The 259,905-nt window shown below is 45.3% G+C and overlaps 2 protein-coding genes and 2 non-coding genes across 38 annotated transcripts; all 4 read left to right on the forward strand.

Moving 5' to 3' along the window:
* The first annotated feature begins 15,537 nt into the window (after positions 1 to 15,537).
* On the forward strand, positions 15,538 to 52,267 carry PSMD2 (proteasome 26S subunit ubiquitin receptor, non-ATPase 2). Its single transcript, XM_087872439.1, has 21 exons — positions 15,538 to 15,773; positions 18,926 to 18,982; positions 20,532 to 20,696; positions 23,707 to 23,828; positions 24,001 to 24,225; positions 25,444 to 25,602; positions 29,826 to 29,970; positions 32,539 to 32,599; positions 33,606 to 33,752; positions 35,749 to 35,855; positions 37,078 to 37,205; positions 37,789 to 37,876; positions 38,354 to 38,516; positions 40,438 to 40,539; positions 40,753 to 40,898; positions 41,918 to 42,001; positions 44,153 to 44,321; positions 47,491 to 47,585; positions 50,027 to 50,153; positions 51,682 to 51,800; positions 51,972 to 52,267. Exons 1-21 carry the CDS (start codon positions 15,621 to 15,623, stop codon positions 52,152 to 52,154), a joined length of 2,745 nt encoding a protein of 914 aa, XP_087728565.1. The 5' UTR covers positions 15,538 to 15,620; the 3' UTR covers positions 52,155 to 52,267.
* Positions 52,268 to 55,235: 2,968 nt separating this feature from the next.
* Positions 55,236 to 202,531, forward strand: EIF4G1 (eukaryotic translation initiation factor 4 gamma 1). 35 transcript variants are annotated; one of them, XM_087872442.1, is made up of 35 exons: positions 55,250 to 55,627; positions 58,488 to 58,595; positions 83,955 to 84,063; positions 84,528 to 84,617; positions 85,060 to 85,092; positions 94,693 to 94,713; positions 97,247 to 97,420; positions 100,410 to 100,509; positions 116,713 to 116,813; positions 143,923 to 144,018; positions 145,868 to 145,934; positions 153,591 to 154,430; positions 155,836 to 155,924; positions 157,965 to 158,148; positions 160,162 to 160,295; positions 162,213 to 162,332; positions 163,020 to 163,193; positions 167,682 to 167,879; positions 169,242 to 169,388; positions 170,620 to 170,856; positions 171,869 to 171,973; positions 174,452 to 174,602; positions 174,928 to 175,028; positions 177,542 to 177,644; positions 177,738 to 177,843; positions 179,645 to 179,898; positions 180,877 to 180,992; positions 183,958 to 184,130; positions 184,266 to 184,391; positions 185,182 to 185,263; positions 187,451 to 187,549; positions 191,679 to 191,813; positions 194,467 to 194,548; positions 195,580 to 195,720; positions 202,056 to 202,531. In XM_087872442.1, the coding sequence occupies exons 3-35, from the start codon at positions 83,989 to 83,991 to the stop codon at positions 202,235 to 202,237; spliced, it is 4,836 nt and encodes a 1,611-aa protein (XP_087728568.1). In that variant the 5' UTR covers positions 55,250 to 55,627; positions 58,488 to 58,595; positions 83,955 to 83,988; the 3' UTR covers positions 202,238 to 202,531. The 35 variants fall into 35 exon arrangements, with proteins under 35 accessions (XP_087728585.1, XP_087728566.1, XP_087728572.1 ...); XM_087872440.1 differs by lacking the exon at positions 58,488 to 58,595 and having other exon boundaries at positions 55,241 to 55,627; XM_087872446.1 differs by lacking the exon at positions 58,488 to 58,595 and having other exon boundaries at positions 55,241 to 55,627; positions 157,965 to 158,139.
* Positions 158,204 to 158,279, forward strand: LOC117679789 (small nucleolar RNA SNORD66). Its single transcript, XR_004595445.2, has one exon. It is a non-coding gene; the product is annotated as a small nucleolar RNA SNORD66 (small nucleolar RNA).
* LOC117679790 (small nucleolar RNA SNORD66) lies at positions 162,399 to 162,479 on the forward strand. The gene has a single exon (XR_004595447.2). It is a non-coding gene; the product is annotated as a small nucleolar RNA SNORD66 (small nucleolar RNA).
* Positions 202,532 to 259,905: the final 57,374 nt, after the last annotated feature.

Below are 259,905 nucleotides of genomic sequence, written 5' to 3' on the forward strand. Positions count from 1 at the left end.
AAAAACTTCCAGTGTTGGAGCATTCGCAACTTCTAGAGGCAACTTCACATGATCCTGATTCTATCCTTTTGTTCAAGCAACCTAGTATTACATTGCCTTTTTTTGGCTCTTGGCTCATGTTTACAATGGTTGCCCACTCCAAGATCCCTCTTGGAAGCAGGGCGACCAGGGGTTCAAGCTGCTTTCTTAAGAGAAACGGAACATTTTAGCTCTAGAAATCAGAACCGAAATTCCTAAAGCTCTCCCAGCACTTCCAGGGCTACTGACAGGCTTCATTCATCATAACAAAACCTTGTCTTATTCCCTTATTCGTTGTAATCTCATCCCTAAGTGAACGGAATTGCTTTTTGAAAAGCTAGATTAAAATGCGTTGCCATCAAAGAATTCTAAATGGCAGATTTCCCAAAAAAAAAAAAAAAATCCTCTCGCTCAAAGATTATGTCCCTGTAATGCTACTGATGCTGAAATGATGGAACACATTTTATTGTACTGTGAATTTTATAAGAGTCTTTGGCAGGAAGCTATGTGGCCTGTTTTGAAATCTAAATAACGGAAACATAACTTCTGAGTATGTAAAAATGTTACTGGCAGATGAAAATTGTGAGATTTCAGTGGCAACAGCCGGATTTTTAACGATGGCTATAAAAATAATGTGTCAGGGTTCCAAGTAACGCCCCCAACGAAAGAAAACTTCAGCTCTGACTAGATGGTGGGGAATGGAAGGGTTTATATCCCTTGCAGATTTACTTGCAAATGACCAACTGTCTGCAAGAAATATAAATCCTTCCATGCAGTGGCGGGATCCTGCCGATTTAACAACTGGTTTGGTGATCACGTGTTTCACGGGCCTACTTGATCGTCAGAGTGAACCGGTTCGCTTCCAGTTGATCGTCGGAGCTACTGCTTCAGTAGTGGGTTCCTCCCGGTTCAGCCCGGTTCGGCCAAGCCGGTAGCAGTGACAATATAATGTCACCGAACTGGTTCTCTTTGTTCGGGAGCTGGGCCCTCCCGCCCCACTCCACCCCCCCCGTGTTATTCTTACCTTTTATTTGGGCCAGCTCCCAATCTATTCGCTGCCTCCCATGTCCCAGCTGATCGGCTAGAACAGTGTTTCCCAAAGTGTGGTACGCGTACCCCCAGGGGTACGGGAAGAGTTTGGTGGGGGTACGCGTTGCACCGGAGTTTGGTGGGGATCACGTGGGAATATCCACTGCACCGTGCTTAGCTGCGCCCACAGAACAAGGAAAGAAATAGGCGCGTATCGCAGTTTTTACACGGGAACTGGGGCCATCGTACATCGTATCGCAACTCATTATGGCGGGAACTTCTGCGCATCCTTCGCGCAGCTCGGGTTCGGGTACACATATGTCAAAAGTTTGGGAAACACTGGGCTAGAAGGAAAAAAACTGTTTAAACTCTTGCCGTGGGGCTTCAAAGGGCCGCCCTACAGTGTTAAAAGGCAGTGTGGTGGTAGACTAGTGCGCTCGAAAAACAAATGGGTAGACCGGTGCCTCCCAAAACAAATGAGTAGACTGGTGCCTCCAAAAACAAATGAATAGACCGGTGCCTCCAAAAACAAATGAGTAGACTGGTGCCTCCAAAAACAAATGAGTAGACCGGAACGCTCCAAGAACAAATGGGTAGACCAGTACAGCTCTGCAAGCAGTTAAAAGCCTGGTAGACCAGTCCCTCTGCTAAATCCTAAAGAATTGTCACATGACCATCAAGCCACACCCCCAAAATAAGCCACACCCACAGAATCGGTAGTAAAAAATTTTTAAAACCCACGCCTGTACTGCTTCACCCGAACCGGCTGAATCTCACCCCAGCTTCTATGCGCCGCCATCCAGTCAGAGCTGAGGAAGCGAAATGTCTTCAAAGAAAAACAAGTTCAGTTGCCTCTTGGAAAAACACCTTTGAGACAATGAAGGTCTCAGTGAGAATGGGGATGGGGCAAAATGGCCAACAGGTTAATTGGGACATTTTCTTCTGGAAAGGTATATGAAGTGAGTTCCTGTGAAAGAAGAGGGCTAAAGCCCCAGGTAACAAGAACAGAAGAGATGGCTGGCTGGCAGCAGTGCCCATCCCAAGGCCAACTATGACCCAAAAATAAAACCAGAACCAGTAGTTTTTAGTTTCTAGTAGTTAAGATATCAACTAGAAACCAGGAGGCTGTGAGTTCTAGTCCCACCTTAGGCATGAAAGCTGGCTAGGTGAATTTGGGCCAATCACCAGGAGACTGTGAGTTCTAGCCAGGGGTGGGCTTCAAAAGTTTTAGCAACATTCCTGGATTTTAGAGGAAGCATGGAAGGATTCCTGGGGATGGAAGTGGTTCCCCTGCCAATTGAGCACATGCAGAAACAAAATTTCAGTTTCCCAAGGATCAGAAATCCATGCACCCCTGATTACATATATCCTTGCCAGAATATACAGGGGTGGGCTTCAAAAATTTTAGCAAGGGGTTCTCTGCCCGGTTGCTGGGTGGGCGTGGCCTAGTCAGCCTCCTGCACTATGGTGTGGGGGGGCATTTTTGCCCTCCCCGGGCTCCGGAGGCTTTTCTTTTTTTTTTTAGATTTCTATACCGCCCTACTCCCAAAGGACTCAGGGTGGTGCAAGGTTAGCAAGCCCACGTTTGAGACCCGAGTGCCACCATGGGATGGTTTGAGCTTCCGTCATTTGCTGCAGCTCTTTGGCGGCACATGAAAGGAGAACCCATGGGAATCCCCCAGGGAACAGTGATGTCACCGGCTTATCCTTTCAACCCAGAAACATCTTAAATGGCACCTCCTACATGAATGGGATAGGGGAGGCGTGGCAATTGGTTGTGGCCAAGTCGCCACGGCCAAGTTGCCACGGCTCTCTCTCCACAGGCCAACTCACTGCGGGACAAGGGTTACATTAATATCGAAGAAATGGTAGAATAAAGTCATTAAATCATTGCAGAAAGGATGCAAAGGAGGGACAGGATGAAATGCGAATGGCAAAAACTAAAATAATTTTTATTTATTTTAAATTGTTAAATAGAATTGTTAAATTCTCCTGTGAGTTGTCTCGCAGTGAGTTGGCTGCAGCGAGTTTGGCTGTGGCCAGTTGTCCCTTTCTCGGGATGGGGAGGACTTCAAATAGTCTCCAAGTAACCCGTTATAAGTCGAGGACTACCTGTATATCTGGAGCTTTGTGGTGGTGGGGAGGCAAAATCCCCACCCTTGTTCTTCCTTTCAAGTTGGCAACTCCTTGGCGATGCCCATTGCTTAAGTAACGAAAGACAAGACAAAATATTGAAAAATAGCTTGCGCGTAAGTCAAGCCTCCCAGTGCACAAAAACTAACCGTGTTATCAAAACATCAAAAGCTGAATTGATCCAATAGCAGCACAGAACGAGACAATCACATTACTTGCCCTGTCTTGGCTCATTATAGTTAAATACACCGGGTAACATCAATTTGATTTTTTTAGTATAGTTCATACTTTTGTATGAATTCAGCGAGATCGCCTGTTGGGCATCGTTCTCTTATTATTGCATTTTGTTTGTTGTTCCTTTCCTTTGTTTTTTTTTTGTTGGTTTTTAATCTTGTGTTCGCCACCCGGAGTTGTCATCTATCGTAAGATAGATGGCTATATGCAAATCGACGGGGAGGGGGGGGGCAGACTGCATCCACAATAAATACATCAGTGCTGGAGTACGTAAATAATAAATAAACATACCAAGATCGGTTAGTCTTTCATCTTGGTTAGATGAACAAACCCAGCTGCTTGGCCAATTCATCATTCCAAGTGTTGAACAACTTCCAGACACACTGTAAGCACATTCAAGAATTTGTATGTGGCACAGCCAGATTGCAAAGGGAAGGAGAGAGAGAGAGAAAGAGAGAGGGAGGGAGGGAGGGAGAGAGAGTGGGGGGCAGGCAGGTGCCTTCAAAATTATGAACACAAAGGAAGGATGCTCAAAGAAACATCTCTACGCCTGGGTTGCTAAAAAATAATTTCCTGTGCTCTCTGGATTTATGGCCATCGAGATCTGTGCACCATGTATCAGAGAATAGCAATTTGTCAGGGAGCGATGGGCGTGATGTTAGAGGTTAGGATGCCTGAATCCTTGGGACAGATCCTAAGCATAGTGAGGAGACAGCTGTCAGCTGAGGAAGGGAAGAGGTCTGGTTCATGTCAAAGACTGTTTTCAAATAAACACAAGAGACACAGAGAGGTGCCAAACGAATGTTTTTATTACAGCGCTCCTCACTTTGAGTGTAGTCCAGCAGCCGCAATGCCAAACGAACAAACAAAGATTTAACAATTACATCTCCGCTGAAAGGAATAAAAGTTTATGATCATTGTATTGTATTAATGATATTGGGTATGATCCCCAAAAAAGCTAATACAATCCTTGGTTATATAAACAGAGGCACGGAATCAAATTCACGTGAAGTATTAGTACCGCTTTGTAAAGCCAAGATCACACCTGGAATATCGCATCCAGTTTTGGTCCCCACATTACAAAAAAAGAGGTTGAGACTTTGGAAAAAGTGCAAAGAAAAGCAACTAAGATGATTAAGAGACTGGAGACAAAAACATATGAAGAACGGTTGCAGGAATTGAATATGGCTACAGTATTGGCTAGTCTAGAGAAAATAAGGACTGGGCAGGGGGCATGATAGCAGTCTTCCAGTATTTGAGAGGCTGCCACAAAGAGAAGGGGGGGCAGTTTATTTTCCAAAGCATCAGAAGGCAAGACAAGAAGCAACGGATGGAAACTAATCAAGGACAAAAGCAACCTGGGATTAAGGAGAAACTTCCTAGCAGGGAGGAGTCTGCCAGGTGTCCACTATTTGAGCGGACAGACCGCTTTTTTCACATTATGTTCACTATTATTTTTCACAAAATAGTGGACATTTTTTTTATTCAAAAGCTTTATGATGAAATGGTACGTAATCTAAAGCTGTACAGTCTAAGAGAATAAAGAGGAGAATCGCATTTTGTCCTTTTTTTCGTAAGTTAGAATGAGACAAAGATCGAATATCCATTGAACTCGATTCTCCGAAAATATTAATGATGAGATTAAAATAAAAATATATTATAAAATTATGTACAGTTCACATTTTTAAAATGTATTGTAGCTTGTGTCGACTGACCTAAAATGGCGTGTTAAAATGTTTGTAAGAAAATATATAATTTAATTGTAATTTTTTTTTTAATTTTTTTACTACTTAACCCCCCCTCCCCCGTTTGTCCGCTATTTTTTGGAAGCAGACCTGGCAACCCTAGGGAGGACAATTAACCAGTGAAACAGAAGTTGCCTTCAGAATTGTGGGTGCTTCATCACTGGAGGTTTTTAAGAAGAGACAGGACAGTTACCTATCTGAAATGGTATAGGCATAGGGTTTCCTGCTTGAGCAGGGGGTTGGACTAGAAGATCTCAAGGTGACTTCCAGCTCTGTTCTGATTGGTTGGTGAATTATATTTTTATAGAGTTAAATATATATGTAGTCCTCAGTGGTGAAATGTAAAATTTGTTACTTCCGGTTCTGTGGGTGTGGTTTGGTGGGTGGGTGGGAGTAATGTGACTGGGTGGGCATGGCCAACTTTTTTTTTTTTTAACTTTTAAAAGCATTTTTTCTACAACCTCTTCAGCCGAAAAGGTTGTAAAAAAATGCTTTTAAAAGGCTCTGACGGTCAGGCAACTCAGCAGGGATCGTCAGAGCCTTTTAAAAGCATTCTTTCTACAACCTCTTTGGCCGAAGAGGTTGTAAAAATGCTTTTAAAAGGCTCTGACGATCCCAGCTAAGCCACGCCATCATCAGAGGCTTTTTTTTTTTTTTTTTTTTACTTTTAAAAGCATTTTTTCGGCCAAAGAGGTTGTAGAAAAAATGCTTTTAAAAGTTTTTTTTAAAAAGCCTCTGATGAGGTGGACGGGTAAGTGAGTGGCAACCAGGCCGGGGACCGGTTTGGGGGCATGGCCAGCCAATGTTATTACCGGTTCTCAGAACTACTACAAATTTTTACTACCGGTTCTTGCGAACCGGTGCAAACCGGGACCAACCCACCACTGGTTGAGATTCTAGAAAAAGTGTAGAGAACAGCAACAAAGAGGATTAGGGGACTGGAGACTAAAACATATGAAGAATGGTTGCAGGAACTGGGTATGTCTAGTTTAGTGAAAAGAAGGACTAGGGGAGACATGATAGCAGTCTTCCAATATCTGAGAGGCTGCCACAAAGAAGAGGCAGTCAAGGTATTCTCCAAAGCACCTGAGGGTAGAACAAGAAGCAATGGGTGGAAACTAATCAAGGAGAGAAGCAACCTGGAACTAAGGAGAAACTTTCTGACAGTTAGAACAATTAATCAGTGGAATGGCTTGTCTCCAGAAGTTGTGAATGCTCCAACACTGGAAGTTTTTAAGAAGATGTTGGATAACCATTTGTTTTGAAACAATATAGAGTTTCCTGCCTGAGCAGGGGGTTGGACTAGAAGACCTCCAAGGTCCCTTCCAACTCTGTTTTTCTGTTCCGTTCCAAGAGAAAGAAATCACGTTTACACAATGTGCTCAACTTGGGTTATTGAATGACCCCTATTTTATGATCTCAGGCCTTGCAAAGAAACCATCAGCTATATACGTATGTTGCCTCCCGCCTGATATATCCAAAATTGAGAGCACTTATATTCAGGCATATAAAATTGTTTTAAGGGGAGGAAAGAAGAATTCCGGTTAGGGATTTTGTTACAGGAAATCTCTCCCAACCTGTGATCAGCATAATGGTCATTCTGACCTTCTAATTTGTGTCCTTCTCAGAGGCAGACTGAAAACTGAACTGTTTGCCTGCCAAGCGAGATGGTTCCTGTCTTCCTTTCACAAATTGGTTTATGTCCTGATTTGCTGTGCTTCCGTGGGCCGCTTGGTACATCCTAACCTTGTTATCTATCAACGTAAGAAGCAATGAGGAAGAAATAGAATTCTGCAGCGATTTCGGCCATAAATCCATTTGAAGAATTTTATTTTCCGATTGCTGCCGGCCCTCGACTGTTTACTTATACGAGGCAAAACCTTGGGCTCAAGGCTGTCTCATGTGAAAGGTTTTCCCCCATCCCACCCCATGGCGTTTATTTTCATTATTCATTCATTTCAATTTATTAATTCTTAAATCCTGCCATCCATGTTGCTGTTGGAAGAAAGGGGTTCAGCTCCAAGTGGGGAAAAAGACACTGGAAACAAGGAGACTGCTTGGAAAGATGGTTTAATGGTGGACGGGATCACATGGTTTGAGTTAATAATAATAATAATAATTTTATTTCTATACCGCCCTTCTCCCGAAGGACTCAGGGCGGTGTACAGCCAATTTAAAAACACAAGACACAACAATAATTAAAAATTAAAATAATTAAATAGATTTGGCCGATTTAAAACCCCAAAAATTAAAATACCCCAATTTTTTTTTATTATTTTTTTTTAATTTGATTTATATGCCGCCCTTCTCCGGAGACTCAGGGCGGCTTACAATGCGCTAACCAATTTAAAATTATTATATTGACAGCCCTGCCTGGCGGAACAACAGAGTCTTCAGTGCGCAGCGGAACACCCGGAGGTCGGAGATCTTACGTATTTCCGGGGGCAGTTCATTCCACAGGGTTGGGGCTCCCACAGAGAAGGCCCTCCCCCTGGGTGTCGCCAGCCGACATAACTTGGCTGATGGCACCCTGAGGAGACCCTCTCTGTGGGAACGGACTGGTCGGTGGGAGGCTATTGGTGGCAGAAGACGGTCTCGAAGGTACCCGGGTCCTGTGCCATGGAGCGCTTTAAAGGTGGCAACCAACACCTGAGTTCCTGAGCAGAATCACATGGTTTGAGTTCCTGAGCAGAATCACATGGCTCGAGTTCCTGAGCAGAATCACATGGTTTGAGTTCCTGAGTAGAAAACCAAAAAGCCCGAGATACAGGGTGTGCCTTGATTTTATGCCCTCTGTTGAGCCCCACCTCTGAATGTCTTGTTCCTGTATAAGAAATGTATCCTGATTGGTTGTCAAACTCCCAGGTGGTCTAGGGGTCTTAGCTAACTTTGTAGTTTGTCTCTCAAGCTTGCTTGAGTCTTGCCATGTGGTGAGTTTCTGTTGCTGGATGGGTCCTATTGTGTTGCAGATGATGGCCCATTGACAAAGGTGGGGGGAAATGAGTGAACTTGGCTGAGGACTTAATGCAGTGTTTCTCAACCTTGGAAGCTTGAAGATGGGTGGACTTCAACTCCCAGAATCCCCCAGCCAGTGCTGCTGGCTGCGGGATTCTGGGAGTTGAAGTCCACCCATCTTCAAGCTTCCAAGGTTGAGAAACACTGCCTTAATGGCTCATTGACAAATATGGGGGAGGCTTTGGGAGGGAGCTGCTTTGTCTTTAACACATGTTTCTCCATTTCTCATCCAGGGAAACATAATATTCTGCCTTTTTTAATATTTCCTAAAATATTTCATTCTTCTAGGAGAGGGGTGGGTGCTAACTTCCTACACTGCACACACAATTTCCAGAATGGCGCATCAAGAGACGCATCCAGGCGCAGGGCAAAATAACCTTGATGTACGCTCTTCCTTTCCAATGTTACACAGGGACTCCTTGATTTACAACAGTTTGTTTAGTGGCCATTCAAAGTTACAACAGCAGTGAAAAAAGCGACCTATGACCGTTTTTCACATTTATGACCGTTGCAGCATCCCCATGGTCATGTGAAAAAGTTCAGATGCTTGGCCACTGGCTTGTATTTATGACAGTTGCAGTTTCCCGGACTCATGTCATAAACTTTTGGGACCTTCTGGTAGGCGAAGTTAACGGGGAAGCCAGATTCACTTAACAACCGTGTTACGAACTGAAGAATTGCAGGGATTCACTTAACAACTGTGTCAGGAAAAGGTCGTAAAAGGGGGCAAAACTCACTTAACAAATGTGTCGTTTAGCATGATAAATTTTGGACTCAATTGTGATCGTAAGTCGAGGACTCCCTGTAGTTAATTCTGAATGAAAAGCCAATTATAGTAATCCTAATACTTGTAACATTAATACCCTTAGCTATAATTAAGATTGATTTTTCTTTACTCTTTTCCATATACTGTAAGGTACCTAACTAATAGAATATTAAGAATTTATGTATATTATAAAGCAATACAATAGTTAGCCCTTGAATGACAACAGTTCATTTAGTGACCGTTACATCAATTGAAAAAAGTGACTTATGACCGTTTTTCACCCATACAACCATTGCACCATCCCCATGGTCATGTGATCAAAATTCAGATGCTGACTCATATTTATGACGGTTGCAATGTGCAGGAGTCATGTGATCCCCTTTTGCAACCTTCTAACAAGCAAAATCAACGGGGAAGCCAGATTCCCTTAACAACCATTTTGCTCATTTAACAACTGCAGTGATTCACTTAACAACTGCGGCAAGGGAAGTCGTAAAATGGGGCAAAACTCACTTAACTAATGTTTTGCTTAGCAGCAGAAACGTTGGTGTTGGATGCTTATCCTACGGTTGGGTAGATAATATATAGAAAACTATGTTCTGTAACTTTAACTGCTACAAAAATGACTAATTGGCTGTGCTAAGCAGACATAAAAAGAAGGCAGGAAGTTCATTCACTTCTGCTCCTGCTATTAGAAGGTTGAACTGCTGAAAGGAACTGTGTCTGTGTTACTGAAGAAAACTGGAATTGTAAGCAAACTATGTTTTTGTGTTAGACCAAGATTGTTTGAAGAAGTGTTGTCTTTGTTTTGAGAAGCCAAGTTTGTTTTTTACTACAAGTAAAGACTGTTTATTTTCTTACAACTTTCAGAGTCTGTGAGTATCTGTGTGTTTTGCTAAGCACCGTATTGTAGGAAGTTAGCACCCACCCCTTTCCTGGAAGAGTGAAATATTTTAGGAAATATGAAAAAGGCAGAGTATTATATTTCCCTGGATGAGAAATATGAGAAGCATGTTTTGAAGCAGCTCCCATCTTCCTGCCCCCACCTTTTGTCAATGGGCCATTAAGGCTTGGGCCAGTCTATTCTACATAACAAAGATCTACCTCCTTCAGGCAGAGCCATAGTAGGAATTGTAGGAATCCAACAAAGATAGGATTAGCCCTCTACACAATAGCAGCAGAAACTCACCACATGGCACCTGGGAAGCACATGTGACCATCAGCCAGCAAGGCTAGCTAAGACCCCCCACCCCCTGGGAGTCTGACAACCAATCAGGATACTCTTTCTGGGCCCCAGGAAGTTCAGAGCCAGGGAGAGCATAAAAACCCGTGGACTCGCTGTATTTCACCCCTTTTCTGTTCAGGAGCTGAAGCCATGTGATCCTGTCCACCATTAAACCATCTTTCCAAGCAGTCTCCATGTTTCCAGTGTCTTTTTCCCCACTTGGATCAGAACCTAGAAGGATATTTCTTCCAACAGTATCTATTCGCTGTCTGGTCCGTTGCACCACTTTGCAGAGGGCAGTTTTACCCTCAACAGTTGGGCTCAATTGTGGTCGTAAATCGAGGACTAGCCTGACTAGGTGGGTAGCTCAGTGGCTAAGACACCGAGTTTGTCAATCAGAAAGGTCGGCAGTTCAGCGGTTCGAATCCCTAGTACAGGTCTCCTGCGTGAGCAGGGGGTTGGACTAGATGACCTCCAAGGTCCCTTGTTGGAAGAAACATCCTTCTGGGTTCTGCTCCAAGTTGTGAAAAAGACACTGGAAACATGGAGACTGCTTGGAAAGATGGTTTAATGGTGGACAGGATCACATGGCTTGAGTTCCTGAACAGAAAAGGGGCAGATACAGTAAATCCTCAGGTTTTTATGCTCTCCCTGGCTCTGCATTTCTTGGGGCCCCAAAAGAGTATCCTGATTGGTTGTCAGACTCCCAGGGGGTGGGGGCCTTGCTGGCTGATGGTCACATGTGCTTCCCAGGTCACATGTGGTGAGTTTCTGCTGCTATTGTGTAGAGGGCTAATCCTATCTTTTGCAATTCCTACTATGGCTCTGCCTGAAGGAGGTGGATCTTTGTTATGTAGAATAGACTGGCCCAGGCCTTAATGGCCCATTGACAAAGGGTGGGGGGCAGGAAGGTGGGAGCTGCTTTGTCTGTAAAATATGCTTCTCATATTTCTCATCCAGGGAAATATAATATTCTGCCTTTTTCATATTTCCTAAAATATTTCACTCTTCCAGGAAAGGGGTGGGTGCTAACTTCCTACAATCCCTACTCTTTTTTTTTTCAAAACGTGAGTTTTGAAACAAGTTCTTGGCAAAAGATTAAAATTGATCAGATCAGGGAGCCTTAATGGGTGCTTTTAATTTTTCTAATGCAAAGGGGAGGCATTGATAGAGGCAACAGAAAAGGATTCCTTCAGTGGCTTCCAAAAGCTTTCAACCATGAAGGTCTAGCAGCCAGGAAAAAATTTCTGGTAAGAATTTTACAGTATCCAATTTTCCATGCCAATTAATTTCAGACTTCAGATATTACTTTCTGTGAGCTTCCAGTCAGGTTTCAAGCAAACAGTGTCCCAAAATTTTTCACAGCCATGATTTTCCTTTAAATTACAGGCTGCCCATTTCATGGGTTGATTACTGAACCTGCCCTAGCTCTTTATTGCATCCAGGATTTGTGAGTCCAAATTGAGGTTAGCCAGTGTACAATATCCATTCTTTTTTTTTTTTTTTTGGTGTTACACATGAGCCCTGGGATTTCTACTCATGAGACCACCAGTGCAATATATCTTCCTTTACTGGGCAACTGGGCAGCATCGTTTGTGAGTCAGTCAGGGCTTGGGTTTTGGAGATCACTTTTCTGCTATCTCTTCAAGTGAGGGAATTGCCTGAGGGGGGATTGCCTCCTTCCCCGTGGAATTAGCAGGGAGGTAAGACTACTTGGGCTTTTAGTGCTACAGAGCAAAAATCAACCTAGGAGAAGCTTTGTGTGGAGGTAAGTGAGGGAAATAGTTTCAATCTAATTCTGAATAGTGTGTGTCTCTCTGTGTGTGCATGTGTATGCAGCTACTTTTACAATACAGGCAATACAAACATTTTGGACATATTTCTCCTCTCCACCAGACAGAAATCTAGAGTGTACATAACTTGCTGTGGCAATCACTCTCAAATACAATTCTTACAATAAACTGATTACAATATAAATGAGACAAGAAAGAAAACCTTACAATGAATTTCCACCTTCCCCCCATAGTCTTTCCAGCTGTCTTCTGGGAATTGAAAAGAGTCTTTTGGTCTTTACTTGTACATCTCAGGGTCTTTTCTTTCATGTCTGCTGGGTAGCATGCTTGGTGGTAAGGCTGGTCAGTCAGGCTTGGAAAGGTCTGCTCCACTCTGGTTGCTGTGCTGACTTTCAGTGGAGGCTGGATTCAAACCCAATTCCTGGTTCAATCAGATGGAAGGTCTCCTCTGGAGGCAGCATCTGGATCCATGTGCTCTGCTTCCACAGGTTACAGAATCCTTTGTGCAGGGCTGAAAGACATTAGAACAGGGTCCCCTCCCACCTTTTGTGGGTAATCTTCACAGGAAAGGCATTGTAACAGGATTAAAGATGGGGGGGGTAGATAGCTTGCAGAGTTTGAAAAGAAAGAACACAACAGTATTGCACTTACTAAACAGATGATACAGTTTCAACAAAATGGAGACACAACAGATAAGAAAAAAACTGGATTCACATGCTTCAGGAAAGAGATGAACAGGTAAACCCATTTAAACACATACAGTAAATGCAAGACTGATTTTTTCCTTGTAAACAAACTTAAAATGTTTCCTCATAAACTTGAGTTGTTACTTTAAGATACAGAGAGAGGAGAAAAAAAAACAGAAATGAAATGAAATGCTCTCTTTAATCTGTGTTTGTTGGCCAGACAAACACAGGGCAAAGGCTCTTTCTTTCTTTTTTTCTCTCTCTCCCCCATATTCATTGCTTCAACTTTTTTTTTCTTTTCTAACAATTTAAAATTCTTGTCTCTAGAGATCAGATACATTTTACAGTTACAATTACCTCGAGGGTGCACAAAGACTTAGACACACACACATAAAACAAGGAAGACAAAGAGAAGAAAACAGAACTCTGAGATTTCACACACACTGATCATTCCCGCCATAAATCTCAGTTAAATTAGGGAAGGCACAAATCTTAAACATACCACGTGGTTGCATAGAAGACAGAGACAAACAAACAAACAAAACAAACAAACAAAACAAACAAAACCCCCAACATTCCTATTTATATATTTCCCTTTTCTTTTAAGTACCTTTATTTAGCCAAATTTGTCTCCCGGTGTTATCTCTTAGCAAAGCCCACTTTTGACACAATTTTCCTGCTCGTTTCCGATCCATGCCATTTAAAATGGCATCCGCCTGGCGTCCCAGGCCTCGAGCACTTTTTCCAATCGGGGTTCCTGCCACCCGCGAACTACCGCTACCCATGACCCTGTCTTTTCGCCTGAAGGATCACTTCAGCTTAGCCGGGTGGCCCGCCTCAAGTTTGCAGAGAAAAAGCTCTGGGAAGGACTTCGATTCCCTTACGAAGTACGGGCCCCTTCCGTAGGGAACTCGCCACAGTTTTCGGATCCAAAAGGGGATCCGGGAGGACCTGCTGACCCCAGCAGTGAGTACTGGCCCCTCCTCACACTATCTCCGTGTCTGGGCTGGACACACCGGGATTCCCTTTTACAGTTTTATTACCCCCCCTTCACACGCTTGGCTTTCGCTCGGCTTCCATTCCTTTTAAACACAAAGTTCCACATTTGGCAACCCCCCCTTGCTTTCTCTATCCTACTGGTCATGGCTCGGTGGAGCTAGCAGTAGGCAGAGGGGCGGCTAGAGGTCACTCAAAGAGGTGAAATCAGACTGTTTTCCAGGTGGAATCCCACACACACACACACTTCCTCCTTCCCTAACAGAAGGTCCTGTGCTCTGGCAAAACCCCCATGCTCTCCAGACTGTTAGTCTTTCTGCGGCTAGGAAATGCACAGAGAAAGCAAGATCCAGCTGTACTTGGGAGAAGGGCCTTCACTCACACACATGCAGGCATACACAAATTTCCCATGCTTTTCCATACTTCAAAATTAAAATTTAGAGGTACTCACCTTCTTTCCAAGCAGCCTTTGAGCTCAAACCCTTTAAAACCTAGTTCCAAATGGCCAAGGTCCATGAAAACATACCCACAGACTCAATGGGTCTGCTGCTAGCAAGGGAGGCTTACCTGGGCCTGGTCCATTGGTTAGGTTAGCTTGGAGTCCCATCTGGGTCGCCAATTGTTGGAAGAAACATCCTTCTGGGTTCTGCTCCAAGTGGGGAAACAGACACTGGAAACATGGAGACTGCTTGGAAAGATGGTTTAATGGTGGACAGGATCACATGGCTTGAGTTCCTGAACAGAAAAGGGGCAGATACAGTAAATCCTCAGGTTTTTATGCTCTCCCTGGCTCTGCATTTCTTGGGGCCCCAAAAGAGTATCCTGATTGGTTGTCAGACTCCCAGGGGGTGGGGGCCTTGCTGGCTGATGGTCACATGTGCTTCCCAGGTCACATGTGGTGAGTTTCTGCTGCTATTATGTAGAGGGCTAATCCTATTTTTGGCAATTCCTACTATGGCTCTGCCTGAAGGAGGTAGATCTTTGTTATGTAGAATAGACTGGCCCAGGCCTTAATGGCCCATTGACAAAGGGTGGGGGGCAGGAAGGTGGGAGCTGCTTTGTCTGTAAAATATGCTTCTCATATTTCTCATCCAGGGAAATATAATATTCTGCCTTTTTCATATTTCCTAAAATATTTCACTCTTCCAGGAAAGGGGTGGGTGCTAACTTCCTACACCCTTCCAACTCTGTTACTGTTACTGACTACCTGTATTGTATTTTGGCTGAAGTTAAGAAAGAATCGCCAACTTTTCTAGAATCTCTGCCTCTAGACCAGGGGTCTCCAACCTTGGCCTCTTTAAGACTTGTGGACTTCAGCTCCCAGAATTCCTCAGTCAGCTTTGCTTTTAAGACTTTTAAGCTTTGCTGGCTGAGGAATTCTGGGAGCTGAAGTCCACAAGTCTTAAAGAGGCCCAGGTTGGAGACCCCTGCTGTAGAATATCTGCCTTCAGAAGTTGTGGGAGCGTCATCGCTGGAAGCTTTCAAGAAGAGACTGGACAGCCATCTGTCAGAAATGGTGTAGGGCCTCCTCCTTGGGCGGGGAGGGGGGGTTGGACTAGATGACCTTACAAGGACCCTTCCAACTCTTGTTAATCTGAATCTTGTAACTGGAAACAGAGCCAAGAAACTAGACCAGGGGTCTCCAACCTTTAAGACTTGTGGACTTCAGCTCCCAGAATTCCTCAGCCAGCTTTGCTTTAAGACTTTTAAGCTTTGCTGGCTGAGGAATTCTGGGAGTTGAAGTCCGCCAGGCTTAAAGCGGCCAAGGTTGACTCTCCGGCGGAGCGATCTGCACGTGGCCTCTGCCTCGCCCCCTCTCCTCGCTTGGCTCCTCCCCTCCTCCCCCGCTCCTCCCACGTCCCTCGACGCGCTCGCGCCCCCTTTCCCTCTCCCGATTGGCTGGCTAAGGCTCCACCCCGTTGACGGCTCCCGGCGCATGCGCAAGTGCCTCCGTCGGCCTCTGAGAGGAAGCGGCTTGTGATGGAGGACGGAGGCGGCGGCGGCGGCAGTTGTCAAAGGCGGTCTAAGGCCGGGGGCTCGACGCCCGGCTCCGGAGACGACAAACTGGCGGGGCCCTGGAGCAAAGACAAAAAGGATCCCAACGCCCCCGCGGCGGACAAGGAGCAGGAGCTGGTGAGAGGCCGGCGAGGGAGCCGAAAAAACCGCGCTGAGTCACGGCCAGGCCCGGAGCCGGGAAACGCGCCTTAGACCCGGCGCTTCTCTCCGGCCCATCATCCGCAGCCTGGGTTTGGAGTCTTTCCTCGCCGGCCAGGGCTGGTAGAGAAACTCTCCTGCCTCTGAGCATGTGCAGAGTGGCGGCCGGCTTTGGGCCGGGTCCCTCGCACTCGGCCCGACCCACCTCACGGGGTCGTTGTTAGGGTGAAAATAGGAGCCTTTGGGCCTGTTTGGCCGCCTTGAGGTAGCTATAAAGATAATAAAAAGGCGGAATGCAGGCTGTCCTCGACTTACGACCATAAAAACCATTTCCCCCTCCCCCCCCCGATTTATATTGCCAAGTGAAACGTTGGTTGTGGGTTTTGCCCCGTGTTACGACCTTGCTTGCCACAGTCGTTAAGTGAATCACCATGTTGGTTAAGTTAGTCGCACGGGTTGTAAAGCGAATCCGGCTTTTCCATTGACACTGCTTGTCGGAGGGTCGCAAAAGGGGGATCTTACATGATCCCACAACACGGCAACTGTCATAAATACGAGTCAGTTGGTAAGGGTCTGAATTTTGTTCCAGGTGACCATGGGCGGGGGGTGGGGGATAACGCAACGGTTGTAAGTGTGAAAAATAAATCATAAGTCACTTCTCAGTGGCTTATGACAGAACTCGGTGACAGAACTTTGAACAGTCACTAAACAAAACTGTTGTAAATTGAGGACTACCGGTATAAATAAACAATCTCATTTTATAGAATAGAATAGAATTCTTTATTGGCCAAGTGTGATTGGACACACTAGGAATTTGTCTTGGTGCATAGGTACATAAAAGAAAAGGTACATTTGTCAAGAATCATAAGGTACAACACTTAATGGTAGTCATAGGGAACAGATAAGCAATCAAATCATATTAGGAAACAGTCAATATAAATCTTAAGGATACCAGCAACAAGATTACAGTCGTACAGTCATAAGTGGGAGGAGATGGGTGATAGGAACAATGAGAAGATTAATAGTAATGCAGACTTCCTGTCTGTTTTCCTTTTCCTCCCCCAGAAAGGGTTAGTTCTTCCAGGGCTGCATCTTTAGCAACACCTGCTCTGGCCTGCCTCTGTGCTGGATAGGTGAGCCTTCCTCCTCCTCTGGCTGGTAAAAATCCAGGGTTTGGGCAGGTGGACCAAGCTGCAGCCCATGTTCAGAATAGGCAACCTTGGAGAGCAGCAAAATGAGCATTTGGATGGGGGTGATGACAAAAGAGCTGCCCTGTCCCTTTTAAAGGAGACCCCTCCAGTGTTGGCAATGAGCTTGAAAGCCATAGGACAGTGTTGGTGAAACTTTTTGGCACTGAGTGCTGAAATGGGAGTGTGCGCGCATGCGCGTGGGAGCACCGAACACCGGAAGAGCAGTTCCCTGGCGCGTGTGTGCGTGGGGAAGCTGAGCTTCTGGTTTCCAGCATGCACACGCACACCGGTCACCTGGTCTTCCGGTTTCTGCCACGCATGCGTGTGAAGAGCAGCTGGCCAGCGTGCATGCCCACGCCGAAAACCAGAAGCTGTTTCCCAGCGTGCGCTTAGATGCCAGGAAAGCCGCTTTTCTGGTTTCCGATGCTCCCACGCGCAAGAAGACCAACTGACCAGCGCGTATGTGCACACCAGAACCCGGAAGAATAACGGGTGACGGCTGGCCTGCCCGGAGAGCTGGCTCTGCGTGCCACTTCTGGCACGCGTGCCATAGGTTTGCCATCATGGCCATAGGATTACTAAATTTCTTTGTTTGTTTGTTTAGATGTATTGGAGGTGGTGACCCTTTGAGAGATGTATGCAATGAAATTTCCCTTTTAATGTATGCTGATTATTGTACATTTAGAGTGACAAAGTTATTCTATAAGTTCTAAGGCCCTCTTTGGTCACCAGCACATTTCCAAATCTTCAGTGGTTTCCCGAGAATTGCCACCCTGGAGAGTTAAACAGAGGCCTTGTCATTAAAAAACTGTTACTGAGATTAACAGAATAACAGCATTGGAAGGGACCTTGTAGGTCTTCTAGTCCAATCCCCTGCTCAGACAGAAAATCCTATACCATTCCAGACAAATGGTTTTCCAGTCTCTTCTTAAAAACCTCCAGTGTTGAAGCACCCACAACCTCTAGTGACAAGTTGTTCCACTGGTTAATTGTTCTCACTGTCAGGAAATTTCTCCTTAGTTCTAAGTTGCTTCTCTCCTTGATTAGAATAGAATAGAATAACAGAGTTGGAAGGGACCTTGGAGGTCTTCTAGTCCAACCCTCTGCTTAGGCAGGCAATCCTACACCACTTCAGACAAATGGTTATCCAACATCTTCTTAAAAACTTCCAGTGTTGGAGCATTTGCAACTTCTGGAGGCAAGTTGTTCCACTGGTTAATTGTTCTAACTGTCAGGAAATTTCTCCTTAGTTCTAAATTGCTTCTCTCCTTTATTAGTTTCCACCCATTGCTTCTTGTCCTGCCCTCAGGTGCTTTGAAGAATAGGTTGACTCCCTCTTTTTTGTGGCAGCCCCTCAAATATTGGAACACTGCTATCATGTCTCCCCAGTCCTTCTTTTAATTAAACTAGACATACCCAATTCCTGCAACCGTTCTTCATATGTTTTATCCTCCAGTCCCCCAAATCATCTTTGTTGTTCTTCTCTGCAATCTTTGTACAGTCTCAACTGCTTTTTATATTGTGGTGACCAAAACTGGATGCATTCCAATGTGATGGTGGCTTGTGGGAGATTAAATACCTAGAACAACAATAAGGAGCAATTGGGATGCTTCTGTGGGCTTTCCTGGTTTGGCTTACTTGCTAGATCTGCCTGAATTTCAAAGGAAATGCTGGCATTTGTGATGTTAAGCCTGTAGCTTATTGTTATTTTTCTCAATTGGCTTAATGGAGATTTCTCTCACCGCTTGAAATTCATGTTTCTATTTTCATTTGCATATATTTATAATCAAATGTAAATTACAGTGCCATCATCACCTTGCTGTTGAATTGCTTTGTATTCCTTATTCATCCATCAGTTCAGTTACAGTTTGGAATAGTTGAAAGATTTAGGTTTTCAGAGAGGCCTGGATTTTCACATTTTTTTTCCTTCATTCTTTACAGTCTGAGGAAGACAAACAACTACAAGATGAGCTGGAAATGCTTGTGGAACGCTTGGGAGTAAGTTCTCTTTTTGACTGTGAACTTGTGGGATATCAGAATATACTTATTTTCCAAGCCCAGGGACTATGGAGCTTCATACATCAATAAACCACACACTATACTGTAGTGACAATCCTATGTATAATACAAGTAGTCCTTACGACCACAATTTCTGTTGAGTGCAACATTTCTGTTGCTAAGTAAGATGTTTATTAAGTGAGTTCTGCCTCATTTTATGATCTTTCTTCCTACAGTTGTTAAATGAATCACTGCAGTTGTAAAATTAGTAGCAGGGTTATTAAGTGAATCTGGCTTCTTCATCGGGTTTGCTTGTGAGAAGGTCTCAAAAGGTGGTCACATGACCCCAGGATACTGCAACTGTCATAAATATGAATCAGTAGTCAAGCGTCTGAAGTTTGATCATGTGACTATGTGGTTGCTGCATTGGTTCTAAGCGTGAAACATGGTCATAAAGTCACTTTTCAACGCTATTGCAACTTCAGTCACTAAACAAACTTTGTAAATTGAGGACTACCTGTATATTCTTTCTGATAAGAATAGCTTGCACGTTATGGGTTCTACCCTATTCTCCTAATGAAATTAATTCCCACTAGTTGACAGTGTTGATCCATCCAAAACACTAACCTGCTATTTATAAAAATGGTATTTTAAGTAAAACTGTCAACAGATAGTACAGATAGTCCTTGACTTGTGACTGTCACAGATCCCAGAATTTTCATTGTAAGTCATGACTATTGTAAATTGAAGCACCTACGTTGACCGGGCCCACTTTTATTACTTTGTAAAACAGATGTTTCGATTGGTTCATAGTGGTCATAAATCTAAAACTTCCTTTGCATCTTTTTTTTTTGTTTCAAATCTTAATAACTGCATTCTTAGATTATCTCCAAAGCGGCAGAAAATAAAATGGGACAATTATCATATATGCTTTATTTGTAAAAGGGAGGGTTCCATTAAAGGGACTTCTGAGAAGCAGCTTAGACACCTTCCTATTCAACAGTTAAGAGAGTAATGTGGAAGAAAGCTCTCAGCATTGTTCTAACGTTTGAAAGATTCTTGGTGATTTTTGTCTGATTATTGTGTGACCAAGAACAGCATAGTGGTCTAGTGGTCAAGACCCTCCCCACTTTGGAGGTTGAGTGTTCAATCCTAATTAGCGGCGGATGTTTCTTTCCTAGGGCTCAAAAGAAAAAATATCTGCTGCGAACACCGCACGGGCATCAGGAAGGGCATCTGGTCAGTAAACGCTCAGCTCCATCCAATTGCCCTTGACTCTACTGAATAGGGACCATAAGGTCATAAAAAGGAAGGTTTTTTTGTTATTGTGTGACCAAAAATGGTGGATAGACAGTTGCCTAATCCGTCAGGACTCTTCTTAACAAAACAGTTATCCCTGTTTCTAGTAAATATGCTCTTAGTGCAGGTCCCATAGCAAAGTTTTGAGCTGATTCATCCTGGCCATATTTAACCGAGGCAGCCATTTTGCAGGGAGGGCTTGGCAGGTAAATTTTTGTTTCCTTCCTAATAACAACCGATCGGATTGCAGGAGCAAGACACGGCTCTTTATCGCCCTGCCCTGGAGGAACTTCGCAGGCAGATACGCTCTTCCACAACCTCCATGACTTCCGTCCCCAAGCCCTTGAAGTTCCTGCGCCCGCATTACGGCAAATTGAAAGAGATCTACGAAAACATGGCCGTGGGGGAAAACAAGGTGCGTAGCTCGGATTGATTTGAGGCTGTGTTGGTGCTTACTTTACCATTTTTCTTTTTGTCCTTTCTAATAGCTAGCAAATGGGTCCCTGGTTGTCAAAAATCTAACTACCGATTTACTTGCTTTGCTCCTTTTTCTTTGCCTCAAGGATCAATCTAGTAGACCTTCCCATGAACTGCAAAATGGTTTTGTGCAGACCTCGGTGTACGCACGTATCACCTCTCCTGCGGGAACTGCATGGGTTGCCGATTTGCTTCCAGGTGCAATTCAAGGTGCTGGTTGTCACCTTTAAAGCCCTTCATTGCTTTGGACCAGGTTATCTGAGGGACTATTCTGACCTGGGCTTCCTGAGAAAGCATATATCACAATCTTAGTCCCAAAAAAACCTCTTTTATTGAGACGGCTGTGAATTATGGTCATTCACAGCCTGTAATGATTCACAAACAGTCTGTGGAGATTCCGACAGATGTCTGCTCGAGTTGACATAGTCGTTCAGGATAATGTTATCCATTGAAATGCTGCCAGAGATCTAATTGCCAGTTAGTTTTGCAAGGCCACACAACTATATGAACTAATTGCTTCCTGCAAAGGCTTATGTCCGTTTGCTCCTCTTTTATGTCTTATGGGAGGGGCCAATCATCTCCAAGCCTTACTCCCTAGTCACCCTTTTTCCCTTGATCGTTCTTGCCTTCTGGCAGCTCTGCGCATGCACACACTGGGAACAGGCTCACACTGTTCTTCTGCCTCGCTGTGTCAGATTCCGGAGGCAGCACATAACTACCAGATGGTCCTGGCCCCCTCTCTGCCTCCGACGCAGAGCCCTCTTCCGAGCCTTCCCCAGACTCCAGGACTGGCCCATGTTCCTCCCCAACCTCCTCACTGTCCAACTTTGCTGCCAGCTCCGCTGGCCACCAGCGGGCCACAACAGGAACATCTCTTGCCGGTCACATGTACCCGACCCACTAGAGTGGAGAGGCGAGGAATGTTGCAGGTCCCGTCCCTAAGGAGGTACATCTGATGGGACGCAGAAGAAGGGCCTTCTCCATGGTGGCTCCCTTACTCTGGAATATCATCCCTCCAGAGATTAGACTGGTCCCCACTTTGACACTCTTTCAGAAGGCCTTGAAGATGTGGTTCTGCCAGCAGGCCTGGGGAACCTAGAGTGGGATGGAGCTCATTATATGGCTAGTATGAATGTGTGTGTCGTTGCCGGGGTGAGAAGGTGGGAGTTGCTATTCCGTTATTTTTATTTTTTTCTTTTATATTGTGCTTTTATATCCCTGCAAGCTGCGTTCAGTTGCCATGTGAGAGTAGGCAGCAATATAAATTTTCTAATCAAATAAACAAACTAGCAGAACATTAACTGGGTGGCAAATGAGAGCCAGTTTGGCTACAGGCTAGTACCTGGGAGACTCTGAGTTCGAGTCCCACCTTAGGCAATTAAAGTCAGTTGGGTGACTAGTCCCAACTGTCACTCTCTCCCAAGCCCCCGTCGAGCTTGGTTGACAAGCCGGTGGGTCCATTGCTTTCACAATCAATGGATCAACACTCAAGTTGAGCTGAAAAAAGCAAGCCCTGCCCTTGCTAGGAAGAAAATAAAAATGGGTGGCAGATGAGATGGAACCCAAGAAGGCTCCTCCAATGTTAATTAAAAACTTCCTGTTATAGTTGGGTTATAAGAGGACATTACCGTACTTTTCGGAGTATAAGACACACTTCCTCCCCCCCACCCCCCAAAAGAGGGTGGAAATGTTGGTGGGTCTTATACACCAAATAGAACCATTTTTGGCCTCCCAAACCCCCGACGTGTCGCGTTTTTGCCCTCCCCAGCCCCCAGGAGCACTCTGCAGGCCTCCCAAGCCTTCTGCGCGTCCCATTTTTCCCAAAAACAGGACGCACAGAGGGTTTGGGAGGCCTGCAGAGTGCTCCTGGGGGCCGGGGAGGGCAAAAACCTTTTCCCCCTTGTTTTCTTCTTCAAAATCTTGGTGCATCTTATACTCCAGTGCATCTTATAGTCCAAAAAAATACGGTAATAAGGAGAGGGAATGTGTTGCTCGTTCCTTTGAGAAGGGGGGCCCAGGAAGACATGGAGGGTTTTTTTAGCATGAAAAAGCCAATAGCATCTTTATGTTAGGAGAGAACGTTCTTAATGTTGTGTACAGGTAGTCCTTGACTTATGAACATAATTGAGCCCAAAAGTTCCATTGCTCAGTGAGCTTTGTCCCATTTTACAACCTTTTGTGCCCCACAGTTGTTAAGCGAATCACGGCAGTTGTCAATCATGTCATTAAGCGAATCTGGCTTCCATCATTGATTTTACTTGTTGGAAGCCAGCTGGGAAGATTACCAATAGTGATCACATGATCCTGGGCCATAAATGCATGCCAGTTGCCAAACCCCTGGATTTTGATGACGTGACCATGGAGATGCTGCAACAGTCATCAGTGTTGAACACCGGTCATAAGTCAGTTTTTCAGTGCTGTTGTAACTTCAAACCGTCACTAAATAGAATTCTTTATTGGCCAAGTGTGATTGGACACATAAGGAATTCATCTTTGGTGCATATGCTCTCAGTGTACATAAGGAGTGTACATTCGTCAAGAATAAAAAGATACAATTAGTAATAGTCATAGGGTACAAATAAGCAATCAAGTCATACTAGGAAACTATCAATATAAATCGTAAGGGTACAAGCAACACAGTTACAGTTATAAGTGGGAGGAGATGGGTGATAGGCACAATGAGAAGACTAATAGTAATAGTAATGCAGACTTAGTGAATAGTTTGACAGTGTTGAGGGAGTTATTTGTTTAGCAGAATGTACAAAAGAATGTTTGTAAATCTAAGACTATCTGTAGCCATCCCTGAAGAATCTGAATTGAAATATTGTTATTTATTCAGGCAGGCTGTAAAGTAACACAAAGTGATGTTGCCATCTTTTTGTTTTAAGAAGTTTTAGCCAGATATGTTGTTCAATACAGTCTTTTAACATTTATTTTTCTTCTTACAGCGTTTTGCCGCAGACATTATATCCGTTCTGGCCATGACAATGAGTGGAGAGCGAGAGTGTCTGAAATATCGGTTGGTGGGGTCTCAGGAACCTTTAGCTTCCTGGGGACATGAGTACGTGAGGTAAGGAGCAAGCTGAGATGTTTGATGATCTAGAAATTAGGTAATCCTCCACTTACGACTGCAACTGAGCCCCAGATTTATGTTAAGTGAGAAAAAAAAATGACATACTGTACGGGGAGTTTGTTTTGTTTTATTTTAAAATCATGCTATTTCTCTTCCGTTGCCGCTGCAGGCATCTAGCAGGCGAAGTCGCCAAGGAGTGGCAGGAAATTGACGAGGCAGACAAGACCCAGAAGGACACACTTCTAACTCTTGTGAAGGAGATTGTGCCGTACAACATGGCCCATAATGCTGAGCACGAGGCCTGTGATTTGCTGATGGAAATTGAGCAGATGGATATGCTGGAGGAATATATTGACGACAATGCCTATGCCAAAGTTTGTCTCTATTTGACCAGGTGAAGGAACTGTACTTTCTGGATTCGTGGAGTTCAATTCATAAGAGTTGGCAAGGCTGAATTAGGCCATTGATACCAATCCTTGGATGAACACAAAAATACAGATTAAAACATTCATGGTCAGTGGCTATCCAAACCAAATTTCTCTCCATAATTAGTTCTACGGTTCAATTACCAAAGTCCCCCCCCCCCCAGCTTAATTGGAAATTTCATTCCCGTCACTCATATCCTTTATTCTTTTTCTGGACTCTGAAACAATGCAGAACAGATCTTAATCTTCTTCTGTCTGCTATCTTTTCAGATTCATGAAGAGTGCTATCCACCCCTCCACCTGCTGAAAACTATAATGTTTCTAGTTCCCTCTTATCTTATTCTTCTAAAATCCAAATGGACCTTTTTCTCTCTTAGCTTTTGAACCAAATTTCTTCTTTAAGTGTGGAATTCAGAATAGCACTCAGAAATAATAGAATAAGAAACTGTCATTCTACTGAGGCAGTCCAATATGACAAAGAATTGTTGCAAAGAAATGCAGGACCTTAAGTGTAGGGCAGTGTTTCCAAATCTTGGCAAATTTAAGACGCGTGGACTTGAACTCCCAGAATTATCCAGCCAGCCATGCTGGCTGGGGAATTCTGGGAGTTGAAGTCCACGCGTCTTAAAGTTGCCAAGATTGGGAATCCCTGATCTAGGGTATTCAGAGTCCAAATTCTGATTGATTGTGACAGGCTTGCATTCATTTACACATGCAAAAAAAAAAAGTGTCTTTTGTGCTGAAATTCACCTGAATCTGATAAGAAAGGTATAACCAGCTATAATTCTAAAATTTATTAACCAGCTCATCATTTTACAAAATGCTTTCCCCACTCCCCGCCTTAAAGGAACCAATTCCCAATTTAGATAACTTCTATATTTGCTGTTCAGTAGGATTTCTGTCTGCTTTTAACTCTTCCATGATGGTCATGACAAAATTGTGGCTCCCGTATGCATATGCACATGGTGATTATTTTTTTCTCTTCCAGCCCATCTACAGGATATTTTTCACGAGTTTGATTTTCCCCATCGCATATTGAAAACTTTAATTTGACAGCAGGGACTGATGGCCACGCTAAGGTTTGGGGAGCTACCCCAAAGGACTGTGTAACATTTGTGAAAAATGGAACAGTTGGCTAACGGCTAACCAAACTTCATTTTCTGCCTCTCCCTTTCTTATTTTTCAAGCTGTGTGAGCTATGTTCCCGAGCCAGAGAATTCTGCCCTGCTTCGTTGTGCCCTTAGCATCTTCCGCAAGTTCAATCGCTACCCTGAAGCCCTGCGTTTGGCCCTCATGCTGAATGACATGGAACTGGCAGAAAACATCTTCATTTCCTGCAAAGATGTGTAAGTAGCGCTCCTTAGAATCGGGGTGCTGGGGACAGATCCACAGGATTCAGGGTTAGGTGAACTGAGAATCGTTAAGTCTAGAGCCTTGTCCAAAGACAAGCCACAGTTCAGCCAACTTGAGGGTTGACACACCTTTTGATTCACATGTATAAAAAAAAGATGCTGGAGTAGGGGAGACAATGCTGGGAAGCAGTTAGAGCCAAACTGAACCAGTTAAATATAAGGTAAGGAGTGGAGGTAAGCATCCCTGGAAAACAGCTGATTAAGCCATTATCCAGCTAAAAATAAACCTAGGAGGAGTGGAGGAGAAAATGTTGGAGAGCAGTTAAAACCAAACTATGATCCAGTTATTAAACAAGGTTAGGAGTGGAGGGAAGCATCCCTGGAAATCAGCTATTCAAGCTGTAATCTAGTTAAAAATAAACCTAGGAGGAGTGAAGGAGATATCGTAGAAGTTAATTTTAAAGTGAATTGATTTTGAAATGTTTGTAAGAGAGGAATAAAATACTTTGTGTTGGTTTTTAGATGCAATTTTGAAGAAATACTGATTGAATTTGGGTCTTTGAAGTAAGGGAAATATATGAAATACTGATTGTTAAAATGATAAATGAATATTATAAAAAGCTGTCTAGATTTGGAATTTAAGATTAAGGGTGATACTTAATAGAATGTTAAATGTTAGAACAAAATGTTAGTTTGAATGGAAAATTGGGTTTAGAACTTTTTTTCTTTTTTTTTTACTTTTTCTTCTTTTTTCTTCTTTAAGATGGTAATGGATGAAATTTGGAACCTATGTTTATTTTATACCGGATCAAACTTTTGCTCTAAAAAGATATGTTTTATGTCTAAAATAAATAAAAAACATTTTCAAAAAAAAAAAAAGATGCTGAGACTCTAGAAAGAGTGCAGAGAAGAGCTACAAAGATGATTAGGGGGCTGGAGGATAAAACACATGAAGAACGATTGCAGGAATTGGGTATGTCTAGTTTAAGAGCCACAGTGGAGCAGTGGTTAGACTGCAGTACTGCAGCCTACTTCTGTTGACTGCTGGTCGCAAGCAATTTGGCAGTTCGATTCTGACCAGCTCAAGGTTGACTCAGCCTTCCATCCTTCCGATGTCAGTAAAATGAGGACCCAGATTGTTGGGGGCAATAAGCTGACTCTGTAAAACAGCTTAGAGAGGGCTGTAAAGTACTATGAAGTGGTATATAAGTACAAGTGCTATTGCTACTAATGAAAAGAAGGACTAGGGGTGACATGATAGCAGTGATATCTGAGGGGCTGCCACAAAGAAGAGGGAGCCAAGCCAAAGCACCTGAAGGCAAGACAAGAAACAATGGATCGAAACTAATCAAGGAGAGAAGCAACCTAGAACTAAGGAGAAATTTCCTGACAGCGAGAACAATTAATCAGTGGAACTACTTGCCTCCAGAAGTTGTGAATGCTCCAACACTGGATGTTTTTAAGACGAGATTGAACCACCATTTGTCTGGAATGGTATAGGGCAGGGGTGTCAAACCCTTGATTTCATTGTGGGCTGCATCAGGGTTGTGTTTGACCTCGTGGGGCCCGGGGGGGGGAGCATGGCCAGGATGGGTGTGACCAGCTTGACATCACTCGTGTCGGGAACGCCTATGGAGGCCTGAGTGCTTTGCCAGAGAAAATAGGCTCTCAAGCTCCGTTTTCAGCTGCAGTGGCCTCTTGCGCAGTCGAGTTCTGTTTTCACTGGCAGAGGCACCGCGCGGGCCAGTCCTTTGTTGTTTCTAGGGCAGCCCCGCAGTCCAGATCTAAGCACCATGTGGGCTGCATCCCCCCCCCAGGCCTTGAGTTTGACGCCCCTGGTATGGGGTTTCCTGTACTAGAAGACCTCCAAGGTCCCTTCCCAACTCTGTTATTCTGGGGCCGCATCAGGAAGGGGAGAATCAGGTAGTCCTCGACTTACGACCACAGCTGAGATAAAATTACTTTTTCTCCAAGCTGGACAGTGAAGTAAATTTTGCCGCATTTTATAACCTTGACCGTTGAAAGACTGGGAGTTTTTACAAGCTTTCCAAATATATTTTTTTAAAAAAGTGCAGTTGGAAGACTAAAGCCACTAAACATGTCCTGAACCAGCAAAAATGAATGAAGACTCAGCATCCATTTTACCTCCAGGCCTGGAGCAGCAGAGATGTTTTCAAGGACTTCTGGAACGATGGGAGCCCTACAGAATTGCCTGAAAGATGCAGTTTCAAAAAGGCGGATGCTGCAATAGAGACAGCAGGCTGCCTAAGATCCTGACTGCTTGCTTGCGGCAACCCGGAGCCTTCCATTTCGGCTTGATTCATTGGCTGTCTTTCAGACAACAGGCCCTATGCCATGCAGGGCTTTATAGATGATCATCAGCACCTTGAATTGTAGCCAGAATTCAACTAGCAACCAGTGCAACTCAAAAAGGAGGAGGAAGATACATGGGCAGACACATCAGGTTTTTTTTAAAAAAAAAAAAAAAATTAGCCCTCCTTGACGCCCATCTCACCTAGAAGTGACTGCGGGCGGCTTGCAAGCACCAAAAGCCAATAAAAGATTAAAACAATAAATACTCATAATAATAGTAATATTGTCTACACCACTGCATTTGGACCAGTTTTAGCTTCCAAATGGTTTTCAAGGACAGCCCCATGTTGCAGTAATCCATACATGTTATGTTTATTATCTGGCTCCTCATTTTACCAACTTTGGAAGGATGGCTCAGCCTTTCATGGTTTACTAAGGTCGGTAAATCGAGGACCCAGATTGATGGGGGGGGAATATGCTGACTCTGTAAACTGCTTAGAGAGGGCTGTAAAACACTGAAGCAGTATATAAATCTTAAGTGCTACTGCTATTCATACTTTTTCTCTTTTTTAACGGGGAACACAATCTTCTACGAAGAAGGAATCTGAACATGACTATGTCAAAGCTTCACATATTTCCAGTTATCTCATTAATAATTTGACTCCATCTACAATGACCAGAAAGAATTATGAGGACTCAATTTAGAACCTCTGTTAAGTACCAGGCTTTCATTCCAGAATAGAAGCAATAGATGTACAAAATAAAACAATGAATTGTAAATAATAGTCCAAAATTGATCATCCAGGACCAATATTACAGACTTCTAGGGGAAATTAAAATGTTGCTTAATTGAAATTGATAATGCTCAATGTTTGGAAACTAGGGTGAGGAACAGTAACTTTCAGTGAAACCTGCCAACGTTATCGATAATCATGATCATCTTCCTGAGATGGGATATCTTACTTATTTGATGACATTTATTATGACTGCCTACTTTAGCAGGCTCTGGGCTGCTTACAGAATCCATTGCTAAGTTAATTAAAAACATGAATCTGGACTAAAAACAGCCATTAAAATACAGCCGTCCCCTGCGAGGGCTTTAGGTTTTAAGGGATTTAACCCTCACCCTAACTTCTGCTGACTGCCAGCTGCCTGCAATTTGGCAGTTCGAATCTCACCAGGTTCAAGATTGACTCAGCCTTCCATCCTTCCGAGGTGGGTAAAATGAGGATCCAGATTGTTGGGGGCAAGAGGCTGCCTCTGTAAACCGCTTAGAGAGGGCTGTAAAGTGGTATATAAGTCTTAAATTGTCACTGCGTTTTTTTATTTACCAGCTGAGCTCTCATTTCTGGACTATCAGACTTTCCGTAGCTTGCCAAGAATCCTTATCAGTAAGCTAAACTGTGCATGTCTCTCCACCTACATTCCTTCACACTCTTTTCTTTCTTCTCCTGCCAAGAAGTCCGACCACAGAGAGGTGGCCGGCACGAACTTTATCAAAAATGTAACTATTAGATTAGTAAGATGTTTTATTTTCTTTATAACAAATAAATGAGTTTTTCTTAGAAGATATATCTTCGGGTTTGTTTTCTTAAAGTATGCTGGCAAGGAAAGGTCTCGATCCACCCCTCTTAATCAAGGTGCGATTATCCCAAAGGCAGAATGGGATTAATCAGCGCCCTGACACAAGTGCTATTGCTATTTTGGAAACCCTGGAAGACTGAGCCCCATCCATCCCTCTGGGGGATGCTGTTACTCCTGCAAAGCACAGGCTCTTAACCAAAAAAAAAATAAAAAAAAATGAAGGCCACCAACAGGATATTGCTGAGATTTAATACACGACAGTTTGACTTCATCATCTTACAGTCCACTCTAGCTAATTGTTTTTTTTTTTTTTTGTGCAGAGTGGTTCAGAAGCAAATGGCCTTCATGCTGGGCCGCCACGGTGTCTTTCTGGAGCTAAGTGAGGATGTCGAAGAATACGAGGATCTTACAGAGATCATGTCCAACGTCCAGCTCAACAGTAATTTTCTGGCCTTGGCCAGGGAAGTAAGTTCTCTCGCGCTATCACAAAGTGGTTGTTTTTTTCCCTAGTAGGATTTTGAATCTTGAAAAAGGAGCAGTGTGTGGAAATGACTTGCGGAAGGTCCGTTTACAACAGGGGTGTCAAACTCATGGCCCATGGGCTGGATGCGTCACCCGCTGGCCATGCCCATGCCCGGTTTAGCGAAGTGGAAAAAAGTTGGGATACATCATGTGACTACTCTGTGACAATGCCAGTTTGACACCCCTGATTTAGAACAAGGCAAGGGATAAATGTTCAGTCAGAATGACAAGTGGGATATAGACTCCTGGGAAAGCTTTTCAAGCAATCTGGCTTAATTTTAAGAAATGCCTCCTTATCCCCATCCTATAGCATTATTTTGCATCTTAATACCATCTACTGTGGCAAACGAGCTGAGAATGCAGCCTGCCGATACTCTCTGTTTATTTCCTGATATATATATTTTTTTCACAATGGTCATTATGTTTTTGAAACGAAGATCAAATGTTAAGGAATAACACAGGTTGGCCTTGCTTAGTGACTGTTTCGTTTAGCAACCGTTCACAGTTAAAATGGTGGTTAGAGAGTACTTTTATGACCCAAGTCCTCACATTTACGATCTTTGCAGGTCTGTAATGCAAAGAAAAGCTGAAATACGATCACAAGCACAGTTGCTCTTTCACTTAGCAGCCGCTTTGCTTAACAACCAAGGTGTGCTGTCCCAACTGTAGTTGCTAAACAAGGACTGACTGTATTACTTCCTCAAATTTAAGCCAGACTGAACATTTGCGTGGATGTTTTCACTGTTTTTCATTTGATGCAAGGATGAATTTTAATCAGTTCTCAGGCATGGAAGGTTTTTCAACGTATCAATTTTGCTGTGGGTTCTTTTCATGTTTTGGTTTTAACCTGAATATGTTACTAGAATCTATCTTGTTTTCAACAATCAGGATATTGAATGACGCAATGGCATGCAAATGTAATTAGAATCTGGAAAGATTTAGCAAATCGTAAAAAGGAGTATAGAGGTTAAAACTTGTACATGATACAAACCGCTCAGCTAAATATGTTGCATTGAAGTTATCTGGGTAGAATGAAGCTTAAAGACTGCAGTTCTAAATATATTCTGTATATTTCATTGTAAGCCAGCTAAGACATTTAGCATTTAAACTGTGAGATATAATAAAGTTGGTTGTGTTGTCATCTAGTTTTTGGAACCAAGTGCTCAGAAACTAAATATATAATAAAAACTTTTGAAATGGAAAATGTCTTGGGCTGAAGAAATTTGTGGCTACACTGCAGTTGGAATTAAACACTGGTGCTGCATTGTTTTCTTAGGAATGCTGAGCGTGTGTTTAAATATTTGAAATTAGTGCTGGTCTACTTACGTACCATTTCTCTGCTCTCACCTCTTCTAACAGTCAAGGCTGCTTATTTGACATTAAATGCTAGCTGGACAATTTAGTGTAAAAAATGGCATCTTGAGATTTCCAATACCTGTCCCCATTTCTAAATTTCAGTTACAGATAAAACAGGATTTGCAGTCATGGAGTCTTTTTTCATCTCCGTATACTTGTGTGGGGTGATCGGTTATTTGATTCTAACCCTTTTTGTGACCACTCTTTGCAAGCAGGCTGCAAAACATTTTGAATTCAAAACAGTTCCTTGGAAGAGCTGTTCTGAGCTCACCTGGAATGTTCTGGCAACGTTACCGAGATACCAGAAGCACTCTGAATGTAAAACAGCGAAGTTCAGCTCAAAATATTTCCAGCAAGGTCAGAACAACCTGGTTTAACTTTGAAAGAGTTCTTTCAAAATCATAACATTTCAAAGTCAACATGTTTTGCATTTCTAATGAACAGAAATGCTCAGCAGGGCATCTGTGTTCAGCAAGAGTAAAAAAAGAAAAAGACCGTTTTTTTCTGGTTTTCAGTAAACCTTTCCTTTGATTTGGGCATTCATCCAGCACTGCAGGGAACTTGAGATTCTTATGCTACTGATAGCCCCTTAAAACTCATTTTTCCACAAATTTTCCCTAATTGCATTGGTTGAAAAGTGGAGGGCAATTACTTGAGAATTGAGTAACAGAAAAATTATAAAGTAAGCCAACTTACTTCTCGCAAACTGTGGTTTTAAAATGATGTGCTGTGATCTCCTGGGAAGATACAGGCAGCTCTAAGAAAGTTGTGTTTTCCTCAAAGTGACTGAATGTGGGATGTTTACATCATGGAAAATCAAAGCTTTGATTTGGGGTGACAGTGGGACATGGGTGATAAATTAGATTAATTTTCAGGGGGGACCCTATCTAAATGAGCTTAGTTATTACTTTACCACTGTATGTTTATTCTGCAAGTGAATTTGTTTAATATATTATATTTGAATAGCATTAACCTTGATTTTAGGGTTTTGTTTTTTTTTTGGTAACTTAAAAGTGTTGTGAATCACACCTAGTTTGGTCATTCTGTGATTCCATTATATATTTTAAACATGGATAGTGGATTAATTTAATAATCAGGTGAAGACTTGTTTTATACATTAAAGACATCAAAGATAACTCTTTCTTTTGCCTCCAGCTGGACATCATGGAGCCCAAGGTGCCAGATGACATTTACAAAACACATCTAGAAAATAACCGTAAGTGCTGGGCTTTAAAACAGTGAGGTCCTTGCTGACTCTGGGTTCACTAGAAAATTGATGGAATATCTTGGTTGGTTGCAACTCTTGTCATCAGTCTGATTCACACCATTTGGATTTAATTTGAGTATGGAGAGGGGCAGTTCTAACTATATACAGTAGTGGCCAAAATTATATCAATTTTTATGAAGGATTTGCTATTAGAATAGCAGTTACAGTATAAAGAAGAAAAGTGAAACACGTAGAAAAAACGAGATATACAAAAATTATCACTATGTCAGTGCGCGGCCCTCCCGAGCTCCATTTTCGCTGGCAGAGGGTTTCAGGAGGCTGTGGCAGCCGAAAACGGAGCTCGGGAGCCTGTTTTTGTTGGCAGAAGCACCACAGGCCGGTCTTTCACTGTTTCCAAGGCCACATCTAAGTACCCCACGGGCTGCATCCGGCCCCCCGGCCTTGAGTTTGACACCCTTGCTCTAAATCAACCCCCCTGCTCCCCCACACCCAGCCTTCCGTTTGCCCATGGTTTGCGAATTACAAAATCCAGGCAACTTTGACTATTCAACGGGCAGCTAGTGACATTGTAGTTGCTTTGATGGCCAGCGGGTTGGCTAGGCTGCAGCTTCTTAAAAACAATCTTTCTGGCACCGCACAGATGTGTTTTTTTTTGTTTGTTTGTTTTAAAATTTGATTTATATGCCGCCCTTCTCCGGAGACTCAGGCCGGCTTACAATGCGTTAAGCAATAGCCTTCATACTTATGTATATTTATACAAAGTCAGCTTACTGCCCCCACAACTGGGTCCTCATTTCACCTACCTTAGAAAGGATGGAAGGCTGAGTCAACCTTGAGCCTGGGGAGAATTGAACTCGCAGTAATTGCAGGCAGCTGGATATTAAATGCTGCCTTAGGAGGCATTAGCCTCCTACGCCACTCAGGCTCAGATGTTTCATAGTTCTGATCTGAGGCAGGAGCAACCCATTCATTCTTGCGTTCTCTGCTTCCTCAGGGTTTGGCGGTAGCGGTTCTCAAGTGGATTCGGCTCGCATGAATCTGGCTTCCTCCTTTGTGAACGGTTTTGTGAATGCTGCTTTTGGCCAGGACAAGCTGCTGACGGATGATGGCAACAAGTGGCTCTACAAAAACAAGGACCACGGTGAGGGAAGACAAAACCCCAAGAACTGGGTTGGGTGGGGGTGGGGGATGGGGAGAAGGGAGAAGGTGGAGACATTTTGCTCCAGAGTGGGAAATTTTGCACTCACAAGAGATGCTGTCTGGCAATGGATTCATTATTGGGTAGAATTTAGAACTCTGCTTCCGTGATCTGTTTTCTAAGATCCTGGTGTTCTGTCCCCGTCCCACACACGCACCCCCACAGACGGCCCGGAGTTAATAAGCCACACGACAAAGTCTTTGAAGATAAAGCTGGCAGCAACCCAGTGGCTAGCTGCCAATTCAGACTTTACTCACACAAAACAAAGATTAGACTGCAAGCATTCCGATAAAGCAGGCAAAGTTTCAGCAATACAAGGATTAGTCCAAATGCAGTCCAACAAGGCAGGCAGAAGTCCAGTAACACATTTATACCCTGTGGGGTGTGGTCCAGTGACTCAGCTAATCTCTGGCACGCCTTCCCCTCTGCTGCGCACGCTTCTCCCTGCGCCACTGTCAAGGATCCAGCCAGCACTTATCTCCTTCGTCGCTGTCCACCTGTGGCTGCGGGGACGTGCTTGGCTCTGGGCCTATCTCTTGGCCTTCGGTGTCCTCCGGAGGCATTGCCAGAGAGGAGGGTCCTGGAGAGGGAGGCCTTGTCAACTCCTCTCCCTCACTCTCAGAGTCTGCATCTGTCGATAGCCCAGGCTCAGGCAACGGAGCCACAACACCTGGAAACTCACTGGTGTCACTCAGCAAGTGGCAGAACGAGTTGATTTTGCCTGAACTCAGAAGTCAAGAGGGTCAGTCAGGTCTAATTAGTACCAGGATGGTAAATCACCAGGAAACCCCAGAACTGGGATGGCATGATTCTGCCAGAAGAAATTGAAGGTCATTTGTGTAGTGCTGCCCAAAAAATTGCATGGATGTGTTCTTAAAGCTATCGTGAGTCTGGATGGACTCGAAATTTGGATTCAGATTGCCTTTTATTTTATTGGTATAATTGGTAGAATGCTAACAGTTGATACTGATAGAATATTTGTAGCTCGGGTTTGAACTATGGGGTCCTTGGTGCTTTCAGCTCGGTGGGTTTTTGGCAGACATTTCATTATCAAAGTAGATAACATCATCAATACTAGAAGAAAATGGGATTTGCTCTTATTCTCATTCCTTCTCTCTCTCCCTCCCCCCCCCCCACACTCATTCACTCACTAGTGGCTCCTACCAACACTTCCACCAACACTGTAGGGCAAGCCATTAGCATATAGAAAAATAAGAGCAAACCCTACTCCCTTCTAGCACTGATGATGTTACCTAGTTGGATAATGAAACTGCTGCAAAACCCCCACTAAGATCAGAAAGCACTAAGAACCCCCAGCTAAGAGTTGAATATGACAGAATGCTGCACCATGCTATGCAGGCAGTGGATTTACTTTTACACAGGCCAAACTTAAAATAGGTATAATAGGAAGTTTAATTTAGAGTTCCAGCTTTGGACTGCAGAAGGCAGATCAGTCCCTAGATGACAACAAAGAGCTGCTTGTATCTGTTTGCTGCCTCTTGTGGCCGCCTGGATTTTTGCAGCCCAGATCCTCCAGTCTTATCCTAATATTTACAATGGCAGTTGCTCTTTTATGAAGGGGGCTGTAGGCTTCCTTTCCCAGTCATCCATTGTTTCAGGCATTTTACCTTCTCTTCCATGCCTTGAAGTGAGCTTAAACAATTAGCTATTTGGAACGAATGCAGGGATGAGCAATCACTCTCCACATATATCTTCATACACCTCCTCCACCCGCCACCCCACATCCATATGCGAATTAGGACAGCCCCAGGAATCACAACATATTGTGAATAGCTGGGGGTGGATGGATGCACGATTTCCCAAGTTGTTCATTACCCAGAATTGATTAACGCTGGCAGGGAGTAAAACAGAAATCAATAGAAATGGCCATAGTTTGCATATGTATTCTGGTATTCTCATGACTCTGTTTATTCTGCAGGGATGCTGAGTGCGGCAGCCTCGTTGGGGATGATCCTCTTGTGGGATGTGGATGGGGGCCTCACCCAGATTGACAAGTACCTGTATTCCTCAGAAGACTACATCAAGGTGAGCAACCCTGCTGCAGAGGTGGTATTCAGCCGGTTCGTACCAATTCAGACGAACTGGTAGCGGAGATTGCGGATGGGTCTGCCCACCCGTCCCGGCTCTATGCCATCCTATTTAGGCACGGTTTTGAGGCTGGGCGACTGCGCGGAAAGTGCATGAACAAAGCGAGTGTGCGCGTGTGAGGCGAACCAGTAGCAACAAAATGTGAAACCCACTGCTGCCCTACTGCTAACCTAAATGCTCCCACGTGGAGCAGATAAAAACAGAGTCCTTTGAACTGAAATCCCCCTTTTTTCCCTAAAGCTTCATACAGATATAAAAAGTGCTGTAGCTCCATTTTTGTGCTATCAATCCCTCTTCTGTTCATGTCTGAGCAGTTTTTGTTGGGGGTGGAGTGGGGCTTATTCATCATTAGATATATCTCTTTCTTTAAAAAATATATATATACATTTTTCTGTAACACACATTAGTGCTGTTCTGTCCCCGTCCCACACACGCACCCCCACAGACGGCCCGGAGTTAATAAGCCACACGACAAAATCTTTGAAGATAAAGCTGGCAGCAACCCAGTGGCTAGCTGCCAATTCAGACTTTACTCACACAAAACAAAGATTGGACTGCAAGCATTCCGATAAAGCAGGCAAAGTTTCAACAATACAAGGATTAGTCCAAATGCAGTCCGACAAGGCAGGCAGAAGTCCAGTAACACAGAGATCATGGATTATTTCTAGTTTTTGCTCGTCACAAACTGAACCGGCCACCACACCCACATTTATACCCTGTGGGGTGTAGTCCAATGACTCAGCTAATCTCTGGCACGCCTTCCCCTCTGCTGCGCACACTTCTCCCTGCGCCGCTGTCGAGGATCCAGCCAGCACTTATCTCCTTCGTCGCTGTCCACTTGTGGCTGCGGGGACGTGCTTGGCTCTGGGCCTATCTCTTGGCCTTCGGTGTCCTCCGGAGGCATTGCCAGAGAGGAGGGTCCTGGAGAGGGAGGCCTTGCCAACTCCTCTCCCTCACTCTCAGTCTGCATCTGTCGATAGCCCAGGCTCAGGCAACGGAGCCACAACAAGTGCTTTGTAAACAGTGTATCGTCTGGGTCAATTTATGTTGTACATATAATAATAATGGTAATATTATTTGTACATATTAATCATTTAGATATATCTCTTATTGTATCCTGTATTCTGGACCGTGTTTTCCTTTCTTGTCTTTCCTCCAGTCAGGGGCTCTCCTGGCTTGTGGCATCGTGAACTCTGGCGTGAGGAACGAATGCGACCCAGCCCTTGCGCTGCTTTCTGACTACATCCTTCACAACAGCAACACCATGCGCATTGGTGCCATCTTTGGGTGAGGATAGCAAATGCAACAGCACTTAGGCTTATATACCGCTTCACAGTGCTTCACGGCCTTCTCTAAGCGGTTTACCGAGTTGGCCTATGACCCCCACAACAGTCTGGATCTTTCTCAATCTGCCTAGTCTTTCTATTTCTTCCTCATGCAGCGCAGTGTCAGGGTTCCGACGGATGCCCTAATTAAATCATGAGCCTCGAGCCAATATTCAAAAGAAATCCAGTTATTTATTAGGAGCTTCATGTCGGCACGGTCCAAGTGAAGCCAACTCTGACCCCACGTAATTTACGACCCAGGCTTGACTCTGTTCCCCCCCTCTCTCCAGGGTGTGTCATCAGTCACATTTGACAACGGAGCAATTTTGCGGGTTGTAGAGATCATTCCCCTCCGGCTGCGATGGGTAATCCTGGGAGATAGCCTTGAGAGAGATATCTCTGGAATGTGCTTTTGTTTTTGGCTGCCGTGCTGCTTCGCCATTTTCCCATCCCCTTGCCGATGGCAACTCAAGAGCAGGCCAGGGATGCTTTGCGAGTTGACACACAGACTATATCCTTCAAACCACGTTGTGCTCTCTTGGCAGGCTGGGACTGGCCTACGCAGGATCCAACCGAGAAGATGTCCTGACCTTGCTGCTTCCTGTTATGGGGGATTCCAAATCCAGCATGGAGGTGAGAGAGAAGAAACCCTAAAGATTGGCTGAGAGATCTGTGGTGGGTATGGAGTGGGGATACAGAATTGGAGATCCTTGAGTCTCTGCTTAAGTGGGACTTTTTCACAAAATGTTTTGAGGGCAATGGATTGCAGAGCGTGTGGACTTCAACTCCCAGAATTCCCAAGCCAGCATGGCCTGGCTGAGAGATTCTGGGAGTTGAAGACTTAAAAGTTAACCATGTTTGGAGACCATGCTCTAACTTGCAAGAAAAGGCTATTTCTTGCAAAACTCTGCTTGATAAATTTCCCCCCACTTCTGTGGTTTCTTATGAGGGTCATGATGTGAACTGGATTCTCTCTCTTTGGAAAAACTTCCCATTGGAAAAGATTGGACAACCATTTGTCTGAAATGTTATAAGGTTTCCTGCCTAAACGGGGTTGGACGAGAAGACCTCCAAGGTCCCTTCCGTTATTCCATTCTATTCTTTCCCCAGGTGGCTGGCGTGACAGCCCTGGCCTGCGGAATCATTGCAGTGGGCTCTTGCAACGGTGATGTCACCTCCACCATCCTCCAAACCATTATGGAGAAGTCCGAGACAGAACTGAAGGACACCTACGCCAGATGGCTGCCTCTTGGCCTGGGCCTGAACCATCTGGGTAAGTGAATTCTCTAGGATGGTCCCTGTATGTCAGAAAAAAGGCCTGCATAAGAGGGAGGTGCCCTTGAGTGCTAATTATAGGTACAGGTAGTCCTCGAGTTACGGCCATAATTGGGCCCAAAATATATGTTGCTGGGCCCAAAATTTATGTTGCTAAGTGAATGTCAGGGTATGTATGAAGAGTTAATAGCTGTAAGCTGATGAGAAGTTGTAAGCGGAGGCAACTGGAAGCTGATGCAATGGAATGAGGCAGCAGAGTTACTGCCACTTTAAGAAGCTGGGTAAGAAGCTGCCTATATAAGGGAAGGCATTAGAGGGCGTTTCTTTCTCCTCATGTCTTCTCATGTTCTCTCCTGGTGTATCTCATTGTTCTCTGTGTATCAGTAGCTGTATGATAAAGGTATTTAACCAGGTATAAGTCTGTAAATATTTAGCTGTAGATAAAACCACTGTTACTTATCTAAAAGGCTCTGTGCTGTGTTTTGCTCGTGGGTTTATCTCATAATATTAGTCAAGCTGCCTAAACTCTTGACAGCGGAGCACTTGTTAAGTGAGTTTTGCCCCATTTTACGACTCTCCTTGCAACAGCTGTTAAGGGAATCATTGCACTGGTTAAGTTTATAACCCGGTTGTGAAGTGAACCTGGCTTCCCCATTGACTTTTGCTTGTCACACGGTCGCAAAAACTGATCACGTGACCCCACTGCAACCGTCATACATATGAACCAATGGCCAAGTGCCTGAATTATTTATGACCTCCTGCCCAGTAATTTTAAATATTCTGCTCCTCAACGTAGGTTTTTTTTTTTTTAACTTTTCTTTTTCTGAAATGCTTTCAAACATTCTCCTTCTCTTCTTTCTTAGAGCTATCTATTTTTTGGGGGGGGGGAATGGAAGACAGGAGCAGAAGACCCACGAGAAATCCTCCCCCAATATAAGGAGAGCCTTTAGTTGCCTTATTCCAACAGCATTGTATCGTTTTCGTCACACACACACACACACCCCTGCATTAAGACACAACACTTCGCTTGGGATCAGAACTATCAGTGAGCTATTTCATGAGGACGCTCTGTTTTTCGCAAATATGCCCCGTGCTTTTTAGTTCCTATCCTCAGTTCCTTGATTGACTTGAAAAACAAAAGAGTTTTTGTATACGGGCTCGATGCACAAGTAGCAAAAAATAAAGCAGAGACATTGTGACCTGCTTCCCACAGTTCTTTGAAGCATAAACAGGTGTGCTTAGAACCGGATCTTTGAAATTGGTGACTTTAGAGCTCATTAGATGAAGAATCTGTTCTTTTCTAAATATAGGGAGGGAGAGGAGAGAGAGAGAGAGAGAGAGAGAGAGAGAGAGAGTGTAGTCTAACAGAAAGATCAAGCCTGTATGTTCTCATGAGGCTGTTCGCTGATTTTACAGGTACTCCTCGACGTACAACCATTCGTTTAATGACCGTTCAAAGTTACAACAGCAGTTGCGACGTACGACCAGTTTTCCCACTTATGGGCGTTGCAACATCCCATAAATTTAATCTTGTGATCAAACTTTGGCAACCGGTGTGTCTTTACAATAGTTATAGCATCCTGAGTTCAGGGATTGTCATTCGAAAGATTCTTGGGGAGCTTCCAACAAGCCAGATCAGTGGGGGAAGACAGATTCGTTTAACGACTGCATAATTTGCTTAACAACTGTAGTGTTTTGCTTAACGACCATGGCAAAAAAAGGCCCCCAAAGTGGTGCAAGGCTCACTAAACTGTCTTGCTTAGGAATGAACATTTCGGGCTCCATTGTGGTCATATGTCGAGGATTACCTGGATTGACCTGGGCTGGGCAATGGATGTAGTAGTTCTTTTTAGACGGTCTCGATGTAACATCAGTCACTTGAGTGGATGCTGAAGTATTTTTGCTCCCAATTTTCACAGGAAAGGGTGAGGCCATTGAAGCAATCCTGGCTGCCCTGCAGGTTGTGTCTGAACCTTTCCGTAGCTTTGCCAACACCCTCGTGGACATCTGCGCCTATGCAGGTCAGTCTGGTGTGGGAATGGGAGGTTGGGAGATTCCTGTCCTTTTCATTCCTGGTCTGCATTCACACAACACAAAGCAAACTCAGGCGAAGGTCTAGCACCCTGAATTTGCATGTTTATTTTGTTAGGATTTTTCGTAGTGTAACCCAGAAAACATAATGCTGTTGACGCAGGCTATGTGAATTCAGTCACACGTTTGTGGTGTCCCCACAGGATCTGGGAATGTGTTGAAGGTTCAGCAGCTTCTTCATATCTGCAGCGAGCATTTTGATTCCAAAGAGAAGGAGGAGGAGAAAGAGAAGAAGGAGAAAAAAGACAAAGAGAAGAAAGATAATGCGGCTGACATGGGCGCTCACCAGGTGATGGCTTCTGTCCATTTTTTGTACTTTGTCTTTTGAGATAAGGGACGCGGTGGCTCAGTGGCTAAGACGCTGAGCTTGTCGATCGAAAGGTCGGCAGTTCTGTAGTTCGAATCCCTAGTGCCGCATAACGGGGTGAGCTCCCGTTATTTGTCCCAGCTTCTGCCAACCTAGCAATTTGAAAGCACATAAAAAATGCAAGTAGAAAAATACGGACCACCTTTGGTGGGAAGGTAACAGCGTTCTGTGCGCCTTCGGCGTTTAGTTATACCGGCCACGTGACCACGGAGACGTCTTTGGACAGTGCTGGCTCTTCGGCTTTGACACGGAGATGAGCATCGCCCCCTAGAGTCAGGAACAACTAGCATGTATGTGTGGGGGAACCTTTACCTTTACCAGACGAATAGACACTAACAGGTGATGATGTGTTCAGTTAACAGCACAAAAATGTAATTGCTGTCTTCTGATTTTTAATCCATAAGCCCAAATGTGTACAGGCATTCCAAAATAATATGGAAAATGGGGTGCTGCTGTTCAATTACTGTTTTTGTCTTGTCTTGCATTCATAGTTTCTTTTTCTGCCAGTTTTATCAGGAGAGCAGACAGACAAAATGAGATACTGAAACCTCATTCAGGTGTCGGTAGAAACACTCCGCAACCCTCTTGTCTGAAGCAGTTAAAATTCATTTGGCTTTACCTATCAAACTGTAAGAAGAGGAAATTGTTCCCAAATTGGACACTTGTGCGTTGGGAGTTACGTAATAAACAGAACCCTGGTTAAAACCGAGGGATGTCATGGATTGTTAGCAAGCTGAGTGTTTACTTACACTCAATTCAGTAAACCTGCTTCTCTTCCCCCACTCTCCTTTTACAAGGCAACCTGATTTGAAGCTTTGTCTGTCTTGCCTTGAGCAGCTGGGCCAGCACATTTATTCTCCAGTTTTTTTTATAAAAAAATCCTATATTTAGCGATGTTATGATATGTCCTGTGGTTTCACACGTGGTCTCTCCTGCTGCAGGGTGTGGCGGTGCTGGGGATTGCGCTCATAGCTATGGGCGAGGAGATCGGGGCAGAGATGGCTCTACGTACCTTTGGTCACCTGGTGAGTAGGAGGCTGAAGAGACCTGGAACGTGGGGAAGGGAGAGGGCAGTAAAGATAACAGGTGGACCTCAACTTGCAACCATTCGTTTAGTGACCGTGTGAAGTATAGTTTCTGTAAACCATCGTACACATAAGAGATGTGTATCTTAACAACCTTGAGCCCCGTGTACAAGTAGCCCTCAACTAGTCTATTACAGGCAAATCCCAGATTTTCACTTGTGTTTTTTTTTTTTTTAAAAAAAATTGATTTATATGCCGCCCTTCTCCGGAGACTCAGGGCGGCTTACAATGCGTTAAGCAATAGCCTTCATACTTTTGTATATTTTATACAAAGTCAGCTTATTGCCCCCACAAACTGGGTCCTCAATTTACCTACCTTAGAAAGGATGGAAGGCTGAGTCAACCTTGAGCCTGGGGAGATTCGAACTTGCAGTAATTGCAGGCAGCTGAATGTTAATAACAGGCTATTAGTCTGCTGCGCCACCAGGTTCTTACTTGTTGAGCCGTGTTATCTTTTCTTCTCATTGTTTGGGTGGGTGGAAGATCTTCACCTGCTCTACAATGAAAGGGCCGGTGGGGGGAGGGGGGGCAACATCAGCAAAGGAAATAAGGATGAGCCACAATTTTATATTTTGTTTTATTAATCAAATTTGAATGCCCTTGAGAGCCCTCTCCACAGCGGCCACACAACCAATTTAAAGAGTAGCCATGATAATCCTTTGCATGAAATCCAACCGAGAATCTCGTTGCTCTTTAAAATCTCTCTCTCTCTCTTTTTTTTAGTGCTGTCTCCCACCAAATTCTGGTCACTATCAATACTATTTGCTTCTGTGATGTTATGTGCACAAGTCATATGACGACATAATCCTGTGTGAAAGGCGCTAAAAATTATTGCACTATATTTTCCTTCCAAAATGAGTAGGGAAATTGAATTTCCCTCAACAAATTTATTCTGTATAGGCATTTGTAGAAGTAAGGTTGTGGTATACAATCCACAAGTTACATATGTACACAAATGTTGAGGAAGATGATGACAGAGAAGATAAAGAAAAGACCAGTTTTATGTGAATTTAGGACCAAAATCGTGCCAATCTGAAAATGTAAACATATGAATAGAATAGAATAGAATAGAATAGAATAGAATAGAATAGAATAGAATAGAATAGAATAGAATAGAATAGAACAGAACAACAGAACAGAACAAAATTCTTCACTGGCCAAGTGTGATTGGACACACAAGGAATTTGTCTTTGGTGCATAGGCTCTCACTGTACATAAAAGAAAAAATAAAATATATTCGTCAAGAATCATAAGATACAGCACTTCGTGATAGTCATAGGATACTAATAAGCAATCAAATCATACTAGGAAACAATAAAAACAATATAAGTTGTAAAGATACAAACAACATCATTGAGGGGCCTGGTGGCTCAGCAGACTGATAGCGTTGTGATTAACACCAGCTGTCTGCAATTACTGTAAGTTCGAATCTCACCAGGCTCAAGGTTGACTCAGCCTTCCATCCTTTCTAAGGTAGGTAAATTGAGGACCCAGTTTGTGGGGGCAATAAGCTGACTTTGTATAAATATACAAAAGTATGAAGGCTATTGCTTAACACACTGTAAGCCGCCCTGAGTCTCCGGAGAAGGGCGGCATATAAATCAAATTAAAAAAAAAAAAAACATGGATAAACTTTAAAATAGCCAATTTCAACCTTTACTTTTACAGTTGATAACCTGGATGGGGGTTGCAATCTACCCTCTGCGAAACCATTGCATGTTCTCCAGGAAATGTGAATTTAGTTAAATGCCCATGGAGATTCCTCAATCATCCAAGACATGGTTTGTCCCAAAAGTGCTTTTTCAAAACGCAACTGGACTTTCTTTATTTTTCCTTGAAGGCGTTTCGCTTCTCATCCAAGAAGCTTCTTCAGTTCAGAACTAAAATCCAGTTGCCTTTTGAAAAAGCATCTTCCCGTTACTCCAGTAAGTGGCAGATGGTCTCTGGGGACACTTCGGTTTTTGTTCTTCTCTACGCAGTTGTGATCAAAGAGCTTATTTTTGTCCATGGTGTGTTGCCGTGGTAGGATTAGAGACCACAATGGTCTGCAGCAAAAGACCCTGATGCTTTAATGGTCCTCTTTTTTTTCAGCTACGATATGGGGAACCGACTCTTCGACGAGCTGTTCCGTTAGCTCTGGCTCTCATTTCTGTGTCCAACCCTCGCCTCAACATCCTTGACACTCTCAGCAAGTTTTCCCACGATGCTGACCCCGAGGTGTCCTACAATTCTATCTTCGCCATGGGCATGGTGGGCAGCGGTAAGCCTGTCCAGGGTATTGGTGAGGGGAGGGCATTACTGGTGCTTAATGTCTATCCAGATGATGGTTGTCTCAAAGGTGTTTCTTTTCAAGAGGCAACTGGACCTTCCTGTTTTTTCTTTTGAAGACGTTTCGCTTCTGATCCAAGAAGCTTCTTCAGGATAGTGGGAAATGGAAGGATTTATACTGCTTGCAGACAGGTGGTCATTTGCATTCTTTTAGCAAGTCACTGAGGCCACCTGGAAGTTGATCTGTGTCCTCAGGGTCACCTGAGTAGTGCAAATGGGTGTGGAGCCTTGTCAGATTCCGGTCTAAAGCGTGAGGAAAAACACCAAAGAACAGAGTCTTGAATTGTAATGGTTTATTTCCCTCATGAACACCCGGCACTAATTGACGTTCATCAATTGAAATAAAAAGTCAGGATCACCCAGTTTTTTTCATTTTATTTAATTTGTATACCGCCCTACTCCTGAAGGACTCAGGGCGGTGAACAGGCACAGAATAAAACACGTAAAATACAAAAATTAAGAAATAAATAAAATTGAATTAAATCAATTTAGCTCAAGACAAATTTAAAACCCCAGGTTAAGAACAAATTAAAATTTACATTAAAAAAGAATGGGAAAGGTTAGGCCAGACCAGCCTGGTGAAATAAAAAGGTTTTAAGAACGCGGCGGAAGGTGCGTAGATCCAGGATCCTCCGTATCTCCGGGGGGAGCTCGTTCCAGATAGTAGGTGCCCCCACAGAGAAGGCTCTCCCCCTGGGGGCCGCCAGCCGACATTGTTTGGCTGACGGCATCCGGAGGAGTCCCTCTCTGTGAGAGCGTACTGGCCGGTGGGAGGCTGTTTGCGGCAGCAGGCGGTTCCGTAAATTTGTTTTTTTTTGCTTTAATTTATATTTCCCCACTGTTTAAACATTTCCCTAGCCCTGCCCAGCCACCCACGCGCCCGCCCCACCCCTCAGTCTTCCACAATCCAGGTCAGTCGAAAGCAAGTAGGGAATCTAGCAGAGTTCAAACACCAGCCACACACAGCGCGCAGGTGTCCACCCTCTTCTCAGCCGTGTGGCCGCCTCACAGCGGGTCGGCTGTGTCTGGTTTTTCCTCGCCCATCCAGCTGTCGGTTTTGGCGTGGATCTGGTGGTCCGATGGGTGTAGCTTGTGATGGGCATTACGCTCACTGAGAGAGGCATTCCCGCTTCTCCATTCCCCGCCAGAATGACAGCCCTGGGCCTCCAGGCACACCAGGGCTGACAGAGCCTTCCTGGAACTGCTGAAAGGACTATGTTGTAGACTGGAGATAGATGATGTTGTATCCCTCTCTCACCTTCTGTTGAGAGAGGGCTGTTCAATTTTGACCTAAATGACCTCTTTCAAACCAGCGGTCCTCTCTGTCCAAAATGTGGACTTTGCTGTCTTCAAAAGACTGGCCTTTGTCTTTTAAATACAGACTGCTGAATCTTGTCCTGATGGGTTTGGTCTCCTATGTTGTGCCATGCGTTTATGAAGTGGTTGTTTTGTTTCCCCAATGCACAGATCTGCACATGTCTCACTTCATTGTAGTGCATATCCCACATTGCTCAGTTTGTGTCTGGGCATTTTATCTTTGGGGTGGGCAAGCTTCTGCCTTAATGTATTTTTGGTGCTTGGAGATTGCTTGGAGATACCTACAACTGGCATTACAGATTGTCCTCGATTTATGACCAGTTGCTTCGTGACCATTCAAACTTACAAGGGACCCTGAGAAAGCTACTTGCAATCTAGATTTGAACTAAAACATCTGCTTCCTCACAGTCATATATCTGTCTGTCTTGCATTTACAGCCATTTGCAGCCTTCCGTGGTCACGATCACAATTTCTGTGTTTTTGCTGGAAACCGTCATGTACTTCCAATTTCTGGCAAAAAAAACACTCCACAGCTAACAATGCAGCATTTGCTGAACAACCGCCTCCAAAACGGTCATAAAATCGGGCATGGTGTCACCCAGTGACTTGCTTTATTACCGTCATGACTACAACCGAAATTGCAGGCTCAGTTAACCATCGTAATTCGAGGATTATCTGATTTAAATATATTCCAGAGAGCCAGCTGACATAAAAAGTAATGTACCCAGAGCGGGGCATTTTCAGGAAAAGGCAGTGAGTGAGAAGGGAAGAGGGGCAACAAGGAACAAGAACTACTGAACTTGTGGAGAACTTGGCTAGATATGCAGCAATATTTGAGAGTAGATTTGAAACAGGAATCCAACTTGGGTTGGTTTCTAGCTCCTTTCCTTTTCGGGCTCTTCTAGAATGGTGGTAATCTAGCAAAAACAGAGCTTTGGGGGCATTTAGAGACTTAGGGATTTGTGGTGTAGAAAGCTACCCAGGCCATTTCAAATTGTTTAGTTATTGTTCTTGTAGGCCTGGTCTCTCTGAGCATTAAAAGCTTTTCCTAGCACTGTCTAAAGTTGTTGCCGTAGAACCTGGAAGTTTTTTTAAAAAAACATTTTTTATTAGATTATAGAATAAAATAACGAAAACCTGACATAATGGGAAGGAGAAAGGGAAAAGGAAAGTGAGAGGAGGAAGAGAGAGAAAATTTTAAAAAAGCGTCGACTTTCGACTCCCTCTGTTGCAGTAGAATAAAGCAATAACGTCGAACCTCAACTTTTTTACTTTTCCAAAATGATATAAACCAGCCGTTTCTATAACAACAAATCAATCTAATCATTAAAACCCAAAATCAAAGTTTCATTTTTTTCCCCCACCTCAAGCACAAAGTCCGGAAGTGGCCTCCACGTAGCAACAAAAGTACTTATATTGTTCAATCAAAACAGACAATTTAGCCATCTCTACCAGCTCCATCCACCATGGTGGGAATCGAAATGTCCTTCCATTCTTGTGCATACAGTAGTCTTGGAATTTTTTCATAGAGGTCATGCGCGGTTAAAAAAAAAAAGCCACATAAACACCTGATCGATTTGTTCAGTGATTATTCTCCATTTAGCATGATTAAAAACCAAATAATCAAGCTTGAAAGTTTCTGGAATATTTCTGACGGCTTCTCCTCTCAACAGGTTTACTTACACAAGTTTTGTGGCATCCTTCCTTGTTTTTCCTCCACAAGTATTTTCTTTTCTTTTCTTTTCTTTTTTGGCTTGCCTGACCCTATCTGTCTCTCTCCATAGGTACCAACAACGCTCGCCTGGCTGCAATGCTGAGACAGCTGGCACAATATCACGCTAAGGATCCCAATAACCTTTTCATGGTGCGATTGGCTCAGGTAATGGTAAAGTCTAACCTCTGCCCCAATAAACAGCTTGGGGCAGGGGTGGGTTCTACTTACCTCCGCTACTGGTTTGCAATGGGAGCGCGCGCACAGAGTATTCATGATGACGTCCAGGCGGGTGGGCGGAGCTTCCCATCGTTACTACCGGTTCGCAAGAACTGGACCGAACCGGGAGCAACCCACCACTGGCTTGGGGACATCATTAAGCGTAGGTGAAACATCCAGAGGAATGAGCATATTTATTATTTGGCTATGGCGAATATTCAGGATTCCTCTGTGGTGCAAAGCACAGCATAGCTTAACCATTTAATCACACCTGAGAGACTTAACTTGGCTCACGCCTGAGACCCACACAGCAGACCACTGTTAGCAATGCCTATGGAGATTCTCAGTCATCCAGGTCATGGTTTTCCAAAGATGCTTTTTTTTCCAAGAGGCAACTGGACTTCCTTGTTTTTTCTTTGATTGGATTTCCAGAAAAATTGCAGGCTAGAGGAACCATTAGCACTTCAGTTTGAGATGCAGACAACACAGACTCGTCCCCAACAGCCTGCTTCTGTTCTCAAAAGTGAAGGGACACAGGGCAGAAAAAAACATCCTGCAGCCAAGAAGGCTCCATGCCCATTTGCACCACTCAGGTGACCTCTGAGGACACAGATAAACCTCTTAAGTGGCCTCAAGGACTCTCTAAAAGGATGCAAATGACCGGCTGTCTGCAAGGAGTATAAATCCTTCCATTCCCCACCATCCAGTCAGAGCTGAAGAAGCTTTTTGGATGAGAAGTGAAATGTCTTCAAAGAAAAAATAAGAGAGTCCGGTTGCCTCTTGAAAAAGCACCTTTGGGACATACTGTTAGCAATGTTTTGCAAATCTGCTTCTCCAGCTGATAAAGCTTAGACTTCATTTTTAATTTGATGTACTTCTGCTGTGATGAAAAGGAACTGGCGCATTTGTTCTAAAACTATTTAGCTGTGCTATGTCCTCTGAGTTTTCCATCCAGAGATCTTGCAATGAATCAGGCTGCGCTTATAGTCCCGGTTAATAGATCTCAGGATGGGAGATGCATAGGGAAAAAAAAAAGAGGGGGGATCAGAAGATCCTGAGGTAGAAAGAGGATTTACTCTTGGGTTGTTCTGGGGAAGCAGAGATGTTGTAATCTCCTCGCTTCGTTCTTTGTCGAGAAAAGGATCTGGGAAACCTGATGGGAGAGAACTCCAACCAGTAGTGATGTAGTGGTTAGAACAAACCCTAATCATAACAAACAAAGTATATGTGGTATATATAAGTACAAATATACACAGTGACATATTTCCTTTTTTATCTTAATGACGGTGTATAATTATTATTTTTAATTTCTTACTAAATTTTAACTTTACCTTCTTTTCCATTGGTTCATCCACTCATACCAACTATCCCATACCTTAAAGTACTGTGAGTCTTATCTTTCAATTTCAACGTTAGTCTATCCATTTCTGCACATGTATAATTTTTTTGAATTATTTGCTGCTCCGTTGGCAATTGATCTGTTTTCCAGACTTGTGCTAGGGCTAACCTAGCCGCCGTGATTATATGTAATATTAGGTACTTTTTTTCTTTTCTAATGTTTTGTTTAAGCATTCCTAACAAAAAGATTTCTGGTTCTAGCTCAATATCTTCCGCAATTATTTCTGATATCCAAATTTTTATTTTTATCCAATATTTCTTAATTTTGGGGCAAAGCCACCAGACATGAAAGAAGGTTCCCTGTGCTTGCTTACATTTCGAACACGTTGGGTTAAGATTTGCATACATCCTCGCCAATCTTGCAGGGGCTAGATACCATCTGTACCACATCTTGTAGTGGTTCTCCTTATATGCTACCGATTTTGTTATTCTGTAGTTGGTTTCCCATACCCTTTCCCATTCTTCCAATTGTATGTTTTTACCAATATTCCTTGCCCAGGCTATCATCTGTCCTTTGACTAGATTTTCTGCCAGGTCGAATTCTAATAAGTATTTATACATCTTTGAAATCAAGTTTCCATCTTTAGCTCCTAATAATTTGTCTAGCCGATTGGGATTTATTTCGATTCCTCCTTCCTCACTATCTTTATTGTATCTAGTTTGTATTTGTAGGTAGAGCCACCAATCTATTTCTATACCTTGTTCCCTAAGTTCCTGCCGTATCATCTTACGTTTCAATGAAGCACTGTCCAAGGCAATTCAAAACCACCTCTATTAACCATTAATTGGTACAGTGGAGTACTTAACTGACAACTGTGGAAGGAAACCTAAAATCTCACGGGTGGGGAGCAACTGGCGCAGCTTCTCCCCTGACTCTTAGGGCGGCCAGCCTCTTGGCTTGTTCAGTGCCTGTGGGGTTAGTGATGACAAGCCGTTGCTAGAGTCACGTTTGGGAGGATGTTTTACCAACCTCTTTTCATTTTGCTGCGCAGGGTCTGACCCATCTTGGGAAAGGAACGCTTACCCTCTGTCCTTATCACAGTGACCGGCAACTCATGAGCCAGGTTGCTGTGGCTGGCCTCTTGACCGTTCTGGTCTCTTTCCTGGATGTGCGTAACAGTAAGTACCCTTGTTTTGGAGTTTCTGATCGCTTGCGGATAAAAGCAGGCACCCTTGTTAAAAGTCTCCCTCCCATTGTAGGCAGGTAGGAAAGCTTTGGCAAAATGGCTCGAGGTCCATATTTACAATCGCAGTTGCAATGGTCTGTTAATGCGGCTGCCAACCCTAGAGAACGTCTTGTTGCCAGTTCTGGAACACTTTTTCCCTAGTTCCCCCAAGGCAAAGGGCTGCCTTGCTTCATTGAACTAGCCACTTGGGGAGGTTGAGAGGAACAATTAAGGGTGGGATTCAAAAATTTTAGCAACTGGTTCTCTGCCCGGTTGCTGGATGGGTGTGGCCATAGTGGCCATAGCCTATTCAGCCCCCTGCACCACACCGGGGGTGGGGGGATTGTTTTCGCCTTTCTTCACGCCTCCAGGAGGGCGAAAACGTCCTCCCCCGGGCTTCGGAGCTTCTCCGGAGGCCAGAAATGGGCTTGTTTCTGCACTTCCGGGAAGCCTGTTTTTCGCCCTCCCCAGGCTCTGGAGGCTTTCCTCAAGTCTCCGGGAGAGCGAAAACAGCCTCCCCCAGGCTCCAGAGGCTGGAAATGGGCCCATTTCTAGACTTCTGGAACTTCTGGAACTTCTGGGAGGCCTGTTTTTCGCCCTCCCAGATCCTCCGCACGGGCCTTGCACTTACCTGGCATCCAAAACGGGCTGCGTGGAGACTCCTGGGAGAGGTGGGGCAGGATGGGCAGGGCCAGCCAGTCCTTGCAACTACCGGTTTGGCGAACCAGATGTAAAATTAGCATCCGGTTCGCCTGAACTGGTCCAAACCGGCTGAATCCCACCCCTGGGAACAACCAATAGCACTTTTCGCTCCCCCTCTGTCCCTGCCTCTGAAAAACATCCTTGGTTGGTTGTTTGAATAGCCAGGCAAGAATCCTAACTTGAGAACCCGGAGAGCCTATTGTTAGTTGATCTTAAGTAGTTCCCGTATTTTAAGATGACTCCTTCTGTACGTTTGAGCCGTATCCTGTTTTACGGTTAGGGCTTGGTTAGAGATACTTGGTTACAGCCCCCTTGCTTTGCGCCAGACGGGAAAAACACTTCTTGGCAAAATGCAAAGCATCCGAGAGATCAGCCTCTCTTTTACTTGCATGTCCCTTCCTGGGAACTGTGTGCGGCTGAAACCATCTATGTTTATGGCATCGTATCTAAGGGAGATGTGAGGTGTTGTCCAGTGACATTTATTGCATTTATATCCTTCTTTCCCCTGGGAGCTCAGGGTGGATTTCAGAGTGGGTCATCCCTAATTTAACCTCAACAACAGCAATTTTGTGAGGTGGACTCAATTTATGGATAAAATAATTAACCGAAATACGCCCAAGCGAAATGTGGATTTGAAAACTTGTTTTTTGCAGCCCAGGCGCATCACATAAACCGCATTACGCTACTGCCAAATGAACAGGATAGCAGTAGGGGGAAAGCGCCTCCAGTTTTGGTCCAGTCTCCTCAAACGTTGTCCCTTGTCCTCCTTTCTCTTCTAGTCATCCTTGGGAAGTCCCACTACGTTCTCTACGGCCTTGTGGCTGCCATGCAGCCACGCATGCTTGTGACTTTTGATGAGGAGCTGCGCCCACTGCCAGTGTCGGTGAGAGTGGGGCAGGTAAGTGGTCTCAAAAAGAGCAACCGGCCAGGGGTGGAGAGGGTCCCGAGGATACTTGGGGATCCTGGACCACTTCAGTATTTTGTGCCTGTTGCGGGGACCTTGGTTTTGAACTTGGATGGTGGTTGTCGGAATGTTTTGCCCCTACTAATGCCTGGCCTCCTCCTACAGGCGGTGGATGTGGTAGGTCAAGCTGGGAAGCCAAAAACGATCACCGGCTTCCAGACTCACACAACCCCAGTGCTGCTGGCACACGGCGAGCGGGCAGAGCTGGCCACGGAAGAGCACATACCTGTCACACCTATCCTGGAAGGCTTTGTAATCCTGCGCAAGAACCCTAACTATGACGTCTGAGTTGCCTGGGGGTTGGGATGTGGGTTGCAGTGGGGGGGGGGGGGACCATTCTCTCTCTCTGTTTTGTTTTGTTACATAAATTGTCGAAGAAAAATAAACTGTCTTCAGAATAAGGCTGGCTTCTTTTTATTTAAGGGAGAAAATAGGATGGGAGCTCTTTTATTTTGGCTGCAGGGTTGGGAAAAAGTAAAACTTGAAGGAGTTGGGCCTTAAGCCCTTTGAGTTGGGGTTGCCTTTAGTCTTTGTAGTACCTGGAGCTTGAAATGGCCATCTTGCTATAAGATGAATTTTTTTTTTTTTTAAAGCTTCGTTTGATTGGACCAGTGGTTCCCAACGTGGGGCCTACTAAGCCTCTCAGAGTTGCCTCGATGAGTGGCAAATAAATGTACTGTAGTAACGATAACAAAAGGCAGCTTTGCTTGTAACAGCAAGTTTACATCCTGTGACAATATCTGTAACACCACCAAACATTCACGTCTGCTTATCTCAGGTCCTTGGGAAGGACTCGATAGGTGGACAAAAATGCGAAATCCAATCTGAACATCTGGCTGACTGTGCGACGAACCAAAATAATAAACATTAACCTTCTGCTGTATAGCCAGATTTCAGATTTTTGAGCCACCACTGAGAAGGCCCTCTTTTTGTGGACCCACCAAATGTAAATGCCAAAAAGATGGGACCCACAACTTACCCTGCCTTCCTGTCGTAGTGAACCAGGTCGACGTAACGTGGGAGAGGCAGTCCTTCAAATAACCTGGCCCTAAACTATGTAGGGCTTTAAAGGTGATATCCAGCATCTTGAATTGCACCCAGAAACAAAATTGTCAACCAGTATGTTCTGACCTAAGCTTTCTGAGACAGTAAAAAGCACACAATTAGTCCCAAAAACCCTCTTTTTATTTCAATGGCTGTGAATTATGTTCATTCACAGCCCGTGATGAGTCACAAATAGTTTGTAAAGAGTGCAACAGAAGTCTGCCACAGTCCTTCGGGATAAGGCTGATAAACACCCACCTTTATCTCCCTTGACATGCTGCCAAAGATCTAATTGGCAATTAGCTTTGCTAGGCCACACGGAGCACAGAGTCAAAACGGAGCTTCAGAATTTAAACTGACCAGAACAAACAAAGTTGCTTCCTGCAAAGGCTCATGTCCCTTTGCTCCACCTTTACGTCTTATGGGAGGGGCCAATCATCTCCAAGCCTTACTCCAAAAGGCTTGCTGGCAGGCATGCATCCGTGCACTGGAAACCAGTAGTACCATATCCAGTGCGCCACATGCCCCCTGGGCAGCTCCTCTTCCTGGTCGCGGCCCTCCCTTTTCGGCATTCGATGCCAAAAAGGTTTGTCATCACGGCTCTAGAAGGCAGGCCAATAGGCAGGGAACAAAGTAAAACTTAATTTCCTCTTTCTCGGTAACAGAACGAAGTTGCAGATATTTTTCTTGGTCGATTTAAATGATTTCTAGAGCTACTCATCTCAGAGTAATGATTCTGGGTCATGTATGGAAAATTAAAAGCCTCAAAATAGACCTGTCTACTCATGATTAACTAAACTACTCAGGAAATGACATTCACACATTTAACAGTCAACCAATGTGGCTTAGTTAAGTTATGCAAACCAGGTTCATTCAGTTAGGGGCTCAAGGTATCAATAGTGTTTCTCAATCTTGCCCGCTGAAAGATCTGCAGACTTCAACTCGGGGGGGAAATTCTGGGATTTGAAGTCGGCAAATTTTAAAACCACGAAGGGTTGAGAAACATTGTATTAGGGCAGGGGTCTGCAACCTTAAACACTCAAAGAGCCATTTGGACCCGTTTCCCATAGAAAACACCAGGAGCCACAAAACCTTTCCCCTGCCTGACTATTTCTTGAGCGGCCACAAAACTAGCATATGTAGTTGAATCAAATGTTCTATTTTCTTCTGAAACTTTTTTCTTTTCTTGGCCTACTGGGGGTTGAAAAGCTCAATAAATTACCAAAGAGCCTTTGGTGGTGCAGCTGACTAAGTGCTGTTAAAGTAGCACTAAAGTAGCACTGCCTGCAATTACTGCAAGTTCGAATCTCACCAGGCTCAAGGTTGATTCAGTCTTCCATCCTTCCGAGGTAGGTAAAATGAGGACCCGGTTTGTGGGGGCAATAAGCTGACTTTGTATAAAAAAGAACACCGCTTAGGGGGGGCCAAAAAGCCCTACTAAGCAGGTATATACAAAAGTATGAAGGCTATTGCTTAACACATTGCAAGCCGCCCTGAGTCTCCGGAGAAGGGCGGCATATAAATCGAACCAATAAATAAGTGTGCTGGCGGGTGTCACACATTGGCAATTGTGACACATATTTTGAGTGACGGAGCTGCAGCAGAGGACTGAAAGCCACATGCAGCTCCAGAGCCGCAGATTGCTGACTCCTGTATTAGGGCAATCCAGAAAGCAGGTTAATTAAGAAGTCAGTTTAAGAAGGTGCAGGGGGAAGAGGATTGGCATTTTAGGCGGCAGTCTCCTAATTGGGTCATCATTTCAGAAAAGACTCATCTGTATTTTTATTTTTATTGCAATTTATATGTATCTGTAGAGTTAAAGATTTTTTAAAAGGCAGTTTCCTGGGGGGAGGCGGCTAATCTTAAGGAATTGAGAAATGAATGGCCTCATGAAACTGCTATTCCGTGGCCGGATTAATAAATTTTATAGCTGGACATTCAAAAAGTGTCTTTTTTTAAAAAAATGCTGATTAACGTCTGGTTTTTTTTGTGTTTTTTTTGCAATGTTTTGGTGTTTTGTACTTTAACCTGACTTGAATAAACTATATTAATATTATTATTAATTTAAAAAGAGCTTTATAAACTCGTCGGCCCTTCCGCTTCACGGGGGGGGGGAGGGGTGGGACTCAGTCCACCCCAAACCGGGTTTGAAGCAGTTGAAAATCCGCTCCAAAGACCCCACCTCGGGAACGGGAGAAACCGTTCACACGCCAACACGTGTCCTGCCACCACCGGCAGCGTGGCGGAAAACAAAAAAAAAAAAAAGAAGGCGGCCGGAAGCCGGCGGGCATCACGTGACGCAGGTCCTCACGTCCTTCTTCCTCGTGGGCGGTCACATGACCGAGGCGCCTTGTCGGCTGGCCGAGAGCGATCAGCTGACCCGGCCGGGGCGCCCTTTCTTCTCTCCTCGAGGCCGCGTTAAGGGGGAAGAGGGTAAAAAAAAAAAAAAAGCATGGCGCGGGTCACGTGACGAGGGCCTCCTTTCCCCCCCCCTCCAACATCCTTTCACCTCCTCCTCCTCCTCCCGAGCGAGGCTTCAGGCAAGCCCCGCCCCCTTTTAACCCCCCCCCTTCTTTCACTCATGGCCCTCGCCCCGTGACCGTCCCTCCTCCCCTCCCGGCCCCGCCCCTCCCCTCGGAGCGGCTCCGGAAATGGTCGTGCTGGGCTTCGCTGCGGCTGCGTTGGGCCTCGCTCCCCGGACTGAAGGCGACTGAAAGGTAACCCCGCGCGGGGCGGAGTGGGGGGGGCGGGGGGGGCGGGGGAGAGAGAGAGCGCCCGGAGTGGGCGCGCGAAGAGTATAGGCCGAGGCGCGGGTGGTAGTAGTAGTGGGGGGGGGGGAGAAAGAGAGAGAGAGAGAGAGAGAGAGAGAGACGACGACGACGGGGCGGAGACCAATCTAAGCCCCGCCCCCTCCGCCAGGCTCCTCTCCTTCTCTCTCTCTCCCTTCACCGCGTCGCGCCTTGCCGGGAATTTTGGCCGCCATTGCTCCCTCCCTCCTGCCAGGCCTCGCCTCAGCACCACGTGGGAGCCCAGGCCGGAGAAGGAGGAGGAGGAGGAGGCCCGGGAAAGGCCGCGTGGAACTCTATCCACCCCCTCCCCCCACACACAAGGCCGGCTTTTCGCTCTCGGCCCGCTCCATTTTGTCTCCCTCCCGGAGGAGACCTAAGGGGGGGGCTCCCTTTTCTTTTCTCCCCCCCCTCCAACGTGCTCCATAGTTAGGTCGGCCGCCTCAGCCACCGGCGGCCTTCATGGAGGCCGCCTCAGCCACCGGGTTAAGCTGTGTGAGGGAACGGCGCAGAATTAAAAAGGGTTCAACGCCTCACAACCCACCTCAGCCGGCATGGCCGTGTCTACAAAGCCTCCCTACCGCTTCCCGGCTAATTGAGAGCCGAAGACCGGCTGCTCTTGAGGGCCTGACTCGGCCTCTTTTTTTTTCTCTCTCTCTCGCCCTTTGGCTTTCTCTGGACTCTGACCTCTCAAAAAGTCCTTGGCGGCCGCCAAGAACCGACGCTGAATTTCCTGCCAGGGCACCTGTTTTGTTTTTTCCGGCCCCCCTCTCAGCTCTTTCCCCCCCTTATACACTCAAATTCAGGATTTATTGCCTTCGGGACTCTTAGGCAACGTATCCACTGTCTGCCCCCTTCCTCCTCCTCCGAGTAAATTTAGCTTTTTTCCTCCCTTTTAACCTTTTCCGACATATCTCTTTTTTTTATTATTATTTATTTTTTGCGAGCCAGGAATGGAGGTGGATTTTGAGGCGCACAAAAACCTTTGGCTAATTCAGAGGTCTTCAAACTTGGCAGCTTTAAGACTTGTGGACTTCAACCCCCAATTTTTTTTGCGAGCCAGGAATGGAGGGGGATTTTGAGGCACACAAAAACCTTTGGCTAATTCAGAGGTCTTCAAACTTGGCAGCTTTAAGACTTGTGGACTTCAACTCCCAGAATTGCTATGTTATGCTGGCTGGAGAATTCTGGGAGTTGAAGTCCACAAGTCTTAAAGCTGCCAAGTTTGAAGACCTCTGGACTAGTTAGCTATAGGGCTAGTTTTCTCTATTCGCTGGGCATGTTATTTTCTGTGCTTCAGTTCATCGTTGGGGAAAGCGGACTAAAGCAAATGAGCTTTGGGCAATGGGGGTATTAACTGAGATCAAAGATCTCTTCTTGGATCTATTCTTTTGGGGGGGGGGAAACCCCACAGAGAGCCGTAATTTTGAGTTGCTATTTGAAAAAAAATATTGGCTTTCCCTGTTGGCTATAAGCTGGTAGCCTACCCTACCTTTTTAGCTATGCCCTTTCATGCAATAACAAAAGAATCCTACCAATCAAAACCTTTTCTAGGGAGTCTCCATTCTTTATGTATATATTGGTATGCTACCTTTATTTTTACAAATAAGGCAGTCAATGTGTCCAACACACTCCGCCCCCCCCCAACAATAACCCTGTGAAGTGAGTTGGACTGAGAAAAGGTGGCTGGCACAAAGTCACGCAGCTGGCATTCATGGCTAAGGCAGGGCTTGAACTCTGGGGTCTGGCTTTCTAGCCTGGTACTTTCAGCACTAGGCCAAATTGGTTCTTGCTTCTCTTCTTACACTTTTACTTGTTGGGATAAGTCCAAAGGCCTTCTCTTGTGTATAGCCAAATTGAGCAAGAATTGTAAATAATTTTGCACTGGTGAAGTTACTATACAAATGATTAATGAATCTATATACGGAACATCCAGTTCTGCAGCTGGCTTTTCCCTGCAAACATCCTTGGGGGTGGAAGTCCCTCCCACTCTTGAATCATGGCTTGTTGGAGGCATAAAATCCTGTTCCCTGAACCATTCATTGCACCTGAAACCACGAGCCTTACTCTTGGACCCAGAATCCCATACCAGTTTAGCTAGAACGTTATTTGGATTGTCATCAATTTTTGCCATACTAGTAGTGTCTACAAAAACTTGAGACCATGTAAACACAGAGTATTTATGAGGCCTCTTGCTACCTTTGAGCAGCAAAGCTACAATTGGTGTAATGATAGTTTCTTAGTATGGTGTTTGAAGTAAAACCAGCTGCTTATATAACATATTCTTAGACAAAAACCTCTTTCTCCACCTATTCCTCCTACATAAGCTTGTTCCTGTCCCCTCCCATCTTATCTGTTGAACCCAGAATCTAAGGCACACACTATCTAGGATGTGTTTGCCATGTTCTTGCACAAAATTTGGAGAGTCTGAACCTTCAGTCAGTTGTTAACAATAGTGGTAATATTTGTAGAATGACTTCAGTCTATAAATTTAAGCATAAGCAGCCAGTAATCTGATTCATTTCTCAGCCAGTGTCTATGAGACAAATTACTGTGGTGGTTACTATCACATTAATATATCTCTGAATTTATATCAGCATGAGATTTTGCTTTTTTTAAAGTGACCTATGTATCATCCTAACTTAAAATGTGAATATCAAAAAGGGTTGGCTTGATTCCACAAATTGCACTGCTCTTTTGATGTGTTTCTAAGCCTTTAAATGATTTTTCTTTGGGGGGGGGGAGGGAGAATGTTTTTACTTAAATGAAAAACTTCTGTTTGCAATTTCAGATCTCTTACTCTCTTCCTTCGAGGACTTCATTGATCTCTATGTCAAATCATATCACATGACGGTGGCCATGATAAAATATCTTCATGTTGTTTCCAAGAAAACTACAGGTAGTCCTTGATTTATGACCATACATGTAATAACCATTCAAAGTTACCCTGGTGCTGAAACAAGGGACTTATGACCAGTCCTTACACTTATGACCATTGCAGCATCCCCGCAGTCATGTGATCAAAACTTGGTCACTTGACAATTGGCTGGTATTCACGATGATTGTGATATCCCAGGGTCAAGTGGTCACAATCTCCAATCTTTCAAAAGGCTTTCAGCAAGCAGAGACACAGGGGTTACCACCTTTGCTTAATGACTGCAAGATTTTCTTAACAGTCCTGGTAAAATAGATTGTAAAATTGGACATGATTCACTTAACAACTGCATCGCTTAGCAACGCAAATTCCGGGGCCAATTGTGGTCATAAGTTGAGGACTACTTGTACTTCTCTATAACCAGAAGATCATCTGAAGTCCAAGCTCATACCTCAACTTGTAACACACACACAGAGGATTTCCAAGAAGTAAAGATGCTTATAGAATCTCATGGTTTAAAACACATTTGGGGTTTACTTTCAGATAGAGAAATATTATTTTGAAAATGAGCCCCAACACAATTTTTTGAAAGAGTAAGATTTTATAGGAATATTTACTTCCTGCAAATCTTTGCCTGTGTTATAAGTTGAGATGTGATCTTGGATTTTCCCTGGTACTTTAATTCAGACTCTGCCTTCTTTTCTCCAGTCAGTAAAGCCACTTTAGACTCGATGACCTTAGATGTGGCTTCCAAACATATCGCTTGTCACTAACTTGAGCAGGTTTCATGTTTCATGAAGGCTTATGCCTTTTATTAAAACGTGACCAGGCTCCCGATCATTTGCCAGGTTGAGCAAGTTTCTTGTAAAGCTGTGGGAGGGTTTTTTCCTCTGCAATTAAATGTGAATTAGCGATGTACAAATATTAGGAAATAATCCCATTCTGTAAAGAATGGGAACATCCAAAGAGGCATTTGCTTTCCCTCTCCATTGCCTTTTGTAAGTTTGACAGCCCATTAACTTTCTTTGTAAACTTAAGGTCACTCAAAAAGATACTTCCATGAGCATAAGTCAACTCAGGCTAACCATTGTCTCATCTGGCATCTCCTTGTTGTATTGGGCAATTCCTGTAAACATTCCCCTCCACAACATTGCCATTTTTAAAAATTGTGTACCTTCTTGGTTTGCATTTGCAGTGCTGGCTTGTAGTCCTCGACTTAACGATCACAATTGAGCTCAAAATTTCTGTTGCCAAGTAAGACATGAAGTTACATTTTGTCCCATTTTTACAACCTTTCTTGTAAGGTTGTTGTAAGGTCTTAACAGTTGTTAAGTGAATCACTGCAGTTAAGTTAGTAACACGATTGTTAGGTGAAACTGGCTTCCATACTAGCATTCCACGTCAGGTCACAAAATACGATCACATGACCTTGGACACTGAAAATCAAATATATGCCAAGCATCTGAATTGTGATCACGTGACCACGGGGATGCTGTGACAGTCATATGAAAAACAGTCCTAACTCAGTTATTTTCAGTGCCGTTGTAACTTTGAACGGTCAGTAAACAAGCTGTTGTAAATTGAGGACTGCCTGTATGTCAGAAATCCTCTCCCACTATGTTCTATTTATGGAAAGTCTGATCTTACTGTCCCAGTTTCATTTTTTTTTCTTGGGTAGGAAAGCCATAGAACAGTGATGGATAACCTTTTCCTGACTGAGTGCCCAAAGCGTGTGCCCAAACCCCCCAAATGCAATGCACGCACGGCCCCCGCGCATGCGCCCAGTCCCTGCGCATGTGCGAGTGCCCCACACATGACTCGCACCCACGCATGTACACGTTTCCCACATGCCCTCCCATGTATGCATCTCCCCCGCACGCCCCCCATGCATGCGAGTGTGGCCCAACCCCCCCACGCATGTGCACACACACCCGCACATGCTTCACATCCCCTGCACATGCACGGCCGAGGCCTGACCACCAGCAGGTTGGTGGGAGGCGCGTGAAAGCATGGTGGAGCTGAACTGGGCCGATGGCTCACGTGCCCACAGAGAGGGTGCTGTGTGCCACCTATGGCATGCGTGCTATAGGTTCATCACGGCCCTAGAATAAGGGTTTCTTGCTCCCCCAGTTCCCCCTCCAATTAGGAAAGGAGGGGGAAAAAAATAAATATTTGAACCATGAATCATTCTGAGCGTTCTCAGTTTAGTGCCCTCCAGATGTGCTAATAGCGTTTCACAGAGCTTTCCAGCCCTCTCTAAGCGGTTTACAGAGCATATTGCCCTCAATAATCTGGGTCCTCATTTTATCCACCTCGGAAGGATGGTAGACCAGAATTGAGCCCAAAAATTTACATTAAGTGAGACATTTGTTAAGTGAGTTTTGCCCCATTTTACGACCTTCCTTTCCACAGTTGTTAAGCGAATCACTGCAGTTCTTAAATTAGTCACCTGGTCGTTAAGTGAATCTGGCTTTCCCGGTGTTTGTCAGAAGGTCGCCAAAGGGGATCACATGACCCAGGGACACTGAGACTGTCATCAACCGTCCGAATGTAAATCACCCGACCGTGGCAGATGCTGCAATGGTCATAAAGTGTGTGAAAAGCGGTCACAAGTCACTTTCCTCAGTGCCGTTGTAACTTCAGTCACCGTATGAACTGTTGTAAGTCGAGGACTACCTGTAATTTGTACGCCAGCTCCTTTGCCAGTTCTAATCTCCCCAAGGCTCAAGGTTGACTCGGCCTTCCCTCTTTCCGAGGTGGGTCAAACGAGGACCTGGATTGTCGGGGAGGGAGGGGGAGAAATAGGTTGACTCTGTAAACTGCTTAGGGCTGTAAAATTGAAGCGGTATATATCAGTGGAACAGCTTTGCCTGCAGAAGTTGCGAATGCTCCAACACTGGAAGTTTTTAACAAGACGTTGGATAAACCATTTGTCTGAAGTGGTGTAGGGTTTCCTGCCTGGGCAGGGGGTTGGACTAGAAGACCTCCAAGGTCCCTTCCAACTCTGTTAGTCTATTCCAGAGGTCTTCAAACTTGGCCGCTTTAAGACTTGTGGACTTCAACTCCCAGAATTCTCCAGCCAGCATAGCCTAGCCTAGCGACTCCCAGAGAATTCTGGGAGTTGAAGTCCACAAGTCTTAAAGCGGCCAAGTTTGAAGACCTCTAGTCTATTCAATATAAGTCTAAGTGATATTGCTGTTGCTATCCTACGGGATAAGGTAGCCTTTGCCAGACGTGTTCATTTGCGTGCGTGTGCATCGGAGTGGCCGTTCCTACGTGCAAAGAGTATTTTGGGAACCCCCCCCCCACGTGCGTTTGGGGAGTGGAGGGGGGGCGAGGGAAGAGAACCTGCTGCGGCTGGTGAGAAACAGAGGACCCCCCCCCCCACAAACGCCCCCCCCTCCCAAGAGCTAGTTTTCCTTCCTGGCTTGCGCGCACGTGGTGGGGAAACAAACAGACCCGCTTTGCGGCCGGTCCCTTCCTTGGAACCGGCGCCAGCCTTGGCTTGATTCCCCCTCCTCTGCTCCTCCTCCTCCTCCTTTTCCTCGCTAGGCCCAAAGCCCGCCGGCCCCACGTGTTCTCCTCCCTTCCTTCCTTCCTTCCTCCCTTCCTGCCTCCGTTCCTCGCCTTGCCCGAGGCCGTGGCGGGGTTGGCCTTGGCGCGGCTCCTCCTCCTCCTCTCTCCTCTCTCCTCCCTTCCCCTCCTCTCTCGCTGGCTGCCGCTGCTGCCACCGCGCCGGTCGTCGGATCGGCGTCCGCTTGTCTCTGCGATCCGGCCCGGCCCCACGTGCTTCGGGGGCCGAAATCGGGTAAGACGGATCGGTAAGAAGGAAAGGAAGCGGGGCTGGGCTTTTTTGCCCGTCTCCGGGCTTTCTCTGCACCCGAGGGCTGTTCTTGCCGCCGCGTGGGCCTGGCGATCGCTTTGCCTTCTTCCCCTCTGGGGCCGCCCGGCTGGGACACGTGTCCTTGGATCAGGCGGATCTGGCCTGCTTTTCCGGCAGCCTGGCCGGCCGGTGCTGGGCGAAGGAGGAGAGGCGTCCCACCGAGCCAAGAGTCGGGGGTGGAAAAGGAGAGGAGGGGGAGATCAGAGCTCCCTTTCGGCCCCACGTGCTCTCCGCGGGAGGGGTCGCGCTGAAGAAGTCCGTCTCGCCTTTCTGCTCGGCGGGGCGCCCGGATTTTTTTGGGGGGGGGCCTTTTGGAAGAGGAGTGGAAGTGTAAGGACCTGGCTTCGGGCTATTATTTCTCTATTGGGGGCTTCCCCCCACCCACCCAAAACGGCCCTGCCCCTCCTTTTTCCAGCTGCCTTCTGTCTCCCCCCCCCCCAAGCCCTTTCCCAGAGGGGCTCTTAGGGAAAACCTCTCCCTTTGTAAAGATGGATAAATAAGCTTTGGCATTTTGCCTGGGCTGTTCCTTCTTCTGGATTCTTTTATTTTGGGGGGTCTCCCAATATTTTTTGGGGGGTTGGGTGGGTGAGGAACGGTGGTGGCTCCTTGTTCCCCCTGCTTCCACCATATGTTCGCCCCGGCGATGGAAAGGAGGCTCCTCTGCTGGTATCTCAACCTGGTTTTTCCAGGTTTCCCTTGGAATGTCTGACTTGGCTTTGACAGGTGTTTGTATAGACAGACAGACAGACAGTGGGGACCTGGTGCCTGCAGTTAAAACTCTCGTTTTCTTTGTAGCCTGGTTGGCTGCCACGGAGGTGGGACCCTATGGGGATTAAAGGGAATTTTGCCTTGTGGAGTTTACTCCGACTCTCCTTAATGGGGGAAGGAGGACATTTTGAACCTCTCCTGCACATTTCCTGGTTTTCTGAAATTAGGCCTGTAAGGGAAGCCCGGTTCCAGGGAAAGTTGTAACTTAAACTAAGTCACATTTCGTCCTAGCCGGTTCTTTTTCGAGCCTACTCCTGGCAATGGGCAGAATCTACACTTATTTTAGATAAGAGTGTATTGGATTAGTAGAAGGAAGAGCGATGTTGTAATTGAATTTTTTTCTCTCTCTCTAGCAAGAAAGGCTGTGCTGAGGGAATACAGTGGTTCTCCTTTCTAGCTCTGGAGACATGGGTGTGTGCCTCAAAAGTAGGGCTGGGGAAATATTTGAAATTCCTAAGCTACAGGATAAAGGCATTTAGGAAAGAGCCCTGAATAAGGATGGAAGGAGTCTCGCACTATGTGAAAACAGTTACCTGCTTTTCATCCCTGATCAGTAGCCAGTAAAGTCCTGGCAAATAAGTTTTAAAAACCAGGTTAGAGGATGATGGTAGATGGTAAAGTGATCATTCATAGGGTGCCTTCCATTGTATTTCTCAGGCCATGTTTCAAATACAGGTAATCCTCGACTTACGACCGCAATGGAACCCAAAATTTTTTGTTGCTAATTGAGATATATATTAAGTGAATTTTGCCTGATTTTTAGGACCCTTCCTTTCCACATTTGTTAAGTGAATCACAGTTGTTAAATAAGTAACCCGGTTGTTAAATGAATCTAGTTGACTTTGCTCGTCAGGAGCGAGGTCACGTGACCCCAGGGACACTCAACTGTCAACTCAACATAAATGTGAGTCACAAGCATCCAAATGTAAATCACGTGATCATGGGGATGCTGCACTGGTCATAAGTGTGAAAAATGATCATAAGTTCCTTTTTCCAGTGCCGCTTTAACTTTGAACGGTCACTAAGCAAACCGCTGTAAGTCCAGGACGACCTATATTGGTAAAGGAGGTGGTTCGTAGCTCAGGGTAGAAATGAGAGGTCCTTGGTGCTGTCTGAGCTTGGTTGTTTCCTTGCAGGCAAATGTTGTTTTCTTATTGGCCTTTCCCCCCCCCTCCTCTTCGAGTAGTCCTGTCTGCTGCCTGATGAATTCAGGGTCCTTCTCAAGTATCCTCAGTGGATTATGTTTCTACCATTGACATTTATGAGTTGCAAGATTAAGTGGTAGACCATGAGTCATTTGCCTATGAGACGGGCGGCATATAAATTTAATAAATAAAAAACAAATAAATTAGAAATATAAAAATCAATAAGTTAAAAATAAACAATTTAGCTACTAGTAAAAAAAAACTCACCTCTCCCTAGTATTCTCATGATTTAAGGATCAGTGCTGGGGGGTGGGGGGATGGCATTTGGCAACCTCCCCATCTATGCAGTCTGAAATTCCATAATGGGAGAAAAAGTAAGTTATTTGATAAACCACTGTAGGTAATAGTGTTAATTCGTATTTCATTTCTTTCTTTCTTTCTATCTATCTATCTATCTATCTATCTATCTATCTATCTATCATCTATCTATCTATCTATCTATCTATCTATCTATCTATCTATAAAAGAGGCGATAGACATCACGATCTCCGGAACGTTTAAAAGTTTAAAAATTTTTATTTTAAAACTTGTGCTAAGCTTTCATCAGCCCCTACCGACTTCGTCAGAGTATAAAATCCTCATTGAGGAGCTGCTTGCTTTTATGTAATGCTGATCAATTTGGTCATTGCGCGTGTAACAGGCCCACACCCTTGCCTTCCCCCTGTAATTATCTTTTAAAATAAAAAAAAATAAAATAAAAAATTTTAAACTTTTAAACGTTCCGGAGATCGTGATGTCAATCGCCTCTTCTATAACTATACCTGGAACTTGCATCTTTAGGACAATTCTTAATATATATATAGTTGTTTCGATTCAATGTGCAAAAAGCATCCTGTATAAATATTTTAAGTATTCCTGTTTCCATGAAGCAGCTCGGGAGCTGATCTGTGGGATTGTGGCTTCTGCGAGGGCTTGTGAAAAGTGAGTTTGTGACCCAGCTGGATTTTAGCCCAAGGCCTTTCAAGGGTCCAAGGACATAACCCTGTTCATCTTGCCACAGTAGCTGCCTTTCACCCAGCGGTCACAAGAGGCTGATTTAATATCTGGGAAATTACATGTGCCCAATTTACCGTGTCATTACTTATTGCATCGATATGGTATATACTTTCTCTGAGAATCGAGGCACCGTGCGTAACTTTATCCCAACAATAACAGTGTGGGAGTACATGGAGATTCTCAGTCATCCAGGCCTCATATTGGTCTCAAAGGTGCTTTTTTTTCCTCAAAAGGCAAGTGGACTGTTGTTTTTCTTTGAGGAGGAAGAAAACGAAGCAAAACGTTTTTTTCTTTTTCCTCAAGGAAAAACATTCCCGTTGCCTTTTGAAGGAAAAAGGATCTTTGAGACAACAGAGTGCCTGGCCCCAGTCAACTTTGTGATTCCGTGTATTAACTATTATCCAAATCCATTGTGTTAAGACCTCTGCTACACCGACTACAAGTAGTCCTCGGCTTACGACCACAATTGAGCCCAAAATTTATACTCCTAAATGAAACATTTGAGTGAGTTTTGCCCCGTTTTACGACATTTCTTGCCACAGTTCTTAAAATGAATCATTGCAATTAGTAACACGGTTGCTAAGCGAATCTGGCTTTTCCCATTGACCTTGCTTGTCAAAGAACTCAAAGGTGATCACGTGACTGCAGAACGCTGCGACCGTCATAAATACGAACCAGTTGACAAGCATCTGAATTTTGATGGTGTGACCATGGGCATGCTGCAATGGTCGCAAGTGTGAAAAATGATCATAACACTTTTTTTCCGCGCTGTTGTATCTTTGAATGTTCGCTAAATGAACTGTTGTAATTTGAGGACCACCTGTAAACAGGTCTCAGTGGTGTTAAGATACACATCTCTGTGTACAATGAAAAAAGTTTATAGAAACCGTACATATCTTCATTGACAGACTTAAATATACATTTTTCATGTGCAAAAATGTGTGCATAATTTTCTGCATAGAAAACAGGGTGACAGTTACTTGCAGTTTCGAGTCCCACCTTATCCCTAGGAAAATGATATGCAGGTAGTCCTTCACGTATAACATTTTGTTTAGTGACCGTTCAAAGTTACAACAGCACTGAGAAAGTGACTTACAATGGTTTTCCCCTGACTGTTGCAGCATCCCCACAGTCATGTGACCAAAATTTGGAGGCTTGGCAACTGGCTCATATTTATGACAGTTGCAGTGTCCCCGGGGGGTCGTACGATCCGCTTTTGCAACCTTTTGTTAAAAAAAGGTGATGGAAAAACTGAATGCACTTAACAATTGTGTTAACAATTTCAATGATTCACTTAAAACAACTGTGGCAATGTCGTAAAATGGGGCAAAACTCACTTAACTGTCTCGCTTAGCAGTGGAAATGTTCAATTGCAGTCGTAAGTTGAGGACTACCTGCATTTATTTTTAAACTTGTTCAGTGGTATATTTTATAGTCTTTGAAATGTGTGTCCTCTCATTCCGGAAGTCCTTTTCCCATCATCCTCTCTGCCTGTTTTCCCTTGGTTCTTACTTACTTCCAATCACACAGCCAAAGAAATCAGGTTTTACCTTCAGGAGCAGCAGGAAAAAGAACCCCAAAAAAGGGGAGGAGGTACAAAATGTTCCCTTTTCCCCTTTCTCATCCTCATTACTTGAAGAAAATCTTGCTATCCAGGTTTTCTGGTACCTCCTCAGGAAGGACATTTGAGGAAATGATATGGCCAGTGGCAAGGGAGAAAAAAAAATACATTCTTTAATTCTGCTCTGTTGAAATAAGTATTGCTTGAGAAGCGAGGTGGACTTATGAGCCAGGAAGTTTCTGATAAAAATCTCATTTCAGTCATGGGGCTGTTAGTCCAGCCTTCCTATTAATTAAAGGAGTCTTATCAAAGCAGGGCAAATGTCCGAATCATTTCGTTCCTTACGCTGATCAGCAGCACATCTGCCATTGCATAAATAAGCAAAATGGTAACTCTCTCTCCTTATTGTTCCCCCAAATTTGAGTTTATGAGCCACGGTGGCGCAGTGGTTAGAGTGCAGTACTACAGGCTACTTCTGCCTGCCTGCCTGCAATTTGGCACTTCAAATCTCAACAGGCTCAAGGTTGACTCAGCCTTCCATCTTTCTGAGGTCGGTAAAATGAGGACCCAGATTGTTGGGAGCAAATAAGCTGACTCTAAAGCCGCTTAGAGAGGGATGTAAAAGCACCGTAAAGCGGTATATAAGTCTAAGTGCTATTGCTATTTATTTATTTAGAATATTTATATAGCTGCCCAACTCAAAACAAACATGACTTTGGGCCATGTTAAGCAAAAATGCAAAAGAAAAACAATATATGCCAGTAAAACAAAATAGATACAGATGGTCCCTTGACTTACAACCACAGCTGAGGCCAAAATTTGTTGCTAAGTGAGGCCGTTGTTAAGTGAATTTTGCCCCATTTTACAACCTTTCTTGCCACAGTTGTTAAGTGAATTAATGTAATTTCGTTAGTAACACAGTTGTTAAATGAAGCTGACTTCCCCATTGAGTTTGCTTGTCAGAAGGTCGCAATAGATGAGCACTTGGCCCCGGGACACTGCACCCGTCATAAATATGAGTCAGTTGCCAAGTGTTCCAATTTTGGTCACATGACCATGGGAATGTTGGTTGTAAGTATGAAAAAACAGTCATAAGTCACTTTTTTTCAGTGCTGATGTAACTTTGAACCGTCACTAAACAAATGATTGCAAGTCGCGGACTACCTATATTTATGATAGTTGCAGTATCCCGGGGTCATGTGATCACTTTTTGCCTCGTTCCGACAAGCAAACTCAATGGGGTTTCACTTAGCAACTGCATTGACTCACTTAACAATCGGGGTCATAAAATGGGGCAAAACTCACTTAACAATTACCTTGCTTAATAAGGAAATTTTGGGTTCAATCGTTGCCATAAGTCGAGGACATCCTATACTCAGTGAAGGAGACTGGAACTTAATAGCAATAACACTTAGACTTATATACCGCTTCCCACTTTACAGCCTTCTCTAAGCAGGTTACAGAGTCAGCCTATTTGCCCCCAACAATCTGGGTCTTCATTTTATCAACCTCGGAAGGATGGAAGGCTGAGTCGACCTTGAGCCGGTCAGGATCGAACTGCTGGCAGTCGGCAGAGTTAGCCTGCAATACTAACCACTGCGCCCCCATGGCTCTTCACTGCAGGCTCCTAAATAAATTCAGAGAAAAGGCCTTGTCTACGTAACAGCCTTCCTTTTCACTAAACTGTAACGTAGTCTGCCGCGTTTTAATCTGGTATCTTGTGGGAATCCAGTGCATGGGGTCAGACTATGGTACAGTGTGTTATGTGAATCCCAGAAAATTGAGATAATAAGAGTATGTTGTGGTTTGCCAACCCTCCATAAGGACGTTGTGCAATCACACCATAGAATGTCTTCTATTTTAACGATTTAAATGAACTTTGTGGGGCGGAAGGATAGCCCACGAAACAGTTTCTTTTTTTGGAATAAGTAATATTCTTGCTATTTACTTAAAATGACATGTATTTTAAGTAAATATATTCTGACATACAAATTCACTGGGGAAGCTGGATTCGTTTAACAACCGTGTTACTAACAACAACAGCAGCAGCAATTCACTTAACGGAGACGGGAAAGGTTGTAAAATGAGGCAAAAATCTCTTAATAATTCTGTCGATGAACAACAGAAATTTTGGGCTCAACTGTAGTTGTAAATCCAGGACCGCCTTTAGGTGGCGATGATGATTAAACTCAAGATGGCATCATATTCCTGCCTCCTATTTTCCCTTCAACAACAACCCTGTGAGGTGAGCTCGAGAGGGACTGGCCCAAAATCACCCATCCAACTTTCATGCCTAAGGGAGCCCTAGAACTCACAATCTCCCACTTTCTAAGCCAGCACCTTAAAACCACTACACCAATCTGCCTCTCTAGTATTTGTAACTATTTGACAATGTCTCTACCCAATACCTTTTTCATTAATACAGAATTTGTAGTTTTATTTATAGCTGTCACATTTGTCCTCCCCTTTTAAATGACATCTAATTTTTGTTGTCTTATAGCCTATATTTTCCCTAGTACTGGAAATACTTTCACTGCAGAAAAAAACTCCCCAAACTCTTATAAGCCTTTTGAATGTATGCATATATGCCTAAACTTGGTGGCACCTACATTCATCTGACTGCCATATATATTTATCCAACTCTAAATTATAGGGAATCAACCTTATTACTTAGTAAAGTGTATCGACCGTTTTCTCTAATGTAAGCAGCCTTGTAGAGTTTTTTTTTTTTTTTAATCCTAAAATAGCAGAAGGAAGCACTTAAATAACATTGGTAAGTTTCTTAAATATGTACAATATTTATTGTCTGGAAGTTGAGTCATGGCAACTGGACTTGCAGAATATAATCTTGGTCGGAAACGGGGACCAGATAAACAGATTAACAGAGTTGGAAGGGACCTTGCAGGTCATCTAGTCCAACCCCGTGCCCAAGCAGGAGACCCTACATCTGCCTCTACCGAGGATCGAACTCACAGCCTCCTGATTGTGAGGCAGGAGCCAGAGGTTTAGTCTTCTGAGCTTTTGGACTCGTGCTCAACTTCCAGACAGCTGTACCTGCATGACTGAGAGTCTTCATTAACATACAATATTTATTGTTTTGTTAGATTTATTTCCTGCCCTTCCTTCAGGAGCTCAAATGATATACATAATACAGGTGGTCCTCGACTTAACGACCACAATTGAGCCCAAAATTTACATGAGATGTTTGTTAAGTGAATGTTGCTCCATTTAATGACCTTTCTTGCCCCAGTTGTTAAGTGTATCACTACCGTTATTAGTAACAAGAGTGGTTAAGTGAATTTGGCTTCCCGATTGACTCAGAAAGTCGCAAAAGGTGATCACATGACCCCAGGACACTGCAACTGTCCTAAATACATGCCAATGGTCACGTGTCCCAAATTTCGATCTCATGATCATGGGGACCAGTGGTCATAATTATGAAAAAACAAGAATAAACGCTTCGTTTTTTCAGTGCCAATATATGACCATTCATTCAGCAACCATTTGAAGTTACAATGGTGCCGAATAATTGGTGGTTATGACTGGTCCTCAGAGTTATGGCTATCCAAGTGTCCTTATGGTAAATAATCACCATTGGCAACTTTCCCCGTAGGCTTCCCCAGAAAGTCAGTGGGGAAGCCGGCGGGGAAACGTCACAAGTTACTGGGATAATATGCCTCCCTCTTCCAACCTCCCCAAGTCTCTCTACACTTGGACCACAATGAACTGTAGTGCAGCTGTGTTGTCCCCGCACACTCTTCTCAACTTCTGTAGCGCCTTTGGCACACTCCTATGCACTCTTGTGCAGTGCCTGTCACGCACCCCCTTGCCCCCTTCACAATTTGCCTGGTGCCTCTTGCACTCTTTAATACCACTGCGTACTCTCACTGACCTGCAAGGCGCCTCTTAAACAGTGCCATGCCCCCCCCCAACCCTTACCAAACCCATGTGGCACCTTGTGCCTGCCCCAGTTACACCCCCTGACCTATGTGGCTCCCCTCCCACACCTACCTCCCCTGCACCCATCCCTCGGCCACTTGGCTACCTGCAGGCCTGGGACTTGGCAATTTTTCTTGTGGGTCCCCGGCAGGAAGTTGCCTTGCCTAAAACAACTATGGGATTCAGTTAACAACCACAGTCAGGACTGCAGGGTTTGTTATTGCAAAGCCTTGCAAGTCACACTTTTACGACCGCATGACGTAGCGGTGGAAATTCAGTTTCATTTTTTTTTTTAATTTGATTTATATGCCGCCCTTCTCCGGAGACTCAGGGCGGCTTACAATGCGTTAAGCAATAGCCTTCATACTTTTGTATATTTATACAAAGTCAGTTTATTGCCCCCACAAACTGGGTCCTCAATTTACCTACCTTAGAAAGGATGGAAGGCTGAGTCAACCTTGAGCCTGGCGAGATTCGAACTTTCAGTAATTGCAGGCAGCTGAATGTTAATAACAGGCTATTAGTCTGCTGCGCCACCAGGCTCCACAAATTCCTTAGAATTTGTGATTCTAAGTTGAGGACTACCTATATAACACACGTCTATGGAGATTCTCAATCATCCAGGTCATGGTTGTTCCCAACCAAAGGTGTTTTTTTCAAAAGGCAACTGGGCTTCGTTTTTCCTTGAAGACGTTTCACTTCTCATTCAAGAAGCTACTTTAGTTCATTGGTTGAAGAACTGAACTGAAGAAGCTGCTTGGATGAGAAGCGAAAGGTCTTCAAGGAAAGACGAAGCCCAGTTGCCTTTTGAAAAAAACACCTTTGGGATTCCTGTGTAACATTTTAAGAGACAAGAGGTGACATTTGTCCCAATGTGCTTACAGTCTTAAATTGATGCTTGTACAGGGAGAGCTGAGACGGGAAGCTGGATAGATAAAAGGGAAAGAAATGTGAACAAAATGATATACACAATTTTGGATTCCTTAGGTTCTGGTGAGTTAAAGTAACATGAACATTTTTCTTCCGAATTGCTTCGAAAGAATAAATATGGCTGAATTAACCGTAGAAGCCAAAGCGGTTGGCTGTAGGAAGCGATCATAAAACCCTGTCGTTGAAAAACAACATACGATTCCTGTTTTGTGAGTTCTTGGGCAGCTCGTATTCACTGTCAGCGGTTTTGCAAATGGGGAATTTTAAAGCAATAAGATTGCGCTCTGGCAAATGCAAATCCTGTAATTGTTCTGAATTACACAACCTCATTTCATAAAAATAGACCATGCCTTAGCCCTACTGACCACTTCTGGGGTTTTTTTTGTGTGTATTTCAATCGACACTCTAACTGTCCTGCTTGGCTGGATAATTGAGTTACAATCCTGACATAACTTATTCCAAAGGACCACAGAGTGGGTTTAATCAGGTGGTTACAACCTTAGGTAGGTGAGCTGGTGTGACAACAACCCTGTAATCGGCCTCTGAAACTCCTCTGGTCATAGGCTCAAGAAGATTTATGACTGACACCTGCCCAGTGCTCCCTCTTAAATGTCTTAGGTTTTTTGGTGTTTATCCCTCATGGGCCAGGATTTCCACTGGTAGTCCTCGACCTACGACCACAATCGAGCCCAAAATTTCTGTTGTGAAGTGAGACGTTTGTTAAGTGGATTCCCATTTTACGACCTTGCTTGGCACGGTTGTTAAGTGAATCATTGCAGCTGTTAAATTAGTAACACGGTTGTTAAGTGAATCTGACTTCCCCGTTGACTTTGCTTGTCAGAAGGTGATAGCCATAGCACTTAGACTTATATACCGCTTCACAGTGCTTTTACAGCCCTCTCTAAGCGGTTTACAGAGTCAGCCTATTTGCCCCCAACAATTTGGGTCCTCATTTTACCCACCTCGGAAGGACGGAAGGCTGAGTCAACCTGGAGCCTGGTGAGATTTGGAACTGCTGAACTGCAGCTAGCAGTCAGCTGAAGTAGCCTGCAGTACTGCACTCTAACCACTGCGTCACCTCGGCTCTTGATCACACGACCCCCGGGACACTGTGACCGTCATAAATAGGAATCAGTTGCCAAGCGTCTTGAATTTTGACCACATGACCATGGGGATGCTGCAGTGGTCGTAAGTGTGAAATACGGTCCTAAGTTGCTTTTTTTCAGTGCCATGCTAACTTCAAGTGGTCACTGAGCGAACTGTTGTAAATCAAGGTCTGCCTGTATTTGCCTGATGTTCCTTGTGCCAGTGAAGGAGAAGCATTTGAAACTGCGGGACGCTGGGAGAGGGTGAAGTTGGTCCCCATTTCAAATGCTTCTTGGGGAAGGCTTGTCAGTTTACAGCAGGGTTGGGGGAAACGATGGCCCCTTTATGACTTGTGGACTTCAACTCCCAGAATTCCTGAGCCAGCCATGCCAGGACACTGCAACCGTCATGAAATATAAATAAACCAGTTGCCAAACGTCTAAATTTATTGATCATGTGACCATGGGAGGGGGTGCTGCAGTGGTCGTGTGAAAAACTCACTTTTTTCAGTGTTGTTGAGCTTTGGCCAGTAACTGTTGTAAATCTATTTAAGCCAGGGGTGTCCACCCTTGCCAACTTTAATACCTGTGGACTTCAACTCCCAGAATTCCTCAGCCAGGACATCCAGATTCCACTCTAGCTGATGAGCATTAGCCATTGTTAAGCCAGGATTGTGGTGGTTGCTTACTAGGTAAGCACCAGCCATTGCTGCAAGCCTGGCTTGGAATATTTTGATCACGAAAGCCTTGTTCCGACATCCCCTTTGGCAATCCCGATTTTCTGCATCTGTGTTTGCTTCCTTTGCCTCTTCTTTTGAAGTGGCCCCTCCCGTGCTTTTAGGGGTGATATTTTGGGAGTCCAGAAGGACTGATGCGTCTTGTGCACTGTTCTCCCAGCAATCCTCACTGCGGCCCTGAAAAGTACCATCCCGTTATTTATCTCCGCACAACGTGTATCAGGGTGACAGCTCTAATAAAACGAGATTGTGTAGACTGGTAATTCGGGAGACAAGTTATGCGCTGCTCCTCGTCGTGTTTATCGTTACCTTAAAAGAGCCCTGGTGGCGCAAGTGGTTAAGAATGCAGTATTGCTCACTGCCAGCAGTTCGATTCTGGCCAGCTCAGTGTTGACTCCGCCTTCCATCCTTCTGAGGTCAGTAAAATGAGGACCCAGCTTGTCGGGTGCAATACGTTGACTCTGCAAGCTGCTTGGAGAGGGCTATAAAAGCCCTATGAAGCGGCATATAAATCTTGAGGGCTATTGCTAAAGAAAGAGCAGTTGAAATGAGAAGTGGATTTGTGTTGCCTTTTTTTTTTTAATTTTATTTATATGCCGCCCTTCTCCGGAGACTCAGGGCGGCTTACAATGCGTTAAGCAATAGCCTTCATACTTATGTATATTTTACATAAGTACGTATACATACGTACATATATACGCATGTATATTTTATACAAAGTCAGCTTATTGCCCCTACAAACCGGGTCCTCATTTTACCCACCTTAGAAAGGATGGAAGGCTGAGTCGACCTTGAGCCTGGTGAGCATTGAACTCGCAGTAATTGCAGGCAGCTGGATGTTAAATGCTGCCTTAGTAGGAGGCATTAGCCTCCTACGCCACTCAGGCTAAACCAACCATGGTCCTGTCTGGAGAATTATGGGAACTGAAATTTTAACACAGTTGTTAAGGAGGCACCTCTTTGGGGAAGGCCAATAGATTTGCCCAAGCTGCTTGCTCACTTTCCATCTTCTCCTGTCTTCATGATGTATGCAGCCCTTAAAGCATCAGGATTTGGCCTTGAGCAGCACATGGCATCTGTCCGGAAGACCCTGGCATGTGGTTTCTCTCCTCCTCCTCCTCCTCCTCCTCCCTGCTTTCGCAGGCTTTAACCTTCAAGTGTTTGCTTAATGGGCTGGCCTGACTAATTCTGTTGTGTCAGAAGACCTTGAATGGCTGAAGCCTTGGAGGAGTGTGACTCTAACCACAGTTAGCTGGCTGGCTTTTGTGGGAACCAGCTGTTGGGGCTGTGGGGGGGGGAGTTATGCCACTTTTCCTCCCTCAACAGGGCCAATCAAGGACCATTTTGGACAAGGCTGGACTGGACCTTGGTCTAGGAATGAATAGCTCCTTGGATCGTGTCATTTTACAGTGACATTGATGGATCATTCAGCCCATTTCAGCCATTTACTTGGGATAGTGGACTCTTCCTTCCATCTCCCTCCGTATGTTTTTTTCTAAATTAATGAAATTATTTATTTTATTTTATTTATTTAATTTGTATACCACCCTTCTCCAACAGGACTCAGGACGGTGAACAGCCATGGTAAAACATAACATATAAAATTTAAAAGCAGTTTAAAAACATTAAATAATTTTGGCTATCCATTTAAAACAACCCGAATTAAAACCAATTACAAATTAAAACCGAGGGGATGGGATCAAGCCAGCCCGGCTAGATGAAAAAGATGTGTTTTCAGGGCCCGACGAAGTGTCACATGGGAGTGGCCCGTCCCTCAAAACGTAGCCACTATTCTAGTTTCCTCTTTGCAGTTTGAGCTCCGTGGATTTGGGATACCTTAGCTGTGGATTGCAAGTCCCATTCTCTACCCCTATTCCACTTTGGGGTTCTCCAAGACGACCTTCCCCATTCCAGTTACAATTGGTTATCTCCAGGTCCCCATCCCAGTTGCCTCCACTTATCACCAGATGCAGGAATTCTAGGAACTGAAGACTTAAATGTGTCGGTTTGGCAACATCTATATCAGGGATCTCCAAACTTGGCAACTTGTGGACTTCAACTCCCAGAATTCCTCACTTGCTCTGGTACTTTATTTCCTATAAGTGCTCCTTGTAAGAATAACTCTGCCAGAATTCCTTCCTGTGTGGCTTTGACTCTTTTCCCAGAGATGCCCAACCCTGTTATGGGATGCATTCTGGGTGGGATCTGAGTCCCAGGCTGCTGAGATTTTGTCTTCTAAACCAGGGGTCTCCAACCTTGGCAACTTTAAGACTTGCGGACTTCAACTCCCAGAATTCCTCAGCAGCGCCAGCCCCCTCAGGTAGATTCTGCAGGAGACCAAGGTTTATTTTTAAGCTCTCAACGGCATTTCGAACGTGGGAAGAGAAGAGAAACTGAGGACAAAAGGTTATAAGCCGCCTATAATTGTGCCGAAGGCCTGACCCTCCGTTGCTTTATTGCTGCAAACTTGAAGTGCCCATAGCCATTCGCTCCCAGTTGGGAATTGCCTCTTCTCTGAAAAACCTCCACGTTTGTGCTTTAGAATTAGATGATTCCTGAATGTTCGAGTGGAAAACCCTGAACCTGCTCTGCTCTGGCCTGTGGGATTCTTTTTATTAGAGTGTTTCTGTTGAGAAGGCAGCCCCGAGAATCCTTCACCTGTTTTCCTCTGCTGCTGAGAAGGTCCCCCGAGTTGCGTTGGCTTCCCTCAACACTGTCCCATTGTCCCCTTCCTTTTATTCTGCCTCTGGAACTCTTTCCCCAGTTGCGCCCCTTTCTAGATCGGGACTCCCTACGCACAGTCACTCAGGCACTCGTCACTTCCCGCCTGGACTACTGCAACGCTCTCTACATGGGGCTCCCCCTGGGGTGCACCCAGAGGCTCCAGCTGGTCCAGAACGCGGCCGCGCGGGGGATTATGGGGGCGACGAGGCACTTCCATGTGACACCTCTCCTGCGCGAGCTGCACTGGCTCCCGGTGGTCTTCCGGGTGCGCTTCAAGGTGTTGGTGACCACCTTTAAAGCGCTCCATGGCTTAGGGCCGGGGTACTTACGAGACCGCCTTCTGCCACCAATAGCCTCCCACCGGCCAGTACGCTCGCACAGAGTGGGCCTCCTCCGGGTGCCGTCCACCAGACAATGTCGGCTGGCGACCCCCTGGGGGAGAGCCTTCTCTGTGGCGGTGCCCACCCTCTGGAACAACCTCCCCCCAGAGATACGTACAATAACTGACCTCCGGATTTTTCATCGGGCCCTGAAAACCTATTTATTTCAACTAGCTGGGCTGGCTTGAGTTAAATTTTAAATTGATTTTAAATTGGATTGTTTTAATTTACGGCCAAAATATTTAATTATTTTAAACTGTTTTTAAATTTTGTATGTTCTGTTTTTACTTTGGCTGTTCACCGCCCTGAGTCCTATTTGGAGAAGGGCGGTATAGAAATTGAAACAAACAAATAAATAAATAAATAAATAAAACTCCTCCAAAGGGGGGGATCTTCTTATCCCCGATCTGGAGCTGAAAACGCAAAGACGCCAATTGCAAGAGCCGAGGTGGCGCAGTGGTTAGAGTGCAGCTCGGCAGGCTACTTCAGCTGACTGCTAGCTGCCAGTTCGGCAGTTCAAATCTCACCAGGCTCAAAGTTGACTCAGCCTTCCATCCTTCCGAGGTGGGTCAAATGAGGACCCAGATTGTTGGGGGCAACATGCTGCCTCTGTAAAACCACTTAAAAGCATTATGTAAAAAGCACTATGAAGCAGTGTATAAATCTTAAGTGATATTGCTATTGCATGTGCTGAATCCATGATGCCGGTTTAGTCCTTAGAAGCTAGCTGTCCGCACGAAATTCCTAGATATTGGTTGGATATTGCTAGGGCTGGGTACTAATTTTGCACAGTGCATTGCGTTCTCTCTGTTTCGCAAAGAAAACCTGGGTTGCTCTTATTCCCCCACTTTTTTTTTTCAGAGGGATAACAGGCTGAGAGTGATGTTGCCCAAAGCAAAGTAAATTATGAGATATCCTACAAATGATCTCACTGTATCTCCTGGGCCCAATGTAGAGCGTTTGAAAGGAAGAAGCAGTGGCCTTTCCTTACACTCTCCCTCCTTAATTCATTTCTCCTCACCTCTCCAAATACTCATAGGTCTCATTGTTTGCTAGATCACCTGAAATACGAGCTTTGCCCCAATTTACCCACCTTCCTTGCCATGATTGTTAAGTGAATCCCTGCAGTTAACACGGCGGTTAAGTGAATCGCGCTTCCCCATTGACTTGGCTTGTCACATGTCCACGGGACGCTGCAACCGTCATAAATGTGAGTCGGCTGCCGAGAATCTGAATTTTGATCACGTGACCACGGGGATGCTGCAATGGTCGTAAGTGTGAAAAATGTACATAGGTCACTTTTTTCCCGATTCCGTTATAACTTCAAACAGTCACTTAAGTCAGGGGTGGGCAACTATGGCCCTTTTATAACTTGTGGACTTCAACTCCCAGAATTCCTGAGCCAGCCGTGTTAGCTCAGGAATTCTGGGAATTGAAGTCCACAAGTCATAAAAGGGCCATAGTTGCCCACCTCTGACTTAAGTGAATCATTGTAAGCCCAGGACTACTAGTACTGCCCAATCCAGTCTAAACATCTGGCTGACCATGTGCCGAATTTTGATCACGTGACCGTGGAGAAGCTACAACGGTCGCAAGCGTGGGAAAACAGTCATAAGTCACTTTCTTTTTGATGCCATTATAACTTCGAGCGGTCACTGAACGAACTCTCCCCATGCATCTGATTTAAGCTACGCAGTTTCCTTTCCTCAACCTGCTGCTTCTGCCCTTCGGAGCGGAGGCGAGATCGGGCATGTTCCCTGGCGAGGGAGGGCAGGCTTCCCGTGGGTGGAAGTGCCCGGCGTTGGCACCGCATCCAGATTTCCTGTGCCTTTCTCTTGCGCCCGGACGGGTGTTGGCTGGGCTAAGGTGGGCCCTAAGGTTGCCAGCCCTCTTCCCTCCTGACTGCTGGAGCCTGTGACTCAGGCACGTGGGTGTGAGGCTTCCTCCAACTGGTTTGGGCAGTGCTGAACCAGCGCCGAGACCGAATGGCTGCGACTGGGTGGGGCTTTGAGGGCTCCCTGGTTCTCCTTAGGCTCCTCTCCTCTCCTGTCTCTATGTCTCTGCAGTGCAGCAGGCTCTGCGATCTGACACCGCCAGCAGCACCAACGGCAGCTCCCCGGCACTCATGTTCCCGGCCTTTCCAGGGTGGGGGTGGGGGGCAGTCCCCTGCCTTGCCCATGTTTGGCGAGCCCGGAGGACCTCCGTGCCATGCACCAGCCGGTTTGCAGGCTGATCTTTTCTTCCCCCTCCTCTCCCCCCCCACCTCCTCCCTTCTCCCCCGATCCCTTTCGGAAAACCAGGCAGATGAAAAGTCTACCCGGTCTGGGGTTTTCCTACTTGGGTGAGTATTCTTCATCTTGCTGGCTTCAGCTGCGGCTCTTATTCCGTGCATGGCTTGAGTTAGGAATGGGATGAGGAAGCCGGTTTTCTCCCCAAAGAGCCTCTTTCTTTCGGGTACGAAGAATTCGTTCGGAGAGAGTGGGGGGGGGGGGAAAGGGGGTTTCCTGAGGCCAAAAATAAAGTTTCAAAGCAATTTTGTTTTTCTTCTGTTTTTATTTTCCCCTCCTTGTCTTGCCAACATTATCGGTGGGATTGGGCCTGTGCTTAAAAACAGCGTCTTGGCCTTTTCCAAGAGCTCATTTGTGTAAACAGTTCAGTAGGCATACTTGGGTAGAAAGGGAAGGGGGGGGGGTCCTGCCCCACAGTTACCTCTAATGCTCTGCCGGTTTTGTGATCTTCAGAAGTTCCTGGGGATGATGTGGGATGGGAAGGGGGGGTGGCGCGAGCTATGGTTAATTCAGAGACAACCATGACTTGGGACGATTGAGAACCATCTGCGTAGATGGTTAATTCGGGACTTTCTCAGCCTCCCCAACAGCGGTCCCTGGACTCTTTGAGAGCGGTACCTGGATCCTGCTCGTTCACCCTCAAAGGGTTGCTTTGCCCTGGACTTCCGTTGTCCCAGATTAGAAGGAGATTAGTATTTCGGTCCGTAAAGCAGGGGTCATTTGAGATGACGATTGGCTTAGCCCCAGTGACTTCCTGTAGGAAGAGAGATGCTGCAGGCCCCCTCCCTCTCGACACCTAGGTGTGATGCTGCACCATAGGCACATTGGCTGCTGGGCAAGGGGAAGGGGGGGGGGCAGACGGTGCAGTTGTGTTCAGAGCAGCTAAATCTCTCTCCCCGCCCCCCCCTCAAGTCACGGCACGTGCGAAGGCACTCAAAGACAGCCTGAACTCAATGATGTAAACGTTTTGGACTCCCAGTTCCATCATGCAGCTCAAAAGGCTGGGGAAGATGGAACTCCCCCTTTTTGGGGGAGGGGGGAGCGGTTAGTGCCGAGGAAGGGAATGAGTGACGTTTGGGCCAGCCTTCTTTTAACGACCCGCAGAGCTTCGACTTCCAACAATCCGTGAACAACTGTGTAGAGCAAGGATGGGCAGCTATGGCAATTTTACAACCTGTGGACTTCAACTCCCAGAATTCACCAGCGCGGGAATTGGAAGTCCATACAACTTTTTTTTTAAGTTGCCAAGGTTGGGGAAAAACAAACTTATTTAAAAACTCAGTTTTTAGGTAGTTGGTTCTCAGAAGGGTCTTTCTCTATGGCTGTAGAACATGCATCTGAATCGGGGGTGAAATCTACTCACCTTCCTTACCGGTTTGGAAGTGCGTGCGCCATGTGCAGACGCAAAGGGTACAAAACACATTACTTCCTGGTTAAAACCAGGAAGTAATGAGAACCTGGCGGGTGGGCGGAGCCTTGTGCCATGATTGCTACCGGTTCTATGAACCACCCACCACAATCGCTACCGGATCGGGCGATCCGGTCTGAACCGGGAACATTTCACCCCGGATCTGAATGTTCTTTGCAATTAAAGAAGGCAATTTATAGGTTGTGGTGGTTGTGTTTTGAAACTCACAGGTCTCCAACCTTGGCAACTTTAAGACTTGTGGACTTCAACTCCCAGAATTCCTCAGCCAGCTTTGCTGGCTGAGGAACTCTGGGAGTTGAAGTCCACAAGTCTTAAAGTTGCCAAGGTTGGAGACCCCTGGTGTATATGATATCTACTGTTTAACTGGCTCATGGAAATTGGACTACGGCACTATTTTAGCGAAAGACGGACAAGTATTCTATTTTTCAGGGAATCGCTCTGCTACGATCATGTCCTCCAGGCATTGATATCGGACTTTTTCACTCGTCTCTCTGAAATTCCTCCTGAGCATCATTTTATAAATAGTTCAGGACCTCTTTTGGTGCTACATCAGAAACTTTTCATTTTTTGGAAAAGATACACCCGTTGTAGGACAGAGATAGTTGAAGGTAGATAGAGCAGAACATAAAAGTTGGAGACAGCAAAAGAAATTGGTGCTATTTCAAGTGCAGGTAGTCCTCGACTTATAACCATTCGTTTAGTGACCGTTCGAAGTTACAAGGGCAGAGAAAAAAGTGACTTATGACCGTTTTTTCACACTTACGACCATTGCGGCATCCTCATGGGCACGTGATCAAAATTCGGATGCATGGCCACTGACTCGTGTTTCTGACAGTTGCAGTGTCCCAGGGGGGGTCACCTGATCCCCTTTTGCGACCTTCTGACAAAGTCAATGGGGGAAGTCAGATTCACTTAACAACCGTGTTGCCAACTTAATACTCGCACGGTTCACTTAATGGTGGCAAGAAAAGTTGTACCTTTGAGGTAAACTTTCACTTCTGAGGTAAAATGAGGTAAACTTCACTTAACAACTGTCTCCCTTGGCAACAGAAATTTTGGGCCCCTCCAATTATGGTCGTAAGTCTAGAGCTACCAGTAGTTAGAATCCCCCCCTCCCATCCCTTTCAGTTTGATTGCTACAAGTGAGGTGGCTTGAAGAGCAGATTCAGTGTCTATACTTCATCCCTTTCTAATTAGATCCAGGGTGGATAAAAATCAATGATTTTTAAAAAAAAAATAAAAAAAAATAGATTTTTTTGATTTAAATCGGATTTTTTTGATTTTTATCGGATTTATTTTAATAAAAAACTTTTGGGGTAAAAATCTATCGTAAGATAGTTTTCTATTTAAGATACATAAATAATTTAGTTTATTCAGCATGAAACGGAGCTGAGTTATGTAGCAGGAGGCTGTCTATTCTGCAACACTGGGACTATCGGTGAGTCAACAGTGGGTCAAAGGAGTAGCAGAGATGGCAGTTGCTCTTTAAAAATTATGATTTAAATCGAGTTGATTTAAATCAAGCCTTTTTACTAGTGATTTAAATCATGATTTAAATTGTGATTTAAATCAACTCGATTTAAATCAAATCCACCCTGGTTAGATCTATGGAACCTAGTGAGCCCCAGAGTACATTTTACAAAACCCCGCTAGGATTTCTGGGTACTAAAATCTCAGAGCCTTCAGAGACACACGGTCTGTCCTGTAAATGGCATTGTGGAAGTACAACCCAACTTCAGGTGGAGAGAATCAGAATAGAGCTGGAAGCCACCTTGGAGGTCTTCTAGTCCAGCCCCCTACTCAAGCAGGGAACTCTATACCAGTGATTGCTAACCTTTTCCGGACCGAGTGCCCAAAGCGCACACGTGCACCAGAACCCCCCAAATGCAATGTGCTCGCGGCCTCCCACATGTGCCCCACCCCCAGTACATACATGTATGCCTCCCCCCACATGCGCCTCACTCCCAGTACATACACGCACGTCCCCCCCCCGCACATGTGCTCTACCCCCACATGCATCCTGCCCCCCCCACCGCACACCCCCGCCCTCCGTGCATACGTGGCAGATACCTGAAGACCAGTTGGCCGGCGGGAGGCACGCACGCATGCGCACCAAAGCTGAACTGGGGCAACGGCTCGCATGCCATCAGATAGGGCGCTGCGTGGCATCTCTGGCACGCATGCCATACATTCACCATCACGGCCCTGTACCATTTCAAATAAGTGACTGTGCAGTCTCTTCTTAAAAGCTCCCAGTGATGAAGCACCCACAACTACTGAAATAAATTTCTGTTCCTCTGGTGAATTGTCCTCACTGTTAGGAAGTTTCTTCTCAATTCCAGGTTGTTTCTCTCCTTGATTAGTTTCCATCCATTGTTTCTTGTGTTGCCTTCTGGTGCTTTGGAAAAGAAGTTGACCCCCTCCTCTTTGTGGCAGCCCTTCAAAAACTAGAATCATGTCTCTCTCTCTCTCTCTTGTAAAATGGGGCAAAACTCACTTAATGACTGCCTTGCGTAGCAACAGAAATTTTGGGGCCCAGTTGTCATAAATTGAGGACTACCTATATTTCACAGCATTCAAAGTGGGAGTTATATGACTTTCCTTCTTTGAGTGGAGGGAAGGCTAGTCTAAGTACTTTTGGGACTGGTTTTTCATTTTACCTCTACTGTTTCTATATCGGTCTATGATTTCAACTGAACTCGTATCTTTCATCTTGTTTTATACGTGTTCTTCCTGATCTGTTTATTACTTTCCTCAAGTGATAATGTTTCTGAAGACTTTGTCCTTGGGTACACATTTTGACTGCACTTTTTCATAATACAAATACAAATAATTATAATTATAATATACTTGGTTGATACCTAGGACGCTGGCAGCAACTCGTATCAGCCATTAGCATCAGTCAATGGTATTTATGACACATTTTTAAATGATTAGTTGACTGAGTTACATGTTTAATGAATAAAAGAGATAATAATAATAAAGTAACGGTGATACTCATTGTCATCGGGGCACTTGGTACCATGTCCAAGAATTTTACGAAACACATCAAGAAATTGCAGTTTCCTGCAATAACAAAACTGCAAAAAACTGTGCTACTCGGAACATCGTAAATTTTAAGAAGGTACTTGGTTGATACCTAGGACGCTGGCAGCAACCCGTATCAACCATTGGCACCAGTCAATGGTATTTGTGATGCATTTTTGAATGTTCAGTTGACTTGAGTTTCATGTTTAATGAATAAAGTATACAATAATAATTTTTTACATTGTCTGAAAAAAATACCCTTTTTAATACGCTTTAGGAGGGTGCGTCTGTGGTAAACCAACATAAAAATCTGGGTTTCAGCTATTCCTGCAGACGTTTCTCACCTTGTATGGTGTACCTCAGCCTTTCACCCTGCCTGCTTCTTTCCGTGTCCCTTTTGATGACGCTTCTCTCGTTCTCCCTCTCTGCAGATAGTAAAGGGATCCTTATGCAGCAACACGTGAAATGAACAAAGCTCCACAGCCCTCAGGAGGAACCCCATCAGCCCCACACCCCTCCCCTTCTCCTGGACTTCCACAGGTAAGGATTCCCCTGCCCAGGCCACCTTCTGCCCTGGGTTACTTCCTATCTACTTTCCCCCCCTGGATATGCTCACATTTGGCTGCTCTACCTTCCCTGGTGGCTTGAGAGGCAGATCCTCTAGCAGAGGTGGGGCACGATGACCCTTTTTACGACTCGTGGACTTCCAACTCCCAGAATTCCCTGAGCCAGCATGGAAGTCCTCAAAGGGCCAGAGTTCCCCAGCCCTGCTCAGCTACTCCAAAATCCCCCTCCCCTCCCCCACCGAAATGAGCTTTTCGGTTGTTTGCTTGCTTTTGTAAAAGGAAGGTTTGTCAGGTTGGCCGATGCCATTTTAATTCCATTTCTCCAATGCGTCTTGTAAGTGCTATTCTATTCCTCAAACGCTGCCTCAGGTGTGGTTGGAGGTTGGGGCAGCTGCCGCGAAGCTGCTAACCTGCTTCTTCTCTTCTCCCTTCTCCTAGCAGTCAGCATTTCCTCCTGGCCAGGCGGCACCTGTGGTTTTTAACCCAGCGCAAGCTACCCAAATGAATACGCCTTCCCAGCCTCGACCGGTAAGAAGGTGGCGAACAAACCGCTGGGGCTGCGGCTCTCTCGGAGCTGCAGGACTCTCTTGAGGTGGCGGCCGAGCCTTCTCTGATGTGCTGCCAAACAGGTTCTTCGGTTTGGCTCGGGGGGGAGGGGGGGCGGGCTGGCAGGGCACAAGCAGCCCTGCAGGCTGACTCGGTCTGCAGGCGTCACTGACTCAGGACTGCATCTGCGGCCGTGTGCCCAGGTGGGGATGAGGGTTGGGGAATGAACGGAGCCAGCCGCGAGAGATGCTTAGGTAGGATTGGCATGGAAAGTGGCGGAGAGGAGGCAGGGAGGGCGGCTCAGCTGCCCTGAGGAGCGAGGAATTTGGGGAGGAGGGGGGAGCAGGGGAGTAGACAGAGGTGCCTGTAACTGTCAGTGATGCTCTCCTCTTGTCTCCTTTCCCTGGGCTCTTTCTCGTCTTAGTTTCCAGCAGGGCCGCGTTCTTTACATCAGCAGGTACTAACCTTCCTCCGCTTGCCTCACTGCATGCTGGATGCCATCCATAGGGGGAGGGGGCCCTTCGGATCAAGGGGTCGTGCTTGGACACTGCAGGGCAACTGACCGCAGGGCTGGAAAGGGGCCTGAGGTGACGAGGGTGAAGCCTCCAGGTTAAGACTCTCTGCGTCCCCTGTGAGCTCTCCTGTCTTACAGGACGCTTTTTCCCTTCGCCTCCCCGTTTTTTAGGTAATAATACAGGTAGTCCTCGACTTAACGACCACAATTGAGCCCCTGATTTCCATCACTGAGCACAACAGTTGTTCGGTGAGTCTTGCCCCGTTTTACGACCTTTCTGGTCACGGTTCTTAAGTGAATCGCAGCAGCTGTTGAGTTATTAACACGGTTGCTAAATGAATCTGGCTTCCTTGTTGACTTTTTTTTTTTTTTAATTTTGATTTATATGCCGCCCTTCTCTGGAGACTCAGGGCGGCTTACAATGCGCTAAGCAATAGCCTTCATACTTTTGTATATTTATACAAAGTCAGCTTATTGGCCCCATAATCTGGGTCCTCATTTCACCTACCTCGGAAGGATGGAAGGCTGAGTCAACCTTGAGCCTTGGTGAGATTTGAACTTGCAGTAATTGCAGGCAGCAGATGTAAGTGGATGTTAATTAGTCTGCTGAGCCACCAGAGCTCTTTCGACTTTGTCGAAAGGCTGCAAAAGCCCGGGACGCTGCAACCGTCATAAATAGGAGCCAGTCGCCAAGCGTCCGAATTTTGATCACGTAACGTAGGGGATGCTGCAGCGGTCATAAGGATGAAAACCGGCCATTTTTTTTTACAAATGGCTTGTAATTCAAGGACTACCTGTACTATTTATTGATTGATTGATTTATTTTCATCCTGGGTTGGATTACGATGACTATTTTGTGGATCACCCAAGCTTTTTTTGTTTTTGTTTTTAGGCCTGCAGGGATGAGAGTTTGTTGGGGTGGGGAGTCAAAAGAACCCAAGAGAACCTGTAGCGTGGGGGCAGGGATGCGAGGGTCATCTTTCCTCTTGAGTTTACGACCGACAGGTTGTGGGTTAGGGCCAGTTTTGACTGCAGTGTCCATCGCCCAGAAGCTTCCCCACTTCCCTTGTGACTTGCATGGCCTCTTGACTCATGAAAGTGCTTCTCTGTCACTGTTTCTCATTTTTGCTCCACTCCTGCTGTCTGGCTTCCGTTTGGTGGTCCTTCTTCTTCTTCTCCTCCTCCTCCTTCCTCCCTTCCCCTCGAATACACTTCCCGGCCTTTCCCAGGGCTTGGTCACAAGATCCTTCTCTTCTCTTTCACCCCTGTCGTTCCCTTTCGGTGTGTTGCACGTCTTCCAGAGCTCCAGACTCTGTTCTCCGTCTCTTACGTTTCTTGGCAGACTGCCTGCAGACTCCGGCAAAGGGCTGTGTCCTCCATTGTCCCCTAATAGTCACCCCTACATTCCCCCTCCCCCCTTGGCTATGTGGGGGGTGGGCGTGGTGGGCTCTGCCATTCCCATCATATCCGGTTGTCAGAGAACTTGCTTGATTGGGAACGAAGGTCGAGGGAACGACAGGAGGTTTCACCCTGTCGCTTTGGGTTGGGACTTGGGAATTGAGCTGGTGTTAACCCAGGCAAGATCTCGGCAGCGGGATTGGAGACGTGGTTCCCATGTGATTGCGGTAACATGCTTTCCTCAATCTGGCCAACAGCTGTTTGTTTTTATTATTATTATTATTTTTAAAACCCTCAATTTATTTAAAAATTGCCTAATGCTTCCTTTGGCATTCCTTAAAAAAAAAAAAAAACTGCCAGCTACGAATCTCGGTGGAGTTTGCCCTCCTTCCTGCTGGTTTATCTAAGCGTTCAACCCCACACGTATTGTTATCTCAAACATCTCCAACATGGTGGAATGAATAGGATTGTTATCTTCACGGCCTGGATTGGGTGGTCTGTTTTGTCTGAGCATAAGTGCCACTTCTGGAGCTGGCTTTCCCTTTTGGGTGCAGTTTTGACACGCAGGAATAACTAGAAGGAAGCCTTGATCATCTGCGGGAAGCTTCTGAGTCAGATCAAAGCTGACTTTCATGCTGGTCCATCCAGTCCCCCGGGAAGAGATTGGGATATGAACGAGGAAATCCGGTTCATATATTATTACTACAGCCATCTCAGTGAGTGATCTTAGGAAGCCACAGTCTCTTAAGCATCTGCCACACAGGGCAGATGATCCCGGCCTAAATCTAATGTTAACCGCCAATTGGGTGAAAATTGGGTGCTTTGTGCCTCTGCTTTCAAGAGTCTCTCTTCCCCCAGTCTGGGCATCTCTCCACGCGTGTTTGGATGAAAGATCAGTCTGACTCTAAGGATTCTGGGAGTTGAAGTCTTCACACATCATCAGAGGGACGGGAACTAAAAGGAGGAGGGCTAACGACAAGGTCGTCCTCGACTTGCAACAGTTCGTTTAGTGACCGTTCGAAGTTACAAACGGCATCGGAAACAAGTGCTTGTTTTTCACGCCACAGTTGCAAGCATCCTCACAGTCACACGATTGACATGTGGATATGTTTGAACAGTGGTTCGTATTTATGACAGTGGCAGTGTTGTCCCGGGGGTCATGGGATCCCCTTTTGCGACCTCCTGACAAGCCACATCAATGCGGAGGCCAGATTCACTTAACAACCATGTTACTAACTTAATAATTGCAGCGATTCACTTAACCAACATGGCAAGAAAAGTCAGTTAAATTGGGGCAAAACTCATTTAAGAAATTTCTCGCTTACCAACAGAAATCTTGGGCTCTGTTATGGTCGTAAGTCGAAGACTACCTGCATTTCATCTCGCTTCTGTCCCTCCTTTCAGTTTTGGGGGAAATGATCAGTTATCAACTTCTAATAGTCATCGCCCTCCTTAACGTGGGATCGTAATGCCCATTGTTGCTGTTCACAGCAACAATGTCCCCATTGGGTTGGCCATTAGACATGGCCTCTCCACGCTCAAAATCCTACAGAATCCCACAGCAAATTTGCCAGGGCATTTGGGAAGGGTAAGAAGGCAGGATGACGTCCACCACAACTCTGTGTCACTGGCCCAGTGAGTACTTGAGGTTCGGGGCAGAATTACAATACAGAAGGTTGCACATGAGACCCATGGCAAAGGGCTTTCTTTCTTTCTTTCTTTCTTTCTTTCTTTCTTTCTTTCTTTCTTTCTTTCTTTATTTATTTATTTATTTATTTATTTATTTATTTATTTATTTATTTATTTATTTATTAGTTCGATTTATATATGCCGCCCTTCTCCGGAGACTCAGGGCGGCTTACAATGCATTAAGCCAGGGGTAGGCAAACTTGGCTCTTTTACACCCTGTGGACTTCAACTCCCAGAATTCCTAAGACAGCTTGGCTGACTCAGGAATTCTGGGAGTTGAAGTCCACAAGGTGTAAAAGAGCCAAGTTTGCCTACCCCTGCATTAAGCAATAGCCTTCATACTTTTGTATATACCTGCTTAGTAGGGCTTCCCCCCCCCCCCCCCCCCGAGCGGTGTTCTTTTTTATACAAAGACAGCTTATTGCCCCCACAAACTGGGTCCTCATTTTTCCTACCTCGAAAGGATGGAAGGCTGAGTCAACCTTGAGCCTGGTGAGAATTGAACTCGCAGTAATTGCAGGCAGCTGGCAGCTGAGTACTACTTTCACAGCAGCAGTAGTTTAGTCCACTGCGCCACCAGGCTCTTTAAAAGAGCACAGACCTTGTTAGAGCCATAAGTGTTGATTGAGCACTGATGACTGGATTGTCATAGACCATCCTCTACTGCAGTCTTGACCTTGGAGTTCAGATTGTCTCCTTGCTTCTTGGGATTGGCTTAAGAGCAGGGTTTTGCAACCTTAGTGACTTTAAGACAGGTGGACTTCAACTCCCAGAATTCCCCCACCAGCATGGCATAGCTGGCGGTGGAATTCTGGGAGTTGAAGCCCACCTGTCTTAAAGTCACCAAGGTTGCAAACCTGGCTTGGAGCTTTCCCCTTGGCTAATTCCCGAGGCGGCTGTGATCTGCTTTTGTGAACTCTTGTGTCGTTCTGTAGACATTCTCCCATCGCTTTGCAAAAGTCAGCGGGTGGCAGTTCCATAGATGCTCTTTTAGAGTCCTAAGGCCGATTCTTCCTCATACGCAGATATTTCCCCTTGGCAGCTTTTGGAGAGACTTAGGTGATGATATTCTAAGGCCAAACCCCGATGCGCTGACCGGCACCTGTCCACACGGCATGCCAGAAACAAGCGAAGTCCCATCCGTGGCATGCAAGCATCCCGCAAAACCACACCCCTTCTGGTCCACGGAAAAACCTCTCCACGGAACCGGTGCCTGGTGCTCAAAAATTTGTGTGTGGGGGGGCACTGTTCTAAGGGGGGTTAAGAGGAACTTGTTATTTCCTCTCCTGGGTATTATACTCAAAGGGTGTACCGTATTTTTCGGACTATAAGATGCACCGGAGTATAAGACACACCAAGATTTCGAAGAGGTAAAGAAGAAAAAAAAAGTTTTTGCCCTCCCCGGGCCCCAGGAGCACTCTGCAGGCCTCCCAAACCCATTTTTGCGAAAAATGGGGCTGTTTTTGCCCTCCCAAACACCCCACGCATCGTTTTTTTGCCCTCCCCAGCCCCCCCCACACCCCCGGAACACTCTGCAGGCCTCCCAAGCCCTCTGCAGGCCCCATTTTTGGGGAAAATGGGCCTGTTTTTGGCAAAAACGGGCCACGTGGGGCAGGGTTCGGGGAGGCTCAACATGGCTGTATTTGGTGTATAAGACGCACCAACCTTTCCACCCTCTTTTGGGGGGGGGGGAAGTGTGCCTTATACTCTGAAAAGTACGGTATATCCTAGGAGACCCCCTCCTTCTAGACATTTTAATTTTTTGCTTAGCTTCTTCCCTCCTGAAGTTTGTTAAGGCCTTGCAAGAGGGAACAGGTAGTCCTCGAATTACGACCACGACTGAGCCCAAACTTTCTGTTGCTCAGCAAAACAAATCGATAAAAGAGTTTTGCCCCGTTTTACGAGCTTTTCTTGTTGAGTGGATCACTGCAGTGGTTAAGTTAGTAGCCCAGTTGTTCAGGGAATATGGCTTCCCCCACTGACTTACGCTTGTCTCAGAAGGTCGCAGAAGTCGGTCACATGACCCCAGGACACTGCAGCTGTCATAAATATGAGTCAGTTGCCAAGCGTCTGAATTTTAGATCAGAGATCTAAAATTAAGACCACAGAGGCCATGACTGAAATGGTCATGAGAAAAATGGTCCCTTTTTTTTAATTGCCGTCGTAACTTTGAATGTTCACTAAACGAACTGTTGTAAGTAGAGCAGTATCTGCATTTGTAAAAAAAAAAATAGCTTTTTTTTTTTACATTCGTATATTGCCCAGCTCTACTTTCAACCTGAAAATTTGCCTTTATATAATAGTTGAAACTGTAACACTTTTAAAAGTGTTCATATTGTTATCATCAATCTCTGATAAACTATAGTCTTCGCCAAAGTAAATAAGTCATCTCACTTCCTTAAGCCGCTGGTATTTTCCCGGGGATAAAGATCAGTTTCCAGTGTTTTGCATATAACAGTCTTGAGACTTAACGCTCCTTAAACTATATAAAGAGATTTAAAGGGAAGCCTTTCTTTTTTTTTTTTTAAACTTAGTACAAGAAGTTTGGAAATTGAACATTTCACTGATTTGGCTACTTCTTTCCTTAATGTCTACAACAAAAACCAAAATTTAAGATCATCTTGGATGGACAGCTTGCATAGAATCAAAACTTCGCATTAGTACGTTACAGGTAGTCCTCGACTTACGACCAGAGTTGAGCCCAAAATTTCCACGGCGAAGTGAGAGACGGTTTTTAAGTGAATTTTGCCCCGTTTTACCAACCTTTATGGCTGCAGTTGTTAAGTGAATTACTGCAGTTGTTAAGTGAGCAACATGGTTGTTGAGCGAATCTGGACACTTCTTGTCATCAAAGTGATCACATGACCCAGGGACACTGCAAGGGTTATAACTAGAAGAGCCTTGGTAGTACAGTGGTCTAAGGCACCCTGTTATTAAGCTGGTTATTAAGACCAGCTGCCTGCAATTACTGCAGGTTCGAATCTCGCCAAGGCTCAAGGTTGACTCAGCCTTCCATCCTTTCTAAGGTAGGTAAATTGAGGACCCAATTTGTGGGGGCAATAAGCTGACTTTGTATAAATATACAAAAGGATGAAGGCTATTGCTGAGCACATTGTAAGCTGCCCTGAGTCTTCGGAGAAGGGCGGCATATAAATCAAATTAAAAAAAGAACAAAACAAAACTATGAGTCAGTTGCCACACGGCTGAATTTTGATCACGTGACCTTGGGGATGCTGCAGCGGTCGTAAGTGTGAATAATGGTCTTAAGTCACTTTTTTCCAGTGCTGTTGTAACTTCGAACAGTCACTGAATAAACTGTTGTAAGTCGAGAATCGCCTGTATGAACCCGAAATTATTTCCACAGTGCTTGGGGCATTTTTACTGCCATTCTGAAAGACAAATATCCTTAGAAACTAGCCAAGTATAAGTAGTAAATGTCATGGGGGAGAGGACAAAGGTATTATTCATATTTCTACGCTGCCCACTCTCCGAGGACTCTGGGCGGCTTACACCAAAGACAGTATACTAAATAGCATATTGCCCCCAACAATCTGGGTCCTTTCCATTATTAGCAATGACACTGACCTCCTCCAATGTGCTATTGCATTAAATATCCTTTTTCCCGAGAAGGCTTTAACCATATTAAAATACACGGTTTTGGACGACTAAAAAGTTTAATGGGAAGTTCTTGACACAGGTACCCTGTTTCCCCCAAAATAAGACATTCCCCTGATAATAAACCCAATTGGGCTTTTGAGTGCATGGCAATAAGGCCAAGCGCTTATTTCAGGGTTAAAAAAAATATAAGACAGGGTCTTATTTTCGAGGAAACACGGTAGCAGTCTTAACATCTGTGGGAAAACACTGATCCGTGAGAGGGTTTGAAGCCTTCATCTTATTTATTTATTTATTTAGAAACCACCACAGTCCTCGTGACACGATCGAATTAAGCCAAGCCGTCCATTTCTGAGGCTAGAGGTGGCGTGCTGTTTTTTTTGGCATGCTTTTAAAAAAGTTTTCATCTCACACCTGTCTCTGTGGAGACTTAAGATGGGCGTTGCGTCATCTGGGTCTCTTGACAAAGAGGTTTCTTGTGAGTTGTCAGCCCTACAGTGCAAAGGTGGCCACTGATACGCTGGGGACCTTGTAGATTCCCCCGTTACGTGTCTTTGTTGAAAGCTTCCTGATGGATGACCTCAAGCAAAGGCAGCCCGATGACACAACTATTGTTGTCGTTCCCTCCACACTTATAGTACAACTATTGTTGTCGTTCCCTCCACACTATATTTCGGTGTGTATGGAAGAAATAGTGGGGACAAGATGGCTGTAGAGGTAGCCCTAGATTTACGACCACAATGGAGCCCAACATTTTTGTTGCTAAGTAAAAACCTTCGTTAATTTCTCCCCAGTTTACAACCATTCTTGCCACTGTTGTTAAGTGAATCACTCCGGTTGTTAAGGAAGCAACACGGTTGTTAAGCGAATCTGCTTTCCCCGTTGACTCTGCTTGTCAGGAGGCCGCAAAAGAGACCTTGAGGGACGCTGCAACCGTCATAAATACAAATCGGTTGCCGAGAGTCCAAATTTTGATCCACGTGACCATGGGGATATACTGGTCGTAAGTCCCTGTTGTAAGTCGAGGGCTACCTGTATTCTAGAATTCCTGGCTAGGTAGATATTAATTCCAACATATCAGAAGGAAGGCCCCAAGTTGGCCAGAGTCTTCATGGAAACAGAACAGTAAGTCACCACTGGGAAAAGAGAGGAGAGAAAGGAGCCTTGGTAGTACAGTGGTTTAAAGCACCCTGTTATTAACACAGCTGCCTGCAATTACTGCAGGTTTGAATCTTACCAGGCTCAAGGTTGACTCAGCCTTCCATCCTTTCTAAGGTAGGTTAAATGAGGACCCAGTTTGTGGGGGCAATAAGCTGACTTTGTATAAAATATACAAAAGAATAAAGGCTATTGCTTAACGCATTTTAAGCCGCCCTGAGTCTCCGGAGAAGGGCGGCATATAAATCAAATAAAAAAAGAAAAAAAAAGAAAGAACAAGAAGGGGGGGGAGGTATGAGCAGAAGAGACTTGGGAGTGAGTTGAAATGTGGAGGCGGAGAGTTTTGAAGAGAAAAATGGTCTTAGGGCTGTGATGGCGAACCTTTGGCATGCGTGCCAGAGGTGGCACGCAGACCCTCTCTGCTGGCATGCGTACCGTTGCCCCAGGACAGATCTCCGTGGGGTGTCTTTCGTGAGCAAAACAAACAACGAAACAGAAGCTCACGAAAGTAAAAGATCTTAACCCCTTGCCATGCTGCCGGTGTTGGGATGCCCCGCCTTCCACCAGCCAGCTGGTCTTCGGGTCTCTGCTGCATACGCATGTGCACACCTTGCAGTTCGGGCATGCACAGTTTGGGCACTCGGTGTCTGAAAGGTTCGCCATCGCTGTCCTAGGGAAAGAGGAAGCAGAGGCTGCATTAACCGAGGGATAGAATCCAGGTCATGTGAAATGTTGGCGTCTATTTATAATCCCTTGAATAAGGCCAAACTTGGAATATTGCACCCAGTTTTGGTGGTTTCCAGATGAAAAAGATGTGGAGACTCTAGAAAAAAAAAAAGTGTAGAGAAGAGCAACAAAGATCATTAGGAGACTGGAGGCTAAAACATAGGAAGAACGGTTGCAGGAATTGGGTATGGCTGGCTTGATGAAAAGAAGGACCAGGAGTGATGGCAATGTTTCAATATTTGAGGGCCTGCCACAAAGAAGAGGGAGTCAAGCTATATTCTCCAAAGCACCTGAGGACAAGACAACAAGCAACGCACAGAAACCAGTCAAGGGGAGAAGCAACCTAGAACTAAGGAGAAATTTCCTGACATTTAGAACAATTTATTAGTGAAACGACTTGCCTCCCAGAACGCTCCATCACTGGAGGCCTTTAAGCAGAGACTAGACAACCACTTGGTATAGGATCTCCTGCTTAGGGGGTTGGACTAGAAGACCTCCAAAGTCCCTTTCAACTCTGTTATTAGGTGCATGCAAGCCCACCAGCCCTACTATACATTCAGGTCTCTGTTGGGAGAGTGGGTGGGGGGGATTCAACATTACGGTGATTTCCAGAACTTCTTTCCAACGGGATTGATAACCAGAGCAAGCAACGCCATCTCTGCTGCCTGCATTCCCTGATCCTTCCCCCCCCTCCCCGCCCCCCTCCCCATTCACTTTTTTGGTGCAAGCCGTGTGTCCTATTGACCTGCTCTTCTCCCCCCCCCCCACCCCCATTCCAGCTTCTTTTTCCCATGGCTGCAGTTGCTTTCTTGCTGAGTGTTGGGGTCTTCCCAGGTGCCTGGTAACATGTCTGGCTGTAGGTAACTTCTTCTCTCTTCTTTCTTTCTCTCTTTCCCTTTTCTCCTTGCGTGTGCGTGCGTGTGTCTCGTGTTGTGTGTATGTGTGTGTTGCTAACAGGGCGGATTCAGGTCTCTCCAGGTAATCCCATTTTCTATAATCCTACTCTGGTTGGGAGTGGGAGGGTCGTCCCGTCCCCGCCCCTAAGTGTGAGTGGAAGTACCTTCACGCCCCCTTTGTGCTGTAATTGTAGTTTGCGGTGGTGTTAAAACAGCTGTAATTTAGACCAGGGGTCTCCAACTTTGGCAACTTTAAGACTTGTGGACTTCAACTCCCAGAGTTCCTCAGCCAGCTGGCTGAGGAACTCTGGGAGTTGAAGTCCACAAGTCTTAAAGTTGCCAAAGTTGGAGACCCCTAATTTAGACGGTAGGGATCATGAGATCTTGGAAGATGATGGTGGGATGGGGTTTTTTTTTTTTTTTTTTGTTTTACCCAATCCCATGTTGCACAAACTTCTGGAGAAGTGGGATGGGCCGCTGAATTCCTGTGATTCCTAACGGCCTTCCTTTGCTTTCCACGATCGTGTCTGACTTCTCCGTATGCATCCTCTCCCTCTTTCCCGCCCCCCTCCCCAAATGCGTTTGGTCTTTCACTCTTCTTTTTTTTTTTTTCCTTCCTCCCTCTTCTCCTCCTCCTACCCTTAAGTGTTGCATCACAGCGGTTTTTCCCTTTCCCAACTCCTCAAATCGTAGAGATGATCACTCCGCAGAGTAACCCATGCTAACCCGGAATTCTCGAAACTTTTATTTTATTTTATCACATTTTGGGACCGCCCATTGCAATCCCCACCAGAGGAACTCCGGGCGGTGTACCATTAAAATACTAAGATGAAAAAAAGTATATAGAGCGGTTAAAATTTAAAAAAATGCAAGGGTGATAAAAAGCAATGTTAAAAATTAATTCAAAAGGGAAAGGATAGTCTTTCAGGGCAACAGGTTAAAGAAAACTACTGTTATGTCCCAGGGCATTTAATGTCAGCGTGCCCCTACATTTCTCGAGTGTTAGTTTCCAGGGTTTCTAATATCCTAGCATTGGCAAACTTCCATTAAAATATAACTTGTAATTTTCTGGTCCTTTGTTTGGTGATGGGGGGGAAGGAGCAAATAATTCTATCTTTATAGGATAGGAACATTGGCATTAATTTAATTTAATTTAATTTAATTTATCACATTTCTATGCCGCCCAACTCCCAAGGGACTCTGGGCGGCTTACAGCAAAAATAATGCAAACAATGAACATAGAAAAATTAATATGACAGGTAGTCCTTGAGCTACGACCACCACTGAGCCCACCGTTCCTGTTGCTAAGCAAGACAGTTGTTAAGTGAACTTTGGCCCATTTTACCACCTTTCCCGCCACTGTTAAGTGAATCATTGCACTTGTTAGTCACGTGGCTGTTAAATAAATCCGGCTTCCCCATGGACATCGCTTTTTAGAAGGTCGCGAAAAGATGGATCACGTGACCACCCCCTGCTCCCTCCTCCCCTCCCGGGGACACTGCAACCATCATAAATATGAGTCAGCGGCTAAGCATCTGAATTTTTGATCAGGTGACCATGGGGGTGCCGCAACGGTTGTAAGTGTGAGAAACGGTCGTAAGTCGTTTTTTTTCCAGTGCCGCTGTAACTTTGAATGGTTGCAAGTTGAACCATGCAACGGTTGACTGACCAAATGAAGTGGAGGAGTACCTTGTATGCATTTTCACCATGTGTCCATGGTAATCCGGTTTATATTACAGCAGGGGTCTCCAACCTTGGCAATTTTAAGACTTGTGGACTTCAACTCCCAGAATTCCTCAGCCAGCCCAGTATAGAGAGTCCACAGAGAGGAAGCCAAGGGTTAAACTGAGCTAATTTTTCCTCTTTCCCTTGTCTTTCCCTGCCTCTTATTCACAACTGCGTCAACAAAGGGTTTGTCTTGGGGGCCCATTGTCTTTCTCTCTGAAGACTTGGGCAAAGCAGAGCCCTGATGGCCTTTGATTCAAGCCTTTCGTTCCATCCTTCTCGGCTCTGAACAAGCTTCCATTCATTCAGGAGCGAGTTGGTACACCCTGAAATTCCGCCAAGCTCCCAGCGGTGGCTGTTCTTGTACAGGTAGTCCTCGACTTACAACAGCTCATTTCATGACGGTTTGAAGTTATTACAACAGTACTAGGAAAATACAAAGCGACGTACGGCCATTTTTCGCACTTAACGACCGTTGCAGCATTTCCCCCCCCCCCCAAACTCGGTGTGATTTACATTCCGATGCTTTGACCGCTTGACTCACAAGGATGATGGTTGCAGTGTCCCCTTTTGCGACAAGCAAAGTCAACAGAGAAACCAGATCCATTGGACAACCCGTGTGACTTAACTACCGCGGTGCTTCGCTTGACTGAGAAAAGTCGTAAAAATGGGGCGAAACCAACACACTTCTCGCTTAACAACAGAAACGTTGGGCTCGATTGTGGTCGTAAGTTGAGGGCTACCTGTATTTCAACCCGGGGCAGATTCCTGCCACACGCAGTCTCAGGAGACTTTAACGGTGGGGCTAGCTAGTGTAGGGGAAGCAGCTGGGATTCCTCAGGCCTGGCCTTACTAACTAAGCACGTCCCTCTCTCCTTTCTCTCTTGAAGCATTTCTACCAGAGCAGGGCCCAGCCACCGACCAGTGCTTCCCGGGTGCAGAGTAACACGTCGGCTCGGCCTGGCCCACCCACTCATGTTTATCCAGCTGCTTCCCAGGTCATGATGATCCCTTCACAGATCTCCTATCCTGCTTCGCAAGGTGCCTACTACATCCCTGGACAGGTGAGGGTTAGACCGGGGCTGCGGCCTTCTTCATTGTGGAGCGGCGGAGAGCTTGCGGTGCTTTCCCAAGCGATCTGCGTCTCCCGGAACTGGTGTGTAGCTCGCCTTCCCTCTGGGGTTGGTGTAAGAAGGTGGAGAGGGGTAAGTTTCTGGTCTGCCCTCCCTCCTGCCTGTCGACAGATAGCATCCCGGTCATGGCTCCAGCTGCCTGTAACACTACAGCCTTCCACCAATGGGGAAGGCAGGAATGTGGTGCTGGCCTCGGTCAGAGACCGCAGAAAAGTATTTGGGACGAGGAAGTAAGAGCGGAGATTGGGTTTACCTGATGCGATTTGACTCCCTACTTAAACTGAGCTGCTTGTACAACCCAGCCGATTATTTTATTTTGCGGGATTTAACAGCTCTCGCCCTGAGTCCGTAGCAAAGGACGGCTCCTCTGACCTCCCTTTTCTTATCTGTCCCGAGCCAGTCGGAACAAAAATACGTATTTTGCACCATTTTTAGGAAATGGGCTTGGCTTAATTTCCTTGATACCTTGTCCAGGACTGAGGAATGGCCACCTAAGGAAGCCTGATGTGAACTCTTGCAAACCTACCGTCTGATCTCAATAGTTCACACGTGAAAATGTTTCTTGATTGCTCTTGAAGGTCAAGACGTAACGTGGATTCTCTCTCTCTCTTATCTCCCAAGATTCTGTCCCAGGCTATTTAACTGGAGCCAGTTCCTGTGGTTCAGTCCCTTAATAAATAGGAGTGACATCCAGTGGTGGGATTCAGCCAGTTTGCACCTATTCGCGAGAACCGGCTGTTAACTTTCTAAGCAGTTCGGAGAACCGGTTGTTGGAAGAGATCTTATTTTGTTTTTTTCCCACTTTACAGGGCTAATCCTGTAAGGAAGGCAGGAAGGAAACATTCTGGTGTTATTTCTAACCTAATCTTTATTGCCTTGCTTACAGAAACTGCCTCTCTGGTTAACCCTTATTACATTGTAACAGCTAAGGCGAAGCGCCAGTCGACATGAGTGATGTTGAGTTGGCCATACCCACACGGTCACATGACCACCAAGCCACGCCTACCCAGCTGGTCATTAGGGCAGAGAACCGGTTGTTAAATTATTTGAATCCCACTACTGGTGTCATCTAAAAAACTTCTGATGTTTTTAACCATACAGGTTCTGTAAATGGAAAGCATAATTTTAGAAAATGGAGGCCTACTAGATATAAAAGGGAAAGGGAAATACCCCACAGGTGATGCCTTCTGCAGTTTCACATGAAACACATTGTGTGGGTTCGGGATTAACTTGATATGGATAATACATATACTTCAGCCCATGTGAAATTATAATGAAATCTTGCTCTGCTCCCTCAGCTCCATCCTGAGCTCTTCCCTTGCAAGGTCATCCGGTTTCCTCTCCTGCTATTCTTTGCCTCTTCCAAACTCTTAATTTAGGCCACATTATCCCATAGTTATGAGGGCCTCACCCTAAGCATCCCAAGAGGTGTGTCTAGCAGGTCGAATGTTACGCTGTTGGAGACGCGCAGGAGAACCTCATATTGCCTTGTGAGATACGCTACAAGAGGCAGAGAGTCTCAGCTATGAGAGCATTTCCTTTCAGAGAAAAAGGGATTGCAAAATGATGCTTAAATCGCAGGTTCGTTACCTTTTGTCCCTATGGGCTCCCTGCAAAATGGAGGAGAGTGGAATGTCTACGGAGATTCTCAATTCTCCAGGTCATGGTTGTCCCAAAGGTGCTTTTTTTTCAAGAGGCAGCTGGACTTTCTGGTTTTTCTTTTGAAGACGTTTCGCTTCTCACCCAAGAAGCTTCCTCAGCTCTTGACTGGATGGTAGGAATTTATACTCCTTGCAGACAGCTGGTCATTTGCAGGAGGACAAACCCATCAGGAGTAGATTCAGGCGTCCATCTGCTTTTAAAAAGACAAAAGGCCACTTTTTTGAAGGCAATGAAATCCACATTTTGGACAGGTTGGCTGGTTTGAAAGCGGGGGATTCAAAAAGAGGCCATCTATTTCGAAATTGAACAGCCCTCTCTCAACGGAGGGGGAGGGATAGACATAATCTATCTCCAGTCTACAACACAGTCCTTTCAACAGATCTAAGAAGGCCTCATTTGCACCGCTCAGGTGACCCTGAGGACACAGATAAATCTCCAAGTGGCCTCAAGGACTCTCTAAAAGGATGCAAATGACCAACTGTCTGCAAGGAGTATAAATCCTTCCGTTCCTCACCATCTGGTCAGAGCTGAAGAAGCTTCTTGGAGGAGAATCGAAAGTTCATCTCATTTAGTCCACCAGAGTAGACGAGACTGATCTTCACGACGGCTTTTCATATTGAAGGTGTTGATTGCTGGTGCCAATGATACTCTCAAGCCAGTGGTTACATTTATAATTACTAGGATGTCATCAGCGACGGGTGGGGCTCACTGAGACTTGTAGGGCAGAGGCGAGGGAAGGGAAGACAGATCTGGAGTTGAGGGGCGGGGGGAGAATTTAGAAAGGAAGGCAGAACCATCTCAGCAAACAGCCATTGGAACATTCAACCAGACAAGGGGCGAGTAAACAAATTGGCTCTACATGAATTAAAAAAAAAACAAAAAAAGTTTAAGGTTGGGAGAATCATTTCTTAAGCTTGTAAGGATTTACTCGATCTTTGGATGCCGCAATTTGAGGACCATCTCCCCTATAAAGCAGGGAGAGGAAGGATCAGCGTACAAAATATACATCTCTGTTTAGTTCTTCTGGGTTGCTGGATCTAGTGCAAGGGTCTCCAACTTTGGCAACGTTAAGCCTGGAGGCTTGCTGGCTGGGGAATTCTGGGAGTTGAAGTCCTCCAGGCTTAACGTTGCCAAAGTTGGAGAACTCTGATCTAGTGAACTTCTGTGGGCTGCTTCCCTAATTTCAGTGTTGCCTGCTTTGTTGTCGTCTGAAGGCAGTCTTGAAGGTTCACCTGCTCCATTTCTCCTCTTCTCCTAGGGTCGCAACACATACGTTGTTCCGACGCAGCAGTATCCTGTTCAACCTGGTGCCCCCAGCTTTTACCCCGGAGCCAGCCCTACAGAATTTGGCACTTTTGGTAAGTGCACAAACGCATGCCTGCCAGATGCCACTTGGGTTTCACCCCTAAGATGGCCAACCTCTCCAGTGGGGGGTGGAAGGTGAAGGTAATCGTCGACTTAACAACCACAATTGAGCCCACAGATTTCTGTCGCTCAGTGAGTTTTGCCCAATCTTACGATCTTTCTTTCCACGGTTGGTAAGCGAATCATTGTAGTTCTTAAGCTAGTGCAGGGGTCAGCAACCTGCGGCTCTGGAGCCGCATGTGGCTCTTTCACCCCTCTGCTGCGGCTCCCTGTCACTCAAAATATGCGTCACAACCGCCAGTGTGTGACACCCCCGGCGCACGATTTATTGAGCCCCTGGTAGGCCAACCATGGATAAATCCAAGAAAAGAAAATTTTCAGAAGAAAACAGAACATTTAATTCCATTACATATACTAGTTTTGTGGCCGCTCAAGAAATAGTCAGGCACGGAAAGAGTTTTGTGACTCCCGGTGTTTTCTTTTCTTTGGGAAACGGGTCCAAATGGCTCTTTGAGTGTTTAAGGTTGCAGAACCCTGAGCTAGTGGCACGGCTGTTAAGTGTATCTGGCTTCCCCACTGACTTTGCTTGTCAGAAGGGGATCACGTGACCCCGGGATTCTGCCACCGTCATAAATATGAGTCAGCCCCCAAGTGGCTGAATTTTGATCATCTGACCCTGGGAATGCTGAGCAGTAGTAACTCTGAAAAGCAGTCCTAAGACACTTTTTTCAGTGCTGTTGTATCTTCACGGTCACTCAACAAGCGGTTTTAAGTCGAGAACTTCCTGCCTATGGAAATTTATCTGGATCAGAGGCAGAATTTGAGGAATGTTAATGAAACATCGAGTGGGGAGTTCTTGGCCTACTAATGAAATTAGCTGCTTCAAATATGGCTTCTGTTCGGTCCTTCTGTAATTCTCACTTTTCAAGCTCCATCTCCTGTTTGTTTTCACCTTTGCAATATTATCCTTGAATATAGGGGGTTTGCTCTGATAAGGTATGAGTATTGATTTATTTTGTTCTCGGTGAAACGATTAAGGCTAATACTTGGGAAGATATACAGAGATCATGGCCAGGAAAACCTGGAGTGGTCAGAGGAAAATTTCTTGGTAGGAGAAAAGATTGGCTTGATTTGAGTCCTTGAAGAAAAAAATAAAAGTTGAGATTCCGTTATGAGGAGCCTGCGGATAAGGAATCCTAGATAAGGAATTCCTTCTCAACAAACCTGATACTCTGGAATTTTAAAAAGCTCATCAAAAATGGCCTTTCTCATCAGATTTGATGTCTGGATACCATAAGTAGTGGTTAATTTTTGCCTTTTTCTGGAGTGGCTCCCCCCCCCACCCCCAGTTTTACGTTTTAGCCAAACATCCTGTATCATTGTTTTCGACCTATGACCACAATTGAGCCCAAAATTTCTGTTGTTGAGTGGTTGTTAAGTGAGTTTTGCCCCATTTTCTTTCTTGCCACGGTCGTTCCAGTGAATCACTGACATTGGTAAGTTAGCAACATGGTTGTTAAGTGAGCCTGGCTTCACCCGCTAACTTTGCTTGTTAGAAGGTCACAAAAGGTGATCACACACAACCCCCGGGACATTACAACTTATCAGAAATATGAAATATTGTATATGCACAATACTGGAAAAATCTAGAAACCTTTACGGATGATATTATAACCAAAAACAATTCTGGAATGTGCAGAAATGGATAGGTTAACCCTAAAAATCAAAGGAAAAGAAGACTCAGAATATTTTATAACATGGGAACTTTTCTACAAATGGTTAAATGACAGATACTGAGGTTAGAGGAATGGATTTATGTGAAATATGGACCTCACGAGAAAGAAAAACTGACGAGTAAATATTTTGATGGTTCTATAAATCGATACTATAATGGAAGATATACTCTTCAATGATGATTGATATCGCATATACTGTATGTTTATATATATATATATATGATTATAATGATTATGATGATATTTATATGTTAACACTTTGGACACCTAGAAAACTCACTGTTCAACATAGAAATGGAATATGTGATATAAAACAATAAAAAATATTTAGTACAAGAAATGAGTCAGTCACCAAGCGTCTGAATTTTGATCACGACCATGGGGAAGCTGCAACGGTTGTGAGAAAAACGATCATAAGTTCCTTTTTGCTGTAGTAACTTCGGGACTCGGTATTCATCATTAATTGTTTCCTGGAGGCAGATTGAGTACCAGTTTCCTCCCCTCAAGTGAGTCACAAGGCAGTTGACAATGATAGATTTTAGCTTGTGTGTCGAGTACCAAACAAATGATGAATAGCGGGACACAATTTTTGCATCAAACTGTGTTGATTTATTGTCGCAAAGTGACAATAAAGATGTTCTGTGTTCTATCTCTCTTCAATACCAAATTCGATGAGTTTCAAAGCAGTTGAGTACCAAGGTACCTCTGTATACTTTAACTTGCAAAGAAATAAGATTTTATTCTATTTCCTGGAGGCGATGGCAAATGTAAGGGCTGAGAAAAACATTCTGGGAGAAAGATGGAAATATATAACTGTTCTATGGCACTCATGCCACAGGTGGCACACGTAGCCATATCAGTGGGCACGCCAGCCCAGCTCTTTTCGGGCCTTCTGGGCCCACCAGAAGTAGGGAAACAGGCTGTTTCCTGCCTCCGGAGGGCCTGGGGGAGGTGGAGAAGGCCCGTTTTTCTTTCTACCTGGCTCCAGATCCTCTCTATGCGTCTGGGGAGGGTGAAAACAGCCTTCCCCACTCCCTCGGAGGCCTGAAAAGGCAGGAAGTGATGTTTTTTGCTGTCCCCAGCCTCCAGAGACTCCTAGAGAGGCTGTGCAACTGGAAGTTGGGAAATGGGCCTTTTCGGGCCTCTAGAGGGCCTCCGAGGGGGGGTAGGAAAGGCTGTTTTCACCCTCCCCAGATGCATAGAGGGGATCTGGAGCCAGGCGAGAAAGAAAAATGGGCCTACCGGGCCATTGCGTGCCAGGAATGGGGGGGAGGGGGGGTTGCACGCACATGTGTGGGGTGGGGCACATAGAATTATGAGTGCGGGCACACATGTGCGCGAACCTCCCCTGCCTCCCCCTTAGCTGGCACGCGATGGCAAAAAGGTTAGCCATCACTGTTCTAGGCTGAACAAGTGCTGAGTTTGAATCCTGCTTTTGAGAATATTGGGAATGGAAAAAACCCCTCCAAGGGCTCGTTTCCTTCATTTTCAATCCAGCACCGTAAAAATAGAATAGCGGTACATGCTGATCACTTACAGGTAGTCCTTGACTTACAATCGTTCGTTTAGTGACCATTCAAAGTCACGATGGCGCTAAAAAGTGACTTTCGACCACATTGATGACCCTTGCAGCATCCCCGTGTCACGTGATCAAAATTTCGACCCGTGACAACTGGCATGTATTTATGACGGTTGCCATGTCCCGGGAATCACGTGATCCCCTTTTGCGACCTTCCGTCAAGCAAAGCCAACGGGGAAGCCATTGAACAACGGGGTTGCTAACTTTACAGCTGCAGCTGATTCACTTAACAGCAGCGGCAAGCAAGGTCGTAAAATGGGGCAAAACTCACTAAACAGCTACCTCACATTTTGGACTCAATTGTGATCGTATGTTGAGGACTACCTGTAGTCAACCTCCCAATGGAATTGATCAAGGGAATTATTTCTTTTTTTAAATTTAAATTTGTATAGCCGACAGTGGCTGGAATCAGTAAGCAGATAGAAATATACCGGTTTTTTTTTCAAAAAAGTTTTTTGTTTTTATTTCTCAAACACATTTACATGTACAGTCATTTCCATAATTTTTCATCCATCTTTTCTTTTAACTTTCATTTTTCATTTTTACTTTTTGGGGGCTGCCCTTTTACCCTTTACCTTTACTCCAACCTTTCTTCTTCTCCTCCCCTTCTCTTCCTTCCTCTTTTTCCTCCTACTTCCTTCGTTCTTCCTCTCCTTCTCTTTCCAACTTCCCTTTCTCTTCCCCCACTCCTCTCTTCTTCCCCCCTTCTAACCTTCTCCTCTGCTCCTCTTTCCCCTCCCTTTTCTTCCTCTCCTTTTCCCTTTCTTCTTTCTCCTCTCCTCTCTTCTCCCTTCCTCTCTCTCTACTCCTTCCCCTCTCTCCTGTTGTTTCCCTTTTCAGTTCAATCTAAAGTGGTATTCGAGCAGCCCCGATTTCCTAATTATCTTTATTCTCGTTTCAATTCCTTATTCAATTATTATTTATTTTTATTTCATCATTTGCATACATTTTTATATCATCTCACTTTTTTCCCTTCCCCCCCCCCTTCCTTTTACTTGACACCATCTGGGTATCTATTTTTCTAATTGTTTTTTTTTTAAAAAAAGAAATATACCTTTTGCAATTCTGCCCTTGTCTCTCTCCCCCCCCACTCCCCATACACACACAAAAATGAGGAAGTTTCTTTTCATCAGGGAACAAAAGTTGTACTAAGGAAGAAAAAAGAGGTTAGGAGGAAAAGGGAAAGTATTTGCAACTAGGGAACATGAAGGAAGGAAGATTGAGTGTTTGCTGAGCTGGCCAATGTGTCAACCTGTGCTTAATCTACCAAACCGAAGGTGAGTCATGTGGCTGAATATGCCCATCATGGAAATGTGGCATGTACCTGCATCATGGAAAATTGACTTGCAGCTTATTATTTATTCAATTATTATTTATTCAATTTGTATCCCGCCCTTCTCCTAGTGGACTCAGGGCGGTGCACAGCCAGAACTAAAACACACACCAATACAAAATTTTAAAATTATTAAAAGAATTATATAACTGTGGCCCAAAATTTAAAACATTGAGACTAAAACCCATTGGACAATTTAAAAGGCTAAAAAAAGGCTAAAAAAAAGGGGGGGGTTCACGCCAGCCCTGCTTGATGGAAAAGAAAAGTTTTTAGGGCACGGCGAAAGACCCGGAGATCCGATATCCTTCGTATCTCCGGGGGCAAATCGTTCCAGAGGGCAGGAGCTGCCACAGAGAAGGCCCTCCCCCTGGGGGTCGCCAGCCGACATTGCCTGGCTGACGGCACCCTGAGGAGACCCTCTCTGTGGGCGCGTACTGGTCGGTGGGAGGCTATCGGCGGCAGAAGGCGGTCCCGCAAATACCCGGGTCCTATGCCATGGAGCGTTTTAAAGGTGGTGACCAACACCTTGAAGCGCACCCGGAAGACCACTGGAAGCCAATGCAGCTCACGCAGGAGAGGTGTCACATGGGAGCGCCCCCTCGCTCCCATAATCCCCCGGGTGGCTGCATTCTGCACCAGTTGGAGCCTCCAGGTGCTCCTCAAGGGGAGCCCCATGTAGAGAGCATTGCAGTAGTCCAGGCGGGAAGTGACGAGTGCCTGAGTGACTGTGTGTAAGGAGTCCCGATCCAGAAAGGGGGACAACTGGCAAATCAGGCGAACCTGAACAAGGCTTAGCCTTGTTCCTGACACATAAAGTACAGTTAGCCCTCGACTTAAGACCATGGTTGAGCCCAAAATTTCTGTGGCTAAGTGAAACATTTGATAAGTGAGTTTTGCACCGTTTTACGACCATTTTTCCTACAGTCGTTAAGTGAATCACTGCAGTGATTAAGTTTGTAACATGGTTGTTAAGGGACTCTGGCTTCTTCTCCATGATGTAAAAAAAGATGTTGAGACTTTGGAAATAGAGTGCAGAGAAGGACACCGAAGATGATGTGGCTAAAACATATGAAGAACGGTTGCTGGAATTAGGTATGTCTAGTTTGGTGAAAAGAAGGACCAGGGGAGACAGGATAGCAGTCTTCCAGTATCTGAGAGGCTGCCACAAAGAGGAGGGGGTCAACCTCTTCTCCAAAGCACTTGAAGGCAGGACAAGAAGCAATGGGTGGAAACTAATCAAGGAGAGAAGCAACCTAGAAATAAGGAGAAATTTCCTGACATTTAGAACAATTGATCAATGGAACAACTTGCTTCCAGAAGTAGTGAAAGCTCCAACACTGAAAGTTTTAAAAAAGAGACTGGACAACCATTCGTTTGAAATGGTATAGGGTCTTCTTGCTTGATCAGGGGGTTGGACTAGAAGACCTCCACGGTCCCTTCCAAACTGTTTATTCTGTTGTTCTATATTCCATTGACTTTGCTTGTCAGAAGCTGGCTAGGGAAAGACATCAATCGTGATCACCTAACCGCCGGAACAGTCCAACTGACATCAATACATGCCAGTCGCCAAGCCGCCTTGGATTTTGATCGCACGACTTTCCCAAATGTGTTTGCAGGGAGACTCTTTCCTGGATCACATTTATTCAGAAAAGCTGGAGAAAACTTGTCATCCTGTCCAGGGGCCTGTTCTCCCCCTTCCTACCTTCCTTCCTTCCTTTCTTTCTGGTGGGACTAGTTTAATGTTTAACCGACCAACCAGTAGCTGCTGAGCAGACTTTAGCCCTGGCTCACTTGTCCGAGCTACGGTAGACGAGAATCCAAAGGAGGGATTATGGACAACTCCTGATCCAAGTTACACCTTTAATCTCTTTTTAGGAGCTGTTTTGAGGGTCAACGAACACACATGCATTCTCGGAGCAGGAACTGGCCTATTGGGAATGGTTGCACTTTGAATTCGCACTGTTCCTCACCTGCCCCTGGACCTGATCATTTCTCCGACCCTCCTTGGTTCCTGACTTGTTTGCCGTTCGGATTCTTCTCCCCACATGATCCTCACATGCTCACTGACAGCTCTTCCTATATTTAGCCTGGAGCTGGCCCAGCAGCTCCTGCAGGCTCAGAAATGTGAGCCGAGGAGGCCCCTGTCCCACCCACATTTCTGCAGGACCTTGTTTATTTACTAATCCGACAGTGGGGGGGGGGAAGCGTCAGTTTGCACCCCTTACTGAAAGGTAGGTAAGTTTGGCCCTTTGGTGGCCGGCTGTATTGCCAGCAAGAGGGCTGTAATTGCTTGACGTGGGCCTCTTCGCCTTGGACTTAACAAGGGTTTTTACCAGTGGGGTCTTTCATAACAAGAGTCGCAAGCTTTTTGTTTTTCTTCTTTTGGAATCCTGAGATGGTTCCCAGGTCTCTTTTTAAGATTGGCAGAGCAAGATGGTTGGGGATGGTAATCCCAGCTAGGCAGGAGAAGGTGAATTTGGTGGACTTTTCTCATCTCCATCCAGCTCTTTAAAGCAGCGGTCTCCAAACCTTTGCAGCTTGGCGGCCTGGAGCGGGGCTGGGTGGACCGTAAGTTACAAGCGCATACAGCCCCATTATGGTTAAGAGGATCCCTGCATTTGGTGGGCTAGTAACACAGTTGATAAGCAAATCTGGTTTTCCTGTTGACTTTGCTCGTCAGAAGGTCACAAAAGGGATCACATGACCCTGGGACACGGCAACGGTCCTAAAGATGAGTCAGTTGTCAAACATCTAGAATTAGACTAACAGAGTTGGAAGGGACCTTGGAGGTCTTCTAGTCCAACCCCCTGCCCAAGCAGGAAACCCTACACCACTTCAGACAAATAGTTTATCCAACATCTTCTTAAAAACTTCCAGTGTTGGAGCATGATCTGACTTTTGATCATGTGACCAAGGCGATGCTGGAATGGTTGTAAGCATGAAAAATGGTCATAAGTCACTTTTTTCAGTGCCGTTGTAACCTTAAACAGTCACTAAATGAACTGTTGTAAGTCAAGGACTACCTGTACTGGTTATGAATGGCGATAAGGCCTGGAAAGAAAAATGACCACGGCACTTGGGGAAAATGGCTAACAGTGAGGACAATTAACCAATGGAACACAAGTTGCCTTCAGAAGTTGTGAGTGCTTTATCACTGGAAGCTTTTAAGAAGAGACTGGACAGTCATTTGTCTGAAATGGGATAGGGTCTCCTGCTTGAGCAGGGGGCTGGACTAGAAGACCTCCAAGGTCCCTTCCAGCTCTATTCTGATTCTGAAATTTGTGTGAGCGGTGTGCATGCGTGCACGTTCCGCTCATGCTAATGGAGCTTTGCGAGTAAGCGGCCGGCATGTACGTGCACACGAAGCTCCCCTCTCGCGCAAGCAGAGGGCGCTTGTGCTCGTGTGCGATGTGGAGCTTTGCAAGCGCCCTCGACTCGCCTGAATGAATGGAGCCTCACATGCGCACTCCTCGCCCGTCTCTTCCATGGCCCAGTTTTGAACAGGCCGTGGCCTGGTAGTAGGCTGCAGCCCTAGGGTTTGGGGAACCCCTGCCTTCAAAGGACAAGCTCAGGTTGACAAAATGAGGACCCAGTTTGTGGGGGCAATAAGCTGACTTTGTTTAAAAAAGAACACCACTTGGGGTGGCTGAAAGCCCTACTAAGCAGGTATATACAAAAGGATGAAGGCTATTGCTTAACGCATTGTAAGCCGCCCTGAGTCTCCGGAGAAGGGCGGCATATAAATTGAACCAATAAATAAATAATAAATAAAGCTTGTCCCCCCCCACAATGGCAGCCGAGGTGGCCCTGATGGCTTCGCTGAGCCTGCTGCAGCATCCCGAGATGGCCGTCATCGGTATGTGCTACCGCACTCCCTCCCCACCCATAAAGTTTATTAGGCCAAATGACTCAGCAGAAGAGCCCGGGTTGCTGCCTCCATGTGCTCGAAACAGGCTCGACCAGTCAGTGCAGCAGCTTGGAGGAGTCGTTCCCCCCCCCCAACCCGTCGTCTTTCTTTTTCCAAGAACTGAGGAGTTGCGGCGGCTGAGGAATTGCAGTAGCACTCGGAGCACCGGGTGGCAAATTTCTGAACAACAAGGGAGATGCCCAGAAAGCTTCTTATACAGGGTTTTCATGCAGTATGTCTTCTTTTTTTAAAAAAAACAAACTAACAAGAGCCTTGGTAGTACAGGGGTTTAAGGCACCCTGTTATTAAGCTGGTTATTAAGACCAGCTGCCTGCAATTACTGCAGGTTCGCATCTCTCCAAGGCTCAAGGTTGACTCAGCCTTCCATCCTTTCTAAGGTAGGTAAATTGAGGACCCAGATTGTGGGGGCAATAAGCTGACTTTGTATAAAAATATACAAAAGAATGAAGGCTATTGCTTAACGCATTGTAAGCCGCCCTGAGTCTCCGGAGAAGGGCGGCATATAAATCAAATTTAAAAATATATATATATATATATCTGCTTTCTAAGCAGAAATTAAAAGAGCAGCTTAATTTCAAATTCCTGAAGATCCAGGTATAAACCAGAGCATATATTGCCATAGTCACAAGGCAACACCGACCAGTACGCTCCCACAGAGAGGGCCTCCTCAGGGTGCCGTCGGCCAGACAATGCCGGCTGGCGGCCCCCAGGGGGAGAGCTTTCTCTGTGGGGGCACCTACCCTCTGGAACGAGTTGCCTCCAGAGATACGGCGGATCCCTGACCTTCGTGCTTTCCGAACTGCCCTAAAGACGTTTTTGTTTCATCAAGCCAGGCTGGCCTGACCTACTCTTTTTAAAAAGAATTGTTTTAAAAAATTAGGGGTTTTAATATAGGGTTTTTAACTATGGGCCAAATTGATTTAATTGGATTTTAATATTGTTTTAAATTTTGTATCTGTGTATTTTATTTGCTGGCTGTTCACCGCCCCGCGTCCCTCGGGAGAGGGGGCGGTATATAAATATAATAAACTAACTAACTAACTAACTAACTAACACGAAATGATTTAAAAAATTTTTTTTTTATTAAGTTACATAGTAATACAATACATGAACTATCGGTTAGACAGTGTTAATATAAATACAGATTGAATACATTCTTAACTTACTATATCTCATATTTTACTCCCTTATTTAGGTATCTAAGTTGTTCCTTTTCCTTTCTTCTATCTTCCAACCATTTGTACCATAGTCCCCACACCATATAATATTCCGATTCCTCTTTCTCATCAATCTCATATGTTAATTTACACATCTCAGCGCATTCTAAAATTTTCCAAATCAAATGCTCTTCCGGTGGTATTCCTTTTTCTTTCCAATACTGCGCATATGTCGAAATGATCCCCCCCCCCCCCCGTCCTGCCATTGCTCTTGTCTTTCCAAATTTTATTTTTTTTGGAAAGGTGGAGAAATCATACGAACGTCATCGGGCAGCCCTTACGATAGAAAAACGCATGGAAAGATGGCAGATTGGAATAGGCAGCCAGGTATATCATAACTGGTTTTTTTTTTTTGGACAGCTCTACTCCACGGGGCCGACGACAAGGAATTGTGGGTGTTGTAGGCCAAACACTGGAAGTCCTCTCAAGATGCCTGCCATTGATAAAGGCAAATCAGATAAATGCGCTGCTGAGAATTTAGGCACATCTTTACCCTGTTTGGACCTGCGTATTTGCGGGACCGCCTTCTGCCGCCGATAGCCTCCCACCGACCAGTACGCTCCCACAGAGAGGGACTCCTCAGGGTGCTGTCGGCCAGGCAATGTCGGCTGGCGACCCCCAGGGGGAGGGTCTTCTATGTGGCAGCTCCTGACCTCTGGAACGATTTGCCCCCGGAGATACGAAGGATATCGGATCTCCGGGTCTTTCGCCGTGCCCTAAAATCTTTTCTTTTCCATCAAGCAGGGGTGGCGTGAAACCCCCCCCCCCTTTTTTTTTTTTTTGCCTTTTAAATTGTGAATGGGTTTTAGTCTCAATGTTTTAAATTTTGGGCCAAAGTCATATAATTCTTTTAATAATTTTAAATTTTGTATTGGTATGTGTTTTAGTTCTGGCTGTGCACCGCCCTGAGTCCACTAGGAGAAGGGCGGGATACAAATTGAATAAAATAACTAACTAACTAACTAACTAACTAACTAACTAACTAACTAACTAACTAACTAACTAACTAAATAAATAAATAAATAAATAAAGCCACAAGATCGCCTAATGCCTCCATTGAGGAGCTAGGTGTTCCTTTATCTAACCTGCCTCATTTCATGGCCTTCTTGTGATCAAAGCATTATATAGTTTTGTGGTAACCTTCATTCGTTCATTCAAAGAAGAAGGGGGTCAAGCTATTCTCCAAAGCAACTGAAGGCAGGACAAGAAGCAATGGATGGAAACTAATCAAGGAGAGAAGCAACCTAGAACTAAGGAGAAATTTCCCTGACAGGGAGAACAATTAACCAGAGGAACAGCTTGCCACCAGAAGTTGTGGGTATTCCATTATTGGAGCTTTTTAAGAAGAGACTGGATAGCCACTTGTCTGAAATGGTATAAGGTCTCCTGCTTGAGCTGGCGGGCTGGAATAGAAGACCTCCAAGGTCCCTTCCAATTCTATTATTCTGTTATTCGTTTACTACAGGTCACTATATCTGAGCTTTCTCATTCAAGTTCTTTTTTATATGTCCTGTACTGTTCACTCCCATTCTGGAAGTCAACCAGACTGAAATGTTAACTTCCATTTTTATCTACTGTACTTTTCGGACTATTAAGACGTCCCTAAATTTAGAAGAGGAAAACAACAAAAAAAGGTTTTTGGTCTCTGCACGCCCCATTTTCGGGCTTTTTTTCAGGCCTTCCCCCCCCTTTTTTTTCTGCCCGTTTTCAAGGCTTTTTTCAGCCCATTTTTGAGGCTTTTTGTGGCCCTTTTTTCATGGAAAAAGGCCCGAAATCAGGCCATGCGAAGGCAAAAAGCCTTGGTAGTACAGTGGTCTAAAGCACCCTGTTATTAAGACCAGCTGCCTGCAATTACTGCAGGTTCGAATCTCGCCAGGCTCAAGGTTGACTCAGCCTTCCATCCTTTCTAAGGTAGGTTAAATGAGGACCCAGATTGTGGGGGCAATAAGCTGACTTTGTATAAATATACAAAAGGATGAAGGCTATTGCTTAACGCATTGTAAGCTGCCCTGAGTCTCCGGAGAAGGGCAGCATATAAATCAAATTAAAAAAAAAACAAAAAACAGCCGGCAAGTGGGTGGGGCTTCGGCACCATTCGGTCCTCTAAGACACACAGACATTTTCACCCCCTTTTGGGAGACAAAAAAGTGCATCTTATAGTCCGAAAAATACGGTATTTATTTATAAAATTTATTGGCTGTCCATCTTCAGGATATCTCTGACTTTCCATTGTTTTCCTCATTTACAGCCAAGAGATGTGATAGAACAGCTGTGGAAATACATATTAGCTTTTCTTCTTGCCCAAAGCCTGATTTTCTTCAGATGTTTTGCTACATCTCTCCTACCTGGAAGAAATTTGGCTGAGGTGTGGTTTCACATTAGCTCCCCTCGATGCTTTTCAGGTTACGCTAGAGCCAGATGGCCCAGTGTACAGGTAGTCCTCGACTTATGACCACAGTTGAGCACCAAATTTCTGTTGCTAAGTGATCAGTAAATATTTATTGAGTTTTGCCCCATTCTACGACCTTTCTTGCCAGAGTTGTTAAGTTAGTAACACGGTGGTTAAGTGAATCTGGCTTCCCTGTTGATTTTGTGTGTCAGAAGGTGGCAAAAGGCAATCACGTGACCCTGGGACACTGCAGCCGTCATAAATATGAGTCAATTGCCAAGCATCTGAATTTTGATCACGTGGCCATGGGGCTGCTGCAACGGTCGGAAGTGTGAAACACGGTCCTAAGTCACTTGTTTCGGTGACATTGTAACTTCGAAGGGTCATTAAACGGTTGTAAGTCGAGGACCACCTGAATTTATTTTTTGCTATTGCCAAGTTGAGAGCAGAGGAAGAAATTACATATTTTTTTAAAAAAAAATGTGTAATGAATGAATGGAAGGTTTAGCCGCAGCATAAGGATCCATGACTTGAATGGAGTCGAGCTGCAATTGGGGTGGAAGGCTGATTTTTATCAGTTTCACTACATGATTTCTCCGATTAAAAATGAGGATGCCAGTAGATGCCAGCCAGGGGGGAAACAAACACGGAGGAAAGCTGTAACTGTATATGTGATCTTCCCTACAGGTTTTTAAGTGGTTTCCACCAATCCGAAAAGCAGAATTTTACTTGTATTACTATTATATATAGGGAGGCTTGGATAACTCATAATATGCTAATGTAGAGGGAAGACTGGGTGATTTCAAAGAGCTGTTCCTCCAGATCTAAAGCCTTCCAAGAGATTACGTTGCTCTTGATATGACAGCAATGGCAAGATTAGGTAGGTTGCTTGATCACAAGGCCCATCATCCCCTAGCCCAGGGATCTGCAACCTTAAACATTCAAAGAGCCATTTGGACCCGTTTCCCACAGAAAAGAAAACACCGGGAGTCACAAAATCCTTCCTGTGCCTGACTAGGCCACAAAACTAGCATATGTAGTTGAATTAAATGTTCTGTTTTCTTCTGAAACTTTTCTTTTCTTGGATTTATCCATGGTTGGCCTACCAGGGGCTCAATAAATCGCTTGCCGGGGGTGTCGCACATTGGCGTTTGTGACGCCTACTTTGAGTGACAGGGAGCCGCAGCAGAGGGGTGAAAGAGCCACATGCGGCTCCAGAGCCGCAGGTTGCTGACCCCTGCCCTAGCCAACATGATCAGTGGATGAGAATATGAGAATTGCACTCCGAAATTTCCAAAGGCACTGCAGAGGTTTCTGAACAGGTTAGGGTTCTTGGTCTAATGGTTTAAGGCACCAGGCTGGAAGGCAGGGGGACCGTGAATTCTAGTCCTTAGGCATGGAAGCCAGCTGGGCAACTTTGGGCCAGTCATTCTCCCTCAGTCCAACTCACTTCTCAGGGGTGGTTGTTGGGGGGGGGAAATAGGAGGAGGAAGAAGGGGTGTTGGATATATTTGTGGCCTTTGAGTTATTTGTAAAAATAATAAAGGTGTGTAAAAACCTTAATAATAATAAATAATACAGGTGGGATACAAATAAATGAATACATTCCCAGAGCTGCTTCCTGTTCTAATTCTGTCAGTTTTCTCATAATGAAGAGGAGGAGGAGGGTATCCATTCAGCATCAGCATCAGAATAGAGCTGGAAGGGACCTTGGAGGTCTTCTAGTCCAGCCCCTTGCTCAAGCAGGAGACCGTATCCCATTTCAGACAAATGACTATCCAGTTTCTTCTTAAAAGCCTCCAGTGATGACTCTTGGTCATTCTTTAGGCCAGGTCTCTCTACAGCAGGGGTGTCAAACTCAAGGCCCGGGGGCCGGATGCAGCCCATGGAGTGCTTAGATTGGAAAGAGCGAAGGACCAGCCCGTGGTGCCTCTGCCAGGGAAAACAGCTCACGAGGGCCACACGTGGTCCTCTCGAGCTCCGTTTTCCCTGGCAGAGGGAAGTTGCAGGAGGCCGTTGCAGTTGAAAACGGAGCTCGGGAGTCTGTTTTCGCTGGTAGAGTGCCCGGGCCACCACAGGTGCCCCTGGCACAAGAGATGCCAAGATGGCCATGCCTACCGCGCCCCCCCCCCCCAGGTCAAACACAACCCTGATGCAGCCCTCAATGAAATGGAGTTTTGACACCCTTGCTCTACATCTTCTGATCTTGCATTACTTCCTTTGAGTTGTTCTCTGCTTTGGCTGGTGTCAGATCTGAAAAGTGTCCGGCCACCATGGTCTTTGATGGCCTGGGTTTCCTTTTACCGCTAACTCTTCCAACATCAGGTAACAGTAACAGAATTGGAAGGGATCTGACCCTTGGTATAGGCAAGAATTGTCAACTTATGCAGGGATAATCACACAATTTTGCATCGTGCTGTAGAGGTGCATTTGTCCCATTTGTTTCAAAATAGCTGAGAGATGTTGCCCTTTGTAATCATCCCAACGTCATGCATGATTTTGGCATGCTTGCCGAAGATCATGTGAAATTTGGCAATGTGGAGAGACTTTAGCCACCGAAAGAAAAGTAATTTTTGAGAGTCTCGGGAAGTCAACTCTTTGTCTTGTATGGGAGGCTGAACAGGCAGTGGTTTGTCTTACAGTTACAAAATTGGTTTAGTGACGGTTAAACAGGACTTTAAAAAGTTACTTACGATCAGTCAACCATCACCTGATCAAAATCTAGGTGCTGGAGTCAACCATCACCTCATCAAAGTCCTCGAAAATAAGACCCAAACTCGAAAATAAGCCCTAGCATGATTTTTCAGGATGCTTGTAGTATAAGCCCTACCCCCAAAATAAACCCCAGTAAATACAGTCAGCCACACGGATACATTTAATACTGTATTTCCCTGAAAATAAGACCTAATCAAAAAAATAAGCCCTTATGCATCTTTTGGAGCAAAAATTAATATAAGACCCAGTCTTATTTTTGGGGAAACACAGTATTTTCAATCATTGCAGCATCCTGGAGTCATGTGATTGCCATGAGTGACCTTCCCAGCCAACTTTCAACAATCAAAGCCAGCTTCGCTTAACAACTGCACAATCCACTTAGCAACTATAGTAATTTGTTTAACAAGCATGGTTAAAAGGTGGTAAAATCTGATGTGGCTCAACAATCCGCTTCCTTTAGCAATGGTAATTCTGGCCTCAATTGTAGTTGTAAGTCGAGGATTACCTGTAGGCTACGTGAGAGATTTTGCACTGCACATGGGTGTACAGGTAATCCTCGACTTACAACAGTTCATGTAGTGACCGTTCAAAGTTAACAACGGCACTCAAAAAGTGACGTCACTACTTTTCACACTTATGACCATTACAGCATCCCTGGAGTGGGGTGGTCACGTGATCAAAATTTGGACATTTGGGAACTGACATATTTATGATGGTTGCAGTGCTTCAGGGTTACGTGATCACCTTTTGCGTCCTTCTGACAAGCAAAGTCCATGGGGAAATCCAGATTCACTTAACAACCATGTTACCAAATTAACAAACGGAATGATTCACTTAACAACTGTAGCAAGAAAAGTCGCAAAATGGGGCAAAGCTCCCTTAACAAACATTTCGCCTAGCAACATAAATTTCAGGCTCGCTTGTGGTCATAACTCGAGGACTATCTGTACAAAGTTTGAACACTTTAGAGATGCTAGAAACTCAAAAGTCCGGCCTACCTTTGGTTGCTTGACCACTGACTCACATTTATGACGGATGCAATGTTCCTTGGTCATGTGATCCCCTGACAAGGAAAGACAGTGGGGAAACCAGATTTATTGAAAAACCAGGTTACTAATTTAACAATTGCGGTGATTTGCTTAACTAACGTGGCAAGAAAAGTCATAAAATGGGACCAAAACACACTTAACAGATTTCTCTCTCAGCAACATAAAATTTTGCGCTCAATTGTGGTCGTACGTTGAGGACTACCTGTATGATATGACTGCAATAACTCAAATTTCTCCTTTTCTCCTTCAGCTGGTGCATATTATCCTGCGCAGAACGTGCAACAATTCCCAACTTCCCAAGTCATGATGAATCCTCAACCACCGGTCCCGCCAAAGCGAGAGCGCAAGACAGTAAGAAAAGGGGGGGGGAGTCGGCTGGGTGGGACAATAAAATAGCCATTACCATGTTTCCCTGAAAACAAGACCTATCCCAAAAATAAGCCCTACCATATTTTTTCCTCGTGTGCCTAATATAAGCCCTATCCCCTAAATAAGCCCTACTTAAACGCCTGCACAACCGGCCGGCTACCCATTCCATCTGGTTGTATGTGGTGCTGCGCCCATGAGGCGAGGCGAGGGGTGGAGTTTCCCCACACGCCCCGCACCGGCTTACCTCAGGGAAGCGAGGCAGGTATGGGGGGGGTTTGGTGGCCTGGCTGTGGTGGCCCTGAGGTAAGTTGGTGCGGGACATGGGGGGCAGCAGACGAAGTGGGTCTCCCATGTACTCTTAAACTACAAGAGGGAAAAAAATAAGACATCCCTTGAAAATAAGCCCTAGTGCAGAGGTGGGCAACTGTGGCCCTTTTACAACCTGTGGACTTCAACTCCCAGAATTCTGGGAGTTGAAGTCCACAGAATTCTGGGAGTTGAAGTCCACAGGTTGTAAAAGGGCCACAGTTGCCCACCCCTGCCCTAGTGCTTATTTTGGAGCCCAAAAGAAAATAAGACAGGGTCTTATTTATGGGGAAACACAGTATTCAGGGTCTTAACTTAGTTTGTTCGCCTGTCTCACGTTCCCAGCCTTTACCTTTACCTTACATTACATCACTTCCTGTTGTTTATTGTTTTATTAATACTGTTTATATCCTGCTTTCAAAACAAATACTTTTATCAATATTTTGAAATAGTGTTTTCAAATTGACAACAGCATCAATACTAAAAGAGACAAAATGATCTGAGAAGGCTTCAGACCTTCTGGTTGCCAAGTTCCTAGAAACGTCAGGTTGTCATTTAAAATTCAGTTGTACCAATAAAGGAGAATATTTGTAGCTCAGGGTTAAAATGAGGGGTCCTTGGTGCTCTCTGAGCTTGCTTGTTTACTTGCAAAATTCAGTTGTTTTGATATTTGTATCAAATATCTCTATATTCGGGTTCCAGTGGTTGTGATTCAGAGCTTATTAGTACAGATAGTCTCAAGTTACAACACTTCTTTTAGCGACTGTTCAGAGTTACGACGTCACTGAAAAAATTGAGTTATGACCCTTTTTCATACTTATGGCCGTTGCAGCATCCCCATGGTCGCGTGATCCAAATTCAGAGGCGTGGCAATTTATGATTGCCAATTTATGATGGTCGCAGTGTCCTGCGGGGTCAAAGTCAGTGGGGGAGCCAGATTCATTTAACAACTGTGCGACTAATTTAACAACTGCAGTGATTCACTTAATGACTGCGGCAAGCAAGGTCGTAAAATGGGGCAAAATCACTCAAGTGTTTCCCTTAACAACAGAAATTTTGGGTTCAGTTGTGGTCGTAAGTCAAAGACTACCTATACTAAGGTTTATATTTAACTTTCTTAGCTCAAGGTGGTTTAATTGAGATTCTGCCTTAATTTTCTCACGGCTATCCAATGAAGGTAGATTGGGGTGGGAGAAATTGTTCAGAGGTACCTAAGAAGATGGACATACAGGAGTGGCCAAAATTGTGGAAACCTTTTGGGAAAAGTGTATTTTTGAGGTTTGATGGCTAATAACACCACTTTTTTTTTTTTTTTTTTGGAGTTTCAAGATAATCATATTCCACTGCTGGGAATAGCCCAGACCTTAACCCAATTGAAAAATATATGGAGCTGACTAAAGAAACTTGTTAGTCAAAAGTGACCTAGCAATAAAACCTAGTTAATAGAAGCAATCCTTCAATTTTGGTTTCACATTATAACCGCTGCAGAATGAAAAGACTTGGTTCACTCCATGGGAAGACGTTGTAAGGCCGTAATTCATGCTAAAGGTTACCCAACTAAGTATTAACTGACATGGTGATCATTTTTGCATATCTCGTTTTTTTCTACGTGTTTCACTTTTCTTCTTTATACTGTAACTGCCATTCTAATAGCAAATCCTTCATAAAAGTTACTGCATTACATTCTTGATTAAATTATCTTTCCATTGATATATAATTTTATAGTACTACTCAAAAAGAAAAAAGTGGTGTTATTAGCTAGTTTTAGAAAATACACTTTCCCCGAAAGGTTTCCACAATTTTGGCCACTACAGTAGTATGCAGATACTCCACAGCATTGCCTAGCGATACATTTATTGTAGTTGTCCCGAAGGTGCTTTTTCAAGAGGCAACTGGACTTCCTTGTTTTTTCTTCTGAAGACGTTTCACTTCTCATCCAAGAGGCTTCTTCAGCTCTGACTGGATGGTGGGGAATGAAAAGATTTATATTTCTTGCAGACTATGCCCTTTAGGATAAACACCCTTCTAATGGTGTGGGAATATCAACGGATTTCCAGGAAAAAAAAAATTGCAGACTACAGGAACCATTTGCATTTCAGTTTGAGATGCAGACAACACAGACTCCTCCCCAACAGTCTGCGTTCGTGTTCAACAGTGAAGGGACATAGGGCAGAAAAACATCCTGCAGCCCAAAAGGCACCACGCCCATTTGCAGCACTCAGGTGACCCTGAGGACCTAGATAAACCTCCAAGTGGCCTCAACGACCCTCTAAAAGGATGCAGATTTTATTTTTATTATTTTTATTTTTATTTTTATTTATTTTTATATGCCGCCCTTCTCCGGAGACTCAGAGCGGCTTACAATGCGTTAAGCAACAGCCTTCATACTTTTGTATATTTTATACAAAGTCAGCTTATTGCCCCCACGAACTGGGTCCTCATTTTTACCCACCTTAGAAAGCGATAGAAGGTTGAGTCGACCTTGAGCCTGGTGAGAATTGAACTCGCAGTAATTGCAGGCAGCTGGATGTTAAATGCTGCCTTAGTAGGAGGCATTAGCTTCCTATGCCACTCAGGCTCCAGCTGATGACCAGCTGTCTGCAAGGAATATAAATCCTTCCATTCCCCACCATCCAGTCAGAGCTGAAGAAGCTTCTTGGATGAGAAGTGAAACATCTTCAAAAGAAAAAAACAAGGAAGTCCAGTTGCCTCCTGAAAAAGCACCTTTGGGACAACCACGACCTGGAGGGCTGAGAATCTCCATAGACATTTATTGTAGTCTGTGATTCCTGTTGTTAAAAGTGCAAAACTCACATCTTCATTTTCAAGTGAGCCGTAGCCTAGACTTCTCAACAGCTTTTGTAAAAAAAAAAAAAAAATGCTCCTGGGACCAATGTCATGCAGTGGTTTCTTATTGGGGTTTGTTGACAAATTGGATTCTCTAAAAACAATGTTCCGAAAAAAATTATGCCTCGCTGGCAAAAAAAACCCTATTTTGCCTGTGAGAAGATCCAGTTCAAAATATTTCAGCTCAACAAAACTTCAGCTTTGAAGTTGAAGTTTCAAACTTCAAAGTTTGAAGAGATATTCTTACAGAGATATTCTTCAATTTCATCAACTTTTAAGATCTGTGGACTTCAACTCCCAGAATTCCCTAGCAAGAATGTCACTCGTGTCAGAGGCGCCGGTGGTGGCGGAGCGATTTGACATTGAAAACGGGCTCCCGAGCTCCGTTTTTGCCTGCGATGGCCTCCTGCAACCCTCTGCCAGGGAAAACGGAGCTCCCATTTTTGCTGGCAATGGCACCGCAGACTGGTCCTTTGCTGTTTCCAGAGTGGCCCCACGGGCCAAATCTGAACATCCCGAAGGCCGGATCTGGGCCCTGGGTCTTGAGTTTGACACCCCTGACCTTCTGGAGGCAGTCTGTTCCACTGGTTAATTGTTCTCACTATTAGGAAGCTTCTCCTTAACTGATGTTTAGTCCAGACCAGAAGGAGGTTCTGCTAGCTAGGAGATGGTTTATGGGTTGTGTGAATGTGATCAGGAAGGATCAAGTTAACAGCTTGGGGCTGGGAGGCCTGAAGCCTACATAGCTACAAGTAAATATTGTAAGACCAGGTGTGACTTTAACCAGTGGTGGGCTGCAACTGGTTTAACAACGTGTAATGCGCTCGCATACAGCGTTCAAAATACAGCAATTTGAAGCTCGGCTGCTTATCTTCTAAAGGCAGCCCCGCTAAGTAGAACAGCGGAGGCGCGGAAATCAGCTGTGCTGCGCGAATCAGATGAACCAGAAAGAAGGAAATATAGGACAGGATAGGGCAGTGGTGGGTGGGTGGGCGGAGCCAGCTGATCATCGGAACTACCGGTTCGCCCGAACTGGCAGCAGCCGATCACTGGCTTTAACCAAACACTCTGCGAGCGGTTTCAGCATCTACAGTTGAGGAAGAAGCAGCAACAAGTCCTTTACTGTGTAAGGGTGTGTTTCTCAACCTCGTCCACTTGAAGATGTGAGGACTTCAACTCCCAGAATTTCCCCAGCCAGCGATGCTGGCTGGGGAATTCTGGGAGTTGAAGTCCTCACATCTTCAAGTGGACGAGGTTGAGAAACACTGGTGTAAGGGAAGAAAAAAGAACCAGGATTTAAATGCTGGAGCTAAATTCCTGTGTTCTGCAGTAGCTGCTGTTTATGTCTTCGCATCTGCAAGAGAACCACAGGCACGTTAAATGCACTGCGTTTTCAGGACCTAAGTACAGGGAGACGTGCATTTATTTAGCAACTGTTTGAAGTTTACAACAGCACTGAAAAGAGTGTGACTTACAACTGGTTCTTGCACTTACCCATCCTTGCAGCTGTCCACATGGCCACGTGATCAAAATGCAGGCACTTAGCTATTGTCACATATTTTAGAGTTGCAGGATCTCTGGGCCATGCGATCGCCATTTGCAACCTTCCCCAGACGGCTTCCATGGGGGAAGCTGGATTCACTTAACAGTCAAGTGATTCATTTAACAGCTGCAGCGATTCGCTTAACCGCTGTGACAAGAAAGGTCATAAAATCAGGCCCGGCTCACTGAACAGGTGCCCTGCTTAGCAACAAGAAATTTCTATAAACCAGGGGTCTACAACCTTGGCGACTTTAAGCCTGGGGCGGGGGGGACTTCAACTCCCAAGAATTCCCCAGCTTCTTGGAGTTGAAGTCCGCCAGGCTTAAAGTTGCCAAGGTTGCAGACCCCTGCTATAAACAACTCACTCGCTTAGCGATAGAAATTCTGTTCCCCATTGTGGTCGTAAGTTGAGGACTAGCTGTAACCTGCTCCCTCATTCCTGAGTAATTGTAACAAAAGAAAAGTTTCAGCAGGAAATTTATTTCAGTGAAACCACACCCTCCCCGACTTCAGTATGAGACAGTTTACTTACTTACTTTATTTGATTTATATACCGCCCTACTCCCGAAGGACTCAGGACGGTGAACAGCCAAACAGTAAAAATACATAGATACAAAATTTAAAAACAAAGTAAAATCGAATTAAACATTTTGGCCCAGACAGATTAAAACACCCCAATCATTTAAAAACCGATTAAAATTTGCATAATTAAAAAGAGGGAAAAGATTAGGCCAGGCCCGCATGGTGGAATAAAAAGGTCTTAAGAGCGCGGCGGAAGGTGCGCAGATCCGGGATCCTCCGTATCTCTGGGGGGGAGCTCGTTCCAGATAGTAGGTGCCCCCACAGAGAAAGCCCTCCCCCTAGGGGCCGCCAGTCGACATTGTTTGGCCGACGGCACCTGGAGGAGCTTTGAGTACCGTGTACCGAATTTGGGCAGCAATTTTATGTCATTCGCGTTAGGGCGTCATTACATGAATCGGATCGTTTGCGTGATGCCACACACACACACACACAATCTCCATTGACACAAATATTGCCGTTCATGTCGGCTGAATACGGATGTTAACTGCCGCAGGATTGTCATTCTGATTTAATGGATAGTTAGAAAATAATGGTCACCCTCTTGCCCGACCTGGTCCCCTGAAATTAAACTTTCATTTATCGTTCTTACCAGGTGTGTCAAAACCCTAATATTCTCTAGAACGTTTCATTCGTTCGTTCTCTGGCTCATACCAATCCATGTTTTCCCCGGATGTGGTCCAGCAGACTTTATTCCTCTGAATGAAATTCTTGGGCAACCACCAAAAGTCAGTTTGGCCTATTTTATATGCAGAAGTGGGAAAGTTCACAAAAGGCCAGTCTTGGCATATCCCGGTTCTTTCCCTTGGGGCTTTATGTAGCGATGCTCTTCCCTACCTTGTACAACAGGTATAGTGAGCTCTTCTCTGGCTGTGTACGTGATTAAGGCACCAGGCTAGAAGCTGGGACTCTGAGTTTCAATCCCGCCTTAGGCAGGAAAGCCGGCTGGGTGACTTTGGACCAATCACAAGGAGTCAGTGAGTTCTAGTCCTGCCTTAAGCATTAAAGTCGACTTGAGTGTCTTCGAGCCAATTACCAGGTGAAGGTGAGTTCTAGTCCCACTTTATGCATTGAAACGACTTTGGGCCAATCACCAGGAGGCTGTAAGTTTTACTCCCACCTTGGGCATGAAAGCCAACTGAGTGACTTTGGGCCAGTCACCAGGAGACTGTGAGTTCTAGTCCCGTTTTAGGCATGAAAGCTGACTTGAGTGTCTTCGGGTCAATCACCAGGAGAAGGTGAGTTCTAGTCCCGCTTTATGCATTGAAGCTGACTGGGTGACTTTGGACCAGTCCTTCACTCTCCGCTCACCTCACCTCACAGGATGGTTGTTGTAGGGAAAATAGGAGGAAGGAAGAAGGAATATTGGTTGTGTTCTTCACCACCATGAGTTATTTATAAAAACAATAAAAGGCGGGATATAAATTTTATTTATTTATTTATTTATTTTATTTTAATTAAACTTATATACCGCCCTTCTCCCCAGGGGGAGTCAGGGCGGTGGACAGCCAGAAATTAAAACACATATAGTACAAAAGTTAAGCAAAAACTAAAATGAATTAAATCAGCGGCATTACCAATTTAAAAATCCAAATCTACAAAATCAAAAAATTACCAATTTAAAACCCCAAAAACCCAATAAAATTAAAAGATTAAAAATCCCCATTAAAACCATTTAAGCTAGGCTGGCTTGTTGGAATCAATAAATCTTCAGGGCCTTGTGGAAAGTGCGGAGGTCCGGGATCAGTCGTATTTCAGGAGGTAGCTCATTCCACAGGGCGGGTGCCCCCACAGAGAAGGCTCTCCCGCTGGGGGCTGCCAGGCAACATTGCTTGGCCGACGGCACCCTGAGGAGGCCCTCTCTGTGCGAGCGTTTTGGCCGGTGGGAGGTTATCGGTAGCAGCAGGCGGTCTCGCAAGTATCCTGGCCCTATGCCATTATTATTAAATAATAAATAATTAAAAAAAAATAGTTTAGCCTGGTGGGAAGCAGCTGCTTCTCACCTTTGGAAGATTCCAGATGTAGATTTAGCAGGAGAAACAGGCCCTGCCCTGTGTATGTGTGTGTGTGCGTGCATACTATTTGTGGGGAATGTCGCAAGACGGGTCAGAGTTCGGCAAGGTACAAGAGTCCAGAATGGTTGCCCTGAACATTAGCAGAGGGAGCAGGCTGGAACTCTGCAGAGAGGAAAGGCTGTCAGAGGCAGGACTGCTTCTCTTTATGGCCTGAACATTTCTGCAGAAATTGCTCTCATGCCACGTGATTTAGGTCCTTGCTGTAGCATTGGAGGAGAAGAAGAAGAATCAGGTGAGATAAATCAGTAATTGGATTTTTTTTTTCCCCCTTTGCAAAGAAAAAGGCTGGCACAACCCACATGGAGGGCACCACTTCCCTTTGGTTTTCCCTTCCTTAGCTTGGTTTTTTTTTTTTTTTTATTCACATGTTTAATTTATTCTTATCTTGCCTTTGTTATTTATATAAGTGCGGCAAACATACCTAATCAATCAGAATAGAGCCAGGAGGTCGTCTAGTCCAGCCCTCTGCTCAAGCAGGAGACCGTATACCATTTCAGACAAGTGCCTGTCCAATCTCTTCTTAAAAAATTATTTAATTTGATTTTATTCTACTTTTAAATTTTGTATGTATGTGTTTTATTGTTTGGCTGTGCACCACCCTGAGTCCTTCGGAAATAGGGCGGTATAGAAATCAAATAAAATAAATAAATAAATAAATAAAAAACCTCCAGTGATGAAGGTCCCCCCCCCCCCCAAATTTGTGAAGGTAACTCCTGTTCCACTGGTTTAATTGTTCTGTTAGGAAGTTTCTCCTTAATTCCAAGTTGCTTCTCTCCTTGATCAGTTTTCATTTCCCTCTGGTGTTTTGGAAAATAGTTTGACTCCCCTCTTCTTCATGGCAGCCCCACAAATACTGGAATACTGCTATCACGTCACCCCTGGTCCCCCTTCTCTCTAGACTAGGCAAACCGAATTCCTGCAACCGTCCTTCATATGTTTTAGACTCCAGGCCTTTAGTTGCTCTTTGTACTTTTCCCCCAAAAATCTCAACATACTTCCCTCCTATTTTTCCCACAACAGCCCTGTGATGTGGGTTGGGCTGAGAGAAAGGAATTGGCCCAAAGCTTTAAGCTTGAGTAGACGAGGCCAAATAAAACACAACCCTGTCCACATAAAATCTTGCTCCCAGTTTTAGTGAGAGAGGCTATCTTTGAATTTCCTCTTCAAAAAAGAATGTTAAAAACCACTTTCGGAGTATATGAAAATTACTGTTTTTGCAAACTTTTTGGTCCTGCGCTTATTCGATCACCGGCTTTAGGCTGGTTTTCCTAGAACGTCCCGACAAATTTTGTAGTGAGTTTTGTGAGTATCTTATTCTTCTTTTTTTGAAAAGCCTTACTTGTTTTAAAGGTGCATTCGTCAAGATTCTGCAGTTAAGAAATGAGATAGAAACTTCAGTAAATAAAATCTACAAAGTGAGTTTCATTTAGAATACAGCCAACATAAACGAAATGTTTGCTGCAGTGGGTTTGGGCCCGTGTTGGAACTGAGCTAGGCTTTTGACCACAATTGAGCCCAAAATTTATGTTGCTAACTGAGAAACTGGTTAAGTGGGTTTTGCCCCGTTGCTGTTAAGTGAATCTGGTTTCCCCATTGACCGAAGGTCGCAAAAGTGGATCGTATGTCCCAGCAACCATCATGAATGAGAGTCAGTTGTCAAGCATCCAAATATAAATCACATGACCATGGGGATGCTGCAACGGTCATACGTGTGAAAAATGGTCATAAGTCCCTTTTTTCGGTGCTATGATAATGTATAAAATTAATACTATGTGCGAAGGAAGTTATAGAGTACTAAGGGATAATGGGACAGGAAGGATATATATATTATAAGGAGAATTAGGGGGAAATGTAAACAATAGAAGATTACCGCTACGAAACTGTTGTAAAAAGGGAATATGTGTTTTGTGTTTGTCATATTGTGTTGTTTTATAAATAAATAAAAATTTTTAAAAAGTGAGAGAACATCCTTAGATACAAACGGCTGCCTATTACTAAAAATGGTAGATGGATTCGCCTCCTTTGAGCTCAGGAGCCGCTGAAGCTGCACCTTTTAAATTTACAGCTTAGTTTCAGTGCTTCCTGAACGCTTTACTCTTGTTGGCTTGTGGGAAAGGACAAAACCATCTGCTGTTTTCTAGTAATAGGCAGTTCATTTGCAAGTACAACTTTGACTCACGCACAAATTTAGGTTAAAGATGAGTTAGGAATGGAATTTGTCCTTAATCCAGGGACTGCCTGTAATTAAACGTAGCTTCTTTATTTCTTGTCCAAATCTAACGTCAATTAAATATTACTTGTGGGGGGCATAGGATTTCGCACAAATTTATTCTTTTGGGGAGTTGCATCACTGCAGAGTTTGAAAACCACTGCTTTAAAACAGGGGTCTTTAAATTTGGCAACTTTTAAGACTTGAGGACTTCAACTCCCAGAATTCCTCAGCCAGGAAGTCTGGGAGTTGAAGGCCATGTCTTAAAAGTAGTCAAGATTGAGAAACACTGCTTTAGAGTAAGAAAAGTGGTCAGCATTCTGTCCCAACCCACTGTCTTCCTGAAAAGGTCGATATCACTCCCATATTTTATTTACCCCAAAATATCTGAAGTGGTCCCAAATGAAAAAGAGGTAGGTTTCTCATGTAAATCAGGGTTCTCCAAACTTGGCAAATTTAAGACTGGTAGACTTCAACTCCCAGAATTCCTTAGCCAGCCATTCTAGCTAGGGAATTCTGGGAGTTGAGTCCACAAGTGTTAAAGATGCCAAGGTTGGAGACCTCTGGTCCAGTGTTTTCCCCAGCGAAGCTTTATTAGGAAGCCTTGAGTTAATGGCTGATAAATTTTTATGCAAGGGACCTCCTGAAGCACAGCCTACGCTTGGAGAGGAGATCAGCTGTGCTCCTAGTTTTGCTTTTTTCCCCGTGTCGGAAGCACCGACTTACATACCGCTTGACAGTGCTTTATAGCCCTCTCTAAGAGGTTTACTGGGTCAGCATATTTGCCCCCAACAATCTGGGTCCTCATTTTACCGACCTCAGAAGGATGGAAGGATGAGTCAATCTTGAGCTGGTTAGGATTGAACTCCTGGCAGTGGGCAGTGTTAGCCTGCAAGATTGCATTTTAACGACTGCGCCACCACTGCTCCTTGCTGGTAATACAACCATTCCCCAGGGGATGCCTAATTAGGGCTTCCTTTGGCGTCCCCGTGAAGTTGCCCATCGAAGTGATACCCATTAATCTACTCGCGGAAGCTCTTTTTTGAACTGGTAGGTCATCAGGAGCTGGAGCTGGTGATGGGTGCTCACTCCGCCTTGCAGCAGCAATGGATCTTGAATGCGACAAACCTGCCGATCGGCAGCCCAGCGTTCGAACCTCATGAACTACCTCGTTGTCAGAGTTCCAAGTAATTAATCCATTTCAAGCAACACTCCAAGGCAATTAGATTTCTCAAAAAATAGCTTTATTGGAAATGCCATATTGACACATATCTGGTGAAAACCGGCTCTGAAAAGTCCCACCGTTTTTCACCTGATTAAAAGTAAAAGTTTTTCTCTCAACCCCAAACAATCGCATGGTCCAATCAAGGCGTTGTCTGTTGGTCCGGTGACATCGCTCCTCCTTCCTCTGACCAGGTGTGAGAACGTCCTTGGTTCCCAGGGGAAAGTATTTTATTTTGACGACCCCGGCTATCTCTAATCCCCTCTCCCTATCCCTCAGTGTGGCAGCACCAATAGCGGGTTTCACTTACCTTTGCTACCGGTTCAGAACTGTGAGTGCGCGTACGTGCTTGCTTCGCTCGTGCGCGGAGCTTCAGCGCATGCACAGAGCATCCGTGATGGCGGGTGGGCGGAGCCTCCTGCTGCTGATGGTTTGCCCGAACTGGAGTGAAACGGTTAGAAACCCACCACTGGGTAGCACTGAAGCTCCAAGATGGCATCCGTCAAGCCAGCTTCAGGGTTGACTCTCGTCTTGTTTTGTGTCCCACATTTCCCTCAGTTTTCCCTCCTCCTCCCCCCCCCAACCACGTTATGGGGCAGACTGGTCTAAGAGAGAAATGACACAGCAACTGAATTGTGCACAGCCAGACATATGTGGGCTGTTGCTTCCGCTGGGTTTTAGTTTCACCTCCTCACGGTGTTACATTGAGAGTCTTTCAGGCTGCCGTAGATTCATAATGTAGCTGTTGCAATTTGCCTCAAGCGCTAAAATCCAATCTGGACAGTCTGTACGGCGTCGTATTCAGACGCCAAGGTTTTTTTTTTTCAGCGCTCCACATTTGCTGTCGGCAGAAATGGAAAAGTTTCTCTCCCCCTCCCCTTCTTGTTCAGAAGAAAGCAAAGACACTCAAGTCCATGTTGAAAAAACTGAGACTCAGTTAGGCTCCCGTGACTTGCATTGCGACTCTCAAATTCTGAAACACTTCCTCCTCATTTCTTCCACATCCCTCGTCACAGCTAATCCTCGACTTACAACGGTTCACTTAATGACCGTCTGAAGTTATAAAGGCCTTGAAAAAAGTGACTTATGACCGTTTTTCCACACTTAACAATCATTCCAGCGTCTCCTTGGTCATGTGGTCACAATACAGACACTTGACAATTAATTCATATTTTTTATTTTTATTTTTTTATAAAAAAATTTTTTTAAAAAAAGACAAACACATAATACATCAGTCTTTCCATGTGTCATCTTGGTGTTTCTTTGGTGACGATTTCTTTTTGTTACTCCTCTTCTTATTTCTTCCTTAATAAAGTTACGTATAATAACAGACCTCCGGATTTTTCGTCGGGCCCTGAAAACTTATTTATTTCAACTAGCTGGGCTGGCTTGAGCTAAATTTTAAATTGGTTTTAAATTGGGTTGTTTTAATTTACGGCCAGAATATCTAATTATTTTAATACTGTTTTTTAAATTTTGTATGTTTTGTTTTTTACTTAGGCTGTGCACCGCCCTGAGTCCTATTTGGAGAAGGGCGGTATAGAAATTTAAACAAATAAATAAATAAATCCCATTTCTCTATTTCAATATTTTCCCCAAAATACATATATTTAATGTAACTTTCTCCTGTTTGCTTATCAAATTCTTTATATCTCTTTTCTATCCAATCATAAAATTTCCCCCATATCTTAAAATATTCCGTATCCTCTTTCTCTTTAATCATTAAAGTTAATCTATTCATCTCTGCGCAGTCCAACATTTTTCTAATTACTTCCTCCATCTAAAGGGATCTTCTCTGCTTTCCATCTTTGTGCAAATACTATTCTTGCTGCAGTTATTATATGTATAATGTATATTATATGTATATATATACATTTTCTTTACTAATTTTCTCTGGTAGGATACCCAGTAGGAACAGCTCATGTTTTAAATCAATATGTTGTTGAGTCATTTCTTCTATCCATATCTTAATTCTGCTCCAATAATCTTTAGCTTTTCGACTAACTCATATTTATGACGGTTGCTGAGTCCCGGGGTCGTGCGATCCCCTTTTGAGACCTACTGACAAGCAAAGCCAGTGGGAAAGCCAGATTCACTTAACAACCGTGTTACTAACTTAACAACGGCAGTGATTTGCCTAACGACTGTAGCAAGAATGGCTGCAAAATGGGGGCAAAATGTACTTGACATCTGTCTCGCTTAGCAACGGAAATGTTGGGCTCAATCGTGGTCGTAAATTGAGGACCACCTGTGTTCTGAATTGCTGTGGGAAGCCTTTTGAATTTGGATCCACTTCACCATTTATGGAAAAAAAACACCCCCTAGGCCAGCGGCCCCCAATCTTTTGGGCACCAGGGATCTGTATCTGTGGGGAGAGGTTTTCCTGTGGACCAGAAGAAGCGTGGTTTTGTGTGCTGCCTGCATCCTTCGGATAGGGCTCCGCTTGTTTTTGTGGCCCAGTTTCTGGCATGCCACGGCCCGGTGTCGGTCCACGGACCAGGCAGGTTGGAGATCCCTACCCTAATCTCTCTGTGCCAGGGGTCTCCAGCCTTGGCAACTTTAAGACTTGTGGACTTCAACTCCCAGAATTCTGGGAGTTGGAGTCCACAAGTCTTAAAGCAAAGCTGGCTGAGGAATTCTGGGAGTTGGAGTCCACAAGTCTTAAAGCAAAGCTGGCTGAGGAATTCTGGGAGTTGGAGTCCACAAGTCTTAAAAGCAAAGCTGGCTGAGGAATTCTGGGAGTTGGAGTCCACAAGTCTTAAAGCAAAGCTGGCTGAGGAATTCTGGGAGTTGGAGTCCACAAGTCTTAAAGCGGGCTGAGGAATTCTGGGAGTTGGAGTCCACAAGTCTTAAAGCAAAGCGGGCTGAGGAATTCTGGGAGTTGGAGTCCACAAGTCTTAAAAGCAAAGCTGGCTGAGGAATTCTGGGAGTTGGAGTCCACAAGTCTTAAAAGCAAAGCTGGCTGAGGAATTCTGGGAGTTGGAGTCCACAAGTCTTAAAGTTGCCAAGGTTGGAGACCCCTGCTCTATGCTTTACTAGTGGCCACCTTTTGAGTCAACTCTTAAGTGGGTCGGACGACAAAAGGGAACTGGCCCAAAGTTACCTAGCTGGCTTTCATGCCTAAGGCAGGACTAGAACTCACAATCTGCTAGTGATTGGCCCAGCTGGTTTTCATGCCTAAGTGGGCACTAGAACTCACAGAGTCACCCAGCCAGCTTTCATGCCAATGGGTATTAGAACTCATAGTCTCCTGGTCATTGGCCCAAAGCCCCCCAACCAGCCTTCATGCCCAATGGGTAGTAGAATTCAGTCTCCTGGTGATTGGCCCAAAGTCACCCAGCTTTCTTTCATGCCTAAGGAGGTACTAGAACTCATCATCTCCTGGCAATTGGCTCAGAATCGCCCATCTGCCTTTCATTCCCAAGGCAGGACTCTAGAACTCACAGCCTCCCGCTTCCTATACCTTAACCAGTAGACCAAAGTGTCCCTCTGCTTTTGCTTAATGGTCTAATGCAGCATTTCTCAGCCTCACTATAAGGTGTGTGGACTTCATCTCCCAGAATGCCGGTTGGAGGAATTCTAGGAGTTGAAGTCCACACATCTTAAGCATCGCTGAGATGGAGAAATGCTGGTGTAAGGTATTGCGCAAAGGCAGAAAAGGCGCTGATGCAGGAACTGACTTAAGCAAATTATGGGAATGCAGGTGCTGCGTGCCAGGGTTGCCAGGTGTTCGGAGATAAATCTTTCTTCATCATAAATTGAAAACTGTTGGGTAAGGAGAAGGCCAGTCTGATTCAGACCAGGTCCTGTTTTCCAGGGGATGAAATGCAGAGGGATTGTGTCTTTGATCAGAGTATGGGCACCATGATAAGTGAACCTTACGCATTTTCCCTCTGAGGGCCACCCTAATTGATGAACCTCTTGGCTGAATCGCTCTGAAAGGAATCTTTAGATTGTGTCTACACAATTGTGACGGAATTGAGCGGCCTCACAAATCAAATATAAGTAGTCCTCGACTTACAACTGTTCAAAGTTACAATCGTGCTGAAAAATGTGACTTACGATCGTTTTTCACAACAGCACCAGCAATAGCACTTAGACTTATATACCGCTTCACGGTGCTTTACTGCCCTCTCTAAGCAGTTTACAGAGCCGGCCTATTGCCCTCCAACAATCTGGGTCCTCATTTTACCCACTTGTGAAGGATGGAAGGCTGAGTCAACCTTGAGCCAGTCAGGATCGAACTGCTGGCAGTCGGCAGAATTAGCCTGCAATATTGCATTCTAACTACTGCACCACCACGGCTCTTCGCGCACGACCGTTGTGGCATCTCCGTGGTCACATGATCGAAATTCAGATGCTTAACATCTGACTCATATTTATGACCATTGCAGTGTCCCGGGGTCATGTGATCTCTTTTTGCGACCTTCTGACAAGCAAAGTCAATGGGGAAGCCAGATTCCTTTCAAAACCGTGATAACTAATGTAACAACTGCAGTGATTCCCTTAACAACTGTGGCGAGAAAGGTCGTAAAATGGGGTCAAAGCTCACTTAACAAATGTCTCAATTAGCAACAGAAATTTTTGGCTCAGTTGCGGTCGTAAGTCAAGGACTTGCCTGTAACTGATGCTTAAGGTCTAGTTTAAAAACCCCACACCATGGAAACTAAACACCCTGTCTCCTGTTTTATTCGTTTATTTATTTATTTTTTTTAAAGTTGCAAGATGGCATCCTGCACTTGGTCAGCCATTTTCGTTGGAGGAAAAGTAAATTTTGAAACGTTCTCAGTTGCAAAGTACTCTTGCAAATTGGACCTATTAAACCATCTGTCACTAAAGGGCAAAACTCCTCGGTCTTTGCCAAAGGACAGAATGCTCTCATTTTTACTTCCGCCGATTGGGATCAGCCTAATAGTGGTGGGTGTACACATCGGTACGGTTGCCAGCGCTAAGCTTCTTATAAAAGGATTGGAGTAATTCTTGTTTCAAATCCATTCTAAGTTCCCTACTGGTTTTCACTTAGCCTTCCGTGAAAATGCTTATCAGGCTATCTTTAAAACTGCAGCATACTGCTTCTTCTTTTTTTTTTTTTGATACATACATATATAAAAAATTTTTCGAGATAAAATACAAATGAAAATAAAGAGAGTAGAGAAATGGGGGAGGGAAACAGGGGAAGAAGAGGTGTAGGGTAAGTAAGAAAGAGGAAAGAAAAGAATTGGCTCCCAGATTTTTTTTCACTCCAGTAAAATACAAAGTAGAATTGCAGCCTCAACTTTTTATGTTTACATGTTTAGTAAATACATGCGATTTCTTTTAACAGCAAACTAAGTATGATTATTATCCTTGTTTTCTTTACTGTCCCCTCTAATTGGTATTATTATTACTCTGGTGCTTTGGATGTATACTGAGAGCTTCTACACCAGAGACAAATTCCTTGTGTGTCTTTTTTTAAAAAAAATTTTTTTTAAATTCTGTTTTGATTCAAACACCATCTTCCATTAAACAGTGTGTCATCTGGTACAAATATTTTGTGCAAATATTTTATACAATAATTACAATCTACAGTCATATTTATTATTTTATCCTTAATACTAATAGTAATATATACCATACCTAATACTATAACAGTCCTCTTCTTAAATTATTTAACCTTATTAAAACATTTTCTCTATTTCACTCCTCTGCTTTTTTCCACTTTTCATATTTATTCTCTAACCATTGATAAAATAATTCCCATATGTTATAATAATCAAATTGTTCCTTCGCTTTAATTTCAAGTGTTAATCTATTCATTTCTGCACATTCTAAGTCTCATCCATAGGGATCTCTTCATTTTCCAATTTTGTGCAAATACAATCCTAGCTGCAGTTATTACGTGAATTATCAAATATATATTTTCTTTACTGTAAGTTTCTGATAAAATCCCCAACAAAAATAATTCAGGTTTCAGATCAATATGCTGTTGTATCCTCTCCTCCAACCATGTACATATTTTTATCCAATATTTTTCGGCTTTTACGCATGTCCGCCACATATATGACCCCGGTATCTGGTGGCACTTCCAACATTTCATTGATTTATCTTTAAACATCTTTGCCAATCTTGCCAGTGGAAAATTCCTTGTGTGTCTAATCACACTTGGCCAATAAAGAATATTCTACTCTGTTCTGTTCCGTCCTGTCCTATTCAACTCAAAGTCAAACTTCCTTTTTTTTTCTTGTTTGGAGCCTAGAAGTGGCTTCCAAATAAAAAAAAAACTAGATACATTCTTTTCTCTGGTTTAAAACAGTTAATTTTGCCATGATTGTGCTAGCTCCATCACTTTTTTCCAAAAACTGCATTTAATTTCCTGTTTTGTTTTATGGATGAGGCGATTCCCAGAACCCCGTTTGCAGTTCCTGAAGTGATTCCCTCAAAATTTTAACTTGAGGGAACTGAACTTTAGTGAGGCTGTTTTTCCCGTTCCCTGAAAATAAAAATTTAAAACAGTGAGTGGGAGGCTTCCTTCCTATTCCCAACGCCGACAAAGAAACGGCCATTTGTAGTAAAACAGGTTTTGCCGCTGTGGCTATTTAACAACTCGGGAAGGGATAAATTACTTCCCCGACACTCTTACAAATTGCCTGCCCCTATTTTAAGGCCAAGAGAAAAATGGATACGACCTCACATTTGGTAGAAAGGTTAATACCGTGTTTTCCCGAAAATAAGACTCAACTGGAAAATAAGCCCTAATGCATCTTTTGGAGCAAAAATTAATATGAGACTCGGTCTTATTTTCAGGGAAACACAGTATTAACCTGCCAATAGGACATGGTGGCTAAGATGCTGAGCTTGTCGATCGAAAGGTCGACAGTTCAGCGGTTCGAATCCCTAGTTGCCGTGTAACGGGCTGAGCTCCCTGACTTGTCCCAGCTTCTGCCAATCTAGCAGTTCGAAAGCAGGTAAAAAATGCAAGTAGAAAAATAGGGACCGCCTTTGGTGGGAAGGTAACAGCGTTCCGTGCGCCTTTGGCGTTGAGTCATGCCGGCCACATGACCACAGAGACGTCTTCTGACAGCACTGGCTCTTCGGATTTGAAACGGAGATGAGCACTGCCCTCTAGAGTCAAGAATGGCTAGCACATATGTGCGTGGGGATCCTTTACCTTTACCTAGTTAGCAGAACCTCCTCCTGGACTGGACTAAATGTCAGTTAAGGAGAAACTTCCTAATAGTGAGAACAATTAACAGCTTGCCTCCAGAAGTTGTAAGTCAGGGGTGTCAAACTCAAGGCCCAGGGCTGGATCTGGCCTGTGAGGTGCTTAGATTTGGCCCACGGGGCCACTCTGGAAATAGCGAAGGACCGGCCTACAGTGCCATTGCCAGCAAAAACAGAGCCCCGTTTTCTCTGGCGTTGAGTCATGCCGGCCACATGACCACGGAGACGTCTTCGGACAGCGCTGGCTCTTTGGCTTTGAAACGGAGATGAGCACTGCCCCCTAGAGTCGGGAACCTTTACCTTTTAGGATATGCAAAATAAATTCAGAACCAGAGATAAAGTGAATACAAAACAAACCAGCAGAGCTGAATCTTCTTTGATGGTGATGAAGATGATGATGATCATTTAACCATTCTGTTGTGTCCAACTCTTGCCGATCCCAGAAGGCCCCACATCTCACCACATCTTCCCATTTTTCACTACTTCTTTGAGTTGTTCTCGGTTCTGGCTGGTGTTAGCTTTGATGGTGTCCAGCTACCCTGTTCTTTGGCTGTCTGGTTTCCTTTTACAGGTAGTCCTTGACTTACAACAGTTCATTTAGTGACCATTCGAAGTTACAACAGCGCCGAAAAAAGGGACTTGGGGACGCTCAAGACCATTGCAGCATCCCCATGGTCATATGTTCAAAATTCAGCCGCGTGGCAACTGACTCATATTTATGACGGTTGCAGTGTCCCGGGGTCATGTGATGCTTCCCCTGTTGCGAACTTCTGATGAGCAAAGTCAGTAGGGGAGGTCTGATTCATTTAACGACCGTGTTGCTAACTTAACAACTGGAATGACTCATTTAACAGTATGCAGCAAGGAAGGTCGTAAAATGGGGGACTTAACGAATGTCTCACTTAGCAGCAGAAAATTGGGGGCTCCATTGTGGTCGTAAGTCGAGGACTACTTGTGCCGCTCAGTATCCCAAACATAATTGCTTTCTCCAGTGAATTCCCCTCCACGAAAGAATATTCTTAAAAGGTGGTAGAAAATAGCAGGTTTATTGCCCGGTGCTAAAAAAAGAAATCTAGGTGTCCAACCTCTCCCTTTAGGGAGCTGGGTCCACCAGTCACCCTCCCATTCCTACTGGCATTTTATAAGTGCATATTATGGGCAGAACATAAGACTAGATTGTAATGTTGTTGAAGAAATAGTGGGAAACCATCTTTCTTCGTCTTTGGCATAGCCTTTCCCAACCATTTTAAGATGTGCAGACTTCAATTTCCAGAATACCCCCAGCCAACAACGTTGGGAGATGAATTAACGTATTTTTCAGACTATAAAACGCAACAGAGTATAAGACGCACCAAGATTTTGAAGAGGAAAACAAGGGGGGGGGAAAGTGTTTGGCCTCCGTGCGTCCGTTTTTTTGCCCTCCCCGGCCCACAGGAGCACTCTGTAGGCCCCCCAAACCATCTGTGTGTTCCGTTTTTGTGAAAAACGGGCCTGTTTCTTGCCTCCTGAACCCCCCATGTGTCCCTCCTCAGCCCCCACGCATCCCATTTTTGCCTCCCGAACCCCCCATGTGTCCCATTTTTGCCCTTCCCAGCCTCCAGGAGCACTCTGTAGGCCTCCCAAACCCTCTGTGTATCCTGTTTTTGGCCTCCTGAACCCCCCACATGTCCCTCCTCAGCCCCCACAGGTCCTGTTTTTGCCTCCCGAACCCCCCATGTGTCCCATTTTTGCCCTCCCCAGCCCCCAGGCGCACTCTGTAGGCCTCCCAAACCCTCTGCATATCCCATTTTTGGCCCCCTGAACCCCCCACGTGTCCCTCAAACCCCACACATCCTGTTTTTGCCTCCCAAACCCCCCATGTGTCCCATTTTTGCCCTCCCCGGCCCCCAGGAGCACCCTGCAGGCCTCCCAAACCCTCTGTGCGTCACATTTTTGCTAAAAACGGGCCCATTTTTGGCAAAAACGGGACGTGGGTGGGTGGGTTCGGGTGGCCAAAAATGGCCGTACTCGGTCTATAAGACGCATCAACATTTCCACCCTCTTTTAGGGGGCGGGAAGTGTGTCTTATACTCTGAAAAGTACGGTAAACATATCTTAACACTGCTTTAGCAGATATTTTGATGGGATCGTGAATATTTGAATCTTTCTGATGTCTCTGTGTCACTAACCAGCTTCACACCTTGATGTAAGGAGGGTGCCCATCCCTGGCCTTTGCTCACTCAGCAAAAAGGGTGAGGACCAAAATGACAACCTATGAACATCCTTCTCTCTGAACTCTTTGTTTTCTCTTCCTGCCTCTCTGGTTTAGTGTTGGTTAAGACTTATTAAAATAAGCAGATGGTATACTTCCTGGGAAAGAAGAAAAAAAGATAGGAATCAGGCACTGAGAAGAGAGGAGAAATAGACTTACAATTGAGAGATGGGGGGAAAAGGAAGAAAAAGGCTTACAGGACTCACAGCATCTCCCTTCTAGCACTGATAAGGTTACCTAGTTGGGTAATGAAATGTCTGCAAGAAAACAATCACGCGCAGGAGGACCAAGGACCTCAGCACTCTTCCAAGCTAGTCAAACAGCCAAAAATAGATGGTCGAAAAAGAGCTGGCTCCATTCCCTCTCTCTCTACTTAGGGTTTGTATATATTTTTAGTTTTAGTCATCTCCATTTTAATGTTAATTTTTTTAATTTAAACATCTGTTTTAGTATACATACCTTTTCAAATTGACTATTGTATGCCACCCTGAGTCATTTCTTGTGAGATGGGCGGCTATTTAAATTTGATAGATGAGAGAGAGGGAGGGGGGAGAGAGAGAGAGATGAGAGAGAGATGATAGATTGATAGATGATGGATGGATGATAGAGAGTGAGAGAAGAGATTGATAGATGATGGATGGATATATAGATAGAGAGAGATGATATAGAGAGAGATGATAGATACAAATTAGATAGATATTTGATAGATATAAATTAGATAAGAGTAAGTAAATTAACCCCATTTCCCATCTGTATTAATTTTGAGGCTCTCAAAATAGGTTATATGGAACCTATAACCAGAAATGAGGAAAAACAGCAATTATTGGAGCTGTTTCTCCTCTAAGAGATGATTTAATAGACTGGACTAAATACTGCCGTAGAATTTGCAGTCCATATTCTGCTAGCTATCCTGTACCTTCTACAGACCATAAGAACAGGATTACCCAGGAAGGGGAGAAGCGATTGTCACTGGATGGCTGAACAGAATTCATGGCAGAATAGTGCTTGCTCGCAGCACCAACTGTTATCTCAGCGTTCGAGCAATTAGCCTCCATTAAAAATAACTTGGAGCTATTAAAAAGCGACTGTGAGGGGCTTTGCCCAAAAGCATACAGGAAAATTCTCTGCCTTTTTAAGCCCCAAAGAGAAAATTTCATGAGGCAACATTCCTCCGGATTGAGCAACAATAAATCACAAGCTAATCAAGGTGTGAACAGGATTGCTGACAGGTGTGTGCAGAGCAGTCAAAAAAAGTTACCTCATCAAAGCGGACTCGCTCCTTGTAATTAAATCAGGTTGCTCTCCATCTTGTTTTTCCTTTTCAATCAATTTTATTTGCTTTCATTACAAGATTTAAAAAAAAAAACACCAGAAAAATAAAAGAAAAAGTGTAATGAGGGGGAAAAAAGCGATGACTTTTGTCTCTCCCCCCACCCCAGTGCAATAGAATGCAAATTCACTTAACAACCATGGCAAAAAAAAAAGGTTATAAAATGGGACACGACTCATTTAGCAAATACCTTGCTCGCCAACCGAAATTCTGGCCTCAATTGTGGTTGTACGTCAAGGAACATCTGTATATGCAAAATATCTTTATTTAAAACTGCTGGATTGGGTCCCAGACTGAAAATGTTATCCTTGAGGAACTGGGAATTTGGAGCAGACCGCTGACTATAGACATTGACTTGTGATCGCAATCAAACGCCAAATTTCTGTTGCTAAGCAAGACATTAGTTAAGTGAATTTTGCCCCATTTTACAACCTTTCTTGCCAGAGTTGTTAAGTGAATCACTGCAGTTGTTAAATTAGTAACACTGTTGTTAAGTGAATCTGACTTCCCCCTTGCCTTGGCTAGTCTGAAGGTCGCAAAAGGGGATTGCATGACCCCTGGGACACTGCAACCGTCATAAATACTGTGTTCCCCCGAAAATAAGACCCTGTCATACTTTTTTGAACCCTGAAATAAATGCTTGGCCTTATTTTCGAGGAGGTCTTACTATTTTGGGGCGTGTGGAGCAAGATGCTGTCTTGCCTGATTTCCAGCTCTGTCTCCCTAACCCTAACCAGAGGAAATGGCGGGGATCGGCTGTTCATGCATTTAAATTATTTTTGGGGAGGGCTTATTTTTTGGGGGAGGCTTATTTTAGCCCATGCGCACAAAAGCCCAATTGGGCTTATTATCTGGGGAGGTCTTATTTTCAGGAAAACAGAGTACGAGTCAGTTTCCAAGCATCTGAATTTTAATCACGTGGCCATGGGGGATGCCGCCTAGGTCGTAAGCATAAAAAACAAATCATAAATCACTTTTTTCAGTGTTATTGTAGCTTCGCTGGCTGAGGAATTCTGGGAGTTGAAGTCCACAAGTCCTAAAAGTTGCTAAGATTGGAGACCCCTGCCTTAAAGAACAACTTGTACTAGACAACAGGTAGTTCTCTACTTGCAACCAATTTATTTAGCGACCGTTTGAAGTTATAACAGCACTGCAAAAAGGGACTTACAAAACCAGCCCTTGCAACTGTCACATCTGATCAAAATTCTGGCGCTTGGCAACTGGCATGTACTTGTGACGGTTGCAGCATCCCGGGGGCCACGTGATCCATCAACCTTCTCAGCGGGCTTCCAACAAGCTAAGTCAACGTAGGAACCCAAATTTGTGTAACAACTGCAGTGATTCGCTTAACAACCATAGCAAAAAAAAATAAATAAAAAGCTTGTCAGATGGAGCACAATGGATGTAACACCTGCATTGCTTTAGCAAATGGAAATTCTGGTCAATTGTGGTTGTAAATTGGGACTTACCAGTGGTGGGTTTCAATTTTTTTTACTACCTGTTCTATGGGTGTGGCTTGGTGGGCGTGGCTTGGTGGGCGTAGCAGGGAAAGGATACTGTAAAATCTCCATTCCCACCTCACTCCAGGGGAAAGGATACTGCAAAATCCCCATTTCCTCCTGATCAGCTGGGACTTGGGAAGCAGAGAATAGATGGGGGCAGGGCCAGTCAAATTTCCGCTACCAGTTCTGCAGAACTGGTCAGAACCTGCTGAAACCCATCTCTGGGACTTAACCTGTATCAAAAATCGTTGTAGAGTTTGCATGACATAATAATAGGTGACCTAAATGGCAAATTAATGGGACCCCAGTAGACAAGGTACATACTTTTAAATATTTTGGGGTGCGGTTTCAGGCTTCCTTATCTTGAGGAACATATTTTTAGTTATTCGGCAAGAGCGATCCAGTATAACTTCACAGCTGTCTTTGAGATTTTCTATTTAGAGGGGGACACATTAAATTCCTGCAGCTTGCAAGGTTTTTCTTGCTGAGGTCATCTCTCAGCTTCTTTATGGTATTCCAATTTGCATTTCGACAAAGTTTTAATAAGCTGGAAACTTTCCAGTCCAAATTTATAACAGCAGCACTTACAGCTCCATAATGCACCAAGAATGCTATTTTACAGTTAGAGACAGATTTGGTTTCTGTGAGTGCCAAACCCCAGTTCTATCTTCTTAATTTCCGGTTGATATTGATTTCTCCTCCCCCCCCCCCCTTCTCTCTCCACTGATTCTCGGAGACCGTTTTAAATCAACTTGGCCAAGAAAAGGAAATAGCAAATTCCAGTCCTTGGTACTTTTGGGGAAAGTGTCCGTCCATTAGGCCTTGAAAATGCAAGGTGTGATTTGTAAACTGTTGGATATTGATACTAATAAAGGATAATATTTGTAGCTCAGGGTTGACATGAGAGGGTCCTTGGTGCTCTCTGAATTTGCTTGTTTTTTGCAGACATTTCATTACCCAGCTAGGTAACATCATCAGGCCTAGTGTTGGGATATGGCATATTGATTTTCGAACCAGTGTAAGCCCAGTAGCCATCCCTACATTTTGTGGATTTGTCTCAAATGGGCGTGCGCCATCCTCATACCTACCATATTTTTCGGAGTATAAGACGCTCCGGACTATAAGACGCACCTACCCTTTTTGGTGAGGAAAACAAGAAAAAGAACTCTGCCTCTGCCTCCCAGCAATTTTGCCTCATTGCAGCAAACAGCGAATAGCCTGCTTTACTTTCATTGTCGTTTTCAGCATAGCTTGATTAGCACAAGAAAAAAAAAAAACTGCTCCCAGCAATTTACCTCCTTGCAGCAAGCAGCAGAGGCCGGCGCAGCAATAGGCAATGGCAATCCCTGCAGCTTGAAACAGCTGAGAGTCGGGAGGCCAATGCAACCAACAATCTCAAAAAAGAGCCTTGATAGTACAGTGGTTTAGTGCACCCTGTCATTAACACAGCTGCCTGCAATTTCTGCTGGTTCGAATCTCTCCAAGGCTCAAGGTTGACTCAGCCTTCCTTCCTTTCTAAGGTAGGTGAAATGAGGACCCAGTTTGTGGGGGCAATAAGCTGACTTTGTATAAAATATACAAAAGAATGAAGGCTATTGCGTAACGCATTGTAAGCCGCCCTGAGTCTCCGGAGAAGGGCGGCATATAAATCAAATTAAAAAAAAAAAAAAAAAATCAACTTGTGCTAATTAGGCTGTGCTGAAGCTGAAATGGGCTATTTGTTCTTGCTCCTTGCTGTGAGGAGGTAAACTGCTGGGAGGCAGAGGCCAAAGGGTGGGGGGCCAGTGGGTGGGCGGGGCTACATTTGGTGTATAAGACGTACCTAAATTTTCACTCCCTTTTAGGGGGGAAAAAGGTGTGTCTTATACTCCGAAAAATACGGTAATTGTGAAATTTCGTCAGGTCTTCACCTTGACCAGGGTGGATGCTCCACCCTCTGCAGTCCTGTGGAGATGATATAAAAATATTCCTTTTCAGCAGTATTTTTGTTTACATGGAGAGAGACGCTCACCTAAACCAGATGCTCTTTTATTGCCCTCTCTACAGGGAATCGAGGAAGATAAGATAGATGGATCCCATTTTAAACAATCTGCCGTTTAAAAAAAGCACAATCCCCGTCACTGTTTTTGTCTGATTGCAACCCGGACAGATCATTCCAGGCTGCCCAACTTGGTGCTATCATTGTCGTATCCGCCCTAACTACGGTTGAAATTTCGCACAGTTTGGTCGCCCCAAAAGTGCTTTTCCAAACGGCGACTGGAATTTCTTGGTTATTTCCTTGGAAACCATTTTTTGCTTCTCATCCAAGAAGCTTTTTCAAAAGTTCAGAAGAACCAAAGAACTTTCTTCGACGAGAAGCAAAAAGATTTTCCCCGGGGGGGGGGGGGGGCAGGAACCCCAAGAAAGTCCAGGTACCATTTTGGAAAAAACACCTTTGGAACAACCGTGACCTGAAGGATTGAGGGTCTCCACAGACATTCACACGTTTTGGTGATTGCCAGTGCCGTTTGTATCTCAGTTAGTGTACATTATATACTAATAGGTAAAGGTTCCCCTCGCACATATGTGCTAGTCGTTTCCGACTCTAGGGGGCAGTGCTCATCTCCGTTTCAAATCAGAAGAGCCAGCGCTGTCCGAAGACGTCTCCGTGGTCATGTGGCCGGCATGATTCAACGCCAAAGGCGCACGGAACGCTATTACCGTCCCACCAAAGGTGGTCCCTATTTTTCTACTTGCATTTTTTACGTGCTTTCGAACTGCTAGGTTGGCAGAAGCTGGGACAAGTCAAGGGAGCTCACCCCATCACGCGGCACTAGGGATTCGAACCACTGAACTGCTGACTTTTCGATCGACAAGCTCAGCGTCTTAGCCACTGAGCCACCGCATCCCTACCTTACACACTAATAGTAAGATACTAACAGTGTACCTTACATACTTTTAGTGCACTTTTTTTTTAAAAAAAGCTTTGTTCATAATATCAGGTGATGGTTGTGCTTTCTGGCCCCTGGGCCCTAATGAAGGCTTTGATTTGCTCACTCAGCTACTGTGTCCAGGCGTGCCAAACAGTGCTTGCTTGTGACCTCATCGGTGGCTGCTAAGGATCTGTCTTCCCTTTCCTCCCTCCTGCAGCCTCCCACCCTGGGCGTTTAGGGCCAGGAGGAAGAAAGTGCTTCCTCCTGGCCTCAGCCCTGTGGTAGGGCGGGAGGGAGGGCGAGCCCGGGAGAAGTGCCAAGCTTTGAAAGACATGGCAGCTGGCTTCCGGGAGGTTAGCCCCCTGTCATGGGTAGCGTGAAGCCCTTGCCAAGGACGAGTTGTTGTTGGTTGACTTCAGGCCTTGACGTGGTCCACGGGCAGCTGGCAGTTCCCTTTCCTGACCTCCGCCTTCAAGATTGTCTCTACTTGTGTAAGATATCTGGATGGGCCAGAATCTCTTTTAACGTTGTTGAGTAAGCCTGTAAGGTGAGATTAGAGAAGCCCGCAGAAGTCGAGAAACGATCTACAAGCGGTGATACCCAGAGAGTTTGAACAACATCCCGAGGAGTTGTTGGTAGCTTGAAATACATCCTAAGCATCCGCCGGCATTCTGCTCATGTGTCGTTTTTGTACGGCCATTCTTGGAACTTAACTATGCTGAGCTGAAGAATTTGGGGTGGGTGGGTGAGGGGGTTAGATCCATTAAGGCAGGCTTCTCTCCAACTTTTCTGGCTTTGTGGTCCTGGCCAGAGTGGGGGAGAGGAGACGGTCCCAGGTGAGCAGAGGGCAAGCACATGCGCAGCTCTGTTTGCACAAGCGGCGGACACTTACGTCCACCCCTCTGCAAATGCAATGCCGGTATACCCATTTGCACGTGCAATCATGGATTGGCAAGCATACTTGCCTACCACTTGACCCTGGCATTAAGGGTTATGGGTCGATGCCTGTATCCGAATGGTTGCACTAAACCCAAAATGCTTGTAGGCATCTCTCCAAGCTTTGTTTACCCTGCGTAAAGCATATTTTCTCTCCCCCCCTCCCCCTTTCTGGTCCAGCAGATCCGAATACGAGATCCAAATCAGGGTGGCAAAGATATCACAGACGAAATAATGTCTGGCGCTAGAACTTCTTCTACCCCAACTCCTCCTCAGGTAAGGCAGTTTCTTTCATCAACTCTCTTCCAAACTTGCCTTGCCTTGCCTGATAACAAGTATGTGTTTTTTCTGGTGTTTATAATACAAAAGCTCTAAATCACAGCCAACTTTTGTAATGGGTGAGCACTCGTAATCACCAAGGAGCCTTGGTGGCGCAGTGGACTCAAGTGCTGTTAAAGTAGCACTTAGCTGCCAGCTGCCTGCAATTACTGCGAGTTCAAATCTCACCAGGCTCAAGGTTGACTCAGCCTTCCATCCTTTTGAGGTAGGTAAAATGAGGACCCGGATTGTGGGGGCAATAAGCTGACTTTGTATAAAAAAGAACACCGCTTGGGGAGTGGGGCGGAAAGCCCTACTAAGCAGGTACATACAAAAGTATGAAGGCTGTTGCTTAACATATTGTAAGCCGCACTGAGTCTCCGGAGAAGGGTGGCATATAAATCGAACTAATAAATAAAAAAATAAATAAAATATGAAACATAAAATATAAAATATTATAAACGTAATGTCTAGATTACAGATACAATTTTTTGCTTAATCTGTTGCAGCCAGGAAATTAGCAAAGCCTCCTTTATAAACTGACACTATATGTTAGATAGTTTGTTTTTCGGCCCCACAATCACAATTTGGTGAGGGGGCACACTTATAGGGGGGCATCAGCATGCCTGTCATGGACAGTGCAAATTCAGTTCAGTGTTGTCCATATCGCACAGGGCTGGTCAAATCCAGGTGTGTGTTTTTTCAAGATGAAGGCAAACCTTGACATTGTGGGGATGGCAATTTTTGATCCAATGTTGTTTTCACATAATACAGGTAGTCTTGAACTTACAACTGTTCATTTAGCGGACGGTGGCACTGAAAAAGTGACGACTGTTTTTCACTCTTACGACTGTTGTAGCATCCCCATGACCTTGTCCCTTTTCCTCACCAGGTAGGCCGTGTTGTGACCTAGGCCCAAGTAGGTATTGTCTGACACAGTCAGTTCTAAACAAACTTTATTAGAACAGCCGAGAATTAACTCATTCTCAGCGTCGTCCAAACTAATTCAAAACAAATTCTTCATAACACATTTTTTCAGCCTTATCGCCAACCTTGGTCTAATTAGGCAATCTGCCAAAGGCTTTTCTTGGCAAAAGTTCAGAAGCAGAAGATGCCCACAAGAAATAAATGCAGCAAGACAAGAAACAAATCTATCAACGTTGTTTTCCGACAAAGAGCCCAAGAGCCGTTGCTGGTCTTTTAAGCCTTATGGGAGGGGCCAATCATCTCTGGGCCTTACTCCCGAGTCGTCCTTTTTGCTTTAGCTGCTCTTGCCTTCTGGCAGCTCTTCTCATGCGTGCACTAGGAACAGGCTCCTCCTCTTCCTCTGCCTCTCTGCTGTCAGCCTCTGGTGGCTCCGGAGTCCGCACATCACTCCCCAATGGCCCTGGCCCCATCTCTGCCTCCGATGCAGAGCCCTCATCCGGGCCTTCCTCAGGACTCCAGGACTGGCCCATGTTCTTCCTCAGCCTCCTCACTGTCCGACTCCGCTGCCAGGTCCGCAGGCTGCGGGCGGACCACAACAGGCCGTGACTCTGACCACATGTTAAAAAGTCCATGCCACTCTTGCAACTCAGCGTTCCCCAATCCCTTAATAGGTTGAAAGTGATCTTTCGGGATTACTAAGGAGAAAATTCTAGGAATTGCTGTCCCAGCACCTAGAAATTTGCGTTCATCTATATCTGATGTAGCTAGAATAAATTATCTGCTCGCTCACTCACTCTGTCTGTGTGTGTGTCTGAGAGAGAGAGAGATTGATTCATATTTGTTTTCTTGCTAATCTTTCTTTCCTCCTCTGTTTTCCTAGGCCGGAAGCGGTTCAGAGCCACAGGCCAACGGGGAGACACCTCACGTAGCAGTTATTGTCCGCCAAGGTATGATGATGGAACATTGAACTGGCCTGATGTATGTGTGTGAGATAAGTGCAGCCTCAGCCTTACTTTCGTCTGTCCATAGAGAGGGTTGGAGCTGAACTTTTATAACACTTATTTATTTATTATTTATTTATTATTCGAATTTCTATACCACCCTTCTCCTTTTGGACTCAGGGCGGTGAACAGCCAAAATAAAAACATTTATACATAAAATACGATTAAAATAGATTTAAAATAATTAAATTTGGCCCATAGTTTAAAATTTATCAATTTAAAATCCATATCAAAATTTAAAACCAACCATAAAATCATAAAATCAAGAGAGACCAGCTAACTGAAAGAGATGAGTTTTTAGGGCCCGACGAAAAGTCCGGAGGTCGGAGATCACTCGTATCTCTGGGGGTAGATTGTTCCAAAGGGTAGGTGCCACCACAGAGAAGGCTCTCCTGGGGGTCGCCAGCCGGCATTGTCTAGCCGGCGGCACCCTGAGGAGGCCCTCTCTGTGGGAGTGAACTGGCCAGTGGGAGGCTATTGGTGGCAGAAGGCCACCAATTAAAGAGCCATGGGGGCGCAGAGGTTAGAATGAAGTATTGCAGGCTAATTCTGCAGTCAGTTCGATTCTGACCGGCTCAAGGTTGACTCGGACGTCCATCATTTCGAGGTCAGTAAAATGAGGGCCCGGATTGTCGGGGGCAATATGCTCTGTAAACCACTTAGAGAGGGCTGAAAAGCACTGCGAAGCAGTATATAAGTCTTAAGTGCTATTGCTAGTGCTATTTTCCATATAATCAGAAAGAAAAACAGCTTTTCTTTGTTCCTCTTGTGTGTCCAAGGCTTTTGGGAGATCTACTCAGTACTGGTAGTCCTTGACTTAACAAGAGTTCATTTAGTGACCGTTCGATGTTACAACAGCATCCCCACGGTCACATGATCAAAATTCATACGCTTGGCAACTGGCTCGCATTTATGACGGTTGCAGTGTCCCGGGAGTCACAATCCTCTTTTGCGACCTTCTGACAAGCAAAGTCAATGGGGAAAGCCAGATTCACTTCAACTATAGTGATTCGCTTAACAACTGTGGCAAGAAAAGTCATAAAATGGGGGCAAAACTCACTTAACAAATGCCTCAGCCACAGAAATTTGGGGCTCGATTGCGGTTGTAAATCGAGAACTGTCTGTACGATATAATCCTGAATCCTATCCCGGGATTCTTGGTCCCATCTGGAAACTCAAGGAGGTGGTTTGCCCATGGATCAGACTTCAGCAGAGCATGGGAAGTAACTCCGGAAGACGTTGCTAATTAAATTACTGGTGGTGGAATTCAGCTTTCTTTTGTGGTTTAGAGCAGCAATCTCCATTATGGCAAGTTTCAGACTTGTGGGCTTCAAGGAGGAGAGGAGAGGAGAATGGAATGGAATGGAATGGAATGGAATGGAATGGAATGGAATAGAATAGAATAGAATAGAATAGAATAGAATAGAATAGAATAGAATAGAATGAGCTGGAGGTCTTCTAGTCCAGCCCCCTTCTCAAGCAGGAGAATCTATACCAGATAAGTGACTGTCTAGGCCCGTGATGGCGAACCTATGGCACGCGTGCCCAAAGTGGCACGCAGAGCCATGTCACCTGGCACGTGTGACGTCGCCCATTCCTCTTCCGGGTTTCTGGCACATACGCATGCGTGACAGTCACCTGGCCTTTGTGCATGCATCAGTGCTGGAAATCGGAAGAGCTGTTCTTCCATTTTCCAGCATGAGCATGTGCGCTGGCCAGCTGATCGGCATGTGCGCATGCTGGCCAGCGCCCACGTGCGCGTTGGGAACCGGAAGTACAGCAATCGCCAGCAGATTGGCGCACGCACAGCAGTAACCTGTAGACCTGCCAGCAGTAATCTGAAGAAACCGCCAAGTATATTCTCCGGTGCATGCACGACCCCGGACAATTCCTATTCCTGGTCTCAGTCCAGATGAGCATATGCGAAGTGCTCCCTTTTTTGGCACTCGGTGCCAAAAAGGTTCACCATGACTGGTCTAGGCTCTTTTTAAAAACCTCCAGTAATGAAGCACCCACAACATCTGAAGGCAAGCTGTTTCACTGGTTGAATTGTCCTCACTGTTAGGAAGTTACTCCTCAATTCCAGGATGCTTCTCTCTTTGATTAGTTTCCGTCCATTTTTTTTTTTCTTGTCTTGCCTTCTGGCGCTTTGGAAAATAAGTTGATCCCTCTTCTTTGTGGCAGCCCCTCAAATACTGGAATTCTGCTATCATGTCACCCCTAATTCTTATTTTCTTTAGACTAGCCCAGTGATGGCTAATCTTTTTGCCCTCGCGTGCCAAAAGTGGGGGGGAGTGTGGGGGGTCGCGGGTGCGGGTGCCCACATCCATAATTCAATGTGCCCCGCCCTCTTGCGCATGTGCACGTGATCCCTCCCCACACTTCCCCCTGCTTTTGGCACACAATGGTATGGTGGCCTCGGTAGGCCCGTTTTTCCCCCTCCCTAGGCTCCAGAGGTTTCTAGGAGCCTGGGGAGGGCAAAAACAGCCTTCCCCATTCCCCTGGAGGCCTTCCGGAGTCCGAAAACAGCCAGTTTCCCAACTTCCGGAGGGATCGGAAGACCTGAAAATCAGTTGGCCGGCTGGAGCTGAGCTAGGGCAACACTCACGTGCCCACCAATATGGCTCCGCGTGCCACCTGTGGCACCCGTGCCATAGGTTCACCATCACGGGACTAGCCAAACCCAAATCCCGCAACTGTTCTTCACACGTTTTAGTCTCCAGGCCTTTGATCATTTTAGTTGTTCTTCTCTGAACTTTTTCCAAAGAAGTTGAGGAATTCTGGGAGTTGAAGTCCACAAGTCTTAAAGTTGCCAAGTTTGGCAACCCCTGGTTTAGAGGTTTGCCATGGCGTTTGGTTTTTAAACCAATGTCAGAAGAAAGCTTCGTGTACATTTTAGGATTCTTGGCAAACAGATTAAAAATAAATAAATAAATAGAAGAACTGCATAGTTGATCCAACTGCAGAGCAATTTCAATGACTGATTCAGTTGCTTGGTGGCTACTGTTTTTTTTTTCCTAAATATTTGTTTAGGAAAATTTATTACATTAATATTAAGTTAATTAATATTAAAGTATTAACATTACATTAAATTAATTTGCTTGGAATGTTGCTTTTTGGAAAACAAGTTCTCGAAGTTGAAAGGCCACATTCTTAATCTGGGGTGTATCTTCCCCAAGTGCCATCAATATTTAAAGCAGGAACTTCGGCTCCTGTTTGTGTCTCATTTATCAGTACTCTGCATTCTTTTGCTGAATGTGTAGACACCAGTCAATGCAAAATGTAATTGATTGGATAAAGCTGAAAGGCACAAGGGTTTGTTTTCTCTTTTCTTTTCTTTTCTTTTCTTTTCTTTTCTTTTCTTTTCTTTTCTTTTCTTTTCTTTTCTTTTCTTTTCTTTTCTTTTCTTGTGTTGTGTTGTGTTGTGTTGTGTTTTGCATATTGGCTTGAATTCATTCCTGTTCTCATAGGGATCTATGGTAAACTTTTGTATCTATATAGGAAGAATGTGTAACTAGAAGTCAATTTTTTCTTACTAATGAGAGTAACTGGTGTAACTCATGTACAGATAGTCCTTGACTTATGAGCACAATAGAGCCCAGAATTTATGTTGCCAAGTGAGAAATGAGTTTTGTCCCATTTTACGACTTTCCTTGCCACATTGGCTAAGGGAATCACTGCCGTTGTTCAATTAGTAACACAGTCATTAAGCGAACCTGGCTTCCCCCATTGTCTTTGCTTGTTAGAAGGTCGCAAAAGATAATCGCATGACTCCAGGATACTGCAGCCATCCTAAATATGAATCAGTTGCCAAGCATCAAGTTGGATCACAGGACCATGGGGATGCTGCAACGGTCATAAGCGTGAAAAATGGTCATCGGTCATTTTTTTCAGTGCCGTTGTAACTTCAAATGGTCACTAAATGAACTATTGTAAGTTGACTATCTGTAGTTGGACGTTCATAGAACATAGAATAATAAGATTGTGAAGGGACCTTGGAGATCTTCTAGTCCAACCCCAAACCCCTTCGGATAAATGTCTGTCCAGTCTCTTCTTAAAAACCCACAACTTCTGAAGGCTGTTCCACTGGTTAATTGTTCTCATCTCAGGAAATTTCTCCTTAGTTCTAGGTTGCTTCTCTCCTGGGTTAGTTTCCATCCGTTGTTTCTCGTCTTGCCTTCTGGTGCTTTGGAGAATAGGTCGACCCCCTCGTCTTTGTAGGAACCCCTCAAATATTGGAACACTGCTATCATGTCTCCCCTGTCAGGGTTCCAAGTAACACCCCCAACGAAAGAAGACTCCGAGGATTGAAGTTCCTCAAAGTTCCATTTTATTAGAGATGTCATATTGGCACATCTGGGAAAACCCAAATCTGAAAGCTTCCAGGTTTTCCCCACCCAAAGGAAAGTCCCTGCCCAACACCCCCATGTCCATCACGTGGTCTAATCCAAGCATCGTCCCAACTGGAGATGCCTCTCAGTTCCAACCATCCAAGTGCAGGGCAAGATGGCCTTGACTCTCTGAGAAAGGAATGTTATTATGACTACATATCACCCTTGATCCATACAATCCCCCCTCCCAATTTCCCACAGCAGTAAATGTGGCAGGCCTGATGATCCAACGAAAAAGATGGCTTCCAGGCCTGATATCCCCGTTTTTCATTTTACACTTTTTCATTTTACACTGGCTTAAAAAGGCACCACTGCTGAGATATTTGGCCATAGCCAATTTCTCATATATATTTTTTGTTAAAAAAAACCAAAAGCAGTGTTTGAAATATTACATGGATATGTTTGGCAAGGTCGAGAAAAACAAGAACGGTATAGTGAATAATACAAAGGTAAAATAGGTTTATTAACTCTATATTCCCTTTTATAGGGTAATTAACTGTATTTTCTTTTTGTTCTTTTGCTCTTTTGCCTGAGTTTCTTTGCCTTACGCAGTAATTTTATTTCTCCCCTTTCTATGCTGTGTTTTGCATTATTGAGTCCGAAAGGGAATACAGGTAGTCCTTAACCTATGACCACAATTGAGCCCAAAATTTCTGTTGTTAAGTAAGACATTTGTTAAGTGAGTTTTGCCTCATTTTACGACCTTTTTTCGCCACATTTGTTAAGTGAATCACTGCAGCTGATAAATTAGCAACATGGTTGTTAAGTGAATCGGGCTTCCTCATTGACTTTGTTTGTCAGAAGGTCGCAAAAGGGGCTCACACGACCTTGGGACACAGCAACGGTCGTAAGTATGAAACAACTGCCAAGCATTCACACGATCATGGGGATGCTGCGAAGGTCATAACTGTGACAAAAGGTCATAAGTCATTTTTTTCCTTGCTGTAGTAACTGTGGATGGTCACTAAGTGAACTGTTGTAAATCATGGACTACCTGTAGTATGATAACTATGTATGGATATCAGCTCAGTTCAGACAACCTATGCAAAACAGATCCTATGTGCTTTCTAGTCTATGGCCACTAGGAGGCAGACTCTTTTAAAATGGATCAGCCAAGACAGGAGTGAGAAATACTGAGCACCATGGCGCAGTGGTTAGAGTCAGTACTGCAGGCTACTTCTGCTGCCTGCCGGCTGCCTGCAATTTGGCATTTCAAATCTCACCAGGCTCAAGATTGACTCAGCCTTCCATCCTTCTGAGGTGGGTAAAATGAGGACCCAGATTGTTGGGGGCAAGAGGCTGACTCTGTAAAACCCCTTAGAGAGGGCTGTAAAAGCACAGTGAAGTGATATATAAGTCTTAAGTGCTATTGCTATTTCCCGTTGCTAAGCGAGACCGTTATTAAGTGAGCTTCGCCCAGTTTTATGACCTTTCCCGCCACAGTTGTTAAGTGAATCAGTGTAGTTGTTAAATTAGTCAAACTGTTGTTACTTAACGAACAATTGTGGTTGTTAAGTCGAGGGCTACTTGTACAGGTAGCCCTTGACTTACAACAGTTCATTTAGTGACCATTCAAAGTTACGGCATGGCTGGAAAAAAGTGACTTATGACCCATTTTTCACACTTAAGACGGTTGCAGCATCCCCAGGATCATGTGATCCTCTTTTGCGACCTAACAAGCAAGGTCAACGGGGAAACTTGATTCACTTAACAACAGTGTCACTAACTTAACAACTGCAATGATTCACCCAGCGACTGTGGCAAGAAAGGTCGTAAAATGGATCAAAACTCACTTAACAACTGTCTCATTTTAGCAACATAAATTTTGGGCTCAAATTGTGGTCTTGAGTCGAGGACTACCTGTAGTCGAGTCCAGTTTTCCTCTGAGCCTCTGCTGTATTCTCTCACTCCTCTTAGGCTCCTATCACAGCCTAGCTCTCTAGCACCAACTCCATCCTTCCTCTCCATCCTTAGCAGTGAGGCCAACAATGATCTACAGTGTTTCCCCGAAAATAAGACATGCCCCGAAAATTAAACCCTCCCCAAAAATATTTAAATGCATGTACAGCCGCTCCCTGCCATTTAATCCCGTATGGACTACTGTAATGCTCTCTACATGTGGCTCCCCTTGAAAAGCACCCGGAGGCTCCAACTGGTCCAGAACGTAGCCGCACGGGTGATTATGGGCGCAGCTCGTTACGCCCATGTAACACCTCTCCTACGCGAGCTGCACTGGCTCCCGGTGGTCTTCCGGGTGCGATTCAAGGTGTTAGTCATCACCTTTAAAGCGCTCCATGGCTTAGGACCTGGGTACCTACGAGACCGTCTTTTGCCACCAATAGCCTCCCACCGACCAGTTCGTTCTCACAGGGAGGGACTCCTCAGGGTACCGTCAGTCAAATTATGTCGACTGGCGACTCCCAGGGGGAGGGCCTTCTCTGAACTGCCCCCGGAGATACGGAATATCCCTGATCTCCGTGCTTTCCGCCATGCCCTCAAGACCCTGATGTTCCAACAGGCGGGGCTAAACATATGAACATGTGAATGATTTTTTAAATGTTATCTAATTCTGGGTTTTATTTAATTGACCAAACTAAGTAATAATTTTATTTAGCAATTTTATGATGTTTGTGTGTCTATATTTTTCTTGACTGTACACCGCCTTGAGTCCTACGGGAGAAAGGCGGTATAGAAATATAATAAATAAATAAATAAATAAAATAAATTTCATCTGGTTAAGGTTAGGGAGACAGAGCTGGAATTCAGGTAAGAGGAGCCCCGTCTTGCTCCATGACCCCAAAATAATAAGACCTCTCTGAAACTAAGGCCAAGCACTTATTTCAGAATTCAAAAAAATAAAATAAAAATAAGACAGGGTCTTATTTTCGGGGAAACATGATATTACTTCAGGAGCTGCTGTTAAGACTTAGAAGAGAATACAGTATTGCAGGCTGATTCTGCCCAGTCAGGAGTTCGATCCTGACCAGCTCAAAGTTTGACTCAGCCTTCCACCTTTCCGACGTCGGTAAAATGGGGAGCCAGATTGTTGGGGGCAATAGGCTGACACTGCAAACTGTTTCGAGAGTGCTGTAAAATGGAACGGTACTTGCTATTGCTAACTGCTATTTATAAGAACCGCCATTTTCTAAACAAAAATAAATTGTTGTGTTTTGGAGGACTCAACCCCCTTTTTCTTTCTCTTTTCCACCAGATGACCGTTCCAAGACCGGCCCAGTAGTAAGTAAACCGGTATCCTTGGAGACTAGTAAATCGGCTTCCCCATCTCCCCCTCCGCCCCTAACCGAGGTGGAGCCTGTGCAGCCGGCCACTGTGACGCTGGTGCGCCCAGAGAGCCCTGTTGCCGTGGACACTAGAGAGGAGCTGCTGGAGGTCCCTGAAGACATCCTCGAGCCCGTTAGTACCACCACTACAGTGCCAGGAGGGCTTGTGCCCCCTCCGGAGTCCTTTGTTTTGGACACAGAACCTCAGGAAGAGGTCGCTGCTAGCCCTGTTTTGGAGATTCCTTCCCAGCCGCCCCCAGAAACACAGGTGGACGAAGAGGTGGTAGCAGAAGAGACGGTGGTTACCCAACCGGAGGCTGTTCAACCCGAGGAGCCTCCCGTAACGCTGCCGTGCGCCCCTCCCGCTCCTTCTCCTCCGCTGGAGGAGGTGGCCGAAGGGGAGGCCGTCGAGTCGAATGGGGTCTTAGAGGAGGAGCTGCTGGAGGCAACGCCCGAGGTGCCCCCGTGCGAGCCAGAACCGGCCATGGAATCCCCCATTGCTCAGCCGGAAGAGCAGGCAATCCCTACAGGGCTTGAGACCCCAGAGAAAATAGAGGCCGAAGAGCCGGAGGAACAGCCCGAATCGGATATCAGCCCCATCTCTGAACCCGAAGAGGTGAAGCCCGAGGAGGTGATTGTCCCAGCGGCCGCGCCTGCTGTAGAAGAGGAGGCGGAGCCAGAGGAGGAAGTGGAGGAGACGGTCGAGGTCCCGGAGCAGATTGCCGAACCGGTGGCTGCACCCTTGGAGACCACGGAAGTGACGACGCAAGGTGAGTATCCATAGCATGTTTTCCATCCCCACCCGGATGCAATCTTTAAGAAGTCTGGTGATTTGCAGAATGAGGGGGGCGGGGGGGTCCTTGGTGCTCTCCGAGCTTGGCTGTTTTCCTGCAGACATCTCATTAGCCAAACGAGGTAACATCATCAGTGCTAGTAAGGAGTGGGGTTTGTTCTCAGTTTAGTAGCTTGCCCTGCCGGTATTGATGGAAGTGTAGTTTTTTTTTTTTCCTTGTTAGTTCCTCGATTATTGTTTTTGCTTCTTCTGTCTGGTGTTAATCCCTGCTTATCTACGTGTTGATTGCTGGAGAAGTACAAACTACAAGGAGAAAAACTACACCTCTACCAACACCAGCAGGGCAAGCTACTGTCTATAAACTGAGAGCAAAGCCCACTTCCTTCTAGAACTGATAATGTTACATAGTTGGGTAATGAAATGTCTGCAAGAAAGCATCCAAACTCAGAGGACCCCACAGTTTAATCCTGAGTTACTGTTCTGATCTAGGCTTCCCCAGCAGCACGAAGCCTTGTCCTGATAAACCCCTTTTATTTAATTTACAGTGAATTCCTCTCCAGCAAAGTCTTTCCTCTCCCACAGTCTTTCAAGATTAGTTCACAATTACCGACCTTTACCACGCTTGGAGAGTGGCCAGGCCGATATCTTTCAGAGGCCGCAATACGTGGCAAGAATGCAGAAATGAACTAATTGTCTCCTGCAAACTCCCCTCCCCTTTTGCTCCTCTTTTATTTCCTCTGGGAGGGGCCATTCACCGTCCACCTGTGGCTTTACTCCTGAGTCGACCCTTGTTCTTTAGCTGTTCCCTTCGTCTGGCAGCTCTGCGCATGCGCACACTGGGAACAGAATCCAGCTGTTCGTCTGCCTCAGTGATGTCTGACTCCAAAGGCAGTTGATACCTGTCAGACGGCTCTGGCCCCCTCTCTGCCTCTGACGCAGAGCCCTCATCAGAGCCTTCCACAGACTCCAGGACTGGCCCATGTTCCTCCCAAACCTCCTCACTATCCGAATCTGCTGCCAGCGGGCCACAACAGTTACAAATATTCTCTTTTCTGGGTGATATTTCCTGTACACCAAGGAATTTATTGTCTTCAGAGCATTTAGGCACTTCTGCCTTTGCTGCCTTGGTCCCTTTCGATCTTCTAACAGGCTCAAGGGCTGTTGTCCCAAAATATCCCAAATAGATTCTACGGCTTCTTCCTAGGATGCAATGTCCTCTTATCTCTGCCATGTGTTAGGCTCTTTTTTTCTAACCCCTGGAAAATGGCTTCAGAGCATGATTTCGCACTAACTTCTTGTTTGTTGCCTGGAGTGTCTTTCCCCGTTAATCTGGACTTTTCCGTAGCTCATGTGCCTCTCCATCCCTCTGTATAATTCCCTAGTAGCCGTATCGGTGCCAAAGAGGAAGCGAAAGTTGAAGGATCTGAACAAGAAGGAAGCCGTTGGAGATTTGCTGGATGCGTTCAAAGAGGTGCGTAGCCTACACATTACCAGGGGGAAATTAATTACCGTAGTTTTCGGACTATAAAATGCACCAAGATTTTGAAGAGGAAAAGAAGGAGAAAAATGTTTTTGCCCTCCCCGGGCCCCAGGAGCACTCTGCAGGCCTACCAAACCCTCTGTGCGTCCTGTTTTTGAAAAAATGGGATGCTCAGAGGGTTTGGGAGGCCTGCAGAGTATTCCTGGGGTCCGGGGAGGGCAAAAACACGATGCATGGGGGTTTGGGAGGTAAAAAGTGGGTCCATTTTTTGCAAAAACAGCGTTTTTGCCCTCCCCAGCCTCCAGGAGCACTCTGCAGGCCTCCTAACCCTCTGCGTGCCCCATGAAAAACGGGCCTGTTTTTTTGCAAAAACGGGATGCACGGGGTAGAGTTTCGGGGGCCCAAAAATGGCTGTATTTGGTGTATTAGACGCACCAACATTTCCATCCTCTTTTAAAGGGGGGGGGAAGTGAGTCTTATACTCCGAAAAGTACGTTAATGATTAATGCAATGAGTAATGCAATGTTTCTGAACCTTCACAACGCTTAAGATGGCTGGGCTTCAGCTCCCAGAATTCCCCAGCCAGCCTGTAACAGAGATGACATTTCCTTGCCGCTGACAAGGGGTAACATGGAATTTGGTATGTGCCCCGCTGTTGCCAAGGCGCTTAAATTCATTGTGGTTTTTAAAGTAATCTTTGGAGGGCATTCATTAGGATTTAGATTGTCTGACTACCCCTGCTCCATCACAGGCCCGCCCCGTAACACTGGCTTCGGATTTCAGCATTCTGAGAAGCTCACTTTTCATGATGAAAAACCTCAGATGCCAAAAGATGCCCACGGAACAGAATTTGTAGGGATCAGAGGAAGGGAGTTCAGTGCCACGTTTATCCCTTTTTGACTTCCTTCTTCTCTGTTTTCCATCGTACCGTAGTTAAATGTTTGTGCCATTCTTCGGTGGGGGTGGGGTGGGCATATGAATATGGGGACCTTTATCTATACACATATACAGCTGTTGTTTTTAGAAACCTCTGTGTAAGCTATGGTCACTTATTTTGTAGGCCCATCAGTTCCGCTCTACTTAGGAGTCCTCTTCTAAGCATCTTGCAGGTTCAGCTAATTGGATCTTGTATACTTTTGTTAGGATAGAAAGCAATGTAGGTAGTCCACAACTGAGCCAAACTCAGTGAGTTCAGTGAGTTTTGCCCCATTTTACAGCGTTTCCTGCCACAATTGTTAAGGGAAGAAGGATTAGCAAGACCAAGAATTACACACACACACACACACACACACACACACACACACACACACACACACTTACTTTATGTCTATCTCTCTATCATCTCTATATATCGTATCTTTTGGAGTATAAAACACACTGGAGTATAAGACGCACCTTAGTTTTTTGGGAGGAATATAAGAAAAAAGCTGATTGGCAGGTGGATCGGCCTCTGTGCCTTGCTTTTTTTTTTGCTTTTTTTTTTCTACCTCTGAAAGCCTCCGAAACAGCTTCAGAACAAAAGCCTCTGAAGCTCTGTTTGGTGGCTTTTCTTTTCTGAAGCTTCGTTTCTGATGCTTTTTTCAGCCTCTGAAACCTCCGTTTGAGAAGATGGGCGGTGCTACATTTGGAGTATAAGATGCACCCAGATTTTCACCCTCTTTTTTGGGGGGGAAAAGGTCCGTCTTATACTCCGAAAAATACAGTATCTATCTCTAATCTATCTGTCTATCCAATCATCTATCTATCATTATCTCTATCCTATCTATAATTATCTATCATTATATATGTCTGTCTGTCTGTCTATCATTTTATCACCATCCATCCATCTATCACAGTGCTTTTGAAGTCATGAGCTGCATGTGAACCTTGTGGGCTTCCGTTGTCATTGTGGTCCTGTTGAAGAAAGCACCAATTTTGTTTTTTGAGCTTGGAGGTGCAGGATGAACACACCTCCTCCTGCAGAGAGAGAGGCGTTTGTTGCTACCTAGTTCTGTCCTTCATAGGATCTCTTTGGCTTTCCTTCCCTCTTAGGTCAGCGAGGGGGGCTCTGAGACTGAGAACAACCCCCCAGTGCCAGCCCCAGAGCCTGAGGAACCTGTCCCAGCTCGCTCCCAGGAGGAACCTGAGGAGTCGTGGGAACAGAAGGAGGATAAGATGGATCCCGAGAAAGTCAAGCAAGCGGATCAAAAGTACCGCTACAAGGAAGGTGAGCCAGGTCTGAGCCGCACTTACAATTTGGGAAAGATGGGGGGGGGAACTTCCCATTGAGCCTTCTGTGATGACCTCCTTTTTGAGCCATCGTGTCTGGGCCACTGATAATGCTGATGGAACTGAGGATCTGAGCAGACTCATTACCCAAGGACTGGTTGGCTTTTCTTAGAGTACTGCCATTTTTTTTTTTTAATTTGATTTATATGCCGCCCTTCTCCGGAGACTCAGGGCGGCTTACAATGTGCTCAGCAATAGCCTTCATACTTTTGTATATTTATACAAAGTCAGCTTATTGCCCCCACAATCTGGGTCCTCATTTTACCTACCTTAGAAAGGATGGAAGGCTGAGTCAACCTTGAGCCTGGCGAGATTCGAACCTGCAGTAATTGCAGGCAGCTGGTCTTAATAACCAGCTTAATAACAGGGTGCCTTAAATCACTGTGCTACCAAGGCCATGGATTCACAGGACTTTTTTTGCCATTACATACCCGTGTTTCCCTGAAAATAAGACCGGGTTCTTATGTCAATTTTTGCTCCAAAAGACAAATTAGGGCTTATTTTCCAGTTAGGTCTTAATTAGAATTAAAATTCTTTATTGGGCAAGTGTGATTAGACACACAGGGAATTTGTCTCTGGTGCATAAGCTCGAGGTGTACATACAATAATAGCGATAGATCATTATTGTAGTCATTGTAAAAATACAGTCGTCATAACACATTAGATACAACATAGTGTAGTCGTATAGTGATAGTCGTGGATACTAAATAAGCAAGCAACATAAATCATACCGTGTTTCCCCGAAAATAAGACCTCCCCGAAAATATTTAAACACGTGTGCAGCTGGTCCCCGCCATTTCCTCTGGTTAGGGTTAGGGAGACAGAGCTGGAAATCAGGTAAGACGGCAAGAGGAGCCCCGTCTTGCTCCACACGCCCCAAAATAATAAGACCTCCCTGAAAATAAGGCCACACACTTATTTCAGGATTCAAAAAACCCTGAAATATAAGGGTTTTATATAAGACAGGGTCTTATTTTCGGGGAAACGCGGTACTAGGCTACTAAGTAAACAATATAAATCGTAAGATACAAATAACAAAGTTATAGGAAGATGAGATAGGGAAGATGAGAATAATGATGGTAATGCTACCTTTCTAGATAGTTTGACAGTGTTGTGGGAATTAGTTGTTTAGGGGAGTGATGGCATGGGGGAGGGGAACTGTCCTTGTGTCTAGTTGTTCCGACATGCAGTGCCCTATAGCGTCGTTTTGGGGAAATATGGTACTAAAGGGCCTGGTGGCTCAGCAGACTGATAGCATTGTGATTAACACCAGCTGTCTGCAATTACTGTAAGTTCGAATCTCACCAGGCTCAAGGTTGACTCAGCTTTCCATCCTTTCTAAGGTAGGTAAATTGAGGACCCAGTTTGTGGGGGCAATAAGCTGACTTTGTATAAATATACAAAAGTATGAAGGCTATTGCTTAATGCATTGTAAGCTGCCCTGAGTCTCCGGAGAAGGGCGGCATATAAATCAATTTTTTTTTAAAAAAGGTGTCCGTCTGCGTGACGATCTTAAACTGGGGCTTATTTTTGGGGTAGGGTTTATATTACGAGCATCCTGAAAAATCCCACTAGGGCTTATTATACGATTGGGTCTTATTTTCGGGAAAACACGGTTAACACATTTGAGTGTTAAAGCCAGCAAACATCTAGATCATTATATCTCAACCGCAGCAACTTTTAAGATCTGTGGACTCCCAATGCTGGCTGGGGAATTCTGGGAGTTGGGAGTCCACACATTTTAAAGTGGTCATGGTTGAAAAACACTGGCCATGCAAACAAGCGGAGCCCCGTCCGCGGGATGCAGGCAGCACGTGAAACCATGCGCCCTCAGGTCTACGGGGAAAAAAACTCACTCCACAGAACCGGTCCCTGGTGCCCGAAAAGTTGGGGGCTAAACTACTTGAAAGATGCTCCAATTTTCAGCCTTTGTGCTCTCTTGTTTTCTTTCCGTTAACAGAGCAGTGGAAGCCCTTGAACCCCGAAGAAAAGAAGAGATACGACCGGGAATTCCTGCTGGGGTTTCAATTTATGTTCGCCAGCATGCAAAAGCCGGAAGGGTTGCCCCATATCAGCGACGTGGTCTTGGAAAAGGTCTGTCCCTCCACTTCCTTTTCCTCAGAGGTCCATCAGAATCCTCTCCCTCTCTCTCTCTCTCCCTCTCCCTCTCCCTCTCCTTCTCCTCTCTCTCTCTCTCTCTCCCCCTCTCCCTCTCTCCTACTCTCTCTCTCTCTCTCTCTCTCTCTCTCTCTCTCTCTCTCTCTCTCTCCCCCCCCCCCCCTCTCTCTCCCCCTCTCTCTCTATGACAACCACCACCAAAATGGTTATTGACTTTTGGACATGTCATTTTTCTTTCCACTGGTTTTTTTTTCTTCCCCTCAGAGAAGGTTCAGATTGGTAGAAAGACAAATCCAGAAGGCCTATTGCTTCTGTTTCCTTGGTTATGTCCCAACTTCCGGAGTCTTTCCCTCCCTCCCCAAAACCATCCCTCAATCCCTCACTGACGTTCGGTCGGTTTGTGCTCTAACCTCTGGATTCAGCAGTTAGGATTGCCAGTCAAAATGGGAGCAGTGTGCCCTCCAGAGATTTCCCATGCCCATTAAAGAGCCAATTTGGTCTAGTGGTAAAAAGACCACTTGCTCTACACAACAGTAGAGCAAGAGACTGTGAATTTTAGAATAGAATAGAATAGAATAGAATAACAGAGTTGGAAGGGACCTTGGAGGTCTTCTAGTCGAACCCCCTGCTTAGGCAGGAAACCCTATAACCACTTCAGACAAATGGTTATCCAACCTCTTCTTAAAAACTTCCAGTGTTGGAGCATTCACAACTTCTGGAGGCAAGTTGTTCCACTGGTTAATTGTTCTCACAGTCAGTAAATTTCTCCTTAGTTCTAAATTGCTTCTCTCCTTGGTTAGTTTCCACCCATTGCTTCTTGTCCTACCCTCAGGTGCTTTGGAGAATAGTTTTTCTTCTTTGTGGCAACCCCTGAGATATTGGAAGACTGCTATCATGTCTCCCCTAGTCCTTCTCTTCATCAAACTAGACATACCCAGTTCCAGCAACCGTTCTTCATACGTTTTAGCCTCCAGTCCCCTAATCATTTTTGTTGCTCTTCTCTGCACTCTTTCCAGAGTCTCCCCATCCTTTTTACATTGTGACGACCAAATGCGGTGGCTCAGTGGCTAAGACGCTGAGCTTGTCGATGGAAAGGTCGTCAGTTCAGCGGTTCGAATCCCTAGTGCCACATAAACGGGGTCAGGTGCTTTGGAGAATAGCTTGACTCCCTCTTCTTTGTGGCAGCTCTTGTGAGCCCCTTTTAGTCCTGTCTTAGACATTAAAGCCAGCTGGGTGACTTTGGGCCAATCACAAGGAGACTGTGAGTTCTAGTCTCGCCGTAGGCATGAAAGCCGGCTGGGGGACTTGTGGGCCAATTTCCAGGAGACGGGGAGTTCCAGTTGTGTCTTAGGCATGGAAAGCTGGCTGGGTGATTTTGGCCCAATCACCAGGAGATGTTGAGTTCTAGTCTTGCCATAGGCATGAAAACTGGCTGAGTGACGTTTGGCCAGTCACACACTCAGCCCAACCCACTTCACAGGATTGTTGTTGTGGGTGGGTGGGGGGAATGAAGAGGAAGGTACGTTGTGTTGTTGTTCTGCCTGGAGTTGTTTCTAAAAATAATAAAGGCGGGTTGCAGGTAAATAACACAATTAAATCCACCTCCAAAAACTAGGAAACAGTCATGCACAGCTCTTAGCTGAGCCAGGAAGTGAATGGTGGACTCTGACCAAGGAAAAAATGCCCCATCCCAGTTCTAGGCAACCCAATCCATTAAATGCAGCCCCTTGGGACGGTGCAATAATGAAGACGCTGCTATGGTCTGTCCCAGAAAGTTGTGACGATCTGCAGTTTTTTTGAAGTCACAGAGTTTGAGACACGGTTAATAGGCAATCCACCCTTTTTGCAGACCACAGACCTTTGATGTTAATTTTCCTGCTTTTTGACTTCCAGGTGAATAAGATGCCCCTGCGTCCCCTGGACCCTGTACGTTTGAGCACGATGAACTGTGGACCAGACTTCACGCCCTCGTTTGCCAATCTGGGCCGTCCAACCCCACCCAACCGTGGGCCGGTATGTTTTTTTTTTTTTTTTTTTTTAGACCTTAACCCTGGTGAGATGTTTCCTGCCCTCTTGGGTCTGCATGATGAACTCCGAATTTGTGCCATCGTGTCTGGGCCACTGATGCTCTGTGATGGAACTGAGGAACTGATCTGGCAGCCCACATTGTTGTACCCGAACACGGCTGGGGTGGAAGAACAGCTTCCAACTATGGAGCCCAGGCTTCTGTTTAGTATACTTGTTTTGACAATGTTTGTAAAATCTCTCTCTCCCTCCCTCTTTCTCCCTCTCTCTCCTCCTTTCTTTCTCTCTCCCTCCTTTTCTCCCTCTCTCTCCCCCTTTCTTTCTCTCTCTCTCCCTCCCTCCTTTTCTCCCTCTTGCTCGCTCTCTTTCTCTCTCTCTCCCTCCCACCTCTCTCTCCCTCCTTTTCTCCCTCTCGCTCCCTCCCTTTCTCTCCCTCCCTCCCCCCCTCTCTCTCTCACTCCCTCCCCCTCTCTCTCCCCCCTCTCTCCTCTCTGCCTCCCTCTCTCTCTCCCCCTCCTTTTCTCCCTCTCTCTCTCCCCCCTCTCCCTCCCTCCCTTTCTCCCTCTCCCTCTCTCTCCCTCCTTTTCTCCCTCTCGCTCCATCCCTTTCTATCTCTCCCTCCCTCCCCCCCTCTCTCCCCCCTTCCCCTTTCTCTCTTCCTGTCCTGCATCACAGCCGCCTGGGCCAGGACAACGGCGTTCCCAGCAAAGCCTGCGGAAGGAGCCTCGGAAAATTATTGCCACGGTCTCTTTGAATGAAGATGTTAAGTTGAACAAGGCTGAGAAGGCTTGGAAACCCAGCAGCAAGCGGGCCACTGAAGTAGAAGATCCTGAGAACATAAAAACTCAGGTAAGCATCAGTCAATCCGTCAATCAATCATAATCGAGCTGGAAGGGACCTTGGAAGTCTTCTAATCCAACCCCCTACTCAAACAGGAGACACTATACCAGTTATGGCTAAGCTTTTCCGGACTGAGGGACCAAAGCGCGTCTGCACGCGAATCCCCAAAATGCAATGCTCTTGCGGCCCCTGCACATGTACCCCACACATGTACACATGGCCCCCACATGCACTCCACGCGCATGAACTCGTCGCCCCCCCTGCACGTGCCCTGCGCATAAATGGCAGAGACCCGACAACCAGCTGACTGGCGGGAGGCTCATACAAGTGCAGCGGAGCTGAACTGGGGCGACAGCTCGCATTGCCCATAGAGAGGACGCTGCGTGCCACAGGTTCGCCATCATGGCACTATACCATTTCAGACAGGTGGTTGTTCGGTGTTTTCTTAAAAGCCTCCAATGATGGAGCACCCACAATTTCTGGAGGCAACCCCGTTCCACTGATTAATTGTTCTCACTGTCAGGAATAATTCCAGGTTGTCTCTCTCATGGACTTTGCGCCCTCTTGTTGCAGCTGAATCGGTTTTAGAGCTTTTATCTCCTCCTTGCTAGCTCCTCCCGGAGTGGGGGCTCTTTAAACTGCAATTTTGGATCGCAGAGATTTTGGTTTAGGAAAGTCAACTCTTGGTTTACACTTGCTCTCTGAAGGTTTCTAAAGATAAAATCAGAGAAGATGTGCAAAGATAGCCTGTTCTCTTTTGGGAGTTGGTTTCCCAAGTGGGTCAAGGAGAAAGAAGGTTTGAGATGTGCTGCCCGAGGGTGACATGAGTAAACCATGGCTGAAAATTGGAAGAAATTAGACTTAGGCAGTTGGATTGTAGCTCCCAACAGGAAGACAGCAGGGAGGAGGTAGGACACACAAATGTGAAGGCTCCCTGAACACAAATCCAGCATTCCGATGTAGCTGCTGGGCTGCCTTCTTACTTCAACCCATACAATCATATTGTTCTGCCCCAGCTACGGATCCCAAAGAACACAGCACACACAAAGTTTGTACAAAACTTAATTTACTAAAATAACTCAGTCTTTTTCAAAACAAAGGCTGTTAATAAATTCTCTTAACAGCCTACAAGAAACCAAAGATAAAGTAATCACAATCTTACTAAGGTTGGCAGAAAGCCCAGAAGCAATTTGCAGAGAATCCAGACGCGAAGTAGAGTGAACTAAAGTTGTTCCCTACAAATTGCTTCAGTCGGTGTTCTTCCTTAAATAGGCTAAGGGAGTGGCCAATTAGCCCCAAGCCTTACTCTTGAGGAGACCTCCTCCTGAGGAGCCACTCCTGCCTTTTGGCAGCTCTGCGCGCCCGTGCATCGAGAAGAGGCTCCTCCTCTTCGTCCTCTTCACTTATGGGAGCTTCTGGAGGTTCTGAAGGCCCTGGCTGAATCCCCGCCTCAGGCACCACATCTTCTCCAGCCTCCTCATTGTCCGACTCGAGTGGCAGCTGCACAGGCTGCTGGCGCAGCACCACCCCAGCCTCCTCGCTGTCGGAATCAACTACAATCCGCACAGGCCGCTGACGGGCCACAACACATATTCAGGTAGTCCTCGACTTAACAACGGTCCATTTAGTGACCGTTCAAAGTTACAACAGCACTGAAAAAGGTGGCCGATGACCATTTTTCGCACGACCTTCGCAGCATCCTCATGGTCAGGTGATTTACATTCAGAAGCTTGACAACTTATGACCTTTGCTGTGTCCCGTGATCCCCTTTTGCACTTCTGACAAGCAAAGTCAACGGGGAAGCCAGGCCCACTTAACAAACCTGTTCCTAATTTTAACAACCGCAGGGATTCACTTAACAAATGTGGTAAGAAAAGTTGTAAGATGGGGCAAAACTCACTTAACAAATTTCTCACTTAGCATTTCTCACTGGGCTCAATTGTAGTCGTAAGTCGAGGACTATCTCTGCAGACAGAACTGAATTGGGACCCTGAATTTCCATTGCTATGTAAGGTGGTTTACTAAATAAGTTGCGCCTGAAATTTATGACCTTTCCTGCCATGGTCGTTAAGCAAATCACTGCAGTTCAATGAATCACACCATTGTTAAACAGATGATTTTACTGATCTGGGAAGGTCACAAATGGTGATTACAAGACCCTGGGATGGTGCAACCATCATAAATACATGCTGGTTGCCAAGCACCCAAATTTTGATCACATGACCATGGGGCTGCTGCAACAGTTGTAAATGTAAGGACCAGTTGGTTATAAGTCACTTTTTTTTTTAGTGCCATTGTAACTTCAAACTATTGCAAAACAAATGGTTATAACTCGAGGACTACCTGTATGTCTAACCCCGTGATGGCGAACCTATGGCACGAGTGTCACAGATGGCACGCGGAGCCATATCTGTGGGCACGCGAGCATTACCCTAGCTCAGCTTCAGCGTGCATGTGCGCCGGAGAGCTGATTTTCAGGCCTTCTGGAAATTTGCCTTCTGCAAAAACAGCCTTCCCTCTGGAGGCCGGAAACGGCCCGTTTCCCAACTTCCGGTGGGCCTGGAAGGCCTATTTTTTGCTCTCCCCATGCTCCAGAGGCTTTCCTGGAGCCTGGGGACGGTGAAAACGGCCTCCCCCCCCCCCCCCCCCCCCGAGGCCGGAAACGGTCCGTTTTTCGCTCTCCCCAGGCTCCAAAGGCCTTTCTAGGAGTGTGCCAAAAGCATGCGTGGGGTGCATTGAATTATGGGTGTGGGCACATATGTGCGCGACCCCCCCTCCCCCTGTGCTCCCCCTCCGCTTTTGGCACGCAACTGCAAAAAGGTTAGCCATCACTGTTCTAGGCCAATCAGGTGCTCTCATCTCTCATGGTTCTTTCCACAATGGGCAGTTGTGGGGCCTTTCACACCCAGGTTGAGCAGCCTCTTACAACCAGACACATTATTTGGTGTAATTTTTCATGACAAAGATTTAAAAATCTGCCGTCTTCAAAAATGGAAAGAAGCCGTTTTGCTACTCGGGGTTTGGTAAGGAATACTTTTCTCTCTCAAACCCAAGCAAAAAAAAGAACATTCAAGCCATTTCCAGTCCAGTTACATTAATTTTTAGAAGCAACATTCTGACTTGCAGAGCCCCTCCCCCGTCTTTGGCTCCGTAGAAATAATTCAGTCTGGTCCTGTCTCTTTGATGTCGTTTTCCAAGGACCTTCTGCAATCCCCGAACAAGCCATTTCCACCGAGTTTGTATATGTACATCTGTGGATGGTTTGCTAATTGCACAGTGGCAGATAGGACAGCACTCCAGAGGGTCAAAGTCATTGCCCAGAGGATCATTGGTTGCCCTCTCCCCTCTTTGGAAGGGCTTTATATCTCCCGCTGCTTTCAGAAAGTTCAAAACATTCTTAAAGATCCATCTCATGCTGGGTACCCTTTTTTTAAAAAAAACTATTACCATCTGACAGACGCTACAGGATAATAAAAACAAGGACAAATAGGCTGAAAAACAAGCTTCTATCCCAGGGCAATAACCATATTGAATTCTTTGGTATAGTGCAATATCGGGTTTTCAATTTCAATTATATAGAATGTGAAGGATGTATGTTTGTGTTTTTATTTTTATAGTTATAAGGTACACTGAAGACGGCATTTAATTTCGTTGTACTGTGTGCAATGACAATAAAGTAAAGTAAAGTTTGAGCAGGTGAAACACACGGGCGATGTTTTCCACGGTGAGGTTATGTCATTCCTTAGACTTAGAGTAACTTTATTGTCCCTTGGAATGTACACTATTCGGCATACATTAAAATGAACTTGAATTACTTGCAGCTCTCAAAGGGTCTCCACCTTCCAATATACACGACAAACATGGCAAAATAAATAAACGCAAAATTATGCACATAGCCACATATATTATTATATGACACGGAGAAACAACACAGTGTTGTTCAGATGTACATGGAGAGAAAAACGAATCTTGCAAGTTTACCAGATGGATAGCCTAGGGAACAAAGCTGTTACAGAATCTGGTAGTCCTGCTATGAAACCTCCTCCCAGAGGGGAGCAACAGAAACAGACCATGAAGTGGGTGTGTGGGGTACTCTAACATTGCTTTGAGCTCTAAGCACATAGTGCTTATAAGCAACATCCTGAATAACGGGAAGCGAGCTTCCTATGCTCTTCTCGGCTGTCCTTACCACTCTCTGTATGGACTTTCGACCTGAGGCACTGCTGCCACCTGATTCTGTTTACCCTCTGATTCAGGGAACTTTTGAGGATACAGATAAACCCTCAAATGGCTTCATGACTACTCTCAGTCCCAGATGACTGCAAAGAATATAAATCCTTCTACTCCCCACCAGTCAGTTAGAATTAAAGAAGCTTCTTGGAGGAGAAGCGAAACGTTTTCAAAGGGGGAAAAAAAACCCGGAAGAAGTCCAGTTGCTTTTTGGAAAAAGCACCTTTGGGACAAATGAAACGACACTGTTATTGCCTCTTCCCACAGGAGCTCTTCCGACGTGTGCGCAGCATTCTCAACAAGTTGACACCGCAGATGTTCCAGCAGCTGATGAAGCAGGTCACCGAGTTGTCCATCGACACAGAAGAACGTCTCAAGGGCGTCATTGACCTCATCTTCGAGAAGGCCATCTCTGAGCCAAACTTCTCTGTTGCCTATGCCAACATGTGCCGTTGCCTTATGGGGGTAAGTGCTCCAGGGAATCGAGGACCACCAATTCTCACAGGTGTTTTTTTTATTATTATTATTATTTCTTTTTATATGCCGCCCTTCTCCGGAGACTCAGGGCGGCTTACAGTGCGTTAAGCAATAGCCTTCATCCTTTTGTATATTTTTATACAAAGTCAGCTTATTGCCCCCACAAACCGGGTCCTCATTTTACCCACCTTAGAAAGGATGGAAGGCTGAGTCAACCCTGAGCCTGGCGAGATTCGAACTCGCAGTAATTGCAGGCAGCTGGATGTTAAATGCTGCCTTAGTAGGAGGCATTAGCCTCCTACGCTACACACCCTCCCTTTCTAGTGTGGATTGAAGTGCCTTTCAGGATAGAGCGTAGAGATGCTGGTGGTTGTAGCCCAATTGTCACATATAGGATCTCCACTTAGATCAGGGTTTCCCAACTTGGCCATTTTAAGATGTGTGGACTTCAACTCCCAGAATTCCCCAGCCAGCAGCAGCTGGCTGGGGAATTCTGGGAGTTGGAAGTCCACACATCTTAAAATGGCCAAGGTTGGGAAACCCTGACTTAGATACTATAGGTAAATGGGGAGGTCCATTCCCAGATTTTGGAAGTCCCCAATAACCGAGTTGCTAGAAGTTATCCAGTTCAGGGGTCCCCAACCCTAAGTCCGTGGTCTACTACTGGGCAGTGGCCTGTTCAGAACTGGGATGTGAAAGGGGCAGGTTAGCGCATGTGCACACAGCTCCAATTGTGTGAGCGACAAGCACGCGTGCCCGTCACACAAATGGAGCTGAGCCTGCGGGCACCCTCTGCTTGCACGGACCCATTCCCTCTCTCCCTCTCCCACCGGTCCGCAAAGCCAGATACTTTGGAGGCCACTGGCCTACTTGGCTCTACCGCAACAGGTAAAGCTTGGCTAGCGTTAACGTATATCAGTGTATTTGGGAACCCTAAAAATGGACCCATTTAGTAAACAGGTTAATGTTCTATTTGTATAAACCGGGGTGAAATCCACCAGGTTCTGACAGGTTCTGGAGAACCGGTAGCGAAAATTTTGAGTAGTTCGGAGAACTGGCAAATACCACCTCTGAGTGGGGTGGGAATGGAGATTTTGCAATATCCTTCCTCCAGGAGTGGGGAGGGAATGGAGATTTTGCAGTACCCTTCCCCTATCACGCCCACCAAGCCACACCCACAGAACTGGTAGTAAAAAAAATGTGGATTTCACCACTGGCATAAACCATATATTGTGATAGGATTGCGACCAGATAATTAATTTCTGTTGTATATGGTACTTGGACCAATGAGTATTAGGAGTGCTTATCTGGCTGTCTTCCTATGGTGATCCTCAACTGTCTTTTCTTTAGCTAAAAGTCCCCACTACTGATAAACCTACCGTCATGGTGAACTTTCGCAAGGTACTCTTGAACCGCTGCCAGAAAGAGTTTGAGAAAGACAAGGATGATGATGAGATTTTTGAGAAGAAGCAGAAGGAGATGGATGAAGCGGCTACCGTAAGTGAGCTTGAACATAACGTATCTGGAACTCGGGTTCCAAGGCCTAAAAGATTCTGACATTTTTGGCTTCTATTTATCTTTCTTTCTTTCTTTCTTTCTTTCTTTCTTTCTTTCTTTCTTTCTTTCTTTCTTTCTTTCTTTCTTTCTTTCTTTCTCTCTCTCGCTCTCTCTCTCTCTCTCTCTCCCTCCCTCCCTCCCTCCCTCCCTCCCATTATCTCTGTCTATATCTATCTATCCATCCATCCATCTAGCTATATCACGTATCATTCACCTGTCATCTATCAGCTAGCATCTGTCTCTCTTTCTGTCTATCATTATCTGTCACTTATCAATCATTTCTGTCATTTATTTATAGCTATCATTTCATCTATATCTTTCTTTCTCTCTCTTCCTTCTTTCCCTCCCTCCCTCCCTCCCATTCTCTCTCTCTCTCTCTCTCTCTCTCTCTCTCTCTCTCTCTTTCTCTCTCTCCCTCCCCCTCCCTCCCTCCCTCTCTCTCTCTCTCTCTCTCTCTCTCTCTCTCTCTCTCTCTCTCTCTCTCTCTCTCTCATCTAATTTGTTTAGCTCACCATCTCACCAAAAGCAACTAGGAGGCACTTAACAATCAGATAAAAACCGCAAATATAAAAACAGCAGATATAAAATCTACAAAAATCTACACTGAGGAATAAATGATATTTAAAAAAACAAGCATGCAATCCCTAGCCAAAGAGAGGATAAAAATAGGGACCTCAACAACGGAGCCATCTAAGCATATCTCGGGGTCGCTGCAACTCCAGGCCTGATGGCATAGCCAAGTCTTTTGAGGGCCTTCTGAAAGGATTTCTATTGGGCAGAAAGGAATGATAGGAGCTTCTTTGATTGGACAGATAAGTGACTTGACTGAAAGCCTGCCAGACCTCCTATTGGGAGGAGGTAAGGGGTATGGTTACGTTGGTATTGATTGTATGTTAAGAGGTTGCTATGTGTCACTAGAGATGCTTAATGCAGAAATCCTGACTCTCGGAGCTGAAGTTCACAGGTCTCCTGTTGGAAAAAGGAGAATTGATTTGAATCTCCCCAGCCTCAAATGGACAATTTACCAGGCCACAACTCCTTCATTTTATGCACAATTTCTCTAGACGTGCACGGTTGTTAAAAATGGCTGAAATGAATCGTTTCTAAGTTAAGAATTTTAAAAAGTCATTTTATCCACAGTCGAATCATAAATCTCTCGTTTGTTCCGCAGCCTGAAGAGAAAACGCGCCTAAAAGAGGAGCTGGATGATGCGAGGGACAAAGCCCGCCGGCGGTCCCTTGGCAACATCAAGTTCATTGGGGAACTCTTCAAGCTGAAGATGCTGACGGAGGCCATCATGCACGACTGCGTGGTGAAGCTGCTGAAGAACCACGATGAGGAATCCCTGGAGTGTCTCTGTCGGTTGCTCACGACCATCGGCAAAGACCTGGATTTTGAGAAGGCCAAGGTACTTCACCCCTTTGCTGCGGAAGGGAGAAAGCAGCAGTTCTCTTATCTTTTAAGGAGCATTAGATGCCCCTTGCGTTGGTCAGACGTCTTGGGTATCTTTAGAGATCCTCAGTCATCCAGATCGCAGTTGTCCCAAAGGTGCTTTTTTTCAAGAGGCAACTAGACTTCCTGGTTTTGGAGTTTTTGTAATTTGTGGATTAGGGGTGACACGATAGCAGTCTTCCAGTATTTGAGGGGCTGTCATAGGAAGGAGGAGGTCAACCTATCCTCCCAAGCACCTGAGGGCAGGACAAGAAGCAATGGATGGAAACTAATCAAGGAGAGAAGCAATCTAGAACTAAGCAAAAAATTTCCTGACAGTGAGGGGAAAAAAAATTAACCAGTGGAACTGCTTGTCTCTTGAATTTGTGGGTGCTGCATTGTTGGTAGTTTTCAAAAAGAATATGGAGAGCCATTTGTCTGGGATAGTTTAGGGTCTCCTACCTGAGCAGGGGGTTGGACTCGATTAGAAGACCTCCAAGGTCCCTTCCAATTGTGTTGTCCCAAAGATGCTTTTTTCAAGAGGCAACTGAACTTTCTGATTATTTTCTTTGAAGACGTTTCACTTCTCATCCAAGGAGCTGCTTCCACTCTGACTGGATGGTGGAGAATGGAAGGATTGATACTCCTTGCAGACAGCTGGTCATTTGCATCCTTTTTAGAGAGCCGCTGAGGCCACTTGGGGTTTTGTTTATGTCCTCAGGATCACCCGAGTGGTGCAAATGGGTGTGGAGCTGTGCTTTCTGCTTAACTTAAGGCACTACACCAGGGTGGGGTTCTACTTACCTTTACTACCGGTTCGCAGCGATCATCGGTCACTTTTTTCCAGTGCCGTTGTAACTTGGAACGGCCACTAAAGGAACCGTTGTAACTCGAGAACAACCTGTCCTGTTTCTATCGTGTCGTCTCAGTTTCATTTCTTCTGTCACAACGCCGAATAAATAAAACAAACTTCATTTCTTGCTCTTCAGCCTCGAATGGATCAGTACTTCAACCAGATGGAGAAAATAATTAAGGAGAAGAAAACGTCCTCGCGGATCCGGTTCATGTTGCAGGATGTGATTGACCTCAGGCGGGTAAGGTGCAGGTAGCAGCTCAGTTTTGGTCCCTGGGCTAGATGACAATTATTATTTTTTTTAAATTAGATTTATATGCCGCCCTTCTCCGGAGACTCAGGGCGGTTTACAGTGCGTTAAGCAATAGCCTTCATACTTTTGTATATTTTATACAAAGTCAGCTTATTGCCCCCACAATCTGGGTCCTCAATTTACCTACCTTAGAAAGGATGGAAGGCTGAGTCAACCTTGAGCCTGAGGAGGTTCGAACATACAATAATTTCAGACAGCTGAATGTTAATAACAGGCTTTTAGTCTGTTGAGCTATCCAGGCTCCTATCCCTTTCCCCTTTCCCCCAATCCCTTCCCCCCCCCTTTTTTTTATATATAAATATTTTATTTGTTTTTAAGCATAAAATACATCTTTTAAGAGCAAAGGTTTGGTCCGGTATTAGATAAGTACAATTGCCCACACTTCTTTAACCAATTTGATTCCAAATTTCATCCATTTACATCTTTAAAAAGAAAAAAAAAGACATCAAATCGCCAATATTTTATCATACAACCTTAAGATCTTATTCTAAACGCTAGGCATTCTATTGTATCACCATAATCCCTTTCCCCTTTTCTGGGACAGGCCAGCTGGGTAAATAAAGTACCAGCCTCTACCTTCCAAGGCTAGCTGTGTGGAATTGGAAGTCCTTGGTGCCCTCTGAGCTTGGTTGTTTCCTTGCAGACGCTTCATTAACCAAACTAGTAACCTCATCAGTGCTAGAGTGGAATTCTTAATGGTAGAGGTTAATACCTTCTCTCCTGCTTTCCTATTCATTTCGAGTTCAAATCACCACTATTTCTATTATTTCTATCATTATTACTGCCAAAAAAAGCCAACACAGTTCTAGACTGCATAAACAGGGATAGAATCAAGATCACGAGAAGTGTTAATACCACTTTATAATGCCTTGGTAAAGGCCACACTTGGAATACTGCATCCAGTTTTGGTCGCCACGATGTAAAAAAGATGATGAGACTCTAGAAAGAGTGCAGAGAAGAGCAACAAAGATGATTAGGGGACTGGAGGCTAAAACATATGAAGAATGGTTGCAGGAACTCAGTATGTCTAGTTTAATGAAAAGAAGGATTAGGGGAGACTTGATAGCAGTCTTCCAATATTTCAGGGATTGCCACAAAGAAGAGGGAGTCAAACTATTCTCCAAAGCACCTGAAGGCAGGACAAGAAGCAATGGGTGGAAACTAATCAAGGAGAGAAGCAACTTAGAACTAAGGAGAAATTTCCTGACAGTTGGAACAATTAATCAGTGGAACAACTTGCCTCCAGAAGTTGTGAATGCTCCAACACTGGAAGTTTTTAAGAAGATGTTGGATAACCATTTGTCTAAAGTGGTGTAGGGTTTCCTGCCTAAGCAGGGGGTTGGACTAGAAGACCCCCAAGGTCCCTTCCAACTCTGTTATTATATTACCTATCACTGATAATCGCTGTGTCTCAACCCGACCAACTTTCTTAAAGTGGACTTCAACTCCCAGAATTCCCCCGCTAGCATACCATGGCTGGCTGAAGAATTCTGCGAGTTGAAGTGCACAAGTCTTCAAGTTACCAAGTTTGGCGACCTCTGATCTAGGCACACACATAAGAGTGTGAAGAGCAAGGGTGGTGGCAGCAGGCACCAAATTTGACCACTCTTGGGCCAAGATTAACATTCTTTGGGGCAAAGAAGTGGGCTAGAGAAGGAGACATCTAATTAGGAACGTCTGTCCTAAGCCATCTTTACCCAAACAGGCCTAGTTGGAAATTGTCTTATTTGTTTGTTTGTTTGTTTGTTTATTTATTTATTTATTTATTTATTTATTTATTTATTTATTTATTTATTTATTTATTTATTTATTTATTTATTTATTTATTTATTTATTTATTTATTGGTTCGATTTATATGTCGCCTTTCTCCGGAGACTCAGGGTGGCTTACAATGCGTTAAGGAATAGCCTTCATCCTTTTGTATATACCTGCTTAGTAGGGCTTTTGGCCCCCCACCAAGCAGTGTTCTTTTTTTATACAAAGTCAGCATTGCCCCCACAATCCAGGTCCTCATTTTACCTACCTCGGGAGGATGGAAGGCTGAGTCAACCTTGAGCTTGGTGTGATTTGAACTTGCAGTAATTGCAGGCAGCCGGCAGCTAAGTGCTACTTTAACAGCACTTTAGTCCGCTGCGCCACCAAGGCTCTTCTTTCAATGCTGGCTTGGGGAATTCTGGGATTTGAAATCCACAAGTCTTAAAATTGCCAAGTTTGGACACCCCCTGTTTTAAAGAATTGAAGCACAAGCAATACCGGAAGGGAAAACCATTTCTAGAAATATGTTCAGGAGCTGTGTTGTCCATCACTCTGATCTCTCATCGCCGGTCCACCATCGTCGTTTTCAAGCAGGCGAGCGATCTGCCCGCGGTAATGCCTCTCCCTGCTTTTCCTCATGCCTTTTGCAGAACAGTTGGGTACCAAGGAGAGGAGATCAGGGTCCTAAGACCATTGACCAGATTCACAAGGAAGCCGAGATGGAGGAACACCGGGAGCACATTAAAGTGCAACAGCTGATGTCCAAGCAGGATAAGAGGAGAGGGCCTCCATCATCTGCAGGTGAGGCGGAATCAGTGGTGAAATGTAAAATTTGTTCTGTGGGTGTGGCTTGGTGGTGGTGGGGTAATGTGACTGGGTGGGCGTGGCCAACCTTTTTTTTTTTTAAACTTTTAAAAGCATTTTTTTTCTACAACCTGACATGTTGCTCCTAATAAATAACCGGATTTCTTTTGAAACTTGGCTCGAGGCTCATGAATTAATTAGGGCATCCTTCGAAACCCTGACATCTAAGCTTTCCCCAAAGTCCAGACTTGCCCATGAGGACAGCTGGTGCTCTCAAAAGAATTTCAAAGACGAATTCTTGACTTGTCTTATCTCTCTGCAGGGGGACGAGGAAACTTAGTATCAGATGACGGTTGGAACACCGTTCCCATCAGCAAGGGTAACCGGCCCCTTGACCCCAGCAGGTTAACCAAGATCACTAAGGTAAGTTGGTAACAGGTTTTGGGTACTAGTAAAATATGGTGGTGGGGGGCAGGGTATCTTCTTTTTCTAGATGACGGAAAGTAAAGTCTCAAAAATCAGCCTGATGTGAGATTGCTTAGGTCACCAAAAACATAGATTGCTTTTTGTGGCCTTTGAATAGAATAGAATTTTTTATTGGCCAAGTGTGATTGGACACACAAGGAATTAGTCTTAGGTGTATATGCTCTCAGTGCACATAAGGAGAATAAAATACATTCGTCAAGAATAAAAACATACAGCACTTAGTGATAGTCAAGGTTACTTAATAAGCTATCAAATCATACTAGGAAACAAATATAAAACAATATAAATTGAAAGATACAAGGAACATGGTTATGGTAATAAGTGGGAAGAGATAGAATACTAGTAAGGAACAGAATAATAGTAATGCAGTAATACAGTCTTAGTATATTATTTGACAGTGTTGAGGGAATTGGTTGTTAGGCAGAGTGATGGCATTTGGGAAAAAACTGTTCTTGTGTCTAGTTGTTCTGGTGTGCAGTGCTCTATAGCGTCGTTTTGAGGGTAGGAGTTGAAACAGTTTATGTCCAGGATGCGAGGGATTTGTAAATACTTTCTCAGCCCTCTTTTTGACTCGTGCAGTATACAGGTCCTCAAAGAAAAGCAGGTTGGTAGCCATTGTTTTTTCTGCAGTTCTAATTATCCTCTGAAGTCTTTGTCTGTCTTGCTGGGTTGCAGAACCAAACCAGACAGTTATAGAGGTGCAGATGACAGACTCAATAATGTGGTTGTTATTATGCTAACCAACATAATACTGAGCAACCTTGCTTTTTTCCTGGGATTTGGGAAACGGGGGACCCAAGTTGTCTTAAACTGACTTTGCAGCTCCTCCAGATGAATTCTGTTCATAGGTTTGTAGTATTTTTTTATATGGACATGGAAAGTGAGATCTGACAAATATTCTAGAAACAGAAAGCAGAACTAGTCATTTGCAAGAAGATACACTCATATTTAAAGAATATATCTGCACATCCTGATTTTTGATCGTTCTTAGTTAACATGCTCTAGTTTTTATTTTTAAAGGCTCAAGGCTCAAAATTTGTTGCTCACTATGTTGTAATAATGTTTATAAGCGTACCCTGCCTATCTTTCACATAAAACTGCAGAAATGTGTTAAGGAAATAAGTTAAGTGAATAAGGCCTTCATCTGAGATGTCTGTGGAGATTCTCAGCCATCCAGGTCATGGTTGTCTCCAAAGGTGCTTTTTCAAGAGGCAACTGGACTTTCTGGTTTTTCTTCGAAGACATTTCACTTCTCGTCCAAGAAGCTTCTTCAGCTCTGACTGTGTTCTGCCCCAGCTACGGATCCCAAAGAACACAGCACACACAAACTCTGAACAAAACTTAGTTTACTCAAATAACACAGTTTTAGCAAATGCTGGCAGTTAATAAGCGTTCTTAACAGCCTGCCAGAATTCCACAGATAAAATAGTCAGAGTCTTACTGGAGTTGGCAGAAAGCCCAGAAGCAAGATTGCAGAGACATCCCAACGCGATGATTAGTGAACTAAAGTTGTTTCCTGCAGCTTGTTACAAGCTGCTTTCTTTCTTAAATAGGCTAAGGGCGTGGCCAATTAGCCCCAAGCCTTACTCTCGAGGAGACCTCCTCCTGAGGAGCCACTCCCGCCTTTTGGCAGCTCTGCACGCCTGTGCATTGAAAAGAGGCTTCTCCTCTTCATCCTCTTCACTTAAAGGAGCCTCTGGAGGTTCTGAAGACCCTGGCTGAATCCCTGCCTCTGGCACCACATCTTCTCCAGCCTCCTCGCTGTCCGACTCAAGCACAGGCTGCTGGAGCAGCACCACACCAGCCTCCTCGTCGTCGGGATCAGCAACAATCCGTGCAGGCCGCTGGCGGGCCACAACAGACTGGATGGTGGGGAATGAAAGGATTCATATTCCTTGCAGACAGATGATCATTTACATCCTTTTAGAGAGTCGTTGAGGCCACTTGGAGGTTTATCTTCAGGGTCACCTTAGTAGTGCAAATGGATGTGGAGGCTTAATTAAATTAAGCAGAAAGCACTCATTTGCACTATTCAGGTGACCCTGAGGACACAGATAATACCTCCAAGTGACCTCAACAACTCTCTAAAAGGATGCAAATGACCAGCTGTCTGCAAGGAATATTAATCCTTCCATTCCCCATCCTCCGGTCAGAGCTGAAGAAGTTTCGTGGAAGTCTTCAAAGAAAAACAAGAAAATCTAGTTGCCTCTTTGAAAAAACAGCTTTGGGACTTCACCTGGGATGAATGAGGGCACTGAGTAGTATTTCAAATTGCCGTAAGTACAACTTCGTTGCGACATATTCGACGGATTTCGTAATGTTTTAGATGCTTATTGAAGCTGTTACGTTTTGGCCTGTGAGATGGAGGCGGCACAATTTAAGGCAGCAGAAAAGCACACATACTAAATAGTAAGCCGTTGAACTGTGTCTTGCCTTTCTCCTTTTTACAGCCTAGTTCAATTGACACTAATAGTCAGCTCTTTGCACCTGGTGGACGACTAAGCTGGGGGAAAGGCAGCAGTGGTGGTTCGGGTGCCAAACCTGCTGAACCAGGTAAGGTGGCAACCGGTTTGGTGTTTAGGGGTGTTGCGAAATGGGTGATGCCATGGAATTCTGAACTCGTCTCACTGGCCGTTTTCCTTGCAGCGGCTGCTGACACCAACCGTCCGGCCACGAGTACTTTGAATCGTTTTTCAGCCTTACAACAGTCGGCTCCTGCAGAGAGCCAAGATGTTCGGCGTGTGGTTCAAAGGTTGGTGGCCTTCTTTACGCTCCTGTTGCAAGAATTTTCCTCTTGTGGTTGAGGCTTGCTTAGAGAAGTGCGGAAGGACCTATCCTGGGGTTCAGGCAGGGGTGGGCTTCAGATCCTTTAGCAACGGGTTCGCTGCCCCGTTGCTGGGTGGGGGTGGCCTAGTCAGCCGCCTGCCCCACGGCAGGGGGGCATGGTTTTTTTTTGCCCTCCCCAGGCTCTGAAGGCTTTTTTCAAGCTTCCGGGATGGCGGAAACTGCTTCCCGTGGGCTCCGGAAGCCCTCCGAAGGCCAGAAACAGGCCCATTTCCGGACTTCCAGAACCTCCAGTAGGCCCATTTTTTGCCCTCCCAGACCGGACCTCCAGAACCTCTGCGCGGCCCCTGCACTTACCTGGAATGATGAACAGGCTGTGTGGAGACTCCGGGAAGGGGGCAGGGGGTGTTGCCAGCCAGGGGTGTCATTTGGGGGTTCACCGAACCCCGGCGATGCTTGGCTAGAGGTTCGCCCGAACCCCCAGGAGCCCACCCTTGGGTTCAGGATTCTTGACAACATTGTGGTTGCTCTTCCGGAATATGTGAGCTGGTGGAATGAAGAGGTTTTGGCCACACTTGGGCTGTGCTCACTAAACACCCGTAACCCAATGAATAGAATAGAATAGAATTCTTTATTGGCCAAGAATGATCAGACATACAAGGAATTTATCTCCGGTGCATAAGCTCACCGTGTACATATGAACAGCAAGTCATAGGTCCCTGATGGCGAACTTATGGCATGCGTGCCACAGCTGCCATGCGGAGCCATATCTGTGGGCACGCAAGCGTTGACCTAGTTCAGCTCCAGGACACATGTGCATGCCAGCCATCTGATTTTCAGGCCTTCCGGGCCAACCGGAAGTCAGTAAATGGGCCCTTTCCGGCCTCCGGAGGGCCTCCGGAGTGATGGGGAAGGGCATTTTTGCCCTCCCCAGGCTCCAAGAAAGCCTCTGGAGCTTGGAGAGGGCAAAAAAAACGGGCCTACTGGGCCCACCGTGCCATTGCGTGCCAAAAGCAGGGGGATTGCAGGGGGGTCGTGCGCGTATGCATGGGGGGGGGCGGGGCTCATTGAATTATGGGTGTGGACATGCGTGCACATGAGCCCCGCTTTTGGCACGCAACGACAAAAAGGTTAGCCATCACTGTCATAGGTCATAAATCACAATTCACAATCATTAATTATAACTTACAAAAAACAATTGATAAATCATAAGAAACCAATAAGAGAAGATAGTAGGAAGGATGAGAAATGAGACAGTGCTCTGGGGATTACTGTTAAGTGTTCAGCAATGATGGCATGGGGGGTGGGGGGGTGGGGAATAACTTTGTTTAGTTGTTTTGGCATGCAATGCCCTATAGTGGCGTCCTGAGGGCGGAAGTTGAAATAGATTATGCCCAGGAAGTGAGGGGTCTGTAGATATTTTCTCAGCTTTCATTCTGGCTTGTGCAGTATACAGGTCTTCAGTGGAAGGCAGGCTGAGGTTGAGACTGTGCTTTCTGAATTAACTTTGGTCCAGTTAGTCACAATTTAACCTTTTTAGATCCTTGGGAAGTGATGATGTCTCTGTTCCGGATTTGAGATTGCCTTGGAGTTTTATTTAACTCTTACCCCTTCCTTTGTACCACTTCATACAACAGGGGCATTAAATGACGGGCGATCCTTCCGAGGGCAACCTTTCCCTCCGCTGGAGAGATTTCTGGGTTCTTCCACGAAGTGCTGGAAAGGGTGCCCTTGCCTAAGAGAGGGACTTTTGGGCTCTCTATTTGCAGAAGCAGCAGCAGCCGCGACCGCTCCGAAAAAGGCAGCGAGCGAAGTGAGAGGGTAGAGCGGGCGGAACGAGGCGACCGCGTGGAGCGGAGCGAGAGAGTAGAGCGGGCGGAGAGAAACCGAACCCCGGTCACCAAACGCAGCTTCAGCAAAGAAATGGACGACCGGAGCCGGGAGCGTGAACGGCAAGGAGTCCTTGAAACGGTGCGCAAAGTGGCTAGCATGACGGAAGAGCGGGACCGAAGCAGAGAACCTGGTGAGTGGGGGTGCAAACAACTGAAGCAGGGTATCTCTCCCTCCCTCCCTCCCTCCCTCCCTCCCTCCCTCCCTCCCTCCCTCTTCTTCTTCTTCTTGTGCCATATCCATCATCGGATGTTGGCGATCATGTTGGCAATCCTATTTTTGTCAACAGCCGTATGAAAAAGTGCTGCTGAGTTTTGTCTAAACCGGTCCCTTAGGTTTTGAAGCCATGATCTTCTTCTTCTGCCTGGACCTCACTTGCCTTCAATCTTTCCCTGGAGGATTAAGTGAAGGATGCCATATTTTCTGGGTGTCCCATCACATGTCATTAACATGATTTTCTTGGGAAATATATAGTGTAGTAGTCCCAATATATAGTGTAGTCCTACCATCCCAATTCCAGGCCAGGAGCTCTTGACTTCTCTTTCTCTTGTCTTCCTTTTTTCCATTTCAAAATTGTATTAGTGTCAGGTTTCGATGCTATCTCAAAATAAATGGATTTCCAAACTGCCGATCTTTGAGGAAATTTTCTCTTTATTGAGCACAGCGATCTGATCCTGGCTCTTTTCGCGGTCAGTACTGACCTTTACCCCTCAATCCCTCCCTTTCCGATCCCCAATTCTCTGCTTCTCATTGGCTATCTTCCAAGCCACTTTCCTCATCTCTTCTTCGTCAGATCACAGGAATGTCTCCCCCCCCTCCCATCTCCGAGGAGACAGAATCTTCAAAGGGATTTAGTAGGCAAAAGTTCAAGCTTCTCCTCTCTTTATATATGTCAGTGCTGGGACGCTGACAGTTAGTTTATCAAAATATATAAGATACAGAAATATAAAAGAAAATAATAGGAAAACAACGGAGGGAAATGGGAAGAGGAAGAAAAAAAGTGTAGATGGGGAGGGAGGGGAAACGAAGGCCTTAGCTTCCGACTCCTTTTGGTGCGGTAGAATAAAGTAATAGCATCTCAAATTTTCTCACACGCTCACTCTCCCTGCAGCAAAGCGTGAGCCGGTGGCTCCCGAACCGCCCGCCAAACCTGCCTTATCCGAGGAAGAGCTGGAGAAGAAAGCCAAGGCCATCACTGAGGAATACCTACACATCAATGATATGAAGGTTTGTTCTGGCCTGTGATAGGAGGAAAGCTTGGATGGGATCATGGTTGCATTTGCCTCGCCCGAAGGAGACTTTGGTAGTGGGAGGGGCCATTCAGAAGCTCTGATATTTTGGGGCATGGGGGGGGGGGCACAGGATCTTGGATGAATGATGAGCCAGCACCAGGCTAGGACGTACATTTCCTGCTAGGTCTGGCAGAGGAAATTCAGAGGCTGAATGTGGTTCTTTATTATTATTATTATTTTACTCTGCCTTCAGAAGGATTAGAATTTCTGGTTTTCCCATCAGTGTAAAACCACAATCTCAACCTTAATCTTTATTTATTGATTAGCCCTTGGGCCCTATCAAAGTGCAGAGTTCCAGAAACAAATTATTACTAAAATTGGATAAAATACAATTTAAAATGGAATTGGGATAAAATACAATGTCAAATGAAATTGGAATAAACAATTTCAAATGAAATTGGAATAAAATACAATAATTTAAGATATAGATAAAATACAATAAAATTATATTTTGGTGTCACCCCTGCAATCTACTCCAAACGTGCCGATCTCAACTGAATCATTGCTCAAGTACTGTGCTGTGTTAAATGTTACTTTCAGATTCTGGCCGCACATAAGGTAAGTTGTAAGTTCAGTGCAAACCACAAGCTAAACCATCTCAGGATTTGCCTCTTTGCTTCTGACTCAGGAACAAGGAGCGAATGAAAGCAAGCAAATGAAAACCTCTACCTGTTTGAAAATATTGTATTTTGTCCCCCCAGAGGTGGCAAGGGCAGGATTATTAATTCAAAATTTTCCCTGTGGATTTAACAGAAAAATAATCCCATTTGATTTAAGCAATGCATTCATTGACTGATGGCCCTACGCTGTAAGTGGATAGCATCAGTGAACTAAGGAGATTTGGCTCCTAGGTCAAATCCTAGGAGCAACACACAAACGACATGTGTCGTTGTCTGCATATCACCACAATCGCAAAGAACAGAAGCAACCAGATAATTAAATTAAATTAAATTAAATTAAATTAAATTAAATTAAATTAAATTAAATTAAATTAAATTAAATTAATTAAATTAAATTAAATTAAATTAAATTAAATTGCCCCATTTGTTTAGAGTGTCTCTGGATCTTGTTGTACCCATGTACAATCTATATTCAATGATTTCCGTACTTCCCAGGTTTCACCAAACCCAGGTGTCAGCCCCCTCCGGTGGTTCCATCCAGGGTTGGTTCATTATAGCTTTCCATAGGTCCTCCCTGCTTTCAAATTCTTCAAAGGCTTCTGTCGATCTAAAGAAGCTTTTCCTGGATTTTAGTCTCTGCTGAGCTGGGTGTAGAGTTATAAACGGGGTGGATGTTGGGTGGTGAATGGTGGCCTTTGATCAGGTTCCGCTGACCTAATCAAGGAGAGAAGCAACCTAGAACAAACGAGAAATTTCCTATCATGGGGACAGTCAAATCAGTGGAAACCTGTTCTGACCTAGGCTCCCTTAAAAAGCAGGAAGCAGAGTCTTGGTCCCGGCAAAACCTCTTTTGTTTACACGACTGTGAATTCCTTTCATTCACAGTCATCAAGGCCTGCCCAAACAGTTTTTCAAAGGAATGTTTATCAACACAGACCTTATCTCGCTTGGCAAGCTGCCAGGTAACTAGTTTCCAAATGCAGTACAAGGCAAAACTTGACGCAGAGTCACGGAACGAATGAATTGTTTCCTGCAAAAGCCCCCTCCCCGTTCGCTCCTCTTTTGTTTCCTATGGGAGGGGCCAATCACCTCCAAGGTGTGGCTTTACTCCCAAGTCGAGTTGTTCTTGTCTTCTGGCAGCTCTGCACATGCGCACACTGGGAACAGGCTCCAGCTATTCCTCTGTCTCGCTGCTGTCTATCTCCCTCTCTGCCTCTGACGCAGAGCCCTCGTCCGAGGACTGGCCCATGTTCCTCCCCAACCTCCTCACTGTCCGACTCTGCTGCCAGCTCCACTGGCCGCCGGCGGGCCACAACAAAACCGCTTGTTTAGTTTAGTTTAGTTTAGTTTAGTTTAGTTTAGTTTAGTTTAGTTTAGTTTAATGTGATTTATATGCCTTCCGCCGTGCCCTTAAAACTTTCTTTTTTCAGCAAGCCGGGCTGGCCTAACACTTTTTAAAAATGTTTTTAATTGTTTTGTCATTGCTTTTAATTATGGGGCCAAATATGTATATACCTTTTTAATTGTATTTTAATGTTTGTAGTTTATGTTTTTACTTTGGCTGTACACCGCCCTGAGTCCTCAGGGAGAAGGGCGGTATATAAATTTGATATAAATAAATAAAATAAATAAAATAAAATATGCCGCCCTATCTCCAATGGACTCAGGGCGGCTCACAACAATAAAATGCACAATTGCACATTAAAACAATATAAAATTAAAAATCCAATTTAAAATCAATTAAGAAACCACCACCCACCCACCCCCATCAGTCCAGGCTGCAAAACAGCCAGGTCTTCAAATCACGGCGGGACGAGCGGAGCTCCAAAGGAAGTTGGTTCCAAAGGGTGGGTGCGCCCACAGAGAAAGCTCTCCCCCTGGGGGTCATCAGCCGACATTGTCTGGCCGATGGCACCCTGAGGAGGCCCTGTCTCTGGGAACGCACCGGGCGATAGGAGATTGTTACTGGCTGCAGGGGGTCCGACAGATATCCCGGACCTAAGCCATGAAGGGCTTTGTAGGTGATAACCAGCACCTTGAACCTCACCCGAAGGGCAACCGGTAACCAATGCAGATGGGTGCTCCAACACTGGAGTTTTTCAAGAACAGATGGGACAGCCTCTTGTCTGGAAATGTTACAAGGGTCTCCTGCTAGATCAGGAAGCCGGACTAGAAGATGTCTTCCACCTCTGTTATTTTGGCCTGACCTTGGTCTGTTGGTGTGATCTTTAGCAGGGTCTGAAGTCCCCCCCCCTCCCCTCCTTCCTTTCCTCTTTCCAGGAAGCTCTGCAGTGTGTACAGGAACTGGGCTGCCCCACTCAGCTCTACATCTTTGTCCGGAATGGCATCGAGTCCACGTTAGAGCGAAGCACCATCGCTCGCGAGCACATGGGCCTGCTGCTCTACCACTTGGTCAAGGCAAGCCACCTCTCCAAGGAGCAGTACTACAAAGGGTAAGGTGGGAGGGGCTGCCTCTCGCCAGGAAGCGCTGTGGGGAAGGGTTGGGAAGGAGGAGGAGGACGACACGCCGCCAGGAATCCTCGACCATAGAGCCCGCACGATCTTCACGCCTGGCTTTTGACTTCCAGACTGCAAGAGATCCTGGAGATCGGGGAAGACATGGAGATTGATATACCCCATATATGGCTGTACTTGGCAGAGATTATCACCCCCATTTTGAGAGAAGGCGGGATTCCCATGGAGGAGCTCTTCAGGTAAGCTGAGCGGCAGCCCTGCATTTTGCCCCAAAGGCGTTTGTTTTTTTTCCAAAAGGCAACTGGACTTCTTTGGTGGTGGTGGTTGTTTTAAAAAAGGTTTCGCTTCTCATCCGAGAAGCTTCTTCAGTTCTAAGGGAATGGTGGGGAATCCTTAAGTTAGAACTGAAGACGCTTCTTCGATAAGAAGCGAAAACCTTTTTTTAAAAAAAAAACAAGCAAGGAAGTCCCCAATTGCCTTTTGGAAAAGCACCTTTGGGACAATTTTTTTTACTACTGGTTCTGTGGGCGTGGTTGGTGGGTGTGGCTTGGTGGGCGTGGCAGGGGAAGGATACTGCAAAATCCCTATTCCCTCCCCACTCCAGGGGAAGGATACTGCAAAATCCCCATTTCCTCCCCACTCCAGGTGTAGGATACTGTAAAATCCCCATTCCCTCCCCACTCCAGGGGAAGGATACTGCAAAATCCCCATTTCCTCCCCACTCCTGGGAGAAGGATACTGCAAAAATCCCCATTCCCTCCTCACTCCTGGGAGAAGGATATTGCAAAATCTCCATTCCCACCCCACTCTGGGGCCAGCCAGAGGTGGTATTTGCCGGTTCTCTGAACTGCTCAAAATTTCCGCTACCGGTTCTCCAGAACCTGTCAGAACCTGCTGGATTTCACCCCTGCTTTGGGACAATTGTGACCTGGATCATTGAGAATCCCCATAAATACTCCTGTATTTTCTGCTCCTACTTTCTGTTCTGTTGTATGACCTTTCCCACTTCTGTTTTGTTTTTTTTTCCAGGGAGATCGCCAAGCCCCTAGTCCCTATTGGCAAGGCCACAACTCTATTAGTGGAAATCCTGGGCCTACTTTGCAAAGGAATGGTATGTTCTCCTCCAAGCAACCATCTGCTTTAATGGCCTCTGTGAAGGAGTGAGAAGACTGACTGTTGTGGGTCACATGTTTGCTTAGCACCGTCATGTGACCCTGTCATTGAGGGACCTAGGAGAAGCCCATTCAGATAAATCAGCCTCTAGGATGCTCTGTATTTTGCAGCTTTTGGTTCACTTGATCCAAAATGACATCTAACACAATCTTTCACTCTCCTTCCCACATCTACAGTAGTGGCCAAAATTGTGGAAACCTTTTGGGAAAAGTGTATTTTTGAGGTTTGATGGCTAATAACACCACTTTTTTTGGGAGTTTCAAGATAATCCTATTCCACTGCTGGAATGGCCTGGGAATAGCCCAAACCTTAGCCCAATTGAAAATCTGTGGAGCCAACTAAAGAAACTGGTTAGTCAGAAGCAACCCAGCAATAAAACCCAGTTAATCGAAGCAATCCTTCAATCTTGGTTTCACATTATAACCGCTGCAGAACTCAAAGACTTGGTTCACTCCATGGGAAGGCGTTGTAAGGCCATAATTCATGCTAAAGGTTACCCAACTAAGTATTAACGGACATGGTGATAATTTTTGTAGATCTCATTTTTTTCTACGTGTTTCACTTTTCTTCTTTATACTGTAACTGCTATTCTAATTGCAAATCCTTCATAAAAGTTATTGCATTACGTTCTTAATTAAATTATCTTTCCATTGATTATATATATATATAATTTTATGGTACTACTCCCCCAAAAAAGTGGTGTTATTACCTAGTTTTAGAAAATACACTTTTCCCAAAAGATTTCCACAATTTTGGGCACTACTGTAGAGAAGAGCTGTGAGCTCAGAGCAGGTGGTTTGGTGGGAGTTGATAGCAGGGCCTTCTTGATGGATGATGGACAGGTAGCTCTTGACTTTAGGACCACTATTGGGGTTAGAGCTTTTGTAGACCACCAAGGTGGTGGTTAAATGAATCACAAAGCTGTTAAGCAATTTCAGCTTCCCCCGTTTTGCTTGTTGAAAGCCAGGTGGGAAGGTCACAAATGGTGATCACAGAACCCTGGGATGCTGCAACCATCTTAAATACATGCCGGTTGCCAAGCACCTGAATTTTGATCACATGACTAAAGGATGCTGCAGTGTCATAAGTGGGAGGATTGCTTGCAAGTCGTTTTTTGTGGCACCATTACAGTGTTAAAGATTCACTAAACAAATGATTGTAAGTGAAGAGAAGGACCTGTATTCTACCTGTCCTTCTAGAATTAAGAGAAGAAATCCACTTATGATTGTTTAGACTTTAGCTATACCGTATTTATTTATTCCCCCCCGAAAATAGTGTGAAAATTTGGGTGCGTCTTATACACCAAATGTAGACCCACCCACGAGGCCAAAAATGCGAGGCACGGAGGTGGCGATGGTCTGTGGCAATCCCTGCAGCCTGGAACAGCTGATTGGGGTATTCCGGAAGGCCGATCCACCCGCCAGTCAGCTGCTCGTGCTGAATCAGGCTACAATAATGTGCTGAAGCTGACCTGGCTGTTTGCTATTTGCTGCAAGGATGTGTCAGAGTTTGCAGCAACAGTCACATCCAGAAAGCACAGACAAGTAACTGATTCAGCAGGATTCAATAATTTCTCTTTATATATAATATAACGCATGAAGTAAATATGCAATACCAAAAGCAGGTTTTCCAACGTGGTAGTAAATAAAAAGCAAAACACAAGCAGAGGAGAGGAGTTTCAATTTTAGTTTCAGAGCAGCATGCAGCTTACATACAGAACAATTGAGCTAAACCACACCCAGGCTCCTTGCTGTCTCCTTGTTGCTCACACAGCAAATACTGTTTCAGTTTCCAAACAGCCCTCCACTCTCTCACACACTGACAGGACGCTAGCCAGATGAATACCGATGGATGCTGGTAGGCAGAGGCAGAATTTTTTTTTCTTATTTTCCTCCCCAAAAACTAAGGTGCGTCTTATTCTCGAAAAAATACAGATAGATGCTGTTTTGTGTCTGTGCCCCAAACACCTGACACAAATTCACAGCATCCGAGGGTCATGAATATTGGGTGTAAAGCGATGGTGTCTCTTTCAGTGTGGGCTTCGTGACAAAGCAGGGGGGGACGGCTGTCCTTTCGGTGAGGCTGTATGCAAAATGGTGCGAAGATTGTCTCTCTTCCTCTGTAGAGCCACAAGAAGGCAGGAACATTATGGAGAGAAGGTGGACTGAGTTGGAAAGAGTTTCTGCCGGAGAACCAGGATATCAATAAGTTCATCACAGAGCAGGTAAGGAGAAAGGGCTGGGTAGTAAGATTGGTGATAGTATCCAAATGGAAGAAAATTAAGATTAAAACTCTGCCTTCTGCTTCCTCATTCCTCACCTGAAATAGGATAAAATTCAGCACTTTTTTTCCCCATAGGATGCTTATGGGTCTCTGACAAGGGAGAGAGAAACACTTTCCAACATTTGTGAAAACCAGCATTATTATTATTTTGTTGTTGTTAGTTGCGAAGTCGTGTCCGACCCATCGCGACCCCATGGACAACGTTCCTCCAGGCCTTCCTGTCCTCTACCATCCTCTGGAGTCCATTTAAGCTCACCCCGACTGCTTCAGTGACTCCATCCAGCCACCTCGTTCTCTGTCGTCCCCTTCTTCTTTTGCCCTCCATCGTTCCCAGCATTAGGCTCTTCTCCAGGGAGTCCTTCCTTAGGTGGCCAAAGTATTTGAGTTTCCTCTTCAGGATCTGGCCTTCTAAAGAGCAGTCAGGGTTGATCTCCTCTAGGACTGACCGGTTGGATCACCTTGCGATCTTTGGCGTTCAGCCTTCCTTATGGGTTTTTTTTTTTTTTAGTGTGGTAGTAGCAATAACAATAACATTTATATATACTGCTCCATAATGCCTTACAGCATCTCTGAGCAAAGTCAGCGCATTGCCCTCAACAGTCTGGGGTCCTCATTTTACCAACTTCGGAAGGATGGAAGGCTGAGTCAACCTTGAGCCCAACAGGATCGGACTCTACGCTGTGGGCAGAGTTTGCCTGGAATTTGCCCCTTCAACCACTCTGCCACCAGGAGTCCTAGCATTAGCTAAAGTGTTGGATCAGAGGAGAGAGAGGAAGAGGGAGTGCATTATGGTTTAGAGCAGGGGTCTCCAACCTTGGCAACTTTAAGCCTGGAGGACTTCAACTCCCAGCAAAGCTGGCTGGGGAATTCTAGGAGTTGAAGTCCTCCAGGCTTAAAGTTGCCAAAGTTGGAGACCCCTGGTTTGAGCAGTGTTTCTAAAAACTTTGCTGGCTAGGGAATTCTGGGAGTTATTTTTTTTAAAAAAATTTTATTTTTAAATTTATATACCACCCTTCTCCCTGAGGACTCAGGGCGGTGTACAGCCAGAATTAAAAAACATGAAATACAAATATTAAAAACAATTAAAATATATATAAATTTGGCCCAAAATTAAAAATACAAACCAATTAAAACATTTAAAATTTCTTCTTAAGCCAGCCCGGCTTGCTGGAAAAAGTGGGTTTTAAGGGCACGGCGGAAGGCACTAAGGTCTTGGATTCTCCTTATCTCTGGGGGCAGCTGATTCCAGAGGGTAGGTGCCCCCACAGAGAAGGCCCTCCCCCTGGGAGTCACCAGCCTACATTGATTGGCTGATGGCACCCTGAGGAAGCCCTCTCTGTGGGAGCGCACGGGACGATGGGAGGTCGTTGGTAGCAGTAGGCGGTCTCGAAGATAGCTAGGCCCTATGCCATGGAGCGCTTTAAAGGTGATAACCAACACCTTGAAGCGCACCCGGAAGACTACTGGGAGCCAGTGCAGCTCGCGCAGGAGCGGTGTGACATGGGAGCGCCATGTTGCTCCCATCACTACCCGCGCTGCTGCATTCTGGACCAGTTGGAGCCTCTGGGTGCTCTTCAAGGGGAGCCCCATGTAGAGAGCGTTGCAGTAGTCAAGGCGAGAGGTGATGAGGGCGTGAGTGACTGTGCACAGGGAATCCCGATCAAGAAAGGGCTGCAACTGGCGAATCAGGCGAACCTGACAAAAGGTCCCCCTGGTTACAGCCGTCAGATGTTCCTCCAAGGACAGCTGCATATCCAGGAGGACTCCCAGATTGCGAGCCCTTTCTGTGGGGGCCAAAGACTCGCCCCCAGTAGTCAGTGATGGAGTCAACTGACTATATCGGGATGCCGGGAGCCACAGCCACTCAGTCTTGGAAGGGTTGAGCTTGAGCCTGTTCCTCCCCATCCAGTTGAAGTCCACACATCTTCAGGTGGCCAAGGTTGAGAAACCCTGGTTTAAAGGGCTTTAATTTCAGCCTCATTCATATTTCAGGCTATGCCCAGAAAGATTTTTATTCTTTAGAATCTTTCCCACTCTTTTGAACTCTTCCTTGGCGATCTATGACATTCTGGGCTAAGAATGCTTCACTCGTTGCCAGATCAACGCCATCTTCTCACCTGTATGAAACACCGTGTATTTTCTCTCAACTTTTCCTCCCCACCCACCCTCTTTTTAAAAAAATAAAAAAAATAAAATTGCAAGCTGGTGTGGCTTTGCACCATTTGTTCTCTCTCTCAGCCCAGTCTGCATCCTAGGATGATTTATCATATGAGAAAACAGGAAGAGGGCACACCATGTACGGCATATTTTATTATATTTATTATCGAACAAGAGGCGGGGTATAAATCTCAGCCTAATGCAGCAATTGTGAGGTTCTGGGCACATTTTTTTTCACTTGCCGCGTGCAACAGCTCCTCTCTGCAAGCTAACCTGGCTTCTGGGTGCGATTCAGGGTGGTGGCTGCCCTTTTAGAAATCCCTGCACGGCATTGAGCCAGGTTGGTTGCAGGACTGCCTATCTGCAATTGTTTCTACCAGCTCGGGCAGAGTCCACACGCTTGGGGCACCGTCGATTAAGCAGTGTCACCTGGCAGGTCCCAGGAGAGATGCCTCCTCTGCTGTCGCGCATTCCCTCTGGAAAAAAGCCCTTCCCTTTGCTCTGTTCGCTTTCTAGAAGGCTTGAAGAACTCAATTCTCTCAGTCCGTGATGGTGAAACTATGGCACGTGTGGCCGAAGTGGCACACGGAGCCATGTCACCTGGCATGCCCAGTGTCGCCCCGTTCCTCTTCCGGGTTTCTGGCGCAGATGCACACGCGATGATCAGCCGGCCTTTGTGCGTGAGGCAGTGCCGGAAACCGGAAGAGCTACTCTTGTGAGCCGGGAATGGGGCTTTCTCGAACTTTGGAATTAGAAGTGTCCAGAAAGGAGGAGGACCAATGGGAAGTGTCCCTTCTGCAGCGTCATTGGTCTCCGGGCAGTCTCCCTTGACTTCACCCACTGGAGGAGAGAGTTCTGTGCAGAGAAGAAGCCCAAGTTGATTATTCAGGCCAAGATCCCCCCTTTCTCTGCTTCTCTCTCTCCCTCTGTCTCCCTCCCTCCCTTCCTCTCTGTCCCTCCCTCCCTCCCTCCCTCCCTCCCTCCCTCCCTCTCTCTCTCTCTCTCTCTCTGTCTGTCTTCTCCCCCCTCTCTTTCTGTCCCTGTTTCTCTCTCTCTCTCTGTCTGTCTCTTCTCCCACTCTCGCTTTCTCTCTTCCTCCCCCTCTCTCCCCCCTCCCTCATTTTGTCCCTCTGTTTCTCTCTCTCTCTCTCTCTTTCTTTCTGTCTCTTCTCCCTCCCTCCCTCCCTCCCTCCAGAACAGTCTCTCCTTCAGGTGAAGTTCGAAAGGACTCTGCCCAGAGACCGATGACGCTCAAGCAGGGAGAATTCTCATTGGTGCTGCCCCTCATTCTGGCCCCTCCCATCTCAAAAGTCTGAGATAAACACTTCCTCCCCCCAATGCAGAACTGCGCATTCCTCCTCTGGGGCTGGAAGCATTTGGCGGGACACCCATGCACGTGAGCATGTGTGCCGTGAGAATGCAGGCTGCCAGCTGATCAGCGCGTGCCATGCGCTGGAAACCGGAAGTACCTTATTCAGTGCACAGATGGCCCCTGGGCAACTTCTCTTTCTGGTCGCGGCACTGATGAGCGCGCCCTCGCATGTGAAGTGTTCCCTTTTCAGCACTTAGTGCTGCGTGCGCGTGTTTGCCGCACAAAACAAACCCAAGAAGGGGGGCTCCCCCTCAACAGACCCCTAATGCCTATGAAAAGTGCCTTTTCAAGAGGCAACTGGACTTCCTGGTTTTTCTTTGAAGACGTTTCACTTCTCATCCAAGAAGCTTCTTCAAGCTCTGACTGGATGAGAAGCGAAACGTCTTCAAAAAAAAACCAGGAAGTCCAGTTGCCTCTTGGAAAAAAAAAGCATCTTTGGGACAACTGTGACCTGGATGACTGAGAAGCTCCCTAGACATCCAATTTTGCCTGTCCCCTGTTATCCTAACCAGATCTGCTCCCCGTTTGTTTCTATTTCCAGAAAGTCGAATACACCATGGGCGATAGTTCGGATGCTCCTAGTCGGAAGGAGCTCACCTCTGAAGAACTCTGCAGACAGCTAGATAAGCTATTAAAAGAAAATGCCAATAACCAAAGAATATATGATTGGATTGAGGTGAGGAATCCTTTGAAAGGCTGCGGCAGCAGCTTTTAGTAGGCTTTATTGCTATTATCCGTTTCATGTTTCCTATTTCCTTCTCCTATTAGTATCTTATGATTTGTCACTTGTTTGCATCTTACGATTAATGACTGTAACCATGATTGTGATCTATGAGCCATCACTCCTGTTTGTGTGTACATTGAGAGCTTATGCACCGGAGACAATCCACACTTAGCCAATAAAGAATTCTATTTTTCCATGGGGGGAGGCAGAGTGGGAAGGATGGGCAGAATCAGCTACAGGTAGTCCCTGACTTACAACCATTTGGGTACTGACCATTCAAAGTTACGACGTCATTGAAAAGGGTGACTTTTTCACACTTATGACCGTTGCAGCCTCCCCCTGGTAGTCACGTGATCAAAATTCAGGCGACTGGTTCATATTTATGACCATTGTGGGGGTCATATGATCACTGTTTGTAATTGTTCTGACCTAGGCTTCACAAAAGCACGAAGCAGACTCCTTCTCCGGACAAAACCCCTTTTTATTAAGCTAATGTGAATTCTTCTCATTCACATCCAGCAAAGTCCCGGCAAACAGTCTTTCCAGGGTGAATTTACAACCACAGACTTTATCAACCTTGGAGAACTGCTGGGCCAATATCTTCCAAACGCAATGCTGTACAAGAAAAGACTTGGCAAGGAATCTCTTGAGAGTCAGGAACAGATCTTCACACTAATGAAATGAACTAATTGTCTCCTGCAAATTCCCTTCCACTTTCGCTCCTCTTTATTCCCTATGGGAGGGGCCATTCACCGTCCACCTGTGGCTTTACTCCTGAGTCGGCCCTTGTTCCTTAACTGTTCCCTTCTGGCAGCTCGGCGCATACGCACATCGGGAACAGGCTCCAGCTGTTCTTCAACCCTACTTATCTCCGACTCCGAAGGAAGCTGATAACTGTCAGATGGCCCTGGCCCCTTCTCTGCCTTTGGTGCAGAGCCCTCATCAGAGCCTTCCCCAGACTCCAGGACTGGCCCATGTTCCTCCCCAATCTCCTCACTGCCCGAGTCTGCCGCCAGCTTCACTGGTGGGTCACAACAGTAAATCTTCCCATCTAGCTTCCAATAAGCTTAAGTCAATTGGGGAAAGCCAGATTCACATAACGACTTACATAGTTCATTTAACAACCGCAGTGATTCTCTTTAACAACAGCGGCAAAAAAAGAGCGTAAAATGGGGCAAAACCCACTGGACAACTCTCTTAAATGGCAACCAAAATTTTTGGCCTCCATTGTGGCCGTAAGTCGAGGACTCCCTGTAATCTCTTTCTGCTCTGCCTGGAAATTTAAATTAACCAGAATGTAGGAAAAGAGACGGATCTTTCCTGTAGAAGGGACTAACTTAAGTGAGTGGTTCACAGTTCCTCGAGGCAATATTGTTTTCGCCCCGATGTAGGTGTTGGCCACTGCGGTAGCTGGTTAACGTTGACTTTTGCCAGAAGGGGTGAGAGTCCTTGGGCAGTTGATGACAATTTTTGAGAAATTGCCCTTCAATAGTGGTGGGATGCTGCTGGTTTAACAACCGGTTCATTGAGCGTCTGCTTTGTGTGTGCATGTAAGGCGGTTGCGCGCAGCGCTGAAAATGGAGCGTTTAGAAGCTTAGCTGCTTACCTTCCAAGTCAGCAACATAGAACAGCGATTGGGGGGGGGGGAAATCAGCTGTGCTGCGCGATTGAGATGAGCTACAAAGCAGGAAATAAAGGACAGGATAGAGCTGGGGCAGATGGGTGGGGCCAACTGATCATCGGAGCTACCGTTTTGCCCAAACCGGCTGAATACCGTCTCTGGGAAGGAGTGGTTTCCCATGAATCAGCCCTGCAGGGTGCAGTGTTAGCCTAGTTCAAAAAAACCAGCAGCCTCTGCGCATAGGATGGAAGCGGTTGAACAGACAATCAATGTATTGTATTCTTAGGCCACTTTATCTCACTGTATTGTATTCCTAGATCAGCGTATCTCAATCTTGGCAACCTTTAAGACATGTGGACTTCAACTCCCAGAATTCTATGCTAGGCTGTCTGGGGAATTCTGGGAACTGAAGTCCACACTTCTTAAAAGTGGCCAAGGTTGAGAAACACTGCCTTAGGCACTTCTGCTATTTTGCTGAGAGAGAGCACGGCAGTCTTCCTTGTTCCTTCCTTCCGTTTAAGAACTGACCCGGCTGTAACACGACACTTTGCAGGTAGTCCTCAACGTATGACTATAACTAAGCCTACCATTTCTGTCGCTAAGTGAAACATTCGTTAAGCGAGTTTTGCCCCATTTTACACCCTTTCTTGCCACCGTTGTTAAGTGAATCACTGCAGTTGTTAGATTAGTAACCCAGTTGTTAATTGAATCTGATTTCCTCTGCTTGTCAGAAGATTGCAAAACGGGATGACATGACCCTGGGACACTGCAACCGTCATAAATACGAGTCGGTTCGGTTGCCGAGCATCTGAATTTTGATCGTGTCTCCATGGGGATGCTGGCATGGTCATAACTGAAAAAAACTCACTTTTTTCAGTGCCGTTTTAACTTTCGAACGATCCCTAAATGAACTGTTGTAAATTGAGGACTTTACCTGTATTTTCTGACCACTAATTTTGAGCATTGTTTTTCCTCTCCTGCCAGGTAAACCTGAGTGAACAGCAGGTCTCCTCCATTATGTTTATCAGGGCCCTGATGATGTCAGTGTGCCATTCTGCCGTAGTCTGTAAGCCTTTACTGTTATCAAAGGGCAGGTGGGGTGGATTGGGGGGCTTTGGAGGAGGCACATATTTTGGGGATCCCATGCAGCAAAATTGGTTAAAGTTGCTCTCAGCTGAGAAGAGCAGTCCCCTATCAGTCCCTCAGGAGCATTTCCTAGTTGTCTGGACCCCCTCAGTATGGGTTGGGCTCAGGGGTGAAATGCTACCGGTCCCAGCCGGTTCGCCCGAATCGTTAGTAAAAAAAAAAAATACATAAAAAAAAGATTCTAACAATCAGCTGTGACACACGATCGTCGGAATCTTTTTTTTTTTACTTTTTTAAAGCATTTTTTACTATCTATTCTCCCAAACCGATAATAAAAAAAATGCTTTTAAAAAGTTAAAAAGAAAAAAAAGAAAAGAAAAAAAAAGGTTCCACAGCTTGGGCACAGCTGATTGTCACACCTGATCGTCGGACCTTTTTTTTTAGTTAAATGCCTTAAAAAAGTAAAAAAAAAAAAAGTTGGCCATGCCCACCCAGTCACATGACCCCCCCTCCCCCCAAGCCACACCCACAGAACCGGTAGGGAAAATTTTTGAATTTCACCACTGGTTGGGCTACAGAGCACAGCTGGTGGTGTTGCTAGGACCCCTAAGGTGGCAGGCCAGAGACCTGGAAGGCAAACTTGGAGACTGCAGAATTCCAGTCTTCATCATTGGCCTGTTCAGCTGGCTGGAACCAGAGCTGTATATCTCCGCCTTAAGGAGAAATGTCTATGGAAATTCTCAATCATCCAGGTGATGGTTTTTCCCAAAGATGCTTTTTCAAAAGACAACTGGACTTTTTTTTATTTTTTTTCTTCGAAAACGTTTCTCGTTCAAGAGGAATGTTGAGGAATGAGACCCCCTGACCCTCCCAGGATCCTATTAGAAGCCGAGGGAGGGCCATGGGGGGAAGAGGGTTGTGAATGTTGCTAGCATCATCCTTGGGGCTAGGCGGAAAACTGTCCGCTGTCCATTTGTTCAGCTGACCTCTCCTTTTCTTCCTCTGCTACAGTCGAGAATCCTTACCGGATGGACAATCTTGTGATTAAGAGCCGAGGCAAGCTGCTGCAGAAATACTTGAGCGATGAAGATAAGGAGCTCCAGGCCCTTTATGCTTTACAAGCCCTAGTGGTGAAGCTGGACCAGCCAGCAAGTAAGTCTCCTCTCCGTTCCACAAAATGATCCCAACAGGGAGGGAGGGAGGGAGAGGGGAAGGACATGAAGTCAGTGGCATGAATTCCGCCTCCAGAAATGTAGAAACCGAGTAGAACTCATCCTGAATAGCAAACCATGTGACTCTGCTACCATGTTTCCCCGAAAATAAGACTGGGTCTTATATTAATTTTTGCTCCAAAAGACACAGTAGGGTTTATTTTCCAGTTAGGGCTTATTTTCGGGGAAATACGGTACTAAATGTGTTTGTCTGGCTGACAATCTTAACTGAGGCTTATTTTTGGGGTAGGGCTTATATTACAAGCATCCTGAAAAAAATCATACTAGGGCTTATTTTCCAGTCAACTCTTATTTTCAGAGAAAGCTGTACTCACTCGGCATGCTTGTTTCTGTCTTGTGAGAATTGGACTTTGAATCGTAAATGTCAGGTGTCTATGGAGATTCACAATCATCCAGGTCATGGTTGTCCCAAAGGTGCTTTTCCCAAAAAGGCAACTGGACTTTCTTGGCATTTCTTTTTTCTTTGAAAATATTTAGCTTCTCATCCAAGAAGCTTCTTCAGTTCTGAACTGAAGAAGTTTTTGGATGAGAAGCTAAACCCGTGATGGCGAACCTATGGCACACGGAGCCATATCTGTGGGCACGCAAGCGTTGCCCTAGCTCAGCTCCACTGCACCTCCAGCCACCTGATTTTTGGGCCTTCCGGGCCCACCGGATGTCGGGAAACGGGCCATTTCCGGCCTCCGGGGGGAGGGGGGAGGCTGTTTTCGCCCTCCCCAGACTCCAAGAAGGCCCCTGGAGCCTGGGGAGGGCGAAAAACAGGCCTTCCCCAGGCAAAAAGGTTAGCCATTACTGAGCTAAACGTTTTCAAAGAAGCCCAAAAAAACCCAAACCCCAATTGCCTTTTGGGAAAAGCAGCTCCGGAACTAAAGGACAGGTCAGGTCAAAATAAAATTCTGAGCAGCCTAATGCCCTTATGATCTGGCCACCTTTTTTGGATATGTTGTACAGCTGGTCCTTGACTTAAGACCACAGTTGAGTCCAACATTTCTGTTTCTAATTGAGACAGCTGTTAAGTGAGTTTTGCCTCACTTTACGACCTTTCTTACCACAGCTGTTCACTGAATCACTGCAGTTACTGAGCTAGTAATAGGGTTGTTCAGTGAATCTGGCTTCCTCATTGACTTTGCTTGTCAGGAGGTCACAAACCTGTCCTTGGGACACAGCAAAGGTCATAAATCTGAACCCGTTGCCAAGCATTTTAACTTCAGATCCCATGATCACGGGGAATCCTGCGAAAGTCGTAAGTGTGAAAAAACAGTCATAAGTCATTTTTTTCCCAGTGCCATTGTAACTTCAAACGATCCCTAAATGAACTGTTGTAAGTCAAGGATTACTTGACCTTTACTAAAAGCCAGTAGATCTCTGAAATCATTAGTTGCTAAGATGAAGAGGAAACAGAAGGAAAAAAAATTATCCCAAGGCTTCAGCAGTGGACTTTTCAAAACCATTAAGCCAGCGTGCCTTTCAAAAACGCTCCGTTTCCACTTTCGTTTTTTTCCTAAACCCCATCCTCCTTAGACAAGCTGGTTAGCAAATGAGGACACTGAAGCAGAACAGAAAGCATCAGAAGGAGGGATAAATTGCTTCAGATACCTTAGGAACCAGCTGCGCTCTTCCACTTGATCATGTATTCAGATAGCAGGATTTTGATATTTTTGGTAACGAGACACATGTGCCTGATTATAATGGAAGGGGGAAATTACAGACATTGAGAAACATCCTTTGATCAGCGTGACAGAAAGTAGTCTTGAAATGATCAGGCCTTAAGGCTGAATTTTGAAGATGTTCTTGGCAGATGGTTTGCAAAAAAAAAAGATAGGAAGATTAGAAAATATATATATATTCAAACTTCACTGACTTGATTATCATTGGGTATTAAAGGCTGGCCTTTTTTCTTCCTCCTGCATTTTGCATTTTGATGAGGTTAAAATAATAACAGGTTGTCCTCGATTTAGCCACAACTGAGCCCATAATTTCTGTTGCTGAACAAGAAAGTTAAAAGTGCCTTTGGCCGCTTTTTGGGACCGCTCGTGCCACAGTCATGAAGTGAATCACTGCAGTTCTTAACGTTAGTGACACAATTGTTAAGGGAATCTGGCTTCCCCGTCGATTTTGTGAGAACTGGGACTCTGCATGTTCTGTCCCCGTCCCACACACGCACCCCCACAGACGACCCGGAGTTAATAAGCCACACGACAAAGTCTTTGAAGATAAAGCTGGCAGCAACCCAGTGGCTAGCTGCCAATTCAGACTTTACTCACACAAAACAAAGATTAGACTGCAAGCATTCCGATAAAGCAGGCAAAGTTTCAGCAATACAAGGATTAGTCCAAATGCAGTCCGAGAAGGCAGGCAGAAGTCCAGTAACGCAAAGATCATGGATTATTTTTAGTTTTTGCTCGTCACAAACTGAACCGGCCACCACACCCACATTTATACCCTGGGGTGTGATCCAGTGACTCAGCTAATCTCTGGCACGCCTTCCCCTCTGCTGCACACACTTCTCCCTGCGCCGCTGTCGAGGATCCAGGCAGCACTTAACTCCTTCATCGCTGTCCACCTGTGGCTGCGGGGACGTGCTTGGCTCTGGGCCTATCTCTTGGCCTTCGGTGTCCTCCAGAGGCATTGCCAGAGAGGAGAGTCCTGGAGAGGGAGGCCTTGCCAACTCCTCTCCCTCACTCTCAGAGTCTGCATCTGTCGATAGCCCAGGCTCAGGCAATGGAGCCACAACACTGCAACTGTCATAAATATAAGTCAGTTGTTAAGCATCTGAATTTTGACCGCGTGACCCCGGGGATGCTGCAATGGTCGTAAGCGTGGAAAATGGTCATAAGTCACTCCTTTCGGTACCGTTGTAACTGTTGTAAGTCAAGGAGAACTGTATTTCTCTGGGAATGGAGTGCTGAATGATAAGTGCTAACAATGTTGACTGTCACTGTTTTCCTAGCAAGCAAGCTACAAAACTCACAAACACCACAAATTCCCATTGGGCCTCTTACTTCTGATCAACATCAGGTGTGCATTACCTGAGTGCCAGGTTTATATGACGTCCTCCAAAGCCTTGGAAGGACAGCCCTCAAAAGTGGCCATTGCACAGTTAATTTCTATTTCTGTTTCTCAAATGTTCACACACTGCCAGCTTCCAAATCCTTAAAAGGGGTTTGCAAAGAAAAAACAAAAAGAAGTTTGCCTAGAACATTAACGAAACATTCAGTTAAAACCACCAGCAATTTATAGCCTGCTCAGCAAAGAGGTTTCTCAGGCCTTTTGCAATGCTATCAAGGTAGTTAAAATAGCAATAGCCCTTAGACTTACATACCGCTTCACAGTGCTTTACAATCTTCTCTTAAGCGGTTTACAGAATCAGCCTATTACCCAGGGGTGAAATGTTCCCAGTTCGGACCGGATCGCCCGATCTGGTAGCGATGGTGGCGGGTGGTTCGGAGAACCGGTAGCAAAAATCCCTGCGCGCACACCCCCCCCATGCCCAGCTGAGCCGCATGATGATCAGAGGCTGTTTTTTTTTACTTTTAAAAGCATTTTTTCTACAACCTCTTCAGCCGAAGAGGTTGTAGAAAAAAAAAATGCCTTTAAAAGCCTCTGGCGATCCCAGCTGAGTTGCCTGATCGTCAGAGGCTTCTAAAAGCATTTTGTTCTGCAACCTCTTAAAAGTTGTAGAAAAAAAGCTTTTAAAAGTTAAAAAAAAAAAAAGTTGGCCACGTCCACCCAGTCACATTACCCACCACCACCACCAAGCCACGCCTACAGAACCGGTAGTAAAAAATTTAAATTTCACCGCTGCTATTACCCCCCAATAATCTGGATCCTCAGTTTACCAACCTCGGAAGGATGGAAGGCCGAGTCAACCTTGAGCCGATCAAGATTGAACTGCTGGCAGTCGGCAGAATTAGCCTGCAATACTGTATTCTAACCACTGCGCCACCAAGGCTCTTTTAGAATACATCAAATGGATTTTTTTTTTCATCCTGCCATTTGAAATCCAGCCACCCTGCTTGGTTCGGAGACCTGAGAAATATTGCAGGCAAACTTCATTGCCAACCTTTCATAATGTGGCCATCTCCCAGATGTGTCGAGACTCTTTAACTTGGAAACCTCTCTGCCTTTTACATCTGGCATCCTGGGAGTTGTAGTCCAAATTTATTCAGAGGGCGCCATGTTGGGGGAAGGCCAGGGTGTCTTACCTTTCTCCAATGAGGAAGGAAACTGGGCTTGGATGGTTAGGCTCACAACTGGAAGCATTTTAATAAAAAACCTGTTTCCTTGTGGCTGAAGTTTTTGTTGTTGTTAGTTGCAAAGTCGTGTCCGACCCATCGTGACCCCATGGACAACGTTCCTCCAGGCCTTCCTGTCCTCTACCATCCCCTGGAGTCCATTGAAGCTCACGCTGACGGCTTCAGTGACTCCATCCAGCCACCTCCTTCTCTGTCGTCCCCTTCTTCTTTTGCCCTCCGTCTTTCCCAGCATTAGGCTCTTACCCAGGGAGTCCTTCCTTCTCATTAGGTGGCCAAAGTATTTAATAATAATAACTTGATTGTCATTGTACGTGTATACACAGTATACCCATATAACAAAATTCACTGAACACCCAAAGACCAGGTCCAACACACATAACAATCCCCAAACACACTCCCACCCACCACAATTCCCCACCCCTAAACCACCCAAACATCCACACAACAGACCAAGTAATACTGTCCAACAGCTCACTGATGGCGGCCCTTTATTTCATCGTTGAGTGCAATTATAGCTCTGGGATAAAAACTATTCAGAAAACGTGTGGTCCGAGTTTTAATTGTTCTGGTATCTTCTGCCAGAAGGCAATAGTCCAAAAAGATTGTAAGCAGGATGGGAAGAGCCTCTGAGAATGTTGTGCAACTTCCTCAAACAGCGAGATTCGAAGATGTCGTCCAGGGCTGGTAGTTGGAGCCTGATGATATTCTGGGCATTTGAGTTTCATGTTCAGGATCAGGCCTTCTAAAGAGCAGTCAGGGTTGATCTCCTCTAGGACTGACCTGTTCGTTCGCCTTGCAGTCCAAGGGACTCGCAGGAGTCTTCTCCTTTTACCTGTTACCTTTTACTGCTATAAAAGGACAAATTTTACTACGGGTAGCCCTTGACTTTCAACCATCTGTTTAGTGGCTGTCGGAAGTTACAACAGCACTGGAAAGTGACCTATGATCATTTTTCACGCTTACAACCGTTGTAGCTTCCCCAGGGTCATGTGATCAAAATTCAGAAACTTGGCAACTGGCATGTATTTCTGACAGTTGCAATGTCCCCGGTGCCATGCAAATAACTTTTGCGACCTTCTGACAAGCAAAGTCAATGGGGAAGCCAGGTTCACTTAACAACCAGGTTACAGATAGTCCTCGGCTTACGACAGTTCATTTTGGAAGTTACAACGGCACTGAAAAAAAGTGACTTGTTATGACCGTTTTTCACACTTAACGACCGTTGCAGCATGCCCCGTGGTCTTACGGTCAAAATTCGGATGCTTGGCAACTGATTCGCATTTATGACGATTGCAGCGTCCCAGAGTTATGTGATCCCCTTTTGTGACCTTCTGACAAAGTCAGTGGGGAAACCAAATTCACTTTTAGCAACCATGCTATCCATTTTAACACTTGCAGTGATTCACTTAACAAATGTTTCAAAATGGAGCGAAACTCACTTAACAAATGTCTCAGTGACATAAATTTGGGGATCTGTTGTGGTTGTACATCGAGGACTACCTGTACTAACATGAACAAGAGCCTTGGTGGCGCAGCAGACTAAAGCACTGTTAAGTAACACCAGCTGTCTGCAATTACTGCAAGTTCAAATCTCACCAGGCTCAAGGTTGACTCAGCCTTTTCCATCCTTTCGAGGTAGGTAAAATGAGGACCCGGATTGTGGGGGCAATAAGCTGACTTTGTATAAAAAAAGAACACCGCTTGGGGGGGGGAGGGGGCGAAAGCCCTACTAAGCAGGTATATACAAAAGTATGAAGGCTATTGCTTAACGCATTGTAAGCCGCCCTGAGTCTCCGGAGAAGGGCGGCATATAAATTGAACCAATAAATAAATAAATAAACTGCCGTGATTCGCTTAACAACGGTGGTAAAATTGGGCAAAAAGTCACTTAGCCACAGAAACGTTGGGCTCAACTGTGGTCGTCAGCCGAGGGCTACCGGTATCGAGGCTTAGCGGGCAAAGGTCCTCACAAGCTGACCTCTCCTCTCCTTCCTTCCAGACCTCCTTCGAATGTTCTTCGATGCCTTGTACGACGAGGACGTCATTAAAGAGGACGCCTTCTACAAGTGGGAGTCGAGCAAGGACCCAGCCGAGCAGCAAGGGAAAGGTGTCGCCCTCAAGTCGGTCACAGCCTTTTACACTTGGTTGCGTGAAGCTGAGGACGAATCCGACAACAATTGAGCAGCCCACAAGAGGGGAGGGCGGCGGGGGGCAGACCGAACCTGCCCTGCTGCTCTGGCCCCTCCTCGGAGCCTGGACTCCCTTGGGCGATGGCGTGGGAAACGAGACGCGGGGCTGACCTCTGCCAACTTTTCTCCTGCCTGCCCTCATAAGACTTATTTTTTTTTTCTTTCCCTTTTTTTTTTCTTTCTTTTCTTTTTTTTTTTGGTTGGGATTTTTTTTTCTCCTTTTTTTTTTTCGTTTTAACAGCCTGTATTGGTTTGTGTCTGACGATAATAAATTGATGCTCAAGGAGGTAGGTTTGCTGTGGGCACTCCGCTCAGCCCCCCCCCTCCTGGGCGCGCGCCCGGGTGCCTGAATGATTTTCATGAGCGGGGGGCCCCCTAATTCTGGTGCAAAAGCACCCTGAAACACATGTCTTTGATGGAAAGGGGGTGGGCAGCCAACCCAATGCCTATGCTCCTGCCATCTCTCTCTCTCTCTCTCCCACTCTCTCTCTCTCCTCTCCTCTCCTCTCTTCCCCCACTCCACCCTTCCCTCCCTCCCCCTCCCCACTTTATGGCTGAAATATAGAGATTATATAAATATATATATAAAATATAAATATAGACTTATTAAATCTTTTTGAGGTTGGAGAATAGAACTCTTTAAACTGTCCACACAAACGGCTCTTTCCCCCCCCCTGATCCTCTCAGATCGTTGGCCACTTTTTTGGGGGGGTGGGTGGAGTTATCACCGCCTGGAATTAACGTAAAAAAACCACCCATCCACCTCCCCCCCCCCAACCCAGAATGGATGTTTCTTTGGAAAACAATTTTGCAAGCGCAAGAGAAATCATTTCAAAACCTTCACCTTTTGCTGCTTGGGAGTTGCCGGCGTCTCACTGGCCAAGAGGTGAGGGCGGCCCTGAGCTTCCCTGACCCTCCACAAGCCTTTCCCCCATGGCTGCCTTGGCCTTCTGGCGCCAACCTCACCCCTTCGCAACCCTTCGCCGTCCCGCCTCGTGCCCGCCTCCGAGTGGACGGATTAGAGGCAGCCGCGACCCGCTTCGTCTACGCTTGGATAGTTAAAACGGAGCTGCGCGCTTGTTAACGGAAAGGAAAACAAAAAGCAAAAACGACAACGAAACCACAAACGAAACAAAAAAATCAAAAAAAAAAAAAAAGGATAAAATTACCGGTCACGTGAATTTGTAAATATATTTTTTTCTCCTTTCTTTTTTCTTTTTTCCTTTTTTTTCTTTTTCCGGGTTTTTTTTTTTTCTTTACGAAGTATTTAATTGAAGATTGAAAAAAAAAGAGAGCATCTTTTCACCGTAAACTGGAAATAATAATAATAATAATAATAAAAAAAAAAGAACATTGCTAAACCAAGGTGACGTGTGGGTGATGTCGCAATCCCCCGCCCGATAGTTGGCAGGGATTTTTGGGAGAGAAAAACGCGGCGTCTTGTATCACCCAGTCTGCCACAAAAATAATAATAATAATAATAATAAAAGGAGGGAGTGGGCTCGGAGGTTGCCCCGTGTTCGAGTTGCTCGATACGGAACAATTTTGGCATGTTATCCGAAGCCTTTTGAAACAGAAGGCATGCAACTTTTGGAGGGGGGAAAAGGGGGCAGGTTATCCGAGAAAGAATAGGCCTGAAGAAATTACACGACGAAGAGGAGAGAGGCAACATAGAAAGGGTTACGATAAGTTCTACGGTGCATATGATTACGTGGCGGCCATGGCTAATTTTGATGGGACGTGAAAATAAAGTCTTTGAACAGGTTCCTTGCAAGCTTTGAAGCGTTATAGAGTTGTCTCCCAAATTGTGTTTCGGGGAAAAAAAAAAAATCATTCCAATGGCAGTGATCTCCCGTTAACGGTGTTTTAATTGAAAGGTTAATGGCGTTTGTGTCTTGGTCCTGACCAGAGGTCTTCAAAGTTGGCCGCTTGAAGACTTGTGGACTTCAACTCCCAGAATTCTCCAGCCAGCATAGCTGGCTGGAGAATTCTGGGAGTTGAAGTCCACAAGTCTTAAAGCGGCCATCTTTGAAGACCTCTGGTCTTGATCATAGATTGCTCTGCTGCTTTCTAGAAAGGCCACTCTTGAAGTCCTTAAACCGAAGGGCATGGAGTCTTCCCGTCCTTAAAGGTAGATTAGCACTTGCATTTAACGCAGGTAGTCCTCGACTTACGGCAGTTCGTTTAGTGACCGTTCAAAGTTAACAACCGCACTTATGACTGTTTTTCACGCTTCCGACCATTGCAGCGTCTCCGTGGTCAGGTGATCGAAATTCAGATGCTTATCAACTGACTCACCTTTATGACCGTGGCAGGGTCCTGGGATCAAGTGAGATCCCCCTTTTACGATCTTCCGGCAAGCAAAGTTAGTAGAGAAACCAGATTCACTTACTGACTTAACAACAGCGGTGATTAACCAAAAGGGGAAAAAAATTGGGCAGAACTCAGTTAACCAGCGTCTCGCTTAGCAACAGAAATGTTGGGCTCAAATGAGGTTGTAAGTCAAGGACTACCTGTATATCTCCATATTAGGGGGCTCTTGGTGATTTTTAAAGGCTTCTGCACTTTTAACTCCCAGAATTTCTCAGCCAGCATGGCTGGCTGGGGAATTATGAGAATTCAAATCGTCTCCATGGTCAGGTGATCGAAATTCAGGTGCTTAACTGACTCGTGTTTATGTTTTATGACAGTGGCAGGGTCCTGGGATCAAGTGAGATCCCCTTTTACGATCTTTGAATAGGAGTTCAAATCCACAAGTTTTAAAAGTCGCCACGGTTGGGGAATCCTTACTCTAATTCAAGCATTAGCAGCTTTTTCCTTACCGTGTGATTGAATATTCTGGATTGCACAAAACAAAAAGGTTGATTAAACTACCATTTTTTTTAACGGCTGCCCAATATCTTAACCTACAAAATTAACAGCAAGCACCAGCAAGGTTTTTTAGAATGGGTTTCAGCCTTCAAAACCTAGCCTACTGAGATTTCGGGGCTCGCTAAACTGGTTGTTTTAACTGGCCTGTTAGGGAAGGCTGGGCCTAAAATTGGGGTACTGCTGGCTCCCCGTTAAGATTAAGACTGCCATCCCGAATATATTGTAACACTGTGGTTTCCTGGACTTTATGCCGGTAAGTACAATTTTATGTCGCCACATGAAATGAGCCGTAATGGTTAGAACGTATTGCAAGCTAATTCCGCCAACGGCCAGGAGTTCGAGCCTCACCGAGTCTTGCCTTCCTTCCAAAATCGGTAAAATGAGGATTGTTGGGGGCAATACGCTGACTTTGTAAACCGCTTAGAGAGGGCTGTAAAACACCGAAGCGGTATATAAGTCTGTTGCTACTTCTATGAGCAATGCGTGCGTACATTAGGTTTAGCAAAAGATATGTCTCTAAGGATTAAGCGTGTCGGGAACGCTAGATCCTTCTCTCCATGGATCTCTTTTCCACAGGCCATTCTTGGATATTGTAGATCGATCTTAACGGTCAAAGTTATATTACAATTGGCTGGGATAGAACAGGGGTCTGTAGTGGATCAATTCCTCACCTGGTACCTCTAGAGCAGGGGTCGGCAACCATAAACACTCAAAGAGCCACAAAGGTCCTAACTGGAAGCCCCCCCATTCAATTCTGGAGCCGACTGGAAGTCCGGTTCCCCCACCATAGAGTCTCTTCCTAACACAGTGTCCTTTTTCCTATGCTGACCGGAAATCTGGTTTCCCCCACCACCATAGAGTCTCCTAGCACGGGGTCCTTTTCCTCTACCTGTCCTAACCGAAAGACCTATCAATTGTGGAGCCAACCGGCGACAAGGAACCGCAGCAGAGGAATAGAAGAGCCACATGCGGCTCCAGAGCCACAGGTTGCTGACCCCTGTTCTAGAGCCGTGTTTCTCAACCTTGGCAGAAAATGTTTGGACTTCAACTCCCAGAATTCCACATCTTGAAGTCCACACATCTCCCAAGCTGCCAAGGTTGAGCAATGTTGATCTAGAACAGGGGTCTCCAACCTTGGCAACTTTTAAGCCTGGCGGACTTCAACTCAAAGCTGGCTGGGGAATTCTGGGAGTTGACGTCCGCCAGGCTTAAAGTTGCCAAGGTGTGGAGACGCCTGTTCTAGAACAATGTCCACATTTGGGGAATTTATAGATAGTCCTTGACTGGACCAGAATTTCCGTTGCTAATCAAGATGGTTAAGGACAGGGCCGGATTTAGACGAAAAGAGGCCCTAGGCTATTCCACTTATGAGGCCCTTTCACCTATAGTGAAAGTGTAATTTTAATTTTGCTAACAATTTGAATGTAGGCTCCTCTTGATCTTGAGGCCCTAGGCTGAAGCCTAGTTAGCCTATAGGAAAATCCGGCCCTGGTTAAGGAAGTTGTGCCCAATTCTACGACTTTTTTGCCACGGTGGTTAAAACGAATTATTAAAATTGTTAAGTGAATCATGTGTTCATTAAATGAATCTGGCTCTCTTCCCCCCCCCCCTCCCCAATGACTTTGCTTGTGGGAACCTAGCTGGGAAGTTCACAAGTGGCGATCACCATCATGAATACATGCTGGTTACCAAGCATCTAAATTTTGTCACTGAGGATGCTGCCACGGTCGTAAGTATGAGGACTGATTGTAGGTCATTTTCAGTGCCATTGTAACTTCAGTCACCAAACAAATATATGCAAGTACGGGTAGTCCTCAACTTACAACCATAATTGAGTCCCAAATTTCTGTTGTTAAGTGAGACCGTTGTTAATTTTGCTCCATTTTATGACCTTGCCACAGTTAAGTGGATCACTTCCCCATTGGCTTTGCTTGTCAGACGGTCACAAAAGGTGGGTCACATGATTCTGGGACACCCAATGCCAAGCATTTGAGTTTTGATCACGTGACCCTGGGGGTGCTACAATGGTCATAAGTGTGAATAAGTCACTTCAGTGCCGTTCTAACTTTGAACAGTCACTAAATGAACTGTTGTGACTTGAAGACTGCATATGCAAGGTTTAGGGTACCGATCACTTAAGGCAGGGGTCGGCAACCTTAAACACTCCCAAGAGCCACAAAGGTCCTAACTGGAAGCTCCCCATTCAATTCTGGACCCGATCGGAAGTCCGGTTCCCCCACCATAGAGTCTCCTCCTAGTGCGGCGTCTTTTTTCCTCTGCTGATCGGAAGTCCGGTTCCCCCCACCATAGAGTCTCTTCCTAGCACGGCATCCTTTTTCCTCTACCTGTCCTAACCGAAAGCCCTTTCAATTGTGGAGCCGACCGGCGACAAGGAGCCACAGCAGAGGGATGAAAGAGCCACATGCGGCTCCAGAGCTGCAGGTTGCCGACCCCTGACTTAAGGACTATGAAAGATTCTCAAAACTTTGCTTGAAGAAGGCCAACAGTTAATTCGGTAAAAATAAAATTGTGAGTATAGAAGTAGCCATTCACTCTTTCTATTCACACTTTTTCTAGCTTTACCTAATTAACTCATGGAATGATGCGAAATGATAAGACATTTTGGGGTGGGCTAAGCCAGTGATATTTGTTGGAAAGGTAAGTTCTCTCTTAATAAGTATGGGGAAAAATGGCTCCGTATTGCGATATCTTCATGCTCCTATCTGCCCTGTACAAGGTCGGCTAAGCAACTAAAAAAAGCGATACTGGGAAAAAGAAAAATGGCACTAAAATTAGCATGAGCCTGGTATAAATTTCCCGTGAAGAATTTTTGAGAGTTTTTTTCTATTTAGAAAGGACCCAAGAAGGGACATAGTTTTATATTCTGCATTGAATCATAAGCACATCCTTTGCAACATGGAGACAGCACAGATAAAGATGGAGTTGGGATAACCATCAAACGTGAATGTGGCTATTGGGTCTTTTACTGATCTGATTGAAAGCTAGGTTCACTTGCCTGGATTGTTTCAAGAAACTTAATGGTCTATTGGAAGCAACGAATGAAGTTTGCACCAAAAGGAAAGCTATTTTAAATGTTACTGTTAGGTAAAGTTGTGACGAGTCAAAGAAAACATCCATCCGCTTCATAATAAATGAAGCTTTTAATATGTTCAACTAAAATGGTTACTTTGTGCTAAAAAACGAAGGTATAATCCAGGCTAAAAGTGTGTATTAATCAGAAAAAAAAAACAAATTGCAACCTCTCTTTGTCCCATTATCAATATAAACATTCTGAAGGATTCTAAATAATTCAGCATAAAATGTGTCACACGAGGGTTTCCAAAAATCAGTTTTCTGGTTCAGAAGAAAAGGCCAAGAAAGCAGAAAAAACTCAAATGTTCTTAACCCTGCGTGGAGAGTTAAAAAAAAAATAGAACAGCTCCTCCATTTTGTAAGAGAGGCTACTTATTAGAAATTTTGTGAGGTAACATCTACTTAATTTCTCTACGTATTTTATAAACCACCTGCATCTCTTAGTACAGATAATCCTCAAATCACGACTACAGTTGACCTCAAAATTTCAGTTGCTAAGCAAGGCAGCGATTGTGCCCCGTTTTATGACTTTTATGAAGTGAATCACTTTAGCTGTTAAGTGAATCGGTCATTAAGTGAATCTGACTTTCCCCATTGACTTTGCCTGTCAGGGAAGGTTACAATGGACTATCGCATGACACCGGGACAGTACAATTGTCACAAATGTGTGCCAGTTGGCAAGTGCCCGAAGTTTGATCACATGACCATCAGGCTGCTGGAACGGTCGTAAGTGTGGAAACTGGTCATAAGTCGCTATTTTTCCCCCCCAGTGCCATAGTACCAAGTCACTTACACGAATGCTTGTAAGTTGAGAACTAAAATGGTTACTTTGTGCTAAAAACTGGAAACTAACGAAGGTATAATCCAGGCTAAAGGTGTGTATTAATCAGAAAAACAAATTCCAACCTCTCTTTGTCCCATTATCAATATACGATATGTTGGAACGGTCGTAAGTGTGGAAAGCAGTCATAAATCGCTTTTTTCCCCCAGTGCCATGGTACCAAGTCACTTACACAAATTCTTGTAAATTGAGAACTGTCTGTGGGTAGGCCCCTCTCTTGAAATTTTTATGCTGCTGCCACCCCAAAGTTTTATTGGTCGCGGGACAAAATGAAAGGGTGAACACCCCAAATTTCCCGCAGAAGGAGAAGAAAGGAAAAATTCTCAGAAGGAACCCTCCCACCCCCTTCCTTCTGTCACCACCTATTATGGTAGATGCAGTGGTGGGATTCAAATAATTTTAACAACCGGTTCTCTGTCCTAATGACTGGGTGGGCGTGGCCATGGTGGGCGTGGCCAAGGGTGTGACAGGCAGTACTCGGCCTCCTGCACCCCCCCTGGGAGCAAAAACAGCCGTGGGGGGGCGCTCTGCCTCCCGCACCCCATTTTGGGCTTATTAAACCTTCCTGTAGCCTCCTGGGACCAAAAATGGGCCGGGGGGGGGATGCGCTGCACCCACCCATCCCCGCACTCAATTTTTGGCCTAGTAGGCCTCCCTCACTTACCTGGGAGCCAAAACGGGACACGTGGGGACTTCTGGGACAGGTGGGGAGGGGAGGGGCCAGCAATTTAACAACTGATTCGGCCGAAGTGGTGCGAACCGGTTGAATCCCACCACAGATGCCTCTCCTGCCACCCATCACCTAAATGCAGTGGGCCTTGAGGGATAATAAGGTTTCACTTTCTGGTCTGTCTTTCTAGCAATTAAAAAAAAATCAGATTACATTGGAAGTGATTTTGGTAGCGTCACGTTCTGGTCTTCTGGCAAACCCCCCCCCCCCACACACAAAACCACCAAGGCTAAACACAGCCCTTTTCTACTCCTTGTGAGATGGATCAACCTCACGAGAGAGAAAATCAAAGTGATGTAGTTATTTAATTAAGTTTAATTAAATAATTAATTTAACATTCCCCCACCCCCCCTTCTTAATTTTTTTTTTGTATTGAAAAAGTTTTTCAAATACAGATTTTTCTCCCTTTTTTCCCCTCCTCCTCCCTAACCCCCCCTCCCCCTCCCCTCCCCCCATGGCTTCTCCAAAAATAAAATCCAAATTGATATCAAATTATATAATACTTTACCATCCTTTTACACCATCCCCCCCACATGCTAACCATTTCTTTCTAACATTGTTTTATTATATCCCCCCTATACTATACATTTCAAAGCAACCTTCAGCTATAAAACTATATAATAAATCCTAATTTGGCATTTATTCAGCTCATAATCTACCCATTTCCTCCACCCCCATACATATATCTCTTAATTCAAATCTTTTACGTATATTTATATCCCCCTTCTTAATTTTTAACATGCAAACATTCCATGTGGAAGAAGGTCAATCTCTCTCTCTCTCTCCTCCTACCCTTCCTTTGAATAAAACCTAACATTTTCCTCTACTTAGCAAAGTGACCGGACTTTCTCCTTGTCAACACTTCCATCTGCCTCTTCTGGGGACGAGAACTGTTAAGAGTGTCATTGTGCCTTCCGGCAGACGGGCTTGGCCTTCACAGCAGGTTGCTTCTGCAGAGTGTCTCTCTCTCTCTATGTCCTAAGGCCTAGCAATTAAAATCTGATACGATCTTGATGGATCGCTAGACCAAAGCATGACTAATGTTTTAGATCCGACCCTGCTTGACTTAGATCTAAGCTGTTCTTCCAATAAGAAGGACGACCAACTGCGAACGAAGTCCTAAGAAGAAAGAAGGAAGGAATCATGAATGGGGATTTTTCAAAAAGAGACACCTGGGATATTAAAGCATCCTTCAAAAGCCTAAAAAAGATACTACAGGTAACCCTCTACTTATGGAACCACAACTGAGCCCCAAATTTCTGTTGCTCGGTAAGACAGTTGTGAAATGACTTTTGCTCAGGGGTGAAATCTACTTACCTTCCTTACCAGTTTGGAAGCGCACGCATCACATTTGCGCGCAGAATCTCTGCACATGCGCAAAACCTTCTGCGCATGTGCAGAGGCTAAAAAACACATTACTTCCTGGTTAAAACCAGGAAGTAATGACACCTGGTTGGGTGGGCGGAGCCTCGTGCCACCATCGCTACCGGTTCTCCGAACCACCTGTCACAATCGCTACCGGATCGCCCTGATACGGTCCAAACCGGGAGGATTTCACCCCTGCTTTTGCTCCATTTTACAACTTCCTTGTCACCGTTCTTAAGTGAATCATTGCCGTCGTGAAGTTAGGAACCCGGTTGTTAAGTGAATCCGACTTCCCCAGTGACTTCGCTTGTCAGGAGGTCGCCCAAGCGGATCATGGTGAGCCCGGGACACTGTTACTGTCATAAGCACATGCCAGTTGCCTAGCGTCCAAACTTTGTGTCAGGTTTCGATGTCATCTCAAATAAATTGCACTCCCAAACAATTAATCTTTGCTGAAATATTCCATTTATTGAGTATGACAGATCTGGCCCCGACTTCGTCGTAGCCGATACTAACCCTCTGACCTCCAAACCCTTCCCTTTCCGTTCCCCAATTCTCATCTTCTCATTGGCCATCTTCCAAGTCAGTCTCCCCAACTTCTGACCTCAGCCCACAGGAATGTTCCCCCCCTCCCATCCCATCTCCTAGGGGATATTATCTACAGAGAAAATAAGTAGGTGAAAAGTCAAGCCTCGTCTCTTTATGGCAGCATCAGAATGCTGACACTTTGATGGTCTAACCGTGCAATGGTTAGTTAGTAGGAAAACCGGCCGCACGTTACTTTTTTCAGAACCTTTGAATGGTCACTAAATGAAAGTTGGTTGTAAGTCGAGGACTACCTGTAGCAAAAAGGAGAGCGACTCCTGTTTTGGTCATTCCAGGAGACTGGATAGATGGGTTGTAATAAATTAACAGAAAAGCAGAGTTGGAAGGGACCTCGGAGGTCTTCTAGTCCAACCCCCTGCTCAGTCAGGAGCCCGTATATTATTCAAGACAAGTGACTAGTCCAGTCTCTTCTTAAAGACCTCCAGTGGTGGAGCCCCCACAACTTCTGAAGGCAACTTCTGTTCCACCGGTTAATCTGTTAGGAAGTTTCTCCTTAATTCCAGGTTGCTTCTCTCTTTGATTAATATCCATCAGTGGTGAAATTCAATTTCACCGGTTCTGTGGGCGTGGCTTGGTGGGCGTGGTGTGGCTTGGTGGGCGTGGCAGGGGAAGGATACTGCAAAATCTCCTTTCCCACCCCACTCCTGGGGGAAGGATATTGCAAAATCTCCATTCCCTCCCCACTCTGGGGTCAGCCAGAGGTGGCATTTGCCGGTTCTCCGAACTATTCAAAATTTCCGCTCCCGGTTCTCCAGAACCTGTCAGAACCTGCTGGATTTCACCCCTGGTATCCATCCATGGCTTCTTGTCTTGCCTTCAGATTTTTTGGAGAATAGGTTGACCCCCTTAGAAAAATTGTCTTCCTTGGAAAGACGTCTCTCTCTCTCTCCCAAGCGGTTAAAATAATAAGTTTCCAAGAAATACAAATAGTAGGCAACGTTCTATTGGTTCCTTTTGTGTAACTTTATAGCTGTTGAAGAATCGCAGAGAACTGTAAAATTTGGGTTATTATTTTTTTATTAGTTCTAAGAAACGTCTTTCCTAACTGTTGTTGGTTTTGGGGTTTGTTTGGTTTTTGGGTGGAACACGATGGCTGTGGGTACTTTTTTTATGTCTTTTGCATCATACAGAGTCATTAACTGCATCCAAAAACCAGAGAAAAACAGCTCATAAATAGCCGCTTAAAATGGTGTTTATTGCACGCAACTTGGGTGCATCCACCAGAGGACAGCTAAAGACCACTTTATTACCGAAATAAATCTCTCACATCTAGTTTTATTTCTGGATAATCGATTTCCTTCAGGCTCCAAACTTCTTACAATCTAGCAGTCCATGGTGATGGCCTAACTATCATAATTATTTGCTTCCTTTCTACTTTGAAGTCTTACCCAATTTTAGGAACTTCCTCCCTCCCTCCTTTCATCTTCCTTCCTTCCTCCCTCCCTCCCTTCTTCCTTTCACCCTTCCTTCCTCCCTCCCTCCCTCCTTTCACCTTCCTCCCTTCCTCCCTCCCTCCTTCGTTTCACCTTCCTTCCTTCCTCTCTCCCTCCCTCCTTTCACCTTCCTTCCTCCCTCCCTCCCTCCTTCCTTTCATCTTCCTTCTTTCCTCCCTCCGTCCCTCCTTCCTTTCACCTTTCTTCCTCCCTCCCTCCATCCTTTCACCTTCCTTCCTTCCTCCCTCCCTCCTTCCTTCCTTTCACCTTCTTTCCTCCCTCCCTCCCTCCCTCCCTCCTTTCACCTTTCTTCCTTCCTCCCTCCCTCCCTCCCTCCCTCCTCCCTCCTTCCTTCTTTCCTTCCTTCCTTCCTTCCCTTCCCCCTCTTTTCACTTTCCTTCCCTCCTCCCTCCTCCTTCTTTCCTTCCTTCCTTCCTTCCCTCCCCCTCTTTTCACTTTCCTTCCCTCCTCCCTCCCTCCTTCTTTCCTTCCTTCCTTCCTTCCTTCCTTCCTTCCTTCCTTCCTTCCCCCCTCTTTTCACCTTCCTTCCTTCCCTCCTCCCTCCCTCCTTCTTTCCTTCCTTCCCACCCTCCTTTCACCTCCCTCCCTCCCTCCTTTCACCTTCCTTCCTCCGTCCCTCCCTTGTAAAAGCAGTAAAATAGGTCAAGAAGCCATGAATTTTTTTTTTTAAAAAAAAAACAGGAACCATTAAAAAAAAATAGGCCAAATAAATTGCTACAAAATCACTGCAGGCTTTTAACTTTTTAAATTCTTCTGCTATGCTTGCAGAAAACAGTTTTTGAGTTTAGTTTTAGAATTAGTCCATTTTTCCTGCAGAACTTTCAAACGATGGTCTGCAGATAATCTCAGCTACGTGGGTGACCTTAAGTGAGTAACACAATTGTGAGGTGAATCTGGCTTCCCTGTTGACTTTCCTTGTCAGAAGTTCACAAAAAAGAGATCACACGACTCCGGGGACACTGCAACCCTTCATAAATGTGAGTCACTTGTCAAGCGTCTGGATTTTGATCACGTGACCACGGGGATGCGGCAAAACTGTCGGAAGTGTGAAAAACAGTCATAAGTCACTTCGTTCGATGTCCTTGTAATTGGAACGGTCACTAAATGAACGGTCGTAATTTGAGGACTGCTGGAATTGGAGAGAAAAAGCAGTGATTGTTAAGGCCACTGAGGCCTTAAACTTTTCATCAGTGGGGTTCCTCTTAGTGTGAACCCTAAGAAAATAGCAAGGATAATTACTCCTTCTGGTCCACTCTTTTTTAAAAAAAAATTAAAATAATTTTATTCATAAACATTTCTGAATACAGTGTATTGTCAAAGTATACCATTTACAAGAAAAAGACCAGATAGAAAATAGTAATAAATATTAACACATGAACTAATAACAGTAATAATAATGTAATAACATACGTACTGAGAATAATAGTAATAATATAACCAAATAATTTTAATTAAGTTTCTTTTCATATTGGCTTATTTACATTTTTGTTAATTATGATGATTGTAGTTATAAACCATCTCTATTTTAATACAAACATTCATAGTCTTTCTTCCTCGTTCTTCCTCAAAAACTTCTTGTCTCTAACCACCCATAAAATCTATTCCATATCAAATAATATTCTGTGTCTTCTTTATCTTTTATTTTTAAAGTTAATCTGTCCATTTCAGCACAGTCTAAAATTTTTCGAATTGGAATAGAACAGAATAGAATTCTTTATTGGCCAAGTGTGATTGGACACACAAGGAATTTGTCTTTGGTGCATAGGCTCTCAGTGTACATAAAAAGACAAGATACACTTAAAAAGACAAGATACGTTCCTCAAGAATCATAAGGTACAACACTTAATGATAGTCATAGGGTACAAATAAGCAATCAAATCATATTAGGAAATAGTCAATATAAATCGTAAGGATACAAGCAACAAAGTTACAGTCATACAGTCATAAGTGGGAGGAGATGGGTGATAGGAACGATGAGAAGATTAATAGTAGTGCAGACTTAGTAAATAGTTTGACGCTGTTGAGGAAATTATTTGTTTAGCAGAGTGATGGCGTTCGGGAAATAGAATAGAATAGAATTCTTTATAGGCCAAGTGTGATTGGGCACACAAGGAATTTGTCTTGCTGCATATGCTCTCAGTGTACATAAAAGACAAGATACGTTCATCAAGAATCATAAGGTACAACACTTAATGATAGTCATAGGGTACAAATAAGCAATCAGGAAACAATATCAATATAAATCATAAGGATACCAGCAACAAGGTTACAGTCATACAGTCATAAGTGGGAGGAGATGGGTGATAGGAACAATGAGAAGATGAGAAGATTAATAGTAGTGCAGACAGTGAATAGTTTGACAGTGTTGAGGGAATTATTTGTTTAGCAGAGTTATGGCATGGGGGGAAAAACTGTCCTTGTGTCTAGTTGGTTGATGATCTCTGGAGGGCTCGGGACAGGGGCTGCTCCTCTGTCCTGGTCCTGTTAGATCTCTCAGCGGCTTTTGATACCATCGACCATGGTATCATGCTGCACCAGTTGGAAGAGTTGGGGGTGGGAGGCACCGTACTAAGGTGGTTCTCCTCCTTTCTCTCTGACCGGTCGCAGTCTGTGTTGACAGGGGGGCAGAGGTCGACCCCGAGGCCCCTCATATGTGGGGTGCTGCAGGGATCGGTCCTCTCGCCCCTTTTGTTCAACATTTATGTAAAGCCGCTGGGCGAGATCATCCGTGGTTTTGGGGTGAAGTACCATCAGTACGCGGATGACACCCAGCTGTACATCTCCACCCCGGACCACCCCAACGATGCCCTTGAAGTGATGTCCCAGTGCCTGGAGGCCGTACGGATCTGGATGGGGAGGAACAGGCTAAGGCTCAACCCATCCAAGACCGAGTGGCTGTGGTTTCCGACGTCCCGATATAGTCAGCTAGTGCCATCGCTGACTATTGGGGGCGAATCATTGGCCCCCATGGATAGGGCTCGCAACCTGGGTGTCCTCCTGGATTCACGGCTGTCGTTAGAAGAGCATGTGACGGCCGTGTCTGGGAGGATTTTCCATCAGGTTCGCCTGATCCGCCAGTTGCGTCCCTATCTAGATCGGGACTCCCTACACACAGTCACTCATGCCCTCGTTACTTCTCGTTTGGACTACTGCAACGCTCTCTACATGGGGCTCCCCTTGAGGTGCACTCGGAGGCTCCAACTGGCGCAGAGTGCGGCCGCGCGGGTGGTGATGGGAGCGACATGGAGTTCCCATGTAACACCTCTCCTGCGCGAGCTGCACTGGCTCCCGGTGGTCTTCCGAGTGCGCTTCAAGGTTCTGGTTATCACCTTTAAAGCGCTCCATGGCTTAGGACCTGGTTATTTACGGGACCGCCTGCTACCACCAATAGCCTCCCACCGGCCAGTACGCTCCCATAGAGAGGGGCTCCTCCGGGTGCCGTCGGCCAAACAATGTCGGCTGTCGGCCCCTAGGGGGAGAGCCTTCTCTGTGGGGGCACCTACGATTTGGAACGAGCTCCCCCCGGAGATACGTAGGATCCCGGATATGCGCACCTTCCGCCGCGTGCTTAAGACTTTTCTATTTTATCAAGCTGGCCTGGCCTAAGACTTCCCCCTTTTTAAATGTGGAAATTTTAAATTTTTAAATTTTAAATTCGTCTTATTTATAGGGGTATGGGTAAGGCGTTTTAAATTGGGGAGCCATTTTGGATTTAATTCTGTTTTAAACGCATTTTAATTGTTTATATTGTATGTTTTTTTAATTTTGGCTGTTCACCGCCCCGAGTCCTTTGGGAGGGGGGCGGTATAAAAATCTAATAAATAAATAAATAAATAAATAGTTGTTCTGGTGTGCAGTGCTCTATAGCGTCGCTTTGAGGGTAGGAGTTGAAACAGTTTATGTCCAGGATGTGAGGGGGTCTATAAATATTTTCTCTTTTTGACTCGTGCAGTATACAGGTCCTCCGTGGAAGGCAGGTTGGTAGCCATTGTTTTTTCTGCAGTTCTAATGATCCTCTGAAGTCTCTGTCTGCCTTGTTGGGTTGCAGAGCCAAACGAGACAGTTATGGAGGTGCAGATGACGGATTCAATTATTCCTCTGTAGAACTGGATCAACTGGGCAAAATTACTTCCTCATCTGACACGGTGTTCACATTTTCCAGTGTTTAGCCAATATAATCCTTGCTGGTGTCAATATATGTAAAATTAAATATGTGGTCCCATTATCACAATCCTCCGGTATTATGAGCTCCTCAACTCTCAATGGCTCCCCAAGACCCCCGGTTGTTGCAGCTGTGATTGTGACGTTGTTGCTGGCGCACCATCCTTCTGACTCACAAATCAGGCTAATTTAGAACTCTTAAAAACTTTGCCTGGTTCTCAAAGCAAATACCAATTACCAATAAAAAAAAGAAAACACAACAACCCACGAAATTCAAAGAAAGGTAATTGGCTAGCACAGCGGTGGAGGTAAATGCAAGAAACGGATTGTGAGGACAAAATATACATCCCTCCTGAGTCACGCTGAACCTAAAGTGCAAGAAGAAAGGAGGTGATAAAATGAGATTATAGGAGGAAATGAATTTAACATTTAAATGATTAATAGGACCCATTAAGACACCCCTTCCCCCCACCCCCCTGAGACGTTCCTACTGTATCTGTGCTGCGCTAACATTTGGTAAGACGCATTTTCGTATTTTTTTTAAAAAAAATGTTGCATCCAAAGAGATTTCTAATTAGACTAAGAAATACAAGAGAGTCCTAGTTATGATTGGAAGTATTTCTTCTGAAAACAGACTACTTTTAACTTTATTTAAAATAGCTTTTCATTGCCAGGAAATCTGGTATTCTAAATTTGTGACCCTAATTATCAGGGATGAATATTTTCCTATCTCTTGGTGGCAGAAATAGCTGGTCTGTTTTCAGAAGCTTCTTGTAACCCATTTATTTATGTATCTTTGTTACATTTGCAAGGCTGACCTGTTCCGTGCAGATTCCATGAGGTCGACTCTAGAATGTTGTGGCTGGGGTCATGATAACTCTTGGTTTGTTTTGTTTTGTTTTGTTTTGTTTTGTTTTGTTTTGTTTTGTTTGGGTTGGGTTGGTTTGGGTTGGTTTGGTTTGGGTTGGTTTGGTTTGGTTTGGGTTGGGTTGGGTTTTGGGTTTTGGGTTTTGGGTTTTGGTCTGGTTGTGTTTCGTGTTTTGTGCTTTGTGTTTTGTGTTTTGTGCTTTGTGTTTTGTGCTTTGTGTTTTGTGTTTTGTGTTTGGTTTGGTTTGGTTTGGTTTGGTTTGGTTTGGTTTGGTTTGGTTGTGTTTTGTGCTTTGTGTTTTGTGTTGGGTTGGGTTGGGTTGTGTTGGGTTGTGTTGGGTTGTGTTGGGTTGGGTTGTATTTTGTGTTTTGTGTTTTGTTTGTTTTGGTTTGTTTTGGTTTATTTTGGTTTGTTTTGGTATGTTTTGTGTTTTGTGTGGTTTGGTTTGGTTGTGTTTTGTGTTTTGACTTGGTTTGGTTTGGTTTGGTTTGGTTGTGTTTTGTTTTGTTTTGTTTTGTTTTGTTTTGCTTTGTGTTTCGTTTCATTTCGTTTTATTTTATTTTATTAGCTATACTCTCAGATTCGACTCAGGCAAGGTCAGGATGACGAGAACAAATCACTAAAAATAATAATGAAGTATAATAGAACATAAAATCAATTCTGCTGAATGTGATTCTAGAACTCATGAGGGATGCTATTCCAGTTCTAGTCCCGTTCTAGTTCTAATTCTCTAGAATTCTGGGAGTTGAAGTCCACTCATTGTAAAGTTGCTAAGGTTGAGAAACACCACCTTGTACCCTGTGCTTGCCTGTAACAGGTAGCCCTCAACTTACAACAGTTCATTTAGTGATGCTTGTCAACTGACTCATATTTATGACGGTTTGCAGCATGAGTCCCTTTTGCAACCTTCTGACAAAGTCGACGGGGAAGCTGGAGTCACTTCACAACAGCTGACTAATTTAACAACTGCAGTGACTCACTTAAACAACGGGGGGCAAGAATGGTCGTAAAATGGGGCAAACTCAACAAATGTTTCATTTAGCGACAGAAATGTTGATCTCAATTGCGGATCATCAGTCCAGGAACCCCCTGTAACCCTTGGCTTCTGCGGATGGCACCCCAAGTCTCCTTGTCAACTTCCTTCCAATCGTTACAGATCTTTAAATGACCCGTCAATGTGAATTCTAATCTGCTCGCAGGGCGGAGGGGGGGGGATTTGTCGTCGTTTCTTGGCAGAAGGGTTGAGCTATTTTAGATTTTTCGCTCCCATCAACTCCTCTTGGCATTGCCAAGGCACAGGAACTGTGGGGGCTGGAATCGAAAACGAGAGGAGAAAACCAGATTGTATCCAAGCCAACCAGTCCACACCATTTGTTTCACCAGCTTCAACGGGTCTCGATTTTTTTGGACGGGGTAGACGCAGTGGTGGGATTCAGCCGGTTCGCACCACTTCGGGAGAACCGGTTGTTAACTTTCTGAGCGGTTTGGCACACTGGTTGTTGGAAGAAATCATTAGGGCAGAGAACCAGTTGTTCAATTACTTGAATCCCACCATTGGGTAGACGAGCCAAGTCTCCAAACACGATATTGACATGATAGCAGCCTTCCGATATTTGAGGGGCTGCCACAAAAAAAAAAAAAAGAAAGGGGTTAATTTTGCAAAGCACTGGAAGGCAGGAGAAGAAGCAATGGATGAAAATTAATCAAGGACAGAAGCAACCTAGAACTAAGGAGACGTTTCCTGGCAGTGATAACAATTAAGATAGATATCAACTAGGGGTGGGTTCTACTTACCTTTAGTACCGGTTCGCATCGCGCCAACACGCGCTCTTCTGCGCATGTGCAGATCACCTATGACAGGAGTCTACAACCTTAATCACTCAAAGAGCCATTTGGACCCGTTTCCCAAACAAAAGAAAACTCCGGGAGCCACAAAACCCTTCCCGTGCCAGACTATTTCCTGAGCGGCCACAAAACTAACATATGTCGTTGAACAGCCTTGGTGGCGCAGCAGACTAAAGCACTGTTAACTAACACCAGCTGCCTGCAATTACTGCAGGTTCAAATCTCAGCAGGCTCAAGGTTGACTCGGCCTTCCATCCTTTCGAGGTAGGTAAAATGAGAACCCGGATTGTGGGGGCAATAAGCTGACTTTGTATAAAAAAGAACACCGCTTGTGGGGGGGCCTGAAAGCCCTACTAAGCAGGTATATACAAAAGTATGAAGGCTATTGCTTAACGCATTGTAAGCCGCCCTGAGTCTCCGGAGAAGATCGTGTGCTGGCGGGTGTCGCACATTGGCTGTTGTGACTCATAGTTTGAACGACAGGGAGCCACAGCAGAGGGATGAAAGAGCCACATGCAGCTCCAGAGCCGTGGGTTGCTGACCCCTGACCTATGATGACATCTGGGTCAGTGGGCAGAGCATCCCACCGGTTTTACTACCGGTTCTTGCGAACCAGTCTGAACCGGGGGCAACCCACCGCTGATATCAACAGAGGTGGAGGGATGATTAGGGGACCATATAAACCAGTGGTGGGTTCCTCCCGGTTCGGTCCGGTTTGGCCGAGCCGGTAGCGGTGACGATATGACGTCACTGAACCGGTTCTCCCCCCCGCCCTCCCACCCCCCCCACCCACGTTATTCTTACCTTTTATTTGGTCCCACCCCCAATCTATTGCTGCCTCCTGAGTCCCAGCTGATGACTAGAGGGAAAAAAACTGTTTAAACTCTTGCCGCGGGGCTTCAAAGGGCCGTCCTACAGCTGATCAGTGTTAAAAGCAAACAAATGAGTCGGGTCGTAAGTGCGAGGACTGGTTGTAAGTGCGAGGACCTTCCAGAAATGACTCTGACCAGCTAGCCACGCCCACCTAGTCACATGACCTCCAAGCCACACCCACAAAATAAGCCACGCCCACAGAACCGGTAGTAAAAAAATTTAGAACCCACCCCTGATATAAACCATATAAAGAATGGCTGCTGGAATTGGGTATGTCTCGTTTAATGAAAAGAAGGACCGGGGGGGGGGACATGATAGCAGTCTTCCAATATCTCAGGGGCTGCCACAAAGAAGAGGGAGTCAAGCTATTCTCCAAAGCACCTGAGGGCAGGACAAGAAGCAATGGGTGGAAACTAATCAAGGAGAGAAGTAACCTAAACTAAGGAGGAATTTCCTGACAGTGAGAACAATTAATCAGTGGAACAATTTGCCTCCAGAAGTTGTGAATGCTCCAACACTGGAAGCTTTTAAGAAGAGATTGGACAGCCATTTGTCTGAAATGGGATAGTGTTTCCTGCCTGAGCAGGGGGTTGGACTAGAAGACCTCCAAAGTTCCTTCCAACTCTGTTATTCTAAATTCATTGGATATGATACCATCTATCTACTGTTTATAATGTAACCCTTTCAGCAGATCCAAGAAGGTTCCACACCCATTTGCACCATTCAGGTGACCTTGAGGGCACAGATAAACTTCCAAGTGGCCTCAATAACTCTCAGGAAGAGTGCTAATGACCAGATGACTGCAAGGAATACAAATCCTTCCATTCTCCCTCATTCGGTCAGAACTGAAGAAGCTTCTTGAATGAGAAACGAAATGTCTTCAAGGAAAAACCAAGAAAGTCCATGCTCTGGAGATGACCGAGAATCTTCATAGACATTTTTATTTTATTTATTGTATTATTCATATTTCTATGCCGCCCACTCTCCGAGGACTCTGGGCGGCTTACACCAAAGACAGTATACTAAATAGCATATTGCCCCCAACAATCTGGGTCCTCATTTTACCCACCTCGGAAGGATGGGAGGCTGAGTCAACCGTGAGCCGGTGAGATTTGATCCGCTGATCTGCTGAACTAGCAGTCAGCTGAAGTAGCTGCAGTACTGCACTCTAACCACTGCGCCACCTCGGCTCGTCATTGCTTCATTAATGCTGTTAAATGTGTCGACTGGTTTAATTTATCTATTTATTCATCACATTTACATAATCGGCCATCTCACAAGTGTTTCTTAATCATCATCCTAAATATTTAATGTATAACATTAGAAGAACCGATTCTGTTATGACAATTATTGCTCTTTTCCCACCTCTCTTTTGTTATTCTAAACTGCCTGGAGATTTGGGAGCTGGCTGGTACATAAATCGATGTCATAACAAAATCTCAATTTCTGCATAAATATTCTCTGCCGCTCCTCCTCGTCCTCAAATTAATTGTTCCAGAGCAGTATTTCTCCACGTTGGCAACTTTAAGTTGTGGGAGCTTCAGTTCCCGGAATTCCTCAGCCAGCATTGTGTGGACATTTTCAGCATTTTGTCTCTGCCGGGCTTGCCTCATCAACAGATGTCTGTTTTAACTGAAAACTAAGCAGGGTTAGTCCTGATTTGGTCTTGGATGAGTCACCAACAGGAAATCTTGCGGCTGTCAGCTAGAGTGGAGAATTAAAATGTCTGTCTGTCTGTCTGTCTGTCTGTCTATCTATCTATCATCTATCATTCTCTCTCTCTCTCTCTATCATTATCTACCATCTATCCATCCATCTATTATGTATCATCTATCTATCTATCTATCTATCTATCTATCTATCTATCTATCTCTGTTTATCATCTATCCATCATCTATCTGTCTCTATCTATATCTAGCTCTCTCTCTCTCTTTCATTACTTATCTATCTATCCATCTATTATGTATCATCTATCTATCTGTCTACCTATCATCTATCCATCCATCCATCTATCCATCATCCATCCATCTATCTATCTATCTATCTATCTATCTATCTATCTATCTATCTATCATTCTGTCTGTCTGTCAATCAGTCTGTTTGTCCTCTCTCTCTCTCTCTCTCTCTCTCTGTCTCATCTATCAATCTATCATCTATCTACCCTGTTCCCCCCAAAATAATGCATCCTCTGGTAATAAACCCAATTGGGTTTTTTGAGTGCATGGCAATAAGACCAAGCGCTTATTTCAGGGTTCAAAAAAAATACAAGATAGGGTCTTATTTTCGGGGAAACACGGTATCTATCTATCATCTCTCGGTATTTATCTACCTATCTATCATCTATCTATCCATCATCTATCTATCTATCTATCTATCTATCTATCTATCTATCTATCTATCTATTTTCTATCTGTCTGTTTGTCTGTCATCTCTATATCTATCTGTCTGTCTGTCTGTCTGTCTATCCATCCGTCCATCCGTCCATCCGTCCGTCCGTCTTGGAAGAAGCCAGGCTGCTGGGGAAGGAAATGATTTAGGTGTGGTTGAAGGAAACTGAGCTTAATTCAAGACTGCCTGGACCGTTTTTCCTCCAAATTAGTTTGCCCTTTAAAGATCAATTGAATATCTCGCTCGCGTGCTCGGCGCAGCTAAGCAGAGCGGTGCTGTGCTCAGTGAGGCAAACACTGTTTCTGATGGTATTAACAGAATAATTAATAATTAACAGCTTGTCCCTGTGGCTCAGAAGCTGTTGTTTTCAGAGCATGACATCTAAAGTAGCTTTTCTCTCGGCTTCAGAGGCAGCATTTTGGAACAAGCAAGGCTGAATTAGCTAAAACCGAGGAGAGTTCTGAGAGTGTTTCAATTCATCGACAAAACATAGAACCTAGAATAATAAAGTTGGAAGGCACCTCGGAGATCTTCTAGTCCAACCTTCTGCTTGAGTAGGAGACCCTATACCATTCCAGACAAGTGGCTGTCCAACCTCTTCTTAAAAACCTCCAGTGTTGGAGCACCCACAACTTCTGGTGGCAAGCTGTTCCACTGGTTAATTGTCCTCACTGTTAGGAAGTTTTTCCTTAGTTCCAGGTTGCTTCTGTCCTTGATTAGTTTCCATCCATTGTTTCTTATCTTGCCTTCTGGTGCTTTGGAGAAAAAGTTGACCCCCTCTTCTTTGTGGCAGCCCCTCAAATACTGGAAGACTGCTATCATGTCACCCTAATCCTTCAGATTAACAGATTAACAGAGTTGGAAGGGACCTTGTAGGTCATCTAGTCTAACCCCCCGCCCAAGCAGGGGACCCCACACCATGTCTGACAAATGGCAGTCCAATCTCTTCTTGAAAACCTCCAACGGTGAAGCTCCCACAACTTCCGAAGGCAACTTCTGTTCCATGGGTTGATCGAAAACCTTCTTTTCATTAGACAAGTCACTAGACAAATCCTATCCCTGCAACTGCTCTTCGTATGTTTTAGTCTCCAGTCCCCTAATCATCTTTGTTGCTCTTCTCTGCACTCTTTCCAGAGTCTCAACATCTTTTTCATATCGTGGTGACCAGAACTGGATGCAGTATTCCCAGTGTGGTCTTACGAAGGCTTTGTAAAGCTGTACTAGAACGTCACGTGATAGAATAGAATAGAATAGAATAGAATAGAATAGAATAGAATAGAAAATAGAGTAGAGTAGAATAGAAAATAGAGAAGAGTAGAATAGAATAGAATAGAATAGAAAATAGAGAAGAGTAGAATAGAATAGAAAATAGAATAGAATAGAATAGAATAGAATAGAATAGAATAGAATAGAACAGAGTTGAAAGGGACCTTGGAGGTCTTCTAGTCCAACCCCCTGCTTAGGCAGGAAACCCTATACCATTTCAGACAAATGGTTCTCCACCATCTTCTTAAAAATTTCCAGTGTTAGAGCATTCACAACTTCTGGAGGCAAGTTGTTCCACTGATTAATTGTTCTGATTGTCAGGAAATTTCTCCTTGGTTCTAAGTTGCTTCTCTCCTTGATTAGTTTCCACCCATTGCTTCTTGTCCTGCCTTCAGGTGCTTCAGAGAATAGTTTAGACTCCCTCTTCTTTGTGGCAACCCCTGAGATATTGGAAGACTGCTATCAAGTCTCCCCTAGTCCTTCTCTTCATTAAACTAGACATACCCAGTTCCTGCAACCGTTCTTCATATGTTTTAGCCTCCAGTCCCCTAATCACCTTTGTTGCTCTTCTCTGCACTCTTTCTAGAGCCTCCACATCTTTTTTACATCATGGCGACCAAAACTGAATGCAGTATTCCAAGTGTGGCCTTACCAAAGCATTATAAAGTGGTATTAACACTTCACGTGATCTTGATTCTATCGCTCCGTTTATGCAGCCCAGAACTGTGTTGGCTTTTTTGGCAGCTGCTGCACACGGCTGGCTCATATTTAAGTGATTGTCTGCTAGGAGAGCCTTCTCATAAATAAATAAATAATAAATAAAATGATTTATTACCATTGTTTGCACATGACCCTTGCAACATCCCCATGGCCATGTCATCAAAATTCAGATGCTTGGCAACTGATTCATATTTGTGACGGTTTTAGCATACTGGGCTCATCTTTTGTGACCTTCTGACAAGGAAAGCCAATGGGAAGCCAGATTCATTTAACCATGTTGCTAGCTGAACCATTGCAGTGATTCGCTTAACAACTGTGACAAGAAAGCAAGCAGAACTTAGCAACAGAAATTTTGGGCTCCATTGTGGTTGTAAGTCGAGGACCAGCTGTATGAGTGATAAATAAATAAGTAAGTGGTGCAAGAACAGCTAATATGTGAAGAATATATTGAGAAAGACCACTTTATAATGCCTTGGTAAGTATTCCACACTTGGAATATTGCATTCAGTTTTAGTCGCCACGATGTAAGAAAGATGTGGGGACTCTAGAAAGAGTGCAGAGAAGAGCAACAAAGATGATTAGGGGACTGGAGGCTAAAACATACGAAGAACTATTGCAGTGCTCATGAAGTGCTAACATATTTTGGGGGCCTTTTAGTGATACTTTGGCCGCTGAGATTCTACATGGTGCAAAATAGGAAGCAGATCTGGATTTGTCTCCCCTTTTTATAGCGGGAGCAAAATATCACTTGAATTCCAAAGCTTCTCTGTATTGTCTTGTTGGTTTCTATTAACAATTTGAATTGATTCTGATGTTATGGCTATGAGCTTCTTGCTAGGCTTCTGTAGAAAAATGTAATATTGCTCTTCTTTTCACAGATAAATCTTCCCCAATGAAGACAATCATGTCAGGGAACGGGTTGAACTCTAGATCCCCCACTTTTTTTAAAATTTGATTTATATGCCGCCCTTCTCCGGAGACTCAGGGCGGCTTACAATGCGCTAAGCAATAGCCTTCATACTTTTGTATATTTATACAAAGTCAGCTTATTGCCCCCACTATCTAGGTCCTCAATTTACCTACCTTAGAAAGGATGGAAGGCTGAGTCAACCTTGAGCCTTGGCGAGATTCAAACCTGCAGTAATTGCAGGCAGCTGTTCTTAATAACAGGGTGCTTTAGACCACTGTACTACCAAGGCTCTTTACCTGTACTACCAAGGCCCTTCCTCCCAGGCACACCATATTTCTACACAGAAGGAAATCAAGAACGGTTTATAAGCACATGAGCTATTTTGTGTATTTTTATGTATGAACTGGTATCAGGTATACACAGTCACACAACTATGCTGAGGATGCTGTAGGCCCGCTAGCAAATCTTGAGTTCATTTTTAAACATGTACCTTTGTGTAGAAAAATCAAAGTTCAGCTTCAGCTTTGGTTTATGTTTTCCTAGTGCCTTCGATTCTAACAATTCACCCAAACTGTACTTGTATCCTCCTTACATTCATACATGAAGCAGTTAATCAAAAAGTGACACCAGTGGTTTTCATTTGACCAAGCCAATCGTATGGCTGCATTCTAACAGTATCACCTGCCAAAAAGAAAAGAATATATATATATATAGCTCCTAGAAGCACGAAGCCGAAAACACCAGCCTGAAGATGACGAATGAGACTTCGTCGAAACGTTGCCAAGACACCTCCAATTTTACGTGGGAGAAGACCCGAATAACCAAAGACCTACATATATATATATATATATATATATATATATATATATATATATATATATATATATATATAATTATTATTATTATTATTATTATTATTATTATTATTATTATTATTATTATTTATTGAATTTCTATACCGCCCTACTCCCAAAGGACTCAGGGCGGTGAACAGCCATGGAATAAAACACATACGAGCCCTAAATGTTGGAAATGTGACCATCAGCAGGGTACTTTTTATCATTGCTGGTGGACATGTAATCAGGCACAAAAATTCTGGAGGATGATATGGGTATGGATTAGAGAAATAATAAAAGAAAATTTTGATTTTGACCCAAAAGCTTTTCTCCTGGGAATTTTGAAAACTGAATATGCAAAAAAGAAAAAGTATTTAATTATACATATTCTGACAGCCGCTAGAATTTCCTTTGCCCAGTATTGGAAAGAAAAACAAATATCACCTCAAGAACATGTTATTGGAAAAATATTGGAGTGCGCCGAAATGAACAAATTGACTTCAGAAATTAATGACAGAGAAGATTCAGAATTTTATAGCGTGTGGGACATGTGGTACGAATGGATGGGGGAAAGAAATAAAGAAGGTAACAGAGATTAAATTTTAACTAATTAACAAAATCTATATGAATAGTATTAGATTTAGTCTTAGGGAGTTGAGCACTATTATTTTTAAACGTTTGAAATTAAATCTAGCTCCAAGAAACAATATCAACAAAAGACAAGCAATAATGTATGCAGATGTATATATGTATATAACTGCACCAATGAACCGAAAATGTACCGATTGTATTACTATATGTTATAATAAAATCAAATTCAAAAAAAAAAAAAAAAAAAAAAGGAATAAAACACATACATATACAAAATTTAAAATCAAATAAAATGAATTAAATAAATTTGGCTGAAATTAAAACCCATAATTTAAAATACCCATATTTTAAAACACATTAAAATTTAAAATTTGCACTTAAAAGGGAGAAGATTTAGGCGAGGCCAGCTTGATGAAATAAAAGAGTCTTCAACTCGCGGCGGAAGGTGCGCAGATCCGGAATCCTCCGTATCTCTGGGGGGAGCTCGTTCCAGATCGTCGGTGACAGCCGACATTGTTTGGCCGACGGCACCTGGAGGAGCCCCTCTCTGTGGGAGCGTACTGGACGGTGGGAGGCTATTGATGGTAGTAGGCGGTCCCGTAAGTAACCAGGTCCTAAGCCATGGAGCGCTTTAAAGGTGGTAACCAGAACCTTGAAGCGCACCCGGAAGACCACCGGGAGCCAGTGCAGCTCGCGCAGGAGAGGTGTTACATGGAAGCTGTATATATATATTCTTACTTTTTTCTTCCTTTTTGTAAGTAAGAAAATAGATATTGTACCTTTACAGGAAGGATATATAAGATGTGGGTGTGGCTTACTGATGATGGCTAACGAGCCAGAAATAGATCTATATAAGTCTCTCACTAGGCAGCATAGGGCCTGCTGGCTGCCAGAAGAAAAAAGCCCAGAATCGAGTGGATGTGACTCCACTGAGCTAGGGAAGGACTAGGGGAGACATGATAGCAGTCTTCTAATATCTCAGGAGTTGCCACAAAGAAGAAGGAGTCAAACTATTCTTCAAAGCAACTGAAGGCAGGACAAGAAGCAATGGGTGAAAACTAATCAAGGAGAGAAGCAACTTAGAACTAAGGAGAAATTTCCTGACAGTTAGAACAATTGATCAGTGGAACAAGTTGTGAATGCTCCAACACTGGAAGTTTTTAAGAAGAGGTCGGCTAACCATTTGTCTGAAGTGGGGTAGGGTTTCCTGCCTAAGCAGGGGGTTGGACTAGAAGACCTCCAAGGTCCCTTCCAACTCTGTTAGTCTATTCTATTCTAAATATGTAAAACGTGGGCCAGTTCAGTGTCCGTGTTTTGGACGTGAGCTTTTCCCATCGTTCTTGCATTGCTACAAAAAAAATAAAAATAAAATAAATTGCAATGCCTTTTCCCCAAGTCCTGGAAATTTTCCCCAGACTATTATTAGCAATTGGGTGTTTTTGGAAAAACAAGATGTACAATGATCAGTCGCATTTGTTCAGCCTCATTTGGATGTATTGTTTGCTTAGCAGCTGCATCCTCAAACCGGCGTGGAATATAATTCCCGTAAATACAGCATTGCCGAAATAGCCGGAATATGTAATAGATCTTTGCCCATATCTTTGTACCTCACGATGACAAGCTGTTCCTAAACCAACATTTTTAGCTGAGACATGATTTGGAACTTGTACCGATGGGAGTCAAACAGGGTTTTATAATGTAGGATCTGCTAAAACCTTTGTGTCAGTTTGATGGTTTGTAACCTTCAAAAAGCTTAGCCAAAGGGCAACCATTTTTGAATCAAGGTACCTCAGGTGGGTTTCAGCAGGTTCTGACCAGTTCTGGAGAACCGGTAGCAGAAATTTTGAGTAGTTCAGAGAACCGGTAGTAAAAATTCTGACTGGCCCCGTCCCCGTCTACTCTCTGCCTCACAAGTCCCAGCTGATTGGGAGGAAATGGGGATTTTGCAGTATCCTTCCCCTGGAGTGAGGTGGGAATGGAGATTTTACAGTATCCTTCCCCTGCCATGCCCACCAAGCCATGCCCACCAAGCCACACCCACAGAACCGGTAGTAAAACTTTTTGAAACCCACCACTGCCTTAGATGGGTTAATTTACGGAATGTGTCCAAAATCCAGGACCCATGATTCCCGAGAGATTGAAATTTGGCAAAATTACGGCCAGTTCAGTGCTGCCAAACCGCTGCAGTCAATCAGAGTCATGTGATTGTCATTTAGGATGCTTCCTGCTTGCTCCCTACGAGGAATATCAATGGGGAAGCCAGCAGGAAATCAAATTCTCACTTTTTTTTTTTTAGTTCATCCTTGGTCATTCTTATAGGGACGCGGTGGCTCAGTGGCTAAGATGCTGAGCTTGTCGATTGAAAGTTCGGCAGTTCGGCGGTTCAAATCCCTAATGCTGCGTAACGGGGTGAGCTCCCATTGCTTGTCCCAGCTTCTGCCAACCTAGCAGTTCGAAAGCACATAAAAAATGCAAGTAGAAAAATAGGGACCACCTTTGGTGGGAAGGGAACAGGGTTCCGCGCTCCTTTGACATTTAGTCATGCCGGCCACATGACCACGGAGATGTCTTCGGACAGTGCTGGCTCTTTGGCTTTCAAACGGAGATGAGCACCGCCCCCTAGAGTCGGGAACGACTAGCACATATGTGCGAGGGGAACCTTTACCTTTACCTGTTTCTCTGTTTAGGTAAGGCAATATCTCTGAGACTCTGATCCAGGGATGGGTTCTAATTTTTTTTACTACCGGTTCGGTGGGCGTGGCTTATTTTGTGGGTGTGGCTTGGAGGTCATGTGACTAGGTAGGCGTGTCTAGCTGGTCAGAGTCATTTCTAGAAGGTCCTCGCACTTACGACCAGTCCTCGCACTTACGACCCGACTCATTTGTTTGCTTTTAACACTGATCAGCTGTAGGGCGGCCCTTTGAAGCCCCGCGTCAAGAGTTTAAACAGTTTTTTTCCCTCTAGTCATCAGCTGGGACTCAGGAGGCAGCAATAGATTGGGGGTGGGGCCAAATGAAAGGTAAGAATAACGTGGGTGGTGGGTGGGGGGGGAGAACCGGTTCGGTGACGTCATATTGTCCTGGCTACCGGCTCGGCCGAACCGGACCGAACCGGGAGGAACCCACCACTGTTCTGATCCAATGGGTCACAGTTGCTTACTATACAATAACATTAGCAATAAGTCCTAGGATATATAAACAGAGGGAACGAATCAAGATCACGTGAAGTGATTAGACCACTTTCTACTACCTTGGTAAGGCCACATTTGGAAGATTGCATCCAGTTTTGGTTGCCACGATGTAAAAAAAAATGAGGTTGAGACTCCAGAAAGAGTGCAGAGAAGAGCAACAAAGATGACTAGGGGACTGGAGGCCAAAACATATGAGGAACGGTTGCTGGAACTGGGTATGTCTAGTCTGATGAGAAGAAGGACTAGGGATGACATGACAGCAGTGTTCCAATGTTCGAGGGGCTACCACAAAGAAGAGGGGGTCAACCTATTCTCCAAAGCACCTGAAGGCAAGATGAGAAATAATGGATGGAAACTAATCAAGGAGAGAAGCAACCTAGAACTAAAGAGAAATTTCCTGACATTCAGAACAATTAATCAGTGGAATGATTTGCTTGCAGAAGTTGTGAATGCTCCAACACTGGAAGTTTTTAAGAAGAGACTGGATTTGGCTGAAATGGTATAGGGTTTCCTGCTTCAGCAGTGGGTTGGACTAGTAGACCTCCAAGTTCCCTTTCAACTTTATTACGCTACGTGCTATGTTTTGTCGATTATGTTATTCTGTTAAGTCTCTTGTTTTCCAGTCTTCACTTGGGCAAAATTGGAGAAGTGCTCTGAAGGTGAACAGGGATAATAATGTTCACACAACACAGCTACCCACCATTTCTGCATCATGTAGCAAGTCCATAGCAGAGATATTTATATGGAAAAGTTTCTAAGAAAACCACCTAAATGGGGAATCAGTGTTCAACTTAGTTTCTTTCTTCGCGAAATTTATTTATTTATTTATTTGTTCAACTTGTATGCCGCCTTTCTCCGAAGACTCAAGGCGGCTTACAATGCATTTAAAAACCATATATAAAACATTAAAAGTTAAACCATTAAAAACATTAAAAACTCATTCACACCATTCATGGCCGGATCTCGCCAAATCGCAACAGCGAGATCAGTGGCCCCAGGCCTGCTGGAAAAGCCAGGTCTTCACCGCTTTTCGGAAGGCCAATAGGATGGGGATGGTCCGGACCTCAGGAGGTAACTGGTTCCAGAGAGCTGGGGCAGCCACAGAGAAGGCCCTCCCCCGCAGGCCCGCCAGCCGGCATTGTTTAGCTGACGGGACCCGGAGGAGACCAACTCTGTGGGATCTTACCGGTCGCTGGGAGCTATGTGGCAGAAGGCGGTCTCGAAGATACCCTGGCCCTGAGCCATGTAGGGCTTTAAAGGGAATAACCAACACCTTGAATTGTGACCGGAGACCAATAGGGAGCCAGTGCAGTTCGCGGAGAATTGGTGTAATGTGGGTGTATCTAGGTGTACCCACGACAGCTCTCGTGGCTGCGTTCTGGATCAACTGTAGCCCCCGAACACTTTTAAAGGGTAGCCCCATGTAGAGCGCGTTGCAATAATCTAACCGTGAGGTGACAAGGGCATGAGTGACCGTGAGGAGAGCCTCCCGATCCAAGTAGGGTCGCCATTGGTGCACCAGGCGAACCTGTGCAAAGGTTCCCCTAGCCACAGCTGACAGATGTTGCTCCAATCTTAGCTGTGAGTCTAGGAGGACACCCAAATTGCGAGCCCGTTCTGAGGGGGACAATTCCCCCCCCCGAGAACCAAGGAAATGAAGTAAGTTCCCAATAGAGTGATTATTTGGGGACTTTAAATGACAATTACATTTTTTTTTAAAAAACCCTCATGTTTAAAAAAAAGAATTTTATCCAGAGTTATAATTACAATGGTAAAAAAGATAACACAAACTTAAAAAACAAAAAAATAGAGCAAGGAAATATTCGCACAATCCTATTTATAGTAGTTGTCCTAGCATACTGTAAACATAAACAAAAAATTGAAGTTTAATATTTCAGGAGGGGCAATATATCCCTTAAGGAGAGGAAAGATTTCACAAAGATCTCTCACTTTAAATGAAAAGAGAATTAATTATTAAGCCAATTTAGAAGCTGTTGGAATAGAATACATAAAGTGATTGCAGGGGAAAAGACTTAAACACCATATTAACTGCAAATCCAGTAAACAACATTTTCCAGTCTAGATGTCAGCAAGTCTAGAATGAACTACCTTAAATAACAACATGTCCCATTTTAACCCTGATTGAATAAACCAACTTTGTATTCCTTCCTCTTGCTCTTTCTTTCAAATGAGTGTCAATCTTTGTCTCGAAATTCTTCAAACCTTAAAAAAAATCCCTCTTTTGTAAATCCAGTAAGAAGAAATTATTCTAATTATTCTCTTGAGATTGGCATTCCTTCTTAATTGTCTTTCTTAATTTTTAAAGACTCGTCCATTTTTTTAATGCCTGTCTAATGACAAATTCTTGTTTGTGTTCTCAGATTTTGTTGGAAATCCTTTTCGGTAACAGCTTCATCTGGGAACAGACTGTTCCTAAGAACAGACAACACAGCTGAGATCAGAGCTGCAAGGTTCCTTTGCAATTTCTCAAAAAATGTCTCTCAATGCCATTATAAATTGCTTATCTTACTATGTCCCTTGTTATGACTTTATGACTTTTTGTTAGGAAGAGCCGTTGGTGGCGCAGTAGTTAGAATGCAGTACTGCAGGCAAATTCTGCTGACTTCTGACTGCCAGCAGTTTGGCAGTTCGATTCTCACTTGCTCAAGGTTGACTCAGCCTTCCATCCTTCCAAGGTCGGTAAAATGAGGACCCAGATTGTCGGGGGACAATATGCTGACTCTGTAAAGACACTGACTTGGCCAACTGGAAAGTTGTCAGGCCAGGTTCGAGACACGAGCGCTGTCCAATGGGGTGAGCTCCCATTTCTTGCTCCAGCTCCTGCCCACCGAGCAGTTTGAAAGCATGTAAATGGGAGTAGATAAATAGGTACCATTTGGTGGGAAAGTAGCAGCATTCTGTGCGCCTCGGTGTATAGTCGTGCCAGCCACATGGTCACTGTTCATTCTCACTACACGTTACTCTGTGTGCAGCTTGACATGTAGCTAAATCCACCTATCCTCCAATAAAACAGACTGTGTGTGTAGATCTGCATGCTTTATTAAAGGGGCAGAATTAGGTGAAACTGGGAAAAATAGAAATACATGCAATAAGACCCCAAATACAAAAGAAATGTCAGGGTTCCAAGTAATAGACCCATAGCAAGCAAAACCCGGAGGCAGATGAATTCCACAAAGAATAGCTTTATTGTCAACTTGCAAAGCTTTCAAGTTGCCATGAGCAGGAGGGAGGGAGAACTGAAGGGAATTCCATACATTCTTCCTGACCGCAATCAGAAGGAGGGTGTTAGGTTTCACAGCCAGCCAAAGTGGTTAATTGGAGAATGTGATTTATGACATGGCCAGAGAGGAGGGGAGAGACAGGGTCATAGGGGAACGTAAATCTACGTAGGATTAGTCCTAACTGCATCCCAGTATTGCCGGAATGGTGCTCCTAATAAATGACTATATTTCCTTTGAAGTTTGGATCATGGCTCATGAATTAATTAGGGCATCTTTCGGAAACTTGACATTTATTGGATATATCATATTGGCACAGATCTGGTGAAAACTGATTCTGAAGGTTCCCGTGGTTTTCTCCTAATTAAAAGTAAAAGTTTTCCCTCAACCCCAAACAATCAGTCACATGGTCCAATCAAGATGCTATCTAGTCGTCTGGAGACCTCCCTCCTTCTTCCACAGTCCAGGTGTGAGAACGTCCTTGATTCCCAAGAGAAAGTATTTTGTTTTGGCTACAAAAGCCCAGCTATTTCTAATCCCCCTCCTTCCTATCCCTCAGCTCCAGTCTGGCAACGCTGAAGCTCCAAGATGGCTTCCGTCGGGTTAGATTCAGGGTTGACAATAAGAATAGAATAGAATAAATATTGGAAGAAGGACTTTTTGTCTACTATTGAGGAGTGGACACTGAAAGTAGCGAACCTAGCGGAAATGGCGAAAATCTCAGCGTACTTGAAGGACTATACACAAGAAAGGTACGTATCGGAATGGAGAAGATGGATTGATTATATTCAAAATAAGTATCAGACAAGAAAATATCAAATAGCTTATGAATGAATGTTAAATTTTAGAAGTATTATGTTATCCATAGTGGAGTTAAGGTTTCGGGGGGGATTTGGTAGTTTAAGGATAGATAGGTTAATTTAGCTTATGATTGTTATTGAAATACCCTGTATTTTGCTCTGGGAAGTCTGGGGGGGAGGGTGAGATGGGGGGAAGGGGTGTGGGGGAGGTGGGGGGCAGAGGGAAAAAGGGTGGGGGGAATATTGGGGAAAAAAAATTTTTTGTAAAACTTTTTAATAAAAAAAAGAATAGAGTAGAGTAGAGTAGAGTAGAGTAGAGTAGAGTAGAGTAGAGTAGAGTAGAGTAGAATAGAGTAGAATAGAATAGAATAGAATAGAATAGAATAGAATAGAATAGAATAGAATAGAATAACAGAGTTGGGAAGGGACCTCGGAGGTCTTCTAGTCCAACCCCCTGCCCAGGCAGGAAACCCTACACCACATCAGACAAAAGGTTATCCAACATCTTCTTAAAAACTTCCAGTGTTGGAGCATTCACAACTTCTGGAGACAAGTTGTTCCACTGATTAATTGTTCTCACTGTCAGGAAATAAACAGCACTGAGTTGCAATCAACAAATATAGATGAATCTAAATGTCACCATCGATGCAGCGTACACACTGTGTATGGGATGTGGGTTTTTGTCTTTAGATGAATGTCTGGGTGCTCCAACGCGGGAATTTTAAAGAAGAGACTGGATGACCATTTGCCTGCAACCGTAGAGGGTTTCCTGCCTGAGCAGGGGGTTGGACTAGAAGACCTCCAAGGTCCCTTCTAACTCTGTCATTCTGCTAATCACACATTAACCTCACATTGAAGTCTTGAGGAAAAGGAGAAAACCTGCTGACTTTAGATTATTGATTCTCAGCTTTGGCAATTCTTGATGTATGGATTTCAACTCCCAGAATTCCCCAACTAGCACGCCTGGCCCAGGGGTTCTGGGAGTTGAAGTCCACATACGCTGACTGGGGAATTTTGGGAACTGAAGTCCACATTTGCTGGCTGGGGAATTCTGGGAACTGAAGTCCACATATGCTGGCTGGGGAATTCTGGGAACTGAAGTCCACATATGCTGGCTGGGGAATTCTGGGAACTGAAGTCCACATATGTTGGCTGGGGAATTCTGGGAACTGAAGTCCACATATGCTGGCTGGGGAATTTTGGGAACTGAAGTCCACATACGCTGACTGGGGAATTTGGGGAACTGAAGTCCACATATGCTGGCTGGGGAATTTTGGGAACTGAAGTCCACATATGCTGGCAGGGGAATTCTGGGAACTGAAGTCCACATACGCTGACTGGGGAATTTGGGGAACTGAAGTCCACATATGTTGGCTGGGGAATTCTGGGAACTGAAGTCCACATATGCTGACTGGGGAATTCTGGGAACTGAAGTCCACATACGCTGGCAGGGGAATTCTGGGAACTGAAGTCCACATACGCTGGCAGGGGAATTCTGGGAACTGAAGTCCGCATACGCTGACTGGGGAATTCTGGGAACTGAAGCCCACATACGCTGACTGGGGAATTCTGGGAACTGAAGTCCACATATGCTGGCAGGGGAATTCTGGGAACTGAAGCCCACATACGCTGGCAGGGGAATTCTGGGAACTGAAGTCCACATATGCTGACTGGGGAATTCTGGGAACTGAAGTCCACATATGCTGACTGGGGAATTCTGGGAACTGAAGCCCACATATGCTGACTGGGGAATTCTGGGAACTGAAGCCCACATATGCTGACTGGGGAATTCTGGGAACTGAAGTCCAGATATGCTGGCTGGGGAATTCTGTGGCTGGGGAATTCTGGGAACTGAAGTCCACATATGCTGGCAGGGGAATTCTGGGAACTGTTATTAACAGTTAACTAACTGTTAAAAAACTCTTCTGTTCTTCTCCCTTAGGCTGGGCTTGTAGACCAACTGGAGTGGTACCCAAGCCCCAGTCAATCCACGTGAAACCCATCCATCCATCAATCCATGATTGAATCCATGCTGCCAAACGATAGACCAATCCTCTCTCTGGCTGTTGAGCATCTTTTGGGTTTCTTTTTTTTTTTTGCAACAGTTGTTTGTGAGCTTGAAACCGTTGGAGAGAAAAAGACCTGTGCATTTGCTTTAGGCTAGACGCGAGAGAAGGCAGGCTGGTGAGTCATCAGAGATGGTCGAGGAGGATAAATAATCACTCGTGCCCTTTCCGAGTTCCAGTTGCTGCCCCTGAAGACTGCAGAGAACACGCTGCTCTATGGCACAAGCTAATCCAATATTCTCTGCTGGGAAGCTTTGGCAGCCTGGCTCTGCTGCTCCACCCAGATCTACTCAGAAGTGAATCCCATTGAATTCAGGGGTGGGGGGTGGCTTCTTCCTAAGCAACGGAATCTCAGGACAACGGAGTCGGAAGGGACCTTGGAGGTCTTCTAGTCCAACCCCGTGCTCGGGCAGGAAACACTATATATCAGGAGTCAGCAACCTGTGGCTCTGGAGCCGCATGTGGCTCTTTCATCCCTCTGCTGCGGCTCCCTGTTGCTGGTTGGCTCCACAATTGATAGGGCTTTTTGGTTAGGACAGGTAGAGGAAAAAGGATGCCGTGCTAGGAGGAGAGTCTATGGTGGGGGAACCGGACTTCCGGTCAGCAGAGGAAAAAGGATGCCGTGCTAGGAGGAGACTAAGAGCCTTGGTGGCGCAGCAGACTAAAGTGCTGTTAAGTAACGCCAGCTGCCTGCAATTACTGCAAGTTCGAATCTCACCAGGCTCAAGGTTGACTCAGCCTTCCATCCTTTCGAGGGAGGTAAAATGAGGACCCGGATTGTGGGGGCAATAAACTGACTTTGTATAAAAAAAAGAACACCGCTTGGGGGGCTCAAAAGCCCTACTAAGCAGATATATACAAAAAGTGTGAAGGCTATTGCTTAACTCATTGTAAGCTGCCCTGAGTCTCCGGAGAAGGGCGGCATATAAATCGAACCAATAAATAAATAAATAAATATGTTGGGGAACCGAACTTCCAGTCGTTTCCAGAATTGAATGGGGGACTTCCGGTTAGGACCTTTGTGGCTCTTTGAGTGTTTAAGGTTGCCGACCCCTGCTATATTTATTTTTTATTTATTTATTTTTCAGATTTCTATACTGCCCTTCTTCTTTCGGACTCAGGGCGGTGAACAGCCAAGATAAAAACATTTATACACAAAAGTTAAAAATAGATTTAAAATAATTAAATAAATTTGGCCCGTAATTTAAAACTTTTCAATTAAAATCCATATCAAATTTTAAAACCAACCGTAAAATCAGGACAGCCCGGCTAACTGAAAAAAATAGGTTTTTAGGGCCCGACAAAAAGTCCGAAGGTCTGGGATCACTCGTATCTCTGGGGGTAGATTGTTCCAGAGGGTAGGTGCCACCACAGAGAAAGCTCTCCCCCTGGGGGTCGCCAGCCGACATTGTCTGGCCGATGGCACCCTGAGGAGGCCCTCTCTGTGGGAGCCTTATATATACCAATGGTGCCCAACCTTTCGGGGTTGCCGGCTTAGTGCGGGTGGGGGCGACGAGGGGATGGTTCTGCGTGAGGGGCAGGCACATACGGGCACAGCCACATTTGTCCGAGCGCAAGTGCCCGCCACTTGCGGGAGTGGGGCTGTAAGCACCAGTTCCCACCACTTTTGCGAGTGGAGCTGAGTGTGCATTCACGCTCACCTGTTACTTGTGCGATCTGGTTACGAATGGACCACGCCCCAGTAGTGGGCCACGGTCCCTGCATTTGGGGATCCCAGCCTTATACCATTTCAGACAAATGGCTGCCCAATCTCCTCTTAAAAACTTCCAGTGTTGGAGCACTCACAACTTCTGGAGGCAAGTAGTTCCACTGATTCATTGTTCTCACTGTTAAGAAGTTCTAGGTTGCTTCTCTCCTTGATTAGTTTCCGTCCATTGCTTTTTATCCTACCTGCAGGTCAGGGGTGGGTTCTAATTTTTTTTACTACCGGTTCTGTGGGCGTGGCTTATTTTGTGGGCGTGGTTTGATGGTCATGTGACAATTCTTTAGGATTTAGCAGAGGTACTGGTCTACCAGGCTTTTAACTGCTTGCAGAGCTGTACCGGTCTACCCATTTGTTTTTGGAGCACACTGGTCTACCACTACACTGCCTTTTACTGCTGATCAGCTGTAGGGCGGCCTTTTGAAACTCCGCGGCAAGAGTATAAACAGTTTTTTTTTCTTCTAGCCGATAAGCTGGGACTCGGGAGGCAGCGAATAGATTGGGGGTGGGACCAAATAAAAGGTAAGAATAACGCGGGGGTGGGCGGGACGGCCCAGCTCCCGAACAAAGGGAACCGGTTCGGTGACGTCATATCGTCACTGCTACCGGCTCGGCCGAACCGGGCCAAACCAGGAGGAACCCACCACTGCCGCAGGTGCTTTGGATAACAGGTTGACCCTTTATTCTTTGTGGCAGCTCCCCAAATACTGGAACACTGCTATCACATCACCCCTAATCCTTCTTTTCATTAAACTAGACATCTCCAATTCCATCAACTGTCCTTTTATATGTTTTAGCTAAATAAGTGTACAGTCCCACTTAAAATTTCGGTAGGAATCTTCCTACAGGTAATCCTCAACTTACAACCCCAATTGAGATCAGAATTTCTGTTGCTAAGCAAGGCAGTTATTAAGTGAGTCACATTCAATTTGAGGACCTTTTTTTTTTTTTTTGCCACGGCGGTTAAGCGAATCTCCATGGTTGTTAAGTGAATCATGCCGTCGTTTCCACGAATCCAGTTTCCTCCATTGACTCCTTATCAGAAACCGGCTTGGAAAGTTGCAAACAGGGATCACCAGGATGCTGCAACTGTCACAAAATAGACAGTTGCCATGCATCCTAATTTTGACCATGTGATCACGGGGATGCTGAGATAGTCCTAAGTGCGAGGAATCAGCGATAAGCCACTTTTGCAGTGCCATTCTGACTTCGAAACATCGATTGGATCATCGTCATTCGAGACCAACCTGTACTAAAATGAAGATGTGTTTTTATTACTTTTTCTAGAAAAGCATCTGATGGGTACCAAGGAGATTTTCTATATCAAAACATGATCAGCTAAATTTTTTCTCTTCCCATCCTCCCTCCCTCCCTCTGTTTGCAGATGGGCATTCTTTTTTTTTTTTAAAAAAGGCCTCCCTTTTCCCTTAATGCCATGACTACCAGAACTGTTTCATCCTGTCGCTTAAAAGAGGATGCTTCTCGGATGGAGACAAAAACTCAAAATGCGTAGCTGCAAAATGTGCTCAGCCAGCAAACCAGGCATAACTGCAGATCCCCAAAACCCCGTTTGATCTCCTCCACGTTTTGTAGTTTCCCCAAAGACAGCCATTTCCTCTAGATTGGAGGTATGGCTGGTTTACCCATTCATTAGGTACAGATTAACAGAGTTGGAAGGGACCTTGTAGGTCATCTAGTCCAAAGACTGAGTTATGTTAGTAAATTAAGTTTTGTGCAGACTACGTGTGTGCTGCGTTCTTTGGGGTCCGTAGCTGGGGGAGAACATCTCCCAATCTGCTCCCAGCCACGACAGACTTGATCGTGTCAGGGGACAAAATTGGAACCGAAAACATATTAGTGGAAGTAGATAAACCTGCTGCAAAGGGGAGAGACAGAGACTGGGCCTCGCAAAATTTTAAAAGGAGCCTTGGTAGTACAGTGGTTTAAAGCACCCTGTTATTAACACAGCTGCCTGCAATTTCTGCAGGTTCGAATCTTACCAGGCTCAAGGTTGACTCAGCCTTCCATCCTTTCTAAGGTAGGTGAAATGAGGACCCAGTTTGTGGGGGCAATAAGCTGACTTTGTATAAATATACAAAAAGTATGAAGGCTATTGCTTTACGCCTTGTAAGCCGCCCTGAGTCTCTGGAGAAGGGCGGCATATAAATCAAATTAAAAAAAAAAAAGTGGGGTGGGGGGTGGGGGGTTTACAAAGGCAATAAGAGCCACTGCTCTTGATATTTTTTAAAAAAGTCCATACAGGTAGTCCTCGACTTATAACAGTTCTTTTAGTGACCGTTTGAAATTACAATGGCACTGAAAAATGACTGATGGCCGTATTTCACACGACGGTTGCCGCATCTCCATGGTCACGTGATCAATCTTCAGAAACTTGGCAACTGACTCATATTGATGACGGTTTGCAGTGTCCTGGGGGTCGTGTGATTCCCTTTTGCGACCTTCTGACAAACGGAGTCAATGGGGAAGCCAGATTCACTTCACAACCGTACGACTAACTTAACGGCAGTGATTCACTCAACAACTGTTGCAAGAAAGGTCATAAAACAGGACAGGGCTCTCTTAACAACTGTCTTGCTTAGCAACAGAAATGTTGGGTTCAATTACGGTTGTCAACTGAGGGTTACCTTCTGTTGAGCAACAGAATCTTGCATGGCTGAATGCCCTTCCTCCTCCTTCCCTTTAAATTCATGAAAACTAGGGAAGGGGTATCATGTAATCTGTGTTTCCCCCCCTCGCCCCTCAGATTACGGTTCTAGCCCAGACTCAGGTTTCTTTTATCTAACCATTGTCTTGGTGGAACTGAGCTGCGAAAGTGGCAGGTGAGTGTGCATGCACAGTTCCACTTGTGCGAGTGGCAGGCACTCACACCGAACCATCCCCTTTCCACTCTCGCTCTCTGTGAGTTCTAGCCCTGCCTTAGGCATGAAAACCAGTTGGGTGACATTGAGCCAATCACCAGGAGACTGTGAGTTCTAGTTCCTCCTTAGACATGTAAACTAGTTGGGTGACATTGAGCCAATCACCAGGAGACTGTGAGTTCTAGCCCCACCTTAGCTACAAAAGCTGCTTCATGTTTTTGGACTAATCACCAGGAGACTGTGAGTTCTAGTTCCACCTTAGGCAAGAAAACTTGTTGAATGCCTTTGGACCAATCACCAGGAATCTGTGAGTTCTAGCCTAACATTAGGCATGAAAACCAGCCGGATGACTTTGGGCCAATCACCAGGTGACTGTGAGTTCTAGCCTAGCCTTAGCCACGGAAACTGGCTGGATGAGTATGGCCAATCACCAGGAGTCTATGAGTTCTAATCCTGCCTTGGGCATGAAAATAGCTGGATGACTTTGAGAGTCTGTGAATTCTAGTCCCACCTTAGGCACGAAGGTTGTCTGGGTGACTTTGGACCAATCACCAGGAGACTGAGAGTTCTAGTCCCACCTTAGGCATGAAAACTGGCTGGGTGTCTTTGGGCCAACCAATCACCAGGAGACTGAGAGTTCTAGTCCCACCTTAGGCATGAAAACTGGCTGTGTGTCTTTGGGCCAACCAATCACCAGGAGACTGAGAGTTTTAGTCCCACTTTAGGCATGAAAACTGGCTGTGTGTCTTTGGGCCAACCAATCACCAGGAGACTGAGAGTTCTAGTCCCACCTTAGGCATGAAAACTGGCTGGGTGTCTTTGGGCCAATCACCAGGAGACTGTGAATTCTAGTCCCACCTTAGTCATGAAAACAGGCTGGGTGTCTTTGGGCCAATCACCAGGAGACTGAGAGTTCTAGTCCCACCTTAGGCATGAAAACTGGCTGGGTGTCTTTGGGCCAATCACCAGGAGACTGAGAGTTCTAGTCCCACCTTAGGCATGAAAACTGGCTGGGTGTCTTTGGGCCAACCAATCACCAGGAGACTGTGAGTTCTAGTCCCACCTTAGGCATGAAAACTGGCTGGGTGTCTTTGGGCCAACCAATCAACAGGAGACTGTGAGTTTTAGTCCCACCTTAGGCATGAAAACTGGCTGTGTGTCTTTGGGCCAATCACCAGGAGACTGTGAGTTTTAGTCCCACCTTAGGCATGAAAACTGGCTGGGTGTCTTTGGGCCAATCACCAGGAGACTGTGAGTTCTAGTCCCACCTTAGGCAGGAAAACTGGCTGTGTGTCTTTGGGCCAACCAATCACCAGGAGACTGTGAGTTTTAGTCCCACTTTAGGCATGAAAACTGGCTGGGTGTCTTTGGGCCAATCACCAGGAGACTGTGAGTTCTAGTCCCACCTTAGGCAGGAAAACTGGCTGTGTGTCTTTGGGCCAACCAATCACCAGGAGACTGTGAGTTTTAGTCCCACTTTAGTCATGAAAACTGGCTGGGTGTCTTTGGGCCAATCACCAGGAGACTGTGAGTTCTAGTCCCACCTTAGGCAGGAAAACTGGCTGTGTGTCTTTGGGCCAACCAATCACCAGGAGACTGTGAATTCTAGTCCCACCTTAGTCATGAAAACAGGCTGGGTGTCTTTGGGCCAATCACCAGGAGACTGAGAGTTCTAGTCCCACCTTAGGCAGGAAAACTGGCTGTGTGTCTTTGGGCCAACCAATCACCAGGAGACTGTGAGTTTTAGTCCCACTTTAGGCATGAAAACTGGCTGGGTGTCTTTGGGCCAATCACCAGGAGACTGTGAGTTCTAGTCCCACCTTAGGCAGGAAAACTGGCTGTGTGTCTTTGGGCCAACCAATCACCAGGAGACTGTGAATTCTAGTCCCACCTTAGTCATGAAAACAGGCTGGGTGTCTTTGGGCCAATCACCAGGAGACTGAGAGTTCTAGTCCCACCTTAGGCATGAAAACTGGCTGGGTGTCTTTGGGCCAACCAATCACCAGGAGACTGTGAGTTCTAGTCCCACCTTAGGCATGAAAACTGGCTGGGTGTCTTTGGGCCAATCACCAGGAGACTGAGAGTTCTAGTCCCACCTTAGGCAGGAAAACTGGCTGTGTGTCTTTGGGCCAACCAATCACCAGGAGACTGTGAGTTTTAGTCCCACCTTAGGCATGAAAACTGGCTGTGTGTCTTTGGGCCAATCACCAGGAGACTGAGAGTTCTAGTCCCACCTTAGGCAGGAAAACTGGCTGTGTGTCTTTGGGCCAACCAATCACCAGGAGACTGTGAGTTTTAGTCCCACCTTAGGCATGAAAACTGGCTGTGTGTCTTTGGGCCAATCACCAGGAGACTGAGAGTTCTAGTCCCACCTTAGGCAGGAAAACTGGCTGTGTGTCTTTGGGCCAACCAATCACCAGGAGACTGTGAGTTTTAGTCCCACTTTAGGCATGAAAACTGGCTGGGTGTCTTTGGGCCAATCACCAGGAGACTGTGAGTTCTAGTCCCACCTTAGGCAGGAAAACTGGCTGTGTGTCTTTGGGCCAACCAATCACCAGGAGACTGTGAATTCTAGTCCCACCTTAGTCATGAAAACAGGCTGGGTGTCTTTGGGCCAATCACCAGGAGACTGAGAGTTCTAGTCCCACCTTAGGCATGAAAACTGGCTGGGTGTCTTTGGGCCAACCAATCACCAGGAGACTGTGAGTTCTAGTCCCACCTTAGGCATGAAAACTGGCTGGGTGTCTTTGGGCCAATCACCAGGAGACTGAGAGTTCTAGTCCCACCTTAGGCAGGAAAACTGGCTGTGTGTCTTTGGGCCAACCAATCACCAGGAGACTGTGAGTTTTAGTCCCACTTTAGGCATGAAAACTGGCTGGGTGTCTTTGGGCCAATCACCAGGAGACTGAGAGTTCTAGTCCCACCTTAGGCATGAAAACTGGCTGTGTGTCTTTGGGCCAACCAATCACCAGGAGACTGTGAATTCTAGTCCCACCTTAGTCATGAAAACAGGCTGGGTGTCTTTGGGCCAATCACCAGGAGACTGAGAGTTCTAGTCCCACCTTAGGCAGGAAAACTGGCTGTGTGTCTTTGGGCCAACCAATCACCAGGAGACTGTGAGTTTTAGTCCCACTTTAGGCATGAAAACTGGCTGGGTGTCTTTGGGCCAATCACCAGGAGACTGTGACTTCTAGTCCCACCTTAGGCAGGAAAACTGGCTGTGTGTCTTTGGGCCAACCAATCACCAGGAGACTGTGAATTCTAGTCCCACCTTAGTCATGAAAACAGGCTGGGTGTCTTTGGGCCAATCACCAGGAGACTGAGAGTTCTAGTCCCACCTTAGGCATGAAAACTGGCTGGGTGTCTTTGGGCCAACCAATCACCAGGAGACTGTGAGTTCTAGTCCCACCTTAGGCATGAAAACTGGCTGGGTGTCTTTGGGCCAATCACCAGGAGACTGAGAGTTCTAGTCCCACCTTAGGCAGGAAAACTGGCTGTGTGTCTTTGGGCCAACCAATCACCAGGAGACTGTGAGTTTTAGTCCCACTTTAGGCATGAAAACTGGCTGGGTGTCTTTGGGCCAATCACCAGGAGACTGAGAGTTCTAGTCCCACCTTAGGCATGAAAACTGGCTGTGTGTCTTTGGGCCAACCAATCACCAGGAGACTGTGAGTTCTAGTCCCACCTTAGGCATGAAAACTGGCTGTGTGTCTTTGGGCCAATCACCAGGAGACTGAGAGTTCTAGTCCCACCTTAGGCATGAAAACTGGCTGGGTGTCTTTGGGCCAACCAATCAACAGGAGACTGTGAGTTCTAGTCCCACCTTAGGCATGAAAACTGGCTGGGTGTCTTTGGGCCAATCACCAGGAGACTGAGAGTTCTAGTCCCACCTTAGGCAGGAAAACTGGCTGTGTGTCTTTGGGCCAACCAATCACCAGGAGACTGTGAGTTTTAGTCCCACTTTAGGCATGAAAACTGGCTGGGTGTCTTTGGGCCAATCACCAGGAGACTGTGAGTTCTAGTCCCACCTTAGGCAGGAAAACTGGCTGTGTGTCTTTGGGCCAACCAATCACCAGGAGACTGTGAATTCTAGTCCCACCTTAGTCATGAAAACAGGCTGGGTGTCTTTGGGCCAATCACCAGGAGACTGAGAGTTCTAGTCCCACCTTAGGCATGAAAACTGGCTGGGTGTCTTTGGGCCAACCAATCACCAGGAGACTGTGAGTTCTAGTCCCACCTTAGGCATGAAAACTGGCTGGGTGTCTTTGGGCCAACCAATCAACAGGAGACTGTGAGTTTTAGTCCCACCTTAGGCATGAAAACTGGCTGGGTGTCTTTGGGCCAATCACCAGGAGACTGTGAGTTCTAGTCCCACCTTAGGCAGGAAAACTGGCTGGGTGTCTTTGGGCCAACCAATCACCAGGAGACTGTGAGTTCTAGTCCCACCTTAGGCATGAAAACTGGCTGTGTGTCTTTGGGCCAACCAATCACCAGGAGACTGTGAGTTTTAGTCCCACTTTAGGCATGAAAACTGGCTGGGTGTCTTTGGGCCAATCACCAGGAGACTGTGAGTTCTAGTCCCACCTTAGGCAGGAAAACTGGCTGTGTGTCTTTGGGCCAACCAATCACCAGGAGACTGTGAGTTTTAGTCCCACTTTAGGCATGAAAACTGGCTGGGTGTCTTTGGGCCAATCACCAGGAGACTGTGAGTTCTAGTCCCACCTTAGGCAGGAAAACTGGCTGTGTGTCTTTGGGCCAACCAATCACCAGGAGACTGTGAGTTTTAGTCCCACTTTAGTCATGAAAACTGGCTGGGTGTCTTTGGGCCAATCACCAGGAGACTGTGAGTTCTAGTCCCACCTTAGGCAGGAAAACTGGCTGTGTGTCTTTGGGCCAACCAATCACCAGGAGACTGTGAATTCTAGTCCCACCTTAGTCATGAAAACAGGCTGGGTGTCTTTGGGCCAATCACCAGGAGACTGAGAGTTCTAGTCCCACCTTAGGCAGGAAAACTGGCTGTGTGTCTTTGGGCCAACCAATCACCAGGAGACTGTGAGTTTTAGTCCCACTTTAGGCATGAAAACTGGCTGGGTGTCTTTGGGCCAATCACCAGGAGACTGTGAGTTCTAGTCCCACCTTAGGCAGGAAAACTGGCTGTGTGTCTTTGGGCCAACCAATCACCAGGAGACTGTGAATTCTAGTCCCACCTTAGTCATGAAAACAGGCTGGGTGTCTTTGGGCCAATCACCAGGAGACTGAGAGTTCTAGTCCCACCTTAGGCATGAAAACTGGCTGGGTGTCTTTGGGCCAACCAATCACCAGGAGACTGTGAGTTCTAGTCCCACCTTAGGCATGAAAACTGGCTGGGTGTCTTTGGGCCAACCAATCAACAGGAGACTGTGAGTTTTAGTCCCACCTTAGGCATGAAAACTGGCTGTGTGTCTTTGGGCCAACCAATCACCAGGAGACTGAGAGTTCTAGTCCCACCTTAGGCAGGAAAACTGGCTGTGTGTCTTTGGGCCAACCAATCACCAGGAGACTGTGAGTTTTAGTCCCACTTTAGGCATGAAAACTGGCTGGGTGTCTTTGGGCCAATCACCAGGAGACTGTGAGTTCTAGTCCCACCTTAGGCAGGAAAACTGGCTGTGTGTCTTTGGGCCAACCAATCACCAGGAGACTGTGAGTTTTAGTCCCACCTTAGGCATGAAAACTGGCTGGGTGTCTTTGGGCCAATCACCAGGAGACTGAGAGTTCTAGTCCCACCTTAGGCAGGAAAACTGGCTGTGTGTCTTTGGGCCAACCAATCACCAGGAGACTGTGAATTTTAGTCCCACTTTAGGCATGAAAACTGGCTGGGTGTCTTTGGGCCAATCACCAGGAGACTGTGAGTTCTAGTCCCACCTTAGGCATGAAAACTGGCTGTGTGTCTTTGGGCCAACCAATCACCAGGAGACTGTGAGTTTTAGTCCCACCTTAGGCATGAAAACTGGCTGGGTGTCTTTGGGCCAATCACCAGGAGACTGTGAGTTCTAGTCCCACCTTAGGCAGGAAAACTGGCTGTGTGTCTTTGGGCCAACCAATCACCAGGAGACTGTGAGTTTTAGTCCCACTTTAGGCATGAAAACTGGCTGGGTGTCTTTGGGCCAATCACCAGGAGACTGTGAGTTCTAGTCCCACCTTAGGCAGGAAAACTGGCTGTGTGTCTTTGGGCCAACCAATCACCAGGAGACTGTGAGTTTTAGTCCCACCTTAGGCATGAAAACTGGCTGGGTGTCTTTGGGCCAATCACCAGGAGACTGTGAGTTTTAGTCCCACTTTAGGCAGGAAAACTGGCTGTGTGTCTTTGGGCCAATCACCAGGAGACTGTGAGTTCTAGTCCCACCTTAGGCAGGAAAACTGGCTGTGTGTCTTTGGGCCAACCAATCAACAGGAGACTGTGAGTTCTAGTCCCACCTTAGGCATGAAAACTGGCTGTGTGTCTTTGGGCCAATCACCAGGAGACTGAGAGTTCTAGTCCCACCTTAGGCAGGAAAACTGGCTGTGTGTCTTTGGGCCAACCAATCACCAGGAGACTGTGAGTTTTAGTCCCACCTTAGGCATGAAAACTGGCTGGGTGTCTTTGGGCCAACCAATCACCAGGAGACTGTGAGTTTTAGTCCCACCTTAGGCATGAAAACTGGCTGGGTGTCTTTGGGCCAATCACCAGGAGACTGAGAGTTCTAGTCCCACCTTAGGCAGGAAAACTGGCTGTGTGTCTTTGGGCCAACCAATCACCAGGAGACTGTGAGTTTTAGTCCCACTTTAGGCATGAAAACTGGCTGTGTGTCTTTGGGCCAACCAATCACCAGGAGAATGAGAGTTCTAGTCCCACCTTAGGCAGGAAAACTGGCTGTGTGTCTTTGGGCCAACCAATCACCAGGAGACTGAGAGTTCTAGTCCCACCTTAGGCAGGAAAACTGGCTGTGTGTCTTTGGGCCAACCAATCACCAGGAGACTGTGAGTTTTAGTCCCACTTTAGGCATGAAAACTGGCTGTGTGTCTTTGGGCCAACCAATCACCAGGAGACTGAGAGTTCTAGTCCCACCTTAGGCATGAAAACTGGCTGTGTGTCTTTGGGCCAACCAATCACCAGGAGACTGAGAGTTCTAGTCCCACCTTAGGCAGGAAAACTGGCTGTGTGTCTTTGGGCCAACCAATCACCAGGAGACTGTGAGTTTTAGTCCCACTTTAGGCATGAAAACTGGCTGGGTGTCTTTGGGCCAATCACCAGGAGACTGTGAGTTCTAGTCCCACCTTAGGCAGGAAAACTGGCTGTGTGTCTTTGGGCCAACCAATCACCAGGAGACTGTGAGTTTTAGTCCCACCTTAGGCATGAAAACTGGCTGGGTGTCTTTGGGCCAATCACCAGGAGACTGTGAGTTTTAGTCCCACTTTAGGCCGGAAAACTGGCTGTGTGTCTTTGGGCCAATCACCAGGAGACTGTGAGTTCTAGTCCCACCTTAGGCAGGAAAACTGGCTGTGTGTCTTTGGGCCAACCAATCAACAGGAGACTGTGAGTTCTAGTCCCACCTTAGGCATGAAAACTGGCTGTGTGTCTTTGGGCCAATCACCAGGAGACTGAGAGTTCTAGTCCCACCTTAGGCAGGAAAACTGGCTGTGTGTCTTTGGGCCAACCAATCACCAGGAGACTGTGAGTTCTAGTCCCACCTTAGGCATGAAAACTGGCTGGGTGTCTTTGGGCCAATCACCAGGAGACTGTGAGTTCTAGTCCCACCTTAGGCATGAAAACTGGCTGGGTGTCTTTGGGCCAATCACCAGGAGACTGTGAGTTCTAGTCCCACCTTAGGCAGGAAAACTGGCTGTGTGTCTTTGGGCCAACCAATCACCAGGAGACTGTGAGTTTTAGTCCCACTTTAGGCATGAAAACTGGCTGTGTGTCTTTGGGCCAACCAATCACCAGGAGACTGTGAGTTCTAGTCCCACCTTAGGCATGAAAACTGGCTGGGTGTCTTTGGGCCAATCACCAGGAGACTGTGAGTTCTAGTCCCACCTTAGGCAGGAAAACTGGCTGTGTGTCTTTGGGCCAACCAATCACCAGGAGACTGTGAGTTTTAGTCCCACTTTAGGCATGAAAACTGGCTGTGTGTCTTTGGGCCAACCAATCACCAGGAGACTGTGAGTTCTAGTCCCACCTTAGGCATGAAAACTGGCTGGGTGTCTTTGGGCCAATCACCAGGAGACTGTGAATTCTAGTCCCACCTTAGTCATGAAAACAGGCTGGGTGTCTTTGGGCCAATCACCAGGAGACTGAGAGTTCTAGTCCCACCTTAGGCATGAAAACTGGCTGGGTGTCTTTGGGCCAATCACCAGGAGACTGTGAGTTCTAGTCCCACCTTAGGCATGAAAACTGGCTGGGTGTCTTTGGGCCAATCACCAGGAGACTGAGAGTTCTAGTCCCACCTTAGGCATGAAAACTGGCTGGGTGTCTTTGGGCCAATCACCAGGAGACTGTGAATTCTAGTCCCACCTTAGTCATGAAAACAGGCTGGGTGTCTTTGGGCCAATCACCAGGAGACTGAGAGTTCTAGTCCCACCTTAGGCATGAAAACTGGCTGTGTGTCTTTGGGCCAATCACCAGGAGACTGTGAGTTCTAGTCCCACCTTAGGCATGAAAACTGGCTGGGTGTCTTTGGCCCAATCACCAGGAGACTGTGAGTTCTAGTCCCACCTTAGGCATGAAAACTGGCTGGGTGTCTTTGGGCCAATCACCAGGAGACTGTGAGTTCTAGTCCCACCTTAGGCAGGAAAACTGGCTGGGTGTCTTTGGGCCAATCACCAGGAGACTGTGAGTTCTAGTCCCACCTTAGGCATGAAAACTGGCTGTGTGTCTTTGGGCCAACCAATCACCAGGAGACTGTGAGTTCTAGTCCCACCTTAGGCAGGAAAACTGGCTGGGTGTCTTTGGGCCAATCACCAGGAGACTGTGAGTTTTAGTCCCACCTTAGGCATGAGAATTGGCTGGGTGTCTTTGGACCAATCACCAGAAGACTGTGAGTTCTAGTCCCACTTTAGGCATGAAAACTGGCTTGGTGTCTTTGGGCCAATCACCAGGAGACTGTGAGTTCTAGTCCCACCTTAGGCATGAAAACTGGCTGGGTGTCTTTGGGCCAATCACCAGGAGACTGTGAGTTCTAGTCCCACCTTAGGCATGAAAACTGGCTGGGTGTCTTTGGGCCAATCACCAGGAGACTGAGAGTTCTAGTCCCACCTTAGGCATGAAAGCCAGCTGGGTGACTTGGGGGCAGTCCACCTTTCTCAGCCCAACTCACTTCACAGGGTTGTCGTTAGGGGAATATAGGAGGAGGAAGGACTATTAGGCATGTTTGCCCCCTTGAGTTATTTGTAAAAGCTAACAAAAGCGGGGGGGGGGAGCCTAAACCAAAATAAAAATAAAAATTGAATGCCAGCCTTTATTGCCTATATGTGTTGAAAGCAAAAGAACTGGTGACTCAGCTCCCTTCCTGATGCACGATGTTGTTCTTTTCCTTCAAGTTCATTTATTCAGCACATCAGATGATGGGCAGAGCCTGGCAGCCCTTCCCCTGCCCCTCTGAGATTGGCAGGAGGCCGCATAACCTTGGCATAACTGTGCCAGGGTCCGCTGCACAGGTACCTGGGGAGGGGGAGGAAGCTGGGATTTCATCAGAACGATCAAAGATGACGGGGGGTCACGACATTGTGCGGGAATTTTCAGCCCGTAGTTAGCCCCGGGGAAAATTGTGATGTAAGTATGGTGCCCATTGTGGTCCATCGATGGATTTTAACCCTTAACCACAGACGTACTATTTCGGCTACGCTATTCCAGACCTGAGGTCATAATGACTGCTCTAGCGGCTGGCCGTAATCCAGGTGATTGCACTACAATATTGTGACTAGTGCAGGGGCAGGTTGTAAATTTTTTTACTACCGGTTCTGTGGGTGTGGCTTATTTTGTGGGTGTGGCTTGATGGTCATGTGACAATTCTTTAGGACAGTGATGGCTAACCTTTTTGCCGTCGTGTGCCTAAAGTGGGGGAGTGCGGGAGGTTTGTGTACGTGCGTGCCCACACCCATAATTCAATGCGCCCAGCACATGTAACCCCCTGTGCTCTCCCTGTTTTTGGCATGCGATGGCACGATGGGCCCGGAAGACTCATTTTTTGCCCTCCCCAGGCTCCAGAGGCTTTCTAGGAGCCTGGGGAGGGTGAAAACTGCCTTCCCACCCCCCCGGAGGCCCTCCAGAGGCCAGAAACAGCCCGTTTCCTGACTTCCGGTGGGCCCGGAAGGGCTGAAAATCAGGTGGCTGGTGCGTGCATGCATGCTGGAGCTAAGCTAGGGCAACGCTCGCGTGCCCACAGATATGGCTCCGCGTGCCACCTGTGGCACCCGTGCCATAGGTTCACCATCACGGCTTTAGGATTTAGCAAAGGTACTGGTCTACCAGGTTTTTAACTGCTTGCAGAGCTGTACTACCCATTTGTTTTTGGAGTGTCCTCGCTACCCATTTGTTTTTCAAGCATCCCGGTGTACCCATTTGTTTTTCGAGCGCACTGGTCTACCACCACACTGCCTTTTACCGCTGATCAGCTGTAGGGCGGCCCTTTGAAGCGCTGTGACAAGCGTTTAAATAGTTTTTTTTCCTTCTAGCCGATCAGCTGGGATTCGGGAGGCAGCGAATAGATTGGGGGCGGGGCCAGCCAGAGGTGGTATTTACCGGTTCTCCGAACTACTCAAAATTTCCACTACCGGTTCGCAAGAACCGGGGAGAAGCGGTAGCAACCCACCGCTGGACTAGCGGTTCTGGATCTATTGCTTCCGAAAGGTGCAGAAGACCATTTGAATTTCTTCTTGCCATATAAATTATTGCACGACGTAGATTGTACCTGGTCATCAATTTCATCAGGAGCGTCCTCATCCCTGATGTCAGAATCAGCGGCGACTGTGGGTTCCTCATCGTCCATTACAAAATTTCCGTTGCAATCTGATTCCACTTCATTCCGATCACTCCCTGCTTCTCCATACCATGTGTTGTGGCCCGTACACGGCCTGTGCGGCTGGTGGCTGATTCGGACAGGGAGGAGGCTTTGGGCGTGCGGCGTTCTTTGGGGTCCGTCGCTGGGGCAGGACACCATGTTAGAACAGTTTCTTCAAAGTTTGGGTCACCAAATTGCATGTCCAGCTTTGTTGTTATCTCCAAATAAATGAATTTCCAAACGCCCGATCTTTGAGGAAATTTTTCTCTTTATTGAGCATAATGAACTGACCCTGACTCAATGCGCAGTTAGCACTGAACTTTGGCCCTCCCAAAACCTCTCTTTCCGGTTCCCAATTCTCTGCGTCTCATTGGCCATCTTCCAAGCCACTCTTCTCATCCCATCTCCGTCAGTTCACAGGAATGTCCCCCTCCCATCCCATCTCCGTGGAGACAGTTCTTCAGGGGAATTAAGTAGGTGAAAGTTCAAGCCTCTCCTCTCCTTCCTTATGGCAGCTTGGAAGCTGACATTGCACTCTTTTTGGCAGAAAACCTGGCCCCAACACAGTGGTGAAATCCAATTTTTTTTTTTACTACCAGTTCTGTGGGCATGGCTTGGTGGGCGTGGCAGGGGAAGGATACTGCAAAATCCCCATTCCCGCCCCACTCTGTGGCCAGCCAGAGGTGGCATTTGCCGGTTCTCCAAACTACTCAAAATTTCCGCTACCAGTTCTCCAGAACCTGTCAGAACCTGCTGGATTTCACCCCCGCCCTGACATTATAAAAATATATATACATTAACAAAGATCTGCGGTCAAAATAACTGCAATTCAAATTCAAACGCCGCTACAGAAGACACCAAATAACTTACGTAAGCCCGATGCTGCATACGCTCTTATTGGCAGGATAACAAAAGCGATTTGCAACCAGAATGGTCCATTTCTAAAAATAGGGGTGTTCCTAACATTTTGGAAAACTCTTTGCAGTCACTATGACCGCAGGTCTACGGTTATGGATTAAACGTTTATATCACCGCTCATCTTCTAACCAGCTCTGGGCGATCTCCCAGGGACAAGTTAAAACAACGTACAAAGCCATACGGAGAGTCCTTTTATGACCTGTCTTGCAGTGGTGAAATCTAAAATTTGTTACTACCGGTTCTGTGGGCGTGGCTTGGTGGTGGGTGGGAGGTAATGTGACTGGGTGGGCGTGGCCAATTTTTTTTTTTTTTACTTTTAAAACCATTGTTTACATGTAAAACCATGTAAAAAATGCTTTCAAAAGGCTCTGACGATCCCAGCTGAGTTGCCTGATCGTCGCTCTGCCGATCAGGCAACTCAGCTGGAATCGTCAGAGCTTGGATCATCAGAAGCATTTAAAAGAAAAAAAGCCTCTGATGATCGCGCGGCTCAGCTGGGCATGGGGGGGCGGGGGCAGGGATTTTTGCTACCGGTTCTCTGAACTGCCCGCGGCCATCGCTACCTACTCGCCTGAGCCGGTCCAAACCGGGAGCATTTCACCCCTGCTGTCTTGCCACCGTTGTTGAGAGAATCACTACGGTTGTTAATTGAATTGTGAAGTTGTTAAATGAATCTGGGTTTCCTCCTGGTCTTTACTTGTCGGAAGCCAGGTAGGAAGTTTACAAATGCCAATCACATGACCCCGGGGACACTGCAACTGTCATAAATAAATGCGCCCAAATTTTGATCCTGTAACCATGGGGATGCATGCGGCAAGCGTAGCATCAAAACCGTCATAAGTCACTTTTTCAGTTTAGCTTTGAACACCCAAAATCCCACTGAAGATGTTACCTAAAAACATCCGGGAGCCAAGCAGCAAGTTCGAAGGACAAACCTGGTATAGGATCTCCTGCTTGAGCAGAGGGTTGGACTGAAAGACCTCCAAAGCAGGGGTGAAATCCAGGAGGTTCTGACAGGTTCGGGAGAACCGGTAGTGGACATTTTGAGCAGTTCAGAGAACCGGTAGCAGAAATTTTCAGTAGTTCAGAGAACTGGCAAATGCCACCTCTGTCTTGCCCCCAGAAGTGGGGTGGGAATGGAGCTTTTGCAATGTCCTTCCCCCAGGAGTGGGGAGGGAATGGGGATTTTGCAGTATCCTTCCCCCAGGAGTCCGGAGGGAATGGAGCTTTTGCAATGTCCTTCCCCCAGGAGTGGGGAGGGAATGGGGATTTTGCAGTATCCTTCCCCCAGGAGTAGAGAAGGAATGGAGAGTTTGCAGTATCCTTCCCCTGCCACTCCCACCAAGTCATGCCCACCAAGTCACACCCACAGAACCGGTAGTAAAAAAATGCAGATTTCACCACTGCTCCAAAGTCCCTTCCAGCTCTATTGTCCCGAAAGTCTCTTTTTCAAACGACTTTCCAGAACGTCCAGTTGCCCTTTGAAAAAGCACCTTTGGGACAACTATGACCTGGATGCCTGAGAATCTCCATAAACTTCCAGCTCTATTTTCATTGGTAAGGCCACACTTGGAATTCTGCATTCAGTTGTGGTCGCCACGAAAGGATGTTGAGACTCTGGAAAGAGTGCTGAGAAGAGCCACAAAGATGATTAGGGGACTGGAGCAGTGGTGGGTTCCTCCCGGTTCAGCCCGGTTCAGCCGAACTGGTAGCAGTGACAATATGACGTCACCGAACCGGTTCTCTTTGTTCGGGTGCTGGGCTCCCCTGCCTCCCCCGCCTTATTCTTACCTTTTACTTCGCCCCGCCCCCAATTTTTCGCTGCCTCTTGAGTCCCAGCTGATTGGCTGGAAAGAAAAAAAACTGTTTAAACTCTTGCCGCGGGGCTTCAAAGGGCCGCCCTACAGCTGATCAGTGTTAAAAGGCAGTGTGATGGTAGACCGGTGCACTCGAAAAAACAAATGGGTAGACCAGGACGCTCCAAGAACAAATGGGTAGACCGGTACAGCCCTACAAGCAGTTAAAAGCCGGGTAGACCAGTACCTCTGATAAATCCTAAACAGGGGTGGGTTCTAAATTTTTTTACTACCGGTTCTGTGGGCGTGGCTTATTTTGTGGGTGTGGCTTGGAGGTCATGTGACTAGGTAGGCGTGGCTAGCTGGTCAGAGTCATTTCTGGAAGGTCCTCGCACTTACGACCAGTCCTCGCACTTACGACCCGACTCATTTGTTTGCTTTTAACACTGATCAGCTGTAGGGCGGCCCTTTGAAGCCCCGCGGCAAGAGTTTAAACAGTTTTTTTCCCTCTAGTCATCAGCTGGGACTCAGGAGGCAGCAATAAATTGGGGGTGGGACCAAATAAAAGGTGGGTGGGTGGGGGAGTGGGAGGGCGGGGGGGAGAACCGGTTCGGTGATGTCATATCGTCACTGCTACCGGCTCGGCCGAACTGGACCGAACCGGGAGGAACCCACCACTGATCCTAAAGAATTATCACATGACCATCAAACCACGCCCACAAAATAAGCCACGCCCACCGAACCGGTAGTAAAAATGTTTAGAACCCACTCCTGGACTGGAGGCTAAAACATATGAAGAACGGTTGCAGGAACTGGGTATGTCTAGTTTCATGAAAAGAAGGACTAGGGGAGAGATGATAGGAGTCTTCCAATATCTCAGGGGCTGCCCCAAAGAAGAGGGAGTCATGCTATTCTCCAAAGCACCTGAGGACGAAACAAGAAGTAACGGATGGAAACTCGTCAAGGAGACAAGCTAGAAATAAAGAGGATTTTCCTGACAGTGAGAACAATTAATCAGTGGAACGACTTGCCTCCAGAAGTTGTGAATGCTCCAACACTGGAAGTTTTTAAGAAGAGGATGGATAACCATTTGTCTGAAGTGGTGTAAGGTTTCCTGTCTAAGCAGGGGGTTGGACTAGAAGACCTCCAAGGTCCCTTCCAACTCCGTTATTCTATTCGACTGTCATTGATGGACCTCTTCCTAAGTCAAGAGACTTAATTGAAGCCTTCTCACCAACAATGCCCCTGTTTCCATGTGTTGCGGGGAACACATCCACTGTTAAATTTGCTTTTAAAAAGGGGGTTTGGTATTTTGTCAGAAACTCCTGCCGGAGTGGGTGTCGCCTTCCTCCTTGGTTTCATTTAATAATAAATAAACCCAAAGATTTTAGTGATTTCTTCCCCCCTTTCCTCAATATTGCTGATAGTGGAGTTTCAAGGTATACTGTATTTTTTTTTTTTTTGCAACCTGCCCAAAGCTATCGGAAAGTAACTTGCGTACAGCTTTATAAAATGAGGACATAAATAAGAGAAGTGCCATGGCATTCTTGAAAATAAAGCTGAGTCCTGAGGCCAGGTTTTGCTTCACAACTTATTCTCAATTTTTCCCCTCCCTTTTGAATGAAAAGAATTGTTTATCATGCCAAGGAAGGAAGTTTGTCAAACACCTGATGAAAATTTCCCATAGGGCAGGGGTCTCGAACTCGAATCCATGGGCTGGATCCGGCCAATGGGGTGCTTAGATCTGGCCAGTAGTGGGATTCAAATAATTTAACAACTGGTTCTCTGCCCTAATGACTGACTGGGTGGGTGTGGCCATGGTGGGCGTGGCCAGGGGGTGTGACAGGCAGCATTCAGCTGCCTGTCGCACAATGGGCCACAAGGGGGGGCCCACGCAGCCCCCCCTCCTGTGCCCCATTTTGGGCCTAGTACGCCTCTCTGCAGCCTCCTGGCAGTGAAAATGTACTGCGGGGGGGAGGGGGCGTGCCGTGCCCCCCGTGCCCCATTTTGCGCCTAGGAGGCCTCCCTGCACTTAATTGGGAGCCAAAATAGGATGTGTGGGGACTCCTGGAAGGGGCGGGGTAGGGAGGGGTGGGGCCAGTCAGCAATTTAACTACCGGTTCGCCCCGAACCGGCCTGAACCGGCTGAATCCCACCACTGGATCTGGCCTGCGGGGCTGCCTTGGAAATAGCAAAGAATTGACCTGCAGGGCCTCTGCCAGCAAAAACAGAGCTCAGGAGGGCCGCGCGCGAGCTCTGTTTTCACTGGCAGAGGGCTGCAGGAGGCCGTCGTGGCTGAAAACAGGGCACAGGGGGCTGCGCGCACCCACCCACACGGACGTCACGACATTCCTTTTTGGCGACGATTTTCAGCCTCTATGTATGCGCAGAAGGCTTTACGCATGCACGGACGATGGCACGTCTGAGCAAAGCGTGTGCGTGCACGGTGCACACCCACATTTGCAAATCGATAGGGAAGGTAAGTGAATTTCACCCCTAGACCATGGGATTCATTTAAACAACTACATAGTTCATTTAACAACAGCAGTGATTTGCTTAACAGTGGCAAGAATGGTCATTAAATGGGGCACAGCTCCCTTAACAACCACCTTTGGGGTTCTGTTGAGGTCTTAAGTCAAGGGCTATCTGTGTGATGAGGAAGTATTGTTGGTATTCGGTGAGGCTGAAATCCCTCGGAAACCCGTTCCGATGGTTAAAACTCTAAATTGGACGGGAGATAATTGCTGTGTTATTATGACGACATCATTTCTACCCAGCTATCTTTAAGGCGTAAACAAGAGAAGCCTTTTTCTGTTGGGAAAAGAAGAGAAGATGAAACTGAATAAATGAAGGGTGTGATTTATTCAGGAGTGGTATTCGCTTACTTTCCCTACCGGTTCACAAACGTGAGCACTCGTGCATGCTTGCTTCGCTTGCCCGCAACACTTCTGCACATGCGCACAGCCTTCCACGCATTCGCTTTGCTCGCTTGCGTGTCTTCTGCACATGCACCCGGCCTCAAAAATGTGCCTAAATAGGATGGCATAGAGCCAGGGCAGGGGGACAGAGGGGCAGGGGGAGGGGCAGGCCCACCCACGATTTCTGCTACCGGTTCTCCCAAACCGGTCCGAACCAGCTGAATACCACCTCTGGATTTATTCATCCAATAAAATAAATAACAGAGCTGGTAAAAAATGAGGTCGGGGTCTTCATCACCCCTCTCAGGCGGCAATTAAAAGGTTGTTTGGGAGTTTAGGGGGGAAATGTCATTTTTCTTCAGCACCGAATTATTTCGAAGCTATTTACAGTACATCCACTTCACCTTCTTCAAACAGGAAAGGTTGTGCACTATTAATGGAGAGATTTTCAAAAGTCAGCATTAACGCCGAAAACTTGCTTGCCTTATTTTCACTGACATCACTGGGAAATGTCAATGGCACAGTGGTGAGAAGGCGGTATTGCAGGCTGACTCTGCCCGCTGTCAGGAGTTCGATCCTGACTGGCTCAAGGTTGACTCAGGTTTCCGTCCTTCTGAGGTCGGTAAAATGAGGACCCAGATTGTCGAGGGCAAATAAGCTAACTCTGCAAACTGCTTAGAGAGGGCTGTAAAGCACTGCGAAGCAATACAGGTAGTCCTTGACTTATAACCATTCACTTAGTGACCGTTCGAAGTTACAGTGACACTGAAAAAGTGACATATAACCCCTTTTCATGTTTTTGACCATTACAGCACCCCCATGGTCACGTGATTGACATTCGGATGCTTGACCACGTTTACGACGGTTGCAGTGTCCCGGGGTCGTTAACGGGGAAACCAGATTCACTTAACAACCATGTTATTCATTTAACAACGGCAGTGATTCACTTCACAAATGTGGCAAGAAAAGTCATAGAATGGGACAAGCTCACTTAATAAGTGTCTCATTTACCAACAGAAATTTTGGGCTCAATTGGAGTCGTAACTCGAGGACTACCCGTATATCAGTCTAAGTGCTGTTGCTATTGCTATCACATTTCTCCGAGATGCTCAATGCAGTTCACCCTTAGCACAAACTAATCCAAAGTTTCTCAACCTTGGCAACTTTCAGAAGTGTGAACTTCAAGTCCCAGAATTCCCCAGCTACCATGGGATTACTGTGCTCTTTTCTAATTCTAGCACTGTATGATATGGTATCCTGTACAGGTAGTCCTCGAGTGAAGACCATTTGTTTAGTGACTTCCGCAGTTACGACGGCACTGAAAAAAGTGACTTGTTATGACCGGTTTTCATGTTTACGACTCTTGCAGCAATCCCTCGTGGTCAAGTGATCAAAAGTTGACCAATTGACCCGTAAGAGCCGGGTGGCACAGTGTTTAGAAGGCAGTACTGCCGCCTCCTTCTGCTGACTGCCAGCTGTCGGCAGTTCGATTCATAGCGGCTCAAGGTTGACTCAGCCTTCCATCCTTCCAAGGTCGGTAAATGGCAAAACTGACTACAAGAACACAAGTAACTTTTGTTTCCATATGGAAACCGCTTCTGAATTTCGTGCTTGATGTGGAAAAGAATGAAACTCTGACTTTGGGTTTGATAGATTAGATGGATAGATCTTTATAGAAATGACTTGTTTGTCATTTCTATA

The sequence above is a fragment of the Pantherophis guttatus genome, chromosome 6 (genome assembly GCF_059756535.1).
Source record: "Pantherophis guttatus breed Tessera chromosome 6, ASM5975653v1, whole genome shotgun sequence".
Classification (NCBI taxonomy): domain Eukaryota; kingdom Metazoa; phylum Chordata; class Lepidosauria; order Squamata; family Colubridae; genus Pantherophis; species Pantherophis guttatus.

Bases quoted from the DNA above. Each gene is read 5' to 3' on its own strand.
- PSMD2 (XM_087872439.1), top strand. From the start codon at position 15,621: ATGGAGGACGGAGGCGGCGGCGGCGGCAGTTGTCAAAGGCGGTCTAAG. The intron at 20,697-23,706 runs GTGCGTAGCTCG...TTCTTCTTACAG, and splicing joins TGGCCGTGGGGGAAAACAAG to CGTTTTGCCGCAGACATTAT. The intron at 37,877-38,353 runs GTGAGAGAGAAG...TTCTTTCCCCAG, and splicing joins ATTCCAAATCCAGCATGGAG to GTGGCTGGCGTGACAGCCCT.
- EIF4G1 (XM_087872440.1), top strand. From the start codon at position 83,989: ATGAACAAAGCTCCACAGCCCTCAGGAGGAACCCCATCAGCCCCACAC. The intron at 170,857-171,868 runs GTACTTCACCCC...CTTGCTCTTCAG, and splicing joins TGGATTTTGAGAAGGCCAAG to CCTCGAATGGATCAGTACTT. The intron at 185,264-187,450 runs GTATGTTCTCCT...CTTCCTCTGTAG, and splicing joins GCCTACTTTGCAAAGGAATG to AGCCACAAGAAGGCAGGAAC.